The sequence below is a fragment of the Chrysemys picta genome, chromosome 8 (assembly GCF_011386835.1).
Source record: "Chrysemys picta bellii isolate R12L10 chromosome 8, ASM1138683v2, whole genome shotgun sequence".
Classification (NCBI taxonomy): Eukaryota; Metazoa; Chordata; order Testudines; family Emydidae; genus Chrysemys; species Chrysemys picta.
The window spans coordinates 57,265,664-57,500,009 of record NC_088798.1 but is presented as its reverse complement, the minus strand read 5'-3'; the positions used below and the strand labels follow the sequence as shown (position 1 = coordinate 57,500,009).

Genomic DNA, 234,346 nt, shown 5'->3' with positions numbered 1-234,346 from the left:
TGTTCACTGGTGGTGGCATCAGTGAACGCAAGGGAGCGCCACGGTCAGCAGGCCGCAGCGCCCAAATCGAAGGAGGCTAAGCGCCTCGATTTGTTTGGCCGTAAAGTTTATTCAGCCGGAGGGCTGCAACTTAGAGCGGCTAACCAGCAGGCGCTCTTGAGCCGCTACAACTTTAACTCCTGGAACTCTATGGGGAAGTTCAAGGAATTGGTTCCCCAAGAGTCCAGGGAGGAGTTCGGAGCCCTGGTAGAGGAGGGTAAGAAGGTGGCTCGGACCTCCTTACAGGCCTCCTTGGACATAGCGGACTCTGGTCTCAGGTATCGCTATGCGGAGGATCTCCTGGCTCCAGGTTTCAGGTTTGCCTCAGGAACTGCAGCAAACCCTGCAGGATCTGCCCTTCGAAGGACAGGGATTGTTCTCGGAGAAGACGGACTCTCGCCTACAGAGCCTCAAGGACTCCAGGACAATCATGCGTTCCCTGGGGATGCATGTTGCGGGCCCTCAGCGCAGACCATTTAGGCCTCAGCCTCAGCGCTTCTACCCCCCCCCCCCCCACCTCGTCAGAGACAGGACTCGGCCCGGAGGCGTGGGCGAGGTGGTAGAAGAAGGTGGACCGGCCCTCAACCCGGTCAGAACCAGGGGCCACCTAGACCACCTTCAGGCCCCAGGCAGAACTTTTGAAGGTGCGGTCGAGGACGGCGCCCCAGTCATCCCCCAGGATCCAGCCCCCTCCTTTCGGGATCGCCTTTCCCATTTCCACCGTGCTTGGTCCCTTATAACTTCGGACCGTTGGGTCCTTCGCACGGTGGAGAGGGGATACGCTATCCAGTTTTCTTCAATCCCCCCCTCCTCCCCCCCTTCCCCGTCCCTCTTCAGGGACCCTTCTCACGAGCAACTTCTTATACAGGAAGTTTCTACGCTCCTTGCTATGGGGGCCATAGAGGAGGTTCCAGTGGAGTTAAGGGGCAGGGGATTTTATTCCCGTTACTTCCTCATTCCCAAGTCCAAAGGAGGTCTGCGACCCATCTTGGACTTGCGCGGACTCAACAAATTCGTAGTAAAGTTGAAGTTCCGCATGGTCTCTTTGGGGGCCATTATCCCTTCCCTCGATCCTGGAGACTGGTTCGCCGCCCTCGACATGAAAGACGCATACTTTCATATTGCAATCTACCCGCCTCACAGACGCTTCCTGCGATTCGTGGTAAGCAAGGTGCACTACCAATTTGCAGTCCTTCCCTTCGGCCTATCTTCGGCCCCAAGAGTGTTCACGAAATATATGGCTGTCGTGGCAGCGTACCTTCGTCGGCAAGGGATACAGGTGTTCCCGTACCTAGACGACTGACTGGTACGCGGTCGCACCAAAGAGCAAGTTCGAGCTCACGTCCACATAATAGTGCACACATTCAACGAGTTGGGCATCCTACTCAACAAGGACAAATCCACTCTAGAACCTACCCAGAGAATAGAATTCATCGGCGCAGTCCTAGACTCCAGACGTGCACAAGCCATCCTGCCAGACAACCGCTTTTGCACCATCACGAGCCTCATTCAACGGCTCAAGGCCTTCCCAAATACCACGGTGAGGTCGTGCCTTACCCTGCTGGGTCACATGGCTTCCTGCACGTACGTAACCAGGCATGCCAGACTTCGGCTTCGCCCACTCCAGACCTGGGTGTCATCAATATACCGCCCACATCGGGACAGCCTGAACATGGTGGTCACGGTCCCGAACTCGGTCCTGACCTCCCTCACCTGGTGGCTAAATCACAATGTGGTTTGCGAGGGGATGCCATTTCACGCCCCACAACCCTCTCTGCACCTGGTCACAGACGCTTCATCTCTGGGTTGGGGCGCCCATCTCAACGAACACCATACCCAGGGCCTGTGGACTGCACCCCAGATAGCTCTGCACATCAATGTTCGGGAACTGATGGCGGTGCGCCTGGCGTGCCAGGCATTTCTCAACCTCCTACGTGGCCACTGTGTGTTAGTTCTCATCGACAACACCACGGCCATGTTTTACATCAACAAGCAAGGAGGAGCACGTTCGTCAATTCTATGCCAAGAGGCCATTCGCCTGTGGGACTTCTGCATCGCCCACTCAATCCATCTCACGGCATCGTTCCTCCCTGGAGTCCAGAACACTTTAGCGGACCGACTCAGCAGGTCCTTTCAGACGCACGAGTGGTCTATCCGTCCGGACATCATACATTCCGTTTTCCAGAAGTGGGGGTTTCCCCAGATAGACCTGTTTGCATCTCGAGACAACAGGAAATGCCACGAGCTCCGGGCTCCCTCTCGGATGCGTTTCTCCTTCCCTGGAAAGACCACCTGTTTTATGCCTTTCCTCCATTTCCTCTGGTCCACAAGGTACTGCTCAAATTGCGCAGAGACCAGGCACAGGTAATTCTGGTCGCTCCAGCGTGGCCGAGACAACATTGGTACACCACACTGTTGGAACTCTCGGTTCAGACACCGATCCCGCTTCCATTATGTCCGGATCTCATCTCTCAGGACCACGGCCGGCTGCGTCACCCCGACCTGCAATCACTCCACCTCACGACGTGGCTGCTCCATGGTTCACCCAGGCAGAGCAGCAATGCTCGCACTCTGTCCAACAGATTCTGCTGAGCAGTAGGAAGCCCTCAACACGGACCACGTACCTGGCCAAGTGGAAGCTGTTCTCCTGTTGGTGCGAACAACGAGCCACGTCCCCGTTACAGGCACCTATTCCTCTCATATTGGAATATCTCCTCTCCCTAAAACAGCAGGGGTTGGCGATATCTTCAATTAGAGTTCACCTGGCCGCTATATCGGCCTTCCACCCAGGGGAACTCGCGTCCTCGGTATTCTCTAACCCGATGGTCGTTAGATTCCTCAAGGGATTAGACCGGATGTACCCACAACAACGTCAGCCCGTTCCGACGTGGGACCTCAACCTGGTTCTCTCCAAGCTTACAGGTCCTCCATTCGAGCCACTGGCCACCTGTTCACTTCTGTACCTATCCTGGAAGACAGCCTTCCTCGTAGCCATCACTTCAGCAAGGCGCGTTTCCGAACTCAGGGCGCTTACATCCGAGCCCCCTTACACAGTTTTCCATAAGGATAAAGTGCAGCTTCGGCCACATCCTGCCTTTCTCCCTAAGGTGGTTTCTCCATTTCATATCAACCAGGACATATTCCTCCCGGTCTTTCACCCTAAACCACATACTACGCGCCAGGATCAATGTTTGCATTCTCTGGACGTACGCAGGGCCCTGGCCTTCTATATTGACCGCACAAGGCAATTTAGAAAGACGACGCAACTCTTCGTTGCAGTGGCCGACCGAATGAAAGGCTCACCGGTCTCCTCACAACGCCTATCCTCCTGGATTACGTCTTGCATCCGGACTTGCTATGACCTGGCAGGTGTCTCAGCACCACACCTCACCGCTCACTCCACGAGGGCCCAAGCTTCCTCGACTGCTTTCCTGGCGCAAGTTCCGATCCAGGACATTTGTAGAGCAGCGGTTTGGTCATCAGTCCACACATTTACAGCTCACTATGCACTAGTGCAGCAGTCCAGGGACGATGCTGCATTCGGATCAGCGGTTTTGCACACAGCAATGTCTCACTCCGACCCCACCACCTAAGTTGGGCTTGGGAGTCACCTAATGGAATGGATATGAGCAAGCACTCGAAGAAGAAAAGACGGTTACTCACCGTTGTAACTGTTGTTCTTCGAGATGTGTTGCTCATATCCATTCCAAACCCGCCCCCCGTCCCCACTGTCGGAGTAGCCGGCAAGAAGGAACTGAGGGGGCGCCGGGTCGGCTGGGGTATATATTCAGCGCCATGAAGGCGCCACTCTAGGGGGCTCCACAGCCGACCCGCCGGTGTTGCTAGGGTAGAAAATTCTCCGACGATCCTGCACGCGGCGCGCGCACACCTAATGGAATGGATATGAGCAACACATCTCGAAGAACAACAGTTACAACGGTGAGTAACCGTCTTTTACCCTGCTCACTCAGGAACCTAGCTTTCAAAGTCTCCCGGATGCACAGCGCGTCCCGCTGGTCTCTTCTAATCGCCCGTCTGTCTGGCTGTGCATAATCAGAAGCCAGGCTATTTGCCTCAACCTCCCACCCCGCCATAAAGGTCTCCCCCTTGCTCTCACAGAGATTGTGGAGCACACAGCAAGCTGCTATAACAATGGGGATATTGGTTTCGCTGAGATCACAGCGAGTCAGTAAGCTTCTCCATCTCCCCTTGAGACGGCCAAAAGCACACTCCACCACCATTCTGCACTTGCTCAGCCGGTAGTTGAAGAGTTCTTTTTCACTGTCCAGGGCGCCAGTATAGCGCTTCATGAGCCAGGGCATTAGCGGGTAGGCTGGGTCCCCGAGGATGACTATAGGCATCTCCACATCTACAACAGTTATTTTGTGGTCCAGGAAGTAAATACCTTGCTGCAGCCGTCTAAACAGACCAGAGTTCCTGAAAACACGAGCGTCATGAACCTTGCCCGGCCATCCGACGTAGATGTTCGTAAAACGTCCCCTGTGGTCCACCAGTGCTTGCAGCACCATGGAAAAGTAGCCCTTTCTGTTAATGTACTGGCTGGCCTGGTGGTCCAGTGCCAGGATAGGGATGTGAGTTCCATCTATGGCCCCACCGCAGTTTGGGAATCCCATCGCTGCAAAGCCATCTATGATCGCCTCCACGTTTCCCAGGGTCACTACCTTTGGCAGCAGTACATCAATGATTGCCTTGGCTACTTGCATCACAACAACCCCCACGGTAGATTTGCCCACGCCAAAGTGGTTCGCGACTGACCGGTAACTGGCGTTGCAAGCTTCCAGAGGGCTATGGCCACTCGCTTCTCGACTGTCAGGGCTGCTTGCATCCGGGTGTCATTGCGCTTCAGGGCAGGGGACAGCAACTCACAAAGTTCAAGGAAAGTTCCCTTCCGCATGCGAAAGTTTCGCAGCCACTGGGATTCATCCCAGACCTGCAGCACTATGCGGTCCCACCACTCAGTGCTTGTTTCCCGGGCCCAGAATCCCCGTTCCACGGCATCAACATGACCCATTGCCACCGTGATGTCCTCAGCGCTGGGTCCCGTGCTTTCTGAGAGATCTGTGCTACTCTCAGACTTCAGGCCCTCACCGCGGTGCCGTAGCCTCCTCGCCTGACTTATCTGCATCTGCCTCAGGGAAAGGTGGATGATAAGCTGCGAGGCGTTGAGAGCGGCCACAACTGCAGCGATGGTCGCAGCGGGCTCCATGCTCGCAGTGCTGTGGTGTCCGCGCTGTCACTGACTAGAAAAGTGCGCGAACTGATTTCCCGCCGGCGCTTTCAGGGAGGGAGGGCGGGAGTGATGGATGGATGATGACAGTTACCCAAAAGCACCCTCGAGACATTTTTTTTACCCAGAAGGCATTGGCGGCTCCACCCAGAATTCCAATGGGCAGCGGGGACTGCGGGAACTGTGGGATAGCTGCCCACAGTGCACCGCTTCCAATGTCGACGCTTTCCCCGTTACTGTGGACTCACAAAGTCGAATTACTGTCCTTAGTGTGGACACACACGTTCGACTTTGCAATATCGATTCCAAAAATTCGATTTAAGTAAAATCGAACTACTCTCGTAATGTAGACATACCCTTAGAAAGGTCACAGCATCTACATAGCATACAGTTTATAGAATTTAACATGAATATAAAGGACTTCCGATATAACATACTTATTCACTGACTATTTTTTTATTTTGGTTACATAACACCCCTTTTCCATTTATACTTATAGTTGCTATAATAACCAATTCCTGTATTTTAATCAATACCTTTTATGTATAAGAACTGATTTCCCAATACATTCTATCCTGACAAACTGGTAGTTGATAAGAAAGCAATTTACATTCCTGGTTAATAGTTGTTGTTTTTTTTTAATATGGAGATATACTTATCTCATAGAACTGGAAGGGACCCTGAAAGGTCATCGAGTCCAGGCCCCTGCCTTCACTAGCAGGACCAAGTACTGATTTTGCCCCAGATCCCTAAGTGGCCCCCTCAAGGATTGAACTCATAACCCTGAGTTTAGCAGGCCAATGCTCAAACCACTAAGCTATCCCTCCCCTTTTCTCAGTGCTGTGCTGCCGCCGCCACCACCACCACTCCATCATTCCTTTCTCCCGATGCCTCTGCTCACACTCCTCCTGACTCTTCTTCCTGTGCCTTCAGTGCTCTCCCCGGGCACATCTACTGCTCTTTCCAGCACTCCTGCCTGTGCTGCTGCTGTTCTTCCCATCCTCCCTCTGCCTCTCCTTCTCCAAGTGCTCCACCACTCCTTCCCGTGCTTGTTCCTGTGCCTTCGCTCCTTTCTGTGCGCCTGCCTGCACCTTCGGTGCTCCCCCTGCCTGCAGGGTGTGTGTGCTTGGTTAGGGCTGATGTACAATGTGTTTGCTGACCTATTAACTTGATGGTGTCTGACTGAGGTTGGTTGTGTTGTTTCCATGGTGATCCTCAGAGTCCCTCCTCTCAGGTATTTAAAGAACAGCCCTAAAACCATGCCAGGTGTGTAACTCACTCCAAAGGTAGGTGAGAGGGGCAAGAGCAGAGCTGTGGGGAGTCCCAGCCCTGGGGGACAGATGGTCAGGAATACAGTGCAGTACTAGGACTGTACAGGATTTGCTAGCACATGCTGCATACTTTTGCTATGGGGAAAGGTCCCTCGAATTGAATAGGGAGCTGAGCTACAGATATTTAAAGAGCCTTGATGCTTAGTTCTGCTGGGTTTTTTGGAGCATTCTACCTGTTCTGTGGACCATCTGACAGAACTGAATAGAGAATCATCACCAGAGAATCATTGCATAGGACGTATAAGGCAGTTGAAGAAAGCTATATAAATGCTGCTATTATCTATAAAACTCATGACAGTTATTAGCTCCCTCCTTTCACTGTCTCAGGGGAAGTACATCAGGATTTGTAGTTTATCTCTTTAGTTTGCCTTTAGTCCCCTAAGAAGATCCCATCTCTCTTACCAGGTTCATGTCTCAGGAAAACTTTTCCTGTGTCCTGTCCTAGGGCGCCATCTAGTAGCAACAATCAGCAATACAGCTTGCTTACCCCACAGATGGCTGGGGTGTCCATTTTAGGAGAAGGCTTCCAGGCCATAAAGGGGCTTGTCTTTCACCTCCTTCACCCAACCAAAATCATCCATGGAGGAGACTGGTCTGGATGGGGGGTGCTATGCCTTCGCACTGGGCTGCCTCCATCCCACGAAGCCCAGGGCCCCGCTCACTCCTCTAGGGCGGAAGGGCAGCAGCTCCCCTGGGGACAGTTGCTGCTAGAGCCAGTGTGGCTGATATGTATCAGCCTGGCTGCAGGCTGCATCCCTTCCCCAACCCACAGCCAGATGAGCACCAGCTTGTCCTCCAGCCCCTCCCACTCAAACCTTGGGCAACACCAGGCCACTGGGCTGCTGCCAGAGCTCATTAACAATTGACGCTAACACAGAGAAAGCAGCTGGAACAACAAGGACCCCACCTTGCTTTCTGCTGTGCTGCCCATTTGCTCTCCCTGGTTCAGCTACATCACACATTTGGCTACCTCAGCCAGAACCCAACAGCTGGCGAGTGACAGATTTCGGGGGGACACTATTCCCCAGGGGCTGCCCACTTACTGCTCCAACCCTAGTTTGCACTTTGCAGTCAATGCTTCGGCTGCACAGGTGGAGAATGCAGGAGCTATCGGTATTAGCCTTCATGAACACCCTATGTGCCTCAGTTTACCTGCTTGGCATTAGCCTGCCCATACCTGTCTGGGGTATGGCCAAAGGAGGCTATTGGGGTAAACAAGCAGGAAATGAAGCAATAGTTGGGGTAAACAGCTTCAAGGAGGTTAAGAGGCTATTATGTGGGAAGCTGCTGTTCTCCAGGTGTCAGGCAGAGAGGGTGACGGGGCTGAAAGCCTAGAGCTGTAAAAGACCAGGAACAGCTATAAAGCTCCTCCCCTGGTTTGGGGAGGTGGGTCATCATCAGTTGCCTGTGTGGAGGACACTACCAGAGACACACTGATTGAGGGAGCACCTGCAGCAGGCAGGCTATTCCAGCTGGAGATGAAGGTAAGTGGGTTAGAGGACTTGCCAAAGGCTGCAAGGGAAGATGAAGGTGTAAGTGAGAGGGAAGGTGTGGCTTGGACTGACCTTTGGGTGAATTATTAATATGGAAGTCTGAAGCCCTTGTTTTCAGTCACTTTATTCAGCTGATGCCCCAGGCTTCTGGAGGCAAAGGGTTTACTGGGGCCCAGCCCAGCTGGGCCAGCTACATTAATACGATTGGGAGGCAGGGGGCTGCAGCCCAGAAACCCAGTCAAGGGATCAGACCAAGACCATGGGGGTTCTACCCAGGGAGGGGTGAAGGTAGCGAAACCTGTCTCCAGAGGAGTTCACTCTTGAGGGACTGAAAGAGGTCTCATGTACCTGGGCCAGCGCTTCTTACCAGCTTCCCTTCTTTGAGGAGATGCCCACTTCGCAATGAGTGACACAGCAGGAAGATCTCAAGCTCTGCCCAAGCGTATGGAGCTCTGGACAATCCACAGCCTCTGACTGATATGTTACAGTGGGGCGCCCCTTTGGGCCTCCTTGCTTCTCCTGGGCACCGGGCTTTTGCAATGCAAATGATTCCAGCCAGATCATGTTGGGAAGGGAGAGGTTGATATTTTGGGCCTTTAAGAAAAACACCCCTAGTCTATCCAGCCAGCCTAATTGGAATGATAGAGGCCATCTCTAGGGCTCCAGCTCTGGGGCTAGGGGAAGCAGTTCTACCATCCCTCTGCTCCTCAGCACAGCAGGGTAAAAGGAGCAATGAAATGGTGAGACACAGAGGGAGCTCCCACCCCAGCTCCATTCCTGCACCCCACACACGGAATGAGCCGGAATGTTTCTTCAAAGCAAACTCAAATGTCTGTGTCCAGCCCACTTTATATCACAGACCCCTGCTCGTTTCCCATCCCAACCCCTCCACAGTTCATGCTGGGGAGCTGGCATAGTGCAGGCCAGTCCATGGAGATTGTTTGAAGATAAGTGACCTGGTAGAAGGTGTTCATCAGTGTGGCAGTCCTGTCTGAGCGCCAGCTTCCCCTGGCATGGCTCTATAGCATGGGGGAGTCCTTCTTGTCCTTTGGAGCCTCAGGGTGATTGGGAGCGCTGGTGGGAAGGCTGCTGCCCGTGGAGTTGTGGCTAGCCGCAGATACAAGATTCATTAGGTCAAAGGGCAAAGGGAGGACGATGGTGGAAGGTTTCTCGGCAGACAGGCATTGCAGCATGTGCAGGTAACGGAGCTGGACAGCAGCTGGGGAGCTGGCTAAGATCTCGGCTGCCATCTTCAAGGATTCAGAAGCAGCCTTCTCCCCCTCGGCAGCGATCACCTGCAGTACAAGGGAACGAACGGCTGTTTCTGCACCATTCCACTGGGTTGGCCCCACCGGGGCTGGCAGGAGCTGTGAGGGCCTGGCTGATGGGAGCTGACATTGTTTCTTATAGTGAGGCTTAGTGAAGATGCTAGGCTGGAGTCGCTGCAAGCTCCCCCCATGGCCAGTGTTCCTGCCTTAGTCTCTGCAGTGCCTCCTGCTGAGCAAAGGAGGGAGCGGAATAGCCCATGCAGCCAGAGTTCCTCTATCATGTCTCTGCTGTGCCCTCTGCGGGGAGAGGTTGGGACTGCAGCAGGGCGCTGCAGCACCTATCTCCTCCTGTGTTAAAGCGGGGTTCCCCAGCCTGTGGGTCAAGTACCCCTAGGGCTGGTCAGAGGGGCCTTCCTGAGGATCTCGACTGGGCAGAGCCCTCCTGTGGAGGAGGGCTATAGAAGAAGCAAAGGAGGGAGCAGCCAGTCCAGGGTTTGGGAGACAGGCACTGTGCACCAGCATTTAACCTGCCCTCTCCTGTTAGGATGCCCCTTCAGCTCAGTGCAGGGACAGAGGCAGCCCTCGACTCAGCCAGCAGAGAGCACCAGTGGGAAGAGTTTGATAAAGGGACTGTTCCATGCCACAGAAATGGCTGGGCTCCAGAGAGGGACATTGGGGGGAGGGATTGCTCAGTGGTTTGAGCATTGGCCTGCTAAACCCAAGGTTGTGAGCTCAATCCGTGAGGGGGCCATTTGGGGATTTAGTTTGTACTGCTTTGAGCAGGGGTTGGACTAGATGATCTCCTGAGGTCCCTTCTAACCCTGATATTCTATGATCGGCATTGCAACACAGAGTGTGGAGGGGCAGTGCTGCTGGGGGAGAGAGAGCCCCTTAGGGTAGGGAGGGGTGCCCCTCCCATTGCAGGGCGCAGCAGGGCAGTGCTGTGAGCAGGAAGGCATATAGGATGAGGAGCCAGTAGAGGTAGGGACAGCTGGGCCCTTGGGGGAATCTCCTCTCCTGGTGGTGTATAGGGTCTCTGTCCAAATGGCTGGGAATTGATCCACGTGGGAATATGGGGCATTCGCTGGTGTCCTACCCGCACTTTGGCCTGTCTCTGGGCCTCTGCTTCCACTGCCAGGGACTGCTGCAGTTCAGTGGGCAGCCGCACGTGGTTGCTGCAGGAGGAAGAGACCGGAGTTACACGGACCCCGGAACTCCACACCCACGGGTAGTGCCAGGCTGCTAGCCTGTCTGACACTGTGCCCCAGGGTCTCCTTCCCGGGCTGAGGCAGGTTACAAAAGCCCCTGGAGTTTGGATTTTCAGCCTTCCAATCTCATCTCCCATCCAGCTGGTCCCAACCCACCTAGCACTGGAATCAATGGGGGCCTTCCCAGGGACACTCTGATTCTTGGACTAGGTTCTGTTATTGGCCAAGCTGTGCTTTTCTCCTTTGGAACCAGGCCGGGAAATCTGAATTGCAATAACAGCGCCAGATCCCCAGCTGGTGTAAATGGGTGTAGCTTTGACGACATCCATGGCACTAGGCTGAGTTACCCCGCTGAGGAGCTGCCCCAGCTGGAAAACACAAGAGCTTTTCGTGCCATTTAAACATTTGCAGCCCAGTGAGTGGAGGTGCTGAGTATGTGGGCAAAGGAGAAGGGCTGGGGGCTCAGGGCGCTGAAGAGGTGACACCTGGATAGAGCTTCAGGGGCAAAGGTGGAAAAGGAGCAGACATTAGCAAGCAGTGTTTGCAAAGGGTCACGAGGAGGTTTCTTTACCCTGCTGGGTCTCCGCTTCATATGTTTCCTACCTACATTTCTGTTCTCTCCACCTTGATTCCCCAGCGACATGTGACTGCATCCAAGGTGACCTGTAGAGATGGGAATATACTGACCGTAGGCAATGTGTGTGGCATTGTGCCAAGGCACTTACAAACAAGTCAAACATATGGTTCACTGCATGAGAGCTCATGTTGGAGGGATGTGTCTGCTATGGATACTTGTGCATGCTACAGAAAAACACTTCTGGTTAAAAGGCTCAAGTGTCCCTAAAGGTTGGACACCAAGAGAAATCCCTGTAGAGGGCAGGGCAAGGAGGTAGGCTGCCATGTGCGTCTTCATTGCTCTTGGCTTCTGGGTCTCACACTGTGCTCAGGAAGATTTGCTCCCAGAGAAGTCAGCTGACTCAGAAGTACCATTGCTGCCTCAAAAAATCCAGTTCTGGTATAACTCCACTGAAATCAGCAGGGTGGGGCCCACTTACACCAGGCCTGAACTTGGCCCTGGATGTGTCATTTGAATCTAGATGGCTGATAATTTCCCAGCTTGGATTGCTTCCCCCAAACCCCTCTCAGCAGCTGGATTTGTGTCAGCTTTGCTGCAGCTGGCGGAGAAACCCACCGATTCCCTGCTTTGTCTGTGGCTGCGGCCCATCAGGACTGCGTTTTGCCAAAGCACTTTGCCCTCGGACAGCCTCTTGAATCCAAGGGACTCAAAGTATAATCATCACACTGTTGCCTTCCACTGGGTGAAGCAAGTCACCTGACGCTATGACTGATCCCTGCAACTGATCACTGTGGGCTTCTTATAGGCCTTTCCCTGAGGCCCTTATACACTTTCAATGTGGGTTGAAAGATCGATCTACAGCACTGCTCCAGAGCTTTGGCCCCACAGCTGCCCACCTCCACGTGGAGATACCTTCATTTCCTGGCCAATGCTCTTCCTCTCCAGGAGGATTTCACTGAAGGATCGATGGGCCAGCAAGCGCTTCATGGTTGTCTGCACCAGCAGCTGGACAGCGCTGGAGAGGTTGGCCATGCTGGTTAGGAGGAGAGAGGCATTTTCCATCCGGTAGTAGCAGACAGCATCTATTTCCATAGTAACCATGTCTTTGGTCACCACCTAGACAGAGAATTTGGGGGTGATGGAGCTGGTTCTGATAACTCTAGGGTGGGATGGAGGAGCTGGGAACACTGCAGGAGAGGGAAAAATGGCCTTGTGGGTAAGGCATTGCGCTGGGACTCAGGAGATCTCAGGGATTCAGGTGCTAGCTCTGCCCCAGACCAACTGTGTGACCCTGGGCAAGTCACTTTGCCTCTCTTTTCTCTCCCACTGTTGGCCTGTCTTGTCTATTTCACATGTAAGTGGTTTGGGCAGGGACTGTCTCTTACTATGTGTGTGCAGCGCCGAGCACAATGTGATTATCACTGACTGTTACGGCAGTGTCCACTGCATGCTAGAAGTCATGCAGGATGGTCCCTGCTCCAAGCTGCTCCCACACTAAGAATCTCGGGTGGGGGCTCTAGATGCTGCTATTAACTAATAATGCAGCCGGATATAAGGCATGCAGGGAGAGGGAGCCAAGGAAAGAAATGGGGGGGAAAAAAAGGATTTGGGCATAGGGAGGGCCGCTCTGCACTGGCCTGTGCCTGCCTAGACCCTGGAAATGACAGTCTCTGATCCCAGCAGGCTGTCCTTCCAAGGCTGGTACAGATGTGGGGGTCCTTCAGATGAGAGCTTCAGAACCATGCTCCAGCCTCCTTTGCGCAGGACTCCCTGGCACTTTTTGTAAGAATCTGGCCCAGTGTCTTTGGCCAAAAACTCTTCCTCCTCCTCCTTGTCATGCAGTGTTGTGTCGTGCTGTACTGGTCAGTGGTGCATTGGGTTATGTTGTGTTGTGCAGCAGTGTGTTGTGTTATGCTGGGCATTAGTGTGGTGTTGCCCACTTTATGCGTTCAAAAATCGTGAACTTGGATTAAAAATGGTGAGATTTTAAAGTACAAGCACCCCACCTGTATAATTTGTGCCTTCTAGTTTCTGCCCCTTTAGGGTGCATTTTGGTCACATTTGTGAGCCTTTCTGCACAGCTATTGAAGCCTAGATACTTAGCATTGATTAAGGGGGGGAAAATGAGATTCTTCCCCATTCACCTGACTCCAGGACCTGGGGCTTATAAAAAACACCAAATATCATAAGATTGGCAATAAGATCATGAGCACTGAGCAGTGTGCTATGTGCCAGTCGGCTAGTGTCCTTTGCCCAGAGCTGGCTGCATCACAGCTGTGCTGGCTGTGTACAGCTTGTAAAGCACTTTGGGATCCCTCCAAATCCAGAGTGCTATCTAAGCGTGAGATACTTTTATTGCTTCAGGGCAGAATGAACTTCAGGCTTAAGCCTGCCTCTTGGGTGGGTGTAATATTTTATGCCACCTTCCCACTAGGGAGCAAATAGCCTTTCCTATGGCTGGTTAGCTCTAACGCTAGAGATGCAAAGGAATGAATGGGAGGGAGTTGGCTTACCTCATGGAAGGGGATCTCTAGGGTTTTGAGGCGACGGTCTACCTTGTGGTATGTATCCAGACAGGGAAGGAAGAAGAAAAGGCCTAGGGGAGGAAAAGGCAGAGCAGTGGCATGTGACTGGATGCCATGGAAGAAAGTCCCACTCCCTGACCCAATAGGAGCAAACTTGGGGCTACATAGGACAAGACAAAGACCAAGAGAAGGGCCCAGAGCTGCAGCGTCTCCAGCACTAAACACCTGCCCAGATGTCCTGCTGCAGAAATGGGGGTGGGAAGGAAAATAAACTCTTCCCAAAAGATGTGGCAGACACATCAGACCCTGAGGGGTTCCCCTGGCCACCCAGTGCTAAGGTTTTAGTCACTCGCTGTCCCCCTTCACATGTCCCCACTCAACATGCTGGGTTCTCACTTCACAGGTGAGCCCATGTCTTAGCACCAAGATGGGTCTGAGCTGTAACATTTGGAGCAGGATCCAGATCAGAACAAGCTGTGGGCTGTTTGGATGGGGGTTCTGGCTCAGGCCCATGGCTGCTTAGAGTCCTCACAGCAGGGGCTTTGAGGAGGGGCATGCCAGGCCTTTGGGGTCTTAATGCAAGGGCCCCCCAGGCAGCTAACATGTGGGGAGTGTAGATGGAGCAAGCTGAGCATGGCACATACACGCGAAGGGCCCCGTGAGAGGAGACTGGTAGGGAGACGACCACAACCTGCAGTTGGGAATGGGAAAGGGGCTGCACTTCCGCTTCCTCATGGTTGGGAGGGGGAAGGGAACCAGGGGGCATGAAGCCTGACCCTACCACTTCAGCAGTGGTTTGAGGCCTACAAGTGTTGGGAGCCCCGCAGGAGCTGTCATTGCCAGGAGAGGAGCCAAAACAAGGCTCCCGAGAAATGCCTTCTCCTTTCTTGGCTCGGCTACACAGAGCGGGAGAGGGCTGAGGGAGCCGCAGGCACCGGGCACAGGATTTCCAGATGCTCCTCACCCCACTCATCTCCTGTGGCTGCAGCAGTCCAAGGAGCAGCCAGCCCTGTGAGGAGCCAGTCGCCTGCCCAGCAGAGGGCAGTGCCCACATTGCCAGCCATTAGCAGACCTGGTCAGAGAGGGAGAGTGCCAGAGCCTGCAGGGGTGGGGTGTTAGGAGGACAAGACCATTGGATGGGGACAGAGGAGAAGGGTGGATCCACCCCATCACAGACTCAGGATAAGCAGAGGCTTGCCTGGGTCAGGATGTACATTTGTGGTGGGTAGGGTGACCAGACAGCAAGTGTGAAAAATCGGGACGGGGGTGGGGGGTAATAGGAGCCTATATAAGAAAAAGCCCCAAATATCGGGACTGTCCCTATAAAATCGGGACGTCTGGTCACCCTAGTGGTGGGTGGGGTGAGAGGGGCACAGGGAGGGGGACACTGGGTGTGGGATCCCCTGGGAACAGTGGGGATGGGGTGGCCGGCCCAGCACTTCTGGTAGCCTTGCGCGAGTGTGGCGAGAGAAAGGGGTGAAGGAGTGAACAAATTGCTTACCGGGCCCTCGGGGCCTTCCAGGAAGGAGGCGCCCAAGTCGAAACACGATGGCTCTCTCGTACTCCTGCACGATCTGCAGTGGGAGACAGAGAGGCTGGAATTGGAGGGGGTGGGGCTCTGGGGGAAGGGCTGCAGCATTGGAAGAGAAGCTGGCGAAATCATTGTTTTGGGAAACTGCGCAGAGCCAGCCAGCCAGAGCTGTCGGCTGGTGTAGCTCCATTCACGCTAGAGCTGCTATCTCCATTTACACTAGCTGAGAATCTGGCTCAGAGACTATATGGCAATTGCAACTGTGGCCTGCTCCCGGCCCCTGGAACTGAGCAGGGAAAATGATCCCCCTCAGGGCCTAGGCAGCTTAGAGGAGGAAGCCACTTGAATCAAATGCAGAGGGGGCAAGAGCCAGATCTGGGGTGGGGCGAGTACATTGGGATGAAGAATTCTGGGAGGGATGCAGGGGTGGGGAATGACTGGGACTGTGCATTGGGGTCGGGGGGAGACTGTGATTGGCTGTGCAAGGAGACTACGACAGGGAGCTGGGGATGGGACTAAGAGCCACTGAGGGGGAGACTGAAATCAGATGGGGAGCTGGGGGAGACTGGGAGTGGGAAGCAGTGTAGTGGGGGAGGGGAGACAGATCTCAGAGGAGCCAGGGTGCAAGGAGACAACGGACTGGCTGAGCAGAGAGCCTGGGGCAAGGAGTCAGATTTGGGGAGGGACACTGAGATTAGGCTGGGGTGGGAAACTGGGACTGGGAGCCAGTGGGGATGGGGACTGTGGACATAGGAGGCTGAGTGGGAGACAGAGACAGATGGGTTGAGGAGCTGGGAGCAGGGAACTGGGATGGCTCGGCAAAGGAGATGGGGACTGGGATGAAAAGTCTGAGGAGTGGAGATGGGGACTGGCTAGGTGAGGTGGATAGGACTAGGACAAGGAGCCCAGGGTAAGGACGGGACAGGACCAGGTTGGAGGGGAATGGGCAGAAGAGTCTGCACACTAGACCACACTCCCCTCCACAGTCTGGAATGGAACCCCAGGTCCTTGAGACCATAGGTGCTGATGGTGTGGCAGCACCCGCTGGCTTGAACCCCTGGCTTGAAGTAGTACTAACAACCAAATACATGGTAATACCATTCCTTTGCTGTCAGCAAATATCTGGGAAACCACCTGGCTGTGTCTCATCCCCCTCTAGTGCTGGGCCATATAGAGGATAACAACCTACTACTGCCATCAGTTACTCCCTTAGCTCAAGTGGCAGAGGGCTAAGTGGTGTATGTAAAGGTTCTGACCCCGCTGAGGACTTACATGGGTGTCAGTATGATGCCACATGATGAAATTTCTGTGTTTTCAGTTTGCTTTTTTAAAACTCTAGGAAATTACAAAGCTATGTTAAAATACCACAGTAAGGTTGCAAAGTCAAGCGCACCCTGCATAGCCTCACCTTCATGCAGAACCAGACAGAAATGGGGAAGGTCAATATGATGAAGAGAAGGGACAAGATGGTAAGAAGCCATTCACAGATACCTCGACCAGAAGATGTCATCCCTAAAGAAAAATAAAGAAAGAATGCATTAGCGGGTGCCTATTTCCATATTACTGACCAATTGACACCTTCTTGCATGGTCAGAAATCCAGCTTTCACCAGGTGATCAAAACCTGCTCAGAGATAGGCAGGTGTAATCACCTGGGCTGGAATTTGACCAAGACACCGGTGTCAGCATTCAGGGCCTGGCCTAAAAGGGTAAAAACATGGTTGTGTGTGAGCATTTTGGGGCAGAGGGCTGCACCACCATATATATTCTAACAGCACCATGGGAAACAAGTGCTGACCACCACTACTGCTGGTACTGTACCTTAAATATTCATTAGAAATACTCTGAAAGTCCTAGCAAGGAAGGGGCATTCATTGTGCCCCATTTCCCAGGTGCAGCCTTTGCCAGCATCTCTCCCGTCTGGGTAGTGTAGCTCCTCTGGTGGGCTGGGTATAAAGCTTTTTTCTGGTGCCCTCCTGGAATGAGCGCTGGCTTTGTCTGGTTCATGTGTCCAGCTGGGAGTCTGCCCTGGGGCTCTGATGCTCATGGGCAATGGAATCGTCCCAAACACACAGCGATTCAGGTGAAAGCTATACTCCTCTCAGCTGTTTTAAGCAGAGCCCACATTATTCATCTGGGACTAGTACAGGGGGATCTCAGGCTGTGCCTGTGTGTCCCTTTGAAATGGATTCCAGCTGCAATCTCAACCCTATTGAGTGTAGCACTGTGCATGGGTGTGTCTGCTAATCCCCACCAATAGGAGGGACTACAGGCTGCAGCCCAAACCCCAGGCTTGTGGTTTTGGCAGGCCAGGGCATGCCACTTTTCCATGGGTGCCCTTAGGAACAAAGGCCCAGATCCTCCAAGGTTTTAATGGGAGTTAGGTGCCAAAATACCTCTGAGGATTTGGGCCAAAGTCTTTGTGCCATGGCATGAGGCCACAGTGTGAAATGCAAGCTGCAAAGAACACATGCTCTGGGGGGGAGGGGAGGGAGAAGGGGAGTGTTGCTGGAACATGGGAAGAAGGGTGAGACCAGCGGCTTCCCCATGGTTGGTCTAAGAGTCCTGAGCTCAAGGAGCCCATTGAAGACCTTTGGCAGGGCTGGCAGCTGGCTGTGGGTCTGCATGTTTACTGACCTGATGGTAGTGTCTGATTCACTCCTGACAAGGCTGTTCCCTGGGCAGTGAATCACTAGAGGACACCCAGTGCAAGGGGAAGTTGCAACAGCTCTTTCTTTTGTGCCAGCTTTATGGGCCTGGGGATCCACAGCACAAGCAGGAGCAACGGCTGCTGCCCCACTGCACTGTGCTTCAACCCTGACCCACTGGAACCACTCAGAGGCTATCACCTACCCCCATTCGTTAGCAGTATTGCTTGAGGCCTGGCCCCATGGTGCTAGGGATACGCACAGTAAGAGACAGTCCCTGCCCCAAACAATAGACAAAGGAAGTGCTGTTATCCCCATTTTACAGAGGGGGAACTGAGGCACAGAGAGACTAAAGTGACTTTCCCCATGGGGAATTTGTGGCAGAACTGGGCACTGAACCCAGCTCTCCCAATGCCCAGGCCAATCCCTTAGCTCAGAGACAATCCTGCTGCTTGGAAGTTATTAAGTCTTTGGCCTTTATGTGGATGGTGCCACTAGAGCTAAAGCCCCTGGTGAATTCTGTGATGTGGGCATCTCTCCTGTGGGACATAATGTTACCCAAGGATCATCAAACAGATATTAGAGGGAAACAACTCTTATTCCCCAGCAACCCCAGGTGGATGGGCAGTGACTTCCAGATGAAAGGCTACCTGGGCTCCTACTAATTCTCTGATCCTTGCCATCCTTCAGTGTTAATGCTGCGACTTAGAGCAACAAATGAGCCTTTCCCAGAAATTCTGGCTCTTAACTTTGTCTGAGCTGTAGGACTGGATTAATTGCTATTTATGGAGGAAGATACAAAAGTGAGACCTGGCTTTTGTCTATATTGGTTGGTGTGTGTGTGTGTGAGAGAGACAGACAGACAGCGTAAAGGCTTACAATAAAAGAATGGTTGTCTGAGCTCAGCTGTTTATTTACTAATGGACAGTACAGGAAGGAGGAAGATCAGAAAGCAGAGATCATTTTAAACAGACATCTTATGTGTCCTGTGTGAGGATAACTCTGTTTTCTCTGTAACCTACCAGCTCCTGCATTTATAGCCCCTTCCATTCAGGAATGAGGTAAGCCTCACACACTCCCTGTGACATAGATTATTTCCCCTACTTAACAGATAGGAAAGCTCACTCTCCCAGGCTTACTCATACACACCCACTCTGTGGCCCAGCTGGGACCAGAACCCCACTCTTCTGCTATCAGGCAGGTGCTCTGTCTACTAGGCTACATTGGCTCCCCTGGTTTTGTCTTTAAAATATTCCCCCTTTGAACCTTCCTCTCTGACCTGCTGTCGGTAGGCAGGTATGAAGGAGATCAAGAGCCTCCTTCTCCTACTGAGCTGATGCTAACTCCACCCTCTCCCCAAAGTGGGCATGCTCCAGCTTCCACTGGCTGCCCTTAAAAGCTGGTCTTTCAGAGCTACTGCCCCCTTTAGAGGACCCTTGGCTCTAGTGGGCAGATGGCTTCCTGCTGGGTGCAGGCATGGCCATGAAAGTGGAATGCTTACTCTTTCCAAAGGTGAGTTAACATCCCTGCTTCCATTGACCACTACAGTCTCTTCTGCCTTGAGGGGCTCTCTGCAGAAAGGCCAGGCCTAGAGAGGAGCTTGAACCTAAGCCCCAGATGCCATTACACCAAGCTTTAAGGGTTCAGAGTCTGTATCTGAGTTTTGCAGCTGGATCTTCTCCCTACAACAAGCTGAACTAAACCTGTGGCTGGCAACACTCCCAAACTGTGTGTGTCCTCAGAATCTCCGGCAATGCTCTGATTGTGTGGTTTGGTTTCTTGGTTGTAGCAACGAGAAGCTCCCTGTAATCAAGACAGAACTCTTTGGAGGAAGGAGGCCGCTGTAAAGAATTAATCATCAAAGAGAGAGAAACCAAGCTGGGGCAGCAGAGCAGCTGGACTGGGGAGGGTTTTTGCTGCTTCTTGAAGTTCCCTCCCATCCCTGTGATGCCAGGACTGAACAGATCAGTTCTATGGATAAAGCATGTGCCTATTGGAAATACAGTGCCAATGTACAAAGGCTGAGAGGCAAAGAGCTCTGTTGATCATCTCACACTTCCCCTCCTTCCCCCCCTGTGCCAAATCCCTGCCCCTGGAACTGGCCACCTCCATCTGTTTTCTGTGGCAATAGGTTGGTTCAGGTGTGTTCTGGGCAGAGCAAGGCTTAAGAGCCACCTAGGATAACTCTAGCTAGAAACGTTTTCCATCTAAGGGTGGTAAATAATCCTCTGTGCTTCTCAGATCTAAGGGGTAATATAGCCAGCGAGGCCATGGCCTAATGAAACTCATGAGCAGCGCTCTGAGGCCTAGAGGGATGCAGAGTGGATGCTGCTCGCTGCTAAATTCATTGCTTTATTAGAAACGGAACAGGTCCTGACGTCTCTGAGTAGCCTGGCTAGCCCCAGGTCTGGTGCTGAGCCCTTCTGAAAATCTAGCCTTTGTGTGATCACTTGCTCCTTTGTCATGCACTTATTGCACCTGCTTTGCTCTCCCTTTGCACTGGTGTAAACAACGATACAGGGATCAGACCAGAATCGAACCCCAGTGCCTCACAAGCTAGTAGCCTCTGTGCCTAGTGCTCTCCTGCCCTTTCCAAATCCTACCTTCCTCTTGCTGCTCGCTTTCCAGCAGTGCCATCACCTCTGTTTCCTCGTCGAAAGACACGACATCATCCACGTCCACCACCGTGGAGCTCGGCACTCTGCTGTCTGTCTCTGTGGGGCTCTTCCCCTCTTTGGCTTTCCCCCTCTTGAGCCCCTCTCTGTCCTTGCTGGCTCCTCTTTTGCTCTCCACCTTCTCTCTCCTGCCCTGTGAGTCTGCGGGCTCTCTGGTCCTCCTGTGGGACTCCCTGGAGGAGCTGCGAGACCGCTTTTCCATCCTCATCGGGGCTGTGAGCGGAGGAGCATGCAGCTCTTGGGAAGCAGCTTGCTGCGGCGGCAGGATGACCGGTCTTGGGAATTTATTGGGGAGTGGAGGAGGTGGCAGGCGGGGGAGGCGCAGGAGGTTTTGAGCACGCTCTGGGCTTGTTAGACTTGTTGGACAGTGAGCCAAGCAAGCTGTTTTCCAGACACTGTCCTATCCCCCACCTACGCGGCACTGGCAGGGGAGTTTCAGGAAGGCTCAGCCCTCACCACTCAGATGCCAAGATGGTGGAATCTATGATGAGGGTCTGTGTGCTCTTGCATGACTTTGGCATAAAATGCGTTGACACTCACACAAAGGGGCCTTTTTTGTGCATCTCTAAAGTAACTCCTCTTCCCCCCCCCCCCCCCCAGTGCAGCCATCTGGCTCGTGAGGCTTCTGACTCTCCTGACCTCACTAGCACCATGACTTGGGTGGAGAATCTCAAACCTTTGCTGTTGAAAGCAACTGCCCAAGTCCAATCCTGACTATTCCCCATGTTTAGAAACTATCTCCATTAGGGCTTGGGATGGGGGATTGCTCCCCACTGGTTCTGCTCTCTAGAAACTGGTGGTTGGGTTCCCAATGCAGCAGGGGCACATTGACATACAGTTGTTCTCATCTGAATGTAACAACTACGTTGCTTTTCAAATTCAAGTGAGGCAGTTCGACGCCAATCCAGCAATGTGCTCCCTTGAGCCGAGCTCGGTTGAATTTAGTGCGGCTCCATTAGGGCTCAGGGCATGGGACTCATTGCAGGATTAACAATAATAATACCCTTTTCTAGAGATTTTCATCAGTAGATCTCCAAATGCTTTACGTAGGAGGTCAGAGTCATCGTCCCCATTTTACAGCTGGGGACACTGAGGTATGGGGCCTTTAAGACTCTTGTTTAAATGACAGAACTGTAACTTTGTGCCTGAAATAGTTCCTCAGAGTCTCAAGATGTGAAGTGTCATGGGGGGTACGATAATCTGCGTACGTAACTCACATACTCAGCAGCGGTGTGAAGGACGCCCTTTCACTTGCATGCTAGATCAGAGGTCCCATTGGGTTGTCAGTACATGCCTGTTAGCAGGGAGAGGGTTAATTCTTACAGGGTAAACTGCATAAAGCTTTTCACTCAGGCCTCTGGGAGAGGAAAATTCTGTTTTGTGGCGGTTTAAATTTGGGGCTCACAGAAATTGGTTTCAATTGATTGAGGTTTTCCCTCTTCCTGAGTTAACAAAGTTTATTTTTTTTAAATTAGGCATCCACTTAGCAGAGGAATGACAAGCCCAGGGTTATGTTCGTTCACCTCCGGCCTCCGAAACTAGAATGAAACAGAAATGCCCTGAGCGCCTGTCTTCTGCTTTGGTTTCTTTCTCTGTTTCTCTTCTCCCCCCCCCCCCCCCCCCAACTTCCCTTGGTTCTCATTGGTACCTGCTATTAGACTATAACTGTTCCTTTCTGCAGTTCCCGTTGATATCCTTCACTTCCTGTCCCAGACCATTGCCAAATGTTGCTGTGCGCTGATACCTAGTAGCAGTATTCTGCCCACAGAAGGGGCTGCATTTTGTTGGTGGGCAAAGTAACTAACAATACAGCAGCCTTCATTTCTATATGGTGCCAGAAGTCTGGCTGGCCCTTTGTAGATCTGTATGAAGCACAGGAAACTTATGTATGCACATTTAAATTGTTGTAAATAACAGTATTTAGTGTGGGATGTTGAAGTTAATGGCTATACTAAAGAAAATAAGTATCTTATAGAGAACATTGGAATGAATTCTTGTGCTGCTGAAAATTCAACCCTGCTTGACCCTTGATGTTAAAGAAATAAAAAATGAGCAGCTGAAATGTTCAAGCCTCTTTCCATTAAAATGAAACTAAGTGACTTTATATTTGCAGGAGTAATCCCCTTCCCCAGAGAAATCTTCCCCAACCAAGTGACTTGGTACGCCCAGCTTCTAGACTAGCAGCTATGACCATAGTCTGACTTCTGCTTGTGACACCTTGGTAGGTTCAGCCTCGTCCGGCCCAGACACTGTTGCCCTAGTGTTGGGGATGCAAGCACTGGAGATCTCCCATCAGCTGCATTGCCAGACAAGGGAAGCCAGTGCAAGGAGGATGTTAGAGTCTACTAGGGTGACCATACATCCTGTTTTGGCCAGGATAGTCCCTTTTTTAAAGTCCTGTCCTGTCTCAAATTTTTGGGCAAAACTGGGCATTTGTCCCGTGTGGACAAATTTTTGGGCAAAACTGGGCATTTGTCCCGTGTTCCGTGTCCCGAGGGGAGGGATAGCTCAGTGGTTTGAGCATTGGCCTGCTAACCCCAGGGTTGTGAGTTCAATCCTTCAGGGGGCCACTTAGGGATCTGGGGCAAAATCAGTATTTGGTCCTGCTAGTGAAGGCAGGGGGCTGGACTCGATGACCTTTCAAGGTCCCTTCCAGTTCTAGAACATAGGATATCTCCATAGGATAGGATATCTCTTGCTGACTGATCATCAGTCGGCAAGAGGAAATGGGACAAATGCCCAGTTTTGCCCAAAAAGTGGGGGGTGACCGCTAGGAGGCATGGAGGAACATGCAGGGGGTGGGGATGAGCAGTGATGCCAGTCCCATGTGGAAGGGTGGGCTCAGGGCGGTCAGCAGGTGTGGTTTGGGCTGGCGGCGGTGGTGGTGGGGGGAGCTCGGACCAGCTCTGTGCAGGCGGGCAGTGGGAGGGGGGAAGGGAGGCCTCAGGCCGGCCCCGGGCAGTGTCCCATTTTCCATTTGGGAAAATATGGGTACTCTAACTTTTACTTACTTTCCATTCCCTTTGAGGAGTGAGATTTGTCTGTTAGGGCCGTGCTGTGTACCAGCTCGCTCTATATGCTTTCTTCCATGTGGGGGAGCTGCTGGCCAACAAAGCAGAGGTTAGTGCTTGCTCTGGCTGACTCTGGCATCCAAGGATTTCAAGCTATCCTAAGCAATTTGGGTGGATTGAGAGAGGGCTTCTTAGGGCCTATCTGTACTACAGACACAATTGTGGTAATGGGGACCCAACTACAACAGTGGTCTCATAGCCAGCTCTGTTTGGAGCATAGCTGGCACTTAACCATGTTCAGACCTTGCTACAGCATTGGCTCTGCAGGGCTTTAGCCCGGTCTGGAAATGGTTGAGGTTCCCATTGCGTTCAAAGTGGAACTGAGTTGAGCGGTGCTGTGCAGCTGACACTTCAGCCAGGGCCTCCCTCAGGCAATTTCTCTCTCAGCCCCCTTCATCTGCTCCTCTCCCACCACTCAGTGACAGGCACTCACCAGCTGCTCCCGCCTTCCAGCTGGAGCCTCCCCGCCCCCCACCTTGGGGAGGCTGTCGCATCTGGTTGCTGGTTTCTGCAGCAGCAGTGGCAGAAGATGAATTGCCCTAAGGAGGCTGGTAACCAGGAAGTTAGTTCTTTGGGTGGGAAAATGTAAACTTAACAGTTAGGGTAATTAACAGTTAGGGTAATTAACCATTGGAACAGTTGACCACAGGCAGTGGTGGATTCTCCATCACTGACAATTTTTAAATCCCTATTGGCTATGTTTCATTAAGATTTGTAGTAAGAATTATTTTCTGGTCTTTTATCCAGGATTTCAGACTAGATGATCGCAATTGTCCCTTGGCCTTGGAATCTATGAAAGTGGCTGTGGGTCCTCTTTTGCTGGGGTAGGTGGGGGTCATTGGAGGGAGTGTCGGTGCCCTGTAGTCTGTGGGGAGGGGTGGGTCAGGTGGAGGTGATGTACCCTGACTTGTAGCATGGGGGACCTGAGGATCCAAACCGTCTTGGCTGTCTGGGTTTCAGGTGGGGAGGGAGGAGGCAGTGTTTGCACTAAATAGAGCAACAGTGTAGATCTGCCCCTGGCTGCTGTTGTGGGAGCACTGATGCTGGCAGGTGATAGAGCAATGCAACATGTAGCCTACTCAAACTGTACAGAGATGCTGATGGGGACAGAGGAGGATTTCCCTTAGAGCAGAGGTGGGCAAACTACGGCCCGGGGGGCCGCATCTGGTCCTTCAGACATTTTAATATGGCCCTCGAGCTCCAGCCGGGGAGCGTGGATAGGGGCTTGCCCTGATCCAGATGGGGAGTGGGGTCAGGGGCTTGCCCCACGCATACTGGGGCTCTGCTTGGCTCCTGGAAGCAGCAGCATGTCCCCCCTCTGCCTCCTGCATGTAGGGGCAGGCAGGGGGCTCTGCACACCACCCCCACAGCTCCCATTAGCTGGCAACCATGGACAATGGGAGCTGTTGGGGCGGCGTCTGCAGATGGGCAGCACGCCGAGCCACCTTGACACGCCTCTGCATAGACCTGGAGGGAGGACATGCCGCTGCTTCTGGGAGTTGCTTGAGGTAAGCGCTGCCCGGAGCCTGCACCCTGACCCCCTCCTGCGCCCCTGCCCCAGCCCTGATCCCCCTCCCGCCCTCGAACCCATCGGTCCCAGCCCGGAGCACCCTCTTGCACCCCCACCCCCTCATCCCCAGCCCCACCCCAGAGCCCGCACCCCCAGTCGAAGCCCTCACTGCCTCCTGCACCCAACCCCCAATTTCATGAGCATTCATGACCCACCATACAATTTCCATATCCAGATGTGGCCCTTGGGCCAAAAAGTTTGCCCACTCCTGCCTTAGAGCAACTATAGCCGCAATGGCAGACAGGCAGCTCCCAACCCCAAGAGAAACAGAGGCTTACACATTTTGAACAAAGCTCATGAGAGCCACACTGAGCCTCAGAGAGATTTGGGGAATAACACCATTGTAACTGAGTTGGTTAATGTGGTTAGGCCCAATTTATGCTATAAGAAATCAGTTCAGCAGCAAGACAATGCTAGTTCTCAGCACACAGAAGCAGCAACCTCCCTTCTGATGAGTTGGTGCTGACTTAGTGCTGATATCCAGAGTTTATCTAGAAGCACAGCTATGCTGTTGTCCAGCAGGTATGTGCGTTGTTGGAGGAGGAGAAAGAGGAAGGGAGTAGAGTTAGCGTGGCAACAGTCTTTGTTTTCTTTTGGATTCCTGTTTTATTGGAAATCTTTGCAGCCTGCTAAGTCAGGATATTACAGGCATGCCTGAACTCTGAACTTTCTACTCCCTGATCTAGTTTGTAGTGTTAGGATCTTGAAACATATTCTTTACTGGCAGATTACTGGTCGCAGGGAAATGTTGAATGAATGGGGCTACTGTCAAGCAAATGGAGTTGGGTAGGTACTTGGGAGAAAACAGTGATACATAATTAATGGTGTCCTTAATCATCCCCAAATGCTTTATAAACTATATACATACAAAAATTGCCTGTTTAACCAGGTATATCAACATTATGGAACAGTGTGGAATGGGAAGAGAACAGAGAAGGATCCCGTTGGATATGGGACTGCAAGTGGAATTTCAGGTCAGCAGTAAGTAATTCTGAAAGTTGGTCAGACTGCTTCGGCTATGGCCCTTTCTCGCCAAAAGTACGATGCAATCTTTAATAACTAGAAGAGCCTGGACCTTTGATTTCTTGTCTGCTGTTCTGGATGCTATTTCCCAAGGGTTCTTTGTAAGAGCAGTTTGCAGCTGATCAACTCTCAGTTGATCTCAGGAATTTGGATTTGAGAATAGTGCAGCATGTTTACTCCTGCCCTGTGGAAAATCTGTGTAGAATGAAGACAGGAATTGTTTACTCAAATGCAGGCATTTCCCCTGTTTTCTCCAAACCCCTTAATCTGTAGCCTGAGTCTCTGGGAATTGTACTGAAACATACAACTTTTTGGAAATAAACAAAATAACTGAACAGGCATCACAGATGGACTCAGGAAGAGAAATAGAACATTGGCCTGAACACAGGACTGGGAGTCAGGAATTCTAATCCAGATTAACAGTGATTCCCCTTTTACCCTTGGATTTCGCCTCTGTAAAGTAGGGATTATAAACAGAGTTCTGCAAAAATATTCCAAAAACTATCAAAATATGCAATAGTATCCATTTAAATTTTGTTGCAATAAATTAAAATTGGTCCCTTTCTTTTCTCAGTTTGTGTGTATATAAAAGTGGAATAATACCTATTTCACACAGAGGTGCTAATTAATATTTAAGTGCTTCGAAGGGGTAAAGTGACAACTATTATTCTATTGTGTTGGCTCTAAAGGACAGGGTCATTTCGTTATAAGATGACTGATTAATAAAGAGATGGAGAAAATTGGCTTGATTGCATGAGATCTCAAGGACATAAATCAATACTCTTCTACCGAGAAATATCATAAAATCATAGAACTAAAAGGGATCTCGAGAGGTCATCTAGTCCAGTCCCCTGCACACATGGCAGGACTAAGTATTATCTAGACCATCCCTGACAGGCGTTTGTCCAACCTGCTCTTAAAAATCCCCAACGATGGAGATTCCACCACTTCATTAGGCAATGTATTCCAGTGCTTAACCACTCTGACAGTTAGAGTGGCTGCAATTTAAGACCACTGCTTCTTGTTCTATCCTCAGAGGTTAAGAAGAACAATTTTTCTCCCTCATCCTTGTAACAACCATTTATGTACTTGAAAATGGTTATGTCCCCTTTCAGTCATCTCTTCTCCAGACTAAATAAACCCAATCTTTTCAATCTTCCCTCATAGGTCATGTTTTCTAAGATCTTTAAACATTTTTGTTGCTCTTCTCTGGACTTTCTCCAATTTCTCCACATCTTTCCTGAAATGTGGCACACAGAACTAGATGCAGTACTCCAATTGAGGCCTAATCAGTGGTGGTAGAGCAGAAGAATTACTTCTCCTGTCTTGCTTACAATACTCCTGCTAATACATCCCAGAATTATGTTTGCTTTTTTTTTTTTTTTTTTTTTTTTTTTTGCAACAGCGTTACACTGTTGACTCATATTTAGCTTGTGATCCACTATGACCCCCAGATCCCTTTCCGCAGTACTCCTTCCTAGGCAGTCATCTCCCATTTTGATGTGTGCAACTGATTGTCCCTTCCTAAGTGGAGTACTCTGCATTTGTCCTTATTGAATTTCATTCTATTTACTTCAGACCATTTCTCCAGTTTGTCCAGATCATTTTGAATTTTAATCTTATCCTCCAAAGCACTTGCAACCCCTCCCAACTTGGTATTGTCCGCAAAATTTATAAGTGTATTCTCTATGCCACTATCTAAATCACTGATGACGATATTGAACAGAACTGATCCCTGAGGGACCCCACTCGTTATGCCCTTCCAGCATGACTCTGAACCACTGATAACTACTCTCTGGGAACCAGTTATGCACCCACCTTTTAGTAGCGGAATCTAGGTTGTATTTAGCTAGTCTGTTTATGGGAAGGTCATGTGAGACCGTATCAAAAGCTTTACTAAAGTCAAGATATACCATATCTACTGCTTCCCCCATCCACAAGGCTTGTAACACCACTGGGATTGATTAGTGCCTCTTCATTTCTTCCCAGGTCCAGGGCCGTCCCTAGACATTTTGGTGCCCTATGCAGCCCCCCTGTGGGGCGGGGGGGGCGAGGGTTGGCCCCAGGCCTCTGGGGGGTGGGGGCTGGCACCAGGCCTCCACAGGAGGGCAGGAGCAGGCTTGGGGGCAGGGGGGAAACCACACCCCAGCACGAGCTGGCGGAGCAGAGCAGGTTGGGACCAGGTTGTTCCACTTCCTGCTGCCCGGTGAGTGCAAGGCAGGCCCGACCCCGCACTCATGGGGTGGCGGGAAGTGGAGTGACCCAGCCCCAGCCCACTCCGCTCTGCTCCCCTGGTTCCCAGCCTTGGGACTTGGGGAGCAGGGGGGAACCACCCCCCAGCACTCACTGGCGGCGCAGAGAGGGCTGGGGCTGGGTCGCTCCACTTCCTGCCGCCGGGTGAGTGCAGGGCACGCCGGACCCCTGCTGCAGACCCCTGGGATGTTGCTCAGGGGAAGGGGTGGAGTGGGGGTGGGGCAGAGCAGGGGTGGGAAGAGGTGGGGTGGGGGCAGAGCAGGGGCGGGGGCTTTGGGGAAGGGGTGGAGTGGGGGCGGGGCTGGGGCAGATCTGGGGCGGGAAGAGACTGGCTCATGCGGAAGAGGCGGAGCAGGGGCAGCTTTCCTGGGCGGCTCAGCCGGCCGGGGGATCAGGCTGGCCTCTGGAGCAGTATGCAGCTGCGTAGGGCACCAGGAAATTTGGGGCAATTTGGTGCCCCAAATTTCCTGGTGCCCTAAGCAGCTGCGTACTTTGCGTATGGGTAAGGACGTCCCTGCCCAAGTCTTAATGTTTTGTCTGACATTTTTCAATGCTTGCATCATTTTGTACAAGCCTAGGTTTTGGGGCCGTAATATACACACTGTGCCGTTACATTGTGCTATTGTGTTGAAACATCAGTGTTGTGGAGCAATGATCCTTTCTGGGAATTTTCCTAACCTTCCATGAGGTAGGTCTGTGGAATGTGTAAGGCAGAGGTGGGCAAACTACGGCCCGCGGGACCATCCTGCTTGGCCCCTGAGGTCCCGGCCGGGGAGGCTAGCCCCCAGCCCCTCCTCTGCTGTTCCCCCTCCCCTGTAGCCTCAGCTTGCTGCGCCGCCAGTGCTCTGGGCCGCTGCTCCTGCAGGGCAGTGCAGCGGTGTGGCTGGCTCTGGCATGGTAAGGGGAGTACCGGGGGGCAGTTCAGGGGATAGGGGGCGGTTGGATGGGGTGGAGGTTCTGGGGGAGTGGTCAGGGAATGGGGAATGGGGGGTTGGATAGGTGTGGGAGTCTCAGGGAACCTGTCAGGCGGCGGGTGTGTAGATAGGGGTCGGGACAGTCAGGGGACAGGGATAAGGGGGGTTTGGATAGGGGGTGGGGTCCGGGGGGGGGTTAAGGGCAGGGGATCCTGGGAGGGGGCAGTCAGGGGACAAGGAGCAGGGGGCGTTGGATGGGTTGGGGATTTTGAGGGGGGCAGTCAGGGGGCAGGAAGTGGGAGGGGGCAAATGGGGGCAGGGGCCTGGCTGTTTGGGGAGGCACAGCCTTCCTTACCCAGCCCTCCATATAGTTTTGCAACCCCGATGTGGCCCTTGGGCCAAAAAGTTTGCCCACCCTGGTGTAAGGGCTCAAAGTTGATGCTAATTGGAGATTGTGTGTTCATGATATGGAGCTGGGCTGGAGGTTTATGATGGGGTGTGGTTGACCTTTTTTTTTTTTTTTTTTTTTTTTTCTATTCTTCCCCCCCCATCCCTTTGCTTTCTTTGAGCCTGAAGGGGCAGGGCTCAATTATGATTCTGTGGCAAGGTCCTGGGCCTGCTTTCAAAGGCCCCATTGCACTCATTGTACAAGCCCTGAATGGATTTAGCTAGCTGTGCTGTCAGGTCTGTCTGAAGCCCATGTAGAGATCTCATGTTTTGCTTTGTGCCTCACATGGTTATGGGTTACCAGGATGGGCATCGCTAACATGGCGCAGTAGGACTGGCTCCGTGGGACATGCAGGGGGTGGCCCGAAGTGTCAGACGGGAGCTCAGCAAAGGGGCCACTCAGTACAACTTTGGGGGTGCAGCTGTACTGTTGATGCCTGTCACTTGGGATGGAACTCAGCCCTGGCTATTCCCCCACAGGCACCTCACTGTTTTGGGTGGGGACCCTGGGGACCCCGCCCCATGGGCAGCTCCCGACCTATGGAAGGCTGGCCCAGCATCAGCCCCAGCAGGGAGCGGGCTGCCTGAGCGCAGTACCTCGCTCGCACCACTGGGTGGCGCTATGTGCCGCTGGTGAGGCTCTAGCGCCCCTCCGCGGTTCTTTATAGTCTCCCTGGTAGAACGCCCCTCCTCAGGCGCCGCTGTATGGTCTGGTGGGGTGGGTGGACACAGGGGCGGGGTGTTTGTGCGCAAGCGCACAGCGTGGGCACCACGTGAGGGAGCGACCCGGCGAGGGGACGCGACGCGAGGACCCAGCCCGAGCCCGCGGGAAGGTGGGGGCGGGGTGGAGGGAGGAGGGCTTGGGGCAGGAATCGCCATGGGGGAGGGGCGGTAACAGTAGAGGGGGCGCTAGTTGTGGGGGGAAGGGACGGGGAGACGCAGTGGCAATAACCCCGGGGGTGAGGGAGAGGCAGTAACTGCATGAGGGACAGTAATTTCGTGGGGGGAGGAGCAGTAATTGTGAGGGGGCAATAACTGCAGAGTGATTCTGGGGAGAAGGGGACAGGCTGATGCAGGGGCAGTAACTGTGGGGCAAGGGCTGTTGTGCTGCACTCTTGGTGCTGGCTCAGAGTCTGCCCCGCTCTCCTCCCCGCCCCCTCCCCGGTGCCCTGGCTTGCTGTAAAAGTCCATCAGGGACGTGGTTCCAGTGCCTCTCCTCCCTGCTGGAAGCTGCGCTCTCTGCCCACTCTGTCTCTTCCCTAGCGCAAACATGTCGGACCAAGAGCGCCTCATGGACTCGCTGAGGAAAGAGGTGAGGTCACTGCTGATGGCTGTCAAAGAGGGCCTCACCCCAGTACAGCTGGAGGGGGAGTACCGGACTATGATCGGCAAACCTCTCCCGTTGCACGCCCTGGGCTACCGATCCACCCTGGAGCTGGTGAAGGACATGCCCGATGTCGTCAGCATCTGCTCCCGTAGAGATGGCTATGTTGTACTGAAAGGTGGGTGCGCGACTCCCCTGGCAATAGGAGCAAATGACTTGGGACCCTCACCCAAGCATGGAAAGGCATTCAGTAGAACAGTCTCATGCTGTACTTGTAGTCTGTATGTGCATGATACAAGGCTGGTATAGCGTGTGGACCCTGGACGTGGAGCATTTGGAGGTGGGGGAAGGTACCCAGATCCTACTTCTTTCTTGTTTCCTCACCTTTGGGAGCAGAGTCTTTGGAATGATCAGCAACAGCAGCTCTGTTTTGGGAGGAGTGAGTTTTGCAAAATTGAAGAGGCAAGCAGCTCCAGGGGGAGGATGAATTGACATTTTAAAATCTTTTTTTTTAAGAAATAAGAGGGGTGATGTGGAAGTGCTGGGAGAGCGTAGCTCAGTCTCCAAAAATGTTCATAGCATTCTTTGGTAAGCTCCATAATACCACTCCATCAGTCCAGAGAGATCTTGCAAGGCTAGCTATGTGCCCCCTATAACTGAAGGTATTCAGGGTTTGGTATCAATAACAGCCTCTCTCACTGGTGGTGCTGGCTTGTTTTAAAGGCATGTAGATAGTGCTTTTTAATTTGAGGCCTCCCAAAGCACCATGCAAGCTGTGACAGATATGGCAATTTCCTGCAATGTCTTTTGGAGATGATATTGAATTAAGGTTAAATAGCTTTGGAGTCCACTGTATTATAAATGCAAAGTTTGTATTATTGTATTGCATTATTATGGGATTGTATGCAACTTCTCTAGGAAGGAAAGACTTGGCCAATGTATACCCTGAGAAGTGTTGAGTTTCAAAGGACTCTTACGCAATGGGCCAGACAAGAAGGAAATTTTGGGACAAAGTTAAGTGGGTTTTCTAGGAAATACCTGGACCCAACCTTTCGATGCTATGCCCAGAGGAGAGTGCCATTGTCAGACTGATGATATAAGCATGGCCTCTCAAACACAAAGACACAAGCTGTATAAAGGAAAGGCTAATCTATGAATATGTGTGTTTTGAGCAAACAGCTGTTGTAACCATGGAAAAGCCCCATAGTGGGGTTTGAAGGAGCTATCACCTACTAGAACTCTTGCTCAAGTTCAGGTTGATCTCTAATGAGCTTATTAGCATGGTGGGTAGGTTTTTATTGTTAGTTTTTCACATTAAGAATGAATGTGCATGCTTAGAAAGGGCTGTGTGGTAACTTATAACTGTGGGCAATTACACTGTTTATAGCCGCTGATGAGAAGGCAAAGCACAGATGGAGACCTGCTTAGGCATTCTGACTTACTAGGGAACTGCAGCCTGGAAAAACCCCTGTCAGGAGGGAAAGAGATATGGGTCTCTGCCCAAGAGAGGTGAGGAGCTGGGAGTCTAGAGTGGGTGCCCTTGCTGGAGCACAAGGGGGAAATACACATGCAGTTGCCATGAACTGACACCATCTATGTATATACAGGGATCACTTTATCAAATAGTTGTAGATACTGAAGCTAAACTGCACATCAGTGTAGGGCAGTGAAAAAAGAATGCTGTATCTGATTGAAATTGCAAGGTGAATTTAGGTAGAATGTAACTGCACAAATTGGAATTGGTCCAAGACACTGTTGCTAACACTTCTAACATTGTGAAAAAGGCCATGATGACTGGTGGTTAGGGCCTTGGTTTTACATCTTGTTCAAAAGGCTGTAGCTCCAGCAAAGCATATTGTGCTGTAGCACTATCAAAAGGTCCAGTAGGGTTTTGTTGCAATATCCTCAGAAAGGGGCTAGTAAAAGGGAAGGGGGAGAGAGGAAGAGCATTACCCAACACAGTTTTAACTATTTATTTCTGCTGCTTTAGTCATTGCAGATGAGACCACCAGGGGAATGGCAAGTTTGGTTGCCAAACAGAGGACCAGTTCTAAGGTGCGAAATGTCATGCGAAGAACAAATGCCTTCTCTCGCCCCAGCCTGCCCCGGCGGTGCCGGACCCCTCCTATCCTGCCAGCTATGGTGAAGAGTGAGCTGAAGGACCTGCTGAGTCTGTCCCCAGTCTTGCTTTCAGATTTTGATAAGGCCTTTGCCAGGCGTTTTGGACGGACATTCCAGTATATGCGCTATGGATTCTTCTCCATGATGGAAGTGCTGAGCGCAGCCTCTGATATCATTGCCATTGAGCAGACCAGGGCGGGCTCTCTGCTGACCCTGAAGGAAAGCCCCTCAGTTAAGCAACAGCAGGAAAAGCTGTCACAGGGTGAGGCTGTATATGTATTTAACTTGGGGCAGGTAGTTCTGATTAGCACATATTGTCACTTTTTCTTCAAGCAGACCGTGTTTCAGGTGAAAGGGGCTAGGTCTCCACTGGCTGCAATAGCACCCATCCTTTAGGATTCAGCACAGGAGGGCTGTAGTGGTGCTGCTGCCGCGGTGCTGCTGCCGCAGCTGTGTGCCCAGCCCAGTGCCAAAGGGTTCTGGCTCTGTATGACTTGGGGCTTTATTACATGATTCCTCCTCTGTGTTCTCTGGGGTAGGTGGATGGAGAAGGGTGAGTTTAGCTAATCTGAAGTGTATACTCTATAGATAGCTTTTATTAATATGACAAAGGTTGCCTCTTTGTTGTGGAGCTGGATAAACATTGGTGTGAGCCCAACATTGCCTGCCTGCCTGCCAGGGGAAATGGAAAACTGTGATCTGCATGTTCACATAGTTTGATTAATGCCATGTATAAATCTCTTCTCTGCTTAAGGTGAGATGGTGATTCAGCCAAAGAAAGCAGAGCAGCCTAAGTCTGCTTCTCTGCCACCACCTGCAGTTAGGACACCCCCTCCAGGATCTGTCTTCTGTACAGAGAGCCTCGAAACACCAAAACGGGGATCAGAGCCAGTGGAAGCAGAAGTAGGGAACTGTGGTGAGAGACTGAAACAAGTGAGTAACTGAAGAAGTGAGTTGTGGGGTCTCTTATCGTTAAGCAGAGTCATTTAATAATGTAATTGTCTCTGGGCTATAGTGTATCATCAGTACAAGGCAAAACAAGGTTTTCTTAATTGTTTTCAGATTAGTTCAATAAGAAACAAATTGATATTAGCATGGGCTATCGAAATCCTATTTCTGGTGGCAAAATCTCTGTACTCATATTACAGATCACCCATTGGCCAATTCCTGTAATGACCATCAACTTGTTACCTAATGATAGTGCCTTCCACTCAAAGATCTCAGAGCACTTAACATTAAGCCTCATAACCCTCCTGTGAGGGTAGATAAGCCATGGTAACTATTCTCACTTTACACATATGGAAACTGAGGTACACTGTGGTTAACACACTTGTCCTAGATCACACAGAATCTCATAGAGAAAGGAATAGAAACCAGGAGCCTTGAGTCCCTGTACTTTGCTCAGACTACTAGATATACTTCCTCCCAAGGACAAAAAAGAATGGAGGCTTTTCCAGGTAATGCCATAACTGAAAAATACTATTTCCTTTGTCTTTTCTGGTCCTGATGGGCCCTATGCTGAGGTAGAATATAACTGGACCGTTTATTAGCACCAGGGAAGAGTTTGGTCCAAAGGCCAGCCATTGTTATTGAGGTCTCTGTGCTAGGCAATATTCAGACAAAGGAAGACACTCGCTCTCCTCACCCCAGTGCGCTTACCTAGGTGATCAGACACAGACAATCCAATACTGACCCACGATGAATACAGTGATTAATGGTACAAATGGGAGGTGGTGTGGATTATTTTAGATCATGGTTGAAGTACTAATGGAGCAGCATGTGTTAAGGAGGGATTTGAATGAATAATACTTCACACCTAAGAGGGTCATTTAGCAAATGAGAGAGAGTGAGTTCTGTGTATAGGGGACAGCATGGGGGTAGGTGCATAGACATGAGTGGGGGGAAAAATACAAAGGATAGGTTTATCAGGGAGGTTTAGATGAAGTGTAGGCTGTGAGAGGGAACTGATCCAGAATTGTAATAGGCTGCAGTGTAGTTAGTTCCTGCTAAAACGCCCATATGCCATGAGATGGTAGATGGGAGAATGCTATGGCAAGAGCCTTAGGGACAAAGGAAGAATGAAAGAAAGTGTGTGAGGTGTTCCGAGAGCTCCAGAAACCTTGCTTATGGTCAGGGTCGTACCTACCCATATCCAAGTACACAGCTGTGTAGGGCACCAGGAAATTTGTGGCACCAAATTTCCTGGTGCCCTTCGCAGCTGCATGCTGCTCCAGCCCCTGCTCTGCCTCTTCCCTATGGCCCCTGCCCAGCCCCTGCTCTGCAGAAGCCCTGCCCCCACTCCAACCCTTCCCCAAAGCCCCTACCCCTGTTCCACCCCTGCCCCACCTCTTCCTGCCCCTGCTCTGCCCCAGCCCCGCCCCCACTCCCCTGAGCACTGCAGCAGCAGTTGGGTCTGCACTCACCGGTGGCGGTAAGTGGAGTGACCTGGCCCCAGTCTGCTCTGCTTCCCTGGCCCTCAGCTGCACGGCTGGTGAGTGCTGGGGGGCGGTACCCCCTGCCTCCTAAGCCCCAAGGCTGGGAGCCAGGGGAGCAGAGCGGAGCAGGCTGTGTCTGGGTCACTCCACTTCCTACTGCCCCGTGAGTGTGGGGTTGGGCTTGCCCTGCACTCACTGGGCAGCCGGAAGTGGCATGACCTGGGCCGGGCTTGACCTGCACCACTCTGCTGGCTAGTGCTGGGGGGCGGTTTCCCCCCCTGCTTCCCAAACCGTCCCCCCCCCGTGCCCTCGGAGGCCTGGGGCCAGCCCCCCACCACCACGGGGGGGCTGCATAGGGCACCAAAATGGCTAGGGATGGCCCTGCTTATGGCTAGCACAAAGTCTGCTTTATGATGAGGTGGTGCAACACCAGTGGTATAATGGCAAATGTAAGCAATAATTAATTGGAGACCCCTGCATCACAGCAAGACCCATCATCAGTATTGGTGATCTACAGAATAGTCACCAGAGATTATGGAGGGCAAGAACTACTAGACCAGTGGTCCCCAAAGCGGTGCCCGCGGGCGCCATGGTGCCCACTGGGGCATCTATGTGCGCCCGCCTACTGACAAGGGAGTGCCCCGCCACCGAGCAGTGCGGCTGCCGAACAAGCAGCCGCCAAAATACCGCCGAGAAGTAGCAACGTGAAGAAGCGTCACTGCCAAAATGCCGCTGCTTTTCTGTGGCATTTCGGCGGCGACGCCTCTTGATGACACTGCTTCTTGGAGGCATTTCGGCGGCGATGCTTCTTCGCGTTGCCGCTTCTCGGCAGGTGCGTGTCCGGCGGCCGCGCTCTTTGGTGGCTAGTAGTCAGGTGCCCGCCCCGCTGGAAAGGTTGGGGACCACTGTACTAGACATTCCAAGTGCCTGTATCTGAGCAGTTTTAGAGTTGATGGTTGTGCATCTTGTGCATGCAGTGTGTTTTAAAAATCCTTTGCTAGATGCTGACATTCAACCCTGTTTCACTGCAATCCTAATCTTTATGTAATTTCCACTAATAAACAAATCTTTTACTGGAATTATTTGCCCCCTTGATTGCACAATTGATATGAGTTTTCTTGAGCCTTGGAATTCACCTTTTTGTTCTTGGTATGATTTTTGGCTTTTTCCTTGAAGTTGGAGAAGGATATTAAGATGATGCTTGCACAGAAGGGAGCCGGAGGGACCGTCAGCTCAGAACTCAAAGAAAAGATCCGAGTTGTAAGTGTTGTTCATATCTGGAAATGTCTCTAAGCTTTGGACAGGAATAAGCATTTAGACATTAGCATGTCTAAAGCCTGATGATCAAGGAACACCACCATTGCTTCTCAGTAGACTTGGTGGTTACAAGTAAATTAGGGAAGTTGGTGTGGGGTCAGCTTGCCTGTGGTCTGCCTCTCTTCACGCAAGATTGAAATACGTTGTTTCCTCTGTCTTTGGCATCAGATAATCTGTATTCTCTGCTGGGTTTTTCCAGGCTATCCTGATGCTTGTGCAGAACCAGAACCTGTGAAAGGTGGTAACACCCTATAGATTATTTAAATGTGTGTATTTAGGGGGAGTGAGATCACACTGGACAATAATCTATCATCTCTTTTACTGCTTGTGTCTTGAACTGTTCCCCTTCACAGCAACTGAAATTTTACAGATAGTTCATACGCTAAAGAGCTCACTATCTTCCTATAAGTTTGGACAGTACCTTGCATGTTATGGGTGCACTTAAGCAACCATACTGAAATACAATGATGGACTGCTAGTTGGGGCTTCTCAGCATAGCTGTCTGGGTCAGGGGTTCTGAACCTGGAGGTCGTGAGCAGATAGATGTAGGAGGCATGACTACTTTGTCCTTCCCATATTGCTAAGTGGGAGAGGGGTTTTTGGCTAGATTTGGCTAAGGGTCTTAGGATGGTGCCTTTTTAGAAAAGAAGGTAAAGGTATGGAAAAGGTCTTCAAAACCACTGGCCTAGATTATTTAGCTGGGAAATTAGACTTTTGGTCCTTGCAGCTATTCTACAATGTGGAATTTTCATAAACCTTGTATACAATAGAGATTCTCTCTGCACTGAGTTCAGAGTAGGGTGACCAGATCACCCAAGTCAAATATCGGGACACGGGGCGGGCGTGGCGGGAGGGGGCAGGGCAAAAAAAACAAACGAAAAAAACCACCCCCCCCTTCCTCCACAAGCACTGGAGGGAGGCCCGGGTGACGTAGGGGAAGCGTGGGGCCAGGGTTAGTGAGAGTCCGGCCTGGCCCCACTCAGTCGGGCGGTAGGGAGAGTAGGGGGGCGGCCCGCGGGGCCAGGCGGCGGCTGTTCTCCCGCCCTGGGCAGCGGGACTCGGGAGCAGCCGCTGCTGCAGCTCCCACTGCCATGGGGGGAGGAAGCGGCCGATGGCCAAGCTCGGCGGCTGCGGCTCTGGCGCCCGGGCCCAAACCCCCCAAGCCCGGGCCTGCTGCGGGGACCCAGCAGCGCGCACGCTGCGCCCAGCCCCTGGCCAGTCATATCTGGGCTGGCTGACCAGCTGGTGCAATCCCGCAGCGGCCCCGGAGTGGGGGCAGCAGGCCCCAGCCCCTCCATCCCACTCGGGTCCTGCAGGGGAACGAACGGGCCTGGGCTGCCGATGCCTCCACCCCGGGGCCACCGCGGGATTGCACCAGCTGGGCAGCCAGCCCAGACGCGACTGGCCAGGGGTTGGGCGCAGCGTGTGTGCTGCTGGGTCCCCGCAACAGGCCCGGGCTCGGGGGGTTCGGGCCCGGGCGCCAGAGCCGCAGCCGTCGAGCTTGGCCATCGGCTGCTTCCTCCCTCCAGGGCAGTGGGAGCTACAGCAGTGGCTGCTCCCGAGTCCCGCTGCCCGGCGGGGGGGGGAACAGCCTCCGCCTGGCCCCGCGAGCTGCCCCCCTACTCTCCCTACCGCCCGACTGAGTGGGGCCAGGCCGGACTCTCACTCACCCCGGCCACGCGCTCCCCTGCGTCTCCCAGGCCTCCCTCCACAAGCGCCAGAGGGAGGAGGAATGGCGAGCCTGGGGAAGAGGTGGGGATTCGGGGAGGGAGCCAATGGGGGAATGAGGGTGCGGAGTCGGGGGGGGAGGGGGGCGCGAGCACTTCCGGGCTCTGGAGTATTTGCTTGTTTGTCCAATGTCCTGACCTAACGTTGGTCGGGACGCGGGACAAACAAGGAAATATCGGGACAGTCCTGATAAAATTGGGACGTCTGGTCACCCTAGTTCAGAGATGTGTGGATATGCTGATTGGGACAGATGAACCCATGCCAAGTAAATTACTCTTCTGGATAGATGCTTTCCATTGAAATTCTCTCTTGTAACTGAGCCAGGCTCTGGGTGCACTTTCTGTATCTTCTAGCAGGGCCTGTGGCCACAGCTGAGGCCAATGGGTCAAATGCAAAATGCAGATCATTTAAAGGGCTCTTCCATTTGCTCCTCCTGCTTGTTTCACTGTGTGTGGCCATGAATTCCAAACATGCACATGTTATCTGTAGTCCTTTCCTCCTTTTCCAGTTTGTGTACCCTCAGAAATTAAGTTATGCAAGTCTGAGGTTCTGGATGAATGGCAAAGCGCTGCTAATTGGGGGCAGCGACAGATAGAAGGTCCAACATGTCTACTAGCCCCTGTAGCTAATAAAGTGCATGTCATTGAAAAGCTAGGGCCCCTAACTTTCTATAAGTACTTGTTTTGCACGCATAACATGCTGTTTAGTTGTCTGTGTTGCAATATGAAGCCTGTTCTTACTCCCCCTTTCACCTAAGGTCCAGGTACACAACTGTCTGGTTATGATGTGTCTTTTCCTATCATGTAGGTTGCAGCCCAGTATCCTGAGGGTTTGCTTGCTTCTAAGCTACCTGGTGAGTTTGAGGTAAGTTTTGCCTCTAGCAGGTAGGGACTCTTTATTCAGTTTGGTTAAAGCTGGGCATGCTACATGTAGATCTCTGGAAGCTTCTCTCTTAGCTCTGGTAGAGCAGTCTTCTCTTTTCAGTGCAGGTGCCCTCCAGAAGAGGCTGCCAACTCTGTGTTGGCTTTATGGTGAAGATAAATACCCAGTAGGAGCTAAGATGATGTCTCCTAACTCATGTCCATTCACATGCTGACAATGAGGAAATAGGAATATTCCCCCAAAACTTAATTACTCCAATAATTCTTTTAAACAGTTTTAAAAGGGTATTTTATTTAACTAATCTTGAGGCAGGCCAGAGGGGCTGAAATATTGATTTTTCGAATCCTTGTGGAATCCTAGAAGTAAATGCAATACCCCTTCTTAAGACGCTTAAGAGAACTGAATAAATGTATTTTGTACAAAGTCTAATTTTCTTTGCTGTTGAGGAGCAGCTCCACTAATATTAGGGAACTAGTGTTCAAGTTAGTTCTGTCTGGGTGCAGGCTTCTATCTAGAATCATGTGTTCCAGCTAAACACATTTTTTGGTCATTTAACAAAATTATTAGATGTGCAAAATGTAAATCTACATCCTATGTCCGGCTTTAGGGATCAGGTATGTGTCTGTTACACAGCGATGAACCTTGTAATTGATGCACTGTGGAGTGCTGCATTCCATGTCCAGCACCAAGAGTGAGAAGGTTGCAAGTCATCTAGATATGATTTGTACCAGCTTATAGTCCCAACTGTGAAACAATTTTGTTTAAAAGATACCACTGAACTGTTTTTATAGGTTTGGAATTTTTTTCCTCCCCATGCTTTTAACTCCCTTTAGAATGGTGTGGTCGCAGGTTTTTTTTTTTTTTTTTTTTTTTTTTAAAAAGGGCAGTTGAATATGCCTTGTAAAACTCTCTTCTTTTCTGGTAACAGGCACATTTTAAAGAGAAGCTATGCGTGAAGGAGCTGGGGTTCTTAAATGTGATGGAGTTTGTTGGGGCCCTTAATGATATTCTTCATGTTGAGTGCAAGGAAGGCGAACAAGACTGGCTGGTCTTTGATCTTGAATCCAAATGCTTAGCAGATGGTAAGTGAGGTTTGTATGTCCTTGTTTCACTGTAGGGCAGGAGTCACCAAAATACTGCTGCTGGGACAGATGTTACCCACGAAGACCTACAGCAGGGTCCCTTAAAACTGGGATCTGTAAAAGAGAAGCAAAGTCTACAAGTCTCATCATGCAATTCATCACCTTGTTCTAAACAGAGTAGCGTTCAGAGCACGATGCAGCATTACACGCTAGGAACTTTGCTCACTTCTTACCACTGGTGAGTGGATTTGTCAAGCCTGAGTGAAACTCTTAGGGCATGTCTTCACTACCCTCCGGATTGGCGGGTAGCAATCGATCTATTAGGGATCGACTTATCGCGTCTAGTGAAGACGCGATAAAATCGATCCCTGATCGCTCTGCCGTCGACTCCGGAAATCCACCACGGCAAGAGGCAGAAGCGGAGTCAAAGGCGGAGCGGCAGCAGTCGACTCGCCACCGTCCTCCCAGCCAGGTAAGTCGACCTAAAATACGCAACTTCAGCTGCGCTATTCATGTAGCTGAAGTTGCGTATCTTAGGTCGACACCCCCTTCCCCCCCCCCCCCCTTAGTGTAGACCTAGCCTTAGATTTGACATTTATATTCAAAGTAAAAAACCTATTGAGATGAATGGGGGGACTTCACATCTGTCTTAGAATTACTGTCTGAGGCTGTCAAGAAGACAGAATAGCTTAGATTCATTGCCAAAGAGTATTTTCACAATAAAGGCTAGCTCTTTTTTTTTTTTTTTTTTTTTTTTTAAATGAAAGATTAGATTCTGCTGCAAGCATTGGAATCTGTGACCAGTATCACAGCAGTGGAAAGTGTGTGGTAAAAGTGCCGTCCATTTGAATTGTGAAAGCAAATTATCTGCTTCTCCTTCCCTTCTCTATGGAGGGAAGCTTGCTTTGTTGGTATCTTGCAGATTATACTTTAATGCAGATATTTTTGAAACCTTTTTGTTGTGGGTTGAGCAGGGAAGTTTTTATCAATGAGTTTTGTAGCATGTACTACTGGGCAAGGAATGAATGTATTAGTGTTTCTGCTTTTGTATTTTGATGTACATCAGTTCTTTTTCTCATTGCTTTCTGAAGCCCAAATGGATGTATTCTCCTTCCTTTCTTAGGGCCTTATCTACAGACACTCCCCAATTTACGCAAGAGTTCCATTCCAGAACGCCTTGCGTAAGTCGGGAACATATACCCAACGTTTACACGCATCCAAAAAAAAATGCTTACGGAACTTTTTCCTGAAGTGCGGATTTCCGTAAGTCGGGTTTGCGTAACCCGGGGGAGAGTCTGTACACTAAAGAAATGTACATCAGTGTAGTGTGACTTAGCAGTATAAACTGTGGGATTGTAAGCCCCATTTTACAGCAGTGTGGTGTGTCTACACTGGGAATTTGTGCAAGTGTAATTATCTTGATGTAGTTACACCAGGGGCAATTTCTTTATTGGGTTAAGTCACACTTGTGTACGCCCTGCATTACATCAGTGCAACATATTTGCACTAGAGTAAGAGCAAAGGTAAATTTCCTGAATGTAGATAGAGCCTTGGAAAGTAACAGCTCTAGCTTTTAAGTGTGAGTTTCATCCTCTAACAGAGCACATTTGGTTCCATTAGATGAGCAATCAAATGATGAGCTCTATCAGTCTGATTCTTTGACATCTTCACTAGGTGCTGCTGAGCTCAAGGTCTCCAGCTGGGATTTCCATTCTGAGAGCTCGGAGGCTCTGGACCTGAAAAAAAGCCAAGTATTCAATGTGGTAAAAAAGATGGTGAAACCAGTGAGTGGCCTTCAATAATATAATGACCGGGGTGCTTTTCAGGTTTGAAAGCTGTGATTAGTGTAGCTGGCTGCTGGGAGTTTAAATATCCCTTCAAGAGTGTACTGTAGCCAGACTCAGCCTTGCAGAGCCACTGGAATCTTTCTGCATCTGTATCCAGCCTGTCCAAAGCCATCTTACCTATGGACATTGTGGATTCTCCATCACTTGAAGTTTTCAAATTGAGATGGGGTATTTTCCTAAAAGATCTGCTATAACTCAAATAAGAAGCTATGGGCTCGATGCTGAGAATACTGGGTGAGGATCTCTGGCCTGTTATGCATAGGGCCTTACCAAATTCACAGCCATGAAAAACGCATCACGGACCATGAAATCTGGTCTCCCCCATGAAATCTGGTCTTTTGTGTGCTTTTACCCTATACTACACAGCTTTCATGGGGTAGACCAGCATTTTTCAAATTGGGGGTCCTGACCCAAAAGGGAGTTGCAGGGGGAGGTCGCAAGGTTATTTTAGGGGGGTCACAGTATTGCCACCCTTACTTCTGTGATGCCTTCAAAGCTGGGCGGCAGGAGAGGGGTGGCTGTTGGCCAGGTGCCCAGCTCTGAAGACAGCTCTCAGCCAGCAGCAGCACAGAAGTAATGATGGCAGTACCATATCATGCCATTCTTACTTCTGCACTGCTGCCGGGAGCTTTGCCTTTGGAGCTGGGCTCCCAGCCAGCAGCTACCACTCTCCAGCTGCCCAGTTCTGAAGGTGGGGCCACTGCCAGCAGTAGCACAGAAGTAAGGTTAGCAGTACTGCAACCTCCCCTACAATAAACTTGCAACCCCCCCCCTTTTTTTTGGGTCAGGACCCCTACAGTTATAACACACTGAAATTTCAGATTTAAATAGCTGAAATAATGAAATTTACAAATTTTAAAATCCTATGATCATGAAATTGACCAAAATGGACTGTGAACTTGGTAAGGCCCTAGTTATGCAGGAGGTCAGCTTAGATTATCATAATGGGCCCTTCTAGCCTTAATATTTATGAATTTGTTCATTCTGTTAAGTACCTTACTCCCACAATGCAGTTTTCACCTGTGGTGGTTGATCAGGCAATCTTTTGAGCTCATCTACATTGCTTCTGCATTGTCCAGTAGGGGTGGCTACCAGGTGAGGTGAGGTGCCTTTCTCTTTCTTTCTCCCTTGCCTCAACCCTCCATGTCCTGAAGTTACTTCTATGGCGCACACTCTCCTTGCTGGCAGAAGAAGCAGTGTACACAGATGGAGTCTGAATCTCTGTAGGGCAGCAGAAAGCACTGCATGTACCCAGATAACTAAATGAAACCAAAAAAGATTTCGTTCACCTTTTCAGTCAAGTCTTCTCATGGAAGGGACTGGCTTTCTCCCCTCTGGGGTTGCCTCTAAGTTTTCATGATGAAATAGCTTTTTGCGTTTAATAGCCTATTTTCTAGGCTCTCAGATGGGAGCTGTTCAGAGGTCACTCTCAAATCTGGTGTGAAGTATCTGTTTCTGTTTCTTCCCCGTTTGCTTCCTTGATGGGTGTAACACATACCAGAGAGAGTTCTTAGGTTCTCTGGGAACAGAGAAATTCTTTCTGCTGGCAGATCTCTTCTGCTGAGCCAGTCAGACCCAATGTTTAATTGGAATATTTGCAGTGGTTAAGTCAGGCACTCCTTCCCCTTCACTGTGGGTCTGAGCCACCCCAATTAAATCTGCCAGCCCTCGACGTTTGAAGACCTTAAGAGGCAGGGCATTGCAATAGGTCTTAAGCAGTGCTTAATTTGTGCCCTGGCTGTGCCCTCGCACTCTAGGCTCGGCAGTTCAAAGCCCAAGGCATCTCTGGGCTTGTCACATCAGTTATGAAAGTAAAAATATTGCTTGAGCACAAGCACTAGCACCTCTTTCGTTACAAATTAAGCACTGGACTTAGAATCCTAAGTGTCACTGTATAGCCTTTCCATTAGGTATTAGGACAAGCCCCACCAGCACTGGGTTTTATCTTAATGGGGCAGTTGCTTGTCCTGGTTCAGTGCACCCGCAGCACCAGCATTTAACCATCTGTCTGAGCACCAGATCCTTTTACTCCTTTTTTGGCTCTGCAGTATCTGGATGTGGAGGAGCTACAGCTAGCCAGGGAGATAGCAGAACCAGAGATCCCCCCTGATGCTGTTCAGGACAGAAGCCTCTATTGTCTCCCTACACTGGACAGTAGCACCCTAGTGGGTGTCTTTGTGGAGTACGTCATCTCGCCTAACCAGTTCTACATCCGGATATGTAGCAGGGAGACATCTGAGATGCTGGAGGACATGATGATTGAGATGAGGTGAGAAAGCGTTGCATCAGCTTTGTGCTGTGGCCTGCTGTGCAGATTCTCCATGAGTATGTGTATGCATGTGGTATGCTGCTGAGAGAGCAGGGCACCCAGCTTGTTGTTGTGGTTGGTATTGGCTTGGGTATGTTGGTGCAGATGTGCATGCACTCTACTCATTCATGTATGCATAGTGCTTACTCATCCCTCTATAACTGGCAAACAAGAACTATGTTTGGTGGCAGTTAAGGCTGCAGCAGGACACACTTCATCCATCCAACCTTTAAAAGCATGGAAATAAATAGTTATGGCAAAGGACTTATGCATTCCTTCGCACCTTCATGTTGCCTACAACACTGTTAATATAGGACCCCTTAAGGCTTTCACGTCCATCTCCAACAGATACCAAAAAGCACTACTTACCCCAGCCTCATCAAACTTGCACTCTAAGGCAACACCTTGACAGTGACCTGCTGATACAAAAGCATAGGAAATCAGCACATCTGACTGTCATGCTTTCCATGCATTTGGGAAGGTCATTATCTCAAGGTTTTGTATTAAAGTAAAAGCTTGTTATGACTGGGATAAATATTGCTTTTAGAGATAGTTATGAAATGCTCTCTAGTATCACTACTGATTCATAACTCATATTCTAGGAATTCATGCATGAGGAACAGCAAAGTGACCCAAGGACAGCTCCCAGAATGTGTTAGACTTCTTGCAGAAGGGGTACCAAAAAAGTGAGATAATCGTAATGAAAAATTGCCAAATAGGGTGACTTTTAAATGCTTATAATTTATTTTTCATTGAACCACTATGAAAAATTCAAATAGTGCTCAGTTTGGATTCTGATATTTTTTGCCATTTCAATGAGATTTCGACAAAATAAAGGTTGGCAGCTTCTGTTAAAACTGAACTCTGTAACACAGCTCTAACTATACTTTTTACATATACTTTTTTTACATTCAGCTGTGCAAGCAACCTGGAACTGTGGGATCACTGGCCCCCTTAACTCTCCAGCCTGGGCTCTGTCTCTCAATACTTTGCCAGTGACAAGCAGCAAACCCCTCCAGGCACTGTAATCACTCAGCCATCAGCATGCAGAGGCACACCCAGCTATGTGGCGTGGAGAGCATTCATGCAACTCATGAACTATATACAGGGAAACCCCAATAAATCTCCCAAGTCCCCAGCCTTGCACCCCAGAAATATACTGTCTTCCACTGCTCAAGACCTTCTCTTGAACAGTGGAAGCTCAGTAATTAGTTCGCCACTTCATCAAAGGAAAGTAGATATGCACCAGCCTTTGTAATCTGAGCAGATTCCCCAAGCACTTTGGACAGACTCACTAGTAAGGATAAAACATTCAAATACGTTTATTAACTACAGAAGATAGATTTTAAGTGATTATAAATAGGGCTCAGATTTTGTCAGAGATATTTAGTAAAAATTACAGACAGGTAACAGGCAATAAACAAAAATTCACGGAAGCCCATGACCTGTCAGGGATATTTTTAGTAAAAATCACGGACAAAATGGGGAGGGAGAAGGGTCCAGCGCCCACAGCTGTGCAGATACCACTGGCTGGGCTGCTGTGGGGTCCAATCCCTGCCCTGGTGGCTGGGCAGCTGTGGGGAGCCCAGCTGCCCACAGGGAGTTGGAGCTCTGAGGGACCCCTAGGGAGCTCTGGGGTCCCCCTGCTGCAGAGCTGCTGTGGGCCTCCACCAGCAGGCAGTGAGAGCTGTGGGGCTTCCTGCTGACAGTAGTCCAGCCCTGGGGCAGAAAATGTCAGAGGTCTCTGGAAGTCTTGGATTCCGTGATATAATCGTAGCCCTAATTATAAGTGGTAGGCATAAAGATCAGAGATAGTTACTTTAAGAAAACAAAAAGTAAACACACACATTCTAAATCCTAAACTTTTAGACTAAGCAAGAATTGAATCAAACAGTTTTTCTCATCTTACTGGATGTTGTAGGCAGGCTACGGTTCTTAATTCTCAGGCTGAATTTCCCTCCCAGCATGAGACCAAGCTCCTCAGTTCCAAGTCTTTGTCTTCCCGTTGTTCTTGTTGTTTTCAGCGTAGGTGAGGGACAAGAGATAGTCTGATGATGCCATTGTCCCTTATTTTATACTCTCAATCTATGTCCCTGGAAAGATATCGGTCCAGGCATGTCCTGGTGGGCCTTGCTGAGTCAGAGTAGAGCAATCCCAATTGTGTGGTGCTTGCGCATCTGTCTCTTACAGAACTGTAAATCTCTTGTTTACGATTCCCCTGCTGATCAGTGGTCATTTAATGCCTATTTGGGTGTGAGTCACTACCCCTGTTGTCGCTGGAAAGCTAGCAGTGGGCATATCCCAAACTCATAATACGTTTCAATAACAACCATTTAGCAAAAAGCTTATAACATCATACATAATGATATACATATTTTGACAAAACAATGAGTTTCAGCAGATCATGACCTTTCATATACCTTGCAATACACACTTTATATGAAATACCACAACCATATACTATCGATGAATATGGGGATTGCAGGGTGCTACTTTGAAGTACAGTGTGTCACAACTGCACCTACTGTATTTTCTGGAAGGCTAGTAAAATCCCTGTATGTGCTTTATACTCTAAGCCTTTGAATTGGCTGTGTTCATCGTAAATGTTTAAAGTACATGTGTACTCTACCCATGTGGTATAAGAGCATGATATGGAAGGGCCACCTTCACTGTTAAGGAAGATCTTCCTCTGCATTGCTGTTCCTAGATCTTAAGTTAGAGCTGAGAACAGTTTTCAGAGTTGATGTTTTACCATAAGGCTCCTTGAAAGCTCATATCAAAGAGAGGTTTAAAGGAAAACAAGGAAGCAACGCTGTACTGCAGTACCTATGGAGTTCTCTCTATACTGCTTCCTGCTGGGCACTACCTTTTTCTGTGGTTTCTTGCAGACGATGCTATTCAAATAAAAACGTTTCTGACCGTTATGTCATGCCGGAGGCCTTCGTCCAGCCTGGCCATCTTTGCTGTGTTAGGATTTCGGAGGACAAATGGTGGTACCGAGTCATCATCCACCGGGTGCTCAGCGAACAGGAGGTGGAGGTGTTCTTCCCAGACTTTGGAAATCTGAGGACTGTCCAGAAGTCTTGCCTGAGATTCCTCAAGTAAGTTAATTGCGGTATTCTGGCAAAGTGCTGCCAAATCTTAACTTCTCTCCTGCAACTTGCCCTACCTTCACTCCCTTTGGGTAAAGCTGCATAAACACTGTCAGTAGAATTCAGTGTTTTCTAGACATATTTGGAGTTGTCATTTATTCTGGGGTGAACATAAAGCATCCGTTGTCCTTATCTTGCGTTGGTTGGAGTGGAGGGAAGAGAGCTTTTTTTCATCTTCCTCCTTTCCCAGCCTCTGCACTGTTTAGTCTGTTCTCCTGTCTCATCTGCCGCTCTACATGGGGGCTTTAGCACTGATTGGACCAAAAGTCATAACTATCGTTCTTTTGTTTAATGAGTTGCAGGGGTGAGATATATTTGGCATGGGGCAGTGTGCGGGAACTGGCACTGCTGTTGTCTGTGCTGTACCCATTCTTTGGATGCAGGATGTTGGTTGCCAGGGCTGTTCATCTGGCATCTTTCACAAGCATATAACATTAATTTAAAAAAAATAAATCTATGAGGTGGCTGTTGGAGTTGAAGGTCAAGAGGCTAAATGGCTCACGGAATCTTGTACCATCCATATTTTTAACTCTTGGTGTATGATGAAATGATGGATTTGATTCCTGTTGCAGGTGCTGCTATTCGAAACTTCCTGCCCAAGCTATCCCTTGTTCCTTGGCATGGGTGAAACCCATAGAGGTATGTATCCACATACAGTTTTTCACTTGTGTATATATATAATGGGACTTTGCGGTAAACATTGGCCTCTTGCCTACTTGAAATAAACTGAGTAATATTGATGCTGACAATCTCTGGACCTGATCCGATTCCCACCAAAGTTCATGGGAGTTTTGCTGTTGTCTGTCAACCTATCATTGCTCCCTTTCTGAATATTCATAACATGCTTGTTTGCATTCTGTCTACAAATGGACAGCACCTGTAGAGGTATTCATTATGCCATTGAATAAGTTTTCTCTGCCCTGAGTCCTCTGTGACCCTTCTGGAGCCTTGGGAAATCCAGCCCAGCTTTCTCTGCTTTAAATATTTGCTTTACTTGAGTGACCCACGTTACTCAAAACTTCCTTCACAAGTGGGGACTGGCCAGGACCCTCTTTAGAGTCAGCCCATCACCCGTTACAGCAGGATCCCGGACTTCCTTTCCACTCTAACTTCAAAATAGATGAATAAATTTCCATCAGACTTTCTCAGAACAAAAAAATCTGTCTGGGGTGAGAAGTATGTGAAACAACTCCAAAGGGAGGAAAGGCTTTCTAACAATAATACATTTTGGGTTCCTTTTATTTTCTTCACATTCTAAGCATTTAGGTTCACATTTTCAAGCTTTTCTTCAGAACCATAAGGGCTAGAAACTTTTTTTTTTTTATAAATGAAAGCTGAAATTCTCCTTTAATCACGTGACTCCAGGAGCCGAGGGGTGCAGCAAAGCACCATGTATTGGAAGACTCCTGATAAAACTTCAGGAGCTGGCCACACAGTTTCAGTCATGGAAAAATAAGAGCTTAAAGTGCAAATGGCTTCCCAGAGGTAACTCCAGCTTTGCAGCCTTTGTACATTTTGAGTAGTTTAACTTAATTGAGTGTTGGTAACCTTGTCAGGTTCAGTTTGGTGCATTTTGCGTGTCTGGTGCATCCTTATTACACTTACTTCAGCTAAGCCTTGCCCGGTTTTGCCCCTGAATCTAGCTTGCCTTCTCCCTTTGCATCCACACCAAACTTTCTAGGAATGAGAATAAGCATCATATGGCTGCCGATGGGCTATTTTGTAGTAACCTGTTTATCTCTCTTTCTTCAAGGGGCATTGGACCACCAATGCCATTCTCCAGTTCTGGAAGCTGTGTAACCTGAAGCCACTGGTGGGAGTGGTGGATGAATATGTGAACGGTATTCTTCACCTCTTCCTGTGTGACACTACGTCTGATGAAGATATCTACATCCATCAGATCTTGAGAGCAGAGGGCCATGCTGTCATTTGCACAGAAAATATTCCCTCCAAGGTGAAGAAGGGCAGAGGTGGCGAGTTTGAGGAAGACTGTTCAAGGAAGGGGCTGTAATATAGTGGAATTTGGATTATGTAACATGGAAATTTTACTCTTAACAAAAAGGAAACGCAACAGGAACTTCCAGTGCACCTTAAAATTTCACTCCTCCCAAAGAGAAGAGTCCATTGGTGCAGTATATTAATACAATAGTCCTTTATCTCATAAAGCTTAAGTTCACATTTATCTTAAGAAACGGGGTTTTCACAGCCTGAGCACAATTAGACATAGAATCATAGAATATCAGGGTTGGAAGGGACCTCAGGAGGTCATCTAGTCCAACCCCCTGCTCAAAGCAGGACCAATCCCCAGCAGGGATTTGAACTTCATCACCAAACCACCACTGTGTAATGCTTCAAGGTTCATGTGCACTTTCATCTCTGCTGCGCAGTTGTTCTAAAAGCTGCCATGGCTCCATTGATGTTACAGAGAGGATTCTTTTGGTTACATTTGCTAACACAGGTTTAGGAGATTCTTAATGTGGATATTTTATTATCATTTATTGTATATTCATGTAGTGTGGATAGGGACCTTATATAAATATGGAAAAAATAGATTGAGAACTGTAGACATTCTCAACAGCAGCCCAGAACTGGGATAGTAGTGAAGAGCCTGTGTTACAGAGCAGGATTAAGGTACACAGGTGCAACTGCCTATAAGATACTTGCCTTTTCTATGCCTGACTCTCACCAGTTCTGTCAGTTTTTCATTTTTAACAGCACAAGATTAGCTCAGAACATTTAGTTCTATATCTTTGAAATTGATGAGGTTTTACTGTCTAGTTTGAAGTCTGCTTGGAAGTCTTCTGCTTTGTGTTTATTTATTTTTGTTAATGAAAGAACTCAAACTGTTATGTGGTTTTGGTACTTTTGCTCTGGAAATCTCAATCTCGGGTGATTTAGCTGTAATTAGCGGATTTGTTTGAAGCATAAGGTGAATTACAAGAGGTAAATCTCCAACCTTGTCTGCACTGACCACTGAAACCCAGTTACAGCATACTGAGTTTATACACAGATCTAGATATAAAGATGCCAGTGTGATTTCTCTTCCCCCCCCCCCCCCCCCCCCCCCCCGGTAAGTGTACATTGGCCTATGCTACAGTTCCACACTAAATGGATTAGGCTCCAGCACCACATTATAGTTTAGAAAGGGGCCTAGGCTGTTAAACAGTGCGGTAAAAATGTATAATTATAATATAAGTAAGAACAGCCAACACCATGATTTGAAAGTGAGTCAGCACTGTTTTACCAAGAACTATAAACAAAATCCCACCATTTCAAATATCCGTAACAGGCAAAACCCAGGGGCCTTGTGTCCTTTGCTTTAATCAGTACGCTGCACAGTAAATCTTGTGGCAAGAAGTCTTGCCATTTTGGCATGTGCTGTGTCTAGATATCATTTGATGAGTAGTTTTGTCACTGTGGAAAAGCATTTTAACTTTTGCAACAAGGCAGACTCTGCCAGCGTCCAGATGGCTCTCAAGCTAGCTCCCACTCAGTTGGGTAGCAGGTTGCTGCAGTTTGAAAACCATTTCAAAATCTTGCTCTAGTTTTTTTTCTTCATTTTCTGTTAATTACAACACACTTTATTGACTGTACTGTATTTTATTTTTAATAGGGGTTCATAGAACTGAACCCCTCAGAATTGTTTCTGCAGCCCAGTCCAAATGATGGATCATCAGGGTCAGACCTTCCCTTACAGGAACAGGAATCTTTCTGTGAAGTCAGCAGGGCAGCGAATCCAGAGCTGAATGAGAGTGAACCATATGTCCAGGTGCGAGGTTTTTAGCTCTTCTGTGTCTAAGACCAGATGAAAAACAGCTGTTGTGTTGGGAGACTCTGGTGGGTTGGTACACTGTGTTTTAACCCTGTGGCATAAAAAAGCAAACAGGTGCCATAAGAATAAAAATGTTTCAGATGGGACACAAATATCTCATCTCATGCTTGCCCTCATCTTTTATTTTCCTTCCTGCTTGTCTGGTCTCTTGACAGCTCTTGGGTACTCCATAAACTTCTAGGTATAGAGTCCTCTTTGCTCTGAGATGCGTGTTCTACTTAGACCTTTACTTGGCTCTTGAGTTCAGATATTGTATCTTGGAATCAGCCTTGACTTCAGACTTTTCCCTTTCTCATCTCCTGTGTCTTCACTTGCTTTCCTCTTATCTGTTCGTGTGCAGTTGCAGTGGAGCAGCATTAATTGCATTTTTGGGTGTGTAGGATTCAGCCGTCAGAGAAGCACGCCATAATCCACCTAATAAACACCCTGGCATGGCTTATTGCTATTAAAATTTGGCTTGTTCATCCTAAATTTAGTTTGTTAAAAAAAAAAAACAAAAACAAAAAAAAAACATGAAAAGCAGTTTTTGGGCATGGGAACTTTAGCAACCCAAGAACTCCCATTTTGATTTAAAATTTTTTGTGGACCCCCAAGCTCCCTGGTCAGCCCCAGGCCCTGCCCCCACTTCACCCCTTCCCCCAAGGCTCCACCCCAACCCTACACCTCTTTCCACCCCCTTCCCCGAACGCGCCCCGTCCCTGCTCCTCCCCCGCCCTCCCAGTGCCTCCTGCACACCAGGGAACAGTTGTTCCCTGGCATGCAGGAGTACTGGGAGGGCGGGGGAGGAGTTGATCAGTGGGGTGATGGCCCTGGACATGATTCCGTCCCCTCCCCCGAGTGCATCCTGTCCCCCCTCCTGGGAGGGTGGAGGAGGAGTTGATCAGCAGGGCCCGGGGACCCCATTTTGTGGACCCTAGTTTGAGAAATGCTGATCTAGACCATACCTGACAGGTAATTGTCTAACCTGCTCTTAAAAATATCCAGTGAAGGATATTCCATAACCTCCCAAGGCAATTTATTTCAGTGCTTAACTGCCCTGACAGTTAGGAAGTTTTTCCTAATATCCAACCTAAACTGCCCTGGCTGCAATTTAAGCCCATTGCTTCTTGTCCTATCCTCGGAGGTTAAGGAGAACAATTTTTCTCCTTCTTCCTTGTAACAATCTTTTATGTACTTAAAAACTGCTATCATGTCCCCTCTGTCTTCTCTTCTCCAGACTAAACAAACCCAATTTTTTTTCAATCTTCCCTCATAGGTCATGTTTTCTAGACTTTTAATCATTTTTGTTGCTCTTCTCTGGACTTTCTCTAATTTGTCCACATCTTTCCTAAAATGTGGTGCCCAGATGTTGCATTGTTCCTTGACCTGAGTATTATTGGAACCATTTTTAATATCTCTCATAATATAACTAATTTAAAACTAGTGTAACAAATCTAAAATCTAAGCATCCTGTTTTAAACACTGTGCACAGTGCCTAGCACAATGACCCCCATCTTTATTGGGGCCTATAGGTGTTACCATAATACAAATAACAAATGATCATGCTCTGTTCTCAAGCAGAATGAGAGCTGTGTGTCTGCATTTGGAATCTCATAGCTAATTATCTCGCACAATATAAATATTGCATATGTACTGTACAGAATTGTACCTTACTACTTTTGCTTATGCTCTTTTTAAATAATAGATGTTATAGGTGAGTCCTTGGTTCACTGGGTGGATGGCTCTACATATTTTTGTATAGTAATTTGTGTCGTATACAATAAATCTTTTAAAATCAGAATTAAAAAAAAAAAAAAAAAAGGCAGCATGTACAGTCGAGCTGAAATAAAGTTGCTGTTCTCTTTCTAGAGATCTCAGGTTGACCAGAAGGATGCAGTGTGCTTAGAACCTGAAGGAAGGGTACAAGAACATGCCTGCTCTGTGAATTCTTCTCTCCCTTCATGGGACTCACAAGGCAAAAACTACAAAAATTCCCAGGAAAGTCCAAATGGAGAGCCCAGAAATCCAAAACTGGGAATGCAGGTGAGGTTGTTTTTTTTTTTTTTTTTTTTTTTTTTTTTTTTTTTCCCCAGTACTGAATAACTTAATTGAGGTTGAGCTGAGACTGTCCCTTAATCAGCTTGCAGCTGACAGTAAGATTAGGGAAATTCCAAAAAGCATTTTGCAAACGTGTTTACCGCAGTGAAGGGTAAGGAAGAATAAGACATAGAAAGGAGCTCCCCAGAGGAATCAAGTGTTGGTGACAACTTAAAACTGCTGTAATAAAACTGCAAACTTTAAATATTGTTCAAGAGATGTTTGCAAAGATTGTTAATCTTTATACTTATAGGTGGTGGCGAGGTATTAGGATAGGAACAGTTTTTGGCAATGAAATTTTGCAGACTTGTGGATGACAATATGAACTAGTGTTAGTGGAGAAGAATGCTCTTAAGCAAATAAGTGTTAACTGACTAGCATACATTTTGTTTAAATGCAAGCAAAAGAAAACAGTGGAATTGAACCTCCCAAGAAACCAGATTCTATATGTCAGAGTATTCCGTTCATCCACAGAAAGGAGCAAAATGCTGGAACTCCATATCTTAGGACAAAGAATGGTGTTGCGGCAATGCTGCTAGTGTGTGCTGTATTACAATCTTCCAGACTTAAACATGCAATTACTTTTCTGTCTATTTTTAAAGTACAGTAGATTCCATTTATTAGCAACCACTCGGTTCCCAGTAAAAAGTTGTCATTTATCTGAAGGTTGCTAGTAAGAGGAGGGAAGGCTTGCGGGGCTGCAACCAGGGACGGATGCACTGGGACATGCTGAGCACCCTGGCCTGGCACTGGGGGACCAGGCTTAGCATGTCCCAGTGCATCCTTCCCTGGCTGCAGCCCCGCAAGCCTTCCTTGTGCTTACTAGCAACCGTCAGATAAATGGCAACTGTGGAAGCCAGCTGCTGCCCTGTCTGTACCCTCCTCTCCCAACTGCAGGCAAACTTGTGGGTCTGTAGCCTGGGAAGGCATCTCAAAAAGTTGCCATAAGCGACATGCCTGTTGCCAAAATCCAAGTCTCATGAACTTTAAAGTCAGTGGGATGGGATTGGTTCCTAGCCATATGTTCCTATTAACTGGAAGTTGTTAATATTAGGATTGCTATTAAGCGGTATCCACTGTAACTATCAAACCTCACTGAACTCTTGAGGCTAAATAAGAGGGGGCTGCAGGTATTAAGAAAATGGAAAGGTGGACAAGGATAAGGAGAGATGAGTTCCACTCTCTGCCCTTCATTAAATGGTTTCTGGTTTCTTCACATAGTCTTATAGAATATCAACTTGAGTTAGTTGCGTATTTTTTTTTTTTTTTTTTTTTAAAGGAAAGTCCTCATCTGGAGATGCCATACCTAGAGCCGGTGTCTGTGATCGCAGACATCTGGGATGAAAATTGGTTGCCTCTGCAAATCTTAGAGAAGCAGACTGGTATTGGCCATGACACCTTGCAATTGGATACTATGATATCTTCCAGCCAGACCTCCAGCCATGAAGGAAGGAATCAGAGCCTGCAAAGCAAAGAGCAGCTGCAACAGGTTACTTTTAATCTTTCGTGGAGGGAGGGAAATGGACAAATGCCCCATTGTGACATCTTAAGGGATTTAAACATTTTTGTGCATGATGCACAGTAGGCCGCATATGCTGATTTAATGGGGAAACCTGGCCAAAACCCTATCTTGCTGGCCTCCTACACCAACACAACTTCAAGTTTTTGTGTGCCTGAAAAGTTTTTTTTTGTTTGGAAATAAAATGAGAGGTTTAAGTCCACTCTCAATTAAGGGTTAAATAATTTGATCCTTTAATGCTATTTCTCTCGGTTGCAATTTTTTCCAGATTTTCCATATATTTCTTCCCTTCCCGCTTTTTCTCCTCTCCATACCCACTGTACTGGGTGTCTTAGGTAGGACATTTTGCTGCTGCTGAAGAGACTTGGGATGATGTGTGGCCACTTTTGGATCATGTGAACATGACAAGGACAGCAGTTGAAAAGTCAAAATACCCAATCGAGGAGACACTGGTTCTGGGAGAAGTCCTGGAGCCCACCGGGGGGCTGAAGGTAAGTACACATTTTCTGGCCCGGTATAGTGGTGTAATTTTGTTTTTTAAATTATTTTAATATTCCTGGAAATATTTTTTTTGCTCTTTATTAAATTGAAATTTTAGTCCAAATGAGGCACAACTGTTTTAAGATAATCTACCTACCTCTGCGTCTAGGTTCTTATATTTGTGCCCACCACCAGTTTGTCTGAGTGCCTCCCAAATTAATCCAATTATAGCAAGTAACGTGAAACAAAATGTAATGTCTCCTCCTAATTCAGTATCTTTGTATCAGAGAACTATGCCATGCTTTGGTATGATTGGCAGTCTCTGCTAATAGAGACTGATTTGCAGGAGTGAGTTGAATGGTTCCAGGTAAATCTAGATTCTCTTACAGAACTCTGGGGGGAAGCGTACATATCTCCTGTATGCGCTACGTGTCTCTAGTCAACAGTGTTGACCCTTCCTTTTCATGTGGCAATGAAAGAACCCAGAAAAGAATCTTTATAATATATAAATGTAGTTAGCATTCCAGACTCAGCAGCTTTATATTAGTGTAATGCTTGGGCCTGATAGTGGAGAGTGCTTGTCAGCTTCCACAGAGACTCCCTGGCTGTTTGTTTTCCCCTGGCATACTCTTGGTGTGACCAGTTCTGTTGTAGGTGGGAAAACTGTAAAATCTACTCAGTGTAGGTTCACACTGAACCTGATCTTGCATCAGGGAACTCAGCGGGAGTTTTACAGATAACTTCAGTGGGAGGAGGAGCAGGCTCTATGTTAACAACTTTAAAAGTGCGTCTATGGCTGAATTTATTTGAAGCGGCTTAGTCAATATTGCCAATGCCTCTTACTGCTTGATGAGTTAGGGGATTGAAGTCAGGATTCTTAATAGTAAGGTTGGGGAGGATCATTTGTGGGACATGTGGGGCACAAAGTGAGTGCTGATACTTAGATGGTGATAATAAATAATGACTATCTAATGGTATAAGTTAACATGACCATTTATGAATGCAGAGTTTGGGATGGACAAAAGGAAGGAATAGTGGAGGGGCATAGATTGTTCTAGTGTTGATGGCAGCAGAGGGATCAGGAATGATCAAATACCTACAAGTTTTTTGTGCATTATTACAGCTCATTAACTGCAAGGAAGAGGTGGTTAGTGACCATGATGAGCACCGTTCTAGTGGGGTATCAAAAACCAGATTTGAGAGGATCAAGGGAAGAGCTGGAAGAAATGAGGGGTAGGAAAGATGGGCCTTCCTGGGATGGAGATGGGGTGAGGCTTTGTGAGAGCAAAGAGGTTGGGGTGAGGAAAGTGGCACTAAGGTAATGAGAGAAGAGCAGACAACATAGCTTGTGCAAGCAGAGGTGGGGAGAAGAGAAGGGGAGATCAGAATGGATGATGTGAGAATGCAGAATTCCTCATGTACTGACTCAGACATAACTACACAACTATTAGACAGCTGATCATGTGGCTTTAGGAGCCTAGGAATCTCCCTACTAGAGCAGAACAGTTCATCTAGTCCAGGATCTTGTCTGACAGTGATCCCGGTCAGGTACTTAAGAAGAAGGTACAAGAAACTCTGTAAATGACAATTATGGAAAAAACTTCCCTTAGGAGAAGATTCTTCCTAGTCCCCCATCAGTTAGTAGTTGGCTTGTGTCTGGAGCCTGAGGGTTTCTATCTTTTGTACTTTATCTCAGTTCACTGTGGATTGTTCTCATACGTTGACTGCTGCATATTTGAGCAGAGGTTTCCATTGAGCTATTAACATCAATGGCCATGTCTTTCCCAAGTGGTTGGTTAATTTGCAACCGAGCAATGTCAGTTAGTTCAAATTATTCTTTCCAAATGTGCATTAACTTGCATTTGTCAACACTGAATTTCCTTTGTCTATAATATATGTATGTGTGTGTGTGTGTGTGTGTGTGTGTGTGTGTGTGTGTGTGTATGTATGTATGTATATATATATAATGTATATATGTATGTGTGTGTGTGTGTATATACTTCCTAGTTTGTTTACTATTTCAGGAGCTCCCCACAGTCATGTCTAGCCGTAACTATCTTAAACAATTTTGTTTCTACTGTAAATGTTGTCATTTTACAGTTCATAGAAATGTGGGGATCTCGAGGTCATCTAGTCCATCCTGCCATGCTGAGGCAGGATTAAGTATACCTAGACCATCACTTACAGATGCTTTTCTAACCTGTTCTTAAAAGCCTCCAAGGATGGGGATTCTGCAGCCTCCCTAGGTAGCCTCTGCAAGTGCATTAACTCATCTTTATAGTTAGAAAGTTCTTGAAGTTTTTTCCTATCCTCCCCTTTTCCAGTAAATTAGTAAATACAAACATCAGTCCCAGTACAGATCTGTGAATTAAACTAGAAGCTAAGGTTTTATTCAACTAAAAATTGATTGAGCAGCATACTCAACCTCAGTCCAAACTCCCTTGTGCTCACTCTGTCATTGTCAGTCTTGCTGTGCCTGGGGGCCTCTCTCAGCTCAAGAATTATGAGGCTTTTTTACAGCAGACCATTAATAACTTATTAAGACATGAGCAGAGATGGAATTTTGTATGTTGCAATAAGCAGCCGCCCTTCTTGGAGAATGTGGAGGAGGTGCTGCTCTCTGGCCCTGATTTTGTGCAATTGGCCAAAAACAATAATTAAAAATAAACGCAGTTGCTAGAATTCCTTTCCAGATATGTCTGGATGCTTAACTATATGGTGACCAGGACAGTTGATGAATTGTGGGTGCACTAACCTCGCTCTCTGCTCTGTTTTATATTTGATTGCAGACACCAGCCTCTCTTGGAGATTTATCAGATCCTGCTATTTTGTCCAAGTCACTGGAAGAGTTTTGTGTCTCCCTAAGCTGTTCCCAGCCCTCAGCAGAGCCTAGCCAACTGGAGACTGATCCGAACAAAATATCTCCTAACAAGGTCCAGCTTCTTACAGCACCAGCTGTTTCTGCCTCACTTACAACAGCACCTGTATCTTTGGAGAAGCAGAATGGTACTGTGGATTTGTCTGAGTGGTTTTTTAGGATGTGTGAAGACTGAAGGGGTATTAGTATGTGCATTCCACTACCCAGTTTGAATGCTGGCCCTAGCGCTGCGATCCTGGTACTATGTTAATGGCACTGGTGGATGTTTCTTGGTATGGTCTGAAGTCCGTTACAGCCAGAAGCTGGGCTCAGGAATCCTGGGGCTAGGGCACTGGTGTATGCAAATGGAGACCTTGAATCTTGGCTTCTTGGTGCAGTGGACAGATGGCAATAACAGTGACTGTGGATTGATGCAATACTTCAGGCTGGCCCCATGTGCAGAGAAGTGGATTCATAAGTATTTCATGGAGATGAACTTGAATTGAGGTTTATTCCTCTCTTGGTTCATTTCCCTGCCTTATCCAGATATTTTTCTTCTGTTACCTTTGTCCAGCCCTTATCCTAAATATTTTTGCCTGTCTGTTTCAAATGTTAGAATTTCCAAATATTAAATGGACTCTCATCTCCTGGCATTTAAGGGATTCCATGTAAGACCATGGAAAATGAGAGATAGTGAAGCCCTTGTTCTTTCTAAAGCCCTCTTAGCTCCCCTGTGTCTGTCCTCTGAAACATAAATTGATTTTAACTTCACAACACCCCTTTGAGGTAATGAAATATTTATCCCCATTTTACAGGATAAAATAAGTGACTCACCCAAGGTTGCATAGTATGTCTGTAGTAGAGCTGAGAATCCAGTTCTTCTGGGTTCCAGTCCAGTGCCCTATCCATTAGACCATCCTTTCACCCTTCTCATTTGCTATGCAGGGGAAGTCATTCCAGAGAAGGTAAAGAATGAGGACCCCTTGAGGACCCAAGTTATCCCGCTGAGTAGCAGTAACAGCTGCACTACCCGAGGGGCTGAGGATCAGAATTCCCTGATCCTAGCTGCTGAGCTCCAGGTGTCCCAGAAGCTCTACGTCCCTCGCAGCTCGCCTACCGCAGCATTGGGAGCTGCTGCACGCTTGGCCACCTCCAGTGGCCTTTTTCACTGGTTCGCTGTCCGGAGAAAGTTGGAGACATGAGGAGGAGGAACCCCAAGCTGTCTGGTTTCTCAAGAAAGAAGTCTAATCCACTTGTACTGCATCAGACAAGATGGAGAAACAAAGCAGATGCTCTTTGAGGGGCTGGTCCTCCTGTGCCATTTCTCTTTGGCATAAGAGATGCTCATCTTCCTGATAACTAGAGCCTAGGGTCTCCTTGGACATGCCTGTGTGTATAGGATAAATGTTGCTTTTATTTTCGGTGGAGATGGTTATATTCCTTCTATTGTACTGCTGTGTAATGACTGTTCTTTTTAATATAGTGGTTTGAATTGTGTTTCAATGTTGTTGTGTTGTGCGTATAAACAGTCTCCAAAAGGTGGAGGAAGGAAATGGGTCAGATTTGGCATGTTAGAAACAGACCATCTTAAAAACAAACAAAAAAACTCTCTTTCCACTCACCCCTAAACCACTTCCCCTCAAACAGGTATTGCCTTGAGCGTCGCAACTTATGACTTATTGTGAGTAAGGATTTTTTAAATGCAATGGATCCATCACATAATCCTTTTCTTGGTAGTACAACTACTGGTCACATCAAGAACAGGAGTATTTGTGGCACCTTAGAGACTAACACTGACTAGATGGCCTGACTTACGATGTGAATACTGGTCACATCGTAAGTCAGGCCATCCAGCCTGTGGTGAGCACTGCTAACCAGTAAAACGGCCTACCTCGTGCCCCACTGTCTTGCCGCATCTACATAATGTTAAAATATGGTGGTGGTTCTTCAAGTAGATGCAGCTGTGTATTCAGCTCAGATGTGCATGCCCCCAGTGTACTGGAACCGGAGATTTGCCTAGCAATATTTGTAGGGATGGCGCTCGTGCCATTGCAGCTTTAGCCCCTCCCCGACTATAAAAGGCAGCACTGCCTCAAGCCCCTCGGTTCCTTCTGACCACCTGTGGCTAGAGTCTGAGCTCTGTCCTGTTTCGCTTCACACTTTTGTTCTGTTTCTGAGAACTTTTTCTTGTGTGTGTGTATATAGTAGTTAGTAATACCTTAGTTTCATTTCAGTGTGAGTATAGTATTAGAGCAGTTGGCTGCTGTCTGTGATGCCCTCACTAGGGTTCAAGCACTGCCATTGTGTGGTGCCATCTCCCAACAGTGACGCCCACATGAGGTGCTTATTGTGTCTCAGCGAAGGACACATTAAAAAGAAGTGCCCCATCTGCACGTTGCTCACAAAGAGGACTCAGGTGGCAAGAGTGTTGCAGCTGAAGCAGCACCTGCTAGATCAGGCCATGAGGCACAGAGGCCCTCGTCCCAGTGGTAGTCCCCTTCGGATTCAGCAAGTGATGTCGTTGCACATTGGGTTTCCCCCAAGAGGAAGAGCAGTCGTTCACCCTTCTCTGGTAGGGTGAGGAATTGGTCCCATAAAACTAATTGGGACCATTTCACGGTTTGGGGAAACTCCTCATCTTCTAAGAGGAGTGGTCACTAGTTCTGTACTCCCTCCAGCACATGGGATGAAGCAGATCTGTCAAACTGGTACCATGCCGAGATCAGTGAAAGCCTGTACCATTGACTCAGGTTCAAGCTGTGGGCCATCTATAAAGTCTGGTACTGATGAAGTCTGCACCAGCACTGACTGACTGCATGACGGTGGCAACAGACGTGATTTGCCCCTCAGTCCCAGACCCTCCACTGGTTCCAGAGTGCTTTGGTGCCATGCCTTCTACTGCATCACCCTCCATTGTGCCCTTGGCACCTTCCAGCTGCATTGCAGAGCTGCCAAGTTCATTGGTACCATAGTTCACACCTCCCAGGCCTCAGATTGTGGAATGGAGACCAACGTGGGGCCTGACACCAAAAGCCCCCTTGACACTGGTGTGTATTTTGGGACAGTCATCTTGGTAGCAGATCCCTTAGAGTTCAATACGGCCCTTTGCCTTGGTACTGGGTAGAAGTGTGTCTCATTCAGAACCACTGGTGTGCTGATCCCCTGTTCCTCTTTGGCATTGATGCTGCCCCTGTATGGGCTTCAGATGAGTCTGACCATTTGCCCTGTGGGGCTGGCTCCCACATTGTCACCAGAAAACCTCCAGGAATCCTCAAGATCCTGCTTGGGGTTGTCCTCCCCCTCATTGTCACACAGGCACCAGAGATTGCATTTGGATCACCATTGATGCTGAGATTGGCATGTGTCCCACAGTCGGGACGGGCTCTTGGTCCAGTGCCTGCTGGCCACCAATGTCTTATCCATATGCCTACTGGCCTCCTTGGGATGCTAATGAGTCCCTGAGATCTCACTCCTTGACCCGCTCTAGAGCGAGATCACGGGTCCTGATGGTAGCTTCCACTCACAAGTCATCTCAGCTGCAAGTGACTTCTGAGCCTGTTTCCCCTGGACCTCTGGGGCTGTTCGAACTGGATCCTGTAGTGAAAGAACAGGACCCATCATTGGCGCAGCAGATCATCTCCTCATCCTACCCGAATAAACTTACTGTGCCTGAATCTTCCTCTCCCTCGGTGTCTGAAGACTTTAAGGCACATCTGACGCGTGTGGGCTCTATCTTGGGTATCCAGGTGGAATTCCTGCAGGAGAATATGCAGATATTCTCCAACAATCAGCTCCAGGGAGAGTAGCCCACCCAATAAATGAGGCTCTTCTAGAGCCTCTAAAGGCCCTGTGGAATACTCCAGCTTTGTTGCCTTTCATGGCAAAGCATTCAGAGAAGCAGTACTTCCTTCCCATGGAGGGCTTTGAAGGTTTCTACTCCCACCTGTCCCCTAACTCTCTTTGGTGGTGTAATTGCAGTAAATGACAGGGCATGGCAGAGAAGATACAAGTCCACCCCTAAGGACAAAGAGTCCAAGAAGATGGACTTAATGGGAAGGAAGATTTATACCTCCATTTCCCTGGAAATGTGCATCACAAACCAGCAGGCGTTGCTTTCTAAATGTCTTTGTCAGTTGGGTGGCCATGTCTAAGTTCATGAACAAGTTGCCAGAACCCTCTAGGGAAGAGTTTATGGTCTTCATTGTGGAAGGCCATGTGGTGACCAAGACCTCATTGCAGTCAGCCCTGGATGTGGCAGATGCCATGGCCAGAATTATGACATCAGCTGTGAGCACGTGGAGGGGGCTCATGGCTGCAGAATTCAGGCATTGTGTTCAGTGTACAGTAAACTACTGAGGACTTACTATTTGATGGCTGGGTTTTGTTTCAGAGAAAACTGATGAAACCCTTCACTTTTTAAAGACTCCAGAGATGCTTCATGTTCTTTGGGACTATATACTTCAGCCATAAACAGATGCCAGTATAATAGATAGCAGCAATGCTGCTTGCAGTGTTTTGTGAGAGAGCTCTCCCTGTCTGTGTGGCAGCAGGACTACTCCCGCAAGGGCCATAGAACCCAGAGGAGAAGGTCCTCTGGTTCTGAGTTAACCAGCTGGCTCACATTCCTCCCCCAGTATCAACCAAGTGCCCATTTTGACTCATGTATCCAGGTCAGCGATCCAGTAGTAACCTCCTTTTCCATCCCACCCTTTCGGGGACAGGCTGGCCTGTTTTTATGGTGTTTGGGACTTGATTACCACCGACATCTGGGTCCTAAGCATCATCAGATCGGGTTATGCCATACAGTTCATCTCCATCACCCCTCCCCATTACCCTGTCCCTTTTCAGGGATCCCACTCATCAGACACGGCTTCTTGAACAGGTTCAGTCTCTAGTGTCTCGCGGGAAGGGGAGAGGAATGGGGTCATAGAGGAGGTTCCCCTGCAGTATGAGGGTCAGGGATTCTACTCCCAGTATTCCCTAGTTCCCAAGCCCAAGGGAGGGATGAGACCTATCCTCAACCTCCGCAATCTCAACAAATACATCAGATACATGCAACTGTCCTCCCCCGCCTTAAATCACAAGGACTAGTTTGCTGCCCTAGACCTTCAAGTTGCTTATTTTTACATGGAGGTTTCTCCAGTTAGTGCTGGTCTGTCACAACCATCAGTAAACCATGCTCCCTTTTGGTCAGTCCCTTGCTCCCCAAGTTTGTACCAAATGCATCATTGTAGTGACAGCGTACTTCATGAAGAGGGGAATTCATATCTTCCCATATTTGGCCAATTGGCTACTGAGGGGCAGGTCCAGAGAAGAAATCCTCTGACATTCAGTTCATGCTGTGCTTACTGTATCGTCTAGATCTCATCTTAAACAGCAGGAAGTAAACATTTTGTTCCAGCTCAAAGAACAGAGCCCATTGGGGCTCTGACTGACTTTGAATTTGAGTGTGTCTGCTGACTGACCGATTCTATGCAATTTGCCACCTGTGTCTGGAACGGCAGTCTCAACCCTCAAGCACCGCCCGTATATGCCTGATGTCACTAGGCCATATAGTTACATGCACACAGGTAGTCCAGTTTGCCAGATTGTGCCTTCATACTATTCAAATGTCACTGAAGTAGGTCTGTCATCCGAATAGTCATCCCTTAGGCAGACTGGTTCAACTTCCTCCACTGATCCTAGACTCCTTATGCTCATGGACAGTTCAGGGAAATGTGCTATGGCATTCCCTTGGCTCAGTCTCCACTGACCAAAACTATTGTCACCAATGCCTCCTTAATAGGTTGGGGAGCACATCTGGAGTCACTGGAAGTTCAAGGCCTGTGGTCAAAATGGGAAGCTTCTCTGCACATCAGTGTCCTAGAGCTTTGTGTCATCTACAATGCCGGTCAGACTCTTCAAGATCACATCTGGGACACTGGGACTTGCATCTGAAGAAGTGAGGTTTTTACCCACAAAAGCTTATGCTCCCTATACTTCCGTTAGTCTTAAACGTGCCACAGGACCCTCTGTTACTTTTTATCTGGGACACAGTGCCTCTTATGCTCACTGCCAATACCACCGTGATGTATTACATGAACAGATGGGTGGAACACACTCCCTGACTCATGAATGGGTTCTGAAGCCCAGCATCCGGTGGTCCATGTTTGGAGTTTGGCGTGTCCTGACAATCTGCCTGTTTGCCATGAGAGACAACAAGAAATACTGGCTGTTTCGCCTCCAAGGAGGGCCTCAGTCCAGGCTTCCTGACCAGGATTTTTCACCTGAGCTGGGAATTGGCAGTCCTGTATGCTTGTCAAATTTGGATCATCCTGCAGGTCGTTCTCAAGATGAAGTTGGACCATGCTACGCTAATTCTCATTTTTCTAGCATGGCCATGACGGTATTGATTCTCCAACCTCCTCACATTATCAAGTTGACTTCCCATATCATTTCCTCTTCACCCGACCTCCTGATCGAGCATCACAGTCAGGTTTTGCATCCAGTGCTCGGCTCAGCTTCCTGCATTGCACAGCGTGGATGCTGCCTGGTTAGATGAGGAGGAGCAATGTGCGGAGGAGGTCTGACAAGTCTTGCTCAATAGTAGGTGGCTCTGGTTGAGGGCTTCCTATTCAGTAGAATGGAAATGGTTCTTGATATGGTCATTAGCCTGGGAAGTTCAACTGAAGCTGGCTTGTATCCAGGACATCTTGGAAAACCAGCTACACCTTCAGTCTTCTGGTCTTGCACTTAGTTCACTGAAAGTCCACCAGGTGGCATTTTTGGTGTTTCATCCACCCCTGCAGGGCAAGTAGTGTTTTCAAACCCCAGGGCACTGAGGTTCTTGAAAGGAATAATTGGTCTTCCAACGCTGGTTAAAGAGATGATTCCTCTGTAGGTCCTAAATATTGTTTTAGCAACTCTTATGGGACCTCCATTTGAGCCTCTGGAAACTTTTCTTCCTTCTGTCAGAAAATTGCTTTTCTTGTGGCAATAACATCTGCAAGGAGAGTGGGTGAGCTGCAGGGTTTGGTGGTGGAGCCTCCTTCCATGCAATTTTCTAAAGACAAAGTAACTCTGGATAAAAACTTAGGGTGTGGTTGCAAAATAGTTTTCTAGTTTCGCTTGAACCAAGCTATATATGTACCCGGGTTCTTCCCTAAGCTGCATTCAACTGCAGAGGAACAGTGTCTCCAAACATTGGATGTCAGGGGATGTTTAGCTTTTTATCTGGTTAGGACCAAACCTTTCTGCTCCTCATCTAATTTGTTTGTTTGTTTCACGTGCAGACCGAATGAAGGGTCAAGTGGTTTTCTTCAGACGATCTCCAGGTGGATAATTTCATGTATCATGACAGCATACAAAGTAGCCCAGGCTACTCTTCCTCAAAGGGTGCAAGCTCATTCCATGTTGATGGCATTTCTAAGCAACATTCCTATAGTGGACATCTGCAAGTCTGCCACTTGGTTCTCGGTGCATACTTTTACAAACCAATATGCCATTACTGCTGCATCCAGATCTGATGCAAACTTTGGGAAGACAATCCTCCAGTACTTGTTTGAGTACTGAGCCCCTCCTATGAGGGGTTTGGAGTGGTGCTACCTACTAAGCCCCCACTTCGGACTAAGGTACGCAAATTCAGCTACGTTAATAATGTAGCTGAATTCGAAGTACCTTAGTCCGAACTTACCGCAGGTCCAGACGCGGCAGGAAGGCTCCCCCGTCGATGCCGCGTACTCCTCTCGGCAAGCTGGAGTACCGGCGTCGACAGCGAGCACTTCCGGGATCGATCCGGGATCGATTTATTGCATCTTAACCAGACGCGATAAATCGATCCCAGAACATCGATTGCCTGCCGCCGGACCCTCCGGTAAGTGAAGACGTACCCTTAGATAGCAAGGGGAGGGGCTAGGGCATGAGCACAGCCCCTTTGGGCACTACTAGGCAAAGTTCTCCTGCTGCGGTGCACTGGGCATGCAGACACCTAAGTAGAGTACACATCTGCCTCATATCTTGAAGAACAACAACAGTTACAGATAGGTAATGTTTTATTCTTCAAAAAGTGGCTCTGAAAATGGCACTTCTTTCTTAGCAGATCTGCTTGTGTATACTCAGATGCTGACTTTGGTAACAAAAGGTTTTACTGCCTTTTTTTTTTTTTTTTTTACTCCTGTCAGTGCTCCAGGAGCCAGCAGTGAGGAAGGAGTGAGCTGGAGTCTGTACCATCTTATGCGTCAACAAAACTTGACTAAATGCCACCAGTTACCCCTTTGCAAATACAGTGTAGGAGGGGGGTTGTTGCAGTGTGGCTGAGGGCACAGTTTGGCTTGCAAAATGTTTTGCTGGCAGTTTGTCAGATGGAACAAACCCAGCTTGACTCAGCTCCCCAGTGAAATGTGCAGGTTGGGCAGGTAGAAATAACATTTGTAAAATGATTTTTTTAATCTGCAAGTCAAGGGGCAAACTTGAACACCCCCCACAATGCCATTTTTAGTTACTTTTCAGACTAGAACCCGCTGTAAGGGTAAGAGACAAAACCTTTGTCTAGACTCGGGGTGGAGGAGAGAAAGGTGCTGCTTTGAGTTAATTTAACTGCATTGAAAACCCCCTTAAACACAGACAATGCAGTGTAGACACAGTTCAAGAGCTTTAGTTCAATTTTAGCAGGTCCAGATATAATGTGACAAAATCCAAGAGATAAAAGCACAGCAGTACAAGTTACAGAACAGATAACACCAATCAGGAATTTCACTGTTCAGGCTGAGACTATTTTTATCATCACCATTACAATTATTTAAAGAGCTGTTATGCTTTGAAAAGTTTGAAAATCATACTTTTTTTTTCTCACTGTGCGTATGTAGAATCAGATCTGCTGACTGCCATGACCGACAAGTGGTACACTTACTTCTTAGCCCTGCAAAGCCAGCTCTGCTGTGGAAAAGTGAGCTTAATTCTTTTCTGGCTCCTGCATCAGCAACAACATTGACTAATTTTCCATTGCAGAGCTAGATTCTGCCCTCAGAACTTCACAATCTCATTGTCCACCTTCAGTGCACCGCTGGTGGACCCTGTTGGAGGTAATATTCAGATGCACCTAAAGGCAGAATGTGGCCTGCATATTTTTATTACTGGTGATACATGAACCAGAAAAAATGAGGTTAACTTTCAGATCCCCGGTAGTTTGTAGAGGGGGGAGAGGAAAAAAAGCTCTTGTAAACTAAGCAAATATGATGTACAAATTGAAACACAACAAATAAGGAGCCTCAACAGTGCCATTTTAGAGTTACCTTTCACAGTAAGCATAAAATACACCTCTACCCTGATATAACGCTGTCTTCGGGAGCCAAAAAATCTTACCGCTTTATAGGTGAAACTGCGTTATATCAAACTTGCTTTGATCTGCCGGAGCGCGCTGAATTACACCAGCTCAGAACCTGGCCCATATTATACAGTCCGTTAAGTAAATGATTTTTGCATGTTTGAAAACTGCTTTTTCAGCCGCTACTACGGTGTCATTGTTTTGTCAGCGTGCACTGTTCTAGTCTCAGTGGATTTGTGGCATGAGGCCTGTAAAGGAGCCAGCAATGGGACATTTTATTCTTGGTTTTCAATGAGGACTCCTGGGAATGTGTGTTTTTGTTGTTTGTTGTTTTTAAAGAGGTGGGGAGGGGGAATCTTACAAAAAGGTAGTGCCCATTTTGCTGCCTTATTATGTTGGCCCTTTTCTCTGCACAATGCATACTAGTTCAGGAAGGCAAGTGAAATGACTAATGTTCTTTGGCCTGCAGTAATTGAAATAGACAGTTACTGTATTTTAAAAACATTGTTTCTTGCTAAGCATTGACAAAGAGTGAAATTTTGCATCTGATTCAGGTCAACCACTGAAAGTGTTCTCACAGGGTGGTCCACCTTGGCTTACAGAAGTACAAGCTGTGTGGTTTTTATGCTAAAAAAGCTTTGATCACTGATTGTTTGTTCGCTAGTCAGAGTTGGTGTAGGGTGTAGTGGTGCCTGGATTCTGGGTTTGTACACGCATTTGGTGAAGGCTATGAAGAGGAAAGTGAGTTTCCGCAGTTTGTGACTTCCCTTATCTTCTCAGACTAGGGTGATCTCCAAGCTGAAAGAGGGCTAGCTTCTGGGCTCTGAGCGCACAGGAAAGGCAACTCCTCTTGTGTTGGGAGGTCAAACTAAACTATAAAGTGATGACCATTCTGACAGCTACATTCAAATATGTATTGGAGGTGACTTGCGTGGATATGATGGCAGGATGATTGGTATGTTGGCATCAGATTTCCTAAAGGACTGTGTCTTATCCGCATTGCATTGGATGTCTCTGCAGAGACATCCAGCAGTGTCATCTCTTGAGAATGAGGAAGTTTTAGCACAAAATGAAGTAAGAGTGATGTTCTGGTGAAACTACTTTAGGTAGGGTTTTTCAGGAAGACAAGACTTTAAACTCACTAATTCTTCTGGCCACGGTGGTAGCAATGCAACCATTGGTTTAATGGGTTGTTCCAGAAAGGTGTTCTGTAAGTCTTGCTTCCTGTTGAAAATAAGGACCTCGATAGGAAGATGAAGTTTGGTAGCTGCTTTCAGGAATCTGACATAAGGATCAGATGCTAGCCTGTTTCCTAGTTGACCCCTTTACAGCTTCCAGTACAGCAACTCTAAGGCTTGGTCTACACTAAACTCCCAAATCGAACTAAGGTACGCAACTTCAGCTACGTGAATAACGTAGCTGAAGTCGACGTACCTTAGTTCGAACTTAACGCGGTCCAGACCCGGCAGGCAGGCTCCCCCGTCGACTCCGCGTACTCCTCGTGGTGAGCAGGATTACCGGAGTCGACGGGGAGCACTTCTGAGTTCGATTTATCGCGTCCAGACAAGACACGATAAATCGAACCCAGAAGTTCGATTGCCTGCCGCCGAACCAGCGTGTAAGTATAGACAAGCCCTAAGTATACTAAGGTTCAGTCCTTTGTATATCCATCAAACAAAAAATTGAGAGGATTTAGTGTTCACATTGTGGAGGTCTTTCCAGCCCCTAAAAGTCTTCCATATTCAATAATAAACCCTGGTGGTGGGATCTTTTCTGAACTTAGGATGGATGTCCATCACGACATCAGAATATGCCAGGTTTTGGAGATTTACTCTCTTGAATTCCAGGCCCTTAGCTGGTGTCTGGTTGGATCTCAGTATTTTACTGGGTCTTACAGGAGATCTGCTGAGAGATGTGGTTCTCAAAGAGCTCTCCTGGAGTCAGGGCCCTATAAGGCTAATAATAGGGGTCTATCTGGAAAGCACTGGCCCTGACCAAGCTGATCTTATAACTCTGGCAAGAAGAGGCAGAGGAGGGAAAGTGTACATCAGATGATTGGACCGGCTGAGGGACAAGGTATTGCCCTCCAGGCCTGTTTTCTCCCAGTGCCTGGAGCAGAAGAAATCCAATCATTTATTCTTGCTGAAAGCAAATACATCTATTTGGGGAGTGCCCCATCTGAGTGGTGGTGGAGGAACCAAAAGTGGTGAAGGAGAAACTATAGGTCATCATCTCAGTGCAATAGTGTGCACAAAAAGAAAACGCTGTAATAGAGGACCCAAAGAGACTTGCAGTTGGAAGTTGCTCCACATGGTGGCTCAGTCTTGAGGAATTGCCTATATGGAGTCATGTCTATAAAAGGAGCTTCCCAAAGAAATCCAGTGACACAAGATTGTTTGTTTGTGTTGTGGCATAAAGTATCATAGAATATCAGGGTTGGAAGGGACCTCAGGAGGTCATCTAGTCCAACCCCCTGCTCAAAGCAGGACCAGTTCCCATCTAAATCATCCCAGCCAGGGCTTTGTCAAGCCTAACCTTAAAAACCTCTAAGGAAGGAGATACCTAGAGAGGTGGTGGAAACCCTTGTATGGACACTTTCTATATCACAACTAAGGTACCCTTACAGGCGTGGGAGTGTGTGTGGGGGGAAGAAACCAAGAGGATTGTCTTTTCCCTTGTGGAGGAGGAGGTAGAGGATTTCTTCATAGTCCTCACCAGACAAAAAAAGTTAAACTGCAGAAACTGGGGCAGTGTTGTCTCAAAGGGATTTGAACCTTGGAGAAGGTGGCAATACTGGCTCCTTTGGAGGTACATGAAGGGTTAGGAGGAGATGTGGAAGTAATGTTGCTTCAGAGGAAACAGAACTGTTAGGAGACCAGGCTACTTACGTGTGGAAGAGTGAGCCTAGTATAGGGAGAGACAAGTGGTCTCGCCTGTTGAAAGGGGAAGTTTTGCTTCTACTAGAACAGCACATGAACTGGAATTTACATCCCAGGAGAATTTCGCCATTTCGGGGGAGGTGAAATGGCAGTCCATCTGTAGGAGGAAATTGCCATCTTTTTATTAAAATTGAAGTAAAAATGTTTTTCCTGAAGCCTGGGAACTGGATATTTTACAAACGCACACAGCCACTGGTAGCTTTTTGGAGCAACTCTAAATGGAACCTGAGACATGCTGTGCTGGGCCTCCGGGAAGGGCAGCACTTAAGGCACCGTCCAGGGGCAGCACGGCTTGAAGCCACCATTTTGTTGTCTGGATTCTGGGCCGCTGCAGGAACCAGCGTGACTGGTGATATAAACGTAACCAGGGACCTCTGTAACGTACAGTAGCCTGTCCAGAGCTGACTGTGGGCTGCTGTCCAACTATCGGTGCTGTGGAGACATCCCCCCAGCATGCCTCCTCCAGCCCCACTCCAACCATCCCCTATGCCAGACCTTGAGGGGAGCGGCATAGGGCCACTATAGGCAACCCTATGCTACTGTTGCACTGAGGTAATTCTTCCCCAGCTCCTTATGGCTTTATAGCAGCCCCTCCATGCTGCTGGATCCACATACAGGGGCCACAGAGAACTGGCCACCTGACTCCTTCTACCTCCTAGACCCTAGTTTTTTAGCTCCTAGGCCCCACTGCCCCCTCTCACCTTTTGCTTGGGAAGAAATGACTTGCTGCTAAAGGCTGTGGGTAGGATAGTGACTATAAAAGATCAGAATTAAGGCTGGGGCCTGAGACCCTGAGCCATTAAGCACAGTAGTGGAGAGAGAAGCTTGTTTTTCTCAGGTTTCCAGTAGAAACCTCCCTTCTGTTTCCCCCAGTGGGGGTTTCATTAGCCGTTTGCTTTTTGTAATTAAGTTGCTGACTTGCTGATTCAGGTGGTTTTCCACTGACTCCATAAACGGAGCCTGTTTGGCTCAGCTTTGCGTGGGCTCTCCCATGGCATTCTGGGAGGTGGGGTCCTGGCCTAAGGGGCTCTATGTGTCTAACACAGAGTTCTTGGCTGCGTTAGCCTGTTAACTAACATGTGACATTCCTCCCCCTCCCCCCCTGCATCATTGCCACCTCTCTCCGCAATCCCCTTTACCTAACGCCACCGCTGCCTGCCTGGCAAATGACTTGTCCACCCCAGCACCTGCCAAACCCTCCTGTTACCCACCACGTTCCCTGAAGTGACGCCCCCAGCTGCCTGAACCTTCCCGCTACTTCATATGTAACACGACTCCCTTCATAGCTCCCCTTCACCTGCCAAGGAGCTCAACAGTCCCACATAGCTGCCAGACCCTTCCTCTCCCAGCTGCCTAGTCCCCACACTGCCCCTTGACAAGTTCCCAGACTCCCTCTTCCAGCTGCTGAATGTCCCCATCCTCCTGGCAGTTCTATTGGCCCAGCTCTGTAGGTACTGCTCAGACAGGCTGGCTGCTGTTAGACCGCTTTTGCAGGTCTCCCATTAAAACCTTCGCTTATGGACTGGGTCTGCAGTTTTGTACTTAGCACTGCTTTATGGGACAGGAATCCCTTATGGATCCTTGCAGTGAGCATTGCTCAACCAGCAGGGGTCCCTACAGGGTGCCCCGAGCCACCTCTAGTGGGGCACAGCCTGGATGGCCTCCACAAGGGCTGCAGGCTTGGGGAGTGGGGATCCAGGGCTGGTGAATCAAAACTGGTTTTCCCTTGTCGCCAGTGGGCATCCTTGTGTTAAAGGCTTAAACGTAAAGGAGAGCTTGCCTTGTTTGCTGGGATGGGGCGTGCCCTGAGCTGGTTGTTGCCATCCTGATGCTGTTCATGCTCCTGTCCTGTCAGGTCTCTCTGGAGAAGCTGCTGCCTGATGGGTGTGGTCAATTTCCAGTCGCCTTGGGCTTGCCCAAAGTGGTTACCGCAGTGTGATGATGGCGTTTGAAATGGCTGGCCACTAATCAGGTCCCAAGTTGGGTTCGGGTGTGGCTGAAGTGCTGAGGTTTAGATTTTGGGGTTCAGGGCCAGTCCATATTTATATCAATACCCTAATGTCTGCTTACTGCCCAGCTCAGTTCTTGTTTCCCACTCTCCATTGTTCAGCCCTGATGATCCTGGGTGTGGCCTGACTGATCAGCCTCCCATTTTCTAATGAATAGTGTAGAAGGCAGGATGATTCCTGCCTAAATTTGCTGTATGACCTCCAGCATAGCGCCTACCCTAGGGATAATCAGATTGAAATGCTGAATTTGGTGTTGGTGCAGTCGGGGAGATGTCCCAAAACCTGGAAAGGCGAAAACATGTATGATCAGATTCTTGTCTGTTTCATTTGATCCCAGGCTAAGCAACCTATTTGCTCTGCTTCTGACCCATGCTCGCACCTTAGACTGCTAGCCTTTACAGACAGGCAGCAAAATGTGCACTTAATTAGGAGTTTGTACTAAAATGTGGGCACCTGCTTATAGCAAAACCTTGCTCGTGTAGCGAAGCTCATGTATGGCTTCAGTAAAATGCAATGTGCAGAATGTAAGTCAGATTCTAGTGACCATTCCTTTGGGTCCATCTAGAGAAGGAAAATGACCTAGTAACACTTCCCCCCCTCCAATGGCCGAGCAGCACTTCTGATAGTGCAACTCTGGGAAGCCTCCCAGCATAGGTAGGATCCAGTGTTGGCCTTGTGTACAGTATGCTCAAGTAGGTGACAACTCGCTCTATTTTGATTAGAGAAGCACAGACCCCCTCTTCCATCCACCTGCTGAAAAAGATTCTTCATTGGGGCTGAAGCTTCTTCATCGTCAGACATCTGAGCTGACAAAGTTGTCTGATTAGAGTACCTCCATTGAGTTCTTCTCAGGCCACGCACAGCTGGGCCCTGGGACCTGAAGCAAGCAAGTTTCCTGCCATCTCTAGGGAGGAGTAGCCCTGTGTGTGAGGAATTCCCAGGTAAGTGAGTTTTCAAGGCCTTTGCAGGGTGCTGGACCAACACAAACAACCAAAAATCAGACCTGGGCAAATTGTGAAGCATTGACTGCGCAGGGCAAACTAGGGTTGGAGCAATAGGTGGGCTGCTTCTGGGGAATAGTGTCCCCCGAAGATCTGTCACTCGCCAGCTGGGTGAGGAAAAGCAAATGGCAGCATAGCAGAAAGCGAGGAGGGCCCCTTGCTGTTCCAGCTCCTTTCTGTGCTAATGTCAATTGTTAATGAGCTCCGGGAGCAGCCATGTGTGGCCTGGTGCTGCCCAAGGTTTGGGTGGGAGTGGCACAAGGACAAGCTGGCGTGCAGCTGGCTGTAGGGTGTGGGTGGGGGGCATGGAGTGCATTGCCATGGAGGGGCTCTGCCTGCAGCCAGGTTGACATGTACCAGCCATGCTGGGGCCCAGCAGCATTGCCATCCTCAGGAGCTGCTGCCCTTCTGCCCCAGAGGAGTGAGTGGGGACTCTGTCTTCACCATGGGGTGGGTGGGGTGATCTTGCAGACAGTTTGAAAGCCTTTGAATCTGTATTCTACCTGGCTTAATTCTGCACAGTAGTTCCAGCTTGGGACTTTTGGTTTCCTTAGCATATGGCTTTGCTAGAGCAGGTGGCCAGTAAGAGAATCCCTGAGTTGGGATAAGCGAGCTGCATTTCTGCTTGTAGCTACTAGATGGCAGCCTAGGGCAGGATGCAGGCACAGTTCAGGTCTTGTGTGTGTCAGTGTGAGACATGCTCCAGTAGGAGAGATGAGAGCTGAAGTCTGAGTGATACACTGGGATTCCCACTTTATTTCCCCAGGCATAACAATGATCTGAGGAGCTCGTAACACAAGATGTAGCATGGGCAAAATGTCCCAATTTCCAAGGCTAACGCTGCACGTTATTCCTGACTCCCTGCTTGCTTCAGTGTTGGACCTGCCCTCTCCCCAGCTCTGCTGCTGCCCCTATTATCAAACCAACAGCATCCGTCCTAGCCCTGTTGCAGGCCTCTGCTGTACAGAAACTCCCAACCTGACCAAACTGCTCTGGTCAGAAATGGATTGAAGGGGGTCTAAATGAAGGCTTGGTAGAATCAAAGAGGAGACACTTCAGCAGCTGTAAGGATGGCGGGTGGTGCTGGGAGGGAGTTCTGGGGGGAAGAGGGTAGTATGAGGAGCTGAGGCCCCGTACAGAACAATGCCCACTGCGATAAGGCCTCTGTTTATTCACTTCCCTGGAAAGAACTAACCTTGTGCTTAATGTTCTAAGGATTCTATGATCTGTCATCCCCTTAGGAACTGGTCAGTGTTGTAGGGCTAAAGAAACTATTGGATTCGGAACGTCCCCCTGGAGAGCAGGTAGGGAGGGGGAAATTCCTGCCTGGGAATCTGTAATCGCAGCTTGGGCTGTGCTGTGTGAACTCCTCCTCTTAGGAAAGCTCAGGTGATCTATCTGAATCACTCTCTGATGCTGACCGGCCTGCCTGGGGGAAAGGAGAACAGTGGCTGAGGTGTTTGGGGTAGGTGGATCAGGCCTGAAATGCACAAGACCATACTAGATCCAGGAAGGGGTGCAGCTAGCCCTGGGGGATCTGTCTTGGGAGCCTCCTTCTCCTAGCCTAGAACAAACGAGAAGAGCTCACGAGGCAGTGTTTTATGATAATTAGCTGGGCTGTCTGCTGCATAGAGCTAGGACTGCTGGCTAAGGGTGCGTCTACACAGCAAAAAAACCCACAAACCCTTGGGCAGTGAGTCTCAGAGCCTGGGTCAACTGACTGGGGCTTGCGCCGTGGGGACAGTGTAGACATTTGGGCTCAGCACAGAGACCAGGCTGTGAAACCCAGGGAGTGGGGAGGGTCTCTAAGTCCGGGCTCCAGCCTGAGCCCAAATGGCTACATTGCTCTTTTTTTAGCCCCGCAGCATGCATTAGTTGATCTGGTCACTGAGACTCACTGCTGTGGGGTATGGGGTTTTTTGCTGTGTAGATATACCCAATATGATTTAGACTAGAGCAAGAGGCCGGAAATCAGGAGATCTGGATGCTGTTTACAGCTGTGGCACACACTTGTTGTTGGCCCTTGGGTAAACCACTTACCTTCCATGTCTCAGTTCTTCCATGTGTGAAGTGTTGATAATTAGAGCTGAGCGAATGATTTGTAGGGAATAACTTATTTAACAAATGTCACCTTTTTCTGTTTCCAAATTGCTCACCAACAAATTGTGCTTATATTATTTATTTAAAATTGTTCCCTAATAGTTCTTGGTCTGTAGATTATTTGTGAGCTGTTTGTTGCCAGCACCTAGCCCTTAAAAGGAAGGGGTGTTCATTTTTTTGACTGGATACACAAATCACATTATATTGTTTTGCTCTTTGATTTAAGGGGATATGACCATCAGCTGACTGGCACACGTTTGCATTTATCCATTTGAGATGCATATTTTGCAAATATTCTGTAATATCCATTTAAAAATCACTGTTCCCACAAGTGTGCCTGCCAGAATAATCACTGAACGTGACTTGAGTGCAGACCAGGTCACTAGTATTTGTATTGAGCAAAAGCTTGTGAATGTGTTTTCATGTATTAACTCAGCTGTAATTGCACCTCCATGGGAATGTTGAGGCTGAATGTGTTGTTGCAAGTAAATGGCTTTGTGATTTCACGTGAAAGGTGCTGTAGAAGGGTAGGTTGTTACCGAGGAGTGTGAATTTGTTTAGAGCTTGGGAGTGTCAATCTCACCAAGCACTGGTGTGTTGATATGAGCTTCTGGCTGCCCACAGTTAGAAACCGTTCAGATTAGGGTAGTGCATCAGAGCCCCAATCCAGGATCAGTGCTCCATTGTGTTTAGTGCCCCTGCCTGCCCAGAACCGCACCGCTGACCGTCTGTGCAGTTAACCAGCTCAGCTGTTGACCGAGTGACACACTAGAATACCGGCACCCTGATCGCTACAGCCTTGTTCTAATGGAGTAACTTAGGCTTTCAAAAAGCGATTCCTCTAGCTGATGATTGTACTGTGCCCTTCTCACCAAGCTGTGCTCTGTTGTTTTACTGTCATAAACAGGGGGATCGTTAAATGGGAGATGCTGGTTATGACCTCTCTGCGACCCCAAACCAGCAGTGAGAGATGAATCAATTAAAGTGAAGGAAAGCCTGTCATACTCTGTTCAGATCAACGTAGGCAGAATACCTCCCACTGCGGCCAGCAGTGGGGACTGGGACTGGCCTGGGGAGCTGATGAGCAGGGCTGGATGGAGACATTTTTTGAATTTGCAGAATGTTACCAAACTTTCCTAACCAAATCGCCAGAGAGGTGGAGTCCCCACATGGTAAGCATCCAAACTGGAATGAGTGCTGGAGAACGGGACCTTGGGATGAAACGGAAAGGGGTCAGATCAGCCATAACGTGCCGCTTTAGCATGAGAAGTGTTGCTGTAAAAATGGCATCTGCTTATACAGCCGGTCTGCTTCCTGGCTGCATTGAGATGCATCAGCTTTTTAGTTGCTGAGACTGGGATTTTCATTGAATGTCAGTGGGGTTTGAGTGCCCAGCTCCCTCAGGCTGCTGTGAACATCCCAGTTTTAAATTTTTACATCTCTTCTCCCTGCAGAGCTATGGAGGTGAGCTGGGTTATATTCGTGCTCACCTATCATCCACAGAATTAGTAACCTTTCTGTCATGTTACACCTGTAATTCAATGGGATGGCCCTGGTGTATTTGTTACTGGCGATGATGCATGAGTCAGAAAGAGCCCAGCTTGACTCTCAGATCCCAGAATGAAGGAGGGAGTAAATGAGTCCCTTTTCCCTGAAATTTAGCTCTCAGACTGCAGTTGGGCTGGCTTCAGTCAAACTAAGCCTGAACTGTCAAAGAGCAAACCACTTTGGAAACCAAACCGTGTTTGTGTTAAACATTAGACAGCCTTCTGGTAACCACAGTGCCACTAGCAGACTGCCTGAGCGCACTGGCTTCTCTACGCTGTGGTCCGGTGCTCCTGTGTCTGAGGTTTTCACAAACCGCAGCCCACATTGTGGGTTGCCTGGGCTAATCTTCCAGCTGTGCTGCACGACCCACAGCTTGCTGGCGAGTGATAGGCTTGGGACTGTTGGGTCGTATTTAATGCTGCGCGGCTCCCTGTTTGTACACTGTTGCTGAAGGTGCTGGAGCAAGAATAACATGCCTGAGGGAACCAAGTAAAATGTCACATTCATGTCTATATTATAGCGTACATGCCCCAGCGGCAACACCAAGCCAGGGCTCAGAGTGGGAAGAGAAGGGAGCCCAGCCTATTGCTGTAGGCTCCAAGGCTCCTGAGCTCCCTGCTTTGAGCCCTGGGTCCTCGCTGTCAGGAGAGAATGGCACTATTCCTTGGGTGGAAAGCTCTTGGACTTGCTCTTTGGCTACTGTAAGGAAGCCCAGGGAACATGAGCTTCCCCGGCACCTGAGAAGAGGGGAGAAGGTGAGCGACCCCTCTGGGGCAGAGGGAGGGAGAAGCACTGCACTGAGCATGTGGGGAGCCTGAATTCTTAGTCTTGTCCCTTCTGTTGCTCCTTTCCCCTGAGGATCTCCAGGCCCTTTGCTAAGGTGAGTGAATTAAGTGTCTCAGCCCCCTCTGGCAGGGAGCGAAGTACCATTCCCCCCCGCCTCCCCGTTGTACAGGGGGAAGAGTCAAAGCCCAGAGGTGATGCAATTTGCTTCGAGTCAGAGGAGGGCTGGAGTGGAGCTGGGGAAAGAATCCAGGTCCCCGATTTTCAATCCTGTGCCTTAGCACTGCCCCAACCTGCCCCTCTTTCCTGGGTCCCTAAAGGGAGGTGATGGCTCTGGAAGGGAAGACCAATGTCCCTCAATGGTTAGGAGCTTGGTAGGGAAGCTCAGCGACGCCTCACTCAAATCTCCCAGGCCCCTTGGCTTGCTAGCACAGCACTCACTTCCCTGTGATAAATGGCGTTGGGCAGCTGCTAGCGCTCTGAATAAATCTGCCTTTGAATGTGCATCACCCAGGGGAGGCAGGCAGGCAGGCCACCTCTGACCCTTGGGCTTAGTGGTAATTCTGCAACTTGCTGTAATCACTCTTCTGGGTGTAACTTTCGGAAGGCCTGGGCCCCTAACTGGATTATGTCCCATCTTTGGAACTGGGGAGCTTTCACGTTTTGCCTGGTTACCCTTCTCTGTAAGGTTATCAGCAGCTTAATGACCGATTTGAGATATGTGGGCTGCAGCTGCTGGGGAATGGAGTGGAATTTAATTTAAACCTGAACAATTTGCTAAGTTCAAAGGGCCAAAGCTCTCAGCTCAGCTTGGAATTTCTGTCCAGAAATATGAGAGCAGTTTTTCCTGTGATCCACCCTTTTTGCTCCCTGGAACCTTTGTAGGGAGGTCAAAATGTGTCTGCTGGTAGGGCAAAACCCCTGGAAATATGGTCCGGATTCCCTTACAAAGCATGTGGTTGGGGCTGGCTGTCAATGCAAGAGTCCTGGATTCCCTGTCTTCTGCTTTGACCACCTCTAGTATGCTGCTGCTACTATCCCAAGCACTGCAGGGGCTGGGCAAACCAGCTTGCAGTCTGCACTAGGAGCTGATTGCCCCTTTCCCACCAAGTTGGAATAGCAGGGTGGGTTGGAGGGCCAGCTCCCTGCAATGCTCTTCCTGTGCAGTGATTCCTTGTATCCAGGCGCTGCCGTGTTTGGGGGTGGGGGCTGCGGCTGGAAGGCCAAGTGCTGAAATGCCCCAAGGAAGGCTGTTCTCCTGGGATCTGCAGCCCAGTTTTGCAGGCTCACTAGGGGTAGAGAGGTGGGATGTGCTGCATGGCTGGGCTGAGCTGAGCTGTGGTAACGTACCACCCCATCAGCCAGTCTGCATGGCTCCCCAGAACTGCTCATCTGCCCACAGCTCCAGGCCCAGTCTCCTCTGCAGTTAGTCTGATAGTCTTTGCATAAGTGACTCCTGCAGGTTGAGCTCCTGGGGTGGATCCCCTTACCTATCCCCTGCAGCTGAGGGGGGGGTTCTCGTGGCTGGAGTATCATCGCCCTGTGACAAGACACTAACATGTTGCGAGTCGTCTGTGGGGATGAAAGTTCTTGTCTCAGGATTCCATGCCACTATTCCTCTGACAGCCTTTGTGACCTGAGTCCCAGTGTGGGCCAGCTGGGGTCACTCAGTTACGGTGAACTGTAAAGAATGGAAAAAGAACAGGAGTACTTGTGGCACCTTAGAGACTAACAAATTTATTAGAGCATAAGCTTTCGTGGACTACAGCCCACTTCTTCGGATGCAAGTGGGCTGTAGTCCACGAAAGCTTATGCTCTAATAAATTTGTTAGTCTCTAAGGTGCCACAAGTCCTCCTGTTCTTTTTGCAGCTACAGACTAACACCGCTGCTACTCTGAAACCTGCAAAGAATGGGGCAGACAAACCCCAGAGCTGGGGGTTAATTCAATACTTAAATTCAACAAGTCAGCATAAAACAGCTTCTTTATTATCTCACTGGTTATTCAGAAGTCAATAACACCGTTTCCTTGAAGTGATCCAGCCTCTATCCAGCTACCCAAGTCAAATATGATGATTTCTGAAAATCTTATTTCGTTGTATAAAAGAAAAGGTTCTACCACTCCCAAAGGACCAGACACATTACCTCCCAGGTTAATGAATATTCCATCTTACCCAAATACATGCATACAGCCAATTCTTATTACCTAAACTAAAATTTATTAAAGAAAAGAGTATGGTTAAAAAATGAATATACATACAGACATGAGTTTAACTCTTGAGATTCAGATGCATCGCAGAGATGGTGAACTTTGTAATTGTAAAGAGTTTTCCGAAATAGTTTATAGGTTATACGCCAATGTCCAAATATCCTATTCAGGGTGGATGACTCAGCACTGGGATCCCAATCGGGTGGCTTAAGCTTCCCCTAATGAAGCATCAAGCAGATCTGAGATGAGCAGGATCAGGACCAAGGGTTTTTTGTATAGTGTTCTAGCATCCACTTGACCACAGAGTCCTAGGTAAACAATAGGCTTTTGATGTAACCTTCTGTTTTCTAAACACCACCAGTAATTAGTTACACAAATTAACATAGGGCAATTTATTCATTAGGCAGTTTATCACAAACTTGAAAGGGACATATAGACAATGGCATTACTTCACCCATGATTCACCTAAATGTTAATATACCCTTTTGATCTCTGAATTAATAATTATAGTGAGAGAGAAATTATCTGTTTACATGGCTAGTGTCTAAGACACACACAATTAGTATCACTTCTAACAATATAGGTTTGCATTTCAAAGTTCTAGCCTATCTACCATGAATGGCCCTCATTACCATTCACATACCTTTCTAACATGACTCTAAAGGTGGGCTTTGGATTGTTCAACCTGCAAGCTGTTTAACCTTTTCTGGCCATGTATTATACTTTGTACAAGATTTGTTGCAATTATATAACAATGGTAGCAATAATGATTTGAATGATTATATTTTAATTGGACAACATCACAGCCTGAAATAAACTACGACAGGCTAAAATGCAGCACCCCACCCCCAATCTCTGGAGCAATGGGCTGTGCCCACATCAGTCCCGCTGCTCAGAGGACTGCACTGTATGGTGGGCCATGGTTGCCCCTGTGCATGTCCATCATCTGGCTGTTGAAGGGCTGGACTTGGCAAGTAATGCATAATGGGATTGAGTGGGTCAGCAGCCGAGGTGCAGCACCAGCTTAGTGCCTGCTGCAGAGCCTTCCTGCTGGTACTGAAGTGAAGAGAACAAATTGTTCTGCAATAGTCTCTGTCCCAGGAGCTCTGCTCTGAGCACACGGTGACACGTCAGCCTGAACTCAGTGGCGGGCAACCCTGGGCTGAGCTAGTGCCCCAGTCACAGACAGGTGCGGCTGCAGCAAGCAGGGGTTATTGAACCAGGGCTCCCAGGAGAGGGAAAAAATGTTTAAAGTGAATTAAAAATGGACCTGCAGCATAGCATTCCCCCTCGCTCTGGCTTTCCCTAAAAGCCAGGGCTAGGCAAACGTCCGTGAGGTGTGTGCTCCAAGGGAGTGGCTAATGGACTGCAGCGATGGGTGGGGTCACAGTTCACTGCATCTGTATCGATGGGGCCTTACAACAGATCAACCAGGCGCCTCCCATGGCCTGGAATAGGAGAGACTGGGGATGGGGAGTCGGTGCATTGTCCAGTGCCGTATTGGTTATTACAATAGCCCCTGGAGGCCCGGTTGTGCTGGGTGCTGCACACACCCAGCGAGAGCCCCTGGCCGGAAGGGGCCTTGTCTACACCCCTGCCTCATACATTTAACTCTCTGGTGCATTTCAAATAGTGCAGCTCCTAGTGTGTGCAGAGCTGTACTGTGCTTAGACTGGTGTGGCTAAGTCCTGCATGGGACGGGGATGAACTATTCTGCTACAAGGCACCTTTTTATGCTGGTGTAACTGTGTCCATGCTAGGGCTTGTTCTGGGATCTGTGTAACAAGAACTCCTAACTGAAATAGTTATGCTGGTACAAAAGCTACATGTAGACCAGGCAGGCTGGAGGGAAACTGAGGCACGGAGGTGAAGTGACTGGCCAAGCAGATCAGTGGCTGAGCTAGTAATAGAACCCTGGGCTCCTGAGTCCTGGGCTAGTGCTTTATCCACTAGGTTACACTGCCTGCCTGTCAGGTATCTTGGGCCTGGAGGAGGGCAGTCTGTCCTCTTCCCCACTCCCATCACCTGGGATGGGCTAGAGGGCTGGAGTACTAGAGAGAGGAGAGGCAGCAGCTCTGCCCATCCTGGTGTCAGGCTTGGGCTGGTGCTGTTGAGGGGCCTTCATTGCCCTAATTGCTAGTGGCCAAAGGGATTCTTCCCCTTGGAGTGGGGGCGGGGTGGCGGTTGGGGTGTACTGAGCTCTCCCTATCTTGCTATCAAGTGTCCAGAGAGGGGAGATGCTGGGAGCAGCGCTCATGCTGTGGCCAGCATGTGCACATAGTCTTCTCCCTATCCCAGGGTGGGGTGTCTGGATGGGTTACAAGCAGGGGTGCCATCACAGGGAAGGGAATGGCTGGTGCCCTCTGTTGTGATGACTGTGCCCTGATTGTGAGCACCGCTGTGAAAAGTGCACATAGGTTTCCCCAGATGTCATTATAACTGAGGGTGACTAATGTTGATGGGAAAAGGTACAAAAGGGAGATGTACTGACTGAGTCAGTCCAAACAAAAAGGCCTGATGAGAACTTGGGGACTGTGCTGGGATCAGACCTGATAAACAAGAGAAGCAGGGGTAGAAAACAATGGACCTAAATTGGTGTGTCCAATATTAGGTGGACAAAACAATGTGGGGATGGGCTATTTCACCCAGCACTCCCCTTGTGGGGCCCTTAAAATCAGAGACTTTGAGAGGAGAATGAGCAGAGGGGGAAAGCTGGTGCCCAGGCTGCTGGCTGACTGAAAAGGGGGAGAGAAGGAAGGAGTGAGCTTCACCATGATGGCTGCCATTCCCAGCGTTCCTGGGATCCCGGACCTTCATCATCCTGAGCCTGAGAGATGTCCTGGCCTGAAGGGCCAAGAGAGAGGGACCCAGATGACATGGCCACCTCCACCAGCTCCAGCTCAATCTGAAACAACACCTGGGAAGAGAGACTTCATCTCTCCTTCCTCTGTGTCCTTTTCCATCTCTGCCTTATTTCTTCTCTTTTCTATCCTCCTCCTTCCTTCTGTCTAATGAGAGTCTGGCTTAGCCAGCCAAGACTATGGATTTTGCAACACCTGCTGTGAGCCTGTGACCAGAGAGACAGCTAAGAGCAGTGCCCTATACAGCCCAATGCTGGTACAAGTTTGCCAGGTCTGAGTGGCGGATGAGCCCCTGTGCTGGTCCTGTGCTTTGCCAGCAGTGCGAATCAGCACCAGGGACAGTGTCTTCTTGGGATCAGACTTTACCAACAGCAGCAACTCCAGCCCATTTCAACTAACTGCGGCTCTCTTCCCCCAGCGGGATAGTTATTACCATCTTTGATACCATCCAGGACGGTTTCTCTCTAAAGACTCTCTCAGCAAAAGTGAAAAGGAACAAGGGATGTTATTAAAATAAAAGCCTTACTTAATATTTCCATTTCTAATGCTTTAACTGTTGGTCCTCCTTTTCTGTATCTTTAATCAAAGGTTAGAAGGATTTTTAAGGGAGCGTTTGACCTGGCATGAAGCAGGCAGAGGTCTCTGTATACCAAACCCTGAACCTTGTTTAACCCTGTTTAATGTTGGACAGTTTCAGTCATGTTAACAGCTGTGACTCTTTGGGCCCACGTATTCCCTCAGAATGAACAGAGCACCGCCCTCACCTGGTATCTCCTGATGTGGAATAGGTGAGGGGTAATAAATCGGGGCATACGTAGCCGTCTGCCCAGATGTGCTGCAAGCTGGCAGGGCTGGGGGGGGGGTGCCAGGGCACCGAGCAGTGGGAAGGGAGGGGGCAGCGCTGCTCTGTAGATGTGCTGGGGGTTTGGCCGTGGCAGTCAGCAGTTCCATTGCAGAGACTGTAAATGGAAGCACTTTGGGTTTTAAATGGCCTGTCAGAAAGCATTTGGCGCAGGCAGGATGAGGCTGAGAAATGACAGCTCATTTCAGCTTAACAAAGAGCTGCAGCGGCTGACAAATACCAAGTGCAGAGAGCTGGCGGCTTTTCAGCTCAGCCCTTCGCTGCTGCACCCCCACCCCCCACCCCAGACTGTTCACAGCGTGGCTGGGGGAAGAACACAGGAGAGGGAGATGAGGTCTGGCAAGGAGTCATCTCCTCCCCCCCCCCCCAGTTCACATGGCAGGAGAAATAGCTGGTGGAGGGTGCCTGGATTTAGGGGCTAGAGCCTGTTGTGAGCTGCCACGTGCCCAAGCAGGCCCAGAGGGAGGACAGGCCTCCAGCCGCTGATCTCATCTAAGAGGGTGGGAGGTACAGATGGCCACAAACCCCAGCAACTTAGTGATCAAGCTTAAAAGCGTAAGTGAGTGTTTGAGAAGGCGAAGCGGGGGCTTGAGACACCTGTGGCGCCCGGGACGGGGCAGTGTCACACTGACAGCCAGGGCAGGGGCCCTGGGGTATACGCTGAGTGAAGTGGTGTGGTGTCCCCAGGTATTCCAGCACAGTGTGGTGTCCCAGAGCTGGGGCTGCGTCCTGGGGCTCTGAGTGCACGGAGATGGCTCTAAGCAAGGGGATGAGCTGTGCTGATCTATTTAGTCCACTGCACCAACCTCCCTTTCCCTAATGCAGGGAACAGGATGGTGGTGAGTGGATTAGGCTCATGGTCATTCTACACTGCAGGGCTGGGAGTGCAGTTGCTAGCTCTAAACTCCCAGGGAGCTTACAATGAGCAAGGCTGGGATGGCCGGAGCTGCGAGCTCCTCCAATGCCAGCATTCCTGCAGCTGTCCCTAGACTGACTCCTAATGAGCGGGGCAGGAACTGCCATGGCACAGAGCTCCACATCCAGCACGTCTTCGTTATTCCCAGCAGTGTGGCCTGGCTCCAGACACTGGGAACACATGACCCCCAAAGCCAGTGCTCTTGCACCGTTCCCTACAGTGACTCCTGCTGGGAAAGGCTGGTGCTGCCACAGCTGCGAGCTACTGAACAAAGGGGTTGGTGCTGCAAGGGCTTCCGTGTCCCTGCACTTCTGGTGTATGAGTTCTAATCCCAGCAGCGCTGGAGGGCAGCCGTGGATGCCCTTTGATTTCAATGGGAGATAGGCGCCTAAATTCCTTTGAGGGTCTGGGCCTAGGTTCATTATTGTAAAGTTCTTCATTGTCACGCTCTGTGTCAGATGGAAGAAAATCTGCCACCTCCTTTGCCCCACCACCATTTTGGCCCTTTGCTTCTTCTTCTTCCCCATCCTCTTTTCTCTGACTCTCCCCATCTTCCTCATCTTTGTGTCACCTCCTCATCCCTCTACACTTCCTTCCCTGCAGCAATTTCATCCCCCTGAGCGGTTCTACTATCCCTTCTCCAGTCCATCTGCTAAAATGGTCAGCCATGGAACAGCTAAAGCGTCACTTTAGTTGCCATTCCAATGCATTTAATAGAGGATAGGGGAGTTCACACCTCGCCGAGCCATTGGCTGAAGACTCTGGAAGGCACCGTTGCTTTGCTTTATCTTCTGTTTGCATTTGGAAGGCATGTCTGGAAATGGGCACTGCATGGCCATGGGGTGCAGGGATACAGGTGCCAGCTGAGTAGCTCTCTGTTTAGTATGAGGGAGGTGTCTTGTGCATGTGGAATGAAGGGAGGGAGGGAGAGAGAGAGAGAGAGAGAGCGTGTGTGTGTGTGTGTGTGTGTGTGTAAAAATGCAAAACAAAGTGGAATAGATGTGGGGGCGGTTGGAAAGACTGGGAGTGGAATGAAAGTGGATGTAGAATAGTTGCATGTGAAATGTAAATAGTGAGTGCATGGCATGGCTGGGATTGGAGCAAACAGGCAAGAGTCTATGCCTATGTGTATACAGTGTATATATATGCCCATTGGTCTCTTGTTCACAGACATGCCTTTCACATAGGCCCCTGGCAGGTAGGTCTTTCACACCTCCCATTCCCTAGATCTCCTCATTTCATACAGACATATTTTCTCTTCCTCCTCCCTCCTCCCGCCCGATCTTCTCCTCTTCAGTGCTCTTTAATCACTGTTGGGTTTTTTCCCCATTCCCTGCCAAAAGGTTTATTTTCTGGTTCAGCTCTTTAAAAGAAGAAGCTAGATGCAGGGGCGGGGGCAGGATCTCACTCACTGCTTTCTGGGTGCTGCACTTGTGCTTTTAATCTCTCTGCTGTCAAGCTCCATTAGGAGATTTGGGCATCATTCTGCTACTTCTGGGGCCCGGCCTCCCTCTAGCCCAGCCTGAAATGAGGGCAGTGCATTGGCTTCAGGAGAGTGATGGATGGAGAGTGATGTCTTAAAGGGACAATGACTTCCGCCTTTTGTCTTCCTCAGCTGCCAGCATTTTCCCTTGCACCCATTGGTGGGGTGTTTGGAAAGAGATGGTGGCTGCCTTGCTGTGTTGGCAATCATGCAGCACGTTTTGCTAGCAGCGCAGCCTGTGTGCGCAGCATGGCAGCCGATGCAGGTGATCTCAAGGAGGGCCTGGAGAGGTGAGGGGAAGGGGCTTGGTGGGTCATAGCTGCATTAGCATCACCTAGGGTTCCTGACTGGAAAAGGGGGAGAGTTGCTCACTACAAAGAACCTCAAAACAAGATCAAGGGATGATCAGGCCTTCATGGACTTTGGGGCCTCTGATGCCTCGAGAAGAAGCAGGAGCCGGTCCCTCCTCCTGTCGCTGCCCTGTTCAATGGCAGCCTTCTCCCCACACAGCAGCACAAACCCATTGTCCATGCAAAAGCTGTGACTGTCAAAGGACTACAGGACTGGCCCCTCTGTTCCCATTAGTTTGAATGGCGATTAGCACCCAGCTCTTGTACGCAGCTTTGCAAATCTCAGCCTTCCGGCCTCTCTGGGCCAAGAGCACAGCCATGTTTACAGTCCCTCCCACCCCATAACTCCTCCTCTGAGATCTGACCCCAGGTTCACACAGCAGCTTTTCACCGCACAGCCACGTGTCCGACTGGGTGTGTGAGCCCACCTCTGCAATGCTACCTGCTTGTCTCAGTGCATCCTGGGAAAAATCTATTCCAGAATGCCTCAGCAGGGGGAAAGTAGCAAGTAGACATGCACACAGGAGGGCACTGCGGGGTTGGTCACTGGCAAGGGCCACTCGGGTTCAGCTGCCACAGTTACTAGCTGTACATTGACCACAATTTGGGTTTACATACCAGCCATGTTCTGAGCAGTCAGGGCTGGTTACCAGCTTGATTCAAAGTGCTGAGCCAGCTCCTCGGCTGCTCTGAGCCGTCCTCTCTCAAGTAAAGTCAAAGGAGCTGTGCTCATTTATGCCACCCCACTTTAGCAGCATCTTCTCTCCCACTGCTGGTGATCTTCACACTGGCATGTAGAATAGATGAGAGAGCCACTGAGGAGCTACAGGTGACCTGTAACCAAACAAGGACGCAGATGCCATCACTATGATGAGCTGAAGTCCCCAGGTAACCTAGGTTACAGCTGCACGTCCCAAGAGCACCCAGGTGGTTTCAAAATTCTTCATGTTTCCCTTCTGGTTCCTCTTGGTGAAGAGCAGCACCACTGCAGCTTGTCCTCTTCTGGGCCATGTGACGCTAAGTTGTCAGACCCACCCCACGCAAGCGTGTCTCCTCCTCCAACACTGCAAGGACCTGAGTTTCTTCTCACTCATCCCAGTGCAAGTCAGGTGTGAGAAGAGACTCGAGTCCAGTTGTTTCCAGAAGTTGGAGGTTGGGGAGGAATCCTGGGCAGGGAATGGCAAGTGGACACATGGAAGCTGGGTGGAAAGAGGATGCTAGTGGGAGCTGGAGCTGTTCAGGTTTGAATTCTGCTACTGAGCAAAGTATCTGCTCCTCAGACTGACATCCTCTTTCCACCCATGTACTGGAGACAGGGTCCTGAGCTTCTAGGCTCTTCTGGGCAGCACTGCCCTAATGTCTTGCCTGCACACTGGCCTTTGTATGCTTTCTGCGAATCGCACCATCCTTCGCTTGCTAGCACACAGCCCCCTCGAAGGGGCTCTGTTCTGATCTCACGCACTGGTGATTCCAGGGTGGCTCTGTGGACATCCCTAGCACTGCTGCTAGTTCTCACAGGGTGGCTGGCCCCCCCATAGGTGCTGCCGCACCCTCTGGCTTGAAGTGGTTTCCATCATATACAGGGTTTACAGTTTGGTTCAATGTCTCTCAGCACCCCCACTATATAAATTGTTCAAACATCCCTGCTGTCCCCTTAAGTGAAGGGGGACACCGCCACCCCTCCCCCCAGCACAGCTACATCCCAGGTTGAGCTGATTAAGAGGGTGGGGTGCCATCTAGGGCTAATGAATGAAAGGAAGACAGCTGTGATTAGGGGGGGTTGTAGACGGTCCCTCGGGGAAAGCTGAGGGCAGCAGAGCAGGGGTGCGGCTAGTCTGCTGAGGCAGAAAGCCTGGGCCAGGAGGCTGAAAAGGGCTGAGGGTGAGGAGAGAAGCCTAGTGGAGGGTCAGTCCGGTGATCTTCCCCATGTAGAGGCTTAGAAGCCAGGAAGAAGCCTGTGGAGGACTCTAGCTGGGGTGGCTGTTTTGGCTAGAAGAACAAGTGGGGAGCCACGGAGTGCTGAGTGTGGTAGAGCCCACCGGAGCTGGCATAGGAGGTGAGTTGTTGGACGGGGGGCACTTATCGGCTAGGTACATTGTGGGGGGGATAAATGGGTGGTGTTTGGGGGGACTTCAAGGACTGTTGGCACTTATGTGGGATAATAAACCAGCCCAGGGTTAAGGTAACATTAGACCCATTGTGGTGGAGTCCTTAAGGTGAGGGGGAAAAGGAGGCAATAACCCTGGTGTTATTGTGCCCAGCCACAAGGGGGAATCATGATGGGTGAATCTGGAAATTGGCCTAGGGTTGCAGAATGGCTTCTGTTCTAACTCCTTGGGTCAGATCCAGCTTGTCTTGGGCTTCTGGCAGACTCAAGCAGGTTTCATGATGTCTGTTACAGCTGTCCCGCTGCTGTTCTGTTTGTGCTGTGTGGCCGCCCGCCTGGCCATGGAACTAACCAAAGTCACAGCCTGGCCCTGTTCATGAAAATGGCTTGTGCAGACTGACTGGAGCCATTGCTCTGCTCAGAGAGGGGGGCTTTTTGCTCCTTTGTCTAGCTTCTTTGTTCAGGACCCGGCTCGGTGTAGGGTGCTCTGCCCAGGTATGCGAGACCTAAAGTGGCCACATAGCTGAGCATATTAGTCATACCTGTGGCTCAGAACATGCCCAGGCATGCCTATGCTTACCTGCAGTTTCCCTGCCTTCTCTCCTCCCCTGGATTAAGGGGAACCAATCAGAGTTATTGGTGGGAAACTGCCTGAGTTTGCCTATAAAAACAGACATTTTCTGATCAGACCCCCGGAGAAGGTCCTTGCTTTCCCACCTGGTTGGATCAGCTACGGGTCTTTGGGGGGCCCTCTCCCCGCTCTCGTTTGTTTTTGAGCGTACCCCTGTTTTTAAACTCCCCTCCCACGAACAATGAATTTGTGCCTGGAGATCTCCTGATTATTGTAAGTGAATCAAGTCCTCTCTGTGTCCTCTAATGTTGAAACTGCTGTTCCTGCTGCTGCTTTGGGGATTGATAAGGAAAAACCTCTTGCACACTCCTCTTGTTTTACCTGCTGGCTTTCTTTCCCCCAGCAGGCAGACCCAAGCTAACTCCTTGGTCTGTATCTGTAATCTGTTTCTTGCTCCGCAGCGCCTTTGCTGCTAGAAATAAGCCTGTGCCTTCCTGGACTGTATCCTGGGCTGCCAGCTTGCAGCCACCCCACTGCTGCAGCCACCACTAGTTAATCCCCCGCCCCCTTGGAGCTGTATCCTGGGCACACACCAGTCTGCCCTCTGGAACTACCCCTAGTATAAGGTGCACCCATTAGGTTAGATTTAGCTTTTAGTCTAGATAAGCTGTAATTTCATTTTGCATAGCTGTGGTTAAGTTAGGTTTAGGAAATTGCTTGCATTGTAAGTTAGGCTTAAAGTGGGGTTACCATATTTCCACAAGCAAAAAAGAGGACACTGGGTGGGGGGAGGAGCCCTGCTCTAGCCCCACCCCTGCCCCACCCCCATCCACTCCCTCCCACTTCCCACCCCCTGATTGCCCCCCTCAGAACCCTCAACCCCCGCCGCTCCTTGTCCCCTGACTGCCCCCTCCTGGGACCCCTGCCACTAACTGCCCCCTAGGACCCCACCGCTTATCTAAGCCGCCCTGCTTCTTGTCCCCTGACTGCCCCCTCTTGAGAACGCCCTACGACCCCACCTGTCCTCTGACTGCCCTGACCCTTATCCACACCCCCACCCCATATTCACACCCCCGCCCCCAGACAGACCCCTGGGGACTCCCATGCCCTATGCAACTGCTCCCCGCCCCCGACAGGACCCCCAGAACTCCTGACCCATCCAACCCCCTCTGCTACCTGCCTGCCTTGACCCCTCTCCACACCCTTGCCCCCCTGACAGCCCCCCCAGAACCCCAGACCCATCTAACCCCCCCTGCTACCTGTCTGTCCCAACCCCTCTCCACACCCCTGCCCCCCTGACAGCCCCCCCAGACCCATCTAACCCCCCGCTCCCTGTCCCTGACTGTCCCAACCCCTCTCCACACCCTTGCTCCCCTGACAGCCCCCCCAAACTCCCGACCCATCCAACCCCCCCCTCCCTGTCCCCTGACCAGGGCTGGCTTTAAAGAGCCCAGGAATCGGGCTGCGCTCCAGCCGGGGTTGCAGGGCTTGGGGCCGGGCCGGAGGTGCCAGGCTGGGGGTGCTGGGGCCCAAGCCGGGGGTGCTGGGGCCCGAGCTGGGCTGGAGCCGCTGGGGCAGCTGGGCGCCGCTCGGCCCGGGCCAGAGGGAGCTGCTTGGCCAGGGCCGCGCCTCCCCGGAGCTCTCCTCCTCGCGCCCCCCCGCCCCAGCTTACCTACTGCTGCCTCCTGCTTGCCCCTGCTTCTTTTCAGACTTCCCGCGAAGATCTGATTGGCAGGAAGCAGGGGAGGGGGAGGAGCAGGTGGGCGGACAGCGTGGTAAGGCTGCAGGGGATGGGGGAGCCGGGAAGGGGCTTTGGGTGCCCAGCAGCGCTTGGCCGCCGCTTTTCTGTCTATAAATAGCCGACCTGGGGGAAATCCCAGACATTTTTAGATTTTTAAAAATCCCCCCCGGACGGCTATTTATAGACCGAAAAGCCGGACATGTCTGGGGAAATTCGGACATATGGTAGCCCTACTTAAAGAATTGTTGCATTGTGTTTTGTTACTTGCTAATTTGTGTAGTCTTGGTTAAGTTAAATCATAGATAAGATTTTACTGTGTTCTGTATAATTGTCTCTCTGCTGTTTAAACTTGCAGCCTGTCTGCTCTGTGTCTCCCTGAGTTTAAATCTCCCTCTGCCTTTGGCCCCTACTCCACCACGGGCTCCTCTTCCCCCATCCCCCAACCTCACTTCTCTACCACTTTCTCTCTCTCTCTTTCTCTTTTAATCCCTTCCCCCACATGCTCACCCCATTCCCACTGCTGCCAAACTTCAATTGTATTACTGAAGTCTAGCATAAAACCCCATTGGTTACCCCTTTTCTCTCTAACACACCTCACATTTTACATTTACACCACTGTGACACATTTTTTACCTAAAGTTGTTGGTTATTTAACACATTTTACCCATACTGTTAGTTGGTTATATGCTGCTGTGACACACTCTTTACATAGAAATTGTTAGCTATCTGTTACATTTATACTTCAGTGTTAATTGGTTACCAACTGTATTGTACCCCACGATTGAAACCCCCTATCCTATTTACTAAAAGAAACCCCTCCCCAATTGTCTACCTTAACAAACCCCATACCCCTCATTATTGAATTTTCCCCGTTTTTGCATTTTCTTAATAAAGTTTATTTTGCACCCCACCAGTGCAGTAGTTGTCCCCCAAGATCCTACCTGCTGGCAGGAACACATGATAGTGGTTACACTTGGATCATGTTTTCAAGCCTTTCTGTGCAACCAGGAATGAGGCCTGGGCCTGTAACACTGATGCCTTAATTTGCCTCTGGCTTGGTGACTCGTGGGAACTTTCCTCCTCCCACCCTGCTCCTGGAATCCCCTTGGGGAATCTCTGGTCCAGTGGCTGCCTTGAGGTTCAATCGAATGGCTGGGCCTTTTGGCTACGTGAACGCTGAGTATTTGGGAATAAAGCCTGGGCCAGCTGCACATGCTGCCCTGCGCCCTGGTGAGCAAAGCAGTGGTAAGGAGCTGGAAGGTGTGAGCCCCAGCCCTGGAGCTGGATGGGACTAAGCTGCAGACACCGAACACTGTGGGGTTCCTGTCAGGGGACTGATGTCAGCCCAAGCCCTGCAAAGCAGGTCTGAGGGGGACCCCTACAGAAGGGGTTAATTCTCGCTGCTTCCCTCCTTGCATCTTGAGCTGTAACTTCTCCCCTTGTGCTTATATCTGTTTCCTCCTTTGCCCCTTTCCACAGGAAGGTAAAAGGGCAGGGCTGAGCTGTTGTTCTGAGTCGCATTGTGCGTGGGCTCAGCTCTTGTGACCGCCCCTGTACATCCTGAGCTGTGGGTTGTGGGCTATTACCAGCCACTGAAGCCATGTGAACCACAGGTCCCGGAGGGCATGTTTTCTCTACTTACTGAATTAAGCTGCTTTACCCACAGCTTTCCCGATGATGGAAGAGAATCTGCTGAGCCAAACCCAGCTGTGGCTTGGCAGGCAGAGTGAAGGAGGGAAAGGCTCTGGAGTAAAGTACTGAGTGGTGTCACTCTGGTGACTCTCCCTCCTTGTCTAATCACGACAGTCTCCCAGCCTTGTCTAGCTGTCTGGTCTGCGAGCCTGGCATTGCCTAGACCCATGACCCCAGAGCTGTTCCTAACTTTTCTGGTCTGAGGGCTGGATTATGGGCTGTGACAAGAGTTCCCTTCCTAGGTAGTGCTGTGCCCAGCCGTGCAATCTCCTGTATGGTGCCGAGGGCCAGTTCAGGGGTGGAGGGCATAACAAAGGGAAAGGGAGTAGTGTTCTCCTCTCTTTCTTGCCAGTCTAGCTTTCAACATATCCAGGATCACCCTGGCTTCTCAGGCCCTGATCCTCAGCTGGTGTAACTTGGCCGACCTTTGAAATCAATGGAGTGATGTTCACTTAAACCACCTGAGCATCTGACCATTAATTCCTGAGTTATCCTTCCTGCTGAGCTCACAGAGCACCGATTTCCCTTGGGCTCTGGTGAGGTGACTCCTGGCCTGAGTGGGGTGGGCTGAAATCCCCTAGCCATGGATTGTCACCGATTGCTTTACCAGCTGCCAGGTTTTCTCTTATGGCAGTTTGCTAAGTGAACATCCATAAGAATGGCCATCCTGGGTCAGACCAAAGGTCCATGTAGCCCAGTGTCCTGTCTTCCGACAGTGGCCAATGCCAGGTGCCCCAGAGGGAATGAACAGAACAGGTAATCACCAAGTGATCCATCCCGTTGCCCATTCCCAGCTTCTGGCAAATAGGGGCTAGGGACACCGTCCCTGCCCATCTTGGCTAATAGACATTGGTGGACTTATCCTCCATGAATTTATCTAGTTCTATGTAGGCTGCTGAAGTAACCAGCTCCATTTAATAAAGCTCCTCTCTGGGGGGCCTGTAATGTCTCCATGAGACCTTTTCCATAGGGAGATTCCTAGGTAACAACAGTCCTGGGTGGTGATTGTAAAAATCCCAGCCCTGCCCCGAATGTGTCTGTGGGTGCCCTCTCTGGCTGGGCATGGGGCTGGGCAGGGGAACAGGCATTGGGAGATAGAGATGGGTGGCAAAACAGTGAGGGGGTTGAGGGCATCATCCATGTACCAAGTTACCGGGGGCCAAATGGTGTGGGAGAGCTGGGGAGTAAGTAAAGCTAGGAAGGGGCTAGAGAGAAGGAAATCGCTAGGAATGAAATAAGTGGGATACTCCGGGTGAGCAGGAGAACGTTTCTGACTCCTCAATCTAGGGGCATGGCTCGGCATCTCCCATTCCTGCTCATGCAGTGCTGCATTCGAGCCCCTCCTGCCATCCCTCTGGCAAGCTGCTCCCACCGTGGAGCCTCATCCTGCTAAGATCTGGAGAAAGCCTCTCGGCTCATCAAATATTGAGACTTGTGCTCATTAGAGGGAGAAAAAAAATCTACCTCTCGTACTGCTTCCACCTGCTGTATTGATTGTCAGCCCCTCCCTGCACAGGCTGTTCTGGCCGGCTAGGAGCAGCCAGAACTAGGCCAAGCTAATGATGGGGGTGAGTCTGCAGACACCTCCTCGAGGTGGAGCGAGGGAGGAGCGCTAGGACTCCGCCTGTCTCATTTGAACATACAGTCTGGCTAAGGCCCGCATATGGATCTGTTTGAAGCCCTCTCTAACGCTGATGTTTTACCTGGCTACAGATAGAAAGGTGAGATATTTTTTTTTTTTTCCCCAAAGTTCCCTAATGAATCTGGACATCCAACTCCCATTCATCCCAATAGGGCACCTTTGACAATCTTGCCCTAAGTGTTTTTATTTTCCCCTGTACTCTTGCTTCTATGAAGTGATTTTGCCGCTGGTGAAAAGCACAGCCCAGGGCAGCAAGATCCTCTCTCTACAGCACAGGCAGTGGCAATGCCGGCTCCCCCACATGCCAAGCCCTGTCTCTGTATCACAGCTCTGGCTGGCCTCCAGCCCTGGAAGGGAATTTCAGTCTCTAAGGGCAATGCAGACATTGGTCCCTCGGTGGATATTGCCGGTGAGGGCGGTGGGTTAGTGCAAGGTGTGTTTTGGGAACATGGACGCCTCTTCACCAGCCACTGGCCCGAGCCCTACCACGCTCATTACACATGCACTCACCCGCCACACTGCCGCAGCAAGATCAACAGAGGTGCTCCTGCTGCAGTGTCCATGTGCCAGCAGCCCTCTCCTGCTTACAAGGCTATCCTCTGTGAGGGTTCTCAGATTAGTGACAGGCCTCCTCCCTTGTTCTACCACAGCCTGGATTTGTTAACCTGTTAGGTGGGCTGCAAGCTTTTGTTTCTCACAGGCAACCTGGGAGGAACTCTGCTGAGTGATGAAGCATGGGATGTGTGCTTCTATACACCATGTGTGTGCCTGCATATATTCACCCATGCAGTCATCTCAGGGTGATGTGAAAGGCAGAGGCTGTTTTGCCCCAGCCACACTGCACAACAGTTCACTTGGTGAAGCAAAAAACTCCCCTCAAAACTAACTGCAGAGGGATCTTTTAGGGAAACTATCACAGGGAAAGGGAAGAAGGAATTGAGTAGAGCTGGGCAGAACCAGGAGCACTAGGAATTGAGTGTAAACTAGGATAGAGCCAGTGAAGTAAATGGACTAGCTGAGGAGTCGGACCATCAAATTCAAGGGGCTGCTCACATGGGTAGCGTTAAGGACCAGGCATAAGCCTTTGCGGGGTTAGGACTTCAGGTTGCACACTTAAGTGCTCACAAGTCGGGAGATGCAAAATGAAGATGCCAAGTTTCGTAGGGCACCTGCATTACATGTTCTCATGGCCGTTAAAGAAGCCAGGTACTCGGCATAACCAGCGGGGCCCAGATCCTAAATCTGGGCCTGAGTCCTTCCTGAGTGTTGCTCGTTGGCTCAGAGGCTCACAGGTATTTAGGCTCCTTGGTTCCACTGAAATCAAAATATCTTTGAGGATCTGGGCCTTGCAGCTCCACATGGAGGGGGGAAAAAACTCTACAGTGCATATTTGAAATGCAATTTTTGAAAGACCCAGACAAATCGAAGCTAGTTTTCTCTGACACCTCAATGACCCTTCTTAAGAGGTTTTTTTCCCCCAAGCCAAATTCCAGCTTGAAACTCCTAGCTCTGTATCTGGTAAACATGTTCAAGCAAAGGTTCACTGCTGTCATGGTTTCACATACAGACTGTGGCCCTAATTCAGCAAGATACTTAAGCATGTGCCTTGAAATCAATGAGAGACATGCTTAAAGTTAGGCATGTGCTTAAGCGCCTTGCTGAATTGGGGTTGGTGTGAACCATTTTCAACCTAAGAGTTGTTCACAAGCTGCTCTCATGACTATTTGCTCTTCTGTATTTGTGGGCTCTGGTTAATCACATGGTGGTGGTTGTGCTTCCTGATTGGGTGAACAAATCTCATTGGGCTGAATCCTTACTAATTGCTGTCCTGTGGTTCACACAACTTTCATGGCATGTGTGAGTGGCCATTTGGACAACTCACCATTAGCCCCCAAACGGGGTGTGTGGACGACAGCCCAGTCCCATGACCCTTCACAAGTAGCGAATCAAAAGCCATGTGAGCGTTGTCAAGTCAGTCGGCCATTTGCAATTCAGGCCAATGCTCGCACTGTTTTTGCTAGTGTCCTCTCGCTCTGTTCCTCTGCACCCTCTGTGATGGGGGTGATCCACATCCCAGGGGCGTTGTATGAATGAGTTGGAAATTGCTTGGTAGTGAATGGCACCACTCCAACCTCCGCTATTATTCCCTTGATAATATAACAAGTGAAAGGTAGGTTAACAGTATTGTTTCCCTCACCTCCAACAGTCCCCAGGTGTAAGCTAAACCTTTCAGCTCAGCCCAGTTTAAGGGGGAATCTTCATAGCATCTCCAGATATAAAATACCTGAGGGCTAATATCGCCTGACGTTACGGACGATGACCTAACCTGCACAGGTTGCTGTAGCTCTGTGCGTATCCAGGCACACGCACCCCTATTGGAGCTCAGATAAGTGCTAGTGTGGCGCTAACAAACATGTCCTAGGAAGAAGCTCTTAAGCAATTGGATGTGACAGAATAATTCTTTCTTCGGGAAGCAGTAAATAAGGCTCAGCTGGGACCTCTATCTTGCCAGCTCTTGCAGGAGAAGCCCGTCTCCATCTATCACAAACCACTCCCCTCCAGCACTAAATCACATGTGTATTTAGCTCTCTATATAATTCACTTTGTGCATAAAATACTGTTTGTATTGTTGCCCTGGCTGTTCTAGCTCAGACTTTGGGCAGGACAGAGTGGAGGGACAGGGCAAAGGGCCCAGCAACAGCCCTGCAGGTAGCGGGGGGGGGGGGGGCAATCATTGTATTGTCCTCCTTTAGGGAGAGAGATGTTTACTTTGGGACACTAGAAAATATAGATGGGAACCTTTCCACAGCCATCCACTTCTTTAGCATCTCGCAATAAACCTGACACCTGCTGGACTCGGTGTGTGTCTGTATCAGGAGTGAATTTGGAGCTTGTGCAAGACAGGGCCTAACACCACCACCAAGAGCCATATGCCTGTCTAGTACAAATGGGTGCTTGGCCACCTGCCCTTCTTCCCCAGAGCTCTGCCAGGGCATTGGGGGCTCAAGCATGGTCATGAGGGGTTGCCATATGCAGTGTGCTATGCGGCTGTTGTATAGGGAGTGGAGCTGTATAGCCATCTGGGTCCGAGCGTCATTTTAAAGGTCACACATACCTGCCAAGGGGCTCCTAACCATAACCCCGCTCCTAACCATAATTCTAACTGCTCCATAAACATTCTGCTGCTGGAGCCCTGGAAGCAGCAAAGCACTTAAGCTCAAGCCCCCTCAACTTCACTGAGATGGCCCATATGCTTATTGAATCTGGGCCAAAGTGCTCCCCTCCTGCTCTTGTTCCAGGCACTGGAGATCTTGCGATGGGGCAAACATGCACAAGGGAGCAGGATTGGTGCAGGCCATCAGCAGCAGAAGCAGGAGCAGAGTCAGTGCTGAGACTCCCTGGATCATGGGTGAGGTGCCTGTATGTAGGGTTGGGAGTGGCAGGGAATTGAGTGCCTTGGCTACAACTTGCTGTAGTTGTACAGTATTAAGTATATCAAGTGTTATTACCATCAACATTTATTTGCGATTGGATCTGGTGCCGTCTGTCTGGGAAACAAAGCAGCCCCTCAGTATTTGATGTGGTGTTTGCATGTTAATGAAGGCAGTAAATGAGCTAACAGAGCTATTTGCATTCCTCATGCTTTCAGGCTTCGGATCCAATTGTTGCTGCTTTTTGTTAACCCAAGAATCATGCTGCCTCTTCTCGTGGGTGTCCTCCCAGATTTGAATTTTAACTCTTTCCAGTCTGCAGGCCAGATCCTCTGCTGCTGTAAATCAGCACAGCTCAATGTGGAACTCCACTGACTGATACCTGCAGTTGGATCCACAGGTGTAGATTCTTATACCCATGTGGAGTCCCATTGAAGTTCTATAGGTCCAAGGATCTGCGCTAGCTGCAGTGTGTGTGTGTGTGTGTGTGTGTGTGAGAGAGAGAGAATATAAAGGAACACTGAGTTTTCTCTCTTGTTGTCTCTCCTGTATCAGGTAGTCCTAGAGCATCTCAGCGTTACAATATAATAATGCACCTCTGCTGTTTCTTGGTATAAAAGATGTTCCTTAGTTTAGATCTGTGGTTCCACACAAACCTTGTGTGGTCTCATTTTTCTTGATGCAACTTGTTGAATCTATCTGTATTCAGCGAAGCATTTCAATAGGACTTAACTATTCTTAAGCGCGCTGCAGAACCTGGGCTTAAATGAGGACTCGCTAGGAGATATTTTTCAGATAGGGAGTGCAGCTGCTGAATGACTAACCACAGGAACAATTGTCTAGCAGTGAAGCTCCCAAATGTAATTTTTCTTTATAAAAGATTTTACAAAACCAGAAATTAATAGAAATATTTTTTAAACTATTGGGTGAAACTAGTGTTTGTGGTTTTTGTTTATTTGAAATGTAATCCTTCCTTTTCAGTGCTGAAAATCCAGGTATGAGCATCATGGGCTCAGTCCTGCAATGAGAAGCAAATGGGGACTGCTTGTGTGCTTACTACATGTCTTGCTGAAACAGGACCAGTGCTCAGCCTGGGACACAGGGAGACCCCATAAAGGAAGAGAACCAGGAAGTGAAAATGACTAAACACGTGAAACTGACCAGTCTAGTACTGTATCAATATTGAAGCTGAATGAAATTTCAGAAAGTGAACAAAGAGCATAAATACTGGCAAGTCAATTTGATCTTTAAAATGAATTATTTCAATAACTGATGGTGATACTAGTACTGAGTAAGAAGATTTGAATAAAAAGTTGTCTTGGTCCTTTTAAAAGGAGACAGCAGCACTAATGTAAAAGTAAATTAATAATATCCTGGGTTATAAAAATACTTTGGGTCAAGTTTTTTGTCACTTGGTACTACTGTTAGCAGTATAGCCACACATTGAAAAATTGAGATTTTTAAAATGAATTTTGATTCCTTTGTCTTCTTAGATTGGAGCACAAATCAGGTTTTCAAGTGGAGGGCTAGAAATTTACTTTTTGTAAAAATAAAAACTGGGCTTCTCAGGTAATGACCTGACTCCAGCAGTTGGAGATCTTGGAAAAATGCCAAATATCCCAAGACTTATGATAAAATCACAAGAGTGGAGAACTGACATCCCATAGTACAAAGTACACTCACTTTGTACTATGTGAGGCCATTCTAATTTAGCAGCATCCGCCACCCTATCTGCACTCACTTTGCACTGGTATTAGGGTCTGGATTGCCCTGCACTTCATGCAGCCAATATGTCCTGAGAGAGAGAAACCATGTCCTAGATTTCCCCCCCCCCCCCTTCCCCTGGCAAGAGAAGAGATCACGTCCAATGTTGTCGCTAGCCATTTAAAAACTGTGCAGAAGAGGGTGGAGAATGCAAACTGCAAGGAAGTGTCCTGCTGGAATTGTTAAACATGCCGGGTGAGGCCAGCTGGAGGTGGAAGGCAGATTTATGCAGCAGCCTGGGTATTAAAAGTAGGTGAAGGTTGTAGCAGTTGCTTATTAATTACTGCTTGGGTAACATTACATTAAGGGAAAATATCTGAAATCTTACTTTTTTTTTTTTTTTTTTTTTTAAAGTAAAAGTGCTGGATGTGATAAGGAGCATATGCTGTGGGAGTTCCTACCTGGCTCTGCCCAGAATCTGCCCTCCTAGGTTCTGATTCTATACCGTGTGCAGTCATTTCCACCTGGGAGAAGTGGGTGTCACAGGTACAAATGTCCTTCTCATCTCGCAGTGATAGATCTGGTGACCTGCTTCAACTAATCCCTGTGCTATTCGGTGCAGCTGCACTGAACACAATGAATGGCAGCTGGAGTGCATGCAGAGAAATGCTGGGATTCAAATCTGCAGTACACGACACAAACTATGGCATGTTCTGTTTGCTCTTCCTCCTGACTAGTTAATATGATGCGCGCACACGCACACACCCTCCACTTGCTGACCCATTCCCAGTGGTCATTAGCACTCCGGGGGGCAGAGTTAAGGTTGTATTGCAGAGTGGCATGTAACTTAACTCTGTATTTGCTGGCTTTCAGTGGCTTAAATTTAGCTACTCTCCATATTCTGGAAGGACCCAAGGCTGCACTGGGCCCCCTTTACTGAGTGTTAATGCAGTTCTTGGGCAATTAATTTAGCCCAGCATTACACCCTTCCTGGGCTTTGGCTTTATTGGTGGTAGCAACAATGACATGTAAACTTCAATTTGAAGTGTTCCTGGAGCTTCTATGCAAAGATCTCCGCTCCCATCCCACTTACCTCTCCTACATCCAGGGTGAAATTAATGAACCACAGCTGTCAGTTTGTCAGCAGGAATGAATCAATCATGCCCTGCAGGATTTCAGTTCTTGCTAAGAGGGTGGGCCAACAGAAGAGCCCTGTTGCTCTGACACAGGGAGTATAGCCTTCAGGCACCCAGGGAATAAGAAATCTCTTAGCATATGCAGCTTTTCCACCCTGAGCTGGGGTCTTCTGAGATTTCACAAGCAACATCGGAATTGGGGTCAGGCCTAGTCAGTAGTTGGATGGGAGACCAGCTCAGGATGGTGCTTGTTTAGTAGAAGGATTTCTTCTTTCAACCTGTGCCCTAGCATGCTATGATAACTATGCTTGTTATCGCTGAAGGGATCTTGAGTGAGGTCCAACCCTCTTGGGATCCCCATGGCTCCTTTCCCCAAGAAGCTGGGTGGTATCCTTCCATTCTGCTTGTTTCTATTCCCCCTGCGTTTTCAAATGGCTACAATAGTGTTCTTTACGTCCTTTTCAGAGCTTCATAGGGAAAGGCTTTTTCAGGCCGCTAGTCATTCTCTGTGGAGCTGAGGTTGGTGTTAACCTCCATTGGCAACACAGAAACAAAGCTAATGGGACATGTCTCTATTATGATCCACAAGTGTATTCTGCACATCCATTTTCCTTGCTTGAATCCTTAGTGAATTTACTAGCCCTCGGAGCACAGGATTTCAAAAATGGATTGGTCTATTAAATGGGAGTAATTCCTTCACATGTGTGTGTAAAGTTTTTTAGGTGCTTATATACCACAGTGAGGAGGATATAGGTACATTTGTATTTTATTTCCTTTGTCCTTTTGCTAGCTCTCATTCAAATGAAGATTTATTCCTTTCCAGCTCATCTGTGCCTTCTGATTGTGTTGGGCAGTCATAATGCTGAATCTGTGACATCACCATCAATATTTTGGCAACAGAATTTGAGGGCCAGAAATGAAATTATAACTTCCTGTCTGGATCAAGAAGGAGATGCTGGATGATAACAGTCAGATGCCTTAACTTATGGCAATGGGAATACAGGAAATACAGTATGGACAAAATAGATATTACTTTGCCCTCTTAAAGCCATTAGTTCGTATGTAGTGCTATTCATCTGTTCATGACAAAAGAAGGCCAGTATCACTACTGTCATTTTAGAGGTGGGGAAACCGAGGCACAGAAAGGTGACATGACTTGGTCTAGGTCATGTAGAAGAGTTGGGATCAGAATGCTGGTTTCCCAGTCCAGTGACTATTGACTAGACCAGACTCCCCGCTATCAGACTATTGGGCTATTGAGTCCAGAATGTTACCTCTGGCAGCATTCAAAATCAGAGGAAAGCAAAAAGAACATTCCTAATGCACTGAGGTAATTGTACAATAACATACATGGGTGGAAAAGCTCCTTCCTGATCACTACAATGGTTGGCTTATGGCATAAAGCATGAGGTCTTATTCTCTATCTTAGCTTACCTACAAAATAAAAATAAAGGGAGGTGTGTAGTTGCTTGTAGCTTCAATGCTACCCCATCTTTCAGAACACTGTGTGGCTAACACTTCGCTCCAGGAACACCTGTTTGGGGGTGGTAGGGAACAGTTATATAAGAGAGGGCCAGCGCTACTAGGAACAGAAGTAGTGTCTTGTAACAAGCCCTCTTGTGCAGGACTAAAGTGTGTGGAAGATAGGCTCTAGTCTGCAAAGGGTAATAGACCAGGGGGTAATCTTATCTGAAAAAATCCTGTGACTGGCTTTCATATCCCCATCTTATCTGTATCTCATCCATGTGCCAATCCTGCCTAGGTCTCAGGCAAAGCCCAAGTCCCCAAGTCCAACCTTTGGCATCTGTTTTCCTTTCTGGCCCTTTTGAAGCACTGATCTGGCTTTTGTGTTGGCAGCCAGAAGGAGTACATTACCTGGGATGCTTGGCACTGGATCACAGGCCTAGCAAAGCCAGGAGAGATAAGCAGATGCAGCAGCTTGATTTCAGAAAACCCCTGGCCATGTAATAGGAAAAGATCAGTGTAGTTTGGTCAAAGTAAAAGGTCGAAGATTTCATTAGCGACTTGCACAGACCGGGAGCTCCCCCGAGGGTGCTGGTGGCAGTAGTGGGGAATTAAGAGCAGAGGTGTACAGGAAATACAGATGTCTTGGAGGAGGAAGGGTGGCTTGGGATTCCAGCACCATGGACAGGGCCAGTGAGGCAGGGCTGGGCTGGGCTTGGCTGGGCTTGGCTGGTGGCTCTGGGCGCGGGTGTGGGAACAATGGCAGGTGCCCTGCCTGGCTGGCGCGCTAGGCTGAGTACCAGGGCGGGGATTAACCTGTTGGTCTAACGTCAGCGCCAGCTCCCTGCCTGCTCTGAAGCTTCCGGACGCTCGGCGGGGCTCTCTCGGGAGCTACTGTTTTCGATCCGGGGGGAGGGGTGGGGGGTGTCCCTGACTTCTCCGGGCAGCGCTGGGCTCGCTTGTTCCCAGTCGGGATACTGCCGCGTGCCGGTGCCCCTGGCTCCAGCCTGGCGCCTGCCCCGGCAGAGGGAGTTCGAAGCTGCCCTGGGCCAAGTCACAGCCCCGCTCTGGGCTCCTGCTTTTCCTGTAGCCCCTGCCTCCCAGCCCCAGAGGGGCCGCCCTCCTCCCTCGGTTGTACGGCGCGGCCGGCTCAGCGGGGCGGGGGAGCCAGCCCTGCCCATTGCACTTGCTCGCCGCTTTGCATCCTCGGTGGCTTCCTCCGAGTGAGCTCGGAGCGGGATTTCTGATGCCATTGTCTCGTCCCGCCGCTACCCCCTTGTAGGGGGGCGGGGGCCAGGCGCTGCAGCAGAGCGCCCCCTGCAGCCGAGGGGCGCTCAACGCAGCCATGAAATATACACGAGGCTCAGAGAGCTGAAGGCGCTTCCATCACCTCCTACCTCAGCAGCAGCTCAGCCCCCTGCCCTCGCAGCCTGTCCTGCCTGCAGAGCGGGCGGGTGTGCGTCGGGGGGAGGCGATCGGTCGGAGCAGACGCTTCCAAGGTAAGCTGCTTTCCACACCATGCCTGGGGGCCCGTCTCTCTGTTTGGGGGGAGGCTGTGGCTAGAGAGGGGAGAGCGGGAGAGCCCGGTGCAAAAGGGGAGCTGTGTCCAGAAGGCAGCGAGACATTTCCCTCTGCAAACTTCTCGGCGAGGTCTCCCCCTCTTGCATGGACCCCCGGGGAAAGTACTTGGCTGTTATGCTGGGGGTGGCTCCTCTCCGCTGCCAGCCCTGCCAGGCGCCCCAGCTAGGAAATGTAACTGGATTCTCTTGCTGCCCCCCACCCCACCCCACCCCACCCCACCCCCGCGCCGCCTCACAGAAAAGGGAAGGAAGCCCAGGAGGGTGCATAGAAAAGGAAGACAAGTCAGATCTGGCCCTGGGGAATGGTGCAGCACTCGCATGGCTGCGGGGAATGCTCGGCGAGCAGCGGAGTCAGCGCAGCGGGGTGTGCTCTTGACACTGGGCTATTTGTTTCCGAGCTAGATTTCCTTTCGCACGCTCCAGAGCTCTGCTTTGGGAGAGCCCCACTGAAGTATGGGAGGGCTGCCGGCAGGCTGCCGCTCCTTGCAAGAGCCCAAGCTGCCCTGTTGGACTTTGCGATTTCTTGGCTAACTTGTGTGTGTTTGTGTTTTTAAAGCAGTAGCACCCTCTCCTTGAGGCGTCCTAGCAGGCACAGAGGGGAAGGATTTAGCAAGCCCATCTCTGTGCCAGGCCAGGATTGTCCCCTACAGCACTTCCTAGCGCTTTACCTAAGCTAAGTTTGAAAAGTCCCCGGTGATGAAGCTTCCACCAGGCCCATTATGCAGGCTTGCTGGATATCAGGGACATGGTAGCTCAGTAGTAGAGCCCCAACCTTGCTCTCCTATACATACGGTCGAATGACTGCCTCATCCGCCTGATTTGCTGAAATGAAGGAAATCAAATCCCTTTGTTTATTCCCAGGAATCTCTGTGTTGTCTCTCCCTGCAGTCCATAATTAGGAAGGAGAGCTGGGTTTAGCCTGAACATTACTGCCTGCACCATGTGGGTGACCCCTTCACCATTGGTGGGGCTTGTTTCCTAGTCTAAATTCATCCTGGAGGCTGAATTTCTGTCCCCTGCAAAGGGGCCTATAGTAACATTTATCCATGCAGCCAGAGTTCCTCTCTGTTGTTGATTCTGTCTGTATATTGTAGAGACTTTCAGATATACTGTGGAATAGTCCATCGGTACACACAGAGTTTTCTTACTGTCCTCCGCCTCTTCCCTGAATGGTCTGCCCTAAGAAGCTTAGTTTTTAAATGTGATGCTGTTTGTGACTGGTCAATATTTGGGCTGTTCCTGAGTCTGGTTTTTAGTTAATTAGCATTAATAGAGTTTCAGAAGGGTCAGGAGATGTGCTAAGCTTTGCAGCTTTGCTAGTGATCTAGGCAGTGTAATAGGCTCATTAGATGGGTAAGAAGGGTTTTCACTGGTTGATAAACCAGAGGTTGTGATAATAGGAGATTAGCATTTGCCACTAGTGGCAATTAATTAATGGGACAACAGGCTTGAGTCTCCTCATGCCGGAGATTTTTACAGTGGTGAGTCTTCAGTGGGGTTACTCCTGGTGCAGTGAGAGCAGGATCAGGCTGTAGTGATGGACATAGTGCTGATGAAGGGCTGTGAGCAGACGACTCAGGAGCCCTTGTTAAACTACAGTGTGGGTTACTGATATTCCATGCAGTGGGTTCTGCAATGTGGTGTCCTCATTGGCTTTAGCAGCCACACCACTCCCCACTCAGCTCCAAGTAGAAGGCCCATTCCAAAGTGGTCCAACAAGGCCCTTGCCCTGATGAAAAACAAACCTCTCATCATTTTGTCTCCTAATGGTTTGGGGTATGAACAAAAATCTAGTAGAGGCTGAGACCTGGAAAACTCTTAGTTTCTTTGAAAGATCAGATTCATGTTTGCACTGCTCTGAACAGAGGTGGATTTGACCAGGGAAGAAGGGGAATCCAAGTGTATAAGGCTACTGAATGAGTTATTGACAGAAGTTACCATAGACAAAGATCAGATTAATAGATTCTAAAGCCAGGAGGGACAATTGTGCATAACACAGGCCAGAAGATTTCCCTGAATGAATGCCTGATGATCCCAGCTAGACTTAGGTCTTTCCTTCCCATGGAATTTCTTTCAGGCACCCGGCTGTTCAATTCCAGTCACAAAACACTCTGGCTATAAGGCTGGGTAGGGGTGTCATGGCCCCGTTACCAATCCTCTCCTTGACAGGGGAAGGAGTATAAATATCAACACTGTAAAAATGTTGCTTGTGGCCTGAGCAAGATCAGTTAATTTAACAATAGACAAAACAGAAATAGAACCACCCCGGCCCATTGCTGTATCTGTCCTGTGGATAAATCCAGGATGCTAGTCACCAGGGCTGCCAGTCGCCTCCACTAAATGAAGGTAGATAAGCTTAGACAGACAACAATAGGCACACAATCTTGTCTGTCCTCCCCCCACCCCTGCCCCCAATCTGATTTCCTTTCCTGCACATCTGCTACGCAGAAATTGAGATCCTGGCTGAGCTGCTCGCAGTTTGAAGTGCTGACCTTTCACATGGCTGTTTTGCTACTGAGATGAAATATTTAGCGTGGCTCCGTTACTGCCTTTTTCTTGAAAGTGTGTTTCACGCTTCATCTGCTGGAAATGTTAAGAGATTTTCATGCCACGTTTTTCATTCCGCAAAGCCAAAATCTATAAGGCATATGGGTGGTGTGTCTCTGGGTGGTTTCACTGCAAACCTCATTCTCCTAGCATAAATGTATATCTCTTGGGTGTCTTCCATGCACAGTTCTGCATCAGAGACCCACCTTTCATTCACTCATTAAGTGGGATTAGTACCTGTCCATGGCGTGCACAGAGTCAGATTGTGTCCCCTTTACTCACGTTGGTGAGCATAAGTAAGGATTAAAGCCCAAATCCATTGTCTTATTTGGAGTTATACCCCATGTATCCCAGCATAAACAAGCTCAGAATCAAGCCTCATGGAGTTCCAACAGTGCAATGCTGATAGCAGTAAAAGGAGAATTGGTCCCAAGAGGGTTTTCATTGCAACGGAGACAGTTGGGGGGAATGCTGTGCAAGCATTAGCCCACAGCAAGGTGCAGTTCTGTTCACAAGGTCAAAGGTCAGACCTACAACATGACATAATATCTGGCCACCCAGGGATATGTTATCGCACTTTAAAATGTAGGAGGATCCATTGCAGAATGAGTAAAGGCTGTCAGCTGGGAAACCAGGCCTCACATCTGAAGACCCAATTCCCCTCTCATTTATACCAGTTGAAAGCAGCAGTAGCTCCACTGGAATTGAGGGCATTATACCTGTGTTAAAGTCGTGCGAGAGTTCCAAGGGGCAGCAGGGATGGGATGCAAAGGGAGTGGTCTGCATAAGTTAACAACGACCTATCTGGCGAGTAAATAAGGGAGGAGTCCTTGGCCTGAAAGGTGGCTGTAAGATGATGTGACTAGGGCAGAAGACAGGGATACAAAGCAAAACAAATGCTTTTGTCTTTTTGTAGGGAATAGTGTGATGATATTTTAAGAGCTACAGGAACTGAACTCAGACATATGGATAAGTCTTTTGACACAGTCCCATATGACATTTTCATAAACAAACTAGGGAAATGTGATTTAGATGAAATTACTATAAGGTGGGTGCACAACTGCTTGAAAGACCATACTGAAAGAGTCGTTATCAATGGTTCACTGTCCACCTGGGAGGATATATCTAGTGGGGTCCCACAGGGTCAGGCCTGGGTCTGGTACTATTCAATATTTTCATTAATGACTTGGATAATGGAGTGGAGAGTATGTTTATCAAATTTGTAGATGACGCCAAGTTGGGAGGGGTTGCTAGCACTTTGGAGGACAGGATTAGAATACTAAATGATCTCAACAAATTGGAAAATTAGTCTGAAATCAACAAGATGAAATTCAATAAAGAGAAGTGCAAAGTACTCCACTCTAGGGAGCAAAAATCAAACGCACAGCTACAAAACAGGGAATAACTGGCTCGATGGTGGTACCGCTGAAAAGGTTTTGGGGGTTAGAGTGGATCACAAATTGAATATGAGTCAATAATGTGATGCAGTTGAAAAAAAGGCTAATATCATTCTGGGGTGGGTTAACAGGAGCATCATATGTAAGACCCAGGAGGTTACTGTCCTGCTCTACTTGGCACTGGTGAGGACTCAGCTGGAGTAGTGTGTCCAGTTCTGGAGGCCACATTTTAGGAGAAATTTGGACAAATTAGAAAGAGTTCAGAAGAGGGCAACAAAAATGACAAAAGATTTAGAAAATCTGACCTATGTGGGAAGGTTAAAAAGCTCAGAGAAACTGTCTTGAGAAAAGAAGACTGAGGTGGGACCTGATAAATCTTCAATTGTGGTAAGGGCTGTTATGAAGAGGATGGTCAGGGATGGTCTAGGGTTACTTGGTCCTGCCTCAGCACAGGCGGCTGGACTTAATGACCTCTCGAGGGCCATTCCAGCTCTACAGTTCTACAACCCTATGAACTATTTTACAGTGCCAATATAATGGGCAGAGCCAGGTTAGGTTTGGCTAGTCCTGACCCAGGTTTGCTTGGTCCTGGTCAATGGGGAGGACTGGGGGAGATTTGAATGGTGCCATGCCTATGCAGGCTTGGATGATCCTTTTGTTTGATCACCAAAAGAGAAGTTATGATTCCGATATTTGCTCAGCAGGTTTTCAGTGGCATTTCATTTTGCAAAGCTCTTCTTGTAAGAAGGACCAAGTAAAACAACTCCATCTGCTTCTGCCAGGTCCCTGAGGCTAGTCAGAAGCACCCCATGACCAACGTGTCAAACACTGCTAAGAGATCCAATACATTTGTCCCTGGCCCATGTCTAAGAGGGTTATCTCCCAGGGCCACCAGTGTTGGCTCAGTGCCTTATCCAGATCTAAATCCAGTGGTGAAGGATAGCAGCAGAGGGCAGGTATTGTTGGAGGCAGCTCTTACCTAGGTTCTTGGTCACTTTGTGTCGCTAGTATGCTATTTCCCCACCCCAGAATGCATTTCTTTGTCTGTCTAATTTTGATTACATGGAAGTAAAATTGACCCTGCTTAAGCCACCAGTGAGGTTTGAATGTGGGATCTTCAGAGCTAAAAGCCTCCATTGCTGGAACTCTAGCAAGAAGGATGTTCCAGCCATTAAGGCACTAGCCTGGGACTGTGGAGACCTCTGTTCAACCCCCTGCTCTCCCACAGGCTTCCTGTGTGACCTTAGCCTTTCCGTGCCTCAGTTTCCCTCATCTATACAATGGGGATCATAGCACTGCCCTGCCTCCTGGGGGTGTCGTGAGGACAAAATACACTAAAGATTGTGAAGTGCTCAGATATCCCAAGGTTAATGGGGGCTAGCGAAGTACCACAGCTAGACAGAAATAAGTTGAAAATGAACCAAGTCTATTGGCTGGAAGCCATAAGGAATTCTTCTGTGGATCAGCCACTAGATGAGCACCAAAGCTCCCACTCTTCTAATGACAGAGAGACAGGCAATGCCTGTCAATATTAGCCACCCTGTTGGAGTGGCAGCTGAGTGCTGTGCGCATCTGAAGGACATGTCTGCATATTAATGAGGGTTTTATGAAAGAGAGAACCGGGCTGCTTGTGTTTTGCTACCTAAAAATTAAGGCAACTCTACTATGGCTGGATCCTGGTGTAAATCACTGTAGGTCCTTGGAAGCTAGCTGAGGAGCTAGAGATGTGCAACTCTCCATAACTTCATCAAGCATTGGACACATGTGCCTGAGGACAGTAGCTGGCCCTGGGCTTTGTTTTCTTGCGTGTGCCCATCCCTGTAGTGTGTAAGCACGTGGGATGCTATCGGAGTATGACTTGGTGAATGTAATTACATTTAATGAGCCATTAAACTCAACCTCTGTTTATGCTCCAAGATAATGTTGACAGTCGCAGCGGCATGTCTTGTATCCTCCGCAGGAAGAGAATCTTTGCTTTCCTGTAACTGATGGGCAGCGTTGCCCCTCCCCCAGCCTCTCTAAATCCTGTCGCTGCAAGAAAAGGGAAAGGTGGGGGAGGTGATGTCTTTTACTGGACCAACTACTGTTGGTGAGATAGACAAGCGTTTGAGCCACACAGAGCGGTTCCTCTGGCCTGGGCAGTTACTTATCGCCATCGATGTGGAGCCATGGCTCTCTGACAGCCATATTCTCCATCTCTTTGAAATGAAAAAGAGACTTTAATGGATCGTTTGACAGAGTGACAAGTAGGGGTGGTGAAAAAGTAGCAGAGGGGCTTTTTTTTTGTAACCAATTCTCCATTTGGGGGTGGGGACTGGAGGCGACCTTTCTCACGAGACGAGACCAACCCATTGCAAAGGGGATCAAATGGAGAAGGAAGCTAGAAGGAAGCAGAGCTCCATTGACATCAGTGGAGCTGCATACACCAGGGATAGATTTGGCCCAGAAGCTTTGGACTGATGATTTTAAAGCTGTTAAAGGTTTCTGGACGTTCATTAAATGAATAGGAATTGGGTGTCCAAATCTGCTGGGCAGTTTTGAAAGTTCCCAGCCCCAAAGGCTCCCATCTGGAGAAAGGTGACTATCAAGTGTGCTTTGGAATAGTAATGGGGAAAGTCCTTTAATGCATCACTGATAATTAGCCAAGGGAGTCTCTATAAACCGAGACGAAGAATACTAGTACCTGAGGGGAAGGCTGATTAAAATAGAGAAACAGCTGCATTTTGTCCTAGGGGTTAAGCCCTCCGCTAACTTAAATGGAGCTACACTACTTTACACCAGTAGAGGATAAGTCATTAAACACAGTCCTGTTAATTTGGATTTAGCGTTGGTGAAAGCCCTGGAGACTGAAGCCTATTTGTCCACAGAACAGGTTTCAGCATAGCTTGCAACGGCGCAAGGTCCCTACCAAAGTGCCTCATGCCTGACCTGATGAGGTCACTCCAGAGGCTGAGCGAGGAGTTCAATCTGCATCATTCATTCAGTTCCTGGACCCTCTGCTGAAACTGCCTGCCAAGGGGGCAATTGTGATAATGGTTTTGGGATGTGGACACCTGTCCATTACAAACTAGATCAACCGACTTGTGCCACAAGGTAGTCATCGCCCATAAGAGCCTTTTCCACATTCCACTGTTCTGAATCTGGAGACTCCAGCCATGCTGGCAGTAAGCCCAAATCAATTACGATGGGACTCTGGGACCTACAGTGCCAGTGGCTTCAAACCAGTTATCCCCTTCACAGCCCCACATGTGCCAAATGTCAAACTCTCCTTCCTTGACTCATGTAGGAACAGAGTCAACTTCCTTTTGGTTCACCTTCTAATTTATTGCTAGGCTTTACCATAGTGCTCATTACGACAGTATCTGCGCCCCTCCCAAACAGGGATGAGTTTCTCTTCATAGCACACCTCTGTGGGAGGGAGGTTGTCCCCATTTTGGAGAGGAGAAAACTGGCACAGAGAGAAGTAGGCTTCTGTTTTCCAGAGGCTCCCTTAATTTTGGACCCCCAACTGGAGATCCGTAGGGAAGTCAGTTGGATCTATGGCTGCTCAGCGCCTCTCAGAATCCGGCTTTAGACAACTCAAATTGGTCATGCAAAATCAGGGGATGTTATTGAGAATGCGGGTCTAAGTAACTCGCCTAGGAAGTCTGAGTCAGAGCATGGATCAGAATGCAGGTCAGAGTCCTTATCTACCAGGGCATCTTTCCTCTTTGGATTCAAAGGACACAAGTGGACTGTACAAATGTGATGAATAGCATTATAGGGAAACAGTTATAGCAGGCCTGCACAACATGAGGCCCGGGGACCGCATGCAGCCCGCGTGGGCTCATTGTGCGGCCCGCGGGGGGTGAGTAGGTGGGCTCACTGTGTGGCCCGCAGCGGAAGGAGGGTTTGTTTCTGTGGGGCAGGCGGCGCTGGGGGGAGGGGTTGTTTCAGGGGGGCTTGGTGGCATTTGGGGGAGTGTTTCAGCGGCGCTGGGGGGGGTTGTTTCTGTGGGGCAGGGGGTGTTGTGTTTCGGGGGGGCTGTGCGGTGCTGGGGGGGGGTTTCAGCAGGGCCGGGGGGTTTCGGCCCTCAGCTGTTTTCTTTGTAGTAATATGGCCCTCGCCGCTTTACGAGTTGTGCAGGCCTGAGTTATAGCTTTACGTTCAGCTTTTCAGCCTAGGTGTTTATCTGACTAAATTGCTGATCTAGGGCAAACAACATATCCACTCTGTCAGCCTGGATCTTGTTCATTATCTATAACCACATCAAACAGAACATCATGTCTATAACCACATCACATCAACAGGACACGCAGTATTTTCCAGCTCAGTGGTACAGATTGTTTTTTTACTTTTCTCTCTCCCTGATTTTGTCTCGGCTCTTTACTCCGCACTGGCAAGTGTTTCTTGAAAAGGCAAAAGGATTTCAGGGAAAGTTTTGAGAGTCTTGGTGACAGTTTTGAATTGGGAGCAATCTGCAGCTGAACTCAGGATCTCGGAGTCTGATGCAGCAGATGTGTCCAAAGCCCGCAGGTTTACAACAGGCTTCACTCGTCAGTGAAAGCTTCCCCCTGGGCACGGCTTTTGTGAGGAACAAGGTTTACTATTTCCCAAAAGATTTTGCAGGGGTCATGAGTCATGTGTCAGACACGGAGGCCCAGGACCAATGTGCAACCAGGAAAAGCTTTCCGGGTGGCAGGCGGTGCGCTGTTATACAAAGCTGAAGAGCTTTGATGGTGGTAACGGCTGCAGAATGGGTCGGAAGATCCAGCACCTGTGCATCCGGGCACGGATGTGAGAAAGCTGCGGTTGGTTGGTTTGTTTATATCCCTGGTCAGGCACTGCACTGGGCCGCATTCCTGAGCGTTGTTTCAGAGAAAGCCAGAGAGAAATGCTTGTTAAGGCCCAGATCCTCAAAGGGGATCAATGGGAGTTGGGCACTCAAGTACCTTTGAGGATCTAGGCCTAACTTCCCAGTGGGAGCTGTGGCTCAAGCTGCACTATAATTGTCCTCAAGCCCATGGACCAGCCTTCCAGCTGCCATCTGTTTGGCTTTTAACTTCGTCTCCAAAGGTGTTAACCACAGGGCAATGCTGCCTAATACCACTGTACAGGACTTGCTGGAGCACCTAATGCAGCATGTTCTCCTGGCTACACTCCAGCTGAACAATTACACCTTGCCTGCCCCAAATGGCCCCTGCACTTCCCATTGGATGTCGTATCGGCTGATCGCTGCTGAATCCACCAACTTCCATGGTGCTGTCTGAACTGGAGTTGTTGGGGAGTTGTTTTTATTTAACTCCCCCACCCTGGGGAGGCTAATGCACCAGTGCCTCTGGTTCTTCCTTAAACATGGCAGCCATGGCCTTAGGAGTCCACAGCAGTCTGTCTAGACAGACACTCACCCACCCGTTGTATGGTTTGGCATTGAGCCCTATAGGCAGGGTGAGCTCTTCTCAGTGCTCCATTTGTGCCAGGACTGAGTCCCGGCACCTCTAGGCTTGGCTTTTCAGAGCCCTGGCAATTTTGCTGCATCAGTTATGAATGTAAAAATAATTGCTTGAGCCGTGGTACCTCTTTCAGTACAAACTAAGCCCCAGCTCTTCTTCAGGTCAGGCCACTCCCCTGCTCCAAATCTTTCCTTTCTAAGGTCTAGTTCCCTAATGAGGCTCGTCTGTCAGCTCCTCCCTCTAAGATCATAGCTTGTTTAAATCTCCTCAGGGTGTGGCAGGTAGCGTTGATGAAGTTTGTTAGCCCCCTTTTGCCCTGGCCAGTGGTGGGATACATGCACCTCCTCATGGTATTCTTCTTTTCTTCCCGTATTAAAGTGTTGTGCTGTGTTGCTAAAGAGCTGCTGTGTTCCTCCTCAGTGGTGGCTGCATTTCAGTGGTGGAAGAAATGAAATTCTCTCCATTCACAGAACATGTAGATCCTTTTAGGAAGCTGACTATTGCCAGTAGCATGGAGAAGCTTATACAGTCAGGACTTTCCTTTTGTCGCCAACTGAAATCTTGGGTGCATCCGCCCAGACTATCGGAGTAGGATGCAAATCAGGATCCTGGTTCCATTTCTAGATCAGGTGAGGCAATGGAGCTGCTGTGAATCAGTATCTCTGCACCAGGACGAAACTGATAAGAACTTTTCTGTTTGCACCCTGGATCTCTGCAGGTTTGGTGCTGTTAAGTTCCTACATAGGATTGTGCCTGCCTAAGAACATCGTAATACACAGTTCTAAGTAGCAGAAAAAGATGAGATCTGGGAGAAGAGCAAATCTCCACTGGATATGTTCAAAACACTCAAAGAATTTAGAAATTAAGCCGGGCCCCTGACTCACTGGGTTTACAGGAACAGGCCACTTGGCAAAATTAGGGCTAGTTGTGACATCAGACAAACACTTTGGGACTGATTCAGCTTTCACATGCACCAGACACATTCCCCCAGGTAGGTCCATAGGCTTGTGGAGTTACTACTGAGAGCAGAACTGAGCCCTCTGACTCGCTTCAGTACCTGCCTCCCTCCCTGCACACCATTGTCTTGAATCTGATCTCACATCTGTCACCTGGTGCGGGACAGGTGTCTCCCCATTGAGGTCAGGGGAGTTAAGCAATTGTGAGATCAGAATTGGGTCTTTTTTCTCTACGTGCCCTGGCAGGTGTCCCATCTAGCAGAGCCTGAGAAGACTTCACCCAGCATGCAGCTGGGAGTGCCCAAGAGCAGCCTTTCTTGTGCCGTTTTGGCATGGCCACTCCAGGGCATGGTCACTCCAGCAAGCACAGAGGTGGCACCAAAAGGCATTTTTCAAACCTTTGGAAGAAGCTGCAGTGGAGCCGTTTCTGGACAAAGCTCTGGTGGATGCTTGTTTCCTCCGAAGCAGTCTGCACATTCCTGCCTGGGAGACATCTGCTGCCGGTGATGGCTCTACCACCGGGGCACCGGCGCCAGAAAGAGCTCAGCAAAGTGGGTGCATATTGGGTGCAAAGCACTTCTAAAAACTAGCCCTGTTCTAGAGGCTTCAACTGGAGTTCTGTTCTCTGGAAAACCTGGAGCTGATTGTGGGTGCTGAGCATGTGAAAGTCTGGCCCTGAATTCTGGTGAAAACCTGACCCTAGGGGCATGAACTCACACAGAAAAGGTGAGAAAATAGAAACAAATTAAAATCCCTTGACTTTCATCCCCATTCTGTGTGTCACAGCCAGCAGTGTATGGAATGGAACAGGTCTTCTGCAGGAAGGTTGCTCTGCTCCCCCAGACTGTGCAGTGCATGTTCTAACAGGGGGATCTAAAGCAAAAGCAACAGTAGCACTTCACTGAAGAAACCCAGCAAGGAGCACCTAGATTCCCTTAATTAGTTCCTGTTCTGTCACGCTGTCCCTTCTCCTGCACAGAGCTCCAGGCACCCCAACATGTGGGAGTGAGCCCAAACAGAGCAGCTTGTAGGATCACAGCCTGTAATGAGCCCAGGGAGAGTTCAGGCCAGATACAGTGCCCTGCCTAAAATTTTTGATCTAGTGTCTTTACTATTCACTCTGACCTTGGTCAGACTAGGATTTAGAAGGTGTTTGCTAACATGTGTTACATGCCTAGTGTAGACAAGGCAGTGTGTCTTTATCATCTGTTAACTTGGCTGAGTTGACTCTGTCTTGTCTACACTAGGCATTTAACATGTGTTAACAAACACCTTCTAAATCCTAGTCTGGTCAAGGCTCCTGGGATAAACTCTAGCAAGAACTTGCACCTCTCATGCTGCTAAGGATAAGGGAAGAGCTGTTATACAGCAGAAACTAAATATTATACTTTCCGAATGTTAGTAGCATTTGAGGGAAGCCTCTGCAGTGAAGGCACGAAAAGGTCGGGTAACAGTCTGGGTATTTCTCCCAGTGCTGGTTTTGGTTCTTCTCCAGATAACGAGCATTGGGAACTGTAACTACAAAAACTCCCACAATTCCTTGCATGCAGCGTAACAGAAAAAGAACTGAGTCCATTTCCCTGGCCTGGCCTCTCTCTCTCCACACTGGTAGTCCCTGGAGGCACGTGAGTTCACTCAGCAACGACCCCGCTGGTGGAGATCGGAGTAGCATTGATGGGTTCTGAAAAAACTATTTAAGTGTGATACTTTAAGTGGGACAGAGATATATATGGGGAAAGCACTTCTGAACAAGATCAGATTGCCCCATCCCGCTGCAAACCAAGAAATGATGCCCTGGCAGTAAACAAACCCTATTCTTTCTTCCAGCCCTCTGATTTGGGAGCAGATTCACTGCTGAAAGCCCAGTTTGTGCTTCCCTTGTGTTTAAAAACTGCAGCGTGGCCTATCAGCAGCCTAGCTCACTGTCATGTGATAACTCTGAGCATGCTCTGTTGCTCTCAGAGGGTGGGAATGTGACAGCCCTCAGGCAACGTTGCTCGGTGGTGGAAAGGCCCCGACTAGCCAGGGAGGGGGACGATCAGATGCATAGGAGGACAAGGCTGCTGAGAGGGCTAGAGGAGTTAGAGGGGATTCCTGGAAGGTCCCCCCCCCCCACCGAAATGTAAGTTGTCACATGATTCATCACTGGTGCTTTGAATCTGTAGTAAATGACTGAAGTCGAGTGCCCCTTGTTTACCTGGAAAACAGCGTCCAGCTGGGTGAGTGAGTGTGTGTGCCTGGAAGTGCTCGTACGAGCGTGTGAGAACAGGGGGGCATGTGTGGGTGTGCATGACTGAGTGTCTGGATATGCGTGTGTGACTAGAGTGTCTGTGCGTGCATCAGTGCGAGTGGGTCGCTCTTCAGGATACTTAGCCTTGTTCCTGTCCTGCACGCGGTGGAAATGCTTGGGTTCAGTGGGCCAGTGCCATTCAACTCTAAAGGGGAATGGATCCTCGGATGGTGTAAATCAGTGTAACTCTTTGGAAGTCAATGGCGCTATGCTGGTTTACATCAGCTGGGGATCTGGCCCAGGATTCTTATTGTGGTTTATAAGCCTTTCAGAATTAAAAGGTCTCTAAATGTTTTATCTTCCCTCTCCGCAATGACAGATTAATTGGAGCCATAACTTGGGTGCCATTTTGGAAGCGCAGTAATTACAAAACTTTTTACATGAATCTTTGTTTTAAATGCAGTTGTTTATGCAATGGTCTGCTAGTGCGTCACAATTAATTCACCAGTTCCACTCAGTGCTGAAATCTCTCTACCTTACCCCATCAGTGCACCCCGACCATGCCCTCGAAGGAGAACCCTGACCTTATAAGACAAGTGCTAAGAGCAGAATTGACAGTGACATTGTAGAATCCTAGAAATGTAGGGCTGGAAGGGACCTCGAGAGGTCAGTCCAGTCCCTCCCCCCCCATACACACACAATAGGCAGGACCAAGTATACCTAGACCATCACTGATAGGTGTTTAGACCATCACTGATAGGTGTTTGTCCAATCTGTTCTTAAAAACCTCCAATAGGGATTTCATAACCACCCTAGGTCACCAATTCCAGTGCTTATCTATCCTTAAAGTTAGAATCTATCCTAATATCTAACCTCAATTTCCCTGCTGCAGAATAAGCCCATTACTTCTTGTCCTACCCTCGGTGGACATGGAGAACAATTGGTCAGCATCTTCTTTAAAACAACCTTTTACTTATTTGAAGACTATTATCAGGTCCTCCCTTGGTCTTCTTTTCTCAAGACTAAACGTGCCCAGTTTTTTAACCTTTTCTCACAGGTCATGTGTCTAAATCTTTTATCATTTTTGTTGCTCCTCTCCACATCTTTCTTAAAGTGTGGCCTCCAGAACTGGGTGCAGTACTCCAGCTGAGGCCTCACCAGTGCCAAGTAGAGCAGAACAATCACCTCCTGTGTCTTACATAGAGCATTCCTGTTAACGCATCCCAGAATGCTATAAACTCTTTTGCAGCAGCATGATATTGTTGACTCATATTCAGCTTGTGATCCACTGTAACTCCCAGACCCTTTTCATCAGTACTTCCAGCTTGCCAGTTATTCCACACTTTGTAGTTTATGCATTGGATTTTTCCTTTCTAAGTGTCATTATTTTGTACTTCTCTTTGCTGAATTTCATCTTGTTGATTGCAGACCAATCCATCACACTCTTTTTGAATTTTAATCATGGCCTCCAAAATGCTAGCAACCCCTTCCAGCTTGGTGTCATCCAGACATTTTATCAGTGTATTGTTCAGCCCATCATCCAAGTCATTAATGAAAATGTTGAATGGTTCTGGACCCAAGTCAACCTCCTGTGGGACCCCACTAGATTCCTTCGGTTTGACAGTGATTTCCTTGAGTACGGTTTCCCAACCAATTGTGCGCCCACCTTTTAGTAATTTCATCTAGATCACATTTCCCTAGTTTACTTACGAGACTGTCATGTGGGGACTGTGCCAAAAACCTGACTAAAGTCAGATATATCATGTCTACTGCTTCCCCCTGCTATCCACTGGGCCAATAACCCTGTCAAAGAAGGAAATTAGGTTGGTTTGGCTTGATTTGTTCTTGAAAAATCTATGTTGACTATTACTTATTACCCTGTAGGCGTTTTCAAATTGATTGTTTAATAATTTGTTCCAGTATCTTTCCAACTATCAAAGTCAGGCTGATTGGTCTATAATTCTCCGGTTCCTCTTCATTCCCTCGTTTAAAGGTTTTATGTTTGCCCTTCTCTAGTCCTCTGGGACCTCATCTGTCCACCATGAGTTCTCAAAGATAATTGCTAACTGTTCTGAAATTGCTTCAGCTAGTTTCTTAAGTACCCTGGAGTGAATCTCATCAAGCCCCACAAACTTGAATACATCATAGCAAAGAGGCCTCTAAGCATCCTATAGGTCCACAGGAGAATTATGGGCCTGTGTCCTGGGCCCCTGGCCTTTCTGCTAACAGGAGTTAGTTAGCAATTGACTTACTGGATGTTAAGGTCCAGGGAAGACCATGCCTCTCGCTGACTTAGTGTCAAGCCTGAGACCTAGAGAATGAGAAGGAGCATTTGGAGCCAATTACAGAACAAAGGGGCAGAGGCAGGTTACAGGGTTGCCATCCATCCCTAGTCTATGGGATGGTCCCAACTGTTATAAACTTGTGGGAAAATATAGTCTATGTGCTCCTAAACTGTGCAGTCTTCAGAGCAGGACCAAGTCTGTAAAGTGCCTAGCACCTTGTTGGGTCTTATTAGACCTCTCCCATTTCTGTGGGCTCTTGTTAATGGGGGAGACAGTGGGTAGGGGCCTGGTTTGGCTGTGAGGAGATCGGACCAAGGTTCTATTTGTGGCTCTGTGTGACCTTGAGCGAGTTTCTGGGCCTCTTTCCTCTGTTACTCTTTATCTGACTTGGCTGTGTAGATAATAAGTGTTTCAGGCAGGGTCTGTCTCTTGCTATGTGTAAGTTCAGTGCCTAGCACAATGGGGCCCTGATCTGCTGCTATAGTCAATGTATTACTGCCACTCACCAATCCTCCATGCTGTGTATTCCACCAGACATATCTGAGCAGAGGTAGTTGGGTTCCTACGCTGTTCCGCGGGCTATACGCAGACATAGTTCTTGGGGGCTATCCCAAACTCCTGGTGGGGGGAGGGAAGTGAAGGATGTGGGAGCAGTGAATAAGCAGGGTCATTCTAACCCTTTCCCAGATATGGCAGGGCCTGCAGGGTGGGTGGTAGAGAAGTTGGTGATGCTGATTCTACACCCGTTGGAGGAGCCTCTGGGTCAGTGAACTCTCCAGCTGGGGAGCTCTGGCTGCTTCTCCTCAGGCAGCACCACGGGAGTGGAAATGGGGGCCCCGGGCTGGCCCTGTGTATCCTTCAATGAGGACATGATGCTGCACTACTGAAATCAGGGAGAAGCTTTGCCATTTATTTCAGTGTGTGCAGGACCTTGATGGACCGCCACTGGACCACCTCTCTGCTCCTTCTCCTCTTTTGCCGCTGCTCAGTTTCCTTCTGGTGAACTGTGTCCCTTCTTGGGCTGCCTGTAGAGTCATTTGCCTTCATAACGCCCAGTATCAATTTATAACTGTAAGAGGATACTCGGTTTCTTTGAGGGATCCTGTTTGTGGCAGAAGGGAATACAAGGCAAACATGGCTTCTGGCAGTGATCAAATGCTGAAGGGAAATTGGCCTGTGTGATAATCTCGAAAGCCCTTTACCGAGCAGTTTCCCCTTTAGGCGATGAATACCCATCCTATCTCCACTCGGTCCAAAGTCACTTGAATCTCAGGGGCATGTTGCAAAGCTCTCTCCCCTCCCTTCCAGCATTTGAAAATGGACTGGGGGAGATCATACTTGAGGGGAACTGGAGGTGGAGGGGGATTTGAGTTTTTAAGTTGCTTGGCTCACTGATGATGGGTTCTCTTCCATTGTACTGTTGCCATGAGGATGTATGCTTAAGTTCTGTCCAGTCTTTGGATAGGCACCCTTCATAGCATTTCTGTCAATCAGACAGAGAAACCAAAGCAAAATCTGCAAGGATTATACAGTCAAGTAAGAGAAGGTTTAAAAAATATGTATATAGGCAGGGACAATATTTTCTTGCCTCTTGAGGCTTTGGAAGTTCTGCATCGGTATCTTCTCAGCCTGCCCAGACAGTGAGGCTTGTGGGAATTATGGGTGGAGTTTAGGGAAATTATTTGGGGGCGGAGCAGAAAATGAATATTTGAGGGATGACCTGTTAGTGCAGGACTGACAGGGGTAGCCCAGGAGTGCGTCCATACGGAGCCTCGCAAGAGGGTGCAGATTGAATTTCCAGAGCAATAATTGGCTGAAATCCATATAATGGAAAATCTGTTTTTGGTCAAATCCAGCACTCCTGCCTCAGGCAAAATTTCTACTGAAATTAACAGTAGTTTTGCCTGAATAAGGAATGAATAAAGTCTGCAGGGACATAGAGTAGGAGCGAGATGCGTTAGCTGGTGTTTAAAGCAAGAGAACGGGAAGCAGGATTACTAGCTTTTATTCTTCGATCTGCCACTGACACATTTTGGGCAAGTCACTTAACTTCTTTGTGCTGTAGCTTCCCCATCCATAAAAGAGAGCTAATAATACCTACCTCACAGGGGAGCAGTGAGTCTTAATTAATTAAGGTCTGTAAAGTGTTTGGAGATCTCTGTATGAAAGGTGCTGGACGAGTGCCAACCGTTATTTTTGCCATGTGTAGTGTATTTTTATGAACAAATGGATTCTTTTGGTCTCATGGGAATTCCTATCTCCAAATTGCAGAAGCAATACAGCGCACAGTGAAAGATTGATTTTTAAAAGACCTTCCTTCTTTGCATCCATCTTCCCTCTCCGCTGCTCACAGGATTCTGGTGAGGCTGGCCAGGACAAGTGTTCTAGGGATCTGCCATGTCAGCAGGAACTCATTTATTGGGCTTACACTATTCATTCCTCTTCCTAATTGTTGTACTGCCTGAGGCCCCAGTGTTAGACCCTGGATAGACACAGAACGGAAAAGCAACCCTGGATCCAATGGGCTTATGATCAGAATTGCCATTTCCCAACTGAAAGAAGACTTGGCCCCTGTGATTAGAAATCGGGTCACTTTGCCATGGCCAAGTGTGACAAGGTAGCTGAGATGCCACCTTTCAGTACCAAGTCCTCAGATCTGCTGTTTCCAAAAGGTTTTTACTTCCAGCTAGTTCCAATCTGAGTTTTGAGAATTGGGGCGGGGGAAGTGGGGGAGAAGGAAAAAAAAAGAAGAAAAGTGCCAGTCTTTTGTAGAGCAATCATAATGTGAAAGCTCTCAAGGGCTAAACAGAAACCCAAACCAATTACAGAACCTTTCCTGAGGCTCGGCAGAAACAGGATTCACAGAACAAGCTGGCAGCATTGCAGAAAATAGAACTGCTGGAGAGCCCCAACTGGATGATGGGTGACCTTGATCATATGCCAGTCAGTTACCATCAGATGGGGGACCAACAGCCTTGAGGGTTTTCAACTTTCCTTTTCTTCCCTGCTTCTGACTGAGGTCACCAAGTAAAGCCAGGATCCGCCCAGTGAATGGTGGGGAGGGGGCAGGGCCAAGTTTCAAGAGTTGCGTTCATGTTTTCACAGTGACGCTTTCTCTTGCTCTAGTTGAGCTCCTGAGCCGATAGGGGCTGATTAGACCTGAGGGGCTGTTGAATTTCTTTGCGCCTTTCAAATAAAGGCCAGATGGAGCGAGAAGTAGCAGTGGGCTGCAACACAGCTCATGGAAATAGCATTCCTCCATTGGAGTCAATGGAGTCTCACTGATTTACGACCACTGGGAGTCTGGCCATAAGTCTTCAGAATTCCCCGATCTGTTTTATTGCTTATTGCCTAGTTCTTCCCTTCTGGTTCTTGTTTATTATTATTCTCTTCCCCCGACTCGCTGGAACACGCATATACGCACCACAGCCTGGCGCTTTACAGAGCAAATAAAGAGCCTGACTCTGATTTTGCTTACACTGTTGTAAGGGCTGGATCCTGCACTCACCAAAGTCCCATTGACTCCAGTGGTACAGGCTCAGGCTTTAAATGACACTCCATTGAAGCCAATTAACTTACACTGCTGTAAGGGGGATCAGAATCAGGTCCCTGGTGAGCCGTGAATAACTCAATGCAGGGTGATAAGGAAAGGGAGCTCAACCAAAATTAAATGATCATTAATATTATAGTAACTGCTAGGAACTGGGATCAGGGCCCCCTTGTGCTAGATGTGGAACAAACTCTTATAAACACACAGCCTCTGCCCTGTGTAGCTTATGGTGTGGCTTGAGTTTTGCAAAGTGCGCATTAGTTAGATTGGTAGCTTTTGGGGGAAGGGGCTGTCTCTTTTATTCTGTGTTCGTACAGTACCTCGCACTATGGGGACCTTGACTACAGCTCTTCGATGTTATGGTAATACAAATAATCATCCTCAGGTTAGACCAGTTTGTAAATATTTTGTTGTATTTATTTAGGTGCTAGTCTGGTGTTGGAGCGTAGCTCATCATGTTCTACACTCTGTACATGTTTCTGCACTGTGTGCATTCGCTGCTACATCTCCAGACAGTTACCTCAACTAGCAGGGACAAAATGGGTCACATTTTTGAAACAAAAAAAAAGGAGAAGCTGGGCCCTTCTGAAAGCTGGGCAATGAAAATGGCCTAGGGGGGTTTTATGAAAAGTGGTGTTGGAGCAGCTCTGGACTGGAGCCTTTTAACCCATTAGTCACCGGATTCTGATGAGCTGCCTTCTCTTGTGAGCTTTCTAAACTTTTATGTAACTTTAGACTCCTAGCCCCTCCCACAGGAGCGTGTGGGGGGGGGCAGAGGGGGGAAAGCTGGGGTCCAGGAATTCCTTGCTGGTTTCTCCTGCCTTTTGGGCATATGGCTTTACAGTTACCTCCTTCCAGGAGCCATTCCTGGGGGGAAGGGTTCACTTAGTGGAGGAGTTCACACTGATGGGAGTAGCAGTGGGCAGAAGCGTGCCTGATGCCACTGGCAGTGGCCATTCCCCAGCCCTGCCCTTTTCCACGTCCACGCTGGATAGACTGATGCTGGCAAAGAGCCCAGGGAGGGGCTTCGGTGATGGTGTGGAAGGAGAGGCCATGCCATGGAAGTGGCACTTTGTTGTTCCCCACTAGCTTTTTGTCCCTCTGCCTGCAGAAGAAAGGAGAGCCTTGTGGTCAAGGCATTCGTCGAAGATTCAGCTGCGATTACAGTTCAATTCTTAGCTCTGCCGATCTTGGGCAAGTCACAGTCGCTCTGGGTATAGCTACACTGCAGCTGGTCCTGAGCCTGGCCCAGTGGGCAGACTGGTGCTAACTGAGCTCAAGCTAACCTGTTAAAAATAGCAGGGTGGAGGCAGCAGGCAGCTTGGACTCTCAAACTTACCCCCAGATCTGAGCTCAGGTGCCTAATCCATCTCTGCTGGAGCCGCAACATCCACACCGCTCTCTTTAGCATGCCGACTCCAGCCCCATTAGTGTCTACCCAGGCTGGAAGGCTCACTCCCAGCTGCTGTGTAGATGTCCCCACAGTGCCTCTGTTCCCCAGCTGTGAAATGGGGGATAACCATACCCATACTGTCTCTGTCTGGCTTGTCTCTATAGACTGTAAGCTCTTCAGGGCAGGGGCTATCTTGTACTATATATATGGACAACCCCTAGCACAGTGAGGCGCTGCTCCAGGTCAGACTCTCTAAGTGCTGCTGTCCCACAAACAATAAATGCAATGGAGGGAGAGAGGGTGATTTGGGATTTAACGAAAAGGACCACCCTGCCGGCCCTTTAAGGAGAGCTTTGCTAGCCATGGGGGGCAGCACATCCTGTGCCGCTGACCCTCAGCAAATGAGGTTTGTATAAAAGAAGAGACAATAGTTTTGAGCATCTTTCTGAGCAAGCACAGGGAATAATCCCCCCTGGTAGAGGCAACACCTCCTCCGAGAATTCGTGCACTCCTCATTCCCCCACATCTCTGGAGAGTGTAGTACACATTTGTATCTGTCACGTCAGATCCTTCCACACCACCGCTCCCTCGGCCAGCTCCGAGCTTTGGCTCCCTGCCCCGAATCCTCTCTTGGGACAGGTCATCACTTATTCATGCCTTTTCTTCTTCTCTGCCTTTTCCTTTCCTCCGCCTCTCCTACCTTTAACTAACTCCCTGCCCTCTACCTGCTGCCTGCCGGAATAAAACCAGCAGCTCTCTCTGCGAGGAAGACAGAGGAGAGCATCAAATATTGACGAAGCTCAGCGAGGCGGCGTTGTGCTAGTTCAGAGGCGATGCCTGTGTGAGCTCAGTCGCTGGGGTCCCAGATGGACTCCTTGTGCCATGTGTTCAGATCTGCAAGTAATGCTGCACCATCCCCTTCCCTTCCTTTCACTTGGAGACCTGGCCTTTTGTTACTCCGGCAGCAAAAGCTGCACAATCCTGATCAAGTCCAGAGACGGCCTGGGCCAGTCTGGCTTGCTTCAGCTTGGCAGTCTGAACATCGCCCTAGGCTACCAGCTACAGCCCCCGACTGCCTGTCCCTACGTACCCTTTGGATGGTAGTTGTAGCACCAGTTGGCAGGTCTGGTGTGGTCCTAGATCAGAAGTCATAGCGCTTATTCTGGAAACCTCCGTCCACATGCCCTGGATAAACACTGCGGATTAAACTTTCAGCAGACAGCAGGGTTTGTGTGAGGGTTTGTCCGCTCCCCTGCTGTGTTCAGCAGAGTCCTCAGTGCAGCAACACCTCAAACAGTCTCAGCTCCCCTTTCTCGCTCTCCACACTCCTGCCTGTGCCTTGTCAGTTTCAGCTTTGGTGCTGCCCTTACTGGGAAATCTTCTGTTGCAGGGCCTGTGGGGAAGAGTAGGGGCTCTGTCCTCAGAGCAGGGTGGGAGGGCAATCCAGCTGACCTCGCCCCCTCAGAACAGTTACCCGGCCTATTCACAATGGGCTGGACATTGGACAAACCAACTGAGGAATGCTGTTGTTTTTCTGTAATGTTGTCCTATGCCAGCAATCTCGGGGTCCGCTTGTAACAACAGCAGCGACATTTTTCAGATGAAAATGTCACTTGGGGTGGGGTGGGAGTCACAGTGTTCCTTTAAGGCCAGGCTGCTTGCATGACCTAGTGAGATCACGCGAACCAGACAGACAGGAGAGACTGGGGAGATGAAAGGGAGCAAGGTGTAAAAAGATAGTGAGATTGAGAGAAGAGGGAAGGATAGAGATGGATGAAGAGCTGGAGAGAGAGAGGTAGATACAAAGGGCAGTCAGGTAAGAGCTGTGAAGGCAGGGAGCTGTGCAGCTATAGAGATTAAGTTAAGCAGGGTAAGTGATAAATATCCTGCCAGATGCTGGACTCAGGATGTCTGGATGCTGTCTGGCAGCTCTCTCTGCTCAGTGAGGGCTAAGTCAAATCCGCTGCTCAAGGAAAGTCTCCCAGCACCTTCCAGCACAGATCCTCCAGTTCAGCATGATCAACACAAAAGTGTGTTTAATTGGGGAGGATGTGGAAGCAAGTTTCTAGCCATGCATGCCCTCTGTTTATATAGACTCCTCTCCCTGACAGCTGGAAGGAGGAGTAGCATCTATGGGAAGCTGGTGGCAGATGGGGCAGAGAGGTGCGGGGAGAGGCAGCTGGCTGGTGTTCGCTATGTTCTGAAAGGCAGCGGCAAAGGCCAGCCTGAGATGTTCTTTGGTTTGAGTGTTGAACAGTTGCAGCTGCTGGGCTCAGCAGAGGAGTTTTCCATAATTCTCAGATGCAACACAACATCAGCTTTGATGCCATCATCTTTCTCTTAATCATTGTTACCCATGCTCTGCCTTTCCTGGGTGTAACCTGCCTTCTCTAACAACAGCAGGCGGGAGCTACGGAGAGCTGAAGAAATAGCAGTGAAACAAACTGAATCCAGGAATATTGGTCCAAAGCTGTCAATACAACACACTCCTTTTGTGTTAGGTTTCCATGCACTTTTTAACAAGAATGTTCTACCAGCCTGAAGGCCATGAAAAGGCCATTTCAATGTTGTATTCACAAGTGTTAGTAAAAAACCCCAAGCTTTTCTTTTACATGTTGCAAGTATTTGCACCTGATTGTTGTTGACTCCTCCAATCCAGGAATAGAAAACTGTGCTGTGTGACTCTTCTAAACAATCGCAGCTTAAATAGTGATGATCCCCTGTTGAGTGATTATGATTATTTTGTATTATCTTAGTCGCAGAGGTCCCAGTCACACAGTGAAATAGACAGACTCTGTCCCAAAAAGGTTTACAATCGAAGCATAACTGCAGTGACTCATTTGTAAACAATCCAGAGTGTAAAGTATTTGCATAAAAATACATAGGAAAATTATGAACAGACTATACTGAGGGAAGCGTGATCCACTGATGGGGATTCCGGGAGCAAAAAAGGAGACCGAATGTATTGAATAAATTATTCAATACAAATTATTGATTCAGCATGTCAGCTGTAGCATCACTTCTATTTGTTTCACACCCGTGTCCTGCTAGTGCCAGCTAAGCCTTCTGTAACAAGAGCATCTGGCTCCATTAAGAGCATGTACCACCAGCCTGCCTTTTATTGGGTCTTGGCACTTTAAGGGAGAGGAATTCTGGGAGATGTAGTTTCCCAGGAGGGATGGCTGGGAAGAGTAGTCTCTAAACATGTGACCAGGAGAGGGCCCATGTGACTGATAGGCTGTATATAAGCCCTGTTACTCAGCATGGGGAAGGAGTTGAAGTGGTGGAAGGATCTAGAGAGGAGCTTTCTGATAAGAGAGCTAGTGAAGCATTGGGCCCGAAAAGGGAACAGTGGGAAAAAGCCTGCCTGGAGGCCAGGGAGGGGCCAAGCAAGAAATAAAGGTGGAAGGTAGTAGAGCAGTGGTAAGGGCTAGTGGTCCAGTGATGTTACTAGCCCTTGCTTGGGACCTGAGGCTAGGGGCTTCCACAGAGGGAGGAAGGACTCTCCTCTTCACACCTGCTGTGTCAGGGTAAGGAGCTCTGACCGGGTGAGGGCAGAAGGGCTCTTGATTGAACCTGTAGAGAGTGGATGATGATTAGTGAAGCTCATGGGGGTCAGATTCCTGAGAAGTTACACCCCTGTGTCAATGGGGTAACTAGAAGTCTGTAGCCTGCCAGGAGATGGCAGAGGGATGGTGCACTCTGAGGAGGGCAGCCCTGTGCTGTTAAGCTGAGAGAGGCTGGAGGATGACTGTCTGACTTCACTTGGACTCTGCTGATCCCTGGAAGGGGGAAGACCCCTCGAGAGACTTGATTGGAGCGCTGAACCCAAATCACCCCTGCACTGGGGGAGACTGCAAACCACCACCAGGCAGAGAGGCATGGACTTGTGATGCGATGCTGTAGAGGTAAGGACTCAATTACACCTTCTAGCTTGAGTTTCCTTATAACAGTGGTGGCTTGGACTCCTCCTCTAGGAGCTCTCCGAAACCTGCATCCTTCTGCTTCTACAATAGCTCCTATCCCGTGAGCTCCACCAATGCTGGCTGGAGCTCTGGGATTAGTAAGCTTTCAGTGTGTACTAGCCAGGGCTGCTAGGGTGGTAGACTCCCCATAGCGCTGCCTTGCTACTATGTCACTAGGTCAGGCAGAGCTCAAACACGAATCATCCCTACACCAGGTGCTGGCATGAAGTGTTAGCAGCTACAGGTAAGGCTCTCGTGGTTGTGAGCTTCTTCACAGCAGTGCCCTGTCTGCCTCTGGATGGGGAAGGGAAGTCATCCCAAGAAGGGGACTGTACCATGTGATTGAAAGAAAAACACCCACCTGCTAGCTGCTCTTGCATTCAGGCCCTGCCTGGTATGATGCAGCCAAAGCCCTTTCTGCTAACTCCTACCCTGTCTGCAGCCTGTGTGCTCTGCCGTGCCTGGAGCCCACTGATAGGTACTAGACAGGCAAATAGTCGTTTGTTTTCTGGACTTTCTAGAACTGTGTTCCCCAGCACTCGGTAGCATTTCACTGGGCACATCCCGTGTTATCCATTGCTGAAATAGTCACTTCTGGGAGGGAACATGACTGCACACAACAGCATTACCTAACAATTTGCGGCAGGAGGTGAATAGTAACTTGTTCGCTGTTGTGGGAGTTTAGTGCAGGTAGGCAGAATGCAAAAGTATGAGTTGAGACGAGTCCAGAATGCTGCAGGGTTTGTTGGGCAAACTGTTATGAAGTGTTGGGATTTTTGAGGACCACAGTTTGCTAGTCCTTCAGCTTATATCTGATATAAAAGACATGACCTTCAGCAGCCCAATTGTCCTTGCCACACCTTGGATCGGTACTAAGGTAGAATGCCCAGTGTTTCTGGCAGCTCTCCCATCCAGGTACTGGACCCAGCCCAACCCTGCTTGGCCCCCTTAGATTTCACAAGCTATAGCACACAATGACCTCAAAGAATGAAGTGTTACAAACTTCACTTTCCTTGGAAAAGCCTATCTTGGCCTTGTTCACACCCTGCTGGAATATGAAAACAAAGTTGTTTCCCTGCTGCTTCTGTGGTTCCCCCCCCCCCCCCCCATACAAAAACGGGTCACGTCAGCAGGCCAGAGTATTGCAGATGGTCTGCCCTGCCAAACACCTGGGTCCAGCTTCTGATCTCAGTCCCACTGGTATAAAGTCAAGGGAATACCTCCACAGTCAGTAGAATCACTCTGGATCCGCACTTGTGTGAGCAGGTTTTATGTTTCAAAATAGAGGGACTTCTTTCTCCTTATCTATAGTAAATTACAGCTGGTAGCAAGACCTCATTGCATGAGATCAGAGAGTACTGATCTGGGATATGGTATTGCTTAGAGGGCGTGATGTAAGCATAGTAAGGAGATGATTAAATCCACCAAGGATCTAACATGAGACTGGCTGGTATTGCACATTTTACGACAGATTACACTGAATTGTTGACAGGAGTTGGGCTAACTTTTGTGGGGGTGGGGCTGACTATCCATTTCTAATCAGACATATTGGGCCGAATCGTGCTCTGGTACAGCAGCGCAATTCCGTTGATTTAGTGAGGAGGATCTGTTCCATTATTTGCTGTTGATGTGTGTCTGGAAGAAGTCACTGGGATCAACCTATTATTGATTGTGGGTATTCTAATGGCCTTGCCTCCCCCAGTTTTTGTAAGTGTCAAGTGGCCTATCTCATGTAACTAAAAGCATAGGGGAAATATTTTGCAGAGGGCTATTACAGTAGCTAACGAGCATGCGTGTTTTTTCTTTTTTAATGTGTCCAGCCTAGTCTTGCGCAGACCAGGCCCCTGAGCACTCAGTGCCTGTGGTAATGATTCTCCATACTGGGATGAGCAGGGCTGGATACTATTTAGTGGCCTGATTCTGCAAGCAAAGTGCAGAGCGTCCTCCATGACCATTACCTTCAGTGGGGCTTGAAGATGCTTTTCTGCTTGCAGAGTCGAGCTCTAGGTGCACAGCTATGTATGCACAGTCCCCTGCTCAAGAGCCAGGAGCTGCAGAAGGAACTAGCCCCTGAGGGGCAGTGGAGGTCAGTGAGAGGATCAAAAAATGTTGAGGAGGGAAGTTCAAGCGCAAGGGGGCTGAGGAATTTCCTCATGCTACAGTGCATGGCTGGGAGAGAAAGCAGTGGCAATGAGAGTGTGTGCTGAGAGCTGGAGGGGAGAGGATGCTTAGTGGGCCATGTCATGTTGTAAGCCCATGCAGATCACAACTAGAACTTAGCCTTGAGTTCTGCTATCTTGACAAAAAACTGCAAGTGCTTCTGAACATTCTCCCGTATCCCAGCCTGCACCGAGCACGTGCAGAAGCCTGATTCTCTGAACTACCTTCCATGAGCTCTAGCAAAGCTTTCAGTATCTGGTTGGCTGGACTAATGCAAGCCTCCTGAAATCTGGCAGCTGAGATTCTTGGCTGGAGGCCATCATCTGTTCCCTGTCTCTTGGTCATGCTGCAAGAGTTTTGCGGGGAGGGGAGGAGGACAGGTGGAGTTGGGAGGACAAGCTGGGGAAGAGAATAAAGTGAAGCTGGGACATGCACCAATCAGCTTTATTGTGGAGTAGAGTTATCAGGTCTGATCAGAAGATAGAGATTCAGATCCTCAGCTGATGTAAGTTGGGGGAGCTCTGTTGAAACCTGGCCCATACTTCCTATTTTTTGTAGGCTGTCTTATGTTTAACCAGACTCAGTTAAGCAATTGTGTAATGATTACAGCATGGAAGGGGTCTCATCTAGTGAGCATTGTACAGAACCAAGCTCCCAGTACAGGCCCTGAGTCACTTTTGTATTCTGGTTTTTATCCCAGTATAAATCTATTGACTTCAGTAGTTACACTGGTGAAATTTGGAGTAACACAGCAGTGTCCGGACCCCAGATATTCCTTATTTATTTGGATTTATGCCCCAGCAAAAAGAATGGTCTAGACAAAGCTCTGGGCTCCCTTGAAACAAGACCAAAATAAATAGCATCTTGTCCTCTACCAAGCAATCTCACTCAACCCCATCACAAGACATAAAATGATGGGATGCTAGACAAAATCAGCCAGAGATCAGTCAGACAATTCTCAAAATATAAATGAGGAAAGTACATGGAAATCCACTGTTTGCATGTCTTGGAATAACTTGCCCCAAATTCATCAAGGTCTGCAATGTCTCTATAGACCTGTGGTCTCCAAACTTTTTTGATCACACACCCCTATCAGTAAATGTTTTAGCATGCACTCCCAATATATGTATATTTATGTATAAATTATATACATGCACTATTATACTAATATATTATGTACATTATAAAACATACAAAAAATAGAAATTAAAAAGATGAGAAAGATGAAATAAATATTTAAAAAAACTATTGTATTTATTAACGGTACAAAACCTTTTTGCTCTCTCAATTATTATTATTTTTTAGTGAGAGCAATGTGATTGAATATGCGTCATTATTTCTGAAAATCTTGGTTTAACACTTTGTGATACAGTGATTCAAAGGTCTGGGTTAGTGTGCGGAAGGGTGCTCAGAATGGGGGTGTGGGAGGAGGCTTAGGGTGGAGATGCGGGGTCTGGGAGGGAGTTAGGGTGCGGGAGGGTGCTCAAGGTGGGGGTGCGGGAGGAGGCTCAGGGCTGGGGCAGGCAGGACGTGCAGAGCACTTACCTAGGGCAGTTCCTGTTTGGTGCAGGGGGTGTGCAGATGGCTCTGCGCAGCGCAGCAGTGCCCCCATGGCCATGATTCTGGGAGCCACAATTCTGGCAGCTGCCCCCTACCACTCTGGGCAGGGCCACCCGGAACGCAGGGGCTTTAAGGGCTGCAGGGCCCTGGCCTAAGGGGGCCCTGCCCTGCAGCTCTAAAGCCCCTTTCAGAATGCGACCCTGCGAGCACGGCCGGAGGACTCAAGAGGAGCAGGAGTAGCCGCATAGCCGGCGGCTGGAGAGAAGCGGCACTTTCCCCTTCAAAGTGCCGCTTCTCTCTAGCCAGCTTTGAAGGGGAAAGCGCCGCTTCTTTCCGGCCGCTAGCTGTACGGCTGCCCCTGCTCCTCCATGGGCCTGAGGACTCAGGGCTGCATTCCGAAAAGGGGGGGGGCAGCTTTCCCGCTCGTTCGTTCCTTCCCTCCTCCGGCGGCCCCTTTCTCCACCCACCCCGGCAGCGCTCCTCCTGCCGCGCCACCCCAATGGATCATCTTGCGCACCCCCTGGGGTGCGTGCACCCCACTTTGGAGACCACTGCTATTGACCACAGCAGAGGTGAATTTAGCTATTTGTCCTAGAATGTCTGCTGTCTTTGTAACGTTTTAAATGTTGCTATATTATGTTTTCTAAATGTCTTGTGTATTACTGGGTCATGTGCACCCACAGCCTGAACTCCAATGTGCTGACCTCATCCCCCAGAGGTCCATGTGAGCAGCTCTGATTGCAGGATCGTGCCCCTGGAGAGCAGAATGGCTTTCAGCACTCATGTTGGCTGGGGCTGAAATGACTGAGATGTACTAGCTGGGCTGAGACGCTCAGATCGGAGATAACTATCCCAATTTTATCTTTTCTAATTTCAAGAGCTTTTTCTAGGTATTCATCTTAAGTCTTGTTTACAAGCAGGCTCGTAGGCTCCTCAGGTTACCCAAACACAGCAACACCCAATGCTCTCATCAAACAAAAAACCCTAGTTAACCAAAGGGATAGGCATGGTATTGGAAACCTCAATGGTGTGAGAGCCTTAAAAACTCTCTAGAGAGTAAACTGTTGTTCACAAGAACATGATTTATTTTTATTGAGGACAAGTTTTTAGTTGCGTGCAAAGACTGATTCTGCACCCAAAAAAAAAGAGCCTATATCACTTAGATTTTATTATAAACACACACCCAGCTGGCATTTTAAGGCAAGATACATTTCCAGAAATTGCTTTGCCTTTTCATATTGCTGAAATGCTATGACTAAAACTTGAAATGAAGCAATATTTTACTGGCACTGCTAGTGTGTGTGCACTGCACCCTTTCTAAAAATCTATTAAAATAGGCAGATTGGCCTGAAATCTGTATATCCGATCAGGGGCCAGGGCATGCTAATTAACAGATGGTCTTCAATTGGAAGGCACTGCAGATACAACTGAGGAGAGAGAATTGGTGAAAAGGAACGTAGAAGGATTGCAGACCGAAAATAATTGAAACCGATTTGGCTTGGAAAAGTGCAGGCTGAGGGATCATGGGGAAACAATTGGAAACACATGCCCTCAGTGGGAGGGGTAAACCTGCCAATCTGCGATACTGAAAGAGATGATGGTCCAACTTTCAGAAGAGCTCAGGGGATCCGATTTTCCAAAGTGCTCAGCACCTTGCAGCTCCCATGTGACACCAAAGGCCAGGATTTCAAAGGAGATCAGTTTCCAACATGCTGAGTGGCCTTGACAATTCTGGCTTTAGGGGTGGAAGTGAACAACAAATTGGGCATGAGCAGGGCTGGCCCCAGGGTTTTGGCTGCCCCAAGCAGCCCCCTTCCCCCCCCCCCCCCAAAAAAAGCCGCGATCGCGATCTGCGGCGGCAATTCAGCAGGAGGTCCTTCGCTCCGAGTGGGAGTGAGGGACCGTCTACCCAATGAGTAGCCGCCCCAAGCACCTGCTTGCCAGGCTGGTGCCCGGAGCTGGCCCTGGGCATGAGTTTGCAGTGTGATATGACAGCAATAAAGGTTGGTGGAATTTTTTTAAAGTAGCTTATTGCCACTTCCCTAGTTATTAACGCCTTTCTCCGTGATAAGGCTATTCTTCATTGGCAGGGAGGTGGACTGACTGGCTCTGATTCCTTGGATTATTGTGCTCATCTTTCATTTCTAGATGCAGAAGACCAAATTAATCCATGGAGTTACCCCACAAATGAGTTTGGCCCATATTGTCAAATGTGCATGAGGTCAAAAATGCAATGAGTTTGAGGGGTCTCAGCCTAGCCTGCAATGGATGTATTGCACAACTATTGCCATAGGCCGATTAGCAGGGCAACTCCAGGACTGCAATAGCAGCAGGGCGGGAAGATTTGGTTGTAAAGCTTGCCCAGGCTTGTGTGTGTGTGTGCACCTAGCCAGTAGTATGAACTCCTTACCTTCAAGAGCACCACATTCATCTTCCTCCAGCCAAAACAAGAGTCCAGCTTCTACTTGCATGAGTGCATTAACCCACCATGCTCCAACTCAGGCTAATTCTTTCTTAGCAGCTGGGTCAGCAGACCCAGTAACCCCCCTGTAGTCTCAGCCCAGAGATGACCTCATCATGGTCTAAGCACCGCTGGATCAGCTAGGTGCTGTCCGTGTCCTGTTTGCCCCTGTAATCTGTTTTGAAAAGGCAGCCCTGATGCTGTTTCCCCCCCCCCCCCCAATTAGGCCAGTTAGACGATTCTGGAAAGATAGCGACTAGGCTAATTTAGCAGGCAGACATTTCATTGAATTAGCAAATGCATCGGCGAGTGAGCCTGGAACTGCAGTACATGTGCTGGGGTGTTCACCAGTGCAGGAATGGATGGGGTTGGGTGACGTCGACTTGAGCTTATCTAATATTCTTATTAGCGACAATCTGCAACGAAGGAAAATACGTGAGCTGAAAACAGACAACAGGCTTGACCTCTGCTGTCCCCAGTCTGGTTTAAGTCAATGGGAGGCTAGCCTGAATAAAGACGGGGGCTCTAGTCTATACTGAGGAATTGGAAAACTGACCTCTAATTCAGGGGTAGCAGGTTTGTATAATTTTTGGTGGTGCCCAGAATGGGTCCAAGTCCCCCTCTTTCCCCCCCCCCCACCTGCCTAAGGCTCTGGGAGGGAGTTTGGGTGCAGGATGGGGTTTGGGGTGCAGGCTCTGGAAGGAAGTTTGGGAGGGGTGCGGGCTCTGGGAGGGAGTTTGGGTGTGGGCTCTGGGCTGGGACAGGGGGTTGGAGTGCAGGAGGGAGTGGGGGAGGACTCTGGGAGGGGGTTTGGGGTACAGTAGGCAGGCTGCCCCAGGGCTTGGATGGGGGGACCAGAGAGGACCCCCCCCTTGCCAGCAGCAAACTCCGGGGGACCCTGACTCTCCCAGCATGACACTCACCCAGGTCGCCTCCCCCGCCCCCCCGGCTGCTGCTCAGGAGGTCCAGCCAGGATAAGCCCTACTTGGAGTCAACTGCTGGGGGGAGAGGGGGCTGCCATGCGCCTCCTCCCTCTGCAGGTGCAGCAGCCACCTCAGCCTGCCCTCGGCAACGCTCCTTTGTGGCTGGCGAGGGAATGCATTGTGGAGCTGCAGGGGGCAGCCACCCGTTGCCCAGGGCAGGCAGGGATGCTCGGGGGGAGGTGCAAGGGGGCAGCAGGCAGGGCCAGAGGAGAGAACCGGCCCTGAACATTGGTGGAGCCGGCCCCCCGGCTCTAAATTTGCTGGAGCCCGGGCACCATGGATGCCCATACAACTTGCCGCCCCTGCTCTCATTGTTACTCCTGAGAGGAAAGATGGCCTAGTGGTTTGGAGCTAGTCTGGGACTCAGAAGCTCTGGGTTCAGTTTCTGGCTCTCCCACAGACTGCGTGCGTGACCTTGGGATGACCTATGGGGCCAGGATTTCAAGTGCTCAGAACCCAGCAGCTGCCACTGTGATACTTGGGGCAGATTTGTATGCACCTGGAGCTGATCTCTCATGGGAATCTGGCCTTTTGCTTCTCTCGGCCTTGGTTTTCCAAGTGGGGAACTGACCTCCTTTTCTCTTTTGCTTGCAAGCTGTTGAGGGCAGAGGACTCTCTTGCTATGTGCATGTACAGTTCTTAGCACAGTGGTGCCTGATCTCCAGTTGGGGGGCCTCTAAACCACTACGCCAATACTACTCAATTTCTAGGACCACCCCCACTTGCTTAGTTCCTTTGGCATCACTTCCTCCTTAAAACGATGCCCATCCGCCACCCCCTTCCATGGCTTGCAACCAGCTGCTGTGGCCCAAGTATTGCTGGTTAATGCCCCTTGCTCCTGACTGCTCTTATGCTGCCTTTGTGTGATGTTTCCTTTATTGTAGCAGCTGTGGAGTATAGCAGAGCTGTCTGAATGGTGCATTTCTCAAATTAAATGGGGGTGTAAGTAGTAATTGCACTTGGCTTCAGCCAACAGGCACGACTTGCCAAGCCTGCCTAGGATCATTGCCCAAAATTTGCAGGATTATTGCCCTCTGCCTGTGGGATGTTCATAGTTTGGTTGGATTCAGCACCACGGGGCCAGTGAGGAGCCATCACCGAATGGCTGGTCAGCATCCTCTTTCCACTCCTCCCTTCTGAGCAAAGGGGGTTGGTAGGGCCCTGCTAGTGCAGGGCTGATCTCGCTTGTGAGCAAATCCCATCTGTATCTGGGGCTGCATGGATGATTTGACTAATCCAGCCTGTTCATGAAAGGCGTGGGATCCTTCACCCACTTGACTGCCAAATCTTCTTATCCTCCAACGGGATCCTGGAACTCAGCCTGGGGCACCATTCATCTGCGCACGGGACATTAACAAAGCTGGTCAGGGCCAGAACTGTATTGTCCTGTGACTCTCCTGGTCGCTAAAGTCACTCTAAGGTCTGGTCTATACTACCCGCCTGAATCGGCGGGTAGAAATCGACCTCTCGGGGATTGATCCCCGAATCGGCGCTCTAACTCCACCAGCGGAGGTGGTAGTAAGCGCCGCCGACAAAAAGCGGCAGAAGTCGATTTTGCCGCCGTCCTCACAACGGGGTAAGTCGGCTGCAATACGTCGAATTCAGCTACGCTATTCACGTAGCTGAATTTGCATATCTTAAATCGACTCCCCGCTGTAGTGTAGATGTACCCTTAGACTTCTTAAAGGGACGTAAACCTGCAGGGCAAGTGCCATGATGGCCCGTCTCTTCTGCTAAGGAGGCAGAATTGCAGCCTGGGACTTCCGAGGCAGGTGCCCCAGGCCTGGAAAGGTCACTCCACTGACATCGGAGCAGCACACTGAAGAGGGGAGTCTGGCTTTGCTCAGAGAGGGGCATGGGCCTTGAAAGCCTTGACTAGAACAAGAGGAAGGAGGGGAGGGGCGGGGCAGCAGAAGCAGGTGGGTCCCTGGCCTGGCTGCAGGTGAGGGGGCCAGGTGGGTCCCTGGCCTGGCCTCCCATTCCCAGCTCATGCATGGTGCTGCTGGACTCCAGTCCCACATGGTTTGGCCTGGTCCTTTTGCGGTGGCTGTCGTGGGAGTGAATTAGGCCCTGAAAGAGAAGGGAAAGGGAAAGCTAGTGAGTTGTGATGGAATGAATCCATGGGTGGGGTGGAACTGGGCAGTGAAAGAATGGGCAAGGGGGGGAAATGCAGGAGGGAATCTGTGAAGCTAAATACCCACAAGGTGGAAACCCAGCTCACAGAGCGATGGGTAGTTCAAGATGCAGGCTCCAGGACAGCTGGAGACAAGGAGGGGAAGGACGCCTCCAAAAAATGCTCTGGCACACGTCCTGTTGGCACCACATCGCCTCAATAGCTTTGGATCTGTGAGTGCAGACCCCTGTGCTGGCATGGAGCCTTACTGACTTCTACATGGCACTGTCTGAGTGGGGAGATCTGCTTGCACAGAGCCCATTGCAGGATCAGGCCTTTGCGTATATGTTGCTTCCTTCCCCGACCTTCCAGCCTTCATCTATCTTGTCAATGGGTCTCAACCTCTTCCATACTGTGCCTCCTGGCTGCCTCTGGAAACAAATTTCAGGACCTCCCCCCCCCCCCCCCCCCCGTCCCTCTCAATGACTCTGAGAGAGAGGGGTGGCCACAGCCCCCCCAAATATGCTCACACCCCCATGTTGAGAATGACTTAGGGTTTCCCTGTGTAGACAAGCCCTTAAGGTATGCAGCCTTATCTGTGATTGCAGCACTTGTAGACCTACCTGAGCTACCTTTAATCTACTTGCGCTGTGATCAGACTCTGCGATTGCAGTATAGACAGACCCCTGGACTGCAAGGTATTTGCAGCAGGGATGTATGTCTGCAAACCACCTCACACATGTTGGGCGATGCAAGATAAGCACGCCTAGCAGGAAAGATTCTGGAACAAGAGTGCTAGCTGCTGCATTGCTGGAGGATGTGGTAGGCAGAATAGCATAGAGGCTGCTAGTCCACATTTTACTGATATGCTGCGTAAGCAGGAGAACAGAGTCTCTTTTGTCCATAAACCAAGCCCATACGGACGAGAACACACAGGGAGCAGACATGGGCAGGACAAGAGGCCATGGGTTGGTAGTTCTTTTCTGACCTGAGCCTCACTGGTTCACAATGAGTTAAGCTCTAGCCTGCTAAGCCTTCAAGGAACAAAGCTTGGGCAATGTTAACACCAGGGCTGGGTTTTTGTCCCAGCTGAAGAGGGAAGGCGATGGTCTTGTGGCTAGGCCTTACAGGGCTGTTGCAAGATCAAATGCGTTAATAGCTGTAAAGCATGGTGAGGCCCAGGTGAGAGGTGCTGCGTAAATGCAAACATCATCCTCATCGGATTGAAATGGGTCCCGCCTTTGCCCCATCTTGACCTCTGACGCTTGGGGGAGGTTTGTGGATACGATGATAAAAGCAGAAAAAGCTGCAGCGAAAGGCTCGCTATATGGGAGGCTGATGGGACCTGATTCACCGTTCCCTAATACAAATGCAAAGGGGAGGTAAAATACTATTGCTGGTGTAAATGTAGGGTTACCATATTTCAGCAAGCAAAAAAGAGGACGGGAGGAGCCCCGCCCTAGCCCCGCCCCTGCCCCTCCCACTTCCCGCCCCCCCAGAACCCCCAACCCTCCCCCCGTTCCTTGTCCCCTGACTGCCCCCTCCTGGGACCCCTGCCCCTAACTGCCCCCCAGGACTCCACTCCCTATCTAAGCCTCCCTGCCTCTTGTCCCCTGACTGCCCCAACCCTTATCCACACCCCCACCCCCAGACAGACCCCTGGGACTCCCACGCCCCATCCAACCACTCCCCACCCCCTGACAGCCCCCCCCCAGAACTCCCAACCCATCTAAACCCTTCTGCTCCCTGTCCCCTGACTGCTCCGATCCCTCTCCGCACTCCTGCCCCCTGACAGCCCCCCCCAGAACTCCCAACCCATCTAAACCCCTCTGCTCCCTGTCCCCTGACTGCTCCGATCCCTCTCCGCACTCCTGCCCCCTGACAGCCCCCCCCCAGAACTCCCAACCCATCTAAACCCCTCTGCTCCCTGTCCCCTGACTGCTCCGATCCCTCTCCGCACTCCTGCCCCCTGACAGCCCCCCCCCAGAACTCCCAACCCATCTAAACCCCTCTGCTCCCTGTCCCCTGACTGCTCCGATCCCTCTCCCCACTCCTGCCCCCTGACAGCTCCCCCCCAGAACTCCCACCCCCCCCCCGCTCCTTGTCCCCTGACTGCCCCCTCCTGGGACCCCTGCTCCTAACTGCCCTCCAGAACCCCACCCCCTACCTAAGACTCCCTGTTCCTTGTCCCCTAACTGCCCCCCCAACTGCCCCCCAGGACCCTACCCCCTACCTGTACCCTGACTGCCCAAAACTTTCTCCACTCCCCCCAAAAAGCCCCCCCCCGTTTCTTGACTGCCCCCTCCAGAACCTCCCTGCCCCTTCTCCTGCCCCCTGGCCCCCTTACCCTGCTGCTCAGAACAGGGTGTTGGGCTCTGTGCGAGCCGGACACGTGGCTAAGCTCCCCAGCACAACAAAACCCGGTCCCTGGCCCTGCACAGTGCTGCCGGACCGGGCTGCAGGGGAGAGCTGCCCTTGTATCAGCACAAAGTGCTCTCGCTCCCGTTTTGCTACGCTGCATGGCAGAAACCGCTCCCAGTTGCAAAAGGGGAGGGCTGCACTTTGTGCTGATACACTTGCTCAGAATGCAGGGCGGATCCGGCTCCTCTACAGCTGCTCGGGAGTCCAGCCCGGGACTTTCCTGCAGCCCTCCCAGCCGCTCGCTCTGCTCTGCCGGGGGAGGGGGGAAATCCCGGACATTGTGAGTGCTTTACAAATTCCCCCCGGACGCTATTTTTAGCACAAAAAGGAGGACATGTCCGGGTAAATCCGGACGAATGGTAACCCTAGTAAATGGCTGCACAAGATACAGATGATGGAGGGAACTGAGCCCAAAGAGTGGGAGTTCATTATTCAGTTGCTTTGACCTTTTGGTTTAGATCAAGCATAGAAGTCACTTAATATCTGATGTGTGATTGTCAGGGAAGAGTGGGGATGCCTCCTGCCCTGATGAGGGGATGGACTTGGTGGAGGAACCAGCTTTTCTCATCTTTAGGATATCCCAGTGAGGATGCCGAGAAGCAGACTGGTGGGCGCTCAGTGAAAACCTAAACATAATACAAGCTCCAGGCAACAGGGTGACTGACGGATGCAGTTCATCTTCATGTTCCTGTAGGATCCTGAAATTGAGTGCATGGGTGGTTTATATGTCACAGTAGGGCATAGCCAGTTACAGGCGGATACTAGACTGTTATGGCATAACATGGGGTGTCAGGAAAGTGATCTTATCTCTCACGCACGCCGCCAGTACAGCAGAGCCACACCTTTTATGCAGACATATGCAATGATACTTTCTCTGCCATGTTAGTAGTGAGGCTATACAAGGTTATATGGGGTGGTGAAAGTACTTTGTTCCCTTTTTACCATCCACTGAGAATTCCTATGGGGTGGAAGATCTGCATATTTGTTAATAAGGGATCAAAGATACTGATTAAAGCAGTGCTCTGTTGATCATAGGCCAGTCTTTGACTAATATCATAAAATGGATTTTGCAAATTTAGTTTGCTGAAGGCAAGTGGGAATATTTTCATAGGCCTGGTATTGTAGCCATCCACCCTTGGGCAGACATGGCTAATATGTAGCCCTTTTTTAAATAAAGACAATTTGCATTTATGCAAGGTGGCGCTTTAAAGCCAGAGAACCCGTGCTGAGCTCTAGGTAATCTAATTCTGTGTATTCAACCCAAATGAAAATGCCCTGATGCAGAGGTGCCAAACGAAACAACCTCTGAAGTGTATTGCTGTAACATGCTTCTTCCTTTTCCCCCCAAACCACTGTGATTGTTTTGTTTCCTTTAAGCACCAACCTGTGCTCACTGTTCATCCTGGGCATTAATGGGACTGCTGGCGAGAATATGGATTGCTCCCAGGAAGAAGGGTAGCGGGATTGGGTCCATTGCCTGTAGGCATTCTGAGGCAGGGGCTGTGTCTTCTATTAGTTTGCTAAGCTCTGGATGCTATATGTAATGTACTTCATAAATATTATTGTCTTGGCTTCATAACCTTCATTAGATGGGTAATATTACTATTCTCATTTTATGAATGGGGAAATTGAGGAACAAGCGAGGTGCCTAGGGTTACACAAGACTTTTTCTATAGCGCTGTGGATAGATTACAGCTCCCCCTTGTCCTTGATCCAAACTCTAGTTCACAAGGCTCTTCTTCCATAATAGCAAAAGTAAACTTAGTTTGTAGAGAAGTTTGGGTTTATTAAAATAGCCTGGCTGTTACAAATCGAAGACCAGATTCAGATCTTGGTTTCACATGGGTGTAATTTTTACTATGACTTTCTCCCAAATTTTGCTCTTCGGCTAGGCAACCAGGCTAGAGGGACCAATGAACTTTTCTGTTAAGCATCTCTTATGGTCAGAACTGCTCGTGGTTAACATAGGTAGGGTGATCTTGTTTGAAATGAAAATGGAGGGGAAAACCAAAGTTTTATGTCAGTTGCAAAATGAGATCTGACTATAAGTGTTATTGGCAATATGAGCTTGATACAAAGCCCATCAATGGACGGACTCACGTGAACTTCAGTGAGCTCTAGATCAAGCCCCATCCCCAATTAAAAAGTCAATCTCTATTCAGCAAAGCCTTAGAACAGGTGCCGAACTCCCATTGACTTCGGTGGGGCTCAGGGACTTGATTAACGTGCTTTGCTGAATGAGGGCTCATGTCTCTCTGACTGAGTGAATATTGCCACAACAACACCGCAGCCCAAGGTAGCATCTCTTGGGGATATAGTAGCACAGGTGTGCTTTAAATAATGAGCAAAGACCTGGTCCCAGCCCCAAGAGCTCGGGTTGGCCCCTGTTGAGATAAAAAGTGAGGGAAAGGGGGTGGATGGGAGAAAAGTCGATTGTTTGGTAAATTGCACATCAGGCTAGCTCCTGGTTTTGCAGGGTTTGTAGGTGTTGCAGAGTGAAGGAGGCAAGAATTCTGCTTGATTTCCTCCCCCTCCCCCAAACCACTGTTGTAAGGCAGTGCTGACAATGCTGACTGTTGGCAAAACCTTGTATCGACTTGCAAACTGTGCAAATTGGATATGGGACGTCATTGAAGGAGAATAAATATAGAACATCGAGATGTTTTTAATTTACAGAGGTCGCTTTTCAGACCATAATTTCACATTTGAGCCGCGCATCAATTAAAGCAAATGTATCTCTGCACCAAGTGGGCTTTGCACGTAGTTTAACACAGTCCCTATCCTTCACCAAGGATTGTGTGTCTGCCTCAGTTCCCTCCTTCCTCACCTCCCTGAAAAACATTACGTTATTGTATCATCGTTCTAACTGTTTCCAGAAAGTCAGTGAAAGCTCAATGACACGTCAGATAACTCTGCGCAAGCCCCAAAGTTTCTACAGTCCATAATGGTAATTTGAATCACTGCTTCTATCTGTATTGCATCTTACATTCTAAAAGACCCTTTCATCTGCTCTTGAATGCAACCAGCTCTGGGTGTGGAATGCAGCAGCAGCTGAACAGCCCACAGTAATGTGACAACAGTTTGTGACAGGAATTTTTAAAGACTAATACTGTACAGTTGAAATAAAAGGGGACAATGTCACTGCCCACTTGGAATTGGGCCAGAACAGCCTTTCTTTTGTAAAAAAGTGCCTGGCTACTTGTCATAAGATCAGCCTGGCCCAGCTGACAAGGTGAAGTGGGAGGCAAAGGTGACTGTAAGTTTGTGGCTGCTAGATTCTAGGGCCTGACCAGGCACCAGTCTAATCTGTCATCAATTAGAGCAGCCTGAGGCTGCTTTGACTTATACCTGGATACTGATGGCTCCCAGGGGGCTTGTCCAGCCTCTAGGAATAGCTGGCCACACTCCCTGTGCCAGGGTAGGTGATAACCTAGTGCTGCTACTTTGGCTCTCTAGGCCACAGGGAGATTTCCCTTAGGCAAGAGGAATCCAGGTAACCGGTTGAGCGGGCTTTTCTGCAGCTGGAGCAGAGTGCAGAATTTGGCCTTGGGGGTCTCTTCTTGCCACTAGCTTAGTCTGTGACCGTCAATCAAATCCCTTAACTCTCTCTGCCTCCGTTTTCCCTATCTGTAAAATGGGGACAGGGATGCTACCGCACCTTTGCCAAGTGCTTTGAGGTTGATATGCTACCCACCTTTGCCAAGTGCTTTGAGGTTGATGGCTTGAACGAGTCTAGATGTGCACAGGAGAACTTTCACTGGATCAAATTAAATAAAATCCGCTCAATGTCTTCCATTTACACTGATCTCAAGGACACAGGGACATACTGCAAGGTTAGGTACACATCAGATTAACACTTTGGTTAAGATTGGCTGGCAGAGCAAACAAGCCAAGGCATCGATCTCTGTGTGTATTTTTTGTTCAGCAATGCAATCAACCTCTTCTCCTTAAGAGGATGTGCCTGTCTTTAAATCACTGGAACTAAAGCAATGCGACGCTAGGTAGTTTTTTTTTGTTTTTCCCCCTCTGAGTTTTAACAAAGCATAATCCTCTGTACTAAAGGGCTTTTTCTTGATCTAAAAGTCTCTGTTCAAGACAAAAAAATGTTTTGCCACAGATACCTTATCTCAAATCAAAAGAGAGCATCCCAAATGCATCTATACTGTATATTGATTGACCTACATACTAACTGAATTGAAGGACATGTTAAGTTACCTCTTTCCTTAGCAAGCCAAGTGCAAAGTAGTAGAGTTCTAAATAAACAATCCCTTTGTAGGGCAAGGCTGTTCTTCACTATCTAGTGTTGGCAGTGTTTTCCCTTTTGAAATGAGGGCGCGGGTGGGTGTTTGGCAGCAGAAGTGACTGTTCTGCAGTCCAGTGAGGACCACAAAATATGTGAGAGCCCCAAGTGAAACTGTGGAAGTCGTCCCGTCCCCCCCCTCTTTTTTTTTTTTTTTTTTTTTTTTTGCCCCGTTGTTGCATCTGTTTGCACCAGAATGTGCCCAGAGTCTCCATTTTTCTCTTCTGGAATACATGTGACATGACTCTCAGTGCTTCTGGAAGGCATGGGGCTAGGGTGACCAGATAGCAAGTATGAAAAATCAGGACGGGGTGGGGGTAATAGGAGCTTATATAAGACAAAGCCCCAAATATCGGGACTGTCCCCTATAAAATCGGGACATCTGGTCACCCTACACTGGGCATCTCTGAGCACACACAGCTAAGCAAAACTTCCCTTGCTGGCTTGTCAGTACATCTAGCTACAGGCGCCCCCTGTAGTAATGAGCAGAGTTCACATTTCCTTACCTTCAGCCCACTCGTTAGAACCATGGGCCAATTCATCCATCGCACTGATAGCGTCTCTTGAGTGCTGCCACCCTAGCAAGTTCAAAATTGGAAACAAAGTGCTCTCAGGAGAGCTCCCGTTGTCATCAGCAGGAATTGGTGGGTAAGGGGAGCATGATTTGGCCCGTCCTAGCTTACTGCACCTGGGTCAGTAAGTGAATGGCAAATGAGCTAGTTTAGAACGGGGCCATGTGTCAGCTCTGTGATCTAATGGGCTTGCTTGGGTTCACTGGATTACCACACCCAATTCCAGAAGCTTCTGGATGTGGAGTGCTTAATCTGCCTAGCATCAATGACCCAGGCACAACTCACCTCCCCCCCCCCCCCCCCATGGGTCTCTTAAAAAGATATCTCCCTAATAGGCACATGGGTTACAACATGACAGCCAAATGCTGTTTCTCGTGCTGCAGAACAGGTTTTCTGGGAATGTGGGAGAGAGCCAGCCATCCTCCTAGAACAGCTGCAAGTGGCCAACAACCTGTCCAGTCTCTGAAGATGCATTCTCTTAACCCTGTTTGGTCCATCTCTGGGGCCTTTTTCTTGAATTTCATTTCTTTTCTTCAGAGTTTTGTCATTACACCCACACAAGGGCAGAGTCCTAAAGGGCCCCTATGGCCCAGCTTGGAACATCTGAAATGCTGTAGGTAGTTCTAGAAAGTGCTACTGATTCAAAACTGATTATATAAGTGTATAGATCTCAAGATCAGAAGGGAACCATTATGATCTTGTAGTCCCACGTGCTGAAATAATGCAGGCCAGAGAATTTTTTTTTTTTTTTTTTTTTTTTACACCGAGATTCCTGGGTTCATGGCTGTACTCCTGCTTCACCATCTTCCCACCCCTCCCCCAGCATTATCATCCTGTTTGTACATCCAGCCAGAGCGTTGCATATGACATGAGCATCGGGTTGTGATGCAATTTTGCATCACCACACAACCTGAAAAGCGTTGTCTTTTTAATCCCGTGCTGGACAAGCCATGGTAATGAGGGCAGTCCCATGCCCTTTGGGAAGGCTGTCCTCACTGGAGCCCTGGGAACTTTTTGAGAACTACAACTGCAGAGGATCAATCTTTTGTCTTGTGCACCCTTTTTTTTCCCCTTGGAACTCGTAAAAGAATCTAGAATGACTCGAGTAATTCTACAGCGGTGTGTATATGCGTGAGCACAGCTGGACAGTAGCGAAGATGTTTTAGTCTGTTTTTACAAGGCCCAGTGATATATTAAATGTTTAGACTGTAATGCATTTGTTTCAGGGAGCAGGCAATGAATTTCTGTACTCCCCCTTCCCAGAAGGCATGGCTTCTGATGAGAAGGGATAAAACTTTCTTTTTTAAAATACAGCAGTATCAGAAAGGAAAAAGGTCCATCAATGGTTATATAGGTCCATCAATGGCCATTAGCCAGGAAGGGCAGGGATGGCATCCCTAGTCTGTTTGCCAGAAGTTGGGAATGGGCGATAGGGGATGGATCACTTGATGATTACCTGTTCTGTTCATTCCCTCGGGGGCACCTGGCATTGGCCACTGTCGGAAGACAGGATACTGGGCTAGATAGGCCATACTGGGTCAGACCAAAGGTCCTTCTTGTGTTCTTATGAATTGATGCCCTACTCAGCAAAGCACATATTTAACTTCATGCCTATAATTAGGTGCTTTTCTGGGTCAGAGCCTTTGTGAAAAGCTGGTGAAAAGTGCTAGCCTGTGACAGCCCTGGACACATGGGGCTGCTCTTGGGGTCAAAACTGACACGAATTAACATCAGTTGTAAAACGCCAGCTGATGGCCTCATGGCTGAGCCCACAATCCACAGAAGAGATGCAGCTTGAGAAGGAGCTGAGCAAGAGTGAGTCTTCCACACCGCCTTGCCAGCGTGCGTCCGCTTGGCTGGCGGGCAGAGGGCGGCCTCTAGGAGTCTGAGGGGCATGCTGTTTCTATGGCTTGCTCTGGCCTCGGCCTCTCTTCAGTGGCTGCCAACAAGGGAGATGATTCTTGGGAGCTGTGAGTTTGGGGTCATGGACACCTGTCCTCTAGGAGATGGGCTGAGCCCACCAAGTCAGGGTGCTGAGGCCACTGAGATGTTGCTAACATAACAGGGCTCAAGAGGGTAAGAGTAGTTGGAATTCTTCCAGTCCAAAACTCTCTGGTCAGTAGCTCATTGAACCAAAGTCTTGCTGTGACGTTCCCCCTGGTGTTATCTGAACCGGTGATTTGCTAGGTCACTCCAATCCTCGACTCTGGGAGCCAGCCTTACCCTGTTCTGTTGTGAGAACACCCCCCCCCCCCAGCTGTTCATGCACTACCTCTAGCATGTAAGCTGCTCCCAGTTATGTGAGTGAGCACTTTTGGCCAGCCGCCACTTGGATTGTGCAACCGAATGACACTAGCCAATATCTCCAGTCCCAGACACAACCCTAGGAACGTCTGTTTTGCAGTGTCCAGTTATGCACACTGGATGCTGCAAGCTTATGAGTTTGTCAATTTAACAAAGAAATTAATATGTACCAGGCTTGTTATCCTAAGGGGAGCCTCTGACACGCTTCAAACTACACACGCTGCTTCAGGTAGAATAAACAAACAAATTTTATTAACTACATAATATAGATTTTTTTTAAGTGATTATAAGTCAAAGCACAAGAAGTCAGATTTGGTCAAATGAAATAAAAGCAAAACACATTCTAAGCTGATCTTAACACTTTCAATGCCCTTACAAACTTAGATGCTTCTCACCACAGGCTGACTGGTTGTTCTTCAGCCAGGCTCTCCCCTTTGATCAGCCTTTCAGTCGCGTGGTGGTGGTGGCCGTAGATGGAGGTGGAACAGAGAGAGAGCATGGCAAACGTCTCCCCCTTTTATCATGTCACTTCTTCCCTCTTGGCTTTGCGCCCCCCCCCCCCCCAGAGTCAGGTGAGCATTACCTCATTGCAGTCCCTGACTGACCCCAAGGGAAGGAGGGGGGGGGGGTAACTCAGTGGAGCGTCCAACAGATCCTTTGTTGCTGCCTAGGCCAGTGTCCTTTGTTCCTCTGAGACTGGGCTGGGTTTGTCCCATACATGCCTGATGAGGTGCAAACTGCCCCTCTGCTCTTGGAGAGTTTTGCCTGGCTTGTTTAAACACATTTTCAGCCTTGTAACTAAATACATGAAATTACAGCCTATAACATTACTATAACAACAATGCTCAGGGCATCATGAGCCTTCTGAAGACACCCGACATGACAAACTTTGCATTGGATACCACACAATCCTATTCTAAGGATGAACATGGGGGGCAGGGTATTCCCCCGAGATACAGAGTGTAACACTTGCTCAAGGATTCCCGTTGAGTTGGATCAGGTCCCAACTGCTTTGATTTGGGCCCAGCCATCTCCCCTCCCTTGGTTCAGCGCAGTGCCAAGATACCAGAGCACCCCCTGGCTTCTGTGCCCTCCACACCTTGTTTGTGGTGCGAGAACATTGTCTCTCTCTTTCCAGGATATTAGGGATGGCCTGGAAAGCTGTTCCCCCCTATGCCCCCCCGTGTAATTCTTGCAGCCTGCCTGCTTGGTCTAACCCTCGGGATAATTGCAGGCTGCTCTCATAGCTCTAAACAAATCACTGCGCCCAGGAAATGAAGTTTTCTGGATGCAAACAGTTCCCTGCCTCATAATTCATGCTCACTCAAAGGAAATCACCAAAGGTCAAACTCTGCTTCTTCCAGCCACTGTCAGTAGCCCTCCCATATTAACAAAGCCAAGTGGGCTTTGATAACTTAATAGAAAGCTGTTCTGCCCCCATCTTTTTATACGTGGAAGGCACAGCTCGGGTATAAAAACACTGGAGCCTCCTGTGTCAGTCTGAGTTCTTAGCCCTTCTCTGGGTTGGGGTGTTGACTGGATGATGGAAATATTGGTCTATTGGGCTAGGAAGGTATTGATTTGATTTTGTGGAGTATTTTTTTGTTTGTAGGAAGAAATCAAATATTTAACATCCAGCCACTCTGTTTTGGCATCTCATCATAACTTTCCAATCACTTGTGTGAACGGCCGGATCCTTCAGAGTCTGTTTTGTTCTCTCAAAAATCATCTCTAAAAAGACAGTTAATTAACTATATCTGTATTCCCTGAGGAGTGATGTGTGGCTGTCTAGACAGATCAGCGCAGCATATTCCAGCCTCCTCTGGCGCACTGTTCAGCGGGACATGTTCCTGCTGGTTTGATGGCAAACTCCTTTCCTCTGTAGCAGCTGTGAGTTCCTTGGGAAATAAATTGTGCTACTGTAATTTGTATTAATCTCCTTAGTTTGCTTACATCTCTCCCTCCTGAATTTCCCCCAGCTAGGGAGGCGCCTTCAGGGTTTCTTGTATTTGGCATCTGAATGAGTGGTTGGAGAACAGATTTGCTAACATAATGTGGCTTTCCAGTGTGTTTAAACACAGCAGGGTGGCTGCTAGAGTGGAGTGGGAATTTGACTTTTGTCGTGCACCCCGTCTCCTGCTTCTACAGAACATGAATGCTGAGCTGAAGTCCTGCCCATCTCTTCAGAATCAACCCTTTGCAATCCACATGCAAGAAAGACACAGACTGAAGGATCCTAACTAGGGGCGGGGAGAACAAAACCCATCCCCAAATCCAACAGAACCTCTTCTGGCTTCAGATCTGAAGTTCAGATCATTTACCCCCCTTGCCTATTAGGTTCACTTATTCAGTTACTATCCTATCCAGCCAGGGGCAGGCAGTGGATATGGCGAAGGACTAATAGACTGTTCTTGTGGCATTTCCATATGAGTTTTCAGTTAAAAGCATGTGGATAGTTCAGCTAAGGTTCTGATCAGCAACTGAACTCTCAGGTGTTTATCCAAAATTGAGCTCTGAGCTTTTTGAGAGCCCCCCCCCCCCCCCCCCAACAGTAATGTATAACTTGGTGAGCTCCAAAGAATTTGGAAGATCATAGGAATTTTCATGTCCGATTAGACCAATAGTCCATAAGGAATCTTCCTGGCCACTAATCCAAGTCTTGTTGGCTGTTCTGGACCAACCTTTTCCATTTTTGCTTTACCTTTTTAAAGATGGAATGACTGGGGTTCAGCACAGTATTTGGGGGGAAAACGTGCACTGATTTCAATAATGACATATTTTTCAGTATTCTTCTCTTTTCTTGCAGAGAAAAAGCATGAAAAACTGCTCCAAGCTACCCACAAGGCAAAGGGGGGGAAAAAATCCAATATTTATTTTTTAAATCTCATGATTTTGGGAAGCTTGATTCATGATTTTTGAACATTTGGATTTGGCAATTACTAGAACCCTGCCAGGTTACCAGGGATGGTCAAGCTGAATATTAATTTTGAATATTACTTCAGTATCGGTCAGGTAATGTTCAAATCAAAGATTTGTTCCTGCCATCTCTGGCCCCATGCAAAGCCGCTTAGTTCACTTCCAGTTGTTTCTCCCCCCCCCCCCCTTGCTTGCTTGATGGCTGTAATTGTTGCATACGTGGGGGGCAGGATAGCTCAGTGGTTTAAGCATTGGCCTGCTAAACCAGGGTTGTGAGTTCAATCCTTGAGGGGGACATTTAGGGAACTGGGGTGTGTTTAAAAAATAAATAAAAAAAAAAACTGTCTGGGATTTGTCCTACTTTGTTGGCAGGGGTTTGGACTAGATGAAACCCCACCCAAAAGGGCACTTTAAGTTGTCGCCTCCATGGCTTGAACATCACAGAGAGGGAGGGATGTGAACTGAGCCCCCAAACCCACTAGTAAATGCTTTTATTTTTCTTGGAGGTTTTAAAGGGCTGGATCCTAGCTCAAACTGGTGTAACTCTAAAAGTCAATGGAGTTATCCTATAGCTGGAGATCTGTCCCTTTACATTTCCATCCCAGTGGCCAGCTCAAGGAGCGAGGGGAGTGTCTCTATGAGCAGAGACGAAAATAAAACCAGAGCACTCTTTATCCCTGCCGAGGCTTCTTTTGTTTTCTGAAAGCCCCGTTTATGGTGCTCTGGCCTGACCGCATTTCCATTACAAACCCCTAGGTTCAGAAACTCCGAGAGTATCTCTTAATAAACAAATAAATCAATTCACTTGGGGATGCCTGTTAGTAAATGGTGTCTCAGGCAAACAGTGGATTGGCAGGAAATCCATTTGTCTATTTTAAATTGTAGCGGGGGAGTCACCTCCATTTTCTAACTGACTCAAAAGGGAAAAAAAATTACTTGTCTTGGGCACTCTGGTATTCTTATTTATTTAAGAAAAAACTGTAAAGAGACACTGCCAAGAATTAGCTATCCTAAAAATCTTAACCTGTGTTACTAACAACATCTTTAGTGTATTAACACTGACTTTTAAAGGACTAGAGTCCAATTCAGTGCTCCATCATTTCAGGCTTCACTTGGATCTAAGATACTTGATCACGTCCCTTTAAAATAATATGGAGGTTCCATGTGTGCTAGCATTCCAGGGCATTCTGGGAAAAAATCCCAATTGAAAAGGGATGTAGTTGGGGCAGTTCTCTTTTAAGGTTAGTGGACTAGCCTCAGACTCGGGAGATTCTGCTCCACCACAAGCTTCCTATGCAACCTTGGGCAAGTCACTTAATCTCAGTTGCACCTCTGTACAATTGGATAACAGCCCCGCCCTGCCTCCCAGGGGTGTTGTGAGGATCACCACATTACAGACTGGGAGGTGCTTAGGGGCTGTGGTGATGGGGGGGGGGGGGGGCAGATAAGTACATGGGATAGATTTTTACACTAGTGTAAGTCCAGAATCCATCTGCAGAAGCCAGTGGAGTTATTCCAGCCATGTACCAGTGGAATGCAGAGCAGAATTTGGCTGACGCATCCAGTCTCCTCTGCTGTGGCATGAAATGCTCCCATCAAAGTGACCCACGGCACTGAATAAAGCGGTGAAGAGGTTTGGGTTGTTGCTGCCCCTACCTCACCAGCAATGGAGAGTGTCTTTGCCAGGTGAGAACCACTTCTGATGAATAAGCAGCAGTTTATTCAGCTCTGGGAAGTGCCAGCTTCTGCCAGTGTGTCCTAGGGCACAGGGTCCCTGGCAGAGGAAAGTCTGCCTGGGGTGGGGGCAGCGCAGGCTGTCACACCCTACTGTGAGTGGCTCAGAGCCAGTCAATGCAACCCTGTAAGAAGGCGGCACTACGTGGGGGGGGGGGGGAGGGGAAACTGGCCAGGGCATCTTGAGAATGTTAGTGGGTATCCTCCACTGGCACAGCCCTATGGAGTCCTGGGCACAAGCTCGTGCTATTGCCCCACAGTGGAACACCCAACCAGGGTAGCACTGTGCCAGTCTGATGAATCAGAACTGTAGATTTCTAGTGCTTCTGAGGGGAGCGTACTAGGCATATTGCCCTTAGTGAATCCACGCTCGGTGTGCTGTGTCTCAACAGCAGAGCTCTCTGGGCTCGCTGGCAGTCGGGAAGAGTTGGCCTGCAGCATTGTTTTAAGTGCTGTTTACAGCCTGGCTCATTCTAGCTGCTTAGCAATGCTTGGTTTGTCACTGTGCTTCTGGAGCTTTTAACAGCTTCATGCACGGAACAGGGAGCGTCCAACAGAGAGTTTAAGTAATCAGTGCTGGGGTGTATGGCGCGCTCTGGGGAATCCAGTCCTGTGCAGAAGGCCACCACACAATCTGCACCACTTAGGTCCCAGCCCTGGTCTTGCAGTAGGACTTAGGGGGGCATGCTGGGCTCTTGCCAAGGAGGGAATATTGCCTTCTGTGTGTGCTTGTCTGTGCTCTCTCTCTCATAGATAAATGTCTATCAGGGATGGTCTAGACAGTATTTGGTCCTGCCATGCGGGCAGGGGACTGGACTCAATGACCTCTCGAGGTCCCTTCCAGTCCTAGAATCTATGAATCATGTGTGTGTGCTCTGCATAGCACGAATGCGGCAATTTTTCAGTTCTTATTGCACATCACCACTTGCGGCAGGCTGCTGTAGCACTGCTCCATCCTGGGACCTTCCCCGGCACTCGCGCTAACACGGGAATTGAAAAGGATGCTTTGCTTGTGGAACTTGGTCTGCATCCAGAGGCTGTCCTGGGGGATGGTGCATTGTACTAGCTGAATCCCACCATAGATTCGGAGGCACCTCGAGCTACTTGTGCTGGCCAGATGCATTATACAATCATTGAGCTGTTCTTCATGATGTGGGAAGGATAGTCTAGTGGTTACAGCACTGGGACTCAAGACAGCTGGCTTCAACTCCCACCTCTGCCCTAGACTCCCTGTGTGACATTGGGCAAATCATTTAATCTTTCTGTGCCTCGATGCCCTATCCTTAAGATGGGCATAGTACTACTTTTCTCCCCCTCTGTCTGCTCTAGTCCATTGTAAGGCCTTCAGGCCAGGAATGGTCTCCTACTCAGTTTGCAGTGCTTAGCACAATGGGGCAGTGATCTTGGTTGGGGCCTTTACAAACTGCTGTCATATTAATAGTTACTGGGCCCGCCAATACCAAGCGGGGGGTTGCATAAGAACAGCGGTAGATAGCAAGCCGGCCGTGGCAATGGTTTTTGTTCTGCTGCTGTCGCTCAGTGAAGTTCAGTCTATGCCATAAGCAGCTGGCCTAGACCAGCGCTCAGTGGAGACTCTAAGGGAATCCTAGCTTGCAGAAAACAATGAATTCCATAGCACTGTTTGTAGGTGAATCGATTCTTGTTAATTTGTCAAACGCAGACTAAGGGCTCTAATGGAAAAATAATTTAGTGTGAATTCAAGCGGAGGTGGCAGATAATTGACCGTAGACTTAACAGGCCAGATTCTGCTGTGAGTCATGCTCCTGTCAGTGGAGCAAATTCAGACTGACTGTAAGCAGATGCAGCGCCACCTGCGTCAGTGGACTTGTCCCCACTCGCACCAGCTCTGAACGAGGCCCAGTGAGCAGGTATGGTGGAGGACAGAATCTGGCTCCTTATTTATATTTGGAAAAATACATTCAGTCAGATTCTTCTCCTCAGCTGTGCTGGTGGAACCTCAGAGTCCAGTGGAGCTGGGCCAGCATGACTAAGCCAAGAACTCCTCTCTCTGACTCTAAAGTGATTTCCCCTAACACATGAAGCACAAGGAAAAGATGGAGACTGGGTTGTTTGAAAATAACCAGAGGTAACATTAAGTACTAATGCAGAGGCATTGATCCTGCCAGTCCATGTGGCATGTGTTTGCTGCACTCCAATGGAAGAGTGGCCAGAGATCAGGCACAGATGCACGTCCTCTTCTGTAAGTGGTAGCAAGTGTCAACCTCCATATGCATCTGCTGTCTTCCTTACAAGAGCACTGAGCTGGAGGGGCTGGGTCATGAATGGAGAACGGTTGTATCTTAGACGTGGGTTGGATCATTAGTACAAGGATTGCTTCATCCTGCTGTTAGGCAGGAGACACTTGGATCTGTACAGCCACGCTCTCCTTAATGCAGGAGCTGATTCCCTCCCTTTCCCTGGCCTATTCATTGCTTTTCACCTTTGTTCTTACAGATGTAATGCTTCGCCCCTGCCTGTGTAGAATCCATCCCAGTGCGGAGCATGCTGGCCCTATGCCTTACCATAGGATTCCCAGCCAAGAGTGAATCTGTGACAATCCAGGGACTAGTATTCTCTAGGACAGTGAGAAGTTGCCAGTGCTGCTAGGACCAATGGCTCTTGCTTAGCTATTTGGCTGACTGCTATTGCCTGAACCCTTTGAAATAAAAAACTAGAGCTGGTGAAAAAACTTCAATTATTGTTTTGTGAAAAGAAGCTAAAATTTTGAAATGTCAAAACCTTTCTGCCTGCTGTAATAGAAACTTTGCAGGACAAGTCCCTGCCATCTGTGGAATTCCAGAAAGGATCCACAATTACACATGGCAACCCATTTTTAACCAGATGATGAAGGGCTTCATGATCCTTTGTCTTCGTAAAAATACCTAGTGTTTGTGTGGGGCTTTGTATGCTTGAAGCACTGTACAAACGATGAATCATCCACACTCCTGTGAGGTGGGGAAAGAAGTCTTCTAGTACATTGTCCAGCCTATATATACATTCACACGCTGTCCTTGCTGAATAGACCCAGAGCTGTGTGTTGTACGCCCTATATTGCTGGCAGAATAAGATTCCCCTCTTGCTCCAATGAGTCCTGTGCTTTTGGAGCAGGAGGATCTGTGTTCTAGCTTCACAGCTGATCTGGGGTTCCCTGTGGCTGTGGCATGCAGTATGCAGACGACTGTAAAGTCCCAGGTGGCCATCAAAGTATTGGCAAACAGAGAGTTGGTGATGTGCTCCAGGCCCCTCAGCAAGTCACTGATCCAGGCAGGGTTAAAACAGGGCTCCCTGACTCCCCAGGGCCTGCTTGCTTCCTCCTGTGAATGGCTGAGAGCTGAACATGTAGCAGGTGTTTGAACATAGAGCATTATGGCCCCTAAGTCTCTCCTTGTCTAGTTCCAGCCAAAATAGCCTGCTCCTCACAGGTTGGGGAGAAGGGTAGAGCCATTCGGATAACCACTCTGTGAGCACAGGAGAAATGAAAAGGCTGTCTGCAGCCCAAGCCAGGAGCACGCTCGATCCCAGCCAGCCATGTCATCTCTGCACAGCCAAAAAGTAAACCATGAACGAGGCCGGCATGGAGCGTGAACGTGCCCAGCTGGGACTGCCGCTCCATCTGCAGCAGGCGCCACGTGCCCAGAGCTTTGCTGGGGCTTGGCAAGGAGGAGGGATCTATTAGCGGGAAAGTCCGTGCGGCCCAATTCACAATAGCGTGACTTGGCTCCCTGCTGCCTACGCAACTTAGCTGCGGTTTTGCTTTTCCTGCCGTAATTTTCCTCTGTTTAAACTACCAAACTGAGCATGATTAAGCTCAGCACAGATAAATCTTCCTGTCCTTCCTTCAGCCGCCCCCCCCCCCCCGAATCACCTCTTTTTTTCCCCTCTGCTCCATCACCTTTGCATTTGGCCTGGGCTGTAGCTGTTTTTCCCCTTTCCTGCTCTCTATGCTTCTCACCCCCATGGTAAGGGTTGACTTTTTTTTTTTTTAAATACCAGACAGAAAGTCGTCGTCCTCCCTTCAAATCACTGACCAGGGAGGCTTATTCACGGCGGGCCAGGGTCCCTATCTCCAGGGCCACCACTGCCCGTCCCCCCATTCCACACATAAGCCATTAATAAGGACATCACTCCGCTCCAGCAGCATGACTCACGCACAGGTCACCTCCACCCCAGAGCAGGGGGATAAGAATAGAACTCAGTTGTGTGATATGTGGGGTCCGGTTTCCCAGCAGGAGCAGCCCCCGGTGCACTGAGAGCTCATCTGGGGACTTCTCTCGCTCTTGGGAAGCTTGGTGCAAGGTTGCCGAGGTAACCGAGGGGGTGCACACCAGAGCCAATGATGGTGATAAAGCTGGGACGGGTAAAACGGGAGGACAGGAGGAGGTGTCACCCAACCCCCCGTGGCTGGTGCAAGGGCTTACTGGCAACATGCCACTAACCATAACCCGGTGATGCTGATGTGGGAGTCCCAGGGCAGTTTGGACAGAGTCTGAGGGGGGGAGGGGCTCACCATATGCTCTAGAATGTGTGATTTCCTGTGGGCACCTGCAAGGGAATATGGTCATGCTTCCTGCACCTAAGGTTTCTGTGCTCTGTAATAGACAGGTGGCTCTGGGCTGTGCCCACGACCCACACTGACCAGAAGAATCACTTGTCCCTCCTGGCCAAGGCAGTTCAGGTGTGGCTGTCCAAGTGAAGCATTTGGGATGTGGGTGTCAGGTTCAGGCAATGTACAAAACACAGCTCCATCACCCAGCTCTGCTGGCACACAACAGTGTGCCCCATTGGCAGAGCTGAACTACCCGGCCAAAGGAGAGGGTGTGGGGGAGTGAACTGTTGGTCTCGATTTTTGTGGAGTAGCTTCCACAGTCCACTTGCTGTGGGGAGGGCTTTCTGAAAGCTCCGTGTACACAGCCTGGCACCTCTCTAGTGAACATCATCTTTAATTTTGTCTTAAGAATCTGGCTCCACCTTGGTGGGAGTTTTTGTGCTTGCGAAACTGCCCGTCCTCGACTAGATCCAGGCACAGTGCCAGCAACACACGAGCTTCCACCCACGTGCACGGCCATGCCAGTGCACCCCAGCCCAGCTAGCCCAGTCCTCATCCCTCAATGCCCTTTCCTCCCAAAAGTTTCGGTTTAGACAAATCAACATTTTCTGATGGAAAAACAATTAGTTGGAAAATTCATGTCCAGTTGTCTTCCATGCTGTGGCCAGTGCAGGACTGTTCCCTGCAGTATATTTGCCAATGCTTTGACCAGTTCACTTTTAAATAACTGACCAATGGGGATTCCACCAGTGTTCCTTGGAGACCATTCCACAGTCTGCTATTTCTGCCTGTTAGAATATTTTCATGAAGTTGAGCCCAAAGCTTCATTGTTTAACTTCATTCCATGTTACTAAGACAACAAGGAGTCCGGTGGCACCTTAAAGACTAACAGATTTATTTGGGCATAAGCTTTCGTGGGTAAAAAACCCACTTCTTCAGATGCATGGAGTGAAAATTACAGATGCAAGCATTATATGACGACACATGCAGAGAAGGGAGTTACCTCACAAGTGGAGAACCAATGTTGACAGGGCCAATTCCATCAGGGTGGATGTAATCCACTCCCAATGATAGATGAGGAGGTGTCAATTCCAGGAGAGGCAAAGCTGCTTTTGTAATGAGCTAGCCACCCCCAGTTCCTATTTCAAGCCCAAATAAATCTTTTAGTCTTTAAGGTGCCACCGGATTCCTTGTTGTGTTTGTGGATACAGACTAACATGGCTACCCCCTGATACTTGATTCCATGTTACTGAAACCCCTTGGATTAACCTAACTATCTTCCTACCATTCTTGTTGTTTGTAGCCTTCAAATACTTTATAAGGGTTTGGTGTATCATACTGTACGTTCCCCTCCATCATTGTGAAGCCAGGCTATGCGTATTTGGTTCTTCCAATCAATTCCCACACATCCTCCCAACCCTGCCCTAATTTTTCGTGTCCCTCTCTGAATTTCCAGTTTGCCCCATCAGTGGGTTTATTGAAGTGCTGCATGTCCCAAGTTATATGGCTAGTGTCTGAACTGAGGCATTGGTGGGATGAGGAGCAGGGGAACTCCTTGCAGGGGAGTGTCTGGTGATTTCCTCCCCTGGGAAATGCCTGCCATTTGGTGTGATCCAATGGGAAAGACCAAAGGCTCTTTAGAAGAGTCATCCCTGGCAGAGATAATTTAGCAGTATCCAGAGTGGCACAGTACCCCCACCCCCTCTCGAGAGAGACACACACACACACTTACTTTCCCACTCCAATTCAGTTCAAACAGTGTATGGGCCAGTTCCTTGTGCATTGTGTATATTGTTATAGCTGTGAAACATCTGCCTTATGGGGGACCGTCCATGTGAACCCGTCAGGCATGTGGCAGGCTAACAGGCACTTGCTTGGCACCATCATCATACGGCCGTGCCCTGCAGTTCCATTGCTGAGATGCAGACTACATTGCCAGTGTGCATGTTACCCTGGGGTGGGACATGCAGAGACATGGTAAGCGAGGCGTTACAAGGGAAAATAGGCCTTCATTTTGCACTGCAACTCTCCCGGCACTGCGGAGAACCTGGAAGGGCCCGGTTGGTTCTGGTCCATATCCATGCGCTGCTTAGCAGTAGGTGAGTTAAGGGGCCAATTAGACACTTTTCTTATCCGGGCTGCCACCTCACTTGATCAATTTCATGAGTTAATTAATATCTCTTGAGGGCTTAATTAGATTGGCTTGGCTGGAAGTGGGCTGGGGCACAGGTCCCTCCCAACGAGCATGCGCCTGAGGGGGCTGTGACTCAAAGGGAGATGGGGATCGTTAATTAAATGTGATCACGCCAGCTGCAGCCAGTGTTTTCCCAAGTTACAGAATCAGTTCTGCCCTAGGGAAAAGTGGAAACTGACAGACACCGAGCAGGGATGTCGCAGGTGGACAGGCTGCCTGGAAACTGGGTCCATTGGCCAAGGGCCTTACAGTGAGTGGGTTTTCCGTCTTCCCTTTGAAGCAGCAAGGACTGGGTCACTGTAGGAGGCAGGTAGGGCAAATCCTATGTTCCAGCAGAGGCTGGGAACAGCATTATAATGGGAATTACTCAAAGTTCCTCAGAGAGATGGGGTCTAAGGACTAGGACTCTGGGGGCCTGGGCTCTGTTCCTAGCTCTGACACATGACTGATGTGTGATCCTGAGCAAGTCACTTCACCTCTCTGTTTCCTCTCACACCCTGTGTCCATCTTGTTTAGTCAGATGGTGAGCTCTGCCGGGCAGGCACTGTCTCTTTCTGTGTGTACGTACATATGTACAGGGCCTAGCACAGTGGAGTCCTGATCTCATGTGTGGTTGACAGGTGCTACTGTAATATAAGTAAATGACTGTACTGCTTCCTATGTTGTTTTCCTCTCTGATTTCTCCCCCTCAGGGACAACCCACGTGTGGCCATGTGGAACTTCCTGCTCCAGTCATCTACTCTCAGGCCCATGTGACTGGCACCATTTCAGCCATTTTCAGTGTAAGTGTCCAGCTAAGCTACCCATGACAACCCACTTGTTCAAGGTTGGACATCTGTGTAGGTGCTGAGAAAAGGCCCATCTGAGCCCTGTGGGGAAGAGAAGACATGCTCCTCGTGCACTGATCGTCTGTTTGATGTAGTGTGGTGACTGCGGATTTACACTACATGGAACAATATACCAAGTACACAGGAGGCTGATCTGGTGGCTAAGGCACTCGACTGGGATTCAGGAGAGCTGGGTTTGATTCCTGGCTCTGCTACAGACTGCCTGTGTGACCTTGGGCCAGTCACTTAAGACTCGTCTTCCCTGCAGAGTTAACTCAAGTTACAACTTAAGTGAGGCCCCGAACTGCAGTCCTGGCTGACACCCCCCCTCCCCCCACAAGCCCTTCACTTGAGCACGGTGGTCCTTTTAACTCCACTTTGCCGGCCCACCAAGTGGGATAGGCTAGCTCAAGTCAGCCCAACTCATCAGCTGCTAACATGGCCGCTCTGCGTGCAGCTGGAATGTTGTTTGACAGTCTGGCTGCTCTCACTCAAGCTAGGCTCACCTGAGTGTAGTTAACTCTGCAGTGAAGCCACAATCTTTGAGTTAGGAGCTGTCCCTATACAGCATCTAGCAAAGTGGGGCCCTGCCACTGGCTGGAGCTTTTAGAGAGTGCATCTCCTGGCTGTGGAAGCGAGCCTCCCAGCCCAGATCGAGAGAGACTTGGGCTAGTGGGCCTCATGCCAGCACTCTAAAAATAGCTGTATAGACTGCTTGGAAGTTGTGACTCGGACTCTAAAGCCCACCCCCATTCCTAGGCTTCAGAGCCCAAGTCACGATCTCTGCATGTCCTATTGTAGAGCAGGCGCGTGAACCCCGCTAGCCCGAGTCTGTTGAGCCAGGCTAGGAGGCTCACTGCCACGGGCAGAGTATGCCAACCCTAAGTGCTGCTGTAACAATCATACATAAACGGTTTGTGTGGGCCAGTTTTGAGGCTATCCAATAGCGTGCAGTGCAATCAGTTGTAAAGACTGTAAGACTAAATAATACTTAACAAAGCTGTGCTTTTCCCCCAAGAAGCAACACTGAATTATTTGCAATCTCATGGTAGCCACCATGTCCTTAAAAGGTTGCTCTCTTGGGGGGCCGGGAGGGGAGAAGGTAACGTTTTTTGTAATCCTGGAGGCCAACTGCCCCAACAACAATGCTAAAAGCCCCATTCTGTACCCAGGGCTCCTGCTGACTTCAGTAGAGCCATTCACATGCAGGGTAGGGGTGTGTTTGGCTCCGAGACGCCACTCACCAATTCATGCCTTGCTTGCTGATTTCCTTGGGGTGGTTGGTCTTTTAAAAACATCCACTTCTCTGTGCTTCTAATTAAAATATGATAAAAGTGGCAAAGCAGCTAGTGGGCAGGGGAACTGGCTCTGCTGCTGACTCGCTACGTGTGACTCTGAGCCTGTCCCCCTTCGGTACAATGGGGGTATTAATACCTGCGTCCTAGAGGTGCTGCTTGGCTGAATTCATCTGACCTTCTGAGGCACTTAGAGAGCCAGGGGCTGCAGCGCTGTCAGTTGCACCAGGGCAGCCATTGTGTGGGAGTGGCAGTGAGACAGACTGAGCAGCAATGCCGTTCACTAGTGCCAGGCTGCATGGCTGGACTGACGGAGGGGGGTGGGCACTGCCAGACCCGCTGGGGCAGGGCTACCCGCACTTGCATCGTATGCCCAGCAATGTACTGAAAAGTGCACTGCTCATGTGTGCTGAGCCAGATTCTGGCCCTTGCATGAAGCCCAGATAGGCCAAAGGAGGAGGGGGAGTTCCCATGGAGCAGAAGGAAGGGGAATCCTCTCCCCAAGGCATGGAGCAGCAGCAGAGCCATCAGGCTTTCAGCAGCCCCTGCAGCTGCCCTTGCCCCCAGCCCACTGTGGGGTTTGATGAAGGACTGGCCAGTCTTGCCCATACTGAGGTGAAGGGGGGGAGCCCGTATGAAGAACCAGAGCAAGTGGCTGTGTGGCGTGCTGTCACCACAGCCATCGCAGAGTGATCTGATGGGCAACGGAATTGCAGGAAACAGCCACGGGTTTTTTTGCCTTTGCAAATTACTGCAGAGTAAATGTTATGCAATGTGCACAGCTCAACTCGCGTAGATCCTGGGTCCCTGGACTCTGCAGCATAGCACCATCACTGACCATTCATTCGTAGACCCAGCAATGGGATTAAGCTAATGAGGGTCCTGATTCTCAGAGGCGCTTAGCACCTCCAGTTACCACTGACATCAACTGGAGTTGTTGGTGCTCAGCACCTCTAGAAATCAGGCCCGAAATGCCCAACACCTGCCTATCCAGGTTTGAATCACTGCCCCCTGGTGGCTGGTCAGATATTGCATAATGAACAAACATGGTCTAATCTCTCTCTCTCTTCCCCCCCCATCCCTTGCAGGTCCAACGCACCCTTCAGTGAACGTAAGTACCCTATGTTAACTCTTTCAGCCCTGTCACCCACTTCATGCTCTCTTTGCACTGACTTCCCTTCTCTACGGCACTTTTAATGCTGGATGGTGCTGGGCCGTTGCAGAGAGGCTAACGGCTTCCCCCAGACCTGCTGATTCCTTTGGAGCCTGCTGTGCTCTGGAGTTTGGGGTTGCAAAGGCTCCGTGACCAAGTCAGGCTGTACCTTTTGACTTTCCCTGCTGGAGCTCTGGGTTCGAATCTGGCTTCATGCTCCTCAGATCACAATTGATGCTCAGTTTTGAGGGATCTTTGTCCTTAGTCCTTATCAGAAATTCTTCATGCAGTTAAGCTTCAGAAGTAGCCTCTGCTCCAGAGCCACCTGCAGTTGGACGAGACTGGTCACACTGCACAGGGACCTGCTTCTTGAGAGTCAGCCCTGTATTTTTCAGCTGGAAACTTGCTCACCAACTAGAGGCAGCAGGCAGTAGCTTGAGCCTGCCCTCCCCTGGGTATATGGAAGAGCTGCCCATGTAGCTGTCAGAGCATCAGCCAAAATCTACTCCTTCCAAGCTTAACTACAGTCTCCCAGCTTGTGTGCTGTTGAATTAATGCCACCTAGTGGCTATGTTGGGAGCATGGAGCCTTGACTTGCTGAGTGCCCTTGGGCAAATCCTTCCAGCTCAGTTCCCCGAGCTAGAACATGGGGCAGTGGGCTGCAAGGGTTAATTAGTGTTCCTTAAGCACTTTGAGACACCTGTGTGAAAAGGGATATGTATGCAAGGTACAAGAGAAGGGCCTTCTGCTACCCTCCTCGCCTAGTCCTGGAGAGTTGCATTTAATTGGTCACAGTCCTCTCCACCCTTCTGTTTTTCAGGGGTTTCTTTGACTAACGCCATTCATTCTCCCACATGCACAGAGAACTCCCTGGGATTGATTCTGCAGCCACTGAGCTACCCCCATGTAAAGTCAGTGGTGGTTGCACGGATGCAGCAGTAGCAGAATCAGATCCCCTAACTCGAACCACAGTAACTGACCACTGCTCTTAGCTCCCTTGACTTTAACCCACTCCTTTCCTTGCACTGCCTTTCAGAGTTTGATGGAGAATCGGTCGGATGACAGCAGGAACTGTTGTTATCACCGGCGGAATACTAGCAACCGTGATCCTACTGTGTATTATTGCGGTGCTCTGTTATTGTAGGCTACAGGTATGTAACTACACTTCTGGGGTGCGGTCCCTGTGCTTTGCACTTACCTGGACAATGCAGGTGGGTTTCAGGAATGCTGCTGTGCATTGCTTTATACCCCACTGCAGCAGGACACCGGGTGTTGTGAGTGTTAGATCTTTGCTATGTTCTCCCTTTCCCAGGGAGCTCCATAGAGTGAAGGCTTAATTTCTTTTCCTTTTTCCTGGTGCTGGATGCAAATCCTGGGGGTTGAGGGTTTGTAGAGCTCACAGATTAATTGGAGGGGTTGGCTGGTTTCACAGTTACTCCTGTAAAGTAAACCACTGGGGTTTTTTTCCTAAGGAGATTAGCTAAAAAACCCTTTTTATACATTGAAGTGAACTTGGTGCTATGTGCTCAGGGTAGAGACAGAGTTCCCCACCATGCCCAGGCTAAGCTGCCTCAAATTTTCTGGACTAGATTTTCAGTTCCTCTTGCGCTACTTTGCACCATGTGCATGGCACATAGTGGCTGAATATTCACTATAAGTGGCCAGCAGAGACCTCCTTTGGCAGAGGCGGTCTCTTCACTGCTGTAAAACCTCTGAAGCTGGCTCCTGTGCCAGCCACCTCTTCCCAAAGCAGAGGCTATGCTGAGGAGAAAGGGGGATATGTGTTCGGGTGAGGCGGAGCTCCACTATGCTACTCTGATTGCCACTGACATAAGGTTCCTGTGACCGTGTATCAGGCCCTTTGAGGCCCCTGCTGGAGGCATCATGGTCCTACCACACCCTGCCCCAGGGAAGAAGCAGTGAAGGTGGCTCCTCCAGGCCTGCCTAGAGAGGCTTCCGTATGAGGAGAAATTAATAAGACTGTTACTTTTCTGCTTGCAAAAGAGATGACTAAGGGGGATATGAAAGAGGTCTATAAAATCATGACTGGTGTGGAGAAAGTAAATAAGGAAGTGTTATTTACTCCTCCTAACACAAACACTAGGGGTCACCAAATGAAATTAATAGGCAGCAGGTTTTTAAAAAAAAAGGAACTATTTCTTCACACAATGCACAGTCAACCCGTGGAACTCTTTTCCAGAGGATGTTGTGAAGGCCAAGACTATAACAGGGTTCAAAAAAGAACCAGATAAATTCATGGAGGATAGGTCCATCAATTACTATTAGCCAGGATGAGCAGGGATGGTGTCCCTAGCCTGTTTGCCAGAAGCTGGGAATGTGCGACAGGGGATGGATCACTTGATGATTACCTGTTCTGTTCTATTTCCTCTGAAGCACCTAGTATTGGCCACTGTTGGAAGACAGGATACTGGGCTAGATGGACCTTTGGTCTGACTCAGTATGGCCGTTCTTATATTCTTAAGCTCTTTGCGTCTCCTCTCAAATGGTTCTATGTAGAATTCCCAGTAGTTGACCATGACTTTCATTAATGAAGAAACATGGCGGGGAGGGGAGGGAGAATGACCATGAATCCTAAAAATGTCATCAAACATAGCCTGTGTCCAAGACCATGTGTGACCCTCTACGGGCCTTTGTGCACAAGCATAGCTGCATAGTATGCCATCCTCTTGCTAACCAAAGCCTTTCCCTTGTGCATAGTATTATTGCTGCAAGAAAGATGAATCTGCTGAGGAAGAGGAGGAGGAGGAGGAGGAGCCTGACCTTCCCACTCACTCATACCTTACAACCTGCAATGCCTGCAACTCTCGCATCGTGGATGGGCAGGGCAGCCCAGCACCACCACCCCACGAATTTAACCAGCAGGGTGCTCGGAACTACTGCCCTACCTGTTCCCCCTACGGCTCGCCCTTTTACATACGGACCACTGACATGGTGCGGAATGGCGGTGAGAGGATCACCTACACGCCCGCGTGCTACAAGGAAATGGGGCCACCCATCAAAATGGCAACCCTCCAGAGTTACCCGATGACCCGCCATGGCATCGTCCACGAGACCTTTCCAAACCCGAGGGCTATTAGTACAGACGTGTAATCAGCATTGTCACTGTCTCACAGGGTGCACCAATGAGATGGCCATCGAGGGGTGGGGGCTCCATTTATTTCAGTGGGGTTTCTTGCAAAGGAGAGGAACCCTTGAACGAACATCAACAGCTAAGTCAGAGACCCAGCGTGGTCCTGATGTTGATCTGTCCAGATCACTGTAAGCTTTCATGGGACAGTTGAATGAACAGCTTGAACGTGGTGATTTCTGAACCTATCACAAGTGTAATTATTATTCCACTGTATCTACGGAAGGGACTTGTCTAACGAGGGCTATGTACAGTACGGACTAACTTAATTATCAAGACACTTGTGACTCTCCTTATTCCCTTGAGTCCTTAATGAGGTCTTTGGTGTCTACACTAAGCAAATCCTACTTGTCACTTTCCAAGGCAATACCACTGGCCTCCAGTATGGATGAACTGAGCACATTCAGCAAGAGCAAGACGTCATTCTGGGAGCTGTCGGCTCCAGCAATGGCTGCATTAGAAAGGAGGAAGAGAGAGAGGGTGAAGTCCAGCCACTGTTGCTTGATGAAAGCTAATGGAGAAGCAAATAAACATAGTTTGATCATTTTGTTCCCTTTGTATCACATTAGTTGCAATTGAATGCTAGTGTCTGTGTTAGAATGTAAAATAGGATAACCTCTCCCTGGCTACTTTAGATAATTATGAGGGGGAGAAAAGGGGACTAGTGAAATTACTGATATATGCTAACAATGCAGATGCTGCTGCTGCCAAAAAACAAAAAACCTTTAATCTTCACAGGCTTTTTTAGGAGTGATTTAATTTAGAGGCATAAAAAGCGCAAGGTTTTATTGAAAGGAAAAATTGCATATTAAAGAATGAAAGCTTTGATCTTCTGCAGTGTGCAAAGCTCTGAAAGGCCCACTGCCATCTTCTGGGAAACTGAGAAATAGTCCGTTTAGGACTAATTCTGCTTACAATAGCAATAGGGATGGAAAAATCCTACTAGACCATGACCTTGGGGTCATGACCACCAGTGGGGGGAATCACACAGACAGGTCTTTAGGGGGCTCATGATTGCCTTTCCTTTCTTTGGGGCTAGATTGGAAGTCCAAGCCTACTTTCTGGGGTAATATGGGGTCACCACATGAAAAATGTTGACAGCCACTGAGCTAGACCATCCAGTCCACCTCTCTGCAAAATGGACATGGAGATTATTTTTTACTCCAGTACCAAACTAGGTCAAAATTACTAAAAAGGCGCATCTGTCATTCTGATACATTTCCATAGCCACCAGCTGCAGGGTCCCGGGAGTGCAGGTGGAGAGTACAAATTGGTTGCAGATGAACATATAAAGCTAAGTTCCTCCTGCCACACAAATTTCCTTAGTGATGATAGCTAGAGTATGTTTAACACACGGCCGTGATATTTAGGCAGAATTATTTAGAACTATAAATTGTGAAAGAGGAAATAGTCTAAATCCATGAAAGGTGCTGGACTGACTGACAGCCTTTATATTCTTTGTTTATCCACAGCTGAGGCATGACGTGGTGCAGGATCCACATTAGCAGGTGAGAGTTCAGTCTTCAGGCCCATTCACTCTTTGGCGTCCCTGCTGAGACTGCCAGTGAGGGAGCAGATTAGTGCCAAATGTGATGGTGGTGCATGTGACGTGAGTGTCTCTCCATCAGGAACAAACCCGTTTGGTGTAGACCATTGAACGGCCACTGGTCGCCTGCTGGTCTGTATTTGAACCAAGACCTTAAAACTGAAAGACTTTGCATCCTGATACTCCCTGGCCCTTAAGCCATCCCGTCCTCATTGCGACCCCTAAATAGAATATTCTCCAGTTCTCCCTCATATGGCAGTTGCCTCTTAAGTGTCTTCTTAACAACCCTGGGAGAAAAAAACAGCTAATGGTGGGAGGGCGGTAGTAGCAACAAAGGCCTCTGACCCCAAGTGTTCAATAGCCCATTGCTCCTATTGGCTTCCTATCCCAACCAGCAAACTCCCCTGGTGATACAGTGTCTGACAGGGTTTTCCTTGGTCTAACTCAACAAGTTCTATCCTTTCATATGCTAGTACCTGCTTTAGCTAGCCTCCAGCCTGAACTTAACCCCCACAAGACCTGCGGTGGTCGAAGTGCAGCCCATGGGCTAGACAAAGCACAAAGCTCTGCCTCTTTAATATGAAGGGACGGCCCAAGGAGACTATGCTACCTCTTCCCAGTGAAGGTTGCTGGGATCAAGGTGGTGCATTATATGACAGGCTGTAGGCTCTGTGGGTCACACCTCTGTTAAAAGGGAAGACCACTGTAGTTTGCTCCATTGAACACACATTAAATGTGACCCTTAGGCTTCTAGCAGGCTCATGTGGCCCTGAGTGAGGCAAAGTGGTCTGAGATTGGTAGTACACCGCAGCTGAAGACCGCCATCACACATGAAATACTAAACACATTTTGCACGTGTGCTGGAATATGTGGATAAGTACAAAATATACACAACACAAGTGGGAGCCCAAACTGTAGCTTCAGACCTGCTAAGGGGTGAGGGAAGGAACAGGGAAGTCAGACTTTTCTACTTGTTGCTCTACATCTTTGTTGCTCAGCTGTGAATACAGAGTGAATGTCAGAAATAAATGAGGACTTTGAACTATAAAGTGGGCAGTCTCTCTTCTTTGATCGGGGCCGGGCAGGTTTTACACAGTGCTGCGCTGGAAGCCATCTTGGGGCACATGTGCCCCCCCCCCCCATCCATTCCAGCTCTGCCCCCCTTCCATGCCTGAACACACATGCGCAGGAAATACAAATGGATGGGTTATTGCTTTACTGTCAAATGACTTTTTTGTTTGAAAATTGACCTTGTGGCTGGAGGGTACAGCAGGTGGCCTAGCTGCTGCCAGCTGTGGTACACACTCGGCCATCTCTTGTTGGGACTCCTTGTCACATCCCTGAAGCTCTGGGTGCAGACCCAGCAGGAATAGGGCCACGAATTAGCAGTGTGGTGGGGAAGAGGAGCAGCTCCTTGGTGGTGATGGACAGCAGGGACCAACGTCCCACACTACCCAGGCTCTGGTTGCTTTGTAGGAATTGCTGGTCTCTCTATAAAATCCTATAGGTGAAGAGGGGACCGTTATTGCTATGTGTGCCCAAGGAATCCTTCCTAGCTGAGCAGGATCTTCTACAGGGACTGGCTCCGTGATGGAGTACCCCAGGTGGAATGGCTTCTGTCATAGAAAAGGGGTTTATGGTGGAGTCTATTTCTAAGGGGATCTTGCCCCTTGGTCTTGGAAGGGAAGTGTGGTGTGGCAGCCATCAGGACGCCTTACTCCTACACGACCGGCAGCAGGCCTTCCTGTAGTACCAATGGGAGCACAGCTTCACCTTCAGCACCAGCACGCAGTTGGCTGTCGTTTTGTCTTCACAATCTTCGTCTAGGGAGCAAAAGCATCCACAGCAGCGGTTAAAGCAAGGGCTTGCACCCAGGCCTGAGCTCCCCTCCCAAGAGCCTCCCCCTTTACCTGGTGCCTCTGTGGGGCACGCCTGGAGCTGGCACGTCTGCTTGGCGTCGGGTTTGAAAGCTGGGTCACAGCCCTGTCCCAGGGCATCTCCCTGGTAGCACTTCACCTCTCGGAGCCGCAGGCCGGCACCACACGTCTTACTGCACTGTCGGAAGCAAGAGGGAGGAGAAGCAGGCTGTGAGCATGATGCCTTTCTATCACCCTCCCCTGCCCCCCATCACTCCTCTTGGCACCCCAAGGCAGGGGATATTCACAGAGGGAGTTCCCACTTCACCCCACAGCGAGTCTCCGGCCAGCCTCTCACGTAATGGGGCTTGGGGGAAAACTACTGTTCTCTTCCTGCATTTCCCTATGCCCATTACTGACTGGTGCCAAGACACTTGTTCTTCCTCTTCTGGCTGGCTCTCAGCATAAGAGCTAGCAGCTCAGAAATATACCCCAGGCCGTGCTGAGAGTTGTACAAGCTGAATAAAAGGGTTGGCCTCATTAACTAGCATATCCTGCATTCCCAGTGCTATGCATGTCTGCACAGTGCCTGGAGACCTGGCCCATGCTCTGGGACAGACAGTCTAAGACAGGGGTGGCCAATCTGAGCCTGAGAAGGAGCCAGAATTTACCAATGTACATTGCCAAAGAGCCACAGTAATATATCAGCAGCCCTGCATCAGCTCATCCACCCTGCTCCCAGCGCCTCCCGCCCACCGGCTGCCCTGCCGATCCATGCCTTCCCCCTTCTTTCCTCCCTGCACCTCCTGATCAGCTATTTTGTGGCGTGCAGGAGGCTCTGAGTGAGTGCGGGAGGAGCGATGGTACAGCAGGCTCAGAGGAGGGGGCAGGAGGTTCTGAGTGGGTGGGGGAGGAGCGATGGCACAGCAGGCTCAGAGGAGGGGGCAGGAAGGGGGGTAGTGAGGGCAGGGCCTGTGGCAGAGCCAGGTGTTGAGCAGTGAGCACCCCCAGCACATTGGAAAGTTGGCGCCTGTAGCTCCAGCCCTGGAGTCGGTGCCTACACAAGGAGCCGCAGATTAACTTCTGAAGAGCTGCATGTGGCTCCGGAGCCACAGGTTGGCCACCCCTGGTCTAAGACCTTCAGACCACCAGGCACTTAAAGGGCTGCAGAGGAGGTTAGAATTTATACTTGGTAACAAGTGAGGCTGCAGGGGGGACTGGTGATGGAGGAATGGACCCTTTCCCTGCACCATACGCAACTTGTTCAAATCCAACCCAGGGCAGGTGTGGACTGAAACTGGCTACCAGCCACCGACCTTTGGTGGCCTACGGGTAATAAGTGTGGCGGTTTCCATCTACCACCCACTGCTTAGGTGCATGCATTGCAAAATACTTCCTACCACACCCAGGTACTTGCTCATCAGCTCCCTGGTGGGAGATTCAACAGAGAGGCCAGGCACAGAATGGTTTCAGAAACTGCGCTCCCTTCTCATCCCTGGAGAAGGGGCCTTGCAAGGCAGGGCTGGGGCACATGGGTGGACTATGGTGGAAGCTTGCTCTGATGCTGCCCCTCGTGTGGTCAAAAAGGATTCCCATCCCCGGGGCTGTCAGTCTGGCACCGTTCGCTAGCATTACACACACCGATTATATTGAATTGAAAGGCAGGAAGAAAGTTGACTCCTGGATGGTAAGGATATGCATTCTACCCTATGGGGCATGACACCCAAGGGAGATCAGCACCAAGATAGTCACCTTTGCCCAGCACACTGGTAATTGGTGTCCCTACTCCTGCTACGTCTGTACTCAGAGCCTCAGGGATGTGAGCATGTCCAGCCCTCTCCTGCTAGCACCTGAAAGGAGCCGGTTTGATGGTTCCATTCAGACCTAACTATGCCACAAGCACAACGCGAAAGTAGAAATTCTCCAGGCTCCCTTGACATCTGTCTTCCTCTGCAGCACCCTGGGGTGTAGGCCTGTCACCCCATCCCCCTTGGCATTTGTCATTTCCATTTTCCTGACAGTTTCTTCGACACCCACCTCCTCGCTCTCACTCCCTACCTGAGACCAGGAGGTCGTGAACCACGTAGAGCAAGGCCTCTTGAAACAGGCCGCCTGCACCTCAGGTTTCTGGGAGGCATTGCAGCGCTTTTCTGGATACTCCCTGTACACGCCGTTCTCCAGGCCGGCACACAGCACGCTTCTGGTCTTCACCCCCCGGCCGCAGCTGGCATCACACTGGAAAAGCGAAAAACAAGCCAGCTCATTCACGGCTGCTAAGGACTGCTACACCCCAGGCATAGGGCTCAGGCTGGTAGATGTGCTGGCCTTCCATCGGGGGGATTCTTGCTCAGAGCAATTCACAGTACAATCTTGAACAAGTCACTTAACATTTGTGCTGCTACTGACCCAGCCGCTGTTGCCAATGGAAGTTAGCAGCCTCAATACCTTTGAGACGCTGGATGTTAGTGTCTGTAACCGGCTTTGAGGTCCTTAGACACAGAAGAGCATCTGAGCTACCAGGCTAAAAGTAGCAGTGTAGCCACAGTAGTACGGGCAGTGGTGGTGCAGGCAGGCTGCTCCAAGTACATACCCACGGGGTTCAGACAGAGCTGCACTCGGGGCAGCAAGCCCATGCTACCACAGCAACACTGCTATCCGACATGAGCTACTGCGCGTATGTTTACATGCACTGGGAGTCACGTCCCTAGATCAGTGTGTAGATTTAGCCTTTAGGTACGTAGTTGTACCCAGATGCCATGTAAGAGATGGATATTACAGTGCATTAATACATCAGTCTTGCTGAGTGATGCATTTCACACTCCTGGATCGGGACTGAAGGAACACAAGGCAGGCAGGGGAGCAGGAGAGTGAGGAAAAAAGGAGGGAAACTCCAGGGGGTGACTGAAGCTGAGAGGGGCAGCCTGCAGAGGCCCTCGCAAAGTGAAGCAGCAGCGAACCTGCCTGAAGCCTGGGAAGGACACGGTGGCCAATCGGGGACACCCCAGGACAGGAGCCAGGAGGAGCACTGTGCCAGGGAGGAATTGCCCGAGAAGGACAGGCCAGAGCTGGACCCAGTATCACTGCTGCCCAGAGCTGCATGGGGCTGTGAGTACTGGGGCTTGTGACGCTGCATTGGGAACAAGGAGGGAGGCTGCTAGCTAGTTAAGTAGGGAGGTGGTCGCTCTGTGTGGCTTTGCAGAGAGCAGCAGAAGAGGGCACCGGAGTTGTTTGTTGGGGAAAGTTCACTGGCGCTGAAGATGACCAGGAGCACCCAAGACAAACCACTGGACTGGAACTTTGCTCAGGACTCCTGAACTCTGTGTGCAGCCACATTGCTCAGTATCTGCCCTGTCAGACTGTGCTACCACTGGGCCCGTGGGGGCTTGGTTTGGATGCAACCCTGTTCTACTGCTCCCCCTATATTTCTCCTTGTTGTTTTTCTTCTCTCATCCCTCTGTAAATAAATATCTCCCTTTCTTATATCCATTGTACTTTTCCTGTGGGTGTGTGTGTTCACTCTGGGGGGTTGGAACAGGTGCCCCTGGGGTGGAAGGGATTTCTCCTGCTGCATTCTTGTGTGCGCCATCTCTTGGCCAAAGCTGCTTGCAGAGCAGACTCCATCTTGGCCACGAGGGTGCTAAAGTTACACTTAGTTGGAACGGGCACCATGCCAGTGCAGCATGACGTGGAGCTCTATCGACACGCTTTAGCTTGTAAGACGGCTCTAACATACTCAGTCATGCAGTAGCAAGAGTCCAGCTCTGTTCTGCGCCCTCTGTGTGTTCCTAGCTGCCTCTGCCAGCATGACTGCCACCTCTGTGCTTGCACTGCTTTTCACTCCCCCTCACCACAGCTGGGGGGCAGGGAGCTGGATTGTATTCCATCTTAATCACCCTCCAGCTAGACTTCACCAAGGCCCGCTCAACCCCGGAAGGGGACATGTGAGAAGAAAAGCGCTCCGCCCACCTTGCGGAGCTCAGACTGAGTTCACAGGCGCTGGCACTTGGAGAAACAGAGCTTGTAAACCTAGCTGCACTGGGGTGTGCAAATTGCACAGCAGGCAAAGGGAGGAAGGGGTTAATGGACTGCCAGGGCCTAGGGAAATAAAACAGCCCCAGCTTATTACACACATCAAGCCCAGAGTGTGGGGCCTCACGCCCTCAGCACTAGCCAGGAGGTGGGTTTAAGCAGGCCGCTCAGACAAAGGGAGAACACTCTTTAGCCAGGGACGGCGGGACCCTGGGCACCTAGAGCTTGAAATGTAGAATTATCAAGTGGCTTCCCTGCTTCATATCCCCGCCCCAGCTTAAAGGCGCTCAGGGCCTGGCAGGTTCTGCTGGGCCCCAGGGCATCTCTGTGGTCCCTCCTGAGTTTACTGTAAAGCAGGGGGTGGGAAAACTTTTTGGTCCAAGGGCCACATCTGGGTGGGGAAATTGCATGCAGGGCCATGAATGTAGGAATGGGGCAGGGGGTTGGGGTGCAGGAGGGAGTGCGAGATGGAGGGTGGGGGTGCATGTCCAGGAAGGGGCTCAGGGCAAGGGGTTGGGGCACAGAAGAGGTACAGGGTATACGAGGGGCCTCAGGGCAGGAGGTTGGGGTGCAGGAGGGTGTGGGGTACAGGAGGGGGCTCAGGGCAGGGGGTTGGGGTGCAGGAAGGGTGCGGCAGAGGGGTTGGCGTGCGGGGGGTGGTGCCTGCAGGTGAGGGCAGTGCACGGCCCCCTCTGCCCCCCCCCTCCCCAGGGGCCATAGGGACTTGGTGCTGGTGGCTTCCAGCAGCAGCACGGGGCCCGCGGCGCCACGGGTTGGCAATCCCGTGGGCCGGATCCAGCCCGTGGGCCGTAGTTTGCCCGCCCCTGCTGTAAAGCCGTGTTAGCTCAGTGCTTTGTGGGGAAACCAAATGTCAAAGTGTCCTGGTTTGCATTGTCTGGGATGCCGCCTAAAACAAGCTATAGCAAGGCTGAAGCTGGCAGGCAGCACAGAGCAGCGCCTGGACTGAGGCTGGGTCTATGCTACCATGGGCCATTTTGAAAATCAGTGTCACAAAGCAATCATATTCGCTGGAGCCTTTGTTCTGCTCTGACATTGGCAGCAGCTGTGGTGTAGACAGGCCATGAAGGGGGCTGGCAGAGGGTGGCTGGCTGGGGAGGGTGTCTGGAAGCTAGGTTGTGCTAAAAGGAACAGGCTGGCTGGAACCCAGCCCCTCGTGCAGTTACCCTCTCCCTAGACCCAGACTACCCCCTCCTCCCTCCCCCTCTCCGCCCCCCCCCCGGATCTCCAGTTGTGCCCACACTCAACCCTGCTGTCTCTGCCCCCTGCCCCCCGTGACAGATGGCCTGGGTTTCAATCTGGTCACTCTAGACCTCAAGTCGAAGCGGAGGAGGCAGAGGCAGATACAGTTCGTCTGCTCCTGGGCCTGAGGGATGCTCACACTGCAGTGTGCTTTCCCTGGCTCTTAGTGAACGCTTCAGGAGATGCCTGCTGCAGTGATCTTGATGGCCCTGCTTTCAGACCGCCTACGGGTCCTAGGGTTTGGCTGGGGCCCCTCTCCAGTGGTCTCCACTGTTACTGCGGTGTGTGTGTAACGGGGCTGAACTTAAGGGCCTTGTTTAGATCTTGGATCTGCAAGAACCACCACGCTATCCTAAGCCAACACTGCTCTCTGATGGGAGCTACGGGAAAGCCAGCATGTGTCAAGCCATTGCAGAGCGGCAGCTGGGGGGAGTGGCGTTTGTGACTCCCCTCCCTGCTTTGGGAACCTCCTGAGCAGCCTCGGGCGGGGAAAGTGTCAGCTGGCAGGCGGTTCTGCTAACCCAGCCCAGGACGGCATAGCTCTAGCACCAGCATAGGGGCTGTCACTGCCCAATGCCCCGCAGCTCTGGCAGTACAGCTGGGAGCCCAAGGCCATTCAATGGCGCGTCTGGCCTAAAGAGACCTGCCCCAATTCAGCCTGACCAATGATGGCCTCCTCCAGCCTCTGCTATGGCAGGCAGGATGCTGAGATCTGCTCCAGGGAGCAGGAGGGCCACAGCAGCAAGAAGAGAGTGAAGCAGCTAACCAGCCCCAGGGAACTGAGGAAACTGCCCTCCCACACGGTGAGCCAGACTTCAGGTGGGGAGCAGAGCTGAGCTCTGCCTCAGGAACCACCTGTCCTGCAGCAGAGGGTGAGTCCCACCAGGCACTGCTTCATTATGTCCCCGAGTCCTGTGTGCTGCTCCTGCCCCCAGCCATCTCTCCCCAGGGGACAGCGCTCCCTCTCCTCCCCAGGGACCATTCCCCTGGCTTCTCGGCTTCCCCAGGGCTTGGGCTTTGATCCTTCCCTGGGCCCCAAATGCTCTCCCTCCCGGAAGCTCATCCCTGCCTCACTGCCTTCTCCCAGCCCCTCAGTGCTGACACACAGGCCCCCTGTGCTTGTAGAACAGCCATGTTGGATGACCAAGGCCCATGAACCCCTTTTCTCCCCCTGAGGGGGCCGGATGCCTGGAGTCAGCCACTCCAGACAGCAGGCAGGTTGAAGTGAGGCCACTCCAGGCTTACCTGGTCCCATTCCTGCTCCACCCAGTGTGCAGGGCAGTTCTTGTCTCCACAGGGGTAGACAGCCAGAGGCTTGACGGCCGGGTCGCACTGAGAGTCCGAGATCACCTTCCCCTCCAGGTTGCGACACACGACAAAGCGGCTCATCCGCCCCTTGCCGCACGAACCTGAGCACTTGGAGAAATAAAGGGCATGTCAACGTGCCAGTCACTGAACAGCATTCGCAGGAGCGGAGGGAGCATGGTTGAGTGGCCAGAGTATGGGAGTGGGCGGCAAGAGACCGGAGTTCTGGTCCTAGCTCTGATGCTGACACGCCGTGGTTAAGGGTTTAGGGCCTCAGCACAGCCTCCTTAGCTCAGGAGACGCAGTAGCTTCCTTTCTAAACCCTTGTTTACAGGCACTCATAATGGTCCCAAACTTTTGAGCTGACCTTTTCCAGGCTCCATCTGTGCCTTGAGGGGAATGTTTGTTAAAAGTCTGAGCAAAAACAACTCAGCCGTTAGTGTATAATGTAAACTGTCTGCGTGGGCGATAATCCCGTAATCCGCTCCAGGGGGAGGAATTCTGGACCCGTAATCTGCTCTGGGTGTGAGGGGGATTCTGGTCCCGCAATCCACTCTAAAGGGGGGCAGGGTGGATTCCATCTCCACCTCCATTCAGGCCAGGGAAAGAGGAAAAGCAGCTGGCCTGGACTCACCGGTCCCCAGTCAGAGGCAATCCAGCGCCGGTCACAGGGTGGGCCTGTGCACTCCTTCTCACTGACAGGCTTCAGGGCCTCATCGCAGAGGGCTGGCTCTACTGAGCAGCGCACCTCCCTCTTCATCATCCCCTGACTGCTGCATCGAGCAGAGCACTGTAGCACAAGAGACCAGACTGCGTCGGTGAGGAGACAAGAGATTGGGTGGGGGGAGAGGGAAAAGATACATTTTTCTTCCCTAGACTGAAGTGGGTGCAGGTGAGAGGGGAAGGCTGGTCCTGTGGCTAAAGCAGTGGCGGGGGACTCACAATACTGGGGTTCTAGTCCCAGCTCTGCTGCTGGGTGGCTGCAGGCAAGTCACTTCACCCCAATGCCCCCAAGTTTTGGGTGCCCAGCATGAGTCACCTTGGGCTTGATTTTCAGAGCCACTGAATGCATTCAGCTCCCCCAGCAAACCGGAAATGCAGGGGCCTGGCACGTCTGAAAACCAGGCCCAAGGCGTGTTGAGTTGACCACCGAAAATCAGTGATCTCTTCTGAAAGGGTGGGGCTTAGCTTCTCGGTGCCTCAGTTTCCTGAGCTGTAAAATGGGGGGTGGGTTAGTCTTTCAGGGGTGCTCTGTAGCTAAATTCACTGAGATCCTCACAGGGATGATCCTATAAAAATGCAAATTGTTATACAAGATAGCAGAAGGGGTAGCAGACTCCACTCCCCTGGACTGTGTTAGAACAGGAAAAAGATGGGCAAGAACAATGCTAGCTTCCCCGGGATGCCTAATTACTGTGCCTCAAACTTAGGGTTACCATCCGTCCGGGTTTCCCCAGACATGTCCGGCTTTTTCAGTGTTAAATGGCCGTCCGGGGGGGATTTCTAATCAAGTAGAAATGTCCGGGATTTCCCCCTTCCCCTCATGCGGAGTGCGGCGCGGCTGATTGGACGCCTGGCCTGATTGAAAGCCGCTCGCAGCCACTAGGGCCTCTAGCAGCCAGAGTCCCTCCCCCTCCCCCGCTCCCTCCTCCCCCACAGAGCAGCGCGGCGTGGAGCCTGCATTTCTCCCTCTGCCAGGTGAGCGGGGGGAGCAGGGCAGGCGGCGGGGGGTGTGTGTAGAGGCTGCAGGGGCAGGGGGCGCAGAGGCTGCAGGGCGAGTGGGGAGCAGGGGGCACAGAGGCTGCAGGGGCGGGAGGGGTGCAGAGGCTGCAGGGCGAGTGGGGAGCAGGGGGCACAGAGGCTGCAGGGGCGGGGGGGTGCAGAGGCTGCAGGGCGAGTGGGGAGCAGGGGGCACAGAGGCTGCAGGGGCAGGGGGGTGCAGAGGCTGCAGGGCGAGTGGGGAGCAGGGGGCACAGAGGCTGCAGGGGCAGGAGGGGTGCAGAGGCTGCAGGGCGAGTGGGGAGCAGGGGGCACAGAGGCTGCAGGGGCAGGGGGGTGCAGAGGCTGCAGGGCGAGTGGGGAGCAGGGGGCACAGAGGCTGCAGGGGCGGGGGGGTGCAGAGGCTGCAGGGCGAGTGGGGAGCAGGGGGTACAGAGGCTGCAGGGGCGGGGGGGTGCAGAGGCTGCAGGGCGAGTGGGGAGCAGGGGGCACAGAGGTTGCAGGGGCGGGGGAGTGTAGAGGCTGCAGGGGCAGGGCAGGCAGGGGGCGCAGAGGCTGCAGGGCGAGTGGGGAGCAGGGGGCACAGAGGCTGCAGGGGCGGGGGGGTGCAGAGGCTGCAGGGTGAGGAGGAGCAGGGCAGGCAAGGGCATAGGGGCTGCGGGGCGAGTGGGGAGCAGGGAAGCAGGGAAGCACTTAGGAACCCCCAACCAAGATCAGAGCGGGAGGGAGGAGGGGGAATGCGGGGTGCTCAGAGGGGGGGCAGAGTTGGGGCAGGGACTTTGGGGAAGGGGTTGGAATGGGGGCGGAGAAGGGGTGGGGTTGGGGCGGGGCCGGGGGTGGGGAAGGGGCAGAGTTGGGGCGGGGCCGGGGCGGGGCCGGGGCCCCGTGGAGTGTCCTCTTTTTTAAATGTTTGAATATGGTAACCCTACTCAAACTACCCAGAGACCTCCTCAGTACTACACATAGGAACGAGTCTACTTGCTGAGGACAGTTTTCCTCTGGTCATGGGCCACTCCCCAGTCTAACCCTGACACATGGGGTAGCTACTGTACTCCATACCTCCGACCACTCGGAGAGCTCCCACTGGGGCCCACACGCCTTGTTCTTGCATGCTTTCCTCTCCATAGGCCTGGCTAGCCCAGCAGACTCACACAGCTCGTCATAAACAGAGCTGTCGAAGCCTGGAGCCAACATCTTCCAACAGCGCACGGTCCGGTACTGGTAGCCCTCCCCACAGGTCCTGGAGCACTCGCTCCAACGGCTGGTCTCCCACCTCCAGGTGGGTTCGCAAGGGGAGAGAAGACAAAGCACAGGTCAGAACAAGGCACCCTGAGACCACAGACATCAGAGACAGGGGGTATCTCACACAGATCACTGGTGGGCTCCTTTCAATTTCCTGAGTAAATGGGAATTCCCGGTGCCCATGTGTCTCCAATTAAAGTGATGACTCTATAGGACAATTACCACCCTGTAATTAACTAGCAGTTGCTCACTGGTCTCCCACAAGCAGCACAGAGGCCTGATTGCACATGGGCCTTAAAAACTACACTCCATGGCCCTTTCACAAACGTAAGGGGGTTAACACTTGTGTCCCCAGTGTCCAACTGCCCTGCTGCCTAGCATTACTGAGGCCTTTCAACTGGGTACTCTGGCCTTCTTTGCCCTATGCCTTACTCTGTTGCACAGGGCTGCTGTGTGCTGTTTCAAGGCTGCCCCCTTCCAGCGCAGAGGTGGCCGCGTATTTCCGGGAGCAGCATGATCCCCGTACACAGAGGGCTGGGTGGTCACAGTGTTTGTCTGAGTCAGCAGGAGAGTAAGGGCCTTACTCCCTTGCTCAGACTGTGACTGACTCTAGTGGGGCGCGCAGGGACTACTCACCCACTGTGAGCAACTGGGTGGGAGCAGGGGGAGAAGGATGGGGAGTGGGGGGAGCCCTGGCTCTGCATCCACCAGTCAGAGTAGGTGCACCAGTGCCTGAGAGGAGTGAGTTGCTCCATGAAAAGGGGGTGGAGTAAGGTGGGAGAAGGGCAGGGAGGCCACGCAACAGATATACCACTCAGTCTCTGCGGTTCCTGGGGCAGTGCAGCTGTGGGCCACCCCGTCCTCAGGGTAGGTTGTTGAATTGCTCTCTCTAGCCCCGAGCTTGTAAATTACACCTAATGCGTCTGGCCCTGCCTATGAATAGAAATGTCCTGGGGGGGTTTATCCTGACTTGCACAACATGTTAGGCCACCTTTAAACAGACAGATATTCCAGTCTGCTGTAAAGCAGTGAATCCAGCCCAACAACCTGAGCTGACGCAAACCCATGGCCTAAGCATCTCCAGGGTCATTCCTCGCTCTGCTGTATCAATACTGCCACCAAAAAATGACAGACCCCAGCCACCTCTTTCTAATACTCTGCATTGTGGGTGCTAAGTGACACCCAGTGTCAGAGCTATTGAGTGGGATCAGCTACAGGACACAGAAATCCCACCTATGCCCACCCCCTCTTCTCTCTCATGCTTTCTCCATCTCTTTTCCCCTGATTTAGGTTCCGTCTGCACTACGAGCTGGGGTGATACCCCTGCTCGTGTGCACAGACTCACACTGGCGCTCATGGAGCTAGCACGAGTCTAACTAGCAGCAGCGGAAGCGTAGCCGAGCTGTGCTGGGTACAAACCCACCTGAAACTGTGGGTGTGCATTGGGCGCCTCCTTCTCTGTTGGTTGTTGGCTTCCCGTGCATTATTCTGCCTGTGCATTCTATGCCAGTTCCCACCTAGCTCGGTTTCCGGCTGTGCATGCCCATCTTTGGCTGTATCCTTGGCTGATTGGATGTCTTTGTGAGAGAGAGGTCAAGGCTTGAATATCGTCACTTACCTGGGCTGGCATTCTCTCCCTGTGCAGAACTCATGAGTGGGTTCTGGGCGGGTCAGGGCATCACAGTACGCTTCCTCTACTTCCACTCCATCGTACCGGACACACATGGCATAGGAGGTGCTGATGCCTGCTGGGCACCAGGAATCTCTCTTAGTGCCTGCTATCCAACAAACCACTACTCGCTCCATCTATTACATGGTACCTATGTATCTGAGCCTCTAGTGCCATGATAAAAATACAAATATTCGACTGGATCATTATCCAGAAGAGAACTGCAAAGATCAAACCCGACATGATGAGGCCGGCAGGACACCTGCCAAGACCAGAACTAGACACTCCAGAGCACAGTTTACCGGTGCCAAAGACAGCCTGATGCTAATGGGTTGCTTTCCACCCACCTCTTCCCAGATCCTTTACTCCTAGCCTCACTTCATTAAGGCAAAAGGATGCTGAAACTTAAATAAAGCTCCCATCCTCTGAAGTATCAATGCTTACTCTGACACCACTCTCCAGGAGCTTCAGCCGTGTCAAGAAGTCCTCTGCAGACTAGCAGGTCTTGAATGTACCAGTTCCCTTCCCCCACCAAATATACTTCAGCCCCTCCAGTCACCCCACCAGCATGAAACCAACTGGCAAGAGTTGGAGCCCAGCTTTGAGCTATTCACATCAAGGGATGTCACTATTTCCAAGTGTGACCCCACTATTCAGCTGGGCTCAGGTTCTTCTCGTTGGCTTATTACAAGTTTTAAAAGGCTCAGCCCAAGCACAGAAACATTCATCCACCTCCCAGTTAGGGTAATTATATAGCTCCTCAATGAAACAGGAGCCCCCATGACACATAAGATCACATACTACATGCCCAGGTTCTTCCCCTGCAGCTCTCTCCCGTGCACCTTCGGCTGGGGTACAGGAGCTGTGCCTGTGTGTAAAAGTTAACCCTTGTTCGTGGTGTAACCGGATCCTTCATTTATATTTGAAGAGGATTTAGTGCTGGTGAAAGGCACTTGCCGGCCCTGGAGAATGGATTCCTCTATTGACCCACGCACAAAGGACAGTACAGGCAGCAGCAGTGCAAGCTTTCACCACCCTGCCCTAGCCATGTGCCTCAGCTCTGGCCCAGACAGGGGAAGGAGAGCTCACTTGCCATTCCCAGTGGCTGAGATTGCCCACAGGGGTGTGAACTAGTGCCAACAGATGCGGGGGCTTTAGGGATGTGGATGCTTCTCCACTAGGAACTGGCTTGAAGACACCAAGTTATTTCACAGAGGCCACCAAACCACTTTCAAATAATAACAGCTTCTGGTTGCTGGGCTGAACTATACCTGGGGACCTTCAGGTGAAGTGCTCTACATTTCATTCCCAGTCCTGCGAAGCCATCCAGTCTCCCAGACCAAACCTACCTGAAGTGCATGTGGAGCTGCAGGGAGCATAGGCGGAGACCTTCCACCGGTACATGTCGGCCAGGCTGATGTCATCATGGCCCAGGGGGCTCACATCAAACTCGTTGCTGCAGAGAGAGGAGCAGAAATGAGCTTAGTTTGGGATGCGATGAGTAACAGATAGTGAAAGCCTTCCTCAGGTACTCCAGGGGATGGAGAGGGAACCCAGTGGCTCCGCTTCTTTTGCTTACTGCTCCCCCCGCAGGCTTGCATGTATCAGGTTGCATGGGAAGATCTCCTATGGCTGGTGGATCACTTTGGTGAGTGAGTGATCATGTAGGAGGTGACCAAGCCCCTTTGGAGGAGCAGAGGTACTATCGAACGTGTTCTGGGAGTCTGAGATGGACTGACACAGGCTGCTGGCTTTGTTCTACCATCCCCATCACCATAACAACAGAGGAGTCAGAGAGGGGAAACCCAAGTGGAGAACCCTGAAGCTACCATGGGAATGGGATGATCAATCTTCCCAGGATAAACGGCATCCTGTCTTCCCTCAGGAACCCGGCGGCATCTCACCTTTCAGGGCCAGGGACTTGAAGGGGTTCTGCTGGGTGGCTATTCCCGAGGGCAGTGTGGAGGCTTGAGTTGGAACCCGGCAGGGGGTTCTGCACGCTTGTAATCACACTGTAGTTAGCTGCCTCCTCCTGGCTCTCTGCATAAGCCTCTGCCTTCATGCTCTCCAGCAAGTTTGTATTGGCAGGCCCTTGGCGCAGCCCTTCTGGCCATCCGGCCACCAGCTCGTTCCACAGCCCCGCAGTTGAGTTCTTCCAGCCCAGCTTGGCAGCCAGGTACTGCAGTTCCCTGCAAAAGGCAGCGTTTTGTGGGTCCCGGTGACACAATCTCCTGAAGAGCCGGAGCCTGGCTGCCCCAATCCCACTGCTCTCCGGCAGCTCGGGCCTCATCACGCTGTAGGGCATGGCTGTGCTGATGGAAATCTGATTTAAGCTGGGAGCTAAAGGAAAATGCAGGGGCATTAATAAGCCCATAGAGGCTAAAGTAACCTCCCCCTCTGGATCGCCACCTCCCCCATCCACCCAGCTGGTACAGCGCCCACTGGCTTCAATGAGAGCAGAGGTGGGCCAATGCTGAGTGCTTCTGTAAGTCCCACCCTTAACAAGCACCTCAATTACCCAACCACGAGGTAGCCAAGAAAACAAACAAACCCAAATCTGTTTCTCCACCTACTGCCGCCGCCTCCTCGCCCGCTCCATTTGCATGGTAGACTTGTCTGATCTGGAAGCCAAACTTCTCTTCTTCCTCTTCCCTCTGTTCCCAGCCCCAGGGCCCAGCCTGAGCGGTGGAGTTACTCTGGAAGAAGTCCTGGTTGTTGAAGCTCAGGTCTCCATGCTCTTCTCCAGGTGGGAACCGGTCACTGACATCGTCCGGGGCGAGAGAGAGCCAAGTGGCATTGAAATCATGCACAGTCCCAGAGTCTGCTGGGACTGGGGCTGGATGTTTGGGGCTGGAGTCCGGTAGATGAAGGTAGAGCGGTGCCTCGAGAGCAGGGGCAGCTGTTCGGAGAGCTGCTGAGGGCACATGTGGCACAGTATAGTCATACGTTATATGGGGCATTTTCCCATTGAAGTTATAGTACTGGGGAGAAAACAAAAACCCCATTAGCTCATTTGCATGTACCATGTCTAATGGATCAGAAACACATGACCCACACCCTGAAACCTGACCTGGACAGTAAGTGCTTTGTGATGAACACAGAAGAGACAGTGTACCCATGATGGCCAGACAGGACCCCCCCAGAAATGGCACAGCTCAGTCTCTCCCAGAAGGCATTGCTACAGGGAATGAGGCAGGAGCTCCAGCCGTGGGAAAGCTCAAAATTCCTTTGCCTGCAGGGCACCTGTGGTCTTTGGGCTCAGAAAGGAGACCGCCAGGGAAGCACCCCGATCTTTAGCTCCTTACGTACCATGGCATTCAGAGACTGATTGGTGGGGCCCTGGGCAATGATGTACTCCAGGCCGTCCACGTGCAGGTTGGAAGGGCGGCGGTACTTGAACACCGTGCCAGCCACCCGGAAGTTCTGGGGATTGTCAATGGCTGAGTTCCCGTTGAAGAAGAAGTGCCCAGATTCATCCGCCAGTGCTGCAAACAGAGGCGAGGGACAGGAGACTTAACTGCAAGCAGACGTCAAGGAAAAGAGGCCAGCAGCAGCTGACTTGTATGGAGAAGTAATCCTTGGCCAAGGAAAATCACCTGGGGGGAGACACTGTCTTGTGCTCCGTGTGTCAGTGCCCTGAGGGACAGGATACCAAGTTGGGGGTGGCCTGAGCTCACACTACAGTATGTCACATTTCTAGACCAGAACCCTTGAACCACAGCAATGTGTGAGGCAGGGTGAACATGCAACATTAAAGAAAAAATGGCGGCTCAATGGCACAGAGGCTAAAATATATAGCAATTTCACCTCCAGAGAGCTGGATTTGTTGAGCTCAAAAGTTGGGAGAAACCCACGATTCTGATCCTCTAGCCTTCTAACCCTCACCCCACAAATTCAGGGCTGTTTGGCTCCAGTGCTGCAGTGTGAGCCTGGCTTTAGTCAAGTGAATTACAATGGAGGCAGGGCTGGTCATGTTATCTGTGGTCCCCTAACAGCCTCATTCCAGCTAGCTCTCTCAGCCCTTTGCTTTCTGAAAGCACCAAGAATAACACATTAGCTGCGACCGATCCAGAAAGCAAAGATCCAACACAAAGGATCGTGTGACCCCGTAAGCTGAATGGATCGTTCCAAGTGAGAGAGGATCACAGATGGTCTTGTCCAGCGTTTATTTCCTAAAGCCTGTATCCTTCCCTCCTACAGAAACACCTGCCAGAGGGGTACAGTTATCACCTTAGGGACAGGGCAGGGGTTCTAGAGGAATCCCTCGGTGCGGCTAGAAGGGGTGCAGGGAAGTCAGGTGGACACCCTGAGAATCCTGGTTCAGCTGCCCAGTGTGCTGGCCCCGCCCAGCTGCTTCCCACTCACTCAAGAGCCATGCTGCCTTTGGCTCCCCCCCACAGTCGCCTGCACCCTCCTCTCCGAGAGGGTCAGAAATGGCAGGGCAGGAGTCAATGCAGCAGGGTGCTGGGGATTCCTGTTTCCAGATCTGCCCATTTCTGTGGGGCTCACACCCACTTAAAGCTGCTCCCCAGCACCTTCCCTGCTCCGGTGTGACTTTACCCGCTCCAGCCTGGCTGTGGTCATGCACAGGGCCTCCTGCAGGCTCCCCTTGAGCTTTTGCTCCTGCCTTCCTTTGCTGTCAGGGCGTGTCCTCTCTGCACCATTCCCAGGAGCACAGCCCATGCCCCAACTTCTGGTGGTGGTGACGTGCTATCCACACCGTGCTTTTCTGCGGCTTACCCAGGATGTTCTCAGTCTTCCGGCGCTCGATGATGAGAATGTCCGTGGCGCCGGCAGGGATGTTTGTGACGAACACGTAGCCTGGGGAGTGGGAACAGAACAAAGGGTTGGGAAACCCAACGCGGGAGAGAGACTCAGGCTGCTCCAGCCTCACAGGTGGCTCAGTGAGGGCATTGCAGCGCTGCCAACTCTCATGGTTTTGTCATGAGTCTCATGATATTGTTGTTGTCCTTAAAGCCCCAGCTCCTGGAGTCAAGTGGAGATGGGATGAGCTCTGCCTTCATTCTTAAAGAAAAAGTAAGTTTCCAGCCCTTGTGGCTGTGGAGAAAGCTTCAACATGTGACCCTGGTGCATCCTAAAGGCTCAAAAAGCAGAAGGCAAATAAAAAGAACGCCACATCTATGATTTTTACATAATCCCAGGATTTTAAAGGCAATCTCATGATTTTTGGTGAGCCTGACTCGTGATTTTTTGAACATTAGGGGTTGGCAAGCCTGGGAGTGGTCGATGGGCTTTTATTATGTTCCAAAGGGAGTAGCCAGCGGCAGCAAGTTGGCTCTGTGTCCATGCAGGAGGGTGATGGTGCCCTGCAGCACCGGGCACACTGCAGAATTACTCTTTTGGCTCCAGGAGAAGGGGTCTTGTCCCAGCTCCCGCTTTGGGTGTGTTTGTTTGCAGTCAAGGAGTCTTTATTTTTTAAAAAAATCCCTGCCTCGTTTGTTGAGGTTGAGCTGCTGCAGACCTCAGGAGTTCATCTGAGTCCCAAGTCAAATTCGGGGGCAGGAAGAAGGTATCGGCTTTGGGTGCATGAGGGAGTCATGCCACCCACTAGATCCACAAACCCAAAAAGATAAAGGCCCAACTACTGCCCGCAGTTGGATCTGAACTAGCAACCTAGAGATCAAGGGCTGCAGAGCTCATCTGCCCAACCTGATAGTTTCCCCTTGAAGGAGAGTGAAAGGTGAGCTGCAAAGGGAGGGGAAAACAACAAGCAAATGCACAAGCCAATTTTTTAATGCTGGGTAAAGAAGAGTTTTATCAACTTGTATTTGACATTAGAAATGTGGGTCTTCTCTACCATGCAAAACTCTATGGTGACTGGAGACCTAGTGAAATGATAGTATCACAAAAGACAAAAGATTGTATACATCTCACTCTATGGGCAGCAGCAGCATCTTTGCTAGTGCAATCTAAATAGTAAAAATAACGACAAATGCAAGATGAGCAATTGTGTGGGGAAGAGAGTTTTAGTCACATTTTTTGGCCTCTTTTTTTGTTGTTGTTAACACTTTTTGAACTCAGATGTCTAAGACACACTTTTGTTAAAAATCAATTGCCTGCTTCCACCTCGCCCCATAGAGACAATGGATCTATGGCTTATTACAACACAGTATAATCCACTAACAACCCCCACAGTTGCTTTCTCCCCGCCCCCCTTCCTCCCTATGACTGGAGAGATGTTACCAGGCCACATCATCTTGAAGGGCCCCTTGAAATATGTGTTAACTACTCATGCTAAACAATCGGTTCCACTCGTATTTAGCTGACACACTCTAAGGCTATGTCTACACTACCACTTAAGTTGGCTTATGTCGCTCAGGGGTGTGAACCCTCCCACCCCCGAGTGACATAAGTTTTGCCAGCATAAGTGCTTATGTGCACAGTGCTGTGTCAGCGGGAGAGCTTCTCCAGCCAATATAGCTACAGCCGCTCGTTGGGGGCAGTTTAATTATGTCAAGCGGAGAGCTCTTGCCTGTCGGCACAGAGCGGCTAATGAGAGATCTTACAGTGGTGCAGCTGTGCTGCTGTAAGCAGGGCCGGCTTTAAGCCGATTCGGCCGATTCCCCGGAATGGGGCCCCACACCTAAGAGGCCCCCGCAACGTCCGGGGCTGCTGGCGGAGCGGGAAAAAAAAAAAGCCGCTTCTCCCTCCTCCCTCCAGCGCTTGCACCGCCATACAGCTGATCAGCACAAGCCTGGGAGGGAGGGGGGAGGAGGAGGAATGTGGCGTGCTTGGGGAAGACATGGGGCCAGGGCGGGGATTTGGGGAGGGATCCAATGGGGCAGTGAGGGGGCAGAGCCAGGGAGGGGATTTGGGGAGGGATCCAATGGGGCAGGGAGGGGGCGGGGCCATGGCGGGGATTTGGGGAGGGATCCAATGGGGCAGGGAGGGGGCAGAGTCGGGGCGGGGGTCCCCGCACCTGCTAAAGCCGGCCCTGGCTGTAAGTTTGCTAATGTAGACATGGCCTAATTAAGTTTCCCAGACCTGAAGAAGAGCGCTGTGTAAGGTCAAAAGCTTGTCTCTCTCACCAACAGAAGTTGGTCCAATAAAAGATATTACCTCCCCCACCTTGTTCTACCTTGCCCCTTCAGTTAACATGTGAGAGCTCACAATACAAATCTCAGAGTCTCCAAGACGCGCGGAGGACCAGATGTGACAATCCTGATATTTAAAAAAAACCACAACCAAACCCAGAAAGTAATACTTATTTTTGAAAACTGTTTCAGGCTTTCTTTATCCATCCTAAAGCAGCACAAATGGACAAAAACCTAATCCTTTGGAGGTCACATTTAAAAGCAATGAAGTGCATTTTGGAGTTGGATTTATTCAGAGCTGGCAGTTGTTCCTGGGAAAGGAAAACCACCAAACAAAAAATACTCCTCGTTCAATTTTTTCCTCTTCCCACAGAAAAGGAGAATGAACTGCCAGAGCTGTGAAGAGCACTGGGTGCAGTTACAACCGGGCTGTATCCAGTAGGGGGTGCTGCAGTCTAGTGGAATTACCATCAAGTAGAGTGAGTAAGTGTCCCAGAATTTCCTACAATCAGTATTCTCTGGTTCAGTGCGTCACAGTGTTACTCTACCACTCAACAATCCCATCATTCTGTGAGGGGGGAAAACTGGGAGTATGGAGAGGGGTAGAAGTGAGGGGAGTTGTAGGGCCTGACGGAGGACCACGTTTCAGAGAACACTTACCCCCTCTGCAGCCCATCGGCCTGGAGAGTACAGGAGAACGATTGCTGTCATCAAGAACAGCAGCACACATTTACAAATGTAGTGACCCTCCTCCAGGGCTGGCCTTACCATGAGGCGAACTGAGGCGGCCGCCTCAGGTGCCAGACTGTGGGGGGGGTGCCACTAAGACCCAGAGTGTAGAAAATTGTGTCTGCTGCTGGTGCATATGTATTCTTTCTGCTCTAGATGGAAAGAGATGGTGGAGTGCTGTGCTGGAGGAAGGAGGGCACAAGAGACATAACAGGCAGGCAGGAGAAAAGGTGAGAGGGAATAACAGAAAGCAGCAGGAGCTGCAGGGAGAGAGAGGAGGAGGAGCTTCTTACGTACCTCTCTAGCACCCCCAGGAGCCTGGACTGAATAACACCAGCTTCTCAGGGAGCTTCCTGTTTCCTGCTGCTTCCCTGAACCCACTTGAGGAGAACAGGCAGTCAACTGAAGTAGTAGGAGCCAGTTAGGCCCTTAAGACGCTGATATCTTCCCTCACTCAGGCCCTACTACCAGCCTGCTTATTTGTCCCCATTAACTGAGTGTTGAGAGCCACTATAGGTGGCACAGAACAGCAGTCATGAGTGAAAGAAGAAAATGCCCCTCTGGAGCAGCATTCAGAAAAAGAAAGAAAGCAAAGGGAGCTTTTCTATCTAAGCAGGAAGGAGCTCTCCTGAGATACATAGACACAAATGTTCATGGTGAGCCTTCCAGCCCCAGTGAGAATGTGAGTGGTGAGGAGAGGCCTGATCTTCCAGTTAGTCAGAGTGCAGGTGACCTGGCAGCTACTGCAGCATCCATATCTCCATCTCAAACGGATGTAACCATGCACATTCCTGAAGAAAAGTGTAATCAGAGAAGAGTGTGGTGGAGGCACAAGAAACAGCTGCTGCTGAGTTTAGTTCCTTAAATCTAGATGATCCAGGACTGTGGACCCACTTGAGCAGTAGCCTGAGGGACTTCCTTGTACTGCATGGGCCACAGCAAGTGAAAAACTTCATGTTCCCCAAAGACAATGAAAATAGAAGTTTCCATCCAACACATTACTGGCGTGACAGTAGTGGTGACAAAGTGGAGAGGCCATGGCTTATGTACTCAAAAACCCAGAATGCTGCATACTGTTTTTGTTGCAAACTCTTCCAATCTAATGTTCCAGCCATATTGCGTTCTACAGGAACAAAGGCCTGGAAAAATCATGCCATGAGAAGGCAGCAAATCACCAGAGAGCATTCCATAGGTGGAAAGAGCTTGAGATGAGATTAAGGTTAAAGGCCACCATAGATGATCAGCATCAAGAGAAGATTGCATCAGAGTCTCTTTACTGGCAAAATGTTCTGAAAAGGCTCATTTCCATTGTGAGAATGCATGCTACCCAAAACCTAGCACTGCGTGGCACTTCAGGTCAGCTGTATGTGCCAAACAATGGAAACTTCCTTAAAATTGTGGAGTTGATGATTGAGTTTGATGCTGTACTCCAGGAGCATCTAAGAAGAGTCACCACCCAAGAAATGTACACACACCACTACCTTGGAAAAACAATTAAAAATGAGATCATACAGTTACTGGCAATAAAAGTCAAACAGAAGATTGTGGCAGATCTGAAGTCAGCAAGATATTACTGTTATTCTGGACTGCACACCTGACATCAGCCATATGGAACACATGACTTTAATGGGGCTGTTTTGTAACAACAGAACCTAGTGAAAATGTCACTGCAATGGTGACTGTCAGAGCGCATTTTCTAGAATTTATTGACACTGATGATACTACAGGAGCTGGTATGACAAATGTGCTTCTTAAAAAGCTGGAAGATATGGGAATTGCGATAGCTGACATGAGAGGTCAGGGCTACGATAATGGTGCCAACATGAGAGGAAAGAACAGAGGAGTGCAGACACGGATCCGAGAGTTAAACCCTCGAGCTTTTTTTGTCCCATACAGTTCTCATTCATTGAACTTCGTGGTCAGCGATGCAGCATCAGCTTCTGGTGAGACTGCTGAATATTTTAATGTAATTCAAAGCATCTCATCAATGGCAAATTTTGACGCAACATCTGGGAACATCCTCTCTGACACTGAAACCATTGAGTGCCACATGATGGGAAAGTCGAGTGGAGGTGATAAAGCCTATCAAACACCAGATTGGGGAGATAGATGATGCCATAGTTGCCATTATAGAAGATAATGCTATGACAGGAACGGTTCATGGGAGAACAGTGGCAGAGGGAAATGGAATCAACAGAAACATACATAACTTTAAATTTCTGTGTGGTTTAGTGTTGTGGCATGACATACTGTTTGAAATAAATGTTGTAAGCATGAGACTCCAAGGTGTTGACCTTGATATATCTGGAGCAATGGAACAACTGGACAAAGCAAAGTCATACCTACAGTCTTACCGGTCAGATGAGGAATTTCAAAACGTTCTGAAGAGTGCACAGAAGTTGACAGAGGAACTTCACACTGAAGCTATTTTCCCACCTATTCAAGAATATAAGAGTCACCGAAGAAGAAGACATTTTGATTATGAGGCACGGGATAATCCCATGAGAGACCCCAAACAACAATTCAAAGTTGAATTCTTTAATCAGGTGCTAGATTGTGCAATACAGTCAGTTGAAGAATGTTTCATGCAGCTCAAGAAACACAGCAGTATATTTGGGATGTTATATGATATTCCAAAACTCCTGACTATACCTGAAGAAGACCTACACCAGCAATGCAGGGCACTAGAGTCAGTGTTGACACATGTTGACATGCGCGATACTGATGCGAGTGATTTAGGTGATGAACTGAAAGCCCTTTCAAGATATATTTCAGCAGGATCAACTCCAAAGGCTGTTCTGGAATATATGTGCACAAATAAGATGACCACCCTCTTTCCAAATGCTTTTGTTGCTCTGCGCATACTTCTAATACTTCCTGTAACAGTTGCCAGTGGAGAACGAAGCTTCTCCAAGCTGAAGTTAATAACACATCTACGCTCCACAATGACACAGGAGAGGCTTGTCGGCCTTGCAACCATCTCAATAGAGCATGAGCTGGCCCAGACTGTGGACCTTCAACAGGAAGCAGTTCAAATCTTTGCAACCAAGAAGGCACAGAAAGCACCACTTTGATTATTCAAACAGATAAAAATGCCAGTGTTTACTATGCAGACAAGAAAAGTTACATTTGCTGTTCAGGTGTTTGAAAGTTAAGTGTTACTTAAAATTTTTGAACAAGGCATTTTAAGTTGTTAGTTCTCCTTTATTGGGGTAGGTAGCAGAGCAGTACCATGAGAGGAGTAGAACAGAAAGAAGGCAGAATTGAGACCTTTCAAAGTTTTGCCCCAAGCGAGGGGACATGGGGGCATCATTTGAGCTCCCCGCCTCAGGTGCCAAAATGTTGTGGGCCGGCCCTGCCCTCCTCGTACAAGATTAACATCCAAATGCAAAATCAACTCAGAGCAGAGATAAAAGAAAGTGCATTGAACTCCTAACATCATCTGGCTTGGGCAAGATGCTGAGATCAATAGACATATATAGGAGCCCAGCTGCTTCATATCATAAAGAGATGGAGGAAAACCTCACTAACTTACCATACAGCAAACCAAACCAGTTTCCTCTACTGATTAAGCTGAACAGACAAAATACCATCATTTTGGTTTACATGGGGAAAGAAAGGCAAGGTATTATTTAGCTCCTTCAGCTGGGACATTCAGACTCTGCTCTAGTTGGAAGTCCGTGTTAGCAAGAAGCAACATGTGAAATTGTTTGATGGGCATCACTTAACAGGGTGTACCTAACTGTGAGATCCCCTTTCGGAAGCTGCCTGAGACCCGGTAGCAAGTGCTGCCGTCCCCTCCGCACACCCTGCATCTGTCCATCGTCCGGGATGAGTAGAGACTCCCGTCGCACCCAACCGGCTGCAAGGAATACAAAAGAAAAGGTCTTCAATCCTGCTCTGGAGCAAGGGGTGTCCACCACAGACCTACTGGGTAGGTGAGATTCTAAACTGGGGGAAATCCCTGGAGTGAGAGTTTACATGTCTAGGGCACACAGAAGTAAGAACTCTGAGGCAGGGGTGAGGGGCTGTTTTAGCTCATAATGCACCTACGTTTAACCGACCCACCTTGCTGGGACATTGGTTTGGAATGTCCTTCCCCCAGAAGGGTCTGCATCCAAGAATGGCCTTGCTGAGCCAGCAGGCAGCTGTTTTTAGTGGGGCAATGTCATTTTGAGAATGACCATCTCCAGAAGGCAGCACATCCAGCAGTGGCAATGCCAACCCGCCAAATCACTTTCCTATGGAGCCTTGGGGTTTTAAAAATAAAAAGTACCATTGCAACGAAAGGGGGCCTTCGCTAACAGATTCAAACTTCTTGCACTGTTGGGTGATCCTTCAAAACCAAGCCAAGGCTGCTGCTTTTCTCCAGGCTCAAGGGAGAATGTATCCACCTAGTGCAAGTACATGGCTGCACATAATGATCTCCCCAGCCCAAACCTGGCTGCTCCATTCTACATAGGCATTAGTGTGACATTTACAAGATCCCTATAGCAGCTGTTCAGTTTCACTTTACTACCCATACTTGTGGTGCTTGAGGACAATGATTTAAAACCAAGCCTTCAGCCCCCGATACACGGCCCTTCCTCCCAGTGCCTCACCTCACACTTGCCATTGATGCAGACCCCCTGGTACGTCCTGTCTTTGCAGGATGTGCCGTCCTGTGCGCGGGCCATCAGCTGTCTCTCTCCACTCCTGGTGGTGCACTGGAGGTCACAAGGCTTGTTGGAGATACTGGTGTAATCATCTGAAGGGAGAGAGGTGAGATGGCAATGGGCAGAGCAGTGGGGGCACAGGATGGCTCCAGGACTGACAGTGAGACAGTCTTCTCCTTTAGCTCACTGGTTTACAGCTACCCAGGTCAGTATCAATGGAGTGTCATCACCACTTAGAGTCCCTTTGGTGGCTTAGGTGAAACAAACCAGCAGTGGTGTAGGCAAAATCAGCTGGCTGAATGGGCCTGGAGACTGAATCCCCTCCACCCCTCAACTTACAGCCTACGTGGGAGCTTACACTGTTGCCGGCCCTGCTGGATAAATGGAGGACTCCAGGGCTCGTGATTCAGCAGCTTTCACCACCCTTACCACCAGCATTTTCAAACACGGGTGCCTGGAGTTAAGCACCTTGGCCAACATGTTCAAAACTGATGGGTAATTTCAGGGGAACCTGGAGTGAGGTGCTGAACACCCACCCTTGGAAAGACAGGCCCCTTTATGGTGTCTCAAGTTGGGCACTTGAAAACGGAGGTAACTGAGATCACTAGGGCTCTATATCCATATTTAGGCAGCAGCCAAAGCAGGACACTGCGCTGAACCAGGGGTAGGGAAGGCAAAGAGAACGCAGGGCTGGTTCTTGAGAGGGGCAGAGAGAAACGCCTGCACCACAGAGAACAGGCAGCTGCCAAGCAGGAGAATTCCTTCAGAGGGACTAAACGGAGACACCCAGTAGTGAGCAGAGTGGCCTCCCTCCAGTGCAGAGGGTGTTAATTCATCCTGTGGGGCACAGCTAACCCCGCCCCCTCCACAGGAAGGGCAGGGGCAGGGCAGTATGTATAAAAGCAGGGCCCTGCAGTTCAGTTGGGTCCGGACCTGGGAAGGAAGGAGACATCCCCCCGGGGGAGCTGAGCCCACGACCAGCAGTGGGGAGAAAAGGCAACCCAGGGCCCCAGGAGCCGGAGGACCCCGAGGAGAGAGTGGAGGAAGGGCTGCGAGATGGAGAGCCTGGTCCCAGCGGCGATGGAGCAGCGCCTCCAAGAGCCGGTAGGAAGTAGCTCAGGGAGACACGACTTTGGTCCTGTTGTGGTGCCAGGAGGCAAGGCAGTGACGCACGTTTCTCTGCTGGCCCCGGGGCAGGATCGCCTGTCACTTTTAGGGCCCTGGGACCCTGTGGAGTAGGGTAGGCCTGGGTACCCCTACACACGACCCCATACACAGGGCTGGATGTGCACTAACCTTTAAGCCAGAAGGCCGGAAATAGGGGCCGTTTGTTTGCTTGGCCCTCAACCAAGTGGCCAGAGCCTGAGACTGTTTAAATGCTCAGCCCTCATCTTAGAAGGCCTGAGCCATAGACTATTACTGTTCACTCCAGCCAGGAGGTGGGAACTGGAGCTGGTTTAAGTGCTCAGCCCTCCCCCTTGGAGGCCTGAGATACAGACTGCCTGTTAACTTGCTGGATCCTCACCCAGCAGGTCTGAACAGTCAAGCACGAAGTTGCGCAACCACAAGCCAGGTTGCCAACCACTTCACCTGACAGGGGTACCAATCCCCTGACGCTGCCCCCAGGGGCGCTCTGGCCCGGAGACGCGGAAAGTTTACACACCCACTCACCCCTGAAGGAAACTCTCCTTCTCCTACCCGCATTGACCAGGTTTCCCCAGGTACTTCCCCTCCCCCGTCTCTCATGCTGAGCTGGTCAGCCATGGACAGACCTGGGTAGAGAGGCGTCCAGTGATAATAGTGCTTCCCAAAGGCCTTGGCATTGAAGGTGGCGCACTGCTGTTGTTTGAAGCTGGCCGTATTGGCTGGGCAAGGCTGCAGAGAAAGCAAAACTAACATTAGCCTCCTAGATCAAAACCAGCCCACTATGGAAAGGGAAAATTTCCAAGGGATCGGAATTCCTCTCTTGTCCCAGAGCAGCATGGCCCCTTAGGTCAAGGCTAGGATCCACTGGTAGAGCAACACAAGAAAGCTCCACATGATGTTAGTACAGCCTGCAGGCCCTTCTCCTCTCAAAGCTGTGGGCAGACACTTGGACGGCAAGTTACAAAAGGGGCTAGTGGATCTAGTGGACAGAGCAGAGGCTGAGAGTCAGGACTCCTCGGTTCTATTCCCCTCTGCCACTGGCTTGCTCTAGGAGCTTCAGCAAGTCACTTTTCTCCTCTGTAAAATGGAGATAATTGTAAAGCACTTTGAGATCCTCAGATGAGGGTTGCTGTGACAGTTTTACTCCTTGCTGACTCCCCTAGTGGATAGGGCAGTGGACTGGGCTTCAGGAGACCTGGATTCAGTTCCTGGATCTGCCACCGCTTTGCTGGCTGACCTTGGGCAAATCACTGCCTTCTCTGTGCCTCGGTTTCCCCGTCTGTAAAATGGAGATAGTGACCTCCTTTGTAAAGCATTCTGAGATCTATGGATGGAAGGAGCTAAGTATTCTTCTTATTGCTGTATTAATATTAATAAAATGCCCATCAGTGTTTCACCGAGGCTAGCGGCACTGAGTCAAGATTGCTACTGTTCTCAGCATTAGCCTTGTTCTTATCTATAAAACAGAGAGCTTTAGTCACACCTGTGACTGTCTCAATTCTGGAGTGACCCATGTCCACGTCACTATGTGTCCCGCTCAGACCCTTAATCTGCTTGCCATTGCCGTGCCAAATCTCAGGCACAGCCGGCAGGCTTGCACCGGCACAGTAGCCCTGTGAGCACCCGCTGAGGCCACGTCATTTCCCTAGGAGTAAATGGAGAGCCCTCGGAGTGGTTCTTACCTGTTGCTGGCACAGCTGGTAGCGCTTGGATTGGCCCCCACACATGGTGCTGTTTGTGCCCTGGGATAGGTGGAGCCTGCAAGGCAGAGAAGAACTACGCTGTGGGAGGAGTGACCAGTGGTTTGGAGGACTATGAGGTGCTAAAACACAGAGGCTGTAAGACAGTTGTGGCCTGTAGCTTAGCACAGAGAAGCAGAAGTCAGGCAATAATTTGACAGGAGTGTGTATTAGAACAGCCGGTTTTGCATCCAGGTTGTCACACACAGACTATGTAACAGTGCGTAAAAAATGTATTTCCAATAGCTCCAATTTTAGGTGGGATGCTCTCACTTCGTGATAGCAGCGGGGCTATTAGATTGGACAGAATGGCAGCATCGGAGAACTGCCACCTTCCTCCAGGCTATGCCGTTTTCTCTCCCTCTGTCCAGGTAGAATGACTGATGAGACAGTGTGACAGTTTGGGGAAACTATGTTAACTTATGAATTCTGTTTGCTAGTGGGGACTCTCTGTGTGTACCTCTATCAGACCTCGGACTCCGTGTTGAATGTGGGGCTTGTCTACCCTCTCTTTTGTCTTTTACCTCCATCTTAGGATGAAATCCCAAGGGCTAGTGGCACAGGGTTAACAATGGCAGGTCATTAAACCTTGATAGTCCTCTATTCACATGGCAGTCCCCTTGGACAAAGAGTTGGCTGCCACACAGAAGAACTAGGCTGCCCAGGTGGGTTGGTCACTAAGCTATGCATCACCTGATGAAACAGCCTGACAAAGGGGACTAGAAGTTATGAAAGAGAAGTGATGTCGCTGCTAGCCATTTCGGGGAGAGGGAGACGAGACCAGAAGCAGGAGTGAGAGGAGAAGCCTTGTGCAGGAGGGAAAGAGGAGAGGAAGGATCCTAGACTTCTTAAAAGAGTTTGACCTAGGCCTGAAGAATGCTCAAGAGCAGTGAGGACACTGAGGCAGGGAAGGATGTATAGGTGTTTTATTCTGTGAGTTACATGCTATCATTTGTCTCTGAAGAGGTAAAGAGTAAACCAGAGTGGCCGCAAGGTTGAAGCTCTGGGAAGGGATATGCTTAAGCAACTTGGATATTTTGGGAGGTCAGCACTGGTCCTGGGGGCCTACTGGTCACCCTTCCCAGACAGAGTCTGTGCTCAGGAAATGTGCCAGAGGCCAAAGAAAGAGAGAGGCTGGAGCCTATCCAGACCAAGGGAAGTTTAAAAGCACACGGGTCCGTGCCTGGGACCCAAACACAGCAGCTTGGTGTTGTAATATTAAAGGTACCTAAAGTTGAATCAGCAGTAGCATCAGGCCCGGCGACCCACACTTTCAGGCTGCGAGCGAGCTGCATAAACCGAACCTGGTTAATCAATACTTCTGGTTTTAATTGAGAAATCACTGCTTCACATGCACCAGCTGCTTGAGATGCTGCATCTTCTAATCCCTGGGCAATCTGAGTTACAAGGGCGGGGGGATGTTAGTTACTTCCCCCATTAAAGAATCAGGCTACAGTGGTGAGTGTTCGGCAGGGGAGCTTTACCAGGACCATGACAGACAGTGTGATCCAGTGCATCGCACACTAGAGTTAGAACTTAAGAGTCCTGGGTTCTATTCCTGACTTTGATGGGGGGCACATCACTTCTCCTCTCCTGCCTGTTCAGACTCTTTGGGGCAGGAACAGTCTCTTATCAGGTGTATGTACAGTCCCTAGCCCAGTGGAGCCCTGACTCAAGTGGTCTCTGGGTACTACTGTACACAAAAATGATTATTGGCAATAATAATAATTAGAGCTGTTTGAAACATTTCACACACAGATAATGCCATTTTGTCAATATCGCCATGTTTCGTGGAAATGTGTTGACGTCAACAAAATTTTGTTTAGAAAAAAATGGGCCTGCAGCATTCCAATAAAGTCCAAATGGACTGCTTTGTGAATGTAATGTTTCAATTTTCTGTTTCAAAATGACTTCTTCCATTTTTTAATATTTTATATGATAAAGTCTAAATCAGAACACAATGTATGAATGTTATCCAAACGTTATGATCAACCCCACACAATTTTATTTTATTTTGGCTGAAAGGAACTGTTGCAATTTTTTGGTTTAGGTTCGTGTCAGAGCGGCAAAGAAATACACAGCAGCGGAATTTCCTGTAAAACAGATAACCCGATTCCCACAGCACTCTAGGTGGCAAATAACAAGCAAGTCAAACACCATGGCTGGGATTTTTAAAAGAGTGGAATTCCATAGCACCAGTGATTGGGCTGACTCAGACACTTGTCACTTTGGGTATGTCGACTCAACAATTAGACACCCACAGCTGGCCTGTGTCAGCCAACATGGGCTTGCAGGGCTTGGGCTGAGGGGCTGTTTCACTGCTATGTAGACATCTGGGCTTGGGCAGGAGCCTGGGTTTTAGGACTCTATGAGGTGGGAGGGTCCCAGAACTCAGCTCTAGCCTGATCCTGGAAGCCTACACTGAACCCCTTCCCCTGAGCCTTGCCGCACAGCAGTGGGCTTTTTGTTGCTGTGTAGACATACCTTGTAAGGGCATGGTACAGACTTGTCTCTATGTGCAACCACCACTCAGTCACTGCCAGGCAGATTGAGTGGCAGGATGCTTTTGGAAGCCAACCACCAATATATTGAGCCTGCTCAGGATGGCAAAGAAATAGAGGGGCCTGGGAAGAGTCTGGGCAGAAGCTATGTGAAACTCATTGTTCTGTATAGCACGTTGCTACTACAGTGCCAGCTGTGCCATGTTACTGGAGCAAAAAGATGCTGGGCTCCTCTCCCATCTAGCCATAAAGAAAGAGACGGTGTTTGTATAAGCCACTGGTGAGTGTGTTACAGGTACCCCTCCGTGCCTGATCTACAGAGGATATGGAGCTGTTAGAGCCCTCACTATAGAGGGCTGATCCTAGCTCAAGCTGTGGCATCTTATGCCTTTTAACATGGGATATCCCTGGTTCAATCCTCTCTGTGCCAATTAAAACAATGGGTGTCACATTTGCAATCTTCTAGACCTGCTTGCACCTCCCAGGTTAAGAATGCCTGGAGCAGGTTAGGTATGTCAATTGATGACTGCTAACTGCATTTGCTAAAATAATGATAGGGTTAACAAATCCCACCTGTCAGGGCATAGAAGGGAAATCTTCCTGCAGGGATAGAACCGTACAGTGGTACACCCTGGGGGTTGTTTTGGTTTTTTGCCTTCAGTTTTAGCCACTGCCAGAGACAGGATACCCCACTTGAAAGAGCAACACTCAGCTCCTTTCCTGAGCAAATCCTATGCTCCTAACAGACTCTAATGAAACAGAAGCACTGTGACCAAGTTGGTTAGTTTCAGGATTCGCTGGGCTGTTGTGCGGTGATGGCACAATCTGTTGCCCGGCAGTTACCTAGAAATGGCTGCATGAATTTGGTGCTTGTGATGTCAAAATAATCCAAATGCTGTGCAAATTTCCCAGCACAGCACCACCAGTGTGCCTTCGTCCTGGCCTGAAGCAGACATTGTCAGGGGGGAGCTGGAGTTCTTGACAGTTGAGAAGGGGACAATCTTTTAGTAGCTGCGGGTGCGGTTTGAGACCATGGAATAAGCATATTGGCTCACTCTGCAGAGCATCAGCAGTGAAAGTGTTAAACACTACTGGAAACAAAGTTTGCAGCCTGAGACTTCACAGTTATCATCCCCTTGGGATGAAACAGGGCAGCATTATTTCAGGCAGTCTGCAGACTCAGGCAGATATTGCAGCACTGTGTACACTTGGCTGAGGCTTGGAAGGTTTTCTTTGCAGCCACAGAAAGCTTTCTATATTTTTGTTTTTAAATGCAAGCTTGAATTCTGGAGCAAAACCCTGCAGTGAGGGGTAGATTTTGCAGCAAATTCCCTGGCTGTGGAATCACAGAGGGCCAGTTCCAAAGCCCATTGACATCAGTGGAAAGATTCAGTGGGCTTTGGATCAGGCCTGGAGGACAAAGAGCTCTGACTAGGAGGGCACAGGAAACACTTTGGGGGCACTCAGGCCCCCTTTCCCATTTCCTTTCCCCACCTTTCTCCCATGATGGCAGTGTCTATGCTCACTAGGCAGAGGAGGGACACAGACACTGGCATGCCTTGTTAGTGGCGAGGTTATTTGAGAATCACGGCCATCTCCAGATGGAAGGCACCTCTGCACATCCGGATCCTAATTATGCAGCCAGCCAGCCCACATAAAAGAAGGGGTTTTTTTTCTTTTGAAGGAAGGAAAGAGGGAGGGGGCCATGCCTGGGCTTCCTCTGCTTAGAAGTGCGTTCATGCAGAATGGAAAGGAGCAGAGGAGAGAGGCAGGCACAGCGAGCGCTCTGCACTCTCGGATGCCAGCTCTCATTAGCATCCAGGGAATCTGGAGTAGCAGGTTAAAGAGATGCCTCTCCAGGGGTCTCATTCATCTCTTTAGTGGAGGTAGGGGCTTCCGCTCCAGTCCCCTGCGCCGCCCTCGGTGGCGGATTTGACAGGCACTAGCAATATAGCTGGGCTGAGAGAGAGCAGCAGGAGTTCACTGGCAAGTGCCACAGGCCATCAGCTGCTGTGGTGTGAGGGAATGAGGGGAGGATCTGGGAAAACAAAAGATCTGAGCGAGAGAGGGCACACAATGAAAAAGACGAGGAAGTCCCAGAGACATGACTGGGCCCAATGCTCCGGGACTAACTGGGCAGTGTCAGAAGCACCAGAGTCAGTTGTGTATGGAGGGTAGGTCAGTGTAAGTGGCTCTAGCACAGTGTAACTGGCAATGCCGTGGTGGGTTTGCCAAGCAAGCAGAGCTTACCTGCTGAAGGCGCATGGCAGGGAGATGGGGGCCATAGCAATAAAAGCAATTGGCAGGGGGATGTGAGATAAAGGCAGCTACCTACGTCCCACCATCACCAACGCCCTCACCTGTAAGTGGGTGCAACTCCCCCGTAGGCCAATATGAGTTGCACCTGCTTATGCCAGGGCTGAAGATGGTCCCTAAGGAATTACCAAATCAGTGTAAATTATGCACATTTCACAGGCCTGCTGGATGTCAAAGCAGGGCACTTTACTTTTCCACCCGCTTTCTGAGCAATGTACACCACATGTGCAATACACCCCGTCCTCTACAGCAGCCAGGTGCAAAGAGACAAAGAAGACGAGAAAAGTGGCCCAGCTGCCCGGCCCAGCATGCTTCATTATTCCAAGATAAGTACATTGCAGAGCACAGTTGCCTAGTGTAACCCATGGGTCTCCTTTGTGCCTGCGTCATAGAGGATGTGAGTCTATTACAGTTCCAAGCAACTTTCACCTCCAGCGGTAGAAGCTCATGCTTTTAGCTCTGAAATCTCTGCTCAGTCCCCAGTCGTGACCAAAATGGGGGCCACCACACTAGAATTTGAAACGTTTCAGATACAGAGCTAATACTGCTGCACTACTCAGAAGGCAGCGGATCACCATGAGAGGGGTGCGGGAGGAGGGAGAAGGATGCACTTTGGGTCACCCCTCCCTGCAGCTAGTAAGAAAGGCTGAGTCTGGCTTCAGGGCATGTGAAAGGCTCTGCAGGAAAGGAGAACAGGAGTACTTGTGGCACCTTAGAGACTAACAAATTTATTAGAGCATAAGCTTTTGTGGACTACAGCCCACTTCTTCGGATGCTTGATATATGCATCCGAAGAAGTGGGCTGTAGTCCACAAAAGCTTATGCTCTAATGAATTTGTTAGTCTCTAAGGTGCCACAAGTACTCCTGTTCTTTTTGCGGATACAGACTAACACGGCTGCTACTCTGAAACCTGTCAGGAAAGGAGAGACACTCTTAGCTGGGTGTTTCCCCCCACCCCACCCCCCAGCTGGTGCATCCAGCATCTGGGCACCTTATCGGTAAAGGTTTTATGAGTGTCCATGAGTCTGGCATTAGCTGGTGCTGCTCTATTGCTTACCTTTGCCGCAAGCAGTGCCTCTCCCGGGACATCACTCCTCCCCCACAGGTACGGGAGCACGTGGACCAGGAGCTCCATTCCCCCCACCACTTGGTGACCTCTTCATCCCAGGCGCCTGCTCCTTCTGCTGCCTCACTACTGTCCTGACAAAAACAAAGGATGGTTAGCTTGAGAACTCTGGCTCTGCAGCTGCCCTTGGGAGGGGATCAGTCCTCCCCTACGTGGATCTTTGGGGGGGTGCCACAAGAGTGAAAACCTTAAGTCTTCTAGTTTGGAGAGGGTGGGTTGGCCAGCCATGGTAGAGTCTAAACTACATGGCTCCTATCGTACAAGCCTCAGTATCTACCCCTTCTCAAGCACAGGATTCCTGGGTCTTTCAGGCTGATCCCCATCTCTTATAAGGAGTGCACTACACCACGGCTATTCTCTGCTTCCAGTGGCCCAGTGGGGGACATGGAAAGCAGAGCACAGGGCAGCTCTAACTTACACTGGATGCTAGGCCAGCTTCTGCATGGTCCCAGGACACTGAGCGCACAGAGGTGGCTTAAAGCTATCTTGGACCCTACTGCATCCTGGCTCCAAGCACAGAAACAGGGGACTGTGAATCCGGCTCCCAGCTTCTATTCCCTGAATCCAACTTTCACTATTAGGTTTAAACTCCAACATCTCAGCATCTTCAAAATCCCCTTCTCCCCCCACGTCGAGATTGGATGGGCTGTGTGCTGACATTGGGCCATCAGCAAGCCAGTGACTTCAGCAAGGCCTTCCTCTGCCCACTGAGTAGTCACTGTTACCACGAGGGAGCTGCTTGAGCTCCTGCAACTTCAGCCCCTGGAGAAGTTCCCCTGCAACAGGAACGGGGCTGACGGAGCTTCAACGCCCCCTCCCTCCCATATTTCAAAGGAATGAAGGAGAGCTGTAGGAGAATGCAGGAGGATGCTGAATACGAAGGGGCCACAGCCAAGAATGGTCTGCTCAAGGTTACACAGTGTACGTGTTTATATTGCAGTGTATGATGATTTGCATGATTCTTGCTTGATAACCTCAGCTGCAGCCTTTCAGCTGGATCTGCACAGAGACACCCCGAGCCCACAAAGGTTTATCCACATAGCTCTAGTTTCAAGAGTGAGGCATAGTTATCTAATCAAATACTTCTTAGCAGCCCCTTATCGGATGCAGGTCTTTGGATTTTGGCATTGGCTTCTGAGCTCCAAATCAGCTTTCGATGGGCCCCTGCACCCAGTAATGGACTCCCTGTAAAACAGAGGCTGGGTGGTCCCCCAGCTGAGTGCCTATCATCACAGCAAGGCGCCAGTAGGGACCCCATTCCTGTACTGTTCAGCATCCACTCTGAATGAGGGAACGCAATGGAGTTTGCACTGCAGGCACAGCCGATGGTACACATCAACTCATTGGAGTTACAAATGTATTTTTAACGTCTCTCCACAAATGATAAATTCATGATCTTTCACACAAAAGCCCCAACATTTTAACTGAAAAGCGATGTTTCGCCTGACCCTCTTGAAATTGCTATTGCATTATTTCACCTGACTTCTCCAACTGAATTCCCAACTCTCCCACCACTAGCTTCCTTGAAAATACCATTCCCTGCTCAAGTTCTCTGCATCCACTGGGATTGAGTCTTTCTACGGTGCCAGGCGGGGCTGGTCTCTCTCTCTCTCTCTCTCTCTACATATATATACATATATGTGTGTGTGTGAGGAACCAAGCAAAGACTGCAGAATTCATAAGGATAGAGATGTACAATGGAAGCTAAAGCCTTGGGTCCTTTGAGCAATATGAGATCATTAATATTTTTTGTCTGTTAATGGGGGAGAAGAGAGAGCGAGCTGTGATTTGCTGAGACTCAATGGATATGCAAACACTTAGTTCTTGATCACAAATCCAACCGCCTCCTCCAAAAATGAAGCCTTGAGGAGTGGCTTGTGTTCAATCTTGGCTTGCAAGTCAGTGTCACTTCAGATGTTGGTAAATGGCAGACGGGGTCCCAGGAGAGTGCATTGAAGACAGTCTCTTGGGGCCAGATTTGCAAAAGAGCCCAGTGGGGACATGTTGGGTGCAGAGCTCTGATGAGAATCTGGTCTTAATTGGCACAATGGGATCTGCTGGACGCTGAGCACTTTTGAAAAGCTGCCTCTAACTGGGAGTGGTGAGCACTGAACAATCTGGCTCTTGGAGACCAACTCCAACCCCCTGTGATACGCTGAGTGACCAGCAACCCAGAAAGCAGGTGCCTCCAGAATCCTTTCAGAAAAGGTGCTGAGGTTCTGTGGGCCTCCCTCTGGCAGCATGTTGGACACTGCCATGTGTTTCTAACCTCTTACACTCCGAGCTGTCAAGTACATTTTCCTTAGAGTTTTCCTCTCGGCAGCATGGAGGAAAGGTTTCATCTCCTTCAGTTTCCTCCTTTTCTAGTTGGCAGACTCCGAATTGGGAGCTAGGTCCTGCTCAAGCAGGGCTCTTATGGAACCCTGTCAGGACCATCAAATCTTCTGAGGGCACGTGGCAGCTGCATCCCACCCTGTCTTCCTCTAGGGGGAAAATTCCCCCTCACTGCAGCACACCCTTGTGTCAGCAGGGCTGAATCAAACCCATCATCTGTAATGGTTTAATCCCTGCCCCTGCAGTGAGCTCTGTGCAGGCCATCCCCACACACTGGCGTTGATAGGGCCCCACACAGGTCCAGGGGTTCACCCGTGATGCTCATTGTGGGATCAGGTCCTTCACTGCTGCTCACCTGCATGTGGCCGTCAGATTGAATTCTGCTTACATTTACCTGCCATGTCTCGCACTAACTGGATGGCAGCTGTAGGGGGGTCACTGTTGTACTCTAGCTTTATTCTGTGAATTAATTTGGCCCCTTTCTGACCCCAGTAACTTTCCCCGGTGCTGGGTTGGTCTCTTACAGGATCGTTGTTTCTGGGGCTGTCCCTTTAAATTGAGCAGAGCCAAGCAGTTGCAGCCCTAGAGTGGCCATTTTGCAACAGGCTGCTGCCGGCTGCACCTTTCTCCCATCCAGCAGGTAAGAACTTGTAATGCTTTCCTTGAGTTTTCCTTCTCTTATTTCTGAAAAAATGGCACAGGGCCTCCTGGGTCACCATCTCCAGTCCCCTGCCATTGTAAACAACTCAGTCATCAGAATCCTGTTATAAACGTATCAGTCTCCATCTTAAAACTAGTTAGACAGTTTTCACCCACTGTTCCTATTGGGAGGCTTTTCCAGGACCTCCCTCCTCTGAGGATTAGAAACCTTCTTCAAATTTCCAGCCTCAATTTATTCATGGCCAGTTTATTCCCATTTGTTCTTGTGCCAACATTGTCCTTTGGCTTAAATATTTAATAGATAGTGGAGCTTATCCATCTCCATGCTACCTTGTGCCCCTGCTTGCTCATTTAGAGTAGCACACTTCCATCTCCCTGCTACAACACTCAGACATGTCAGAGGGCCACAGAAGTCAGAATGAAGCCTCATTTGAGAGATACTGGCCAAAGAAGAAGTCAGGTTTAAAAAGGAGAAGCGGTTGAGTAATTTTGTGATCTAGGGCTTAGGGTACTGGACTGAGACTCAGAAGAATAGAATCCCATTCCTGGCTCTGCCACTAACCTACTGAGTGACCTTGGGCAAGTTACTGTCCCTCTCTGTGCCTCAGTTCCCCCCCCCCAGCTTTTGTCTATGTAGATGATAACTTCTGTGGTGCAGAGACTCCTTCTTACTTCCTCTTTGTGGGGCCTGTAGGTGCTACTGTAATACAAATAATTAGCAATACTAATATTGGGTTAAAATGTTTGACTATGTGGACTATCCCACTGCAGGCTCAGAAGGTCACATGCCCTCCCCCACAATTTCCTCTCCTGTACTATAGGGACTTGCTATCTGATAAATGGTTAATTTCCTCTAGGCCCATGGTAGATCTGAGAACCATACTGATCTGAACTGATCTGAGATTCTGTGCCTATAAGTATTTACCCATATAAGTAAAGACACTATAAAGATATTTTTTGCAAGTGAAACCAAATATTTTCATTGTCAGATCAGAAAGAAACATGGTTATTTTGTATCTGTGAGTGATTAGACCTGCCTGCAGATGACCCTCAAGTATCATTTTTCTCTCTCACTATGGGTTTACTACACCACTATGTCTAACTTTCCAGTGTGATGGTGGTACTGCAGGTACTGGGAGACTGGCCAGCTGCTTCCAATTTTCTGTTGAATTTGTTGCTTTGACAGAAATAAGACTTCATTAAATAATTGTGACATAATTGCACTTCCTGATTTTAATTACGGTGCTAGCATTAAGCATCTTCCAAATTTCCAAACAATAAATTGAGGGATGTTCACTAGATCCCAGATTACATCTGCTTCTGTGGTTCATTTTCTCCATGTTTCCTGGCTGCATTGACAGATTCCAAGAACTGCCTATCAGGTGAGTGAATTCGGCATTCCAGAATTCTCAGACATCACACCGGGCCAAGAAGATCTGGGAGAAGAACACCACATTAAGCAGAGACCTGACACTTGGGGAAAGGAATCCAGGTTGGCTTTAAGCCACCCTTTGCATTTCCCCAATCTGGGGAGCTAATGAAGCTGCTCTAAATTATGCTCTGCTGCAACAAGCCCTGAAGAGCCATTCCACAGTTGGGGGCTACAAGCATAGGGACATGCTAGGGGAAGGCTAGAGATGGGGATGTAGTGCAGGGCTGTTGTTGATAAGGATGCATGTATCTGTGCTGATGGATCTGGTTAAGGAAAAATATGATGGTCCGATGCAATTTCTGAGTGACTTTATTAGAAAAAGAAATAGAGGGGCAGGAATTAAATCATTAAACAGATAGGCCACACTCAAACTCACACAGGTGCTCTCTACTATAATTTCTGGTGGGTCATCCTAGGCCAGTGGCTCTCAAACAGGGATACACATACTCCTGGAGGTACGCGGAGGTCTTCCAGAGGGTACGTCAACTCATCTAGATATTTGCCTAGTTTTACAATGGACTATGTGAAAAGCACAAACTAAAATTTCATACGATTACTTGTTTATACTGCTCGATCTACTATATCAGTGTTTCTCAACCTTTGGAGGTCGCAATTTATTTTATAATTATATGAGAAAAATGAGAAAGTAAGCAATTTTTCACCAATAGTGTGCTGTGACACTTCTGTATTTTTATGTCTGATTTTGTGAGCAAGTAGTTAAGTGAGGTGAAACTCGGGGTACACAAGACAAATCAGCTTCCTGAAAGGGGTACAGTAGTCTGAAAATGTTGAGAACCACTGTCCTAGGCTTCCAGGGCAGTGAGAGAATCTAGGAGTTCTTCCTCATTTTCCTACAGCATCAGTATAAACTAAACTTGCCAGCCAAATCTTTACCACTTCCAAATACCCTTTTGTAGCTCTGCCAGGAGTGTATTCTGGACCTGGCACATGCAGAAACTCCTCTCTTTATCAGGACTAACATAGGAACAGGGACCTGCTCCATCCCAGCTGTGCTGATGCAGCAAAAGTACCTGGGCCTTTGTCCCAGAAGCTCTGCAGACTGTGTTATAAAAAGCCAGGTGGCAGTCTTCAGATTAGTCAATATTAGCAAAGGAAATCCAGCACCTACAACAGCGCCAGCATCCTCCCTGCTTTGTCCTTAATTCCAATTAACAATGCAGCCGTAGCTCCTCCAGCAGCAAAGACAGCCCCAAACAAACTATCCCAACCTTGCAGAGCAAGACCGTTACCAATCGATGTGGTATAAAATGTTCAGGGCAATCTTTCTGAGAACTGCGAGCAATATAAATACCCAAGAATGATTCTTTGTCACGCTCAGGATTAATTTAGGCCACTGTTTATGCCATTCTTCCCCAAATTCTGGAAACTCAGATGTAACTGGAATGAATTTTTCTAGTTATGGTAAAGATAATGTGGCAGGACCATAGCCTTCTATATGGTGCATATCATGCTCTATTGCCACATCCTGACTTCATGGCTCATTAAAGTCAGGAGTTTCAGGAAAAGACTGGAGGCCTTGTCTACACTATGGGGGTAAGTCAATCTAAAGCCTGGTCTACACTACGGGTTTAGGTCGACTTTAGCGGCGTTAAACCGAATTAAGCCTGGACACGTCCACACAACGAAGCCCTTTCTTTCGACTTAAAGGGTCCTTTAAACCGGTTTCTTTACACCACCTCTGACGAGGGGATTAGCGATAAAACCGGTCTTTGCGGGTCGGAATTGGGGTAGTGTGGACGGAATTCGACGTTATTGGCCTCCGGGAGCTATCCCACAGTGCTTCATTGTGACCGCTCTGGACAGCACTCTCAACTCAGATGCACTGACCAGGTAGACAGGAAAAGACCCGCGAAGGTTTGAATTTCATTTCCTGTTTGCCCAGCGTGGAGAGCACAGGTGACCCCGCAGAGCTCATCAGCACAGGTAACCGTGATGGAGTCCTCCCAGGATCGCAAAAGAGCTCCAGCATGGACCGAACGGGAGGTACGAGATCTGCTCGCCATATGGGGAGATGAAGCAGTGATAGCTGAACTCCGTAGCAGTAAAAGAAATGGAAAAGTATTAGAAAAGATCTCCAAGGCCATGAAGGACCGAGGCCATAACAGGGACACACAGCAGTGCCGCGTGAAAATTAAGGAGCTACGGCAAGCTTACCACAAAGCCAGAGAAGCAAACGGAAGGTCCGGGGCAGAGCCGCAAACTTGCCGCTACTACGCGGAGCTGCATGCGATCCTAGGGGGTGCAGCCACCACTACCCCAACCGTGTGCTATGACTCTCTCACTGGAGAAACACACAGGGAAGACGGTTCGGGGAACGAGGAGGATGATGACGATGGAGGTACTGTAGGTAGCTCACAGCAGCAAGGAAGCGGAGAAACCGGTTTCCCCAACAGCCAGGATATGTTTGTGACCCTGGACCTGGAACCAGTAACCCCCGAACTCACCCAAGACCCTCAGGGCACACAGGAGACCTCTGGTGAGTGTAACTTTGTAACTATTTGTAAACATTACAAAAAAAAAGCAAGCGTGTTTAATGATTACTTTGCCCTGGCAATCGCGGCCAGTACATCTACTGGAAAAGTCTGTTAACGTGTATGGGGATGGAGCGGAAATCCTCCAGGGACATCTCCAGAAAGCTCTCCTGGTTGAAATGGGGTGATTTTATTAAGGGGACATTCAGAGGCGCCCGTTCCTGCTCTTCTGACCAGAAATGTTCCCCGCTGTTAACCACGCGGTGGGGGGAGGGGTGAAGTGATCATCCCAGAGAATCGTGTGTGTGTGTGGGGCGGGGGGGTTTACTTGTGTTTGTGCCGCATGTTAACCGGGAAACCGCAGCCACTCCTTTTACATTGAAACCCCATTTTAAATGGACAACCCAATTCATCCTTGATATGGGAAATGCGCTGCTGTTTGCAACCTTTCCCGCATGTTAAGAAGGTTAAAAAAGCCAAAACACTGTGGCCTACGATGGCTGCCTGCAAGCCGAAATATGCGACCTTGTAATGAAAGAGTGTACCCATTGTTCTCTAAAATGTGTCTTTTTTAACCACCTCTCCCTTCTCCTCCGCCAGCTGCAAATGTTTCTCCTTCGCAGAGGCTCGTGAACATTAGAAAGAGAAAACGTAGGACGAGGGACGAGATGTTCACGGAGCTGCAGATGTCCGCCCAGGCTGATAGAGCACAGCAGAATGCGTGGAGGCAGTCAATGACGGAGATGAGAAAAGCCCAATATGAACGAGAGGAGAGGTGGCGGGCTGAATCGCGGGAAGAACAGAGCAAGTGGCGGGCTGAAGACGATAGGTGGCGTCAGCTTGCAGACAGACGGCAAGAGGCAATGCTCCGTCTGCTGGAGCATCAAACTGATATGCTCGAGCGTATGGTTGAGTTGCAGGAAAGGCAGCAGGAGCAGAGACCGCCGCTACAGCCCCTGTGTAACCAACAGCCCTCCTCCCCAAGTTCCATAGCCTCCTCACCCAGACGCCCAAGAACACGGTGGGGGGGCCTCCGTCCACCCAGTCACTCCACCCCAGATGATCGCCCAAGCATCAGAAGGCTGGCCTTCAATAAGAGTTAAAGTTTTAAAATGCAGTGTGTCCTTTTCCATCCCTCCTCCCCCACCCATCCCAGGCTACCTTGGCAATTATCCCCCTACCTCTGTAAGGAACTAATAAAGAATGCATGAATGTTAAAAAAAAATGACTTTATTGCCTCTGCAAGCGGGAGGGGAGGGTGGGGTGGGGTGGTTGGTTTACAGGGAAGTAGAGTGAACCGGGTCGGTGGGGGGGGTTTGGAGGGTTCATCAAGGAGAAACAAACAGAAGTTTCACACAGTAGCCTGGCCAGTCACAAAACTCGTTTTCAAAGCTTCTCTGATGCGCACCGCGCCCTGCTGTGCTCCTCTAACCGCCCTGGTGTCTGGCTGCGCGTAATCAGCGGCCAGGCGAGTTGCCTCAACCTCCCATCCCGCCATAAAGGTCTCCCCCTTACTCTCACAGATATTGTGGAGCGCACAGCAAGTAGCAATAACAATGGGGATATTCTTTTCGCTGAGGTCTGAGCGAGTCAGTAAGCTGCGCCAGCGCGCTTTTAAACGTCCAAATGCACATTCCACCACCATTCGGCACTTGCTCAGCCTGTAGTTGAACAGGTCCTGACTCCTGTCCAGGCTGCCTGTGTACGGCTTCATGAGCCATGGCATTAAGGGGTAGGCTGGGTCCCCAAGGATCACGATAGGCATTTCAACATCCCCAATGGTCACTTTCTGGTCCGGGAAGAAAGTCCCTTCCTCCAGCTTTCGAAACAGAGCAGAGTTCCTGAAGACGCGAGCATCATGTACCTTTCCCGGCCATCCCACGTTGATGTTGGTGAAACGTCCCTTGTGATCCACCAGGGCTTGCAGCAGCATTGAAAAGTACCCCTTGCGGTTTATGTAGTCGGTGGCTTGGTGCTCCGGTGACAAGATAGGGATATGGGTTCCGTCTATGGCCCCGCCACAGTTTGGGAATCCCATTTCAGCAAAACCATCCACTATTGACTGCACGTTGCCCAGAGTCACTACCCTTGCTATCACCAGGTCTTTCATTGCCCTGGCAAATTGGATCACAGCAGCCCCCACTGTAGATTTGCCCACTCCAAATTGATTCCCGACTGACCGGTAGCTGTCTGGCGTTGCAAGCTTCCACAGGGCTATCGCCACTCGCTTCTCAACTGTGAGGGCTGCTCTCATCTTGGTATCCTGGCGTTTCAGGGCAGGGGAAAGCAAGTCACAAAGTTCCATGAAAGTGCCCTTACGCATGCGAAAGTTTCGCAGCCACTGGGAATCGTCCCATACCTGCAGCACGATGCGGTCCCACCAGTCTGTGCTTGTTTCCCGGGCCCAGAATCGGCGTTCCACGGCATCAACCTGCCCCAGTGACACCATGATTTCCACATTGCTGGTGCCTGTGCCTTGTGAGAGGTCTATGTCCATGTCAATTTCCTCATCACTCTCGTCGCCGCGCTGCAATCGCCTCCTCGCCTGGTCCGGGTTTCGCCTTGGCATGTCCTGGCTCTGCATATACTCCAGGACAATGCGCGTGGTGTTCATAGTGCTCATAATTGCCGCGGTGATCTGAGCGGGCTCCATGATCCCAGTGCTAGCTATGGCGCCTGGTCAGAAAAAAGGCGCGAAAGTAGTATCTGATGGACCAGGAGAAGGAGGGAGGGCGGGAGGGAGGGAGGGCCGAGTGACGACATGGCGTACAGGTACAGGAACAGGGAGAAACACAAACAACTGTCACACAGAATGGTCCCCCCAAAGATTAAAATGAAAACCCTGGGCTTAGCAGGCCATTGATTTCACGGAGGAAGGGGAAGCATATGAATACAGAACAAATCTATTTTTTACATCTTAAGGTGGCAGCCGACGGTGCAGCATGAGTGACAGCCATACCAGTACGACGATGACGGATACCAATCATAAAATACCATCATCTGCCAAAAGGCAAGGGGCTGCTGCTGTGTAGCAATGCAGCCCCACGTCTGCCAGCCCCACGTCCGCCAGCACCCAGCATCGCCCTCGGCCTCTTCTGGGTGCTTAGCAGACAATACTGGGCAATTGGCAGAAAATAGTATATTACGACTGGTAGCCATCATCATCGAAACAGTAGCATGTCTGCCCAGGTGGCCATGATTGACAGCCACACCAATACGATGACGACGGATACCAGTCATAATATACCATCGCCTGGCAAGGGGCTGGTGCAATGCAGCCCTACGGCTGCCAGCCCCATGGCTATCACTCATGCTACACCGTCTACCGCCAAAAGGCAGTTAGCAGCTGCTGCTGTGTAGCAATGCAGTCCCACGTCTGCCAGCACCCAGAGGACATATGGTGACGGTGAGCTCAGCTGAGCTGAGCGGGCTCCATGCTTGCCGTGATATGTTGTCTGCACAGGTAACCCAGGTAAAAAGGCGCGAATCTATTGTCTGCGTTGCTGTGACGAGGGGGGAGGGGCCTGACGACATGTACCCAGAACCGCCCGCGACACTGTTTTGCATCATCCGGGCATTGGGATCTCAACCCAGAATTCAAAGAAAAGGCGCGAACCGCTTCTCGGCTCTCTGAGCTGTGGCGCAAACGTAGTATCTGACGGACTAGGGGAAGGAGGGAGGGGGGCCGAGTGACGACATGGCGTACAGGCACAGGGAATTAAAATCAAGAACGGTGGCTGTGCATCAGGGAGAAACACAAACAACTGTCACACAGAATGTTCCCCCCCAAAGATTAAACTGAAAACCCTGGGCTTAGCAGGCCGTTGATTTGACGGAGGGAGGGGGAAGCAAATGAATACAGAGCAAATCTATTTTTTACATCTTAAGACGACGGTGCAGCGTGACTGATAGCCCTCGGCATCTTTCTGGGTGCTTGGCAGCAAATACGGGGCGGCGTATGACGATGGTCTTCAGGCCTATTGCACAATCGGCTGCTCGGGGAAGACTCTGCTAATGTGCGATGACCCGACTTGTAATAGGACGGCTAATAGTCATAATACACCATTTACTGCCAAAAGGCAAGCCCCACGGCTGCCAGCACCCAGATCGCCGATGAAGGCTACCAGTCTACTGCACCGTCTACCGCCAAAAGGCAGTTAGCAGCTGCTGCTGTGCAGCAATGCAGTCCCACGTCTGCCGACACCCAGAGGACATATGGTGACGGTGAGCTCAGCTGAGCGGGCTCCATGTTGTCTGCACAGGTAACTCAGGTAACCCAGGTAAAGAGGCGCGAATCTATTGTCTGCCGTTGCTGTGACGGGGGAGGGAGGGGCCTGACGACATGTACCCAGAACCGCCCGCGACACTGTTTTGCATCATCCGGGCATTGGGATCTCAACCCAGAATTCAAAGGGGCGGCGGAGACTGCGGGAACTGTGGGATAGCTGTGGGATAGCTACCCATAGTGCAATGCTCTGGAAGTCGACGCTAGCCTTGTACTGTGGACGCGGTCCGCCGACTAGAGCACCTAGAGCATTTTATTGTGTGGACACACACAATCGGCTGTATACAACCGATTTCAATAAAACCGGCTTCTATAAATTCGAACTAATTTCGTAGTGTAGACGTACCCTAAGTTACGCAACTCCAGCTATGTGAATAACATAGCAGGAGTCGACATAGCTTAGGTCGACTTACTGTGGTGTCTACATCACACTGGATCAACAGGAGACACTCTCCTGTCGACTTACCTTACACTTCTCATTCCAGTGGAGTACCGGAGTCGACGGGTGAGTAATCTGCAGTTGATTTAGTGGGTCTTTATTAGACCCACTAAATCGACCCCCGGTGCATCGATCACCACAGTAAGTGTAAACATGCCCTAAGACAGGAGACAACAGGCCGAAAAAGATTTTGAAGATCAACTAGCCAAAGACTTAAAAACGAACAGCAAAAAGTTTAAATACATCAATAGCAGGAAGCCTGCCAAACAATCAGTGGGGCCACTGGTTGATTGAGGTGCTAAGGAGCACTCAGGGAAGATAGGGCCATTGCAGAGAAGCTAAATGAATTCTTTGCATTGATCTTCACTGCAGAGGATGTGAGGGAGATTCCCACACCTGAGTCATTCTTTTTAGGTGACAAATCTGGGGAACTGTCCCAGATTGATGGGTCAGTTGAGGTTTTGGAACAAATTGATAAATTAAACAGTAACAAGTCACCAGAACTAGAAGATATTCACCCAAGAGTTCTGAAGGAACTCAGATATGAAATTGCAGAACTACTAACTGTGGTATGTAACCTATCATTTAAACCAGCTTCTGTACTAGATGCCTGGAGGATAGCTAATGTGACAACAATTTTTTAAAAAGGCTCCAGAGGCAATTCTGGCAATTATAGACCAGTAAGCTTAACTTCAGTTCAGTACAGTACCAGGCAACTGTAGTAAAGAACAAAATTATCAGACAGGTTCTCAACGGAGCAATATTACAGCAGATTTGTGTGCGCAAAGAGGGAATTTTGATCTGTAATAAGGTACAAATAAGAAGTACATTAGAAAGCAGGCTAGCAGCAGCCCAGAATGAGAACTGCAAAGTTGCATTTATTTCTAATCATACAGACATGGAAAGTTAAAAGAATAACACAACAATATTCTTTCACAATACCCCAGCTTTAAAGGAAGGGGTCCATAATTTGGTGGGTGAGGGTAGTTATTCCCCTGGACAATTGTGGGCTAATTCTTGACCAGTTTTACACACTTCTCAGGGAAAGTTAAAACACTTCTAAAAACAGGCCTAACCTGATTGTCTTGTGCAACCAAGTCACTGGGAGTTTGGGGTACATGAGAAATGCAGGATCAGCCCCTAAATGACTATTTTGTGCACAGTAAGAAAGAGATGTTGCTGGTCAATTTAGTGCCACGATGTTGTTTATTTAAGGGCCTGGTTCTGCCACCCCTTATTCACGTTGAATATTCACTACTCAGACACTAGTTCTTTTGGGGCTACTTACAGAGTAAGGGACTATTTGACTTAAGCGTAGCAGAATGGGGCCCTGAAGGAGCAGCACTGGTGTTATTTATTATTTGTATTGCCCATAGCACCTGGGAGCCCTAGCCCTAGAGCAGGACCCCATTGTGCTAGGTACTGTACAAACACAGAACAAAAAGACAGTCCTTGCCCCACAGGGCTTTGCTCTACACAAATGCATTAACATGGATGCACTATGAAGTATATGTATAAAAGAGTTTAGCTGCCCTGCTGTAGCATCAGCTTTGCCTTCACTGCTAAATAAGGTGTATTTTTTACCTTGAGGAACTTTCACTCAGGGTCCATGATAGCTAAATCCAGTTTATATGAGGGCTATCAAGTGATTTAAAAAATTAATTGTGATTAATCACGTGATTAATCGCAGTGTTAAACAATAATAGAATGCCATTTATTTAAATATTTTTGGATGTTTTCTATATATTCAAATATATTGATTTCAATTACAACACAGAATACAACATGTACAGTGCTCACTTTATTTTTGACTACAAGTATTTGCACTGAAAAAAAAAACCCAAAAGAAATAGTATTTTTCAGTTCACCTAATACAAGTACTGTAGTGCAATCTTTTTATCATGAAAGTTGAACTTACAAATGTAGAATTACGTTAAAAAATAACTGTATTAAAAAATAAAACAATGTAAAATTTTAGAGCAGGGATGGGCAAACTACGGCCTGCGGGCCAGATCCAGCCCACCAGCCGTTTAATCTGGCCCTCGAGCTCCTGCTGGGGAGCGGGGTGTGGGGCTTCCCTGCTCCAGCGCTCCAACTGGGCAGCAGGATCGGGGGCTGCTCCACGTGGCTCCCAGAAGCAGTGGCATGGCCCCCTCCGGCTCCTACATGTAGGGGCAGCCAGGTGGCTCCACTCTGCACGCTGCCCCTACCCCAAGTGCTGCCCCCCAGCCAGGAACGCTGCCAGCTTTTCCGCTGCCCTAGGCAGCAGAAGATCCCACCCCGAAATGCCACCCCCCCCCACAGAGGCGGCGGAAGGTCCCACCACAGAAATACCGCTGCGGTTGCCACCCCCCAAATCGCAGAGCCCTAGGCCACTGCCTAGGTAGCCTAATGGGTTGCGCCGGCCCTGCCCCCAGCTCCCATTGGCCTGGCACTGCTGCCAATGGGAGCTGCAGGGGCAGTTTCTGTGGATGGGGTAGCGTGCAAAGCCACCTGGCCTCACCTCCGCATAGGAGCTGGAGAAGGGACATGCCGCTGCTTCCAGGAGCTGCTTGAGGTAAGCACCGCCCGGACCCTGCACCCCTGAGCCTCCCCCCATACCCCAACCCCCTGCCCCAGCCTTGATCCTCCTCCCACACTCCAAACACCTCAGTCCCAGCCAAAAGCATCTTCCTGCACCCCAAACCCCTCATCCCCAGCCCCACCCCAGAGCCTGCACCCCCAGCCAGAGCCTGCACCCCTTCCCACATGCCAACCCCCCGCCCCAGCCCTGATCCCCCTCCCACCCTCCAAATACCTCAGTTTCAGCCCAGAGCACCCTCCTACACCCCAAACTCCTGATCCCCAGCCCCAGCTCAGAGCCCGCACCCCCAGCCGGAGCCCTCACCCCACCCACACCCAACACCCCCGCTGCAGCCCAGAGCCCCCTCCTGCACCCTGAACTCATTTCTGGCCCCACCCCAGAGCCTGCACCCCCAGCCAGAGCCCTCACCCCCTCTCGCACACCAACCCCAATTTTTTGAGCATTCCTGGCCCACCATACAATTTCTATTACCAGATATGGCCCTCGGGTCAAAAAGTTTGCCCACACCCGTTTTAGAGCCTACAAGTCCAATTAGTCCTACTTCTTGTTCAGCCAATCACTCAGTCAAACAAGCTTATTTATATTTGCAGGAGATAATACTGCCTGCTTCTTGTTTACAATGTCACCTGAAACTGAGAACAGGCATTCTCATGGCACTATTGTAGCCGGGGTCGCAAGATATTTACCTGCCAGATTCGCTAAAGATTCATATGTCCCTTCATATTTCAAACACCCTTCCAGGGGACATGCTTCCATGCTGACGATGCGTTCGACTCAATAACAATCCAAAGCAGTGCAGAACCACATGTTCATTTTCATTATCTGAGTCAGACGCCACCAGCAGAAGGTTGATTTTCTTTTTTGGTGGTTTGGGTTCTGTAGTTTCCGCATCGGAGTGTTGCTCTTTTAAGACTTCTGAAAGCATGCTTCACACCTTGTATCTCTCAGATTTAGGAAGGTACTTCAGATTCTTAAACCTTGGGTCGAGTGCTGCAGCTATCTTTAGAAATCTCACATTGGTACCTTCTTTGCGTTTTGTCAAATCTGCAGTGAAAGTGTTCTTAAAATGAACAACATGTGCTGGGTCACCATCCAAGACTGCTATAATATGAAATATATGGCAGAATGCAGGTAAAACAGAGCAGGGGATATACAATTCTCCCCAAAGGAATTCAATCACAAATTTAATTAATGCATTATTTTTTTAATGAGCGTCATCAGCTTGGAAGCATGTCCTCTGGAATGGTGGCCGAAGCACGAAGGGGCATATGACTGTTTAACATATCTGGAACATAAATACCTTGCAATGCTGGCTACAAAAGTGCCATGCAAATGCCTGTTCTCACTTTCTGCTAACATTGTAAATAAGAAGAGGGCAGCATTATCTCCCATAAATGTAAACAAACTTGTTTATCTGAGCGATTGGCTGAACAAGAAGTAGGACTGAGTGGACTTGTAGACTCTGAAGTTTTACGTTGTTTTATTTTTGAGTGCAGTTATGTAACAAAAAAAATCTACATTTGTAAATTGCTCTTTCACGACAGAGATCGCACTACAGTACTTGTATGAGGTGAATTGAAAAATACTATTTCTTTTATAATTTTTACAGTGCAAATATTTTTAATCAAAAATAATATACACTTTGATTTCAATTATAACACAGAATACAATATATATGAAAATGTAGAAAAACATCCAAAATATTTAATAAATTTCAGTTGGTATTCTATTGTTTAATAAAAAGAAGAACAGGAGGACTTGTGGCACCTTAGAGACTAACAAATTTATTAGAGCATAAGCTTTCGTGGACTACAGCCCACTTCTTCGGATGCATATAGAATGGAACATATATTGAGGAGATATATATACACACATACAGAGAGCATAAACAGGTGGGACTTGTCTTACCAACTCTGAGAGGCCAATTAATTAAGAGAAAAAAAACTTTTGAAGTGATAATCAAGCTAGCCGAGTACAGACAGTTTGATAAGAAGTGTGAGAGTACTTACAAGGGGAGATAGAGTCAATGTTTGTAATGGCTCAGCCATTCCCAGTCCTTATTCAAACCGGAGTTGATTGTGTCTAGTTTGCATATCAATTCTAGCTCTGCAGTCTCTCTTTGGAGTCTGTTTTTGAAGTTTTTCTGCTGTAATATAGCCACCCGCAGGTCTGTCACTGAATGACCAGACAGGTTAAAGTGTTCTCCCACTGGTTTTTGATTATCACTTCAAAAGTTTTTTTTCTCTTAATTAATTGGCCTCTCAGAGTTGGTAAGACAACTCCCACCTGTTTATGCTCTCTGTATGTGTGTATATATATCTCCTCAATATATGTTCCATTCTATATGCATCCGAAGAAGTGGGCTGTAGTCCACGAAAGCTTATGCTCTAATAAATTTGTTAGTCTCTAAGGTGCCACAAGTCCTCCTGTTCTTCTTTTTGCGGATACAGACTAACACGGCTGTTACTCTGAAACCTATTGTTTAATAGTGCAATTAAAACTGTGATTAATCACGGTTAATTTTTTTGAGTTAATCGCATGAGTTAACTGTGATTAATCAGCAGCCCTAGTTTATATACAATGCTTATTGTATCCACATTGCTTTATGGTTGAGAATTATGGGTACTGGCAAAACTTATAGAGCAGAAGCTGCAAACATTTGAAACAAGGTCCCTGTGCCAAATCCTAGGTGTGACAAGGTAAGATAGACTAGAATGGATGACATCCATAGATTAAAAGTGCGGTATGACCACAATCCTCAAAATGCACCAACATGGCTTGGCCATGTTGCCAGAATGACCCCATACCAACTGCCTACAATTGTTTTGTAAGGAAGAACGCATGGAGAGAGAGGCCATGGACAACCAAGGAGATGTCCAAGGTATAACTTGGTATATAAAACCATCCAGGCAACCCCCAACAGGTTCAAATGGGAGCTCAAAACAGTGAAGATCAACCACTTTAGTTGTACTGTGAGGTAAACAAGTCAAAGTCAATCACAGGTCTCGGATTAGTGGTGACCTCACCCAATTTACCACATGGTAAAACTAAAGTGTCTTGTCTTCAGTGTGTTTTCCCTTAGGATAGCTCATATATCGGGTGTATATTTCAGGGTAACTAAGGTACTTGAGTTATCCCAAGGTAAAAACACAGTGAAGACAAGGGACTTTCATTCTACCACAAGGTAAATTAGGTGAGGTCAGCACTATACCACCACCTGGGGTTGACCTCGCTTTGTTGACCTCATAGTAAAACTAAAGGGGCTGGTCTTCACTGTGTTTTTTACCTCAGGACAGCTCATGCACATTATTTACCCTGAGCTAATAAATATACCTTCTTTTTAGCAGTGAAGACAAGGCCATAGATGGAAGTCAAACAGGGCAAGGAGCACTGAATCAACCATCTGCAATAAAGAAACTATATGGAGTTCCTTCAGAGACATTAAGCACAGAGCTACATTGTGCTCAGCGACCCATGAAAGCCGAGAGGAGGTCGCGGCACTGTTCAGTGGAATGATTGAAGTTAGAATTTTGCCTCCTCCAGTCATAATAACGGAGGTGGTTCTTACAGGCCAGGCCTTTGAGTGAGTGCCCTATAATAAGGGGATTTCACAGAAGGGGCTTTACAGCTGCTAGGAGACAAGTGTTATTAAAGGGGACAAAGCTCTAATAAGAGCCTGGCTGCTGGGTCAGAGGGTGTGTCTCTGCCCTTCCATAAAGGACAAAATGAATAGCTTGAGGGCTCCAGTGCTCACACAGCTACAGATAATGATGAAATGGGGCTGGCTAAGCCAGGAGCCTACTTCACACATACTGGGGGAGGGGGAAGGAGGGAATAGATCTGTTTTCATCTCCATCCACAGGCTTGTGAGCACTGGTTAGCTGTGGTACAAAGGGCATGGCTTCTCTGCTGCCTATAAAAGAATAACACAATAATATTCTTTCACAATACCCCAGCTTTAAAGGAAGGGGTCCATAATTTGATGGGGGAGGGTAGTTATTCCCCTGGACAATTGTGGGCTAATTCTCAATCAGTTTTACGCACTTCTCAGGGGAAGGGCCCTGTGCGTACAGAATTCTGATGGTGCTGATCTGCACTCCTGCATTGCCAAAAGGTGCCATTTCACCTCCACCACTCCTTTCTGAGTGCCAGAGTCACTGCAGAGTCTGAGGGACCCAATCCTTGGAGGGAACTCTAGGGCAAGCAGCACAAAATCCCTTTCCCAACCAGCCATGAAGCACAATGCTAGGGAAAATCAAATGCACAACATACTTGTCCCATTGAACCACCCAGAAGATTTTCAAGCCTTTCCATTGGGATGTGGGTGAAAACAGAAGCTGAGCATCAGCAAAAATCAAAGAAAGCCTAGGCACCATATGGGGTTGGCTGGGTTCTGTCTGTTTACAGTCACGGAACTGCAATCTTTCTTCCAGATCCACTCCCCTTACTCATGTGGGCAGTCTAGGGTGATGTCCTGATTTTTTAGGGACTGTCCCGATTTTGGGGTCTTTTTCTTATATATGCTCCTATTACCCCACCCCCACCCCCTGTCCCGATTTTTCACACTTGCTGTCTGGTCACCGTAGGGCAGCCCATGGGTACCCCTGCCTGACCCCTCCTCACTTCACCAAAGGCATTTCTAGGAATTTAGCACTGGTTCTGATAGTGCTGTCACACCCAACGCAATAAGAGCCACCCAGTGCCCACCAGGGCTGAGTCTTGCCCCACACCTGGACTCTAGACACTGCTGAGTTAGAGGGGGGACAGAGGTTGCCTTTTTGCACCCCATGTGAGTTTGTGGAGCTCCTCCTAGGAGGCTTTGAAAGCAGCTTGCCCTTCCTGATTCCATTGGAGCCGCTGGTCATGTCTCCACCAGGGTCTTATCACCTCCTCCTGGGCAGCTTGGCTGGTGGAGCTTGAAGGGGGGAAGGGACATGGGGAAAATAGACAAGACAGGGAAAGATCCGATCTGTTACTATGGTGGGGGGGGGGGAGAGGGGGTTAATCCTGGGAGCAGGGCAGGTTAAGAAGGGCCATCTAGGCAAGCCGTGTGCAGCCAGGCAGGGGATGCCTGCTCCAAGCGCCTAGGGCAGGGCTGGTGGAGAGAAGCCCCACCAGTGGCAGGATACCTTTACTTCTCGGCTCTGGCTCCAGCGCTCCGCAGGGGCTCAGGGCAGACTGGTGCCTGCAGATCGGATCCCGGTGGAGCTCGGAGTAAGATACCCCCTGCCCTGCCCTGGTGCTTGGCACCCAGCCCGCCTGTCCCTTACCTTAGCGCCCGGGGTGGAGGCGATCAGCAGCAGCAGGAGCAGCGGGGCCAGCCGCCGGCCGGGAGAGCCGCGCAGGGCGGCCATCCTGCGCTCCTGCTCCATGGGAACAAGGCAGCGGCGGCGGCAGCCCGGAGGCAGCCGCAGTCGCCTGAGCGCAGCCCTGCATGGCTGGGTAATTAATGACTTTCCAACCTGTTTGGTGGCTGGGCGCCCGCAGCTCCTCGGGGCCCTGATTGACACAAGCCGACCTGAGCCACCCGCAGCCCGCGGAGGGCGGGGGCCGCGTGCGCCTGTCCCTGCCCCGCATTCCTCCCGGGCCCGGGGAGGTTTGGGACGCAGACAAAGGAAGCCAAACCCAGCGCAGCAGGATCACTGCCTCTCCCCTCCACAGCCCCGGCTCCCTGGGGGTGGGGGAAGGGGCTCCCTCCAGCCAGGAATTGGGACAGGACCTGGCAGAGGAGCCAGGACCAGCACCCCTTCCCCAGGCTGTGTGTCTGAAGAATCCGGATCCACATCGGATCAAGCCACTCTGCATTGCCGTGACCCCTTCCACCCAGGACAGCCCGGCACCCGCTGGCAGATGGCCCTGAATGAAGTGGGCAAGTGTGATAGTTATAGCCCCACTTTGCAGCTAGGGAAACTGAGGCACGAGACAATGAAGTCTGGGCAGGGCTGGGAAGAGAATCTTGGTCTAGTAACCATATTGTTCACACTTAAAAGAAGGGTCACTTTGGTGGTGACAGTGCTTGAAGATTGTGAAATGGTCCCTCTGATGATCAAAGGGCATTCTGGTCCTGGTGTCTGGACTCAGGGCACCACAGGCATATTTCTGTGCATAAAGGCTTTTTCCTGGTAATTGAAACTGGTCTGCACCTAGTCTGGATGCAGTTATAAGGTGTCTTATATCAGCATAGCTTATTCCCCTTCTCATACAGGAATAAGGTATATAGCAGTATAGGCACCCTTAAACCCCTATAGTTGGGTGCTGTTGTACTGCATAGTAGCATGGTAACAACTTCCTAGTGTAGACAAGACCTGAATGAATTTATCTTGAAACATTGAACAAGTGGCATGAACATTCACTTTGAGCAAAGCTTTGATCATGTCTCTTCTGATTTGTCCTTTCACTCCAGACACTGATCATCACACTGAACACTTCTTCCACTGAACTGTTTGTTCCAGGTCAACATAGAGGAGTTTCTATTCACTTGTCTCAAACAAACACTTTGGTCTGGTCTACACTACAGAGTTAAGTCAATACAAGGCAGCTTACGTTGACCTAACTATGAAAGTGTCTGCACTTAAATTTTGCTTTCGCTGACTTAATAAGTCCAACTCCATGAGCGGTGTAAAGTCAGGGTCAATGTAGTTAGGTCAACACTGTCAGTGTAGACACTGCGTTGTTTATGCCAACTAATAGTGGCTTTCAGGAGCCTTTCCACACTGATAGTACAACCAATACACGCACTCCTGGCGAGGATGCGCACTGCCGACACAAGGAGCAAAGTGTAGACATGAACAAGCTATGTAATTACTGCAGCGTCTGTATGCCGACATAAGTTAGGTTGACTTCACTTTGTAGTGTAGACAGGCCCTTTGCAGTTAGAACTTGTTCATGTGTGAAAGTTGTTTGGAATTATTTTCATCCACGTTAAATGATACAGACCAACAATGCACCCACACCACCTTTTTATCCTGGGTTAAGATGCTTCCCTTTGAGATCATCGTGCCCAGAACTGTGTTGTTTTGAATTAAGCATTCAGCATTCTTTGCAGAAATCCTATGGTGCAATGCTCCAATGCTAGGTTCTGTGTTGTGGGATTTTTGTCACTGTGCAATACTTGCTGGAAGGCACTGGAATTCTGAGACTCGGGGTCAAACTAATTCCCATGATTTCTCTCCTGTCATCCCCTCATTCATCTGGCTTTTATGAGCCAGCCCCATTTTCAAAGAGCTGTCAGGCAGCATGAAGGAACCACTGCACTCCTGAAGTCCTGATGGTTCTTAATATAAACAGGCTGCCGCCCATATATCTACAGTCATGCGGGGCGATACGGGCATCCGAGAAGGAGGAGGCTGAAAAAACAAATGTTTTGACTAATGAAATGAAAAACTGGATATTTTAGGTGTCCAGAAACTTTCCCATTGATTTGAAAGGCTTCCTGCCATCAATTTATCTGAAGAAAAAGCCACATAAGTAGAGAGTGGGGTGGCAAAGAGTGGGTGCTTGAACTTTGATGGCTATTTTCACTACTTCCATAGAATATGGTCACTGAATCTGTCAAAATACAGGAATGTGTTTTTTTCCCAGAGTGAAGCAGTTAAGTCTTAAAGCATATTTATTTCCTGAATGTTCCCTCTTTTTCTCCTTACACAATGTTCACAGGCAGATTTTTTAATGTATTCATTATTCTAAATTGTATGTCAATTTCTTCCTTGAAATCCTTTTTCCTTCATGAACAGTTTGCAAGCAGTTCTTGCAAATGCTCCAACTTAGAAACTTGCTGCGTGCTGGTTAGTTACAGCAATCTGGTGGTATTGTTTCTGGTCTCTGATTAGATCACTCTAACAGCACAAAATAAGGATTTGCATTGAAATATGCAATTTGAAGTTTGCTTTCAGTGTCTTTCAATTTTGTGCAATTATTCATGCTAACAAAGCTCAACCATTACTTGTTGCTGGTGAGTGGACCAGAATAGGTCACAGACATGGCTGAAATAAAACAGTCACAGATGTTTTTTCCATGCTTCACTCATCTGTAGTTCATACCCTTATCCAAACAGGCACTGTGTCCCCTAATGCCAGATTGTGGGATTGTGGTAAATCAGGTTTGCCCAGATTTTGAGGACAATTCTTCCCACAGTTCACTGTGGGTTGTGTCTTATGGGGATGAAAGGATGACCATGTCTGTAGCTGTAACAGGCAGACGTAGACTTAATATCTAGGTTAGTTAACATAAGGTTTTTCAGCAGCATGTCACCTTCTAATGCCTTAGTGGGGTTATTGACAAGTGGAGTATGATATTGGTAGATTGAGCATGCCCAAGTGATAAAGGATAACATCTCCTAAAGGCCGGGACATTGCTATATGGAGCAAACCCAGATGATGGACAGCACTTTCTGCAACCTGGTGAGTTTTTAATAGGCTTTGATTATTTTTATTTTATTATGTAATTTTATAGAGATAGGTTGGTTCAGTGGTTAGGGCGCTAGTTTAGGATTTGGGAGACCTGGGTTCAAATCCTTGCTCCACGGATGACTTCCTGTGTGGCTTTGGGAAAGTCTTTCTGTGCCTTAGATCCCTGTCTGTACCATGGGGATAATAGCAGTGCTATGCCTTCCTGTGGCATTGTGAGGGTAAATATGTTAAAGATTGAGAAGCTCTTTCAAATCTACTATATGAGAGTGTTATTGATTGTTTGTTAATTATTTGTATTGTGACTCTGACTGAGTTTGCAGCCCCGTTCTGCTAGGCACTGTACAAACACATAGTAAAAGACAGTCTCTGCTCCAGAAAGCTTACAATCTTAATTAGAAAAGATAGACAAAGGGTTGGAGAGGAAACTGAGGCACAGAGAGGTGAGGTGACTTGCCCAAGGTCACTCAGCAGGTCAGTTGCAGAGTTGGGAATAGAACTCAATCTGCAAAGTCCCCGTACAGTGACCTGTCCACTGAACCATGTAGCAGCAACTGGATAATAATACATTGCAGCTTGGAGGGTTATTGATGGCTCATGTCCAGGCCAAAAGACAGTGCACTTCCACCATCAGATGAGGTAGCAGGGAAATGGCCCCATGCCTAGAATGTGAAGAATGGCATTACAACACTTCCTATAAGGTTGGGTAGTTGGTAGGTGGCACGTGACCACATTATGAATGAAAGAAGCTCTAACATCACAGCTGGGATCACCTAATAAATCTGTTCTTATAAAGGAACAGAGATTAACTGCATGCCTACACAGATTATCAGCCCCTTTATAATTGGAATCATATGCAGCGGCATTGCTAAAATCTCACATGGTAAATGGGGCTCCCCTCGCACACACCCTATATGAGAGTGGATTGTGTGTTCCTAAGGCCTGTACAGAAACATTCTTGCTAGAGGATTATTTGCTTTCCTGAAGTGATAGAACTGGGCTGAACTCAGTTCCTGGGAGTTTGAATCCTGGCACTTGAGGGATGGGACATAGTCTCCAGATCTGATGCCTTAGGCCCTGATTCAGCAAAGAATGGTTTAACTTTAACTATGGTAGCAATTCCATCGTATGAAGCAAATGCTTAAGTGCTTGGCTGAATTGGGGTCTTAGAAAGTGGGACTAAGAATTATGGCATGAACACGTGGATTTAACTGCACTGCAATGCTGGCATTATTGGGTCTACATTCAGTGGCTAGGAGCCAAGATCCTGGCACTACCATTTTGGGAAATATGGGATTATTAACATTACAGATGCATATTACTTTTCCAAACCCCATCTTTTATTGCTCTTCTTCCAATGGCATAAGAAGGCTATTATTGTAAAATGTTTCTGAGGGTCACACATCAAGGTTTTTGAAGACAAACAGCTGTCAGGTCAGGTGGCCTTTGGGCAGCCCATAAACAGCCAATGGCTCAATACTGCCCTCAGGAGCATGCCTGTTGACTTCAGCAGGAGCACCATGTGAGCATCACAGAGCCCAGGGAGAACTCCTCTGTTTGTTGTGCTTCTGATAGTGCTCACAGAGGGCTGAGTCATTGCAGTTGAAAGATCTGGCTCACAAACTGAGATGGGCTGGATGCTGACACTTCTCTTTCATATGGCAACAGTTGGATCTTAAGGTCTCTCATCCAGTCCAGAGCAGAGGGTGCAGCCATATGAATGGCTGCTGCACTTCTAGGATGAGCATAAATTGGGCAACCCTCCATGACGTGTCTGATAGTTTGCACCATGCCACAGACACAGTTCAGCGATTCCCTCACCTTCCATCTATGGAGTACGTGTGCTTATCTTCCATGTCGGGGGCAGTTACAGTTTAGAGCTGTCCATATGCGCCATGGGGAGGGGAAGCCCGGCACTTGCACAGTTGGGTTGTCAATTAGATTTTTGCTTGGTACATCGGCAGCTGCTCAGGCTTCAGACCATCTTCTGTGAACGTCCTTATCTTCCGCAAGGAGAAGTGAGACCGGAAGGGTTTTCTTGATTTTAGTCGGTGGCAAGGGGGATGATCTAGGTCATGGTGGAGCAGTAGTGTGGTATTTGCCCTGGTCTTTATGTACTCCCGAACTGTCACAGCATCTTGACAAATATTTGCCAGCGCAATGTCAGCCAATACTGTTAGCTATGGAAGTGGCACTGGTAGGAGGGTGCCACTAATTACATGAAGAGCGGCATTAATTTCGATGTCCACTAAGATGGCGTGTGGGCTTCCATTCCAAACTGGGGCACGGTATCCTGCTGTGGAATGGACCAAGGCAGGTGAAGGTATTTGGAGCGTGTGGGCGTCGCTTCCCCATGATGTTTCCACAAGCTTCTGTATGATGTTGCCCCTGGGGTTTGTTTTCCTTTTGGTTTGTTCAAGGTGGCGATGGAAGCTGAGCGTGCGGCCCAGGGGTATCCCTAGGTCCTGTGGATTATGATTGGGCATCAGTGCTGACCCACCAAAATTGATGTTTAATTTCACCTGGATCTACTTGTCTTCTTGGCCTGGGCATTGTTCAAATGGAAAGCTGAAACCACTGTTTTTGAGACATTTGACTTTAACCACCAGGCCTTGAAATAGGTTTCACTGACCACCAGGCGGCAACACAACAAAGGCAGAAGTGACCCTCCCTGATGAACAGGCCAGCTCTCCGCACTCCGGTGGATCAAAGCAAGTTCAATATAACACAGTTTCACCTATAAAGCAGTACGATTTTTTGGCTCCCGAGGACAGCATTATCGAGGTAGAGGTGTACATGTGCATGACATAGAGGGGTAGGTTTTGTGTACATTTCAGCTTGGACACCAATCATTTGGGTTTATAATTGGGTTTGGGGGTTTTAACTTTTCTGCTTAACCAGCTGAGGAATGGAATGCCAGTTTCTGATGAATCACCACCCTTGCCTATTCCCTTTCAATACCTGATCAGCTAATGCAGTGACATAGCGCTCCTTGGTTGGCAAAGTCAGACATTTCATGCCACTTGGAGTTTACTGTCTAGTAATAAAAGCACTTCCCAGCCCTGCTCAAGGGAAATGATCGCTTCCAATATATTTATAAAGCTATTTGAATCCCAGTGTGGTTACCAGCTAAATCTCATCATCAATAGGGCCCTACCAAATTCACGGCCATGAAAAATGCATCACAGACCATGAAATCTGGTCTCCCCCTGTGAAATCTGGTCTTTTGTGTGCTTTTACCCTATACTATACAGATTTCATTGGGGAGACCAGCGTTTCTCAAATTGGGGGTCCTGACCCCAAAGGAAGTTGCAGGGGGGTTGCAAGGTTATTTTAGGGGGGTTGCTGTATTGCCACTCTTACTTCTGCGCTGCCTTCAGAGTTGGGCGGCTGGCTGGTCGGGTGCCCATCTCTGCAGGCAGCACCCTAGCAGCAGCAGCGCAGAAGGTTGGCAATACCATACCATGCCACCCTTACTTCTGCGCTGCTGCCTTCAAAGCTGGGTGACCAGAGAGTGGCGGCGGCTGACTGAGGGCAGAAGTAAGGTGGAAGCACCATCCTTACTTCTGCGCTGCTGCTGGCAGCTCTGCCTTCAGAGCTGGGCTCCAGGCCAGCAGCTACCACTCTCCAGCTGCCCAGCTCTGAAGGCAGAGCCATCGCCAGTAGCAATGCAGAAATAAAGGTAGCAGTACTGCAACCTTCCCTACAATAGCCTTGCGACCCTCCCCTCCTTATTGGGTCAGGGCCCCTACAATTACACCACCATAAAATTTCAGATTTAAATAGCTGAAATCATGAAATTTCTAATTTTTTAAATCCTATGACAGTGAAACTGATCAAAATGGACTGTGAATTTGGTAGGGCCCTAATCATCAGGCAGTAACATACTCAGTTTTCTATGAGCCCATTTTAAATGTTGGTTTCTATCCTGTATCCAATTATTTCTACAATGTAGCCAATGATGCTAGACCAATTCAGACTGGAAATAAGGCGTACATTTTTAACAGTGAGAGTAATTAACCACTGGAACATTTTTCCAAAGGTTGTGGTGGATTCTCCATCATTGACAACTTTTACACCAAGAGTGGATGTTTTTCTAAAAGATCTGCTCCAGGAATTATTTTGGGGGAATTCTATGGCCTGTGTTATACAGGAGCTCAGACAAGATGATCACAATGATGTCTTCTGGTCTTGCCATCTCTCAATGTATCAATCTCCACTAAATGCAAACTCTAGAACCAGCTAAATCTTCCTCCTAAAATATATATTTTCTGCACAATGCGCTGGGTTATTGAGCACTGCCAGTTTAGAGAAATTGTGTGGCTCAATGAATCAAGCTGAATATTTACCCTGTAACAAATCTTTCTTATGTGAACTTTCCCCATTGACTTGGAGAGTAGTTGTGATACCATCACAACCATTCAGGTGATCCTTTATGCCTCTGTATGCTTGTGCGCCATTCTGCACCTTCCCCAGTAGCCAGCTTGCTGTCACACCAGCGCCAGAGCGAGGGCTGAGGCAGTGCAAAATGGAATCAGGTGTTCCGGAGCAAAGGGATTGGGGTCTGGAGCGGAGGGTGGATCTGCATGCCAGATGTGGTACAATTAGTGTGGGAAGCTGATCTGAGCCTCAGCATTTCTCCCCCACTGAGGGTCTCAGCCTCAGGACAGAGTGAGAAAAGAGAAATGACTGAAGGATGTCAGCTGGGATCCTAGTGATGGAGGCGGTACTGGGAACCCCTGATTAAAGCAGTTTGCTAGAAATGGGGGGAAGTCAGGGACACTAATTCATGCTCGCCCAGAGAAAACAAGGGGATGATTGTTTAAAAATCATACAGCAATTCTATTAACTGACTTCTACAATGGCCAAACATTGCTTCCAAGCTGAAATAAACCGGCCATGTGATTAAACAAACAGAGAGAATACAGTCAGAGCTCAGCAGACAGTCTGTTTGATTAGCCAGTCTGATGAAGAGAAAAGCCAACTGATCACTTATGAATGCAGTTTCATGTAGGGAGTTCTCTTGCTGTTTCAGCGAGGCATAGTACCTTATAAAGCCAGCTCATGGGCTACCAACAAGCGAGAATGAGCAAAGCTTCTGAGAAGCACAAAGGACACAGTTTTCATTTGAACAGAATGACCCAGGGGCTTCCAAAAATATGTCTCAGCTCCTGACTCATTCAAAGAAACAGCTTGAAGAGAAAAGATAAAGAAGTTATCTTGGTGGAGGGAGGCAATAAAAACAAACAGGCTGATGAATGGCATTTTAGAAGGGGAGGGGATTTGGAGAATTTTACACTTGTGCACATCAGGGACCAGGCAGAGCATGTCCAGGTGTTATGCAAAGCTTTCTCCACATGCCGTTCAACATGCCCTTCATTCATGACCTGCAACGCCCCCTGCTATTCCAGTCCTGATCACTCCACCAGGTTTTCCAATGCAGTCATGAGCTGCAGTTCCTGGGCCTCTCCTGATCAGAGACAGAGATGATGTGTGGTGGTGTAACTATTGATAAATGTTAAAAGAACACTTCCAAGCTGTGTGGGTCTCAAGTTGAGGTTGTGTTTTTAAAAAGGGATTACAAAACCTAGTATAAAATCAAACATTTTCATCACTTTTTAAAAAATGATTCAATGGCAAAATATTGTTTTATTATTTAAAGATTTCCCTGCTCTGTTGGGAAACCCACACAACTCGTGCATAAGAATCTGAATGTGAAATTGATCAGTCTAGTAAAAATAATAAACTGCTAAGACATATTCAGAGCCACCAAAACCAACTCTCGTTCTCGTAAATAGGGCTGAGCAAATAATGGATTTTTCTGCTCAGAGGCCCAAACTGAAAATTTTGAAAAAATTCCAATTTGATTCAAACCGAAATTGGATTTTCCTAAAAGTTTTCATCATATTGAAAACTTGAAGAAATATCACTTTGAATCAACTGAAATGTTTTCTGTTGACTTGAAATAATCCCCCCCCCCCAAGTTTTTTATGATGAGGTAGCTGTTTGTGGTGTTTTTCACTTCTTTTTTTAAATATTGACCAAAATGTATTTCAAAACATCAAAATATTTTAACTTTTTTTAAATGAAATGTTTCAGAACAAAATGGTTCAAACAAAATGTTTCAACTCTTTAAAAAAAAATTTTTTTTCAACGAAAGCCATTTATCAAATTCAACCTGAATTCAATGAATGTTTTGGGACCCTGAAAAATGCTTTTTGTCAGTGAAAAAAAAAATTGTCAAAAAATGTTTATCTTTATCTTCTTGTAATTGCATCTCTTGTCCTGCCTTTTTTCAGCATTTTCAGAGAAATAAAGGGTCTTTATTTACACTGTAAATCTGAGATTTTCACAGCTGCCTCCTGGATTTGGGTGCCCAGTTAATGGAAATTTGGTTTCCAACATTTTTGAGCAGCTTTTAAATTCTTAGCCTAAGTGCTTGAGGCAGAAACTGTGGCTTTTGTTTGTCAATAAAGGGCCAAGCGTGTTTTGGATGCTGTGTAAATAATAATGAACTTATTTCATTCAGTGCCCAAGCTGAGTGAAGGGTAGAGAGTAAACAAAGAACAGAAATGATAAAAGGGACATTAGGGATTTTAATTCTTTCAGTTTTGATAGCAATCATAATCTAAGGTGCACTTGCATCTGAAGAAGTGAGGTTCTTACCCACGAAAGCTTATGCTCCCAGTACTTCTGTTAGTCTCAAAGGTTCCACAGGACCCTCTGTTGCTAAGGTGCTATTGTTAACCCACAATCAAGGAGCTTTTTCATATACAGCTTGTACTTTGATAGTGTCCCCATCAGAGGTTAGTTGGGGCCACCAACCTCCATGCACTGTGGAAATTCAGGGCACATTTAAATCAGGGTTGCTGGAGGTGAAAGGTTTCTGTATGAGGTTACTGTCCTCAGAAGCCCCCAGGATTTACATTTTGTCTTTTGGCCATTGGATTGGGAAATGTATCACCCAACCGGCTTTCTCATAAAGGCTCATGAGCTGAAGCAGCTTCCCCAGTGCAGCCAGACAGGGAATGGAATCCCCAGCTGCATTATCGACTGGATCTGACAGCAGCTGGGGGCAATGCTTATGGCCGCCGTCACTGTGGGTTCTCCAGGACTGGAACAGAGTGTCTTCTAATGAGGCCTGATGGAATTTCCTTTCCCCACCACAACCCCTCTGCAAATTCACAGATGGAAACAGTCTTCAAGAGACCACGTCCTGGGATCATAGTTAAGGGCTTGGAAAGCTACACAAGAGAATTCTAATGGTCTGGATGATAAAGTTCTCTGGCCATATCTTTTCATATTTTCAAAGCATCAGCCTCCAATTTACTACCCCATTGGGGCAGAGGTCTCTCTTTTGTAGCTTCTGTAACTTTCCATTCTTCATTTCCTTACAGCTTCTGTAACTCTCTGCTCCCCCTTTCCTCTGGACACGTGTGTTCTGAAACCATAATCCATGCTACACAATGCAGGGTCATTGCAGTCCCCACTTTGCCTAGTTGGGGTTAGGGGTGGGAAGAGGAAGATGGTAACAGCAATCAAAAGCCAGTGGGGAAAGAACATGCCAAAAACTGGAGAGCAGGGGGGGGGGGAGGGGAGGGGAGGGGAAGGGCTGGCTCTGCATGCCTGCAGCCTGAGATGGGCTGGATCAATACCAAACTGAGACTCCTCTCCACTTGGGGAGATGGGCAGTGCTAGCAGAGGCTGCCTAAAGCAGGGATCTCAAGAAAGGACATGTTGTCAGGAGCCTATTGGTAAGATGAGTAGAGGAAGGAGGCCTGACCTAAAGCCCATTGAAGTCAATGGGAATCTTTCTACTGACTTCACTAGGCTTTGGATCAGGCTCTTCTACACTGAATGAGTCACACCACATTCACACCAAGACAGGAGAGGAGGGAATCGGGCCCAGGGAATCTATTGCCCTAAGTGACTTTCTTAGTAAAATAGTCTCCTCTTGGTTTCAAATATGGTTCAGTCTTTCTTGGAAATGCCTCTGTCCTTCTACATTCGACATTGTTCAATAATGAGGATATGGCTGAGAGTCTCAGGCTAGGTTAACACTTCAGACCTATATCGGTATAACTACATTGGCTTGGGTGTGAACAATTCACACTCCTGAGCAATGCAATGATACCGACCTTAACTCCCCGTGTAGACAGCACTATGTTGGCGGGAGAGCTTCTCCTATTGGCATAGCTACTGCGCCAAGGGGAGAGCTCTCTCCCATTGGCCTATGAGCGTCTCACTTAAGTGCAGCTGTGCCAATGCAGTGTTTTTGGTGTAGACCTGCCCCCATTTTCTTTGCTGGACAAGGCCTCGTTGCAGCTTTGGCAGTATCGTCTCTTATAACAAGTTACTGGAGATGGTTGGGAAAAAATGGCAATTGTTTTACTCAGGAATTTTTATTTTCTGGGAGAAAAAAAGACATTATTTTTAATTAAAAGCTAAATGTGTTTTGGTTTCCAGTGAAAATGTTCACTTTCTGGTTCAAAAATCAAAGATTTTTACCAAAAAGAGAGGCTGTTTTCAATTTTTGGATTTTCAAAGAAAATTGGAACATTACAGCGAAAACGGTCAAAAATTTTCATCAACATTTTTTTTTCCAACCAAAATGAAAATTTTTGTGGAAAATTTTCCAACTTTAGAAATCACATTATTTTGGGAGCTTCTCCACATCCTTTACTAGAATCCTCTTGTCAACAGCACCCCTTTATTTGGTGAAGGGGTTCACATTAACCAATGCAAGGTGCTCCTTCCCTAGGGCATGAATGTGGTACCTTAGCTGCATCCCTGCAGCAATATCTACCTAGCTCAAGTATTTATATGGACCCAATCATCAGGGTATCTCACGGTCTTTAATGTATTTATTCTCAAAACACTCCTCTGAGGTAGGGCAGTGCTATTATCCCTATTGTACAAGTGGAGAACTGATCCATAAATTCAGTGACTTACCCAAGATCATACAGGAAGTCGGTGGCAGAGCAGGGAATTGAATGCAGGTCTCCCAACTCCTTGGCTAGGGCCTTAACTACAGGGCCATCCTTCCTGGGCAGCAAGAAAGCACTGCAAGGACTGAATCTGGATCTCCTGCCTAGCATTGCGGCATGTTACCACTAAGCAACTTGGCCAGCTGAAACTGCATCTTTCACAGGAACACAGTGTGATGGGTTCCCCCCAGAGTGCCACTGAGCCCTCTGACCCACCAGCCTGGGCTCCCTCTCACACTGTGCTGCTCTGACAAATTGCAAAGCCCTCCAGGCTTGCACTTTCACCAGCATTCACTCAGGTAGGGACACACCCAGCTGCAGTCACATGCAGGCTCTCTAACCACCAGCCTCCCAGCCTCCGACCCCAGAGCAGTACTGTCTTGCCCTGCTCAAATCTGGCCAGTATATAGGTTTAACACCCCCTACGCCTCTCTCTCAATCTGAACAGGACCATGCACACTTGTGGTAACCAAGCTGAGATTTTCCCCAGGCACCTTAGTCAAACGCACACCGGTTTGGATTAAAATATAAAATAAGTTTATTAACTACAAAGGATAGATTTTAAGTGATTATAAGTGATACCAAACAGATCAAAGCAGATTACCTAGTAAATAAACAAAACGGCAAACTGATCTTAACGTACTAGATAGGTAGGATATGAATTAGCAAATTCTCACCCTGAGTGATAAACAGGCTGGCAGATTCTTAAGGCACAAGATGTTTTGGCTTTGCAGCTTGGGTTTCCCAGTTTTCATACATGGGCTAGAAATCCCTCTAGCCTGGGACCATCACTTCCCCCCCATTCCATCTTTATTCCTCGGCTGTTTCCCGGTGTGTTGTTGTAGGGAGAAAGAGGCACCCTCATGATGTCATTGTCCCCCTTTTATATCTTCTTCCCAGTTGCTGGAAAGCTCTTTTGCTGTGACCTGGGTCAAACAGTCCCCATTGTATAGTATTATCTCTGAGAGATTTCTATTGTACACAGTTCCTGGGGTAATCCCTGTGCTTGTGTGCATTTCCTCAATAAGCCATTAACATTGTTTGGCCTTTTTACTGTTGTATCTGAAGCCTGCTTGTGGGTGTTTTTTCAACCTCACAACATGTTTCAGTAACACATACATAGCCAAACTTCATAACTTCACATACAATGATAGCATATACAATCCAATGAGATATTACTGTCTAACAGATCGAGACTTTTAGAATGATACCTCACAAGGCATACTTTGTACAAAACATGTCCTAATTACATGACAGTGGTGAATATTGGGGTGCCAGGGTGTCACACACAGTAATATACGACTTGCCATATTAGATCAAACTCATGGTCCATCTAGTTCAATATCCTGTCTCCGACAGTGGCCGATACCAGCTGCTTCAGAGGAAGATGTAAGAACTCTCTCAGTGGGCAGTTATGGGAGAAGTCTCCTCCCATTCCTAATAGAGATTTGCTCAAGCCCTGAAACATGCGGTTTTATACCCTCCCAAAATTCTCTTTAAATGGCATTAACTATTGTAACTCTGGATACTGAGTTCTATATAATCATCTAATCCCTCTTTGAATCTTGACAAGTTCTTGCTCTCAATGACATCCTGTGACAGTGAGTTCCACAGTCTAATCACACATTCTGTGAAAGTGTTTCCTTTTCTAGCACCTTTCAATTTCATTGAATGTCCCCTTAGTCGTGTGTTCTGTCAGTTTATCATTTTCAGGATATGCTATGGTGTGACAGTCCCTTCCATGTGTGTCCTACCCCTAGGACATCACTACGGGCACCTTGTGTCTATGCAAATAGATTTTCATGGAAATTCTTCAGTTTTGTTTGCAATTAATGTTTTGTTTGCTCAACAGCAGAACACCCAGACTGCCTACACCTGCAAAAAAAGCTAAAGAATTTCCATGCAAATGGTAACATTATTTATCATGCATAGCAGAATTTTTTAAATCATACTTTCCTGTGAAAAATAATTGTCATTTTTTCAACCTGCTCCAGTGATTTCTTATAAGAAACTGCATGGCCAAACCTGCAGTGATGTCTCCTCCAGCAAAGAAACTGAAAACTAGAAACACCCAACAAGATTGCACTTACCTACTAATGGAAGTTGTGCACTGCAATCAATGAGGGACTGTGCCGTATGGACACAGTTTAACCATGGCTTTAA

The 234,346-nt window shown here is 49.3% G+C and overlaps 5 protein-coding genes across 17 annotated transcripts; 3 read left to right on the top strand and 2 right to left on the bottom strand.

The window, feature by feature from the left end:
- Positions 1 to 8,219: 8,219 nt before the first annotated feature.
- NPHS2 (NPHS2 stomatin family member, podocin) lies at positions 8,220 to 20,824 on the bottom strand. Its single transcript, XM_005290785.4, has 8 exons — positions 20,471 to 20,824; positions 16,629 to 16,732; positions 15,191 to 15,263; positions 13,678 to 13,760; positions 12,077 to 12,280; positions 11,195 to 11,250; positions 10,476 to 10,554; positions 8,220 to 9,406 (listed from the first exon to the last, which is right to left on the bottom strand). The coding sequence occupies exons 1-8, from the start codon at positions 20,748 to 20,750 to the stop codon at positions 9,131 to 9,133; spliced, it is 1,155 nt and encodes a 384-aa protein (XP_005290842.3). The 5' UTR covers positions 20,751 to 20,824; the 3' UTR covers positions 8,220 to 9,130.
- Positions 19,234 to 60,277, top strand: TDRD5 (tudor domain containing 5). Of its 4 annotated transcripts, none has more exons than XM_065555656.1 (18): positions 19,234 to 19,379; positions 31,084 to 31,322; positions 33,135 to 33,527; positions 34,020 to 34,198; positions 36,877 to 36,960; positions 39,553 to 39,609; positions 40,556 to 40,709; positions 42,384 to 42,493; positions 44,605 to 44,825; positions 47,753 to 47,965; positions 48,589 to 48,655; positions 49,770 to 49,970; positions 51,630 to 51,785; positions 53,697 to 53,870; positions 55,204 to 55,413; positions 55,779 to 55,934; positions 58,713 to 58,929; positions 59,726 to 60,277. In XM_065555656.1, exons 2-18 carry the CDS (start codon positions 31,091 to 31,093, stop codon positions 59,980 to 59,982), a joined length of 3,081 nt encoding a protein of 1,026 aa, XP_065411728.1. In that variant the 5' UTR covers positions 19,234 to 19,379; positions 31,084 to 31,090; the 3' UTR covers positions 59,983 to 60,277. The 4 variants fall into 4 exon arrangements, with proteins under 4 accessions (XP_065411728.1, XP_065411729.1, XP_023959581.2 ...); XM_024103813.3 differs by lacking the exon at positions 19,234 to 19,379 and adding an exon at positions 30,500 to 30,653 and having other exon boundaries at positions 51,714 to 51,785; XM_042851316.2 differs by lacking the exon at positions 19,234 to 19,379 and adding an exon at positions 30,500 to 30,653.
- Positions 60,278 to 88,895: 28,618 nt separating this feature from the next.
- On the top strand, positions 88,896 to 167,266 carry LOC101943740 (protein FAM163A). Of its 7 annotated transcripts, none has more exons than XM_065554528.1 (9): positions 88,896 to 89,196; positions 98,193 to 98,302; positions 99,306 to 99,554; positions 100,443 to 100,574; positions 101,988 to 104,127; positions 158,941 to 159,030; positions 161,459 to 161,481; positions 162,560 to 162,674; positions 164,242 to 167,266. In XM_065554528.1, the coding sequence occupies exons 8-9, from the start codon at positions 162,582 to 162,584 to the stop codon at positions 164,632 to 164,634; spliced, it is 486 nt and encodes a 161-aa protein (XP_065410600.1). In that variant the 5' UTR covers positions 88,896 to 89,196; positions 98,193 to 98,302; positions 99,306 to 99,554; positions 100,443 to 100,574; positions 101,988 to 104,127; positions 158,941 to 159,030; positions 161,459 to 161,481; positions 162,560 to 162,581; the 3' UTR covers positions 164,635 to 167,266. The 7 variants fall into 7 exon arrangements, with proteins under 7 accessions (XP_065410600.1, XP_065410601.1, XP_065410605.1 ...); XM_065554530.1 differs by lacking the exon at positions 88,896 to 89,196 and adding an exon at positions 89,934 to 90,091; XM_065554529.1 differs by lacking the exon at positions 98,193 to 98,302.
- A 153-nt stretch (positions 167,267 to 167,419) lies between these two features.
- On the bottom strand, positions 167,420 to 220,421 carry LOC101943284 (ADAMTS-like protein 2). Of its 4 annotated transcripts, none has more exons than XM_024103808.3 (18): positions 220,062 to 220,421; positions 200,497 to 200,639; positions 194,565 to 194,640; positions 193,509 to 193,611; positions 191,683 to 191,828; positions 190,820 to 190,943; positions 184,038 to 184,118; positions 182,607 to 182,782; positions 181,849 to 182,278; positions 181,202 to 181,637; positions 180,647 to 180,753; positions 179,247 to 179,373; positions 177,446 to 177,659; positions 175,302 to 175,457; positions 174,608 to 174,778; positions 170,132 to 170,308; positions 168,128 to 168,272; positions 167,420 to 168,040 (listed from the first exon to the last, which is right to left on the bottom strand). In XM_024103808.3, exons 1-18 carry the CDS (start codon positions 220,161 to 220,163, stop codon positions 167,922 to 167,924), a joined length of 3,033 nt encoding a protein of 1,010 aa, XP_023959576.1. In that variant the 5' UTR covers positions 220,164 to 220,421; the 3' UTR covers positions 167,420 to 167,921. The 4 variants fall into 4 exon arrangements, with proteins under 4 accessions (XP_023959576.1, XP_023959579.1, XP_005290824.1 ...); XM_024103811.3 differs by having other exon boundaries at positions 190,825 to 190,943; positions 220,062 to 220,420; XM_005290767.5 differs by having other exon boundaries at positions 200,497 to 200,634; positions 220,062 to 220,420.
- Positions 206,558 to 208,712, top strand: LOC135973083 (uncharacterized). The gene is made up of 2 exons (XM_065554526.1): positions 206,558 to 207,488; positions 208,084 to 208,712. Exons 1-2 carry the CDS (start codon positions 206,945 to 206,947, stop codon positions 208,584 to 208,586), a joined length of 1,047 nt encoding a protein of 348 aa, XP_065410598.1. The 5' UTR covers positions 206,558 to 206,944; the 3' UTR covers positions 208,587 to 208,712.
- Positions 220,422 to 234,346: the final 13,925 nt, after the last annotated feature.

Bases quoted from the DNA above. Each gene is read 5' to 3' on its own strand.
- LOC101943284 (XM_024103808.3), bottom strand. From the start codon at position 220,163: ATGGAGCAGGAGCGCAGGATGGCCGCCCTGCGCGGCTCTCCCGGCCGG. The intron at 184,119-190,819 runs GTACACCCTGTT...CCCACTCCCCAG, and splicing joins AAAGGGGATCTCACAGTTAG to GCTACGTGTTCGTCACAAAC. The intron at 177,660-179,246 runs GTAAGTGACGAT...ACCCACCTGGAG, and splicing joins GGGAGAGAATGCCAGCCCAG to GTGGGAGACCAGCCGTTGGA.
- NPHS2 (XM_005290785.4), bottom strand. From the start codon at position 20,750: ATGAGGATGGAAAAGCGGTCTCGCAGCTCCTCCAGGGAGTCCCACAGG. The intron at 16,733-20,470 runs GTAGGATTTGGA...ATTTTTCTTTAG, and splicing joins AAGCGAGCAGCAAGAGGAAG to GGATGACATCTTCTGGTCGA. The intron at 12,281-13,677 runs GTAAGCCAACTC...TTCTCTGTCTAG, and splicing joins TAGAGATCCCCTTCCATGAG to GTGGTGACCAAAGACATGGT.
- TDRD5 (XM_065555656.1), top strand. From the start codon at position 31,091: ATGTCGGACCAAGAGCGCCTCATGGACTCGCTGAGGAAAGAGGTGAGG. The intron at 42,494-44,604 runs GTGAGTGGCCTT...TTGGCTCTGCAG, and splicing joins TAAAAAAGATGGTGAAACCA to TATCTGGATGTGGAGGAGCT. The intron at 51,786-53,696 runs GTGCGAGGTTTT...TTCTCTTTCTAG, and splicing joins AGAGTGAACCATATGTCCAG to AGATCTCAGGTTGACCAGAA.
- LOC135973083 (XM_065554526.1), top strand. From the start codon at position 206,945: ATGGAGTCCTCCCAGGATCGCAAAAGAGCTCCAGCATGGACCGAACGG. The intron at 207,489-208,083 runs GTGAGTGTAACT...CTCCTCCGCCAG, and splicing joins GGGCACACAGGAGACCTCTG to CTGCAAATGTTTCTCCTTCG.
- LOC101943740 (XM_065554533.1), top strand. From the start codon at position 162,582: ATGACAGCAGGAACTGTTGTTATCACCGGCGGAATACTAGCAACCGTG. The intron at 162,675-164,241 runs GTATGTAACTAC...CCTTGTGCATAG, and splicing joins TCTGTTATTGTAGGCTACAG to TATTATTGCTGCAAGAAAGA.